We start from the raw sequence: 238,223 nt of genomic DNA on the forward strand, positions 1-238,223 counted from the left end.
GATAGAAGCAAAAATACGAGGAATGGACCAAACCAGATGTTTCAACAACTGATCCCAGAAAGAGAATAAAGTCCACCAAGAGAATAGAGAAACGAGGGGTTCCATTACCAAAGAAATAGTACAAGAAAATTAGTAGAGCTGAGGGACACAAATTTCCAGGTTGAAAGATACAGTAGCTTAGTGTAATCAAAAAAAAAACATATCTTTGTCAGACTTTGGAGCACTGGGCAGAAGAAAGGATCCTAAAAGCTCCTCGAAAGAGAAAAGGATCAATAGCATCACATTTCTTTAAAATTACACTATTTTCAAGGAGTTAGTGGAGGAGTTTTTAACCACTGATAAAAACTTTTCATCTAAATTTTCATTTAGTTGTCAGTCATTTCTTCAGTTCAGTCACTCAGTTGGGTCCGACTCTTTGCGACCCCATGAATTGCAGCACGCCAGGCCTCCCTGTCCATCACCAACTCCGGAGTTCACTCAGACTCACGTCCATCGAGTCCGTGATGCCATCCAGCCATCTCATCCTCAGTCGTCCCCTTCACCACCTGCCCCCAATCCCTCCTAGCATCAGGGTCTTTTCCAATCAATCAACTCTTCGCATAAGGTGGCCAGAGTACTGGAGTTTCAGCTTTAGCATCATTCCTTCCCAAGAAATCCCAGGGCTGATCTCCTTCAGAATGGACTGGTTGGATCTCCTTGCAGTCCAAGGGACTCTCAAGAGTCTTCTCCAACACCACAGTTCAAAAGCATCAATTCTTCGGCGCTCAGCCTTGTTCACAGTCCAAGTCTCACATCCATACATGACCACAGGAAAAACCATAGCCTTGACTAGACGGACCTTAGTCGGCAAAGTAATGTCTCTGCTTTTGAATATGCTATCTAGGTTGGTCATAACTTTTCTTCCAAGGAGTAGGCGTCTTTTAATTTCATGGCTGCAATCACCATCTGCAGTGATTTGTCATTTCTTAGGCTGGAATAAAACTGTTTTTGAAACAAAAACTTAGAATTTTACTTATATGCACCATTTTTAGAAGTTGGTTGTAGGACTTCTCTGGTGATGCAGTGGTTAAGAATCTGCCTGCCAATTCAGAGGACACAGGTTTGATCCCTGGTCTGGAAAGATTCCATATGCTGCAGGGCAAATCAGCCTAGTGTGCTGCAGCTGCTGAGCCTGCACTCTAGCGCCCATTTTCCGCAAGAGAAGCAACCCCAGAGAGAAGCCTGCAAACTGCTGAGCCCACACACTACAGCCTGTGCTCCACAGCGCACGCTCCACAAGAGAAACTACTCCAGAGAGAAGCCGGCAAACCCACACACTGTACTAGAATTCTCCACATGCAGCAACAAAGACCCAGCATGCCCAAAAATAAATGAAATTTTGAAATGTATAATATATGTTTTAAAAAGAAAGTTACTTGTAGAAAAGCTTTAGCAAATTGGAGTATATCATGAAATAAAGATACCTGGGGTCAAAGAAGCTGAATCTAATCCAGAAGAGTAATACAGGAAAGACCCATGATGACAGCACACACAAAAAACTATTGGAGCAGGAAAAGGTTTTGGGAGGGAGGACTCTTAGAAGAAAAGACATGATAAAATACTAAGATATGGAGACATTGCCTTATAACCATGTTTATTGTTTCCATGTGAGTGGGTCCCCATGGTGTACAGTTTCACATGGATGGAGCAACTGCAAAAGCACAGGAGAAAGATAAATGTATAAAACCCACAGTAATAGGAATAGCTAACATTTTCTGGCTATATACTAAGTACTAACAATTGTTCTACATACTTATACATGTACTAACTCCTTTAATTTTATCACAGCCCTGTAGGTCCTGTGCTCATTTTGCACATGAAGAAATGGCAGAGGGATAAAATAAATAGCTTGCTCAAAGTTAATATAACTAAGAACTGCCTTATTCAGAGTTTGAACTCCAGTATGGCTGCAGAGCTGCGTTACTGTTAACTAATAATCCTTTCAAGAGGAGAAATATAGCAATTCAGCTATACAGCTTGGTACTTCATGAACATCTGCAAGGCAATAAACACTGATAATCGATTTAACCAAATGCAATGATAAATCTGAGTTGTAAGACGAGGGGTGGTGCTTCTTTTGTGTGTGCTAAGTTGCAAAGTCATGTCCAACTTTTTGTGACCCTATGGACTGAAGCCTGCCAGGCTCTTCTGTCCATGGGATTTGCCAGGCAAGAATATTGGAGTGGGTTGCCACTTCCTCCTCCAGGGGATCTTCCTGACCCCAGACTGAACCTGCATCTCCTCTCTTGGCAGCCTGGTTCCTTACTACAAGCACCCTCTGGGAAGCCCCAAGCAAAATGTCAGATTTTCATCTCAGAGCAGATTGTAGATATATCCAGAACTAAGAAACAGTATTCAAAGTACATTATTTTAAAATATGATGGCCAGTGACTGAAAAAATGGTTGAGAAAGCTTATCTATAAAAAGGAGAATCAGAGACTGAAAAGGCTGGGCAGAAGACTATTATTTTCACTATAAGTCTTGTTTCTTTGACTGTCATTTTTTTTTTCTTTTCATAAAATGTTTATATTAAAAGAGCTTCCATTTTCACTGTATAGCAATGTTTCTCCAAGTACACATTTCTGTCACTGTGCATTTAAAATTAATATTGCTTCTTTTGGATATGATTCGCTTCCACTTCCACAAATTGAAATATTTTCCTCCAAGTCTGCCCCCAAATGCTACCACCCCAGATCTCTGAAAGGATTCCATAAATGTTCCAGTACTTGTCCACATTCTACCTTACTTCCTTGTTAGTTGTTTCCCCAGTTGATTGTAAACTCCTTTTTGTTGTTGTTGGTCTCACTGCATTGCCTGCAAGATCTTATTTCCCTTGTGTATGTTCAGTCACTCAGTCGCATTTGACTCTTTGCGACCCCATGGACCGTAGCCTGGCAGGCCCCTGTCTCTATGGGTTTTTCAGGCAAATACTGGAGTGGGTTGCCATTTCCTCTCCAGGGGATCTTCCTGACCCAAGGATCAAATCTGCATCTCCTGTGTCTCCTGCATTGCAGGTGAATTCTTTACTGCTGAGCCACTTGGGAAGCCCTACCGGGAATTGAACCTGGGGCCACAGCAGTGAAAGTGCTGAGTCATAACCACTGGACTGCCAGGGAATTCCCTGTAAACTCCCCCCCTTTTTTTAAAGTTGTAAACTCCTTAGATACAGTCTTGTTACTCTCATGACCTAAACTAGGTACTTAATAAATGTCAGATGAATTGAATTATGTGTGTACTGAAGAAAAGTATCAAAAAGGGCACACGAAATGGGAACCAGAGGAACCAGAGATTAAATGGTCAACATCCACTGGGTCATAGAAAAAGCAAGAGAGTTCCAGAAAAACATCTACTTCTGCTTTATTTATTACACCAAAGCCTTTGACTGTAGATCACAATAAACTGGAAAATTCTTCAAGAGAATTTTGGGAATACTAGACCGCCTTACCTGCCTCCTGAGAAATCTGTACACAGGTCAAGAAGCAACAGAACCAGACATGGAACAACAGACTGGTTCCAAATTGGGAAAGGAGTATGTCAAGGCTGTATATTGTCATCCTGCTTATTTCACTTCTATGCAGAGTACATCATGTGAAATGCTGGGCTGGATGAAACACAAGCTGGAATCAGGATTGCCAGGAGGAATATCAATAACCTCAGATATGCAGATGACACCACCCTTATGGCAGAAAGTGAAGGAAGAACTAAAGAGCCTCTTGATGAAAGCGAAAGAAGAGAGTGAAAAAGTTGGCTTAAAGTTCAACATTCAGAAAACAAAGATCATGGCATCCGATCCCGTCACTTCTTGGCAAATAGATGGGGAAACAATGAAAACAGTGAGAAACTTTATTTTGGGGGGCTCCAGAATCACTGCAGATGGTGACTGCAGCCATGAAATTAAAAGATGCTTGCTCCTTGGAAGAAAAGTTATGAACAACCTAGACAGCATATTAAAAAGCAGAGACATTACTGACAAAGGTCCATTTAGTCAAAGCTATGGTTTTTCCAGTAGTCATGTATGGGTGTGAGAGTTGGAATATAAAGAAAGCTGAGCACCAAAGAATTGATGCTTTTGAACTGTGGTGTTGGAGAAGACTCTTGAGAGTCCCTTGGAGTGCAAAGAGATCCAACCAGGACATCCTAAAGGAAATCAGTCCTGAAGATTCACTGGAAGGACTGTTGCTGAAGCTGAAACACCAATACTTGGGCCACCTGATGCAAAAAACGGACTCTTTGGAAAGGACTCTGATGCTGGGAAAGATTGAAGGCAGGAGGAGAACAGTGACAACAGAGGATGAGATGATTGTATGGCATCATTGACTTGATGGACATGAGTTTGAGCAAGCTCTGGGAGTTGGTGATGGACAGGGAATCCCGGCGTGCTGCAGTCCATGGAGTCGCAAAGATCGGACATGACTGAGCGACTGACCTGAATGGGACTAAGGAGGCATCACCAGCAACATTAATGGCATCAGAAAGATGGAACTGATCTGAGCTGGTTGGTTCATAGGGAAAATATTTTCTGCATTTTCCTAGTTGTTTTCTTCCAGTCTGAGCAGTTTTGATCACATGATAGGATTAACAGCTAGTCTAGAAGTTACAGTGGTGAGCTGAAACTTGAGAAGTTGGGCTATTGAAAGTAATTACCCTGTAGAATCAGGTGAGCCTTCTTTCTAAGGATAAACTCCTACCCAGACTCTTTTTGTGACCAAAAGAGAAATGCCATAGGGAGAGAGGAATTGAAGATGTTAGGGAGAGGGAAGATAATTATCTTTTGCTGGGAAGAGAAATCAAGAAATACATGGTTGTTATTTAGTTGCTAGGTCGTCTGTGACCCTTTGTGACTCTGGTCTGTAGCCCGCCAAGCTCCTCTGTCCATGGAATTTCCCAGGCAGGAATATTGGAGTGGGTTACCACTTCCTTCTCCAGAGGATCTTCCCGACCCAGGGATCGAACTCCCATCTCCTGGATCTCTCATGTTGGTGAGCAAATTCTTTACTGCTGAGCCACCAGGGAAGCCTAGAGTGTTCAGTTCAGTTCAGTCACTCAGTCTTGTCCGACTCTTTGCGACCCCATGAATCGCAGCACACCAGGCCTCCCTGTCCATCACCAACTCCCGGAGTTCACTCAGATTCACGTCCATTGAGTCAGTGATGCCATCCAGCCATCTCATCCTCTGTCGTCCCCTTCTCCTCCTGCCCCCAATCCCTCCCAGCATCAAAATCTTTTCTGATGAGTCAACTCTTCACATGAGGTGGCCAAAGTACTGGAGTTTCAGCTTTAGCATCATTCCTTCCCAAGAAATCCCAGGGCTGATCTCCTTCAGAATGGACTGGTTGGATCTCCTTGCAGTCCAAGGGACTCTCAAGAGTCTTCTCCAACACCACAGTTCAAAAACATCAATTCTTGGTGCTCTGCCTTCTTCACAGTCCAAGTCTCACATCCATACATGACCACAGGAAAAACCATAGCCTTGACTAGACGGACCTTAGTCGGCAAAGTAATGTCTTTGCTTTTGAATATGCTATCTAGGTTAGTCATAACTTTTCTTCCAAGGAGTAAGCATCTTTTAATTTCATGGCTGCAGTCACCATCTGCAGTGATTTTGGAGCCCAGAAAAATAAAGTCTGACACTATTTCCACTGTTTCCCCATCTATTTCCCATGAAGTGATGGGACCGGATGCCATGATCTTCGTTTTCTGAATGTTGAGCTTTAAGCCAACTTTTTCACTCTCCTCTTTCACTTTCATCAAGAGGCTTGTTAGTTCCTCTTCACTTTCTGCCATAAGGGTGGTGTCATCTGCATATCTGAAGTTATTGATATTTCTCCTGGCAATCTTGATTCCAGCTTGTTTCTCATGATGTACTCTGCATATAAGTTAAATAAGCAGGGTGACAATATACAGCCTTGACATACTCCTTTTCCTATTTTCAACCAGTCTGTTGTTCCATGTCCAGTTCTAACTCTTGCTTCCTGACCTGCATACAGATTTCTCAAGAGGCAGGTCAGGTGGTCTGGTATTCCCATCTCTCTCAGAATTTTCCACAGTTTATTGTGATCCACACAGTCAAAGGCTTTGGCATAGTCAATAAAGCAGAAATAGATGTTTTCCTGGAACTCTCTTGCTTTTTCCATGATCCACCGGATGTTGGCAGTTTGACAGAATGCGGTCCACTGGAGAAGGGAATGGCAAACCACTTCATTATTCTTGCCTTGAGAACCCCATGAACAGTATGAAAAGGCAAAATGATAGGATACTGAAAGAAGAACTCCCCAGGTCAGTAGGTGCCCAATATGCTACTGGAGATCCGTGGAGAAATAACTCTAGAAAGAATGAAGGGATGGAACAAAGCAAAAACAATACCCAGCTGTGGATGTGACTGGTGATAGAAGCAAGGTCCGATGCTGTAAAGAGCAATATTGCATAGGAACCGGGAATGTCAGGTCCATGAATCAAGGCAAATTGGAAGTGGTCAAAAGAGATGGCAAGAGTGAACGTCGACATTCTAGGAATCAGCGAACTAAAATGGACTGGAATGGGTGAATTTAACTCAGATGACCATTATATCTACTCCTGCGGGCAGGAATCCCTCAGAAGAAATGGAGTAGCCATCATGGTCAACAAAAGCATCCGAAATGCAGTACCTGGATGCAGTCTCAAAAACGACAGAATGATCTCTGTTCGTCTCCAAGGCAAACCATTCAATATCACAGTAATCCAAGTCTATGCCCCAACCAGTAACACTGAAGAAGCTGAAGTTGAACGGTTCTATGTAGACCTACAAGACCTTTTAGAACTAACACCCAAAAAAGATGTCCTTTTCATTATAGGGGACTGGAATGCAAAAGTAGGAAGTCAAGAAACAGGAGTAATTTGCCTGGAGTAACAGGCAATTTTGGCCTTGGAATGCAGAATGAAGCAGGGCAAAAACTAATAGAGTTTTGCTAAGAAAATGCACTGGTCATAGCAAACACCCTCTTTGAACAACACAAGAGAAGACTACACATGGACATCACCAGATGGTCAACACCGAAATCAGATTGATTATTTTCTTTGCAGCCAAAGATGGAGAGGCTCTATACAGTCAACAAAAACAAGACCAGGAGCTGACTGTGGCTCAGATCATGAACTCCTTATTGCCAAATTCAGACTTAAATTGAAGAAAGTAGAGAAAACCACTAGACCATTCAGGTATGACCTAAATCAAATCCCTTATGATTATACAGTGGAAGTGAGAAATAGATTTAAGGGCCTAGATCTGATAGATAGAGTGCCTGATGAACTATGGAATGAGGTTTGTGACATTGTAGAGGAGACAGGGATCAAGACCATCCCCATGGAAAAGAAATGCCAAAAAGCAAAATGGCTGTCTGGGGAGGCCTTACAAATAGCTGTGAAAAGAAGAGAAGTGAAAAGCAAAGGAGAAAAGGAAAGATATAAGCATCTCAATGCAGAATTCCAAAGCCTAGAGTGTAGATGGCTGTAAATAGATCCTATAGGAAGTACGTAGAGCCATAGAGATCTTCAGGCAATCTTTCTTGCTTTTACTGATGAGAAACTCACATTGAGATGTGACTTGCCTAAGCGTCATGTATGCATTCAGAGAAAGCAATGGCACGCCACTCAAGTACTCTTGTCTGGAAAATCCCATGGATGGAGGAGCCTGGTAGGCTGCAGTCCATGGGGTTGCTGAGAGTTGGACATGACTGAGTGACTTCACTTTCACTTTTCACTTTCATGCGTTGGAGAAGGCAATGGCAACCCACTCCAGTATTCTTGCCTGGAGAATCCCAGGGACGGGGGAGCCTGGTGGGCTGCTGTCTCTGGGGTTGCACAGAGTCGTACACGACTGAAGCGACTTAGCAGCAGCAGCAGCATGTATACATTGTTAATCAGGTAGCTGGAATTCAGACTATCTCGAAATCCATGTTCTTCACATCTTCCAACCTAGTCTGAAATATCCTGTCTCCCTGCTAATTAAATCCCTTTTAAACTAAATGTCACTTTTCTGAATCTTTTCCTCTTAAAGTTCTCTGAAGTCCCTCTCTTTCAGACACAATAAATTTTTTCCAGACTCTAACTTCTTTGTGTAAAGGTTTATTATAGCAGGCCTATAATCATACTGTATTAGCAGAGTTTGTTTTCATGTCAGTCTTTTACTCCCTAAGGGTTGGAGCTGCATCTTTTTTACCTGTAACCCCAGCACAGAGACTGGCAGAGTACTAATGCTCAGTAAAAAGGCAATGCCAAAGAATGCTCAACTACCGCACAATTTCACCCATCTCACATGCTAGTAAAGTAACGCTCAAAATTCTCCAAGGCAGGCTTCAACAGTACGTGAACTGTGAACTTCCAGATGTTCAAGCTGGATTTAGAAAAGGCAGAGGAACCAGAGATCAAATTGCCCACATCCGATGGATCATCAAAAAAGAGAGTTCCAGAAAAACATCTATCTCTGCTTTCTTGACTATGCCAAAGCCTTTGACTGTGTGGATCACCACCAACTGGAAAATTCTGAAAGAGATGGGAATACCAGACCACCTGACCTGCCTCTTGAGAAACATGTATGCAGGTCAGGCAGCAACAGTTAGAACTGGACATGGAACAACAGACTGGTTCCAAATAGGAAAAGGAGTACATCAAGGCTGTATATTGTCACCCTGCTTATTTAACTTATATGCAGAGTACATCATGAGAATCGCTGGGCTGGAAGAAGCACAAGCTGGAATCAAGATTGCTAGGAGAAATATCAGTAACTTCAGATATGCAGATGACACCATCCTTATGGCAGAAAGTGAAGAAGAACTAAAGGGCCTCTTGATGAAAGTGAAAGAGGAGAGTGAAAAAGTTGGCTTAAAACTCAACATTCAGAAAACGAAGATCATGGCATCTGGTCCCATCACTTCATGGGAAATAGATGGGAAAACAGTGGAAACACTGGCTGACTTTATTTTGGGGGGCTCCAGAATCACTGCAGATGGTGACTGCAGCCATGAAATTAAAAGATGCTTACTCCTTGGAAGAAAAGTTATGAACAACATAGATAGCATATTCAAAAGCAGAGACATTACTTTGCCAACAAAGTTTCATCTAGTTTAGGCTATGGTTTTTCCAGTAGTCATGTATGAATGCAAGAGTTGGACTATAAAGAAAGCTGAGCGCCAAAGAATTGATGCTTTTGAACTGTGGTGTTGGAGAAGACTCTTAAGAGTCAGGAGATCCAATCAGTCCATCCTAAAGGAAATCGGTCTTGAGGATTCATTGGAAGGAGTGAGGCTGAAGCTGAAAGTCCAGTACTTTGGCCACCTGATGTGAAGAACTGACTCATTGGAAGAGACCCTGATGCTGGGAAAGATTGAGGGCAGGAGTAGAAGGGGATGACAGAGGATGAGATGGCTGGTTGCCATCACTGACTCGATGAAGTTTGAATAAATTCCGGGAGTTGGTGATGGACAGAGAGGCCGGATGTGCTTCAGTCCATGGGGTCACAAAGAGTTGGACAGGACTGAGCAACTGAACTGAATGCTCAGTTTTCAGATGGAAATTATGAACCATTTTGACCTGTGGAAATGGTCCCTAAGGTGCTATTTATATGCCATGCCAAACATATGCATGCAGGTTATGTTTGTGGACACAATTTTGAAAATAAGAGGCATCTAAATAGCCATTAGAAGTCTCAGCTTAAAAGCCCTTCAGTACTTTGGTGATTTTAGGTCTGAGTGCTCAGATTCTAGGCCACTACGAAAATCAGGCAAAGCATTATTCTAAGAAATGATTTAGAAAAAAGGGGAAAGTGGATTGAGTGTAAAATAGCTCTGTTCAAAAGGCCCTGTGTTATGTTCGTTTGTTTTTCTTTATAATTAATTCATTTATTTTTGACTGTGGTGGGTCTTGGTTGCTGCACGTGGGCCTTCTGTAGTCGTGATGAGCAGGGCTACTCTGTGTTCTTCTCTTTGTGGTGGTTTCTCTTGCTGTGGTTCATGAGCTTATTTGCCCCATGGCATATGAACTTTTCCCACAGGGATTGAACCTGTGTCTCCTTCACTGGCAGGCAGATTCTTAACCTTTGGACCACTAGTGAAGTCCTATATTTTTCTTGTAAAGGTCTGTTTCTGTTCTAGCTACTTCCCATACTCCTCTTCATTTATCCCTTGACAAATATCAGAATAGATTTGAGGCAAGTTTTAAAAGCAAGTAGAATAAATTAATGGTAAAATAATTATATTATGGTCAAGAAGAGAATAGAGTCAAGAGCAAAGACTCTCGAGTCCCTTAGACAGTGAAGAGATCAAACCAGTCAATCCTAAAGGAAATTAACCCTGAATATACATTGGAAGGACTGGTGCTGAAGCTGAACCTCCAATACTTTGGCCACCTGATGCAAAGAGCCAGCTCATTGGAAAAGATCCGGATGCTAGGAAAGATTGAGGGCAGCAGAAGAAGAGGGTGACAGGATGAGATGGTTGGATGGCATCACCGATGCAATGGACATGAACTTGGGCATACTCCAGGAGACAGTGAGAGACAGGGAAGCCTGGCGTGCTGCAGTTTATGGAGTAACAAAGAGTTGGACACAACTGAGCAACTGAACAATAACAACTTATTTACCTATTATAATAATGTAGAGGAATCATTCCAATAACTACTGTTCCTTTTTTATTTTTTATCAATAACATACCCAATCTATTCAGCACCTGCATTGGATCAGTTTTTAACTCCCTTTATGCTACAGAGGAATCAATGATTTGCTGGAATCATTGAAATAATAATAAAATACAGTGAAATTCTTCTTTTATTGAACTTCATGTATGTAAAATTATTTAAAATCTCAGTGCAAATGAGGAAAAGTAAATAGTTTTAATTTATATTAATATATTTTTTGAGAAAGAGGAAAACCATATTAGAATGCTATACAATGAATATTGCAATTTTTGAATCTTCTCTAAATTTAGTAATATTCTCAAAGTTGATCTTTCTATATTAATGTTCAAAAAGATTATACTCAGATTTTCATTTATCCTTACTATACAGTCCATGGAATTCTCCAGGTGAGAATACAGGAGTGGGTAGACATTCCCTTTTCCGGGGGATCTTCCCAACCCGGGGATTGAACTCAGGTCTCCCACATTGCAGAGGGATTCTTTACCAGCTGAGCCACAAGGGAAGCCAAGAATACTGGAGTGGGTAGCCTATCCCTTCTCCAGGGGATCTTCCTGACCCAGGAATCGAGTCAGGGTCTCCTGCATCACAGGCAGATTCTTTACCAACTGAGATATCAGGGAAGCCCATATTAATGTTCAAAAAAGATTTTACTCATTTTTATTTATCCTTACTCATAGTTGAATAAAGAACTTTTTGTTTTAATTTTGAAAAGTATTGCATGAAGCAATAGATTACCAGTTATAGGAAAAGTATTTAAGGATAGTGTCAAAAATTAAAGTCCCATATCACAGAATATTCCAGAAATTGCAATGCTGTCAACATTTTGCTTTTAAGGATTGATTCTAGCAACTTGAATAGAAAAAAACCTGAACACAAAAATTCCAAATTGTAGAGTGGCAAGTTTGCTGTGATTGAAGTTTACTTTCTTAATTTCATTATTTTAAATCCAGGTGCTTTAAGCTTCTGCCTTCTGCTTAGAATGCAGAAAGGCATAAAGAGGTTGATTCCCACTCTAATAAGAAAAGGCAGATAATCCACAAAGTCATAACTTTTCTTGAACCCATCAGAGAACTGAAGTAACCCAGTTCAGTTCCGTCACTCAGTCGTGTCCAACTCTGCGACATGAATCGCAGCACGCTGTCCATCACCAACTCCCGGAGTCCACCCAAACCCGTGTCTATCGAGTCTGTGATGCCATCCAGCCATCTCATCCTCTGTCGTCCCCTTCTCCTGCCTTCAGTCTTTTTTAGCATCAGAGTCTTTTCCAATGAGTCAGCTCTTGGCATCAGGTGGCCAAAGTACTGGAGTTTCAGCCTCAACATCAGTCCTGCCAATGAAAACCCAGGACTGATCCTTTAGGATGGACTGGTTGGATTTCCTTGCAGTCCAAAGGACTCTCAAGAGTCTTCTCCAACACCACGGCTCAGAAGCATCAATTCTTTGGCGCTCAGCTTTCTTCACAGTCCAACTCTCACATCCATACATGACCACTGGAAAAACCATAGCCTTGACTAGACGGACCTTTGTTTGGCCAAGTAATGTTCCTGCTTTTTAATATGCTCTCTAGGTTGGTCATAACTTTCCTTCCAAGAAGTAAGCGTCTTTTGATTGCATTGCTGCAATCACCATCTGCAGTGATTTTGGAGCCCAGAAAAATGAAGTCTGACACTGTTTCCACTGTTTCCCCATCTATCTGCCATGAAGTGATGGGACCTGATGCCATGATCTTAGCTTGCTGAATGTTGAGCTTTAAGCCAACATTTTCACTCTCCTCTTTCATCAAGAGGCTCTTCAGTTCTTCTTCACTTTCTTCCATAATGGTGGTGTCATCTGCATATCTGAGGTTATTGATATTTCTCCCGGCAATCTTGATTCCAGCTTGTGCTTCCTTCAGCCCCGTGTTTCTCATGATGTACTCTGCATATAAGTTAAATAAGCAGGGTGACAGTATACAGCCTTGACGTACTCCTTTTCCTATTTGGAACCAGTCTGTTGTTCCATGTCTAGTTCTAACTGTTGCTGCCTGACCTGCATACATGTTTCTCAAGAGGCAGGTCAGGTAGTCTGGTATTCCCATCTCTTTCAGAATTTTCCACAGTTTATTGTGATCCACACAAAGGCTTTGGCATAGTCAATAAAGCAGAAATAGATGTTTTTCTGGAACTCTCTTTCTTTTTCCGTGATCCAGAGGATGTTGGCAATTTTATCTCTGGTTCCTCTGCCTTTTCTAAAACCAGCTTGAACATGTGGAAGTTCACTGTTCAGGTATTGCTGAAGCCTGGCTTGGAGAATTTTGAGCATTACTTTTCTAGCATGTGAGGTGAGTGCAATTGTGCAGTAGTTTGAACATTCTTTGGCATTGCCCTTCTTTGGGATTGGAATGAAAACTGACCTTTTCCAGTCCTGTGGCCACTGCTGAGTTTTCCAAATTTGCTGCCGTATTGAGTGCAGCACTTTCACAGCATCATCTTTCAGGATTTGAAATAGCTCAACTGGAATTCCATCACCTCCACTAGCTTTGTTCATAGTGATGCTTTCTAAGGCCCACTAGCTTTACATTCCAGGATGTCTGGCTCCAGGTGTCTGGTGATCACACCATCGAGATTATCTGGGTTATTTAGATCTTTTTTGTATAGTTCTTCTGTGTATTCTTGCCACCTCTTCTTATATCTTCTGCTTCTGTTAGGTCCCTACCATTTCTGTCCTTTTCCATCTTTGCATGAAATGTTCCCTTGGTATCTCTAATTTTCTTGAAGAGATCTCTAGTCTTTCCCATTCTGTTGTTTTCCTCTATTTCTTTGCATTGATCGTTGAGGAAGGCTTTCTTATCTCTCCTTGCTATTCTTTGGAACTCTGCATTCAAATGGGTATATCTTTCCTCTTCTCTTTTGCTTTCCACTTCGCTTCTTTTCACAGCTATTTGTAAGGCCTCCTCAGACAGCCATTTTGCTTTTTTGCATTTCTTATTCTTGGGGATGGTCTTGATTCCTGTCTACTGTAGAATGTCATGAACCTCCATCCATAGTTCATCAGGCACTCTGTCAACCAGATCTAGTCCCTTAAATCTATTTCTTATTTCCACTGTATAGTCATAAGGAATTTGATTTAGGTCATACCTGAATGGTCTAGTGGTTTTCTCCACTTTCTTCAGTTTCAGTCTTAATTTGGCAATAAGGAGTTCATGATCCAAGCCAACCCAGTGGCCTAAAATTTAAAGACCGGTGCCTGAGACACACAGGGGAAGTCATGCCTACATGCAGGTGCTTCTACGTGGTCCTCTATCAGCACTCACAAGGAACACCCAATGCTAGTGGAGAACTGAGATGAAACTCTTGGTAGTGCAGGCTTGGGGGAGGTGAGAAACTGCTGCTATGGAAAAAAAACCAAGCCCTGCCCAGGTTCATCTCTGCTAGGTAAGAAAAGCAGTATCTGCTTGAGAAGGAGAGCAGCCTTTCACCCCAGACTACAAGTGAAGATCAAATGAAGCTGGAGAAAGAAAAAGAAAAATCCTTGTCCCATGGGGAAGAGGAAGAAAACCATCCTGGAACCAGGCCATTGGAGTCTCCTACTGCTGAGATGGGATCAGGGTCATTGAGGAAGCCCCATCCCTTAAATGTTTTACTGCCAGCCGACCCGTTTCTGGTGAGGCTTCTTCCTGGACTGTAGACAGCCACCTTCCTACTCTGTCCTACATGGCCTTTCCTCAGAGTGCAGGTGGGGAGAGAGTGTAGAAGTTCTTCAGTTTCTCATAACGACACTAATTCTATTGCATCAGCTGTCCACCCTTTTTTAACCTTAATTAACCTTAATGACCTAATTTAACCTTAATTAACTCCTGAAAGCCCTCTTTCCAAATACAGCCATATTGTGGGTTAGGGCTTCAGTGTAAGAATGTTGGTGGGGGCGGGGAGGGGGACTCAGTTCTGTCCACAACAGATAATCTGATGGACTATTTACTATGGTATTCATAATAAGGTACCATCCCTTCATACCTGCTGGAGTTTCACTGCTTTCTGCCCTTACTGGGCCCAGGAGCTAATATCCAGATTACCCCCCCATTTTCCTGAGGGTCTGCTGCCAGCAACTACTTCCAGTACAGATTTATTAGTAAGAAATCAACTCTAGCTTATTCAAGAAGAAAAGAAATTTGTTAGTGAGGACTCTCTGGGAGGACCAGAAAATTCAACTCAGAGGCTCTAGAGCCAGAAGCAATGCCCAAAATATAGAACTGGTCCTGTGAAGGTCCAACCTCCACTGCCAATGCCTGGGAACCCAGCCTGCCTGCAGCACTGATACCACTAGGTGTGAATGTTGGACACTGCTGTCCCCCACTTCCAGGGTGGAGTGGCCCCTGTTCTGTGGTGTCACAGTCTACATCTCAAAGTAGGTGTAGGTGTTTGGTTGACAGCATCCAGGTCTTAGGAAGACTGGGAAAGTTGTGTTGGTGTTCATAGCATCTGTAGAGGGAAATGGCTTTGTCTCATGGAGTGTCAGTTCGGGGGGTGTTCCCCAAATCCCAAAAGGGCATTCAGAATACTGACTGTCCAAAAACTGATGATAAAGTTTTACTTGCAGATATGGCCTCTTTGGAGTTTAACTATATGGGAATGTGAGGAAACTTTCTACCTGGCTAAAAAAAGACTAACAGAAGTGGGGTGGTTGGCTCAGAGCCTGGAAAACAGATTCAGCAAGCAAGAGCAGAAGTATCTGAGTATCTTTGATCACTGCCTGAGGATGTTCTGGTGGGCTGCCAATCTGTTGAATGGTGGCTATAGCTGTGAGCAGGTGAGAACTCATTATGGCCAGGCATTCTGTGAGGTGTTTCCCATATTTTACCCTCATGACTGAAGCACTTATTATTTTACAGGTGAGAAACTTGAGTTGTGAAAGGTTGTATAAGATTTCCAAAATCTCACAGTGCCAGGTGTAATTAGGATTCTGCAGGCAACTGCAGCTTTTGGAAGGTGATATGGAGATGACCCAGTGGACTCTTCCTGTAGAGTCTATACTTCCCAGACCTCATTCAGCTCAGCTTCCCACAGACTTCCCAAGCAGAGAGGAGGAACTGATAAGTCACTGTGAACATGCTGGTCTTTGGTTTACACATGGTCCTTTGTGTCTGGTTAATAAGGCCAGTCCCACGGAAAAACTTTTTCCTGACACCACTCCCTCCCCCCAGAGGAGGACAAGACTAACCCAGCGAGTAACCCTCTGAAAAGTGGGCTCACTGGTGGGAAGATGGTGTGCCTATATAATCAATTATTGTTAACAATGGTGCTTTTGACATAATGTGGATTCAATAATTTGTTTCTTAAGTAGATGCAGTTTTGTATAGGTAGACTTACTTTTTTTGAGATGTCTCATTTATCTGAAACTTTAAGGTACAAATTACATAAAACACCCCTCCTTAAATGTTTAATTAATTCAGTGATTTTCAGTCAATTTACTGACCCATGTTACTATCACTATGATCCAGTTTTGGAGCATTTCCATCACTTCAGTAAGATCCCCTGAGCCAATTTACAGTTAATGGTTGCTCTCAGCCTTAGTCCCAGGCAATCACTAATCTACTTTCCATCTCTGTCGGTTTGCCCTCTCTGGATAGTTCATATAAATGGAAGCATACAATATGTACTTCTCTGCATATGGCCACTTCCACTTTGCAGAATGTTTCTGAGCTTCATCTGTGTTGTAGCTTGATCAGTATTTCCTTCCTTTTTATTTCTTGAAGTGAAGTGAAAGTTGCTCAGTTGTGTCTCTTTGTGACCCTCTCTGGAATTCTCCAGGCCAGAATACTGGAGTGAGTAGCCTTTCCCTTCTCCAGGGGATCTTCCCAACCCAGGGATCAAACCCTGGTCTCCCGCATTGCAGGTGAATTCTTTACCAGCTGAGCGACAAGGGAAGCCCTTTTATTGCTTAGTAGTATTCTATTGTATATATGTATTTTGTTTATATATTTGTTATATATGGATAGGTCATATTTTGTTCATGCATTCACTAGTTGATGGATTCTTGTTTAATTTTACCTTGATTTCCTTAGATTATTGTTTGCATACACGGAGGCAACAGAAAACAACAGATGGTATCAGCCCAACTTCTGCCTACCATCTTGGGTTCCTTATCGTTTTTCCTGCTCTCATATCACACTCACCATCAAGTCCTAGGAAGGTTGTCGGCCTCTCAGAAAGCTGGTTGGAAAGGTTTAAACAGGAAGCACTGAGTTGTGCAGTCAGACTATGTGGATTTAAACTTCCTCCTTTTTACTGAGACTTGGGCTTATGGTTTTAAACACATCTCTGAGCTTCCCTGATAGCTCAGTTGGTAAAGAATCCACCTGCAGTGCAGGAGATCCCAGTTCGATTCGTGGGTCAGCAAGATCCGCTGGAGAAGGGATGGTACCCACTCCAGTATTCTGGCCTGGAGAATTCCATGGACTGTATAGTCAGTGGAGTCGCGAAGAGTCAGACATGAGTGAGCGGCCTTTGCCTCACTGAGCTTCGATGGCGTGTGTGAGTGGACATGAATGTAGCAGTTGTGGGATCATTGCGACGATGAGATGCGCCAGCGCATGTCAAGTGCAAACCTCTTGGTAAGGTAGTAGTTTTATTAGCTTTGGGTGCAGGACTAAAGGTTAGGCAGAACAAACAGCCTCTTCTCTGTTTCACTTGCTTTGAGTTAAAACAGAGCCAGGACAGACTAGGCAATCAAGGACCAGCACACTCTGATCTGATGGTGAGGGTGGGAAAGGTTTTAGCTGGCCAATCTCCAAGGTGACTGACCGAATCTTTCCCCATGAAAGGAAGGGGCCCTGTGGAATAAGGAAAATGAAAAGCATCTCAGTGATGCTGAGCTGTATGAGGCCCAAGGAAGCAACTCTTAATTTGAATTCCTAAGTAGGAAAATATTCTGGCCTTCCTTACCTAATCATCCTGTTCCAACTCAAATGAAGGCCTGTGTGTCAGACTCTAATCCTGCAGCATGGGACCCCTACACAGCCTTTAGAATTCCCCAACTGGGCTTCTCTTGAGGCACATGGCCTTCTGAGTATCCAGGAGAGATGGTAAGGCCTCCCAGGCCTGCTGGACTTTGCAGTTATTTTAAGGCACATTATCATCCTCACCTGTTTCCTGCCACGTGATTGATAATGTGAGATACTCAACCCACGCCCTCAAGGGTTCCTGCCTGAATTCACAGAGCAAAAGTGTCTTTGTGTCTGATAAATGTGTGCCGTCATGATTCAGCTTTTCTAAGGGGATGAGAAGCTGCTTGCAATGCCAGCCCTCTCTGAGCTTCTCTGGTCAACTATTATTGTTAAAAAATATTCATTATAAAAACTATTCATTATAAGCAGGGATATTAAACTGAAAGGGAACACAGTGAGAAATGTGTCTAATCTGTTTATTCCTACTTTCACAACTCTGTTCTCCCCAAAGCCAAATGGTGGTGAAGGCCATGGGTTTGTACAGTGGCTTTCTTCCTTTTTAGAAACGCTATTGAAGTATAGTTGATTTACAATATTGTGTTAATTTTGCTGTACAAAGAGTGATTCACACTCTTTTCCATGATGTTTTATCACAGGATGTTGGATATATTTCCTGTTATACAGTAGGACCTTGTTGTTTATCTGTAATAATAATTTGCATCTGCTAATCCCAGACTCCTTATCCTTTCCCCCCCAACTCCCCTCCCCTTGGCAACCACAAGTTTTTTCTCTATTTTTGTGGGTGGGTCTGTTTCATAGATATGTTCATTTGGGCCATATTTTAGATTCCACATATAGGTGATATCATGTGGTATTTCTCTTTCTCTTTATGACTTACTTTACATGGTATATAGTCTCTAGGTCCATCCGTGTTGCTGCAGGTAGCATTGTTTTGTTCGTTATAGCTGAGTGATACTCCATTGTGTGTTTGCCGCGTCTTATTCATCCTTCCATCTGTTGACGCACATTTAGGCTGTCTCCATGTCCTGCTACTGTGAAGAGTGTTGCTGTGAGCACAGGAGTGCATGTATCTTTTCAAATTAGAGTTTTCTTCTGAAATATGCCCTGGAGTGGGATTGCTGGATCATATGTTAACTCCAGTTTAAGTTTTTTTAGGAACAACCACACTGTTCTCTGTAATGGCTGCACCAATTTACATTCCTACCCACAGTATAGCAGAGTTCCCTTTTCTTCACACCTTCTTCAGCATTAATAAATTCGTAGACTTTGTAATGATGGCCATTCTGCCTGGTGTGAAGTGATATTGTAGTTTTGATTTGCATTTCTCTAATAATTTGCTATGTTGGGCATATTTTCATGTGCCCATTGGTATCTTTGGATATATATATCTCCTTTAGATAAACATCTATTTAGGTCTTCAGCCCATTTTTCAGTTGGGTTGTTTGTTTCTTTTGTGTTAATGAGTTGTGTGAGCAGTTTGCATATTTTGGAAATTAATCCCTTGTCAGTTGCATCATTTGCAAATGTTTTCTCCCAGCCCATAGGTTGTCTTTTCATTTTGTTTATGGTCTCCATTGCTGTGCAAAAGCTTGTAAGTTTGATTCGATCCTATTCATTTATTTTTGCTTTTATTTCTATTGCTTTGGCTGGGCTAAGAAAATGCTGGTATGATTTATGTCAGAGAAATTTTTTTCATTAGTGTTTTGCTGTGCTAGGCCTCTATTGCTGCATGCAGGCCTTCTCTAGTTGCAGCAAGTAGAAACTAGTTTGGGTGTGTGGGCCTCTTGTTGCACAGCATGAGCTCTAGGGTAGGTGGTCTTCAGGAGTTGCAGCCTGTGGGCTCAGTAGTTATGGCACATGGGCTTAGTTGATCCATGGCATGTGGGATCTTAGTTTCTGGACCAAGAATCAAATCTGTGTTCCCTGCATTGGCAGGTAGATTCTTAACCACTGGACCACCAAGCAAGAACCATAGAATGTTTTGCCTATGTTTTATGGTGTCATATCTTATATTTAAGTCTCTAAGCCATTTTGAACTTATTTTTGTGTATAATGTGAGGGCTGTATTCTAACTTCATTGATTTGTATGCAACTGTCCAACCTTCCCGACTACACTTGCTGAAGAGACTGTCTTTTCCGTGTTGTATATTCTTGCTTCCTTTGTGGAAGATTGATTGGCCATAGTGTGTGGGTCTATTTCTGGGCTCTGTTCTGTTGTTCTATATGTCTGGTTTTGTAGAATACCATGTTGTTTTGAGTAATGTAGATTTGTAGTGTTGTTTCAAGCCTAGGAAGTTTGTGCCTCCTGCTTTGTTGTTTTTCTTCAGGATTGCTTTGGCAATTATGGGCTTTTATGGTTCCATATAAATTTTAGGATTAGTTTTTTCAGTCCTGTGAAAAATATCATGGGTAATTTGATATGAAACACATTAGATCTGTAGATTGCTTTCAGTGGGATGGCCATTTTAACAAGATTAATTCTTCCAGTCCAAGAGCATGGGCTATCTTTCTGTATCTTTGAATCATCTTCAGTTTCCTTATTAATGTTTGTAGTTCTCAGCATGGAAGTCTTTTAGCTACTTGGTGAGGTTTATTCCTTTTACTTTTTGTATGTGATTTTAAAAGGGATTATTTGTTCACATTCCCTTTCTGATATTCCATTGCTTGTGTAAAGAAATGTAACCAATTTTTGTATGTTAATCTTATATCCTATTACCTTGCTGAATTTGTTGATCAGTTCTAGGAGTTTTTATGTGGAGTCTTTGGAGTTTTCTATATATACTATGTCATCTGTATCGAATGACAATTTTACCTCTTCCCTACCAATCTGAATACCTTTTATTTCTTTTTCTTGCCTGATTGCTTTGTGGCTTTCTTTTTTTCCACTTAATTTTTATGGAATGCTTGTAATTTCCTTCATTCTTCCATAGGAAATGTAAAATTTAGGTAGCTCTGATCTTCAAAACATGATGCCAGAATTATCAGTAAGAGAGAAAATACACATTAGTGAAAATCAGGCCTTTGGACACACTTCATTGCCATTTATGTTACCATTGTGATAAAAAAGTGGAATTAGCAGGAGGCTGGAATTGATGTAATAGACTTCTGGAAAGAGGCAGGCTCTGCTGCACATAATTCTAAGCTTCCCTTGGCAGGCCAAGCTTCCAAATGGTCAGTTGGAAGCTTAGGCCAATTCTATGTACAGCAATTAAAAGAACCTCCTTGTAAAATGTTCACAAGTAAGGTAGTTTTAAGGGTATCAGCCTTCTATCTTTCAGCTCTTAACCTGAGGTGGGTACGAAGGGGCAGGTTACTTTTGTCTCTGCAGCTGATCTTTCTCTTGGAATGTACATGCCACTGCAGGCAGGTAAAGCCAGCTGGTGAAACTGCCAAGGCTTTTCTGGGAGGGAAAGGGTTTCAGGAGATTTCCGGGGTTTGGGATAGGTGGCATTGGGGTGATCTCTTCTGGAAAAGGTTCAGAATAAAACTGGGTCTTTGAAGGGCTGCTGCCCGGGTCCCCATCAAAATATGTTTCTTGGAGCTAAATTCCTAGTTTATCCAAAGAAGCCACAGTATTTGTGCTTTACATGGGGGTGCATTCAGGATGGCAGGCAACCATGGTTTGGGGGCTGGGATCAGGTGCTCCAGGCTTCCCAGGTGGCGCTAGTGAAGAATCCGCCTGCCAACGCAGGAGATGCAAGAGATGTGGATTTGATCCCAGGTTGGGAAGATGCCCTGGAGTCAGAAATGGCAACCCACTCCAGTATTCTTGCCTGGAGAATCCCATGGACAGAGGATTCTGGTTGGTTATAGTCTGACATACAGTCAGATACAACTGAGTGACTTAACATGCACACCAGGTGCTCCAGAGTCTGAATAGAGCAGTGTTTTGCCCAAGGGAAGTGCTCAGGTGATGAAACAGCCATCTCATCTGCCCCAGTCCACTTTTATGCTTACTTCCTCCCATTTTTATGCTTACTTCCTCCCAGGCCACCCTGAATCTGGAGAGCCGACTCCTGCATCAGGTTCACGGTTCTCAGAATAGCACTGCTCTAGAAAAGGTGAGGATTTTCTGCTTCTACTGCCTCCATGAGGTCTCACGTCCAGGCATGAGTCACCTGGACAGCCACGTGTGCCCGTGTTGTGCTATTAGCTTTATATTGCTAGTCCTCCTAAGGCTTCTTAGTGTTTTTAATGCAGCCCCCACCACTGAGCTGTCTGTACAGAATGGTTATCTTCAACCCTTACTTTTTTTTTTTGTGGCTTCCACAGATCTGAACTTTGCACTAAGGTGCACCTGTGTATAACTGACCTCCAGGTGATTGCTTTACAAGCTTCTGGAAGAATGGATACAGTGTTGTTTCTTAGAGGGATGCATGGTCTTTGCTAGAGAAAGGAGTAACTAGAGAATGAAGGGGAGGAAAGTGCCTCAAGTTGGAATCAGCATTGATTACAAAATGTTGAGAAATACCCCCAAAATTCAGGTCCTGATCACCCGTTTGCCTGACTCATGTTCCTGTCGGACTCTGAAATAAGCACAAGTGAAGGATATTGTTACTCTTAAATGGAAATGAAAGATTGGAGCTCTGGTTTACAGACGTCTGATTATACTCATTTCCACTGTAGCTGGCTTGTAGCAAACTTTTAGCTTCTTGTAGGCAAAGCTATCATTATTTAGGCAGGTTGCAAAGATTCTTGCCAGACTGCTGGAGACTTGGTCACTAGTGGTTTCTACTGACCGTTATTTATGTGAATGAAAAGTATCCAAGTATGGAATAACAACCCCACTGAGGGTCAAGGACAGAAACCAGTCATGATAGCTTCTCTTACTTCTCATTCGGTTCACCTCTTATTCCACATACATGTATGTAATCTGCTTGTTCTCTATGAATTAGTTTTTGAGGTAAGTGTGCATGTTCAGAATTTGCAATAAAAAGGTATATCAACGGGTTAAATGGAAGGCCACTTTTAAGTTCTTAAAAGACAATTTCTAAAGTTTCCTAGATGCTCATAAGAATTCATCCCGTTATATTCTCCCTCAGTCACTGTAAGCCATGTAGTCAGAAGTTTGAAGGTGGCCTTTGATTCCTTATAGGGATGTGCAAGGTCCAGAATCTAAACAGGAAATATGCAAAGACATTTTATCAGCTTGTGACATACCAAGAGGGTACATGAATATTCAGGGTTCCACACTACTATATAATGCTGCATTTCTTGGTTTTATTTGAAACAATGCATATTTTTAGCATTTTAATGGTAGGATTTTACACTTGTCATTTACACAAATTACAAGGTTCTCTTCAAGTCTTTAAAAAATTTTTTTAAAAATTCAGCCCATGTGCAGCACAAGAATATGCAAAACTACTTTACATTATACACACTTTTTATCAAAGGAGATACAAAATTCTGGCTTGTAGTTTTAGACAAATACAAGAAGCTTCAAACTAGACACAAAGGGTTAACATTAATTCTCAAATATAAGTCTGCACTTTGTGTTGTATTTCTCTGAGATGTGAATACCAAATTCCTAAGAGATTTTACTTTTTCCTTTTTCAAAGGAAAATGACAAATTTCCCCTAAACAAGTCCCTCCCCATCAGCTCAATCCTACTCTCCCATCCCTTAGTGCCAGACACTTGCTTCATATTAAAAAAATCCAACGTGGGCCATTTACATTTTGTATGTGGACCAGATCCTTTTAGCTAACTCCTCTCCTGCAAAAATCTAAGCAGCCATAACTGATGGGAATGGCTGCTACACTGTGTTAAATATGACTTCACGCTAGGTAATCTAGTCAGCTATGATGCTGGATGATTAGTTAAAAGGAGATGAGAGAGGCGGCCTCTACTAGTGTGCTTTTTATTGGTGGCAAATTGGTGGCCTTAAGAATCAAGCTGTCTGATGCTAAGAGAACTTCAAAAGCTAAACAGAACATGCCCACTGCTGGCTTGAGGGACTTCTCTGATGCTTATGCATAGATATTCTTTTTCAGCATGTTGGAGGCAATATTTTATCTTATCTTTCTAAAGGATTATGAAGAGGCAATAAGGAAGAGTAGAACTTTTTCTGCCCTTTTAAAAGGTAATTATCTGGTATCCACTGTTCCCTAGCCATCATCCAATACCTAAATGAGTGTATATGCGTATTTAACAGAATTATCCATCTTTCAGTCAGTATACAGCCAACTCTTGATTACCTATGAGAACATTAAGTGACATTTACTACCAACAAATTTTACATTGAACATTATCATCCTTTTTGGACAGAGGTCATGTTCACTCTTTACATCTCATGTAGACTACAGCCTGTCAAGACCAAGTTATCACACAAACGTTTATGTCCTCAAACCCACGCTAGGTGTGTGCAAGGACACTGAGCACATTCAGATAGAGCTTTGGGGAAAGGGCTTCAGTGGAGAGTGGGGGACAGGTGAGAAAGGACCAAACTCGAGTTCCTCCTGAATTAGCTCTTATGGTATGCTTTGTTATTTTAATTTTATGATTAATTACATGATTTTATGCAAAATCTAAAACCTGAGGCATAGTCACTATTTTGTATAGATAATGGAGAGTTGACTGTAATCATGTTGTTTATAACTTTAGCCCTTTCACATAAAAACTGCACAGGAAAACATAATGTGATAAAAAGATTAAAAAAGACTACCATATGACATCTAGAAGCATTTATTTTATGCAAAAAACTTAAATATGAATATGTGTACACAAAAAGTGCACACATCACCTATGTCAAGAAACAATATATTGATGCAATAGTTGTCTTCAAAAATAAACATAAAAACGGAGCCCAGACCGGCAGACAAAGCAAAACACTTATTTCCCAACAGCACAATGCTGAAATTGATAGCAATCCTAAGCACCTCCCACTTTCCTTACAAAGCTGCCAAAGTCCAACTATTTAAAAAGAATTGACTTTTTTTTACATCAATAATAAAAATCTGGTGACAAACATTATAAAACCAAATGCTGGACAGTTTTTACTCCTTTAAAATTTCAAATATTCCAACATAATCACAGGAGTAAAAACCACTTTAAAATGATATGCTTTATGAAACAGACAATATGTACATTTATTGAAAATTATATTAAACTAAAATGGAGGGGAAATCAAAATATGAAGTGATATGAAATCAATAATAATTTTAATTATTTTCTCACTCTGATAAAAATCAGAAAGCAACATTTATAAAATTGCCACCACATCACTTTTCATAGCAGGGAACTGAAATCTGTACATCTCATTTTGCAGAAAAGTAGGCAGGCAGAAAGAATTATACATAAAAGTTTCCAAAAGGAAAAAAAAAGACATATTTAATCTGATTTCTCTTCTTCTAAAAAATTAATTCAGTAGACTTCTATTTTTTTTCTTGTGTAACACGGGAAATTCCTGGCTCTAAAACTGATGAATTTTCATTGTCAGTGTAAGGACATCCTGTTACTTTCTTTAAAATAAAGACTGCAGCATGGAAATTAATGGTGTATTATGCCGTTAAACTCCAGATATGCAGGAACTGGAACCAAGTGTTAAGCAATTTGCTTAATTATTGACTTTTCCTAAGAAAAGTCTGGGGGGAGGGTGGAAAAGAGTTGCTTTTAGCCTCTCTCTCAAGAGTTTCTGCTGTACATTTCCATCAAAGGAGTTGTGGTCATGTGAAAAAAAGGAAGTAATAGCTTTTTTTTCAGTTTTCAAGGCAGAAAGTGTGTTCTGAAGTTAGCTTCATTTTCTGTTCAAGGTCATTCTGAATCCAAGTTTTTGCAGAAGCTAGAGCCTGCTTCTGTTTGGCCTTCATTTTCTCCCTTTGCAAATAAATTTTCTTTTTACCTTGGGGATAGGAGAAAGCAATGTTAGTAAGATAAAAACAGGAAAACAAACCATACATAGATTTTTTCTATAGTTATTATCTAAAATCTGAAAAATTCTTTCATTTTTCACATGAGACTTCACTTGATTTAGGAATCTTTCCCTAAACTATATAAAAACAAAATACCAATTAAGAAGTTTTTATAAGCATTGCTACCCAATGCCCAATTTGCTTATTACTACAATAAAACACTAAAAGCTATTTGAAATAATTTTTAATTAATACTTCCAAAATTATATAGTAAAAAAATTATTAGATAACTATGGCAAAATGAATTTAAAAAGCAATAAAAGTTCTGTTCTTTAGTTTACTAAAAAAGGAGGAAAATTTAGCTTAATTCTGCTATGAATAATCCCCCATTGATTCTATGTCCCGAAAAGGGAGGGAAAATTAAGACCCCTGGAAAGATGAAGTAGTGGGATAGGGTCTCTTCTTTTCCCTTCAACTCCTCTCTGGGACGAGAAAGAAGCCGTTTAAGGGGTGAGGGAGTGGTAGGTGGGGAAAACTGAGCATGCTGGAGTTCGGGTCTGTGTGAGGTTATTTGTTCAATTTAGGGGCAAAGTACTAGTAGTTACCTAGCCTACGTAATTCCACATTTGGGGGTGGGGTGGAAAAGTCATGGCTTGCAGGATCTCAGTTCCTGGACCAGGGACTGAACCTGGGCAAAGGCAGCGAAAAACCAGGAATCCTAATCACTAGGCTGCCAGGAAACTCCTTATCATTCCACATTTTTAATCAGCCATTAAGACTGTGTCTCCCTGATGATTCCAAACTTGGGAAAGAAAGATAAGGGGGATATTTACTTATATTCCCAAATCCCAATGTTACATATACCTTTTATAAAGATAACAATGCTAACAACAACAAAAAGTAATTAAGATTCTCATAGAGTATTAATGTTATAATAGAATTTAATAATATGATATCAAAGAATCCTCTACAAGCTGCCTGCTGCACCTTCAGGAAGCTTCCCTTTAATAACTCTGAGTCCTCAGTATCTTTCTGTCTGCTCTCACAGACTTTTAAACGATCCAGGTCACTAGAACAATTTCCTGGACTTGATTCTATGTCCCAAAGTGAAGTGCCATCACTTCCGAGCACTTGGCTTCTGAAAGATTTCATATTATTTTGATAAAAATTCACTTCAATTTTATAATATTGAAGAATATTTATATTAAACTAATATATGGTTGTTTAATACATAAGGAAACATACTTAGGGGATACTTCTAAAATATAAATTTGTGATGTGAGGAAACCTTCTCAATATACAAATGAGCACAGGAAATAGTAAATTCTTTGCTTAATAAAATAAAAATTCCAAGATTCTTGGACACTCTAATACTAAGCATACTACACAAAACACATTAATCCAACACTGCTGTTATCCTATTTGATAAGTTCCTTAAATTCAGTCTTCCCATATGTCCCAAGTTTAAGGATTGTATCTCCATGGCTGTTTATTGATATTTTCTTTTTCAGGGAAGAATTTGGTCTTAAAGGTAAATAAAACATACTCAACAATCAGCCCACCTATAAAAACACATTTTCAGTGCAAAACGTTTCGGACTGTTTGCCATTTGGATAACAGTTTAAAAACAAAGGGAAAACAAGTGAACTAATAACTGAAAAGATGGTGAATCCTCCGTTCTCAAACTCAGGAGGCCAACATTAAGTGACCAGTTGTACAGATACTATTTCCCAACTATAGTATACAAATAGCTGAGTTTTATAAACCTACAGAGTAAATTCAACGAATTTTCTCTAAAGAAGGAACAATTTCAAATGCAGCTCAAAATATAAACAGGAACATTTGTTGGAACACACACATGGAAGCTGATGGAATACATTTATTGCAAAAATCCAAAGGGGTCTAAAAAATCCTACAGGTAAGTTTACAAGTCAAAATCCTGAATTAATAAATGAATTATATAAGTAGAAATCTTACTAAAAATTATTATTTACTCAATGTTGTCAATGAGAGGACCTAACAAGAGGAATTCTAGAGGGGTGTGTACTTGCTGCACTGTGTAAGTGACAGCTGTGGTATGTAAATGGCTGCAGAGGCTACCACTTAAGGGTCCTGTGTTATAGGGCTGGATTAATGGGGTTACAAAGCATCTAGACTGTGGCTGAAATATACTTGGGCCTCAAACACGGTTTTCATTAATTAGTTAATAATAAAGTTTAAATAATCATAAAATATGGTAAGAGTATAAATACCAAGTAATAAAACTGGGCAAGTTTTCTGGAGGTGATGCTAGTAGTACCCAGTGTAGACTGCCTGCCTACCTTGAGGAGATCTGACACTCAGATCTAAAAGGAGAGATGGCGTATAGGAGGCAGGGTAATGCCCGGAAAGGCTCTTTTCAGATGTTAATCTAAAGGCAGCTGTGACCAGAGCAGGAACGGACCATACCATCAGTGAAGTGAGAAATTACGTACGTAAAATGTGTGAAGAGTAATGCAAGGTCAAGAAAAAGACTGACGAAGTAGCGTCTGGAGTTAAGATACTAGGGTCAGATAGGCCCAAGGATGCCTGGCCTTGCTCTCAAAGGCTTACATTCAAGCTTAAAATCTGGGGGCAAGTTAAATTAGTTTTAGCGCAGTGATCCAGACCCAGATCTGATTCCACAATGCAAGGACCCTAGGCTACACTTCAAGTTGCCAGGGCAGTAGTAAGTGACATGATCCTACCACTGTGGGTTCATCCTTAGCTCAGAAATGCAGTGCTTGATGGCTGTCAGCACTGGCAACCCTGTCTCTTTATTAACTACATGGTCGAAAGGGTACTGATAATCTTAACAGGCTGATTCAAGGTGTTTGTATTAGCTCTGTATTCTGAATTGTTCAGTCATGTGGCTTTAACTTGTATCTGATTCTCACTGGGTCTCAGGAAAATACAGGTGAGATGTCAAATCAGAAAATACAGGTAAGATGTCAAATCAATCGCAGGTAATTTTTGCAGTTAATGAAAAGTATGTTTAGAAACTTATAGGAAGGTGAAAGCTAGAGTTTCCCATGAAATAAAAAATAAAATCGGCACCTTCAGAATTTTGACCAGTGTTTTCTCAAGCTGAAGGATAGAACAATAGCTGAGTCACAAGGAACTTTTGTTTTAGTGTGTCTATTCCTATTACTTGGTGGTGGTGGTGGTTTAGTTGCTAAAGTGACTCTTTGTGACTCCACAAACTGCAGTCCATCAGGCTTCCCTGTCCTTTACCATCTCCCGAAGCTTGCTCAAACACATGTCCATCGAGTCGGTGATGCCTTCTAACCATCTCATCCTCTGTCACCCCAATTTCCTTCCTACCCTCAATCTTTTACAGCATCAGGGTCTTTCCAATGAGTTAGCTCTGAGTATCAGGTGACCAAAGTATTGGAGCTCAGCTTCAGCATCCATCCTTCCAATGAATATTCAGGGTGGATTTCCTTTAGGATGGACTGGTTTGATCTCCTTGGTGTCCAAGGGACTCTCAAGCATCTTCTCTGTGTTACACCACAGTTTGAAAGCATCAATTATTCGATGCTGGCTCAGTGTTCTTTATGGAGCAACTCTCACATCCACACATGACTACTGGAAAAATCACAGCTTTGACTATATGGACCTTTGTTGGCATGGTGATGTCTGCTTTTTAATATAGTGTTTGTCATAGCGTTTCTGCCAAGGAGAAAGTGTCTCTGAATTTTGTGGTTTCAGTCACTGTCTGCAGTGATTTTGAAGCCCAAGAAAATAGTCTGTCACTGTTTCCACTTTCCCTCCTCTATTTGCCATGAAGTGCTACACATTAAAACATCTCCTTTTTACACATTAAGAGGAGAAACAAGTAACAGTGGTGAATGTTCATGGTTTAGAGGAGAAATATAACCAACTGCAGCTGTCACTATTAACACTATGCAGTGTTAATAAGGGACATGACCAGGATTCAAAACCCCTGCTCTGTGTAGCACCAGCCAGGTGGCCTGGGAAAGTAACTGTTACAGGTCTAACCTCCTTATTTCTAACATACAGTTGGTGCTTGCTTTATAAAGATGGTTGCCTTAAATAGACATTTAACAACCTTTCCCTATTACCACAATTATTTCTACCAATATACCAGAACCCCCACACATTATTCCGCCTACTATCCCTTCAATGCTCTCCTAGTGTTACGTGCTTCATTTAAGTTTGGCACTTTCAAGAACATCTGATCTCTCCCTTGGTTTTCTCCCTCTCTAAAGCTGAAATGCCGGGGCTTTTCTCTGCATGAATTCTGAAATAGGTTTAAAAGATGACTATAGTTTTTGTCTGACTTAAACTATGATTATTTTAACCAGCTTCTTATGTAATAATTTTAAAAATTAACTGTACTCAAACACTTTCCACTCTATGGAACAAAGTTTCACATATATAAACTATATTAGTTATAAAGTCTTTTCAAAGTATCCTCTATTAAACTAGTTTTGTACGCATGTATAGTACTCATAGAATTAAGACTAAATTTTACCTTAATAGGACAATATAATATGGACTCCAGAGTGACAATGCCTGGTTTTAATCCTTCCTCTACTTTGCTTATTCATGTAAGCAAAGGGAACAAAAGCTGCAGGGACTCTCTATTCTTGGATTTCTTCCTCTTTATAAACTAGGGATACTGATAGTACTTACCCATGTAGCGATGTTTTAAGCACTTAATAGCTTAACAAAGAGTTTAGAATTGAGCCTGACTAATCATAAGCACTGTATTAGTGTTAACTATCATCAGTCTTATGTAAGAATTTTTTAAGTGAAACAAAATATGTAACATAAAATTTACAATTGTAATCACTTATGTACACAGTTCAGTGTGCATTAAGTACATTTACACTGTTGTACAATCACTGCCATTTATCTCTATTAGGCTGATACAAAAGTAACTGTGGTTTCAGACTGTGAATTTTAAATCATTATAACTAGGTTCAAACACATCTTTATTAATCAAAATAGGAACCAACACATTTTTTCCCAACTAACATATTTTTGTCAACAAGAAATAAGTTTGTTTATTCCTGTAGCATAAAAATTCGTGCTTCAGGATTCAACAAACTCTTGGAAAACATTTTCTGCCTCCTGTTGGCTGTGGTAGCATTTTCCTTGCAGAAAACTGTTGAGATGCTTAAAGATGTGGTAGTCAGCTAGTGAGAGGTCAGGTGAATATGGTGAATGAGGCAAAACTTCACAGCCCAATCTGTTCAACTTTTTAAGTGTTGGTTTTACGATGTGTGGTTGAGAACTGTCATGGAATAGAACTGGCCTACTAATACTGGCTGCAGGTGTTGCAGTTTTGTTGAGCACACTTCTCAGATGTAAGGGCTTTGCCAGTGTTCAGAAAGCTGACCACCAGCAGCAGACCACCAGACAGTGACCAGGACCTTGTTTTGTGCAAGTCTGGTTTGGGAAGTGCTTTTGGAGCTTCTTCTTGGTCCAACCATTGAGCTGGTCGTCACCAGTTGTCATAAAATCCACTTTTTTGTTGCCTGTCACAATAACCTGAGAAATGGTTCCTCCTTGTTGCACAGAGTAAGAGAAGATGACATTTCAAAATGACTACTTTTGATTTGCAGTTAGCTCATGAGCCACCCACTTATCGAGCCTTTTCACCTTTCCAGTTTGCTTCAAGTGCCAAACAACCGTAGAATGGTTGATGGCGAGTTCTTCTGCAACTTCTTGTGTAGCTGCAAGAGGACCAGCTACAATGATTGCTTTCAATTAGTCATTGTCGACTTCTGATGCCCTGCCACTATGCTCCTCATCTTCAAGGCTGCTGTCTCCTTTGCAAAACTTCTTGAACCACCGTTGCACTGTATGTTCATTAGCAGTTCCTGGGCCAAGTGCATTGTTGACTTGTGAGTTGTCTCCGCTGCTTTACGACTCATTTTGAACTTAAAACTGTTTGAATTTGCTTTTTGTCTAACATCATTTCTACAGTCTACAATAAATGTCATTAGCAAAAAAAAGCAAGAAAGGCACATTAAAATGATGTAAAACATAAATACATTTATTTAAGAATGTATATGAATATCAAAGAGCGGAGTTCAATAACACAAACCCGCAATTACTTTTGTACAACCTAATAAAGAATATTAGGATTAATATTTTAATAGAATATTTTCATCCTCCCAAACTGAAACTCTGTATCTATTAACAGTAATGCCAGCCCCCCACCCTCACCCCTGGCAACCACCTCATTCTACCTCTATGAATTTGACTACTCTAGTATCTCATGTAAGTGGAATCATACACTGTTTGTCCTTTTGGGTCTGGCTTATTTCACTTAGCATAATGAATGTCTTTAAGGTTCATCCATATTGTAGCACGAGTCAGAATTTCACTGCTTTATGTAGTAATACAAATAATTCTTATGTTTTTATCAGTCAATAGACCTAAAGTGAAAGTTTCTCTGCTCTCTTCTGGAATTAATAAGCTGGGGAAGTATATTCTTTGAGGGCAAGAATCTATCTATTTTGAATACTTATGTGTTGCCAACACCCAGCACAATGCTGGCAGTCTAATCCATCTGTATTTGTTAGAAGAACAAATGAGAAGTTTAAAGAGCTATACTCATGTGCCTATAATGTATTTATTTCTATGCAAGAGGATATTGTGAGTAATATAGAGTTTCTGGAGTAATTAGGTTTCCAAACAAAAGTCATAATCCTAGAACTTAAGGGAAGAGTTGTAGATTAGATTAAGAAAGAATGGAAAAGACAAAAGGAAGCTTGGCAGAAAGTTTCAGAATGTCCTTCCATGTTTTGTTAGCCATGCATTAATAGTCAATAAATCAATCAGAAGTTTCTAAGATATGTGCACAGTATCTATTCTACTGAAGTACTATGGTACTGAAGTACTATCACGAACACCTATCATCAAAGAATTTTGTATAGTGTGTAACACATTGCCCAACCGATCTACTAACTGGCATACTTAAGACTTCTAAGGTATCTTTTCACTCTTAAAAGAGATATTTTAAGATTTTTCAGAAGGCCCAAAGCCATTTAAAATCAAGAGCAGTTTCTGGCATGTAAGCCATTTTTGTTGGGTTTGTTTAATACTTTGGGGGCATATGGTGTAACTAAAAGCAGAGCAATGGGTTTTACAATGCTCAATTTCAGAGACAAGGTTGGTTGCTACTGAAAATATTTTCAGGGTTCAAGTTAAGTGCCTGGATATTTTGGTTAGATGGGAAAAGGACGATTAGTGACAGATAAGATCAGGTGGCTCAGATGGCCTGGGGTGATATCAGTAGTATTTTATGTGGGTGAGGAAGGGCCAGAATTCTAGAAACCCTTTAGAGAATTCTGGCTATCTCTTCCAATGAAATTTCTTCAGTTTTTGCATAACTAAAAATATATTAAGGGGTAAAGCAACTAGAATTCAAAACAGTGGTTAATTACTGAGCATTTATTCTACACAAGGCATTTTGTTGAGTGCTTTCTATTTAATGATCCATTTAATTCTTACAACAATCCTTTGAGGAAGGTATTATCATATTGTCTTACTGATGAAGAAAAGGAGGCCAAGGTTAAGTATGTTGTTCCAGGTCAAAGGTCCAGGTTTGAGGAGAAAATAATAAAATTTGTCCCCAATATTGGCTTTCTACTTTTAGTACATAAAACTGGAAGTGAACAGAAGAAACTCCTATTACTTAGTCAGATTTGGGCCTGGATCAGCTGCCATTAGATGCTGAAAAGGTACTTAAGAGACATTTAAAATGTAACAAATCTAATAACCCCAAACTTCAGAATTTCATAAATGTTAATTTAAAACCCAACCCAAACATGATCAAAGACGAGCAGCTGTGAGGTTATTTCTCATTGGGAAGGGTAGGGGAGAGAAGTAAGTTGTTGACTTATATTAAAGTTTACTGTAACAAGTGGAATTAAAGCACAAGATATACTTGTTCATGTATCATGACATCTATTTACTCCATTCTGGGACTTCTGCATCAAAAAAGTAGCTGTTTATATTTAGTAAACCCCAGGCAACTATGTGAAGAAGACCAAGATAATAATATCCTTGCTAATAAATAGAAATATCAAAATACCATATCCTAATTTAGGAGATCTCTCTTCAAATTGTTGTCCTGAAGTTTATGAGCTAAAAACAAATGCCATCATAACTTACTCAGGAAAACCAGGGGGCAGTTTTCACTCCCAAATGGCTAGGTATTTGGGTGTGATGCCTGGCAACTAGGAATAAAACAAAATGTCTAAACTCAAAGTTCAGAAGGAATGGAGTACGTTACCTTTGCAAGTCAATCTGTCTCTCTGTCGGCGCTGCCTTTTTGGCTGTGTCTTGCAGTTTGGGTGCTTTGGCATTACCTGCTTCCAGACCTCCAGGGCTCTCCTGACTGACTGCAGCTCTCTTTCTTCCCTTACTAAGAGGTTTATTTATATCATCATTTTTGGTTGCATTGCCCTGAGATTCAGATTTGGGTCGACGTCCTCTCCTGGGTTTTGAAGGGGCAGGTGGTCCTGATTCATCTGCTTTCTCATCTGTTTTTTGTTGGATATTCTCTGCACCAGCTGCTGTTACTGTTCTTTTCTTTCCTCGGTCACTGCTGATGTTGCCCTGGGCAGACTGATCAGAATTAATCTCCTAGAAGAGCAGAAAACAATTTTATGAACAGAAATTCCTTAAATATCACTGATCTGACTAGAAGAAGCATTCTGCAAGTATTTTAGGAGTTGGGATTTCAGGGTTTCTAACTCACTGCTTATATCCCATGAGGAATGTAAATTCCTTAAGGGTAAGGACTGAACACTATACCTAACCATAGTGCATGGCAAATATTATACTCAGTAAATATGTATTAAATGGCACAGGCAGTTACACAAGAAAACCTACTCAGCTGTTCTTTCATACTCATTTTAAATAAAAACGTCCTTTTTATTGCTAGTATGTTCTTAATGTTACCACTTTTCAAAAGCAGGGAGGATGTTTTCAAAATTCAATGTTATTTTCTTTCTCTATGATGCATCTAACCATAATAATCTTCATAGTTCTGTAACAGAAAGTTCTTTAATATCTCACTTCACTCATTCATTCAAACTTTTGTCTCTTCTTATTGAATCGGTCATTAACCTATTTTTTTCTGAACATTCTCTTTTTTTTCCTCTTTCTAGTTTGGCATACATATTGTCATCTAAGATCTTTAAGCTAATAAAATTCGATTTTAGTTTAACAGACATAACGGACATTAGGACGAATAATAGTTTTCAGGATGAAAGTGACCTTTATATGAATGAAATTTAGGAATCAACTATAATAATTTGAATTGATTCAAGGGAAACAAAGGACCACTATCATCATTCAAAAAATGAAGACTATATCTTTTCAGTTAATTAACTTTCATTTCCCCTCAAAATGTTTTCAGAATGACCAGGAAATACATATAAATCTTTCATGTTTCAAGATAATTTACTTAAATGAAAACTCATGAAAATAGTATCTTAAGTTAGAAAATCCAAAAAAATCAGTGTTTCATGTTGAGGATTAAAACATTAAAGTTTATCTTAAGAGAACAGATAATACATGAAGGAAAAAGAGTAAGGTGGTCCACACAGGGTAAACTGTTAAACAGTATACAATGGATTAGAGCAGAGATATGCAAAGTCACCTGGTGAAAGATAGTGATTCCTGGGCAAAATAAAAAGGCCAATAAAGATGACTAAGTATGGTTAAACCTGAAGTAGAAACCATTCACTCAACTTGGTGTCTATTACATGTAGTGGCTGCTGTGCATAGATTGGGGAACAAAACTGATACTGTGCTGGTCCTCAACAGATAAGCATAATAGATGATTAATCTTTTTTAAAGAGTAAACAAACATTTAAGTACAGATTACCCTAAGTGCTGAAGAGATTAAAGAAAGGGGCATTCAGGAAAAAAATAAATAAATAAAAGGAAAATATCAATTTGATTATTCTGGGGAATAACAGTATCAGAGCAAGGCTTACCATGTGGAAAGTAAAGTGTTCTAGACAGATGCAAGAGGCAACATGAAACACCCAAAGAAGGAAAGAGCTTGGAAGATTTAAGTAACTTGAAGTGACGTGAGACTGGTATTAAGGCAGGAGAAGCAAGCGTGGGCTAGATCATGAATGCTTTATGGGACCTTTAAGAAATCTGATTTTATTTTAAGTGCTAATAAAAGTTGTTGTTGTATAGTTGCTAAGTTGTGTCCTACTCTTTTGTGACCCCATGGACTGTATGTAGCCCACCAGGGTCCTCTGTCCATAATAAAAGTCACTGATGGACTTTAAGCAGAGGGCAAACATAATCCAAATTATATTTTTAAAAAGATCATGCTGGGTGCTATATTTGGTGACTAGATCAGAAGGGAGCAAGAGTGTTAACAAGAAGGTATAACTACTACAGCATCAGAAGTTCAGTTACTGAGTTCCCTGGTGGCCTAGGTTTAATCTCTAGTTAGTGAAGTTCCCACAAGCTGTTGCAGCATGGCCAGAAAAAAAAAGAACAGAGATAATTTTAAAAAGGGCAAATACGAACAAGCAATTCACATAAGAGTACATCCAAATGGGTCAACAAAAATAAATCTAAAATTAAAACAACAGTGGGGTATTAGTTTTGATACTCTAAATGGAAGAAGATTCAAAAGAACTATAAAACCTGCCGATGGTGGATATGTAGAGAAAAAAGTACCCGCTTAGTAGAAATGTCAGGTGTTCTAACTTTCTGAGAAAACAATATAGAAACATCTAAAATCTCTAGTATTTTACTACTTGACCCAGCAATCCCACCGCTAGAAAAAAATCACCAGTAAGTTTAATGCAACATTGTTTGCACTGACAAAGAAGGGGGAAAGGATTTATTTGTATACATGTAAGAAAATGATAACTCTGGAGAGAAAAAATTGAACACACAAGACAAGGCTGTTTAATAGGGGAAAAAAGACTGTATTAAAAGTCATGTACATGATCATGTTTACATATTTATGAACATTATGTATATGTGCCTATGTATAACAAACTCATGCAAAAACCAAATGAAGAGGCATGAAGGCACAGTCATGCCTACAGTCAGCTACAGGCATGAAGAAAAAGACTCTAAAGCGCAACACTGGCAGTACTGCTTGCCTGCATCCATGGAATGTTAGTACCTTACTTCTTCTAACCACCTCCCTTATTCATTCTTCATATTACAATTTGATTTCTCTCACAGAGTGAATAATAGAAAATATTCTGATCTGTAAACATGCATATCCAATTTGTTGGATAGTTTTTATTTATATAACTAATTAACTGGTTTACACATCAACCTCTTTGAGAAACTGGTTAGCAAGAAACACTCCCTTAGATCATATCTTTTTTTAATATACTAGCAACACAGTGTTTTGAGCCTGTAAGACTGAGGACCAGATCCTGGAAAGAAATGATCATATCAATTTATGGGAGATCTGACTGGGAAGCTATCAGGCTTTTGCCAAAACACGACATGTCTCTTTAGGCAACACTGAATTGTTAAAACATTCTTTGGAAGTATGAAAAACTTAAAACAGGGTTTGGAACAAAACAATATAATATTACAAGTCAAAGTCACATTTTGACCCCTCAAAAATGAGAATTTAAATATCCAATTTATCTTTTATACAATTTTATTGCAAAGGTTGGGAAGGTTATAGATAGCTGTTTATACTATGTAAACATTTGCATACCTGTACTACCTCTTAATACACATGACAAGCATGTTTAACTAAGTATCTGTAACAATATGCATTTCTGAATCGAAGCATATTTATGCAATATTAAAATCTATAAAAAGATCCCACAATACCTAAATCTATTGGCTTCTGAATTCTAAGACATTTGAGAGGTTCCCTGAATCTACTGACATAGTGAAGTCCAGCTAGCAAAGAGCTTGAGTATGGACAGTGAGAGACTGACCAAAAAATGAACCTTATCAGGACTTCCCTGGTGGTCCAGTGGTTAAAAACCTACCTTCCACTGCAGGGGATGCAGGTTTGATCCCCGGTCAGGGAACCAAGATCCAACATACCGCAGGGTGACTAAGCTTGCATGCCTCAACTAAGACTCAATGTAGCCAAATAAATAAATATATGTAAAAAAATAAGAACCCCTATCTGTTCAGTTTGAGTTCAGACAAGTTTTGATAGGAAAAGTTCAGCTATTGTGGAATGACTGTATAGTCCTATATTTTATGTACCTGAGGGTAATTCCTAAAACATCTTATAAATACCATAAATATATGGTGTGTAAAAAAAGTATGTCAAAAATATGATTCTACAGAAAAAAAAATATTACTATTCTTATACTATTCCAACTCAGGAAAGTTATCCTCCTTCCAATGTTACATTCCTTTCTATCCTGCTGAAAATTTAAGAATATTGGGAGCTATAGATAAAAGATCCACCATCAAAGAAAGAATGCAGCTGTTAAATAGATAAAAACTCAAACATTAAGGCTAGCTCATAAGTTTAACTTAAACAAGAAGTGTTGATCTCTGGCAGGAGTCAATGAAGTATTGAAAACAAGATCTCAAAACCCCTCAGTTCCTATTCTTTCAAGGTACTGGGAAAAGTAGTGTGGTAGAAAGACACCATTATGGGTGACCACACAAGCTCTGGTGAAATGAAGAAAGTGAACATAGAATCATTTCTGGAGAGAGAAAGCACAGTAAGCACAGGTATACACACATGTATAGTATGTAGTATACATTAATGTACTGACTGTGGGCTTTTCACTCCTTCATGAAACTGTAGTAAGAATCTCCATGGGAGAAACTCATTAAATTGAAAATTTTACCTTATTCTTTACTGGGTCAATATTCTTTACTGGTGTGACAGAAATAATTCTTACAGGGTTCTCCTCGTTTTCACTAACACCAGTTTCTGCTGCCTCTGAACTCTGTTCCCTGTTGAAGAGAAACACACCAAAACTTCTTTATTTGACCACATGAATACAAGGGTTACTCTCTCACTATACCAATAAGAAAACAGGAGGCTTAGACTGGCTTAGAAGGATGGCCAAGTTAGCAAGCCTCATATCTGTGGCTACAGCCTATTGCCCTATTATACCAAGTTACTGATTTCCATTTAACCTTACTAATGTAAGAAAGAAATGACTGCCTAAAATCACCTGATAGATTAGTTTTCAAGAAACAAACAACATAAGTATTCTATAAGCCTATCTGCTGGGGGTGGAAAACCAAGCAAAAGTACAGCAGATTAAGACTATCGCTTTCTTCAGTCTGTGCCCTTAATTAGCTCTAAGAGAGGGGGCTGCTAGAAAGGGCCACAGGAAAGGTGTTTGACGCCCACCATCCATGTAAACCACAGATGTCCCACGTTAATATTTTTATATCTTTGGATCCTACTGCTAAAAATGTGTTTAAAACACTACCGGTTGAATTTATTCTTAAAATATCATGAAACAGAATAAAATCTTTAAAAGCCTCATTATTCAGTGTTTGTAAGAGTAGGGTCAGGTGGAAATTTTTATGCAGTAGCTAAGACAGTAAACACCTGACATGTTAAACATGGAATCTTTAATAATAAGTGGAAAATGTTATTAACAATGTTATGTTTATTCATGTTATACTAAATCTCTTGAGTTAAAAAGCATGTAAATAAATTTGTTTAAAGAGTTATATTTTCAGTTTTCCTAAGTGTTAAATTTGCACATATACCCACACACTTCCAAGTAAATTAGTTTTACAACAAATTCTTTTTTTTTTAACCTTTTTATACATTCAGAATGCTAAATGGTTTCCCAGTATGTCATACACACTCAATCACCATCATTAATTATACTAAAACTCAGCACTATGTTTTTTACTAAGATGCTCCCTAAAGACCATTTTTGTTATGTGCTTTAAGAAAAGGAACTGAAAGATGAATCTAGTAGTGAGTGATCGTAACAAGAACAACTGAAGAAAAAAATTGCCTTGGTCGATTTCCGGTGGAAGGGTTCAGCTCTGAATTTACATTAATATTGCTTCCGGTCTCAGTTCCAGTGCTTCTAACATATGGTTTCCTTCCCGTTGCTGACAAAGGCTTGTTTACAGCACCTAGTACTCCAGCAGGTTTTGGCTAGAAATTACATATACGCATGTTATTTTATACCTTACTAAAAGGAATACATATTAATTTATACACATGTAAGGGATTACTGTTTTGCTTAAGCCCAGGAACTGCTGTTAAAACAGTTGTTATTGGCAAGTTAAATCCTAAATTTATTAGAAATGATAATTCTGTAATACTATGTCTGAACATAAATTGAAGTCAGAAGTATTATTCTTTTAAAAATAACTATGCAGAAAAAAAACTATGCAATAATTATTCTTTATTGTTCAATTAAAATAAAAAGTGCCCCTAAAACACAGTGAAATACATAATGAGTAAGGCATAGTAAAATGCCTTACAGATAAAAACTATTGAGTGTATATAGTTTTAACAGTTTAGATACTTTATCAAATACTAAATTTCCTTTTTCCTTTTGCTCTTTTAGATGTCATATTACCTTTATAGGATATAAACTAACTTATTAATACTTTAAAATTATTTCTTTTCTTTTTCTTAAGTTAAGTCGCTCAGTCGTGTCCGATTCTTTGCGATCCCATGGACTGTAGCCCACCAGGCTCCTCCATCCATGGGATTTTCCAGGCAAGAATACTGGAGTGGGTTGCCATTTCCTTCTCCAGAGGATCTTCCTGACCCAGAGATTGAACCCAGGTCTCCCGCATCAGAGGCAGACGCTTTAACCTCTTTATTATATGATTTCTCAGGGAAATTTGCATTGTGAATTCTAAATAACTTGAACCCTATCCGTACTGATGAGGACACATGGTTTTAACTAAAAAATGGTTCATGGCAGAAAAAAGTCCAAGAGAACAAATGCTTTAGATGCTACAATCCACAACATGATTTCTAAGAATCAGGAACTATAAAATTTGAGGGACGTTTAAGGTTAGCAGTAATATGGACAGGAGATAAAGATCCCCCCATTATCTAGTATATAATACCTTTCCTGTTAACAGAAGTACTCTTGTCTCTTCTGAAATATAACTCTTGTCATTACAGAAGTCCTATCAAAAAAAAAAGTGAACATGCATATTTTTATTGTTCATAAAAGACTCTTCAGACATTATGCCTTACAGTAACAGGTTCATTTATGCTATGAAACCTATCAAATCATCAAAGCTATTTCATGAACCATACTATAAGTTTAGTTTTAAAATTAAATCAATTGACACACAAGACTTAGTCAAATTTAGAGATAAATTATGCAAATTACTTTGCTTTTGTCTGTGCCACATGGCTTGTAGGATCTTGGTTCCCTGACCAGTTACTGAATCCAGGATATCGGCAGTGAAAGTACGGAATCCTAACCACTGGATCACCAAGGAATTCCCTTAAATCACATTTAAAATAAAACACACTTCTACTATTACAGTTTCCAGTTTACTCAATGAACTGTGTTCACCTACGCTTTATTATAAAATTTAGTTCTTTTTTTGGCTGTGTCACACATGTGGGATCTTTCCCATCAGGGGTTGAACACAGGCCCCCTGCAATGGACGTGTAGACTCTAACCACTGCACTACCAGGGAATTTACTTCTGTGCTCCCAAAGCACCCAAAATGGTACTATGCATCAGGCACTTAATACTCACTAAAAGAACCCCACACAGGATCTCAAGAAAACTGTTTTTGTTTGGTTGCTAAGTTGTGTCCGACTCTTTTGCAAATCCATGGACAGTAGCTCTCCCACGTTCCTCTGTATATAGGACTTCCCAGGCAAAAATACTGAAGTGGATTGCCATTTCCTTCTCCAGGGGGTCTTCCTAGTCCAAGGATCAAACTCCCTTCTCCTGCATTGGCAGTGGATTCTTTACCACTGAGCCAGCAGGGAACCCTCAAGAATATTATCCTTACTGAAACAAAAAAAATCTTTTACTTTAATTAAAAATATTTTGTTTCTTAGAACCATACACAGACTGTGCAAATCATAAAGGTAAATACACCATCACAATCTAATAAAGTCAATCATCATGTTCTTGGGCAGCAGCAATATTAACTAGTTAATAAATGAATTTAAACCAAACGTGGACACTGATGATACTTTCTTAAAAGTTATATCTATTCAAAACTTAAAGAGTTCAATCTGATCATGTGGTACCTCTCTCTATTAATTACCCTGGGAATAGCACGAATAAACCACAACAAGTTACAGAAGCAAAATGATCTATTATCATCCGGATGTTCATCATTTCTAAGTAATCACCTTAAAAATTATTTTTTCTTTTACTAAGCTGACCTTCACACTAGTGTCATAGAAAAGAACAAAATGGCTTAAATGTGCCTATGAAGAAATCACACTTCCGATATGCACTCTAGGCAAGCCTGTATTCTTCTTTTCTTCCTCACAAAGGCTTTTATGCAGCCAAAATAAATGTTACATCAAGATATACTATAATATCACTAAGCTCATGATCTTAATACCCTAATTTTCTTGTGTTTGAACTTACACCATATTAAAAGCAGTATATTAGAAAAGGAAATGAAGAAAGATGCTCATTGAAAATGGAAACTCTAAAGTATTATGAAGGCTAAAAACATTCTTCATATCAAAACAAAAATCAATTAGAATAAGATACAGTAACAAACAGCGACTTGAATTCTTGATGACAGGACTATTACTGTATGTAAATTCTATACAGGTACTATTCTAGTCATAATAGCCTGGGTCAGCGATAAAGTAAATTTAAATTCAAGAGCTCATGTAGGAGTATTTATAAAGACCAGTAAATTCAATTAGAAGGCAAGTAACTTTGCAATCTTTATTATTCCTATTAAAACCAGGCATAAATTCTGAGTACTAGATTAAAGAAAATTGGATACAAATTTTTGTTGAAAATTTTAAATGCCATATTTTTTCCATTAAAAATATTAATTTTTTTTAAAAAACCAAACAACAGGAAAGTTAAAACTTCAAAATATCACCTTAAAGTGGATAATAAATAAAATGCAATCTGTTAAAAAAAAAAAAAAGTCTTAAAATCCAAATTAGCTGGAAAAATTTAAAGAACTATTAGTTCACTGAAAAATTTACTTACATGGAAAACTTCATTTGTTGCTAGCAGAATAAATGTACTATGTATTAATAATAATATAATTATTATTGTTCAGTCGCTAAGTCAGGTCCTACTCTTTTGCAGCCCCATGGACTGCCTGCTAGGCTCCTCTGTGCATGAGATTTCCCAGGCAAGAATATTGAACTGGGTTGCTATTTCCTTCTCCAGGAGGTCTTCCCAACACAGGGATAGAACCCACGTCTCCTGCATTGGCAGGTGGATTCGTTACCAATGAGCCACCTGGGAAGCCCCATTATTAACGATACCACTAATTAACGCTTTCTTTTGACTAACTTTTATAGACCTAGGCATACTAGTAATAGATAACAGGTATTACCATCATTTGCATTTTAGAGATGAAGAAATTGAAGCTTAGAAGAGTTAACCTGAGTGTGTGTTCAGTGGTTTAGCTGTGTGTGACTCTCTGTGACCCCACAGACTGTAGCCAGGCTCCTCTGTCCATGGGATTTTCCCAGCAAGAATCCTGGAGTGGGTTGCCATTTCCTCCTGCAGGGGATCTTCCTGACCCAGGCATCAAACCCGTACTTCCTGCATCGCAGGCAGATCCTTTACCACTGAGCCACTGGCGAAGCCTGTTAACTTCGAATTCAGGTCTGTCAATTGCGAAGACCAATTCCATTCATACTGACACTTTATTTCATATATAGATGTATATAATTTACACTCTACCAAACATTTTTATTTCTTGTCTGAAAAAATACTAACAGTGTTTTAATAGGATGAGATGAAAACAATTTAAGAAATTTGAAAATTCCTCTTACATATTAGAAATATCCAGAAGGAATAGCTCACATAGGAACACCACCACCAAGCTTGATTTGTATTCTCTACTCTGTAAGGTGAGAATGATATTTTTCAGGCTTTGGAAGACAGTCTCCCCTTTCTTGATAAACTCACAGAGGTATATATATATATTTTACTTTGTAGTCAAGACAGTCTAGTATTTGCCACCAGGATGACAGTAACAAATTTAAATGAGTTCAGTTTGTTAGAAAAATGAAGAGAATAAAGTTACCTTTTCAGGTTGTGTAAAAAATTTCACTGGCAGGACTGGATCCTTTGGTGACTCTGCATTGCACAAAGCACTTTTACTATTTATCACGCACAGGGCCACATCACACACTGTATAAAGTTTCTAGGGAGGAAACAAATCACGTAACTTTCGGGAGTGCAAAATAAGCACAGGTACCAATTCTACCCAACATGTAACATGGAATCGACCCAGTAATATGGGACTACTGTTTACTCCTTGAACACTCTGCATGCTGTCTCTGGCACTTCTGATGTAGACTCCTAGTAACAAGGACAAAAAAGTCCCCTTCCTTTTACTTGAACATGAATGCCAAGTATGCATTAAAAACAACAAACCAAACCAAAGGAAACATACAAGAAGACTATCTACTGGTCTGTAACACTTACTTACTAGTTCTTAAGACAGCATAGTTATAAATTTCACTAGTTCTTATGCCCATGCTCTGTACGTATTTTAATATCTTTTTCAGAGTAATAAACATTCTTCAAAAAATAGACTTCAATGTAATGAAAGAAAAAGTACATATATTTATAAACTATAAGTATGTATTTTTATAAGCATTCTCTAATCTATTATACAATAGGAAAAACAAGTGGGACAAGGGTCACATTGCTTTTTCCCTGTAATTTCTTAATAGTCACTGGCCTAATATATATCTTACTTCATTTGTCTTGGATTCATCTGGAGACTGGGTATCTTTTGTTAGCTTGATATTCTCTGCCATCTTTTTCATAAAGGCATGGCTATTATTTTCATTTTTTGTCATTAAAACTTCAAGCATGAACCAGAGGCACCTAAATGAAACATATTCACTTAGTAAAGAGACTAATTGCAGGTTCTTTTGCTGAGTGGATTAAATAATTTACTGGGAAGTTCTGTTGTTCGAGTATACAAAGAGTAAAACGCTAATGATTAATAAAATATTCAATTAAAATAGGATATAACATCACAAATAACAAACATGAACATATAGCTTAATATGAGAAAGCCTGACAGTTTCATGAGGCATACACATGAAGAGTCATTCTATAGGTATTTAATAAACATTTAGATGATATACTGTGTATTAATATCCAGCAATCATGAGCAAACCAGCAGACAGCACAGTCTTGCCATTTTGACCATTTGTAAGCTATTTATCCTATGATCTAGGGCTCATATGTAATTCTACCGTGACATAACTCTGAATTTCATGTGTTATGAGACTGGTGTGCATATAACCGGTAATTCAGCGAAACAGTCACATTTCAAGTCATTTTTCTGTTTTCCGCTTGTTATTTTATACTTATTTAATACATAAAGTGTCTGGTGACACCTGAATTTCTAAGTAAAAGTGAATCCCAAATTGGGATGAAGATTAGAATCATCTGAGGAACTTACACTGCCAAATCTAGAATAAAAATCTATTTTTAAGTTCCCATGATGATTTTTTAGGCAACCACCATGGACTTACTGTTTTACTCCATCAAGAGGAGAAGAAAATCACTTGAAGATAATCTGTGTGTACTTCTTTGCCTATAGTATATATATAAGTTTTAAGAGACTACTGTAAAGGAAAATTTAGCACTAGGTTAATGGAGTTTGCTTTTAGTAGACCTGTCTTGCAATAAATATTAAACTCAGTCCTTCAGGCAGAAATGAAAGAACACTAAACAGTCACTTGAAACCATAAGAAATAAAAAAACCACTGGTGAAGATAACATAGCTAAAATATAAGGCCAGCATTACTGAGATTCTGATTTGTAACTCCTTTTTAAACATATGATTTAAAAAGCATATGCAGGGAATTCCCTGGTGGATCAATGGTAAAGAATCTGCCTGCCAATGAAGGAGACGAGGGTTTGATTCCTGATCCAGGGAGATCCTATATACTGCAAAGCAACTAAGTCCTTGTATCCCAACTGTTAAGCTTGTGTGCCAGAGCCCAGGAACCACAAATACTGAGCCCATGTGCTACGACTACTGAAGCCCATGGCCTCAGAGCCTGTGCTCCGCAAAGAGAAGGCACCACCGTAAGAAACCTGAGCACTGCAACTAGAGAGTAGACTCCACTCTCTACAAGAGAAAAGCCTGCCAGCAACAAAGACCCAGCACAGCCAAAAATAAGGAAATAAACCACATGCATGAAAATAATCACATATATGTGAAAGGAAACTATATAAAAATATAATTTGTATCAATTACAATATAAAGGGAATGAAATAGAGATGTATAAGAGCAGAGAAGGACATGGCAACCCACTTCAGTACTCTTGCCTGGAAAATCCAATGGATGAAGGAGCCTGGTATGCTATAGTCCATGGGGTTGCAAAGACTTGGACACAATGGAGCAATTTCACATTTCACAAGAGCAGAGTATCTCTACACTAGTGAAACTAAGTTGCTATTATTGAAAATAGGTTGTTACAACTTTAAGATGTTAAGAGTAATTATTAAGAAAATAACTAAAAAATATATTCAAAAGAATAAAAAAAGTTTCCTACAAAAAACAACTACAGCTGACCCTTGAATAACACAGGAGTTAAGGGTGCTGACCCTTCACACAGTAACTTGCATTTAACTTAGTCTTGGCCCACTGTATAATCGGTTCCTCTGTATATGAAGTCTGTCTGTATCTCTGGGTCCACCAGCTGTGGATCTTGAAGCACTATAGTATTTATTATTGAAAAAAATCTGCATGTAAGTGAACCTGCACAGTTCAAACCTATTCATACTGTAAAGTTCAACTGTAAATACAAAAATGAGAGGCAGTAATGGAGCAATTAAATAACAAAAAATATGTAAGACACAGAAAAAACTAATAGTTATGTGGCAGAAGTAACTTCTTCCTTATCAGTAATTACTTTAAATGAAAATAGATTAAATCTCCCAATTAAAAAGCAGACAAGCAGAGTAGATTAAGGGAGAAAAAAGATCCATATATATCTTGTCTACAAGAGACTCATTTCAGATACAAAAACACAAAGTAATTGAAAGTTAAAGGATGGGGAGAAAATACATTTCATACAAACAGTAACCAAAAGAGAGCTGGTAGCTATTTTATAATTAGACAAACTGGATTGCAAAAGACCCAGAAGGACTGTATTGAAGAGGATATGACTTATAAACACAAACCTTACAACAGAGCCCCAAAACCTATGAAGCAAAAATTGACAGAAGTAAAGGGAGAAACACATATTCCACAATAAGAGATTGCAATACCCTATTTTAAATAATGGATTGAAAAAACAGAGAGGAGACCAAAGAGAAAATAGAGAACTTGAACAACACTATAAATCAATCAGATGTATCAGACATAGATGGAATACTCCAACTAACAATAGCAGAACACACAGTTTCCTCAGGTGAACTTGGAATATTCTCTAGGACAGACCACAAGTCTTAACAGGCCTCGACAGCAAGCCACAAGTCTTAAAACATATCTTTTCTGACCAGAACAGCATGAAACTAAAAGTCAGTAACAGAAGGAAAACAGGGAAAATCGGAAAACTCACACATATATGGAAATTAAACCATACTCTCTCTCTTTTTTTTGGGGGGGGGGGCATGTAGCTTGCAAAATCTTAGTTCCCTGACCAGGGACTGAACCTGGGCCCTTTGCTATTAAGGCGTGGATCTGACCACTAAACGGTCAGGGAATTCCCAAACCACACTCTTAAAACAATCAATGGCTCAAAGAAGAAATCACAAGAAGAATTAGAAAATATCTTAAGACAAATAAAAACACAACATACCATACTTATAGGATTCAGCACTGGTAGTGCTGAAAGGGGAATTTATATCTAATAATACCATATATTAAAAAAAAGTCTTAATGAATAACTAACTGTATGCTTTAAGAAACTGTACACCTTAACTAGAAAAAGAAGTTAACACTTCAAACTACACAGTAACTTGAAATGTTTAAAAATATTCAAAAGCACTGCACACTAGGCAGAATCAAAAAGTATGTGCCAGTGATTTCAGTTCTAACTCGAATGACTTCAGTGCTCTTCCCACACCATTACTGCCTCTCTTAGGTCTAACCTTTTTCCACATGATGGCCTTGCAACTGAAACAGGGCTCAAAGTTTCCTTAACACAGACCTAGTGTTCTAGGCAAACATATATTTTTTCGCTTTATCAAAGTGCTTTCTGGAAAATCCCAAAATAAAAGTTATTAAAAAAAAAAAAAGAATTTGCAAATAAAATATATTTATAAAATAAACAGAAATCAGAATTAGAAGACATTTTAGGAATTACCTATTTCATATCCTGTATTTTATGGATAAGGCAACTGAAACAGAGAAGCTCAGAGAAGTAAAGCTTTTACTGACATAGCTGGGACTAGAACCTATGTCTCCTTAAAGAGCTACAGGAGGCACAAATAAATGTTGATTACCACATGACTTAGCGACTGAGCAACAACCACCACCACCTCAAATAAGATTAGAACTAAAAGGTGTCATGTCCCATATAAAAAAACCATAGTAATTTAAATACAAGCTGAAGGAACCAATTTAAAGGTACAAAGCAAAAGCATAGCAATGGCAAAGTAAATACTGCTTTAAAGTTTCTTGGAGGTCATTTGTAGGTAATTCTAGGCCATCATGTACTTGTTTACTCACCATGCATCAATATACAAAGTTCTATTTTACATAAAAACACTGAAGTATTTTGCATTTGTTTACTTGCCTGTCTTTCCACCAGAGACAAATCTCTCTGTGACTGGTGTAACATATCTAATTTTGTATTACCATAGTCCTGCCACAGAGTATCTTTTATGTGTGTGTATACTTTTGAGGCATCTTTTGAGGCTGAAAGTGTAGCTTTACAGAGAGAAATTTTCCCTACATGGCTTTCACATGGGTTTCTAAATGACCAAACTGACATAACTGAAGCCCAATTTAATACAAACAGTAAAAATAACACAAAAACCAAGTCAATCTATTTCAAAGACTCAGCTAAAGCTAACTGCAAACAGCAGCAACCAACCAACCAACCAAATATAACTTATTAGACAGAAACAATTTTGTAAGACGAAACTTAAAATTTACAATAAAAGAAAACCATAAAAAATTTTATTCTAATGGGGACAGTAACAAAAAAATTAAGCCTTTTTTAAAAAGTAAAAATATTTTAAAAAATTCTTTAAAAATCAACATGACTTACTCTTTAATATCACGAAGCTGATCAACATCTTGTGATCTTGTAAAATCTGGATCATGAGCTAGCAGGTGAATCATATATGGAACTACATACTCAGGCAACAGTGATAATAATTTCTCTAGAGTGAAAACATTATTATTAACAATAGTAATAATAGCTTTTATAAAAATCTCTCCCTAATTTAATGTTCTAACCACTTCAGTTAACATTTTTCCCTCAGTTATTTCTAAATTAGAGGCAACATATCATCTGGATGATACTGAAATACTTTTTTCAATTTTGAAAGCTACTAAAGACAAAGGATAATTTAAGATTGAGTCCCTGGCAAAGTTAGGGACTTTACTCTCCAACATCAGAGCAAAGTGTTCAAATCAAGCCACGCTGCTCATCCTGTAAGATAAAATACAGTTCTTCCTTATATGCATTATAAACAGGACTCAGAAACTAAAATCTTAGATTTTACAAACATCTTAACTGCAACAGCAACATTCTATAAAAGTCCCAGTGCTATACACTGTTGGCTTGGCCATTTTATGGAAAAATGTGAATGAACTTACTGGCCAACCCAATATAACAGAAATGTAAGAAATAAAACCCTCCACAAATGGATACATTGACAAGATATATTTGCACACTGAGCACTTTGAAAGTTACTTACCAGTAGCCATGGGGTTCTGTTTAATGTACTCCCTGCGTATACTGATATTTTTCAGTAAACACTGTCGTGCGTGTGCTCTTCTCTCCTTCACAGGATCTTTGGCACACAAGGCAAAGATGGCCATATACTCCAATGGGAGCAATAACTTCACAAGTGCCTTGTGTAGCTTCTGAGCAAATATCTGCCTTACTTGATAGCACTCATCCTACAGCAGCACAAAACCAAAACTACTTAAAAATATTAGTACTTTTAAAATCATTAACAAAAACCCCTAGTTTTTTAAAAACTGGCAAACATTTACAAAAGAAACACTTTAAGCATTTTTAATGTCTTCATTTTAAAAAAAGATATAATTATACTAAGGAAGTAAAAATTGTGGGGAGATAACTGGTTAGAATAGTAATAATAGCAATCCCTTCTGTGCATATATCCACAGAGTAAATGGATACTTAATTTGTATTAAGTATATAATCGTATTAATAAATTTAATGTTGAAGGCCAAGTAAATGACAAAATAAGATGGTTACTTACATTAATAACAAGTGCACAGAGCTGAAATTGTTCTGGGGTTATAATTTCATGGTAACAAGGTTCCTGAGCAAGCTTCATTATGGCACTACCAGCAGCTAATCGCAAGCGAGACATATCAGATTTACTATAAACAAACAAGAAAGAAAGAAACATTTCCTATAACCATTATCATTCATAAAGTGCTCTGATCCCTTTTTGACTGTTAAGGTCTTTAGCATAATTTACACTTAAATTGACATAATGTACAAGTATGGGAAAGATCCTTTGAGTCCTTGAACTGAACACAGGGAAGAGGCTCAAATCATTGTGACTATCTGATATTACATTTATCTGCCTTCATTAAAAAATTTTTGTTTACTTATTTTATTTGGGTATAGCTGATTTATTATATTAAATTCAGATGTACAACATAGCGATTCAAAATTTTTATAGATTATACTCCACTTACAGTTATAAAATCTTGGCTATATTTTCCATGTTGTACAATATATCCTTGCAGCTTATTTTATATGTAGTAGTTTGTATCTTTTAATCCCCTACCTTGCTTCTCCCCACTCCCATCTCCCCAGTGGTAACCACTAGTTTGTTTTCTGTATCTGTGAATCTCTGTTATATTCACTAGTTTTAATTTTTAGATTCCACATGTAAGTGATAACATACAATATTATCTTTGACTTATTTCACTAAGCATAATACTCTCTAGGCCCATTCATGTTGTATCAAATAGCAAAATTTCATTCTTTTTAATGGCTGCCTTCATTTTTAGTTACATTTTAGCTTAGATCCTCTACTATAACTAAGGAACTCTGCTTTCATTTACAATAGCACCAACTGCAACACTAGCGAGAACCATTTACCCTAGGAACTGTATTTCTCAATGTAAGAGGCATTCACATATATCAAAGAAAACTTGATACTAAAAACTGAGAAATTAAAATTCACTTATCGTTTAAAGTCTATTTACCACAATTTTAAATGCAATACGTATTTTACATAGGGGCTTCTCTGGTGGCTAAGATGGTGAAGAATCTGCCTGCAATGCAGGAGACCTGAGTTTGATCTATGGGTTGGGATGATCTCATGGAGGAGGGCATGGTAACCCACTGCAGTATTCTTGCCTGGAGAATCCCCATGAACAGAGGAGCCTGGTGGGCTACAGTTCATGGTGTTGCAAGGAGTCGGACACAACTGAGCAACTAAGCACACACACACATTTTACAGACATAATAGAAATCAATCTCAAGCCTAGATACGTCTGATGAAACGGAAGGGCTATGAATTAGGAAGTGATTTGTACCCTAAAGGAGGTGGCATCAGACAAATATCTAAAAGGAAAGAATATGGAGGTGAGAGCCAGTGTCTCTCAGGTACTAGTCTCTGAGGCAGACTTTCCTTTCCAACAGGAAGTTTTCTAAGGGAATCTAGAAGCCCAGGAATCCCCACTCCCCACCCAGTCAACTTAAACTACCTAAATAGTAAAATGTGACACTGATGTAGTGAAAGAACAATCTTCTTACTTCAACTGCTAAATGGAACATAACATAGCTTTGATATTTTAAAGACTCCAAAATATGTGGAAAGCTGCCTTAAATCCACAAAGGACTATTATTTATCATACAAGAGGAGAAAACATGGCACTCTTGGACCACATGACCATCAAAGTGAGCACTGGTAACAATGAAGGACTCTCAAATGGTTTCTGAGGCAAATGATTCAGGAATTTAAAAAATTACTAATGCTACTATCTAGGTACATTACTCTGGAAGATGGGGAAACTGAGGCTTGGAAAATTGACTCATGCAAGTTTATACAACTAGTAAATGGAACAGGAAATTGAGTAAGTTTCTGATTCCAGAGTCCAAGCTAAACTATGGGATACATGCTGCTGCTAAGTCGGTTCCGTCGCATCCAGCTCTTAGCGACCCCATGGACTGCAGCCCACCAGGCTCCTCCGTCTCTGGGATTTTCCAGGCAAGAACACTGGAGTGGGTTGCCATTTCCTTCTCCAAAGCATGAAAGTGAAAAGTGAAAGTTTAGTTGCTCAGTTGTGTCCGACTCTTAGCGACCCCATGGACTGCAGCCCACCAGGCTCCTCCGTCCATGGGGTTTTCCAGGCAAGAGTACTGGAGTGGGCTGCCATTGCCTTCTCTGATGGGATAATGTTTAATTAAGATCTGCCTAATATTTCATAATATGCATGTTCCACAACTGACCATTCTCCTATGTTTTGCAATTAAAAAAAAAAAAAAACACTGGAAAGAACATGTTAGTATGTATATTTTTATATGATTCTTTAAATTTCATGAACATAAAAATAAAGCCAAAGAATAATATTAATATTTTTAAGGACGCAGAAACAAAATGCCAAACTGTGCTGCCAAGACTATGCCCATTTATATTCACAGTAGTATTGAGGGAAACCGTTTTCCCTGATCCCATAGAGTAATGATTGCTTAAAAATTTCTTTTTGATGATTTGATAGATAAGAGGTTCCACTTAAGTTAAAATTGTATTTATTGTACTTAGTGATGTTAAACATTTTTTTTAAAGATAAACTGGCAATATATAATCTTCATCTTTACTGGGGATCCTGCCTATTTATCACTGATTTGTAAGAGCTCATCATTAAGCCTTTGCGACACACTGTACATGGTTTCCCCAAATTTAAAACTTGCTGTCCCTCCTCTTCAATCTGTTCATGCAAAGCTACTCTTGGCTTATGATAAAAGTGATTTTTGATTGTTTTCTCCAGTTTATCAAAGCATTCAGTATCTCTACTGAATGTAATTGTGCATTTCCTATCTCCTCCAATAGAATGAATATTCCTTAGAGGAAGAAATTATTGTATGTTTAAAAGGTTTGGCAGTACCTGGCATAATAGTGTTCAATAAATACTGAAAGCATAAATGAATAGTTAAGTCTATCCTCTAACACAAATTTTAAAGAATGCATCACAAGTAGAATTTTTCAGTTATTTCACATGAAAACCAATAAATGAAAAATTTCACTTTTATTTTCATCTTAAAAGGTACAGAAAGAAGAAATGGTGATTTCACAGATTTGAAGACTGAACATGTGTAGAAATGGAAACAAAATTTTTCTTGGCATTTGCAAACCCTTGTATAGTCTTCTGCAAACCACCAAGAGGCTGCAACTCTTTCTTTGAATCTACACTGAAATTTTTGTTCCTTTCATGGCACCAAAACACTATACTTGTTCAACCACTATACTTACAGGGTAAGTTGCTTAAAGGCAGGAACTGAATTTTATCTGTTTTTACAGCAATGCTTTTTATAGTGTTTGGCAAATATTCAACAAATATTTGTTTAATTGATCCAAATGTTGACGCTAACTGTAACACTGCTATAATGATTATAACTACAAATTTACTGGAAAAAGGTTAGTCTTTAGAAATGAAAATACATCATTATTGAGATATAAACCTGAAGTAAGTACATAACTGAAACACAAAACATATAGTGCAATTACAACAGCTAATATTAAGTAAATAATTTTTATGTAAGCTCTACCAACATCTTGAAGCTAAAAAAAAATTGAAAGGAAGAAAAATCTCACCTGATCCTCTTCTGCTCTGTCAGGTCACCCTCACTAACCAACATTGCTGATAATAACCGAAGAGTTGAATTGGCAGATTTAGACTGGTTGTTTTTCATACCCAACAGCCATCTTACCAGAAGTTTAATTGCCTGTACCTATAAAATATTAACATGCTAAAAGAAGAAAGCAACTTAAAATTCCAATTAAAGGGAAGATTTATGTTAATTACATTAGTGAGATTACTTAACTGCCAGCAGACATGTTTTATTAAACAAGTCTGTAGGATAATAATGAGAACTAATACTTATTCTGTTTATGCCAGGTGCTTCCCCCAGATTTGTACATGTATTATTTTATTTAATCTACCAAACAACTCTGTGAGGGAGGGATTCTTATTTCTAATAAGGCAACCTAGAGTCGGCGACAACTGAAGCGACTTAGCAGCAGCAGCAAGGTAACCTAAGACACATTACTATGATGGCGTACCCAGGCTCTGGCTTCTGAATTCAGACTTTTCGCATCTGGACACTTGCTTTTCAAATCATTTAAAAATACTGATATATTTTTTAAAAATAACTAAACCACACAGATTGTAGTGGTTAAAAATAACTAGACAGACTTTAATATTTCTTATAGTACTGAAGAACTATTTTGATCAAAAAACCCAGGAGATTTTGTAATTATTTGTAGTCATAATTGCTTGGAGCCTTATACTCAAGACTATTATGAAATGTATGCAAGAACTAGCTAAAGAATGTAGATATCATTTACTACATTTATCGACAACCTGGAAAAAGGAACTGATGGAATAAATGATGCCTATGGAGCTATTCAAGGTGAGATAGATCATCAGATAAGATGATAAAGAAGTCTTGTTTTAAATCCCAAGACTACCACTTTATTTTTATTTCTTTTTTTCATATTATGGTTTTTATTTTTTAAATTTACTTTTTAATTGGAGTATAATTCCTTTACAATGTTATTTTCTGCTGTAAAACAACATGAATCAGCTGTAAATATAATATCCTCATCCTCTTAACCCTTCCTCCCATCGAGCCCCCACACCCCCCACAATCCCACCCTTTTAGGTTGTCTCCTTTTTCTATCAGTTATTGCTTTCTTTCCTGGGTCCTGGTACACAACAGACCTTGTATGTACCCTCCAAGAGTAGATATTCTGTTTCCCCCAGCCTGTGGAACTTTTGCAATCAAATACCACTGGCCTTCCAAGCCAGATTCTCTGGAGCGTTCTCCTACTGTTGCCAGACCACCAGGCTGGGAAGCCTGACGTGGGGCTCAGGGCTTTCACTCCTGTGGGAGAACTTCTGTGGTATAATTATTTTTCAGTTTGTGGATCATCCACCTTGTGGATATGAGATTTGATTTTATCGAATGTAGTCCCTCCTACCGTCTTGTGGTTTCTTCTTTATCTTTGTGTATAGGGTATTTTTTTTGGTATAACCTACATTTTTTTTTTAAAATCTTTATGGATGGTTGTTTGGCAGTTAGTTGTGATTCTGGTGTTTTTGTAAGAAGGAGCCATCTTGATGACAAGTCCTTTTTCTAATTCACATTATAATTTCTTCTTTGACTCATGATTTAATTATTAGATATTATGTATGAAAAATCATTTGTAGGAATCTGAAGATCATGATAAATGCATTTTCTTCCAGAGAATTGGTGTTTGCTTCTGTAAGAACCCTGAGGCCCTACCAGTCTCAACCAATTTACCCAAGTTCAAGCCTTGATCTAAGGTTATATTTCTTCAAGAACTTTGCATTTCTAGATCACCTTGACCTTGAGGGTGTATACCTTTGTTGGCCTTTATTTGGGTTCTGTCTTTTAGGAACTTTAAGACTGTCAAAAGGAAAGTTTTCATTTTCTGGAGTAAGACAATGATCTCAGGGAAAAAATGGATACTGTACACCCTACACCTCAAGTGTCTCATTGCTATTTTATTTTTTGACCCATTAATTCCTAAGTTATTCATGCCTCAATAGTTTAAACTTAATATTTTAATCTACCATTTTAGCTGTGTTCAGTGAAGGGTTGAACACAAATATATACACGCATATACACATATATATAATTATGTAAATGTGTGTGTGTATATATATACATGCTGCTGCAGCTGCTAAGTCACTTCAGTCATGTCCGACTCTGTGCAACCCCATAGACGGCAGCCCACGAGGCTCCTCTGTCCCTGGGATTCTCCAGGCAAGAACACTGGAGTGGGTTGCCATTTCCTTTTCCAAGGACTACCACTTTAAAAATTAGCTTTACTGAGGGATAATTTACATCTATCAAACGTTACCAATATGATGACAGTCATCTGTTTTTGCCAAATTAATATTCATATGCCTGTAGATAAAAAGTGGTAATGAGGCTAGACCTGAGGTGCTTCTGACATCAATATTCTATAATCTCTATGTAAAACAGCCTCACTGAAATCATTTCAGCAAGGCAGGAAGATCTACAAAACATGCTGACATGTATCTATATGTAACTAACTTTAAGGACAACTGCAATTTGAGAAACACACAACTTTTGGTTTAAAAATAAAGCACCTTATTTCAAATGCTTTTTAAGTGTTAGGTTTTTTTTTTTTTTTTAAGGATATCTATAAATGTTCATTATTTCAGCATAACAGTCATCAAGTTCTACTCAATTTTACCTTTGCTAGTACTTCAGGGGAAACCTCTTCATCTGGAGACCATAATTTTCCATTCTTCTCACCTGTTGACTACAGAAAATTGAATAAATTTAACTTTTAGAAAAAAATTAAAAATTTTTCTCATTAAGGTTTTCATGCTGAACAACACTGTGCTCTAGGAACCCCACAAGAAAGCCACCAAATAGGGTCTCGAAAAGAAGAACAAGGTTGGAAGGCTAAAACCTCCTGACTTTGAAACTTAACTTATAAATCTATAGTGATCAAGATAGCATGGGTGGTACTGACCTAAGTATGGACAGACCAATAGAATGAAGCAGAAACCCTCACATACATGCTCAGCTGATTTCAAACAAGTGTTAACACCAATTATTGGGAAAACAACAGCCTCCTCAGTTCCTCAATGGTGCTGGCAAAACTAGATATAGCCACAAGCAAAGGAATGAAGCTGGACTGTTATATCATATATAAAAATTAACTTTAACACTGGATCAAAGATCTTAAGAGTTACAACTAAAAAACTCTCACAAGAAGGTACAGGGGAAAATCTTTCTATTCTTGGATTCAGTATATAAATATTCAGAATATATAAAGAATTTTTACAACTCAACAACAACAAACAATTCAATTCAAAGTGGGCAAAAGATTCAATATTCAAAGATATATAAACAGCCAATAAGCACATGAAAAAAAAAAAATCACTAGCCATTAGGGACACAAACCAAGACCACAAGATACTACTTTGCAACTAGCAGGATGACTATGATTAAAAAACCAAGTAAAGAAAAAGTGTTGGCCAAGATGTGTAGAAAATGGAAGCTTTGTGTATGGCTGCTGGGAATGTAAAATGGTATAGACACTGTGGAAAAATGTTCAGCAGCCCCTCAACAAGTTTAGCATTGAATGGTCATATGATCCAGCAATTCCACTCCTAGGCATATATCCCGAAAATCAGGGACTCAAATGTTCATATTAGCATTATTCACAACAGTTAAAAGGTAGAAAACACCCAAGTATATATCAATAGATGAATAAACAAAATATAGGTTAAACATACAATGGAATATTATTGTGGCACAAAATGAAGTCTTGAAACCATTATATTGAGAGAAATAAGCCAAATGCAAAAGGATAAATGTTGTATGATAAGAAGTTATCTAGAATAAGCAAATTCTTTTTTTTTTTTTTTTTAGAATAAGCAAATTCATAAAGGAGGCAAGTAGAATAGATGTTACCAGAGGTTGGCAGGGAGGAGGTAATGGGGAGTTACTGGTTAATGGATGTAGCTTCTCTCCGAAATGATAAAGTTCTGAAAACAGGTAGTGGCAATGATTACACAACAATGTGGATGTATATTTTAGGTGGTGGCTTGGACCACAAATTTACTTGGCTTTCCTGTGTTACCCCTTGTGTATATGGGTATATACATATGTTTTCAAACTTATTTGTTTTTAATAAAACAAAAAACCAATAAGAACATCGGTCTATATAATGTAAGTGAACTGTACACGTAAATGGGGTAAAATGGCAAAGTTTGTATTATGTATATTTTACTACATACCAAAAACAGAACCATCTTAAAATAGAATTTATGAACAATCAAGCCACCATCTAAGAACTGTCAAATTTCACACTTGTTGCCAGCCTTGTCTATCAGTAGTATAAAGAACGATACGAAATTGCGAAATTGTGGAGTAGGAAATGAGACTGGCCATGCTCGTGCAGCCTTCACTACTGTATTCAAATGGAGGGAGGATAAAGAAGAAGGAGTGAACTGGTATTTTTTTTTTGAGTTTGAATACTGAGGGTTCTATTTTTTACTTCATGATTCATCTATCTCATGTTCTCAATTTTTCCTTAAAAATTCTCGTAATAGCTACATAGCAGGATGTCACTTTAAGTAATAAATAACAAATAAAAATCATACACAGAGAAAAGCAGACATGTTGTTTCTGTGACAAATAAAGATGTAAACAGTCTTAATCTTATGATTCTAAATTTAATGAGAAACTTACCCTGTCATTCATTAGTAGATCTTTAACAATAAAATTTGCTACTACAGATTTCATTGGGGAAGCGAACTGATCTGGTGCTAACATAGAAATGTGGCCCAATGAAACTAACGGAGTTATAAGTTGTTCTGGTACGTCAGCATTCAGACTCCTGCTGAGTGGCTATAAAAATAAAACAGTCAAAATTACTAGTTTGTTTTATAGATATTTAGACATTGTACAGAATCGTGTATGTTCCTCAGTCCTCCTGATTTTATTGTGCCCCCAAAAAATCTGTTCTAAAGAGATGATTAAAAGTAACTTCAGTCATATTACACACTTGATTCTTTATTTCACCTACTGAAATTTAATAAGATTGAAACAATGTAAAAAGAAAGGGAAAAGTAAAACCCACATAAAGTAAAAACAAGAAAATTCTTCCACAGTCAAACCAGTCTTATCTTTAAGTCAGTTATGTTGGTGGGTTTCTTGTCGTGTGGGAACATTTAAAATGACCATGGATCATAATATTTACGTCCACTGGCTTCTGTTCATGTTGTACTCAGTTTATGACAATAGGAATGCCTTTCTAGTAGTAGAATCAGGCAAAGGACCATACATAAGGAAAGGCAAACAAAACTAATTCTCAAGTAGGGTTGTCAGGTCCGTAACAGCTTCTCAAGCTAAATGGACCACTGAGCCAGTAAAGCAAAAATTAAGTAAAAGAATATAACACAAAATACATAAACCATCCTTCAGTGTGTAGTATCTGAACATATAGTCCAATCTAAAGGCTGGGAATTTCGAAAGTGCTGAATAAAACAGAGTCCCTGCTCCCATGGAACTTATATTTTAGAGTGGGACTAAAGAGCTTAAAAAAAAGTGACTTTTTAGCTTCATCAAAGCACAGAGAATAAAAATAAAAATCAACAAAAACACATCATATGTAATTATATATACCTCAAAAATCTGTGCAAGCTGGACTTCTTTATTTGTGAATATGGCATGTATACAGTGAACAGCCTGTTTTGCTTGGTGTGGAGTTCCTCTCTTTGCTTTCTGATGTAAAATGGGAATTAAGGTCCTGGAAAAAAAAAAATCATGGTTATTTTTAAAAAGCCCATAAACCACAAGTAGTTCTTTTGGTTGTCTCCTACTTCATCAGTAACTATTTGGAGGTACGTGCAAAGAAAGCTTCTCTTCTAAACTTCCTGATCTATAAAAAGATTTAAACCCCCTTTCCCTGTCCTCAAGTACAATATAAGAAATGCCTTATACATATGCCTATACGTATGCCTCTAGAATAAAAGGGCTACTCCAGAAAACAATTTTCTTTTTAATGCTACCTCATAAGTATGGAGAAGTAAACAAGCCACGTTTAATTTATAATCTAAAATTGCCCCATGCCAAATTTTCACATTTGTCTTCTAAGAAAATACTCCTAAATTTTCCACTTCCCTCTCACAATCCTCTTCAGTTGTTTTAGAGCAGCCATGGGGAAAAAAGTAGCAAAAGGCCAAGTTTCATTAAAAACAGGTAAGAACATACCAGTGAGAGAAAGTATACAAATAAAGTATGGCATGTTTCTACCAAAATACAAAAAATTGACATATACGTCAAATGGATAAGACAAAACATTCATATAAAATATACATCAAAATGTTAAGTGACTCTCTTCAAATCAAGTGCAATAGTGAAAAAGGGTCATACTATAACAGCGGTCCTCAGCCTTTCTGGCACAGGGGACCAGTCTGTGGAAGACAATTTGTACCATGGATAGGGAGGGGAATGGTTTGCCTTGGAGACGAACAGATCATTCTGTCGTTTTTGAGACTGCATCCAAGTACTGCATTTCAGACTCTTTTGTTGACCATGACGGCTACTCCATTTCTTCTGAGGGATTCCTGCCCGCAGGAGTAGATATAATGGTCATCTGAGTTAAATTCACCCATTCCAGTCCATTTTAGTTCTCTGATTCCTAGATTGTCGACGTTCACCCTTGCCATCTCGTTTGACCACTTCCAATTTGCCTTGATTCATGGACCTGACATTCCAGGTTCCTATGCAATATTGCTCTTTACAGCATCGGATCTTGCTTCTATCACCAGTCACATCCAGAACTGGGTATTGTTTTTGCTTTGGCTCCAACCCTTCATTCTTTCTGGAGTTATTTTGCCACTGATCTCCAGGAGCATATTGGGCACCTAATGACCTGGGGAGTTCCTCTTTTGGTATCCTATCATTTTGCCTTTTCATACTGTTCATGGGGTTCTCAAGGCAAGAATACTGAAGTGGCTTGCCATTCCCTTCTCCAGTGGACCACGCTCTGTCAGACCTCTCCACCATGACCCGCCCGTCTTGGGTTGCCCCGCAGGCATGGCTTGGTTTCACTGAGTTAGACAAGGCTGTGGTCCTAGTGTGATTAGATTGACTAGTTTTCTGTGAGTATGGTTTCAGTGTGTCTGCCCTCTGATGCCCTCTTGCAACACCTACCATCTTACTTGGGTTTCTCTCACCTTGGGTGTGGGGTATCTCTTCACGGCTGCTCCAGCAAAGCACATCCACTGCTCCTTACCTTGGATGAGGGGAATGCAAAAAAGCAAAACGGCTCTCTGGGGAGGCCTTACAAATAGCTGTGAAAAGAAGAGAAGCGAAAAGCAAAGAAGAAAAGGAAAGATATAAGCATCTGAATGCAGAGTTCCAAAGAATAGCAAGAAGAGATAAGAAAGCCTTCTTCAGCGATGAATGCAAAGAAATAGAGGAAAACAACAGAATGGGAAAGACTAGAGATCTCTTCAAGAAAATTGGAGATACCAAGGGAACATTTCATGCAAAGATGGGCTTGATAAAGGACAGAAATGGTCTGGACCTAACAGAAGCAGAAGAGGTGGCAAGAATACACAGAAGAACTGTACGAAAAAGATCTTCACAACCCAGATAATCATGATGGTGTGATCACTAATCTAGAGCCAGACATCCTGGAATGTGAAGTCAAGTGGGCCTTAGAAAGCATCACTACAAACAAAGCTAGTGGAGGTGATGGAATTCCAGTTGAACTGTTTCAAATCCTGAAAGATGATACTGTGAAAGTGCTGCACTCAATATGCCAGCAAATTTGGAAAACTCAGCAGTGGCCACAGGACTGGAAAAGGTCAGTTTTCATTCCAATCCCAAAGAAAGGCAATGCCAAAGAATGTTCAAACTACTGCACAATTGCACTCATCTCACATGCTAGTAAGTAATGCTCAAAATTCTCCAAGCCAGGCTTCAGCAATACCTGAACCGTGAACTCCCTGATGTTCAAGCTGGTTTTAGCAAAGGCAGAGGAACCAGAGATCAAATTGGCAACATCCGCTGGATCATGGAAAAAGCAAGAGAGTTCCAGAAAACATCAATTTCTGCTTTACTGACTATGCCAAAGCCTTTGACTGTGTGGATCACAATAAACTGTGGAAAATTCTGAGAGAGATGGGAATACCAGACCACCTAACCTGCCTCTTGAGAAATCTGTATGCAGGTCAGGAAGCAACAGTTAGAACTGGACATGGAACAACAGACTGGTTCCAAATAGGAAAAGGAGTACGTCAAGGCTGTATATTGTCACCCTGCTTATTTAACTTCTATGCAGGGCACATCATGAGAAATGCTGGGCTGGAAGAAACACAAGCTGGAATCAAGATTGCTAGGAGAAATATCAATAACCTCAGATATGCAGATGACACCACCCTTATGGCAGAAAGTGAAGAGGAACTAAAAAGCGTCTTGATGAAAGCAAAGAGGAGAGTGAAAAAGTTGGCTTAATGCTCAACATTCAGAAAACGAAGATCATGGCATCCGGTCCCATCACTTCATGGGAAATAGATGGGGAAAACAGTGGAAACAGTGTCAGACTTTATTTTTCTGGGCTCCAAAATCACTGCAGATGGTGACTGCAGCCATGAAATTAAAGACAGTTACTCCTTGGAAGAAAAGTTATGACCAACCTAGATAGTATATTCAAAAGCAGACACATTACTTTGCCGACTAAGGTCCATCTAGTCAAGGCTATGGTTTTTCCTGTGGTCATGTATGGATGTGAGAGTTGGACTGTGAAGAAGGCTGATCGCCGAAGAATTGATGCTTTTGAACTGTGGTGTTGGAGAAGACTCTTGAGAGTCCCTTGGACTGCAAGGAGATCCAACCAGTCCATTCTGAAGGAGATCAACCCTGGGATTTCTTTGGAAGGAATGATGCTAAAGCTGAAGCTCCAGTACTTTGGCCACCTCATGAGAAGAGCTGACTCATTGGAAAAGACTCTGATTCTGGGAGGGATTGGGGGCAGGAGAAGGGGACGACAGAGGATGAGATGGCTGGATGGCATCACGGACTCGATGGACGTGAGTCTGAGTGAACTCCGGGAGATGGTGATGGACAGGGAGGCCTGGCATGCTGCGATTCATGGGGTCGCAAAGAGTCGGACATGACTGAGCGACTGAACTGAACTGAGGGAGGGGAAGATGGTTTCAGGATGATTCTCAACAGAAGCATGCACATGTGCAGTTCACGGAAGGGTTCACGTTTCTGTGAGAATCTAAAGCTGCCGCTGATCTGACAGGAGGTAGAGCTCAGGTGGTAACACAAGCAGGTCTAAATACAGATGAAGCTTTGCTTGCTCCCCTGCTGCTCACCTCCTGCTGTGTACTGATCTATGGAATCAGTACTGATCTGTGGCCTGGCAGTTGGGGACCCTTGTCTTGTAATAATGGAAGGCTAGATATTAAGAGCAGTACTCTAAACCTTTATGCACCTCAATCAAAAAACTGGAACATACGCTAGTCAGTGTGAAGTCTACCTTGAAATTTATGAATGTGCCATATTTCTCTCCATACAGTTTAGAATAATGAAAAGGTTTTTCATGCACAAATATCAATATATTCCTTGACTGAGCACTGTTGAAGTCTTTCTTTCAAATTCATTTACCAATGTAATGGTTCTTATAAATAAGACCAGTTAGTAACAAAAGAAGATAAGAGTTTTGGGCAAACTGTCGTTAAATATATTAATTCCTCTTAGCCTAAAGAAAGGATGATGCATAGGTCAACTTTAACCTTTCTTCTTGTTTTTCTAGTGTGCTATAATCCAGTTACACCACCAGAGTTGTTACTGAGGTCTGCAGTGTTATACTTCTCTGGTTTCTCAATAATTCCCTCCTTCCTTCCCGATTAGACTTAAGAAAAGCTATAACAAACCTAGATAGCATATTAAAAAGCAGAGAAATCACTGCCGACAAAGGTCTGTATAGTCAAAGCTACGGTTTTTCCAGTAGTCATGTATGGATATGAGAGTTGGACCATAAAGAAGGTTGAATGCTGAAGAACTGATGCTTCTGAATTGTGGTGCTGCAGAAGACTCTTCCGCTGCAGAAGACTCTTCCAAGTCCCTTGGACAGAAGATCAAACCAGTCAATCCTGAAGGAAATCAACTCTGAATATTCACTGGAAGAACTGATGCTGAAGCTGAAGCTCCAATACTCTGACCACCTGATACGCAGAGCCGATTCATTGGAAAAGACCCTGATGCTGGGTAAGATTGAGGGCAGAAGGGGGTGACAGAGGATGAGATGGTTGGATGGCATCACTGACTCAGTGGACATGAGACCAACTCTGAGAGGTAATGAAGGACAGGGAAGCCTGGCGTGCTGCAGGTCACGGCGTCACAAAGCGTCAGACACCACTTAAGAACAAGTCTTAAGAACAGGAGCTTTTATTCCTCATGTCCAAAGTTGCCTCTTCTACTGTTCCTTCTGGGATAGAATTCCTTTAAGTACATCCTTCACCTTAAAAAAAGTATACATTTCCCCACTTTGTAAAACTCACAGCAACTTTAGCCCACTGTGCCAATCATTTTTTCTGTAATGTACAAAGATAAAAATTATCCTTCCTAGAGTATAAACTCCTTGACAGCAGGGACTGACAGTGGTAATCTTTTATGTTAGCCACTACAGTGCTGACAATGAAAAGGCTATACAGTAAATGTTGAATTATTTCTCAAATTAAACTATTAGCTCACAAATCTAATAAAAACTTAAGGAGTCATGAATTCTCTTATTCTATTAATATATCATGAGGAAAAATGGGTTTGATTTGAATTTACCTCAAACTATTGACATAAATACCTTGAACATCTGATTATAATAGCTATCAGCAATGTGCTCTTCCTCCAAAAGACATCACACTCTCAGCACAAATTCTGATCCTAAGGCAACCTCTTAAAGCTGCCAAAGTAAAAATACCAAAATATACTTCATTCTTATGAGGAGAGGGGAAGTACTCTAGAGAGATAAAAGAACCATGACCAACAACTAAGCAACTAATGAACATTTCATTAACCACCTTTGATTATACAATTCTTGAGTGAGATATGAAGGCAGTACCTACTGAATTTGGAGTTGGAGAAATATAAATAAATTAGAAAGATATATTAATCCTAAATTCTGTGGTAACTTTTGATAATTAATATTAATATTTAAAATAAAAATTTTAGGTTGTTCCTCTGCCCATATTCGAATGGTAGAGGAGGTAAGTCAGACAGAGAAAAGAGGAGAACAAAGGATACAGAAAAGCAGCTTCTAAATAAAAATCATCTTTCCTCCTCCATGTCTTCCTAAGGGAAACAATGACCCTAAGTTTCCCACACTTGGAAAACTCTTGCGTTTATCCTAAGAAAGAGCATACTCACGATCGTATTTGGGGTAGATCTGTTTCTATTTTGTGGCCTGTGTTTCTAAAAATCTGTATAGCAGCTTCTGCTACTTTGTCATCTTCCATTCTGAGGCACTGCAACAGGGACTCATATGTCTCTGCAGAGTGGAACGAGGTAGGATGTGTGAAAGACAGAACCTAAAGGAACAGATATAATGTTTTAAGTACAGACAATGGTTATAACCCATTAAAAGAACTGTTTTCTACTAGAAATAAAACTTCAATTATGAGCCGCACATGCTAGCAATACAATCAAGACTGTACCGTGTAGTCTCCCTTGAGGTAAGTTGTGGCAAACAGTTCTTGACCAACAGCCCTGGTCCCGTTTCCTTCCTTACCTCTTAGTCTATTCGGATACTGGGAATGTGGGGAATGTGGCTCCTTTTTCATGGGAGTGATAGATGGGAACAAAATGCTAACACTAGGCTTTATTTCACTGGCAAAAGATAACCTATAAGAAAATATTTTAAGTGAAATCCATCACAAAAAATTTACTCATAAATAGTTATTGGAAAATTTTAATCATGATTACAAACATAAACAATTGTTCCCTTTATTTATTAAGACATAAGTTCTAGGCTATCCTTAAGGAATTTCCAGCAAGTTAATGTGTCTACAAAGTTTACCTTCCATGAAGCAAAAACAATTTAGTCACCATGACACATGGAATAAAATAAAAGAAAAATAAAGAGGTGGGGAATGGAGTATGTAGCCCTCATTAACTTATTATATAAGCATTTTTAAAATTGATTATAAAGTGGAGAGAATATCTCATTTGGTAGGGTTCAGAGTGATAATATTTACTTATGAGGTTTTAAATATTCAGAGAAAAATGAGGATTTAAATTTGAAGAGCTGAATCAAACAACCTATTAAAAATGTTTGCCTTAAAGATGACTTCCCTCTGTTTAAAAAAAATTTCCACAATCTGGAACCAATCTTGTCTTCCATCACTCCTCAAAGCAATACTTCTAACTACTCAGGCCACATTCACAATCCCTAAAACATGCCCCAAATTATTCTCTTTGATGATGCTGTGCTCCCCCTCTAGATTAAATTATGGCTCTTACTAATTGTTCAATTCTCTGACCTCTTTGGCAACTGTTTACAAATTGTTTAAAAAAAAAAAAATCCCAATCAGATAATGATGTCTTATAGTAATTCCTGTGAGCAATCCTACTAACCAATATGCAGGTTATTTGAAAGGTAAGACTAAATCATTTAGCACATACTGTTATAAGCATAGCAGGCATGCACATGATGAATGAAACAGCAAAACTCCAAAAATTTATTTTATAATGTAAAATAATTACATTAGTATAATTCAGAAAACATGTCATTTTAATAAAATGTTGTATTACAAATTTTAATCTTCTGAATAACTTCCAGTGAAATAAAGCCTGACCCTTGCATATCTTTAAGGTAATTCATATTATAACTGCAGAATACATATGCAATCTAGAAAAATGGTACTGACAAGCCTAGTAAAGAACAGACTTGTCGACACAGCTGAGGAAGTTGAGGATGGGAGAAACTGAGAAAGTGGTATTGACAAATATACACTATCAGGTGTGAAACAGTCAGTGGGATGTTGCTAAATAACACAGGGAGCCCACTCAGCCAGGTGCTCTATGATGACCTAAAGGGGAGGGATGAGGAGAGGGGAGGAAGGCTCCCTCCTGAGCCTTTCTATATAATTATGACTGATTTGCACTGTTGTATAGCAGAAACCAACACAAAATAGTAAAGCAATTTTCCACCAATTAAAAAATTGAATAAAGAAAATATGACTGCAGAAAAGACAAACTGTTTCAAAAATACCTTAAGAAGTTCAAGTCCTGAACGAATAGCTGTATCTGGACTTACACCCTCCTCTTCATCATCTGCTGTCCCTTCTATTGATTTATTCATCAGTTTTACCAGTGCACTATTAAAATAAGACAATCTAAATTAGTAATACTACTAGATTAGTAACTGTATCTTAATTGCATTGTAGCAGACATATACAGACTCTATTAAACATCAGGTTAAATATTTTCTGGAAGAAAAAGTTATTTTGTGATTTTTTAAACTTCCCTCTCTACATGACAAATGAGCTTATTTTAGTTTATCCTCCCCATCCATGTATAAGAGTAATTCTAATGAAAAGCAACAAAACTGTCAAATGTACCAGAAATATGTATTTTTAAGTATAAGCAATATGGGGAAACAGTGGAAACAGTGTCAAGACTTTATTTTTGGGGGCTCCAAAATCACTGCAGATGGTGACTGCAGCCATGAAATTAAAGGATGCTTACTCCTTGGAAGAAAAGTTATGAACAACCTAGATAGCATATTCAAAAGCAGAGACATTACTTTGCCAACTAAGGTCTGTCTAGTCGAGGCTATGGTTTTTCCTGTGGTCATGTATGGATGTGAGAGTTGGACTGTGAAGAAAGCTGAGTGCCGAAGAATTGATGCTTTTGAACTGTGGTGTTGGAGAAGACTCTTGAGAGTCCCTTGGACTGCAAGGACATCCAACCAGTCCATTCTGAAGGAGATCAACCCTGGGATTTCTTTGGAAGGAATGATGCTAAAGCTGAAGCTCCAGTACTTTGGCCACCTCATGCGAAGAGTTGACTCATTGTAAAAGACTTTGATGCTGGGAGGGATTGGGGGCAGGTGGAGAAGGGGACGACAGAGGATGAGATGGGTGGGTGGCATCCCGGACTCGATGGACGTGAGTCTGAGTGAACTCCGGGAGTTGGTGATGGACAGGGAGGCCTGGCGTGCTGCGATTCATGGGGTCGCAAAGAGTCAGACACGACTGAGCGACTGAACTGAACTGAATGTAATATTCATATCCATAAATGGAGATCAGTTGTAATTTTAAGAAAAATGTTAGGATGGCAGTTGCTAAATGGACAAATAACTCACTCAAAACAAAAAGCAAATAGTAAACACATAAATGAGCAAAGGCATTAATCACATAATTAATTTACTGAATCACTAATTCCACTCCTAGAGATTTATAGCAAAGAAATTGAAAGCAATTCATGAGAAGCATTGTGGTCTCTCTATATATACACACACAGAATCAACAATTAAAAACTATTTAATGTTCAACATTATTAGTTTTTCAAATACAACTAACCACCACAAACCAGAAATTACCTCGTCAATAAGATACTGTTTTAAGTTAAAACAAACATGATCTTCATTCTTGAGATTTCATTTCCTCATTAGTGATGTCCCAGTACAGGCACATATTCAACAAACTTAGCTTTCACCCTACCTCAAAACAAACCCCCTTCCCCATTAGGTGTTTGTGTGCTCAGTTGTGTCCAATTTCCATTAGGAGTCACTCCTTATTCACCTCCAACTCCTTCAGCCCTAAGCATCCTCTGATTACTTTGTGCTGCTATATATATTTGCCTATTCTGAATACTTCATATAAATGGAGTTCTCAAGGTTCATCTTTCCCTGGGTCAGGAAGATCCTCTGGAGGAGGAAACAGAAACCCACTAGGGTGGGCTATACTCCATGGGGTCACAGAGAGTTGGACATGACTGAGCGCACGCACACACAAATGGTACCCCCATGCTTAACTTTTGGAGGACTGTCAAACTGCTTTCCAAAGCACCTCCAACATTTTACACCCATTAGCAAAACATGAAAGTTCCAATTTTTCTGCATTCTTCCCAACTCAACTTTTTGATCATAGCCATGCTAGTGGGTATAAATAAAGTGGTGAATCACTGTAGCGACTGTAGCGATATATACATGAAACAACTGTCATCACCACAAAAACCTACCTTACGCTTATTCTGTGGTTAATTCCCTTTTCCTACTCTGGCAATAACTGATCAACTTTCTGCCACTAGAATTTTACCTTTTATAAAATTTTATATATTTTCTGTCTGACAACTTCTACGTGACATAATGCTTTTGAGACTCCTCCATGTTGTTGCCTAGGACCAGTGTGAACCACTGAATGAACTTCCTCTCTACTGCTGGTAAGTATTTTGTTGTATAGATATACCACAGTTCAGTTCAGTTCAGTCGCTCAGTCATGTCCGACTCTTTGCGACCCCATGAATCGCAGCACGCCAGGCCTCCCTGTCCATCACCAACTCCCAGAGCTCACTCAGACTCACGTCCATCGAGTCAGTGATGCCATCCACCCATCTCATCCTCTGTCGTCCCCTTTTCCTCCTGCCCCCAATCCCTCCCAGCATCAAAGTCTTTTCCAATGAGTCAACTCTTTGCATGAGGAGGCCAAAGTACTGGAGCTTCAGCTTTAGCATCATTCCTTCCAAAGAACACCCAGGGCCGATCACCTTCAGAATGGACTGGTTGGATGTCCTTGCAGTCCAAGGGACTCTCAAGAGTCTTCTCCAACACCACAGTTCAAAAGCATCAATTCTTCAGCACAGTATTTTTATCCAATTACCAACTGATGGACTTTTGGGTATTTCCACTTTAAACACAAGTAGCGGTGGTGGTTTAGTTGCTAAGTCCTGTCTGACCCTGTGACCCCATGAACTGTAGCCTGCTAGGCTCCTCTGGTTGTGGAATTTCCCAGGAATGACTACTGGAGTGGGTTGCCATTTCCTTATCCAAGGGATCTTCCTGTCCCAGGGATCAAACCTGTGTTTTTTGCATTGCAGGTAGATTCTTTCACTGTTGAGCCACCAGGGAAACCCAAAGACATAATGACATCTTCCTTTCTTATACGCAAATGTCTAATATTGGGATTCCTGAGATGAGACAATGTTGAGATAATCTGATGCTAAAACAAACTGTTTTCAACATCACCAACACACTGTTAATTACGTATACATCAACAGTTTGTACAGTCAGCTTTAGAAAAAATGTTTTGATTTTTGGTTATGCTGCGTCCTTGTCGCTGCTCAGACTTTTCTCTAGTTGCAGAGTGCAGGGGTTACTCTCTAGTGGTGGTACACACCTTCTCATTGTGGTGGTTTCTCCTGTCGCAGAGTATGACCTCTAGGGCATCTGGGTTTCAGTAGTTGGGGCATGAGGGCTCACTATTCTACACTACCTAGGCTCTAGAACACAGGCTCAATAGTTGTGTGTCATATGGGCTTAGCTGCTCTGCAGCACGCGGGATCTTCCCAGAACAGGGATCAAACTCACGTCTCCTGCACTGACAGGCAGATTCTTAGCCGCCAGGAAGCCCCTGTATAGTCGGCATTTTAAATTTTAGTCAGTATCCCCGAGTTTACAAGTTGGTGATGCCATCCAGCCATCTCATCCTCTGTCATCCCCTTCTCCTCCTGCCCTCAATCTTTCCCAGCATCAGGGTCTTTTCAAATGAGTCAGCTCTTCGCATCAGGTAGCCAAAGTATTGGAGTTTCAGCTTCAGCATCAGTCCTTCCAATGAACACCCAGGACTGGTCTCCTTTAGGATGGACTGGTTGGATCTCCTTGTAGTTCAAGGGACTCTCAAGAGTCTTCTCCAACACCACAGTTCAAAAGCATCAATTCTTCAGTGCTCAGCTTCTTTATAGTCCAACTCTCACATCCATACATGACTACTGGAAAAACCATAGCCTTGACTAGATGGACTTTGTTGACAAAGTAACGTCTCTGCTTTTGAATATGCTGTCTAGGTTGGTCATAACTTTCCTTCCAAGGAGTAAGCATCTTTTAATTTCATGGCTGCAATCACTATCTGCAGTGATTTTGGAGCCCCCTAAAATAGTCTGACACTGTTTCCACTCTTTCCCCATCTATTTGCCATGAAGTGATGGGACTGAATGCCATGATGTTAGTTTTCTGAATGTTGAGCTTTAAGCCAACTTTTTCACTGTTGACATTATGTATTTTAAAAAAAATTATTTCCATTTTGAAAAAAATATTCTGATTTAAGCTATTAGAAGGAAATCCCATAAAACACATGAATTTATAAACAAAACTACAAATATTTGATAAAATTTATACGTGTATCTGACTACGCATAATTGTCAGTGCATGCATTTATTTAGTATGTGTTTACTGACTACCTATTGTGAACTGAGTCTTAGGGTCTATCTTGGAACTACAGTGTACAACAAGGCGGGTATAATTTGCTTTCATTACAGCATGTGTGGGATCACCATTATAAGTCAAAAAGTTGTATGAGGCAGATCCAAATCTTGAAGCCAGAACTATAATTCTTCTTTTTATGAAAGTAATTTTACTGATTTGTAAATAAGGGAAATCATACATACTCCATGTACTTCACAGAGTATGATGAAGCGAAAGATCATCACCAATCCAAATGCATGTTCAAAACCACTTGGGAAGTCTTCCATGTGTCCCTTTCTTTCCTGTCCTATAACAACTGCTGTAAATCCTTATCATTCTAACTCAGGTATCCTTTTTAAATTCTTCCACTGAGCAGACTACCTAACTTTTGACCTAAAGGAGAACAATGGAGCTTTTAGGGAAAACTGTAATTTTCCATACCCTATTTTCTAACTTCCTTTAATTTGTATCTATCATTTTTTAACACCATAGGGAAGATTTTCTTCTTATGGTCCATTTTTTTTTTTTACTGATGGTACTCCATCATACTTCTATTCCCCTTAACCTATCTTCAACCTCTTTTCTTTTAATATCTTAAAATTTTTATTTATTTATTTCGCTATACTGGGTCTTATCAATAGCTGTGGCATGTGGGATCATTAGTTACAGCATGTGAACTTTCAGTTGTGGCATACAAACTCGTAGTTTCAGCAGGTAGGATTTAGTTCCCCAACTAGAGATCAAACCAGGGCCCCTGCCTGGAGTCTTAGCCACTGGACTACCAGTAAAATACCACTTTGTACCCTTTAACGGTACTGAAATATTTAAAATCACTCCATTAAAAACAAGAAAAGGCCTGCATACAGATTTCTGAAGAGGCAGGTCAGGTGGTCTGGTATTCCCATCTCTTTCAGAATTTTCCACAATTTGTGGTGATCCACACAGTCAAAGGCTTTGGCATAGTCAATAAAGCAGAAATAGATGTTTTTTCTGGAATTCTCTTGCTTTATCAATGATCCAGCGGATGCTGGCAATTTGATTTCTGGTTCCTCTGCCTTTTGTAAAACCAGCATGAACATCTGGAAGCTCATGGTCTATGTACTGTTGAAGCCTGGCTTGGAGAATTTTGAGCATTACTTTACTAGTGTGTTAGATGAGTACAATTGTGTGGTAGTTTGAGCATTCTTTGGCATTGCCTTTCTTTCGGACTGGAATGAAAACTGACCTTTTCCAATCCTGTGGCCACTACTGAGTTTTCCAAATTTGCTGACATATTGAGTGCAGCACTTTCACGGTTTGAGATAACTCAACTGGAATTCCATCACCTCCACTAGCTTTGTTCGTAGTGATGCTTCCTAAGGCCCACTTGACTTCGCACTCTAGGATGTCTGGCTCTAGGTGAGTGATCACACCATCGTGGTAATCTGGATCGTTAAGTTCTTTTTTGTATAGTTCTTCTATGTATTCTTGCCACCTCTTATAAATACCATCTGCTTCTGTTAGGTCCATACCATTTCTGTCCTTTATCAAGCCCATCTTTGCATGAAATGTTCCCTTGGTATTTCTAACTTTCTTGAAGAGATATCTAGTCTTTCCCATTCTATTGTTTTCCTCTATTTCTTTGCACTGATCACCAAGGTAGGCTTTCATCTCTCCTTGCTATTCTTTGGAACTCTGCATTCAAATGGGTATATCTTTCCTTTCCTTCTTTGCTTTTCGCTTCGCTTCTTTTCACAGCTATTTTGTAAGGCCTCCTCAGACAGCCATTTTGCTTTTTTGCATTCTTTTTCCTGGGGATGGTCTTGATTCCTCTATCCTGTACAACGTCATAAACCTCCATCCACAGTTCATCAGGCACTCTTCCTATCAGATCTAGTCCCTTATTTCTCATTTCCACTGCATAATTATAAGGGATTTGATTCAGGTCATACCTGAATGGTCTAGTGGTTTTCCCTACTTTCTTCAATTTAAGTCTGAATTTGGCAATAAGGAGTTCATGATCTGAGCCACAGTCAGCTCCCAGTCTTGTTTTTGTTGACTATATAGAGCTTTTCCTTCTTTGGCAGCAAAGAATATAATCAATCTGATTTCGGTGTTGACCATCTGGTGATGTTCACGTGCAGAGTTTTCTCCTGTGTTGTTGGAAGAGGGTGTTTGCTATGAGCAGTGCAATCTCTTGGCAAAACTCTATTAGCCTTTGCCCTGCTTCATTCTGTACTCCAAGGCCAAATGTTCCTGTTACTCCAGGTGTTTCTTGACTTCCTACTTTTGCATTCCAGTCCCCTATGGTGAAAAGGACATCTTTTTTGGGTGTTACTTCTAGAAGGTCTTCTATAGAACCGTCCAGTTTCAGCTTCTTCCGCATTACTGTTCGTGGAATAGACTTGGATTCCTGTGATATTGAATGGTTTGCCTTGGCAACAAAGAAAGATCATTCTGTTGTTTTTGAGATTGCATCCAAGGACTGCATTTTGGAGTCTTTTGTTGACTATGCCCACAGTAGTAGATATAATGGTCATGTGAGTTAAATTCACCCACTCCAGTCCATTTTAGTTCACTGTTTCCTAAAATGTCGATGTTTAGTCTTGCCATCTCCTGTTTGACCACTTCCAATTTGCCTTGATTCATGGACCCAACATTTCAAGTTCCTATGCAATATTGCTTTTTACAGCACTGGACCATGCTTCCATCACCAGTCTCATCCACAACTGGGTGTTGGTTTGGTCTCTTCATTCTTCCTGGAGTTATTTCTCCACTGATCTCCAGTAGCACATTGGGCACCTACCGACCTGGGGACTTCCTCTTTCAGTGTCCTATTTTTTTGCCTTTTCATACTGTTCACGGGGTTCTCAAGGCAAGAATACTGAAGCGGTTTGCCATTCCCTTCTCCAGTGGACCAGATTTTGTCAGAACTTTCCACCATGACCTGTCCGTCTTGGGTGGCCCTACATGGCATGGCTTATAGTTTCATTGAGTTAGACAAGACTGTGGTCCATGTGATTAGATTGTTTAGTTTTCTGTGATTGTGGTTTTCAGTCTGTCTGCCCTCTGATGGAGGTTACTGTGATTTTGGTTTTTCAGTGGTTGTGGTTTTTAGTCTGGAAACTGGGTCTTGTTCTGATGGGCAGGGCCATGCTCAGTGAATCTTTAATCCAATTTTCTGTTGATGGGTGGAGCTGTGTTCCCTCCCTGCTAGCAACGGCACCCCACTCCAGTACTCCTGCCTGGAAAATCCCATGGATGGAGGAGCCTGGTGGGCTGCAGTCCATGGGGTCACTGAGGGTCAGACACAGCTGAGCGACTTCACTTTCACCTTTCACTTTCATGCACTGGAGAGGGAAATGGCAACCCACTCCAGTGTTCTTGCCTGGAGAATCCCAGGGACGGAGGAGCCTGGTGGGCTGCCGTCTATGGGGTCGCACAGAGTTGGACACGACTGAAGTGACTTAGCAGCAAAATTTGGTGGAGGTAATGAAGATAATGGTGACCTTCTTTAAAAGATCCCATGCGTGTTCTGCTGTAGTCCATGCCCTCAACCCTGCAGCAGACCACCACCAACCCATGCCTCCGCTGGAGACTCCTGGACACACAGGCAAGTCTGGGTCAGTCTCTTTTGGGGTCACTGCTCCTTTCTCCTGGATCCTGGTGCACAAGGTTCAGTTTGTGCCCTCCAAGAGTCTACTTCCCAGTCCTGTGTAAGTTCTGGCAGCTCTGTGGTGCGGTTAATGGCGACCTCCTCTAAGAGGGCTTATGCCATATGCAAGTCTGCTGCACCCAGAGCCTCTGTCCCTGTGGCAGTCCACTGCTGACCCGTACCTCCACAGGAAATGCTCAAACACAGTTCTGTGTCAGTCTCTGTGAGAGCCCTGAGTCCTGGTACACACAAGGTTTGTTTGAGCCCTCTGAGCGTCTCTGGTAGGAATGGGGTTTGATTCTAAATGCAAATTCACCCCTCCTACCATCTTGCTGGGGCTGCTCCTTTGCCCTTGGATATGGGGTATCTCTATTAAAAATTAATAGCAAAATACCTTTTGCTATTCACTTCAGTTCAGTCACTCAGTCGTGTCCAACTCTTTGAGACCCCATGAATCGCAGCACGCCAGGCCTCCCTGTCCATTAACTCCCGGAGTCCACTCAAACTCATGTCCATTGAGTCAGTGATGCCATCCAGCCATCTCATCCTTTATCGTCCCCTTCTCCTCCTGCCCCCGATCCCTCCCAGCATCAGCCCAGCTGTAAAAAATCACCATGTTTTTCTCAGAATGTTAGCTTTCATATTTGCTAATAAGATTAAAGGATAAGATCTTAGGTAAAAAACAAACATCACCATTACAGATTGAACTGAATACCCTAAATTCATATGTCGAAGTCCTAACCTCCAGGACACCTCAGAATGTGACTACTTGGAAACAGATGAGATTTTAATTATTTAATGAGATAATTAAGGTAAACAGAGGTCAGATGGGTGGGCCATAATCCCAAATGGCTGTTTTCTTATGTGAAGAGGAGGTCAGGACACAGACGCGTGAGGAGACCAAAGAGGAGGTTATCTGCATGCCATGGAGAGGCTCTAGGAGAAATCAAACTTGATCTTGGACTGCTACTCTCCAGAATGTGAGAATACAAATTTCTGTTGTTTAAGCCACACAGTCGGTGGTATTTTGCCATGGCAGCCCTAGCAAACTAATACGATTGGCATTTTAATACAACCAACAGTGAGTCAGGTTTCCCTGGTGGCTCAGAGGTTAAAGCATCTGCCTGCAATGCGGGAGACCTGGGTTTGATCCCTGGGTTGGGAAGATCCCCTGGAGAAGGCAATGGCAACCCACTCCAGTACTCTTGCCTGGAGAATCCCATGGAGGGAGGAACCTGGTAGGCTACAGTCCATGGGGTTGCAAAGAGTTGGACACAACTGAGTGACTTCACACACACCTTCACAGTGAGTCAGGTACTAGTAATGGCTAGAACCAGGTCTCCTAATTCAAAGAAAAGAGAATCAATAAATGCTAGTTAGTAACCCCAAATGGAAAGATTTATAACTGATGAGCTGGAAAAATGATTAGTACAAGGTAAAAGTATTCTCAGAAGTTTACAATTGAAAATCATTAGAAATAAGTGAAATGTATGAAATTATGTAAACAATTAATCAATGACAATAGATGTCAATGCTTGTGATGCTAGTCTGCTTATTTTTTACATATTATTACTAATTTTCACACTCATCCACAAGGAGATGTTATATCCATATTAAAGTTAAAAATAAAAACTAAATTAGAGCCAAAACTGGTAACACAGATGTGTTCTGAAAGCAGATTAGTCTAATGGCAATCTTGCGCTCCTTTCATATATTCTGTTTTCACATATCTCAAGTGAAGGGTTAAGAAAACTTAAAGGCTGATGATAGCTATAGATTTTCTTATGTTCTAGGTTTTCTTTAATGAGAACATAAAAGCTAAAAATAAACACAAAATTTCTTTTAAAAAAAAATTAAAAAAAAAAAAAAAGTAATGAAACAAACCAACGATCAGAAAAGGAGCCTGTCTTTCTTTCAACTTGAATGATACATGATATAGGTTCCCTGTATACCTTTTTAGGTCTCGTTGGGGACCCAGAATTTAAACTTACAACACTGTAGTTTCATATTATATTTATGAATGAATATAATTCCTAGTTTACCTGATGGCTTCTGAATCAATGTGCACAGGTGCAATTCTTTCCAACAGAAATTTGACCATCTCTAGAAAAGGATTTGTTGGCTGCTTAGGATTGGCAAGTTTCCGGGCTATTTCTCTCTATAGGAAGGAAAAGAATTTCACTGTAAGTATCATCCTTTCATGTTTTTCAAAATAAAAATGATCCTAGGCATTAAAAGCATTTAAGGATTCAATACCATCAGATGTAAAAAAAGAAAAAAAATTTTCTCTGCTTTATACCCTGACTAAAATGATATACTCATTAGGCAAGCACTAGAAAATCTAGATTGTAGAGGGAAAAAAGGGGGGTAACATGGTATGATTTATGCCTTTTGTCTCATATTTCTCCCATGAAATTACTACATAGTAGACAATCTTAAATGCTATATATTTTTATAACTGATATGCATTTATTTATTTAATGGCTGCACTAGGTCTTAGTTGCAGCATGCAGGATCTAGTTTCCTGACCAGGGATCAAACCTGGGCCTCTGCATACGGAGTGTAGAGTCTTAACTTCTGGACCACTAGGGAAGTCCCTTTAGTCTCTACTTTTGAAAAAATTAAAAATTTATACTGTCATGGGCATGTCTCAATGGTTTACTTCATAGTCTGAAAAAACTTTTCTTTCGGTCAACAATTTTTTTTTTAAAGAGGAGAAGACTTTTAAGTGTATAAAGTTTTTCAGTTCTGGAAGATCATAGTTGAGTTCAAAAATGGTGACATTATATCAAAGAGCTCCTGCAAGGGAAAAGATATTATTGCTGAAAGTTTCTAAAGAATATAAGGACTTAATGATTGTAAGAGACTGAATCATCCAAAGACAAGGTTAAATTTATAATGTGTTGGGTACTAGAGAAAGAAATTTACATTAATAACAAGGGTTTTCATTGATTATCTCTGATGAATAAGAGAAAATGTTAGTTGAGAAGATAAAGCACATTAAAAGTGCTTTCCAAACTATAAAGCAATGTAACAAATAATAGTCACTCTATTTATTAGTTTTTTCATGAAAAAAAAAAAAATTTAAGGCAATGTGTCCAAGGGGATAAAGGAAACAAATTTCTGTTGTACTTTCAGTGACTTAAAAAAAAGTAATTAATTAACTTGGCTTTGCTGGGTCTTAGCTGCAACACTTGGGATCTAGTTCCCTAACTAGGGAATGAACCCGGGCCCCCCTGCATTGGCAGCAAGGAGTCTTAGCCACTGGGTCACCTGGGAAGTCCCTCAGTGACACACTGACACAAATTAATTATGAAGGTCATATTAAATTAGATAGCATCCATGGTTGCTATTAGAGTGTAAAAATCCAAAAGACTGAGATTCAGAAGAAAATTTATTAGTCACTACGAAGTGCTTGATTTATTTTGCAAGTAGTAATTTACTCAGCAAAATTTCAGCATTTGAGAAAATAAATATTTTAGTCAGTGCTTAGGTCCTTATACACGTTGCTCTATACTACAGATAGACATTTAAAATTAATTTTGTATTATCTTTTGAAATCAGACTTACTTTGTGCAAGTCTTCACAAAGAGGGGATTTTCTCCCACTTGGTATAAAATTTACTTGCTTTAACATAAGACAAAGTTAGTGACTGTTCAAAAATCAAACTATATAGTCAGTATTAAAAAATGGAAGAACTAGGCATTAGAAAAGAATTATGGTATTACATATAAGTACAGGAAAAATAAAGGAAATGCTAACAGGAAAAAAGAGTAAATCACATTTAAGCACAGTGATAGTACTATATAAAATATACCAATGTATATAAATAATGATATATTTAAGTAACTCTTCAAACTACATGTAATATTTAGGTAATCTCTCATAACAATTATTTTTAAAAAGTATATCTGTCATAATCATAAGTGTAAGCTTATACTGGGGATAAGCAAGAAGCCAAATTAGTATGTGGCAAGTAGGCAGCAACAAACAAACAGTTTCTTTTACACGTTCAAAAAAAAAAGACTTTCCACATCTCTACTCTCCTGCTTCCTACCATCAATTCACCCTGAGATGTTTTCCTTGCATCTGTTTTGCATATACTTTCTGGATTTGGAAGCTCTTAGATATATCTGTTCTGACAAATAGCAGGAATCACGTTACTATCACTTTTCAAACTCAAGTCCTATTTTTCTCAGACCAAAAAGGACCACTTGATTATTCATTCTTAAGATTTGTAATTCTTGAGCAGTATTCAGTTTGTATGGGTTCTTGCAAACGATGAAATATATAGAAAGAACACTGTCATGGGTCTATTAAGATCTGGACTCTACCTGAAGCTCAGTCACTAGCTGTGAAACATTGCATGAGAAACTTCACCTCTTTAAAACGTAATCTTTATCTGTAAAATGAAGTGGTTAAACCAGTAATCTCTATGGTATTTTTCAAGCCATTTCATTCTATGATCCAATTATATTAGCAGATACCCAGCAGAACACAGTATTCTGGAACTGGAATTCTAAATACCAAAGAAGTAAATGAAACCTTTAAATATTCTCAGCAAACCATCCCGTTCAGAAGTGCAAAGACAAGGTTATTTTGGGCACTTGTGACATTCACATCCCTAGGCACAATGGAAGAATCCATTGCTCTCTTCCCTAAACTGGCTTCCTCCCACCTCTTCCTAATTACTACTCTTTTAAGATCCATTTAAAGACCCTATATGCCTACCAGACTGAGGGGAAAAAAAAAAAAAAAAATTCCATGCTCCCAAATGACTTTGTATATACATCTGTTTATAGTCCTTATCCCTAATCACATATTTAAATAATTATCTTTTTAGAGCAAAATTAGACACAAATAACTCAAATGATTTTCTTTCTCTTATTCATCTGTACAAGCATAGTGTTTGTCACATATGTGTAATACTGTATTGTGTTATGTGTAATACTGTCATATATGTGAAATAGAAATTTATTAATATTAGTTAGGATACCTATTATCCATATCTATCTATATCCTCTTAACAATCCTGTGAGGTTGCTAACATTTAGAGATGAAAAAAATGAGTCTCAAAAATACCAAACAACTTGCTCAAGGTCAAACCAGTAGTAAATGGTAAAGATGAAATTAGAAACTGTCTCATAAAACAGTAAATAAATGAATGAATTTTTCCTTGGGTATTATCAACAATTGGCTTTCTATAAAATAGTCTAAAAATAGAATGAAGACAAAAGCCTAAACAGGAATTACCTTGTTTATAAATGTATATATGGCAACTTAACTATTGCTGATATACTGACAAGGGTTTTTCCTGTGCTGATACATGGGAGAATACACACACACACACTAGAAAATTCTTATTTATCTAATAAATGTCTGCTAAATGCAAAGCATTTTATTTTGCTCAATTCCTAGGACGAATCTCCCTGGCTTACTTCTCTAGTGTTTTTCCTGGAATTTTGACAGGTAAAGAGAACTAAGTTGACCACAGATATACTCCTAGGTGATTCAGAGCTCATTTAATATTGTTACATTCACACAAATAAAATAATTTATGTAAAGCAGATTTTAATGAAATCTAAGTTTCTATAAGCAAAGCTAGAAGAACAAATACAGAAGTATAATTTACTAACCACACAAACATCTGCCTGTTTGCACGAACAGGTTGGACTGATTAACAACTCCAACTGAGACCGCAGTTTCTCATCATCACCGAGAACTTGGTTAAATTTTTTCACAAAATCTTGTGCTTTCCCAGGATCAGGCAAATTCTCTAGAAGATTAAAAGAGAATCAAGACTGCAAAAGAAAAACTACTAAACTAAAAACCAAGCTGTCTTAAAAAATACTGCTGTCGTACCAAAAGATAAGACTATATGGGTCTTAGAAATAAAATTATTAAGGGTTATTTTTTCTTACCAAATAAGTATTAAACTGATAGTTCCACTGGGTAAATTATTTGATGTCTGCTATATACCTACAGAGTGAATAAACATACTCACTTGCTATGGTCATCAGTTTTCCAAACATAGCAGAACAGTTAGCTTCTGACTGAAATTTAAAACAGAAACAAATGATGTCACACGTGCTAACAAAATTTCATTAAGAAAACCTACACTCAGTATTGTACATTTTCTTAAGCTAAAAAAATCCATCACAATATACCCAGTAGGAAATGGCATACCATATCTACAGCCTATGTAGATAACAAACAACCATGGAGTAACAACTATCAAACTAGCGCAAACAGAAGGAAAAGATATGCCAGCAGGAAGATATTTTAAAATTTTTGAAAGTTATATAACTTTCATAGGGAAATTATCTTGTCAGAAAACAGAACAGAAAATAATGAAAACAATTATCATATCAAAATTACTGTGAAACTATACACCAAAGAAAATTAACTAAAAATGTGTAAAGTAGAAAAAATTTCTTTCTGAATAGTTCTACTAGCTAATCTGTGGCCCATTAATTAATGTATCACCTTCCTTCCTACTGCCCTTTCCTCCATTACAAGAGTACTATTTTATTAATGAATCTGTATGATCCCATGGACTTCCCGCTTTTGTTAAAGTTTTGTTGGATCACAATCATGCCCATTCATTTATGAACTATCTGTGACTGTTTCTGCACCACAGAGGCAGAGTTAAGCAATTCGAGAGACTGTATGGTCATTTATCCAAAAAAAAAAAGACAACACTTGCGTTAGGCATCCATGGCCACTGAGAGGGTCTCTGTGCATGGTTCCCTGGCTAAGTACACCTACTCTAGCAAATATGTTTAGAAGCATTTATAAGAGATTATTTATGTTTCTTTTTTCAACCTTCAGAAAATGCTGGGCAGCATTTCTTTGTTAATTTGACTTTGGAATATTCAAAGGATTGATACCTGATTTGATACTGATGCTACAATAACAGACCAAAAGTCAAAGAGGAAAAAAATTTGACTTCCAATATAATTTTATATTGAGGTTTAATTCTAATTATTTGAAAACTGATAAACTATAAATTCTTAGTGTCAAAATACTTGATATACTAGAAAACACCATTTCTGTGCTCATGGTGAAAAATAAGATTTTTTTTTTATATTTATGTGAAATGCAAATTTATCTTGGATAACCACAGAAACTAACTGACATTTGGAAAATAAAACAGCTGAGATACTTTTGCTTGCTTCATTATACAGAAAAATTAACAATGACTAAAACTGTGAATTTAAACAAATCATGAACCTACTGTAGGCTGCTTGTGCAAATCCAACAGTTCTCGTACATGACTTCTAAGCATGTTCTGACACTTCCACATTTCATTGAGAGCTCTGTAAATAAAAGTTATAAGTATAAAAAATATACATAATGTAACAATACTGATAATTATTCAACTTTACTACTTTTCTCACTGCATGGTGTAGATACACCATTCTTCTACATCTACCTAAAATTTAAAGCTTCAGAAAATTTTCATATAAGGATTAAGATAGTTTGGTTTAAAATAGTAAACATAAGGCTTCTTATGAGAGAACGTATTTGAGAAGTTTTCAAGGATGAATAGGATCTTGCCAGGTAAACTGAGGGAATTCAAAGACATTCTAAGCAGAGGCTGCCAGAAAGTTCTGCTACAAACAGAGAGAAAAATGTCATTAAAGTACATGGCACACACAGGGACGTGAAAAAAATTTATAGGCTTGGAGCACAGAACATGAGTGGGGGAGCATAAGGAAGCTGGAAAGTAACCATAGAAAAGGATCAGATCATGAAAGGCCAGGCTAAGGAGGTATGCAGGAAATAGTGCACATGACTTCAAAAATGAATTTCTTAGAAATAATGTGGATTCAAAACATGCCAAATTTAAATTGAGTTTCTTTACTCTAGATTCTTTTCTCTCCGTGATAGCAGATTTTCTTCTCTTACAAACCCACTCTGTAATTCCGGGTGCTCAAAATTAGTTTATTTCTGAGTACTCTTTGCCAAATGTAAACAGACATCAAGACCCCTGGCCTGGAATTTACTATCTACAGTGAACGTTATGAACTACTTGCAAATCCTTAAAATGATGGCTTACGTATTCTAATAGGGTATGTTACTCTGTGGACTTTCTGCTGAAAACACAGAATCTCAATCCAATAATGAGGAAACACTGAATGAACCCAAACTGAGAGAACAGTCTATAAAATAACTGACCTATGCAACATTGTTCTGAAAACTGTCAAAGTTATAAAAGACAAAGACAAACTGGGAAATGGTTCCAAATTTAAAAAGACTAGAGACATGATAATTAGACATGCAACATATAATCCTAGAAAGGGAACAAAAATCCATACAGGACATTATTTGGACAACTGAGGAAATGTGAATACACATTGGATTATACGATATTTTATCAATATTAAACCTCCTGACTCTCATGAAAGCACTCTAGTTATATAAAAGAATATCCTTGTAATTAAGGAATACCTATGTATTAGATGTAAAGGAATGTAGTGTCTGCAAGTTACTATCTATGGATCAGAAAAAAATATGTATGTAAAGTACGCACAAATGATAAAGTAAATGGTCAAAAATTAGGAATTTCACTAAATGGGATTTTAAAAGTTGTGTTATTATTTTTGAAACTTTTCTGTTAATTTGAAATTATATGAAATTAAAGGTTATATATATAAATGTAAATGTAATAGCTGAGGTTCTTATTCAGGAGAATCAGAATTCTCAATGAGAGGAGTTACTTACTTTTTTAAAAGTTTTATTAAAGTGGAATGCCCACAGATTCTAAGTGGCCTGGGATAGTTAAGGTTTATGGTGGCTGGCTGAACAAAATTATTAATAGTGCCTTCTTTCAATCTCAAAAATAACCTGTTTTGACAATCAATCATACAGTTATTCTACACAGAAGTGATTTGGACATGTTCTCCTGACAAAGAACCAGTTCTTATTTCTTAGGCTTAGTATGGTAAACCTCCAATAAATGTGATTTAGATCCCAGTCAACAGGTGCACAAAAGACAATTTTGACATGGGGACTTCTCTAAATTCCTGAAACCATATTGCTCAGTTGCCAAATATACCTATACATATAGGAATATTTTTGCTTTTAACTTACTTGAATTTACATGATAAAAATTTTCTCTATAAATATTTATGAGGTTCTTGATTCAACTAGAAGAAGCAATAACCCTATCAACAGCCGTTAATTAGAAATGATTAAATAAATAATTGTATAAAGTATTCAAGAATCATTAAAAAAGTAACTTACTTGACAGCATTTGGATCCAAACTAGCATATAAATAGTACAAGCATTTCATTCTCTCTTCTGTTTCCAGGTTGTGGGGGACAAGATACTGAGCAAAGATTTTCTCTACCAATAGTCTATGAAGCAAACAAACAAAGAGAAAAAAAACCCCAAGTAACAAAATTATTGTTTTTCAGAAGCAAAAGCCATTTTACATTTTAACCTCATGCAAAGATACCATACCAATGGTGATACCGATGTGTGCAAATAAATGGAAAAGATCAGTATGTGATCAATGTTTTTCCTTGCAAGTATAGTTATTTTTAAATTTAGAGCTACAGTTGTTACTTGTGGCTTTACACTTTGTCAGCCTGAAACATCTGTTCTAAAAGGGTTATGTTATATATTATTCCTAAGCACAGGATGCTAAGCCTGTTCCACCTGTTAGTCATCATCAGTCTGGAGCTATCAGAAATTATTTAACATTACAAATGAAGCTATGATCAAGAATTACTAATCTTCAAAAAATGTATCAATTTCCTCTGATTACAGTCTGGCTCCTTTCCCATGTTGTCATTTTGTAAAATCAAGGTGATCTTCCTTCATCATCCTGAAAATCAGCTTCTCTCATACAGATCTGTCTTCATTGCACATTCTAAATTTCTTACCATATTTAAATATCCTTCTTGCTAAGCTTATATTTATTATTCAACATCACTAGAATAAGGATTCTTATAAGGATTGTAATTATCAAATTATTCTTATTTAATCCTTATTAAATATAAGGATTCTTCATTAGCCAATGAAATACATAATCAATAATGTCAAAGTAGTCAGTCTAACTCAATAAAACACTGTGAAGTATTTTGCAAAAAACAAAATTACTGTAATCCAATAGAGAATTATGAGTAACATTCAGAAAAGGAAAACAACATAAGTTCTCATCTCAAGAAAAGAATTTTCTATATATGGGGATGGAAGTTAGACTTACTAGGTGATCATCTGGCAATATATACAAATATAGAATCATTATGCTTATACCCTTGAAAGATAATGCTATACGTCAATTATGCCTAAAAAAACACAATTATTATGCTAACTGATAATTCTGACTATAGTCTTATTTAAACATGATATGTCTAAACATGCAGAAAGTGATTTCTGAACTTAGAAACTAAGTATTATGAAAAAAATCAAACAGAAACCATATTAAAAAATTAAAAACACTTATATATTCATCCATTTTACCAATATATGGAACTCACTTGTCATCGATGCTATTCTGATAATATATATGCAAAAGTTTGTCCTTTATCCAGCTGACTTTCTCTGCAGCTTCTTTTCCTGCTTCACCATGAAGACAGTATTTCTTATAAAGCTGAGCCAGACCCATCATAGCTTCTTTTCTTACTCGCCACTAGAAAATACAAAATTTACTAGATAAGCTAGATAACAAATTTTAGTATAATAACTGGCAAAAATTATGATTTTTTCCAATAGGTTGCACAGATTTAGGTGTGCACAGATTAGTACAATACTTATTTTCATAAAAGACAAATCACTTAAACAATAATTTTGATTATGTTTCTGTTTAGAAATCAGACTAGTTTCCAAATTATCCAGTGCAAATACTACTAGATCACCTATCAATTTTTTATTTTCTTCAAAGCCAAGCAACAATAAATCTTACAAAAAATCTTATTTGATTCTGTCTAAAAAAAATTTGGCCAAGTTTTAGGAGTGATTAAAAAATGAGAGAAAGTGTACAATTCAGTTTACAAACAAAAGCTGAATCATCTGGAATGTTCTATCCTAGTTGTATCTTTTGATATTAACTCAGAATAAGAAGAGCAAAATTGGGGTGGGAGGTTGGAGAGAGGTTCAAGAGGGAAGAGACATATGTATACCTATGGCTGATGCATGTTGATGTATGGCAGAAACCAAAATAATATTGCAAAGCAATTATCCTCCAATTAAAAAGAAAAAAGAGCAAAATTTGGTATCAACATCTTAGAATTATAAAGTTGGAAAGCACCTTAGTGATAGTCTTAAGTGAATTTTATTACTTTGTAATCAAAAGGGCAAATCAATTACCTAGTCACACCCTAATCCATGAAAGACTCTGGGAGTTAAAGAGATTGGAGGGGTTTAAGAGGAGGGAAGAAAGGTGATCAGAGGAGGGTGGACAGAAAAGGAGATTATAAAAATCTAGAGTCAGAAAGACAAAAGAACAATATAATAATAACCACAAGGTACTTATCTCTAATAAATCAGAGTATACTTATCTTTGGTTTATTTAATACTTTCTTGAAATTTTTCTGGTATACTTTTCTCAATTTTAGATTATTTAGTAGGTGAAATGAAACTGTTCCCATATAGCAAGTAAAAGATGCCTTTCGACATTTCTAACATGAAACCAAAGAATGTAAGCAGATTTTAATTCATCCCCACTTTTTAGAGAAAACAAAATTTAGAAAGGCTATACTTTAGGTTATTTAATTCATTACACCAAAATAACAGTTCCTAAAACGTCCAGTAGGCGTTATTAAGACCATATCATACAGTCTCAGTTAGCAAGAATCATTTACTCAGCTCATCCTGAAATTATAAACAGATACTGACAGAAGTAGAAGTGAAATGTTTCTAAAAGGAAGAAGCAATAAAAATGGCAATACTTGAAATCTGGTTTAGGGGCTGGGGAGGTGGTAATTAACAACTAAGCAATAGGGAGTGTTACTTCATTTAAATTAATGCCAAGGGGAAAAAACTCCTCAGATGGAGAATTAATGACACAGCTCAACAAGTTAAATGGTGTTTATATATCTCTGCCTCCTATGACTATTTCAAAACAATTTAAAGAATGCATCTTGCTATATATTCTATAGCAAGATACTGCTTTTCTATCTTGAAATTATAGCTAAACTGCATTAGTTTCAGGATGGTAGGAGATTTTTAAAACTGTGCTTCAAATAAAATAACACACTTTTAAAGGCAACCTTTGTTCAGCCTGCCTTGCCTATATCTCTCTTATGGTTGACACTATTTCTTAGCAACTATTACTGTTCTTAGTACTACTTTTATCAACCCACATTTTAAATTGCATCCACATACAAGGAAATTACACAAAGAGTAATGACTAAACATCATTTTGACTCTAAGCTTAGCATAGCAATATGGAAACACCACTTTTACAGGAAGTATGATATTCCAAGATAGGTACTTCTGCAAATGCTAACTATTAAGGAACCAAATGGTGATGATCACTATTCTTCTGAAACTCATCGTGTAAATGAAAAAGTAAAACAAACCTTTAATTTTGCTGCTCGTTTTGTAAAGGTGAGCTAAAAAACCCATACTGAAGATATGAAAAGCTATAGAATCCAATGTATTCGTTTGTAAAAATAATGAAAAATTTGCCAGAAATATATAAATTCTGAGCTCTTTATATTTGGTTATTGTATTAATTTGACTTTCAAGATAACTTTAAATATAAAATGATTTCTATTGTATTTTGCTAACAATGTAAACACAGTAAATTAAAAAAGAATAAAATTCCTCAGGTTTTACCCGTTTGTCCAGTGTTCTTTCTCTTACAAAGCCAAGTAGCTGATCATTCACTAAGGCAAGGTCTCTTTTGGCAGCAGTTATTATAGTAACAATAACATCATGACGAATAGCTTCTTCTGGATCATGGGATCGAACTTTCAAATATTCTGAAACAAAAAAAATTAAGCTAAATGTAGCTATAATATTCATTATGTTCACAATAACAAAAAAAAAAAAAACCCTAATGCTTTTATGTCTATATACTGGAACAGTTGTAAAATGAGGTGTAAATTAAAATCATTTAATTTTTGAGGCGGCAATTACATAGTAACAAAATAAACTATATCATACTATTTGTTACTGAAGAGTTACATGTTAATAAATAATATATCAACTATTATGGAAAAGTCAAATCAATACCTGATTTGAAATCAAAGCAGCACCCGATTTATACAATACATATTAACAGACTAAAAAAAAAAATACAATAAAAGTTCTTATAGCATTGCACAATATAAAATAACATTCTATGACCTCTAAAAAAAATCCTAGATAATTATGATACGAACAAAGTTATTTCCTCTCCTTTGACAAACACTTTGTTTATTTTTGGAAAAATTGATAAAAATTTGGTAAAAAATTTGTTTATTTTTGTCTGTGCTGGGTCCTTGTTGCTGTGCAGGCTTTTCTCCAGTTGCCCACGCAGAGGCTACTCTCTAGTTGTGCAAGCAGAGGCTATTCTCCAGTTGCAGTGCTTGGTTATAATTGTGGTAGCTTCTCCTATTGTGGAGCATGAGCTACAGGGTCAAGGGCTTCAGCAGTTGCGGCACGTGGACTCAGCAGCTGTGGTTCCCAGGCTCTGGAGCACAGGCTGAGTAGTTGTGGCACAGAAGCTTAGCTGTTCTGTGGCATGCAGGATCTTCCCGGTCAGGGATCGACCCGTGTCTCCTGTATCGGCATGCAGATTCCTTACCAGTGAGCCATCAAGGCAGCCCGGTAAACAGTATTTTGATTGTGGTGGTTTAGTCACTAAGTTGAGTCAGACTCTTACAATCCCATGAACAGCAGCCTGCTAGGCTCCTCTGTCCATGGTATTTCCAAGAATACTGGAGTGCGTTGACATTTCCTACTCCAGGGGATCTTCCTGATCCAGGGATCAAACATGAGTCTCCTGTACTGCAGGCAGGTTCTTTACTGCTGAGACTCCTTATATTGAGCCTGAAGCCCAAGTATTTTGATAGAAGCAATTTATTTGTTACAACCAAATAAGTAGGTTTAAACGCTTTATTTCAAGTGAAGAATGAGAAATTCTACTAATCTATTTCAGAAGAAATCACTTATCTACTTATTTTAAGGCATGTTACTATACTTAATTATCACAGAGATATGATTTGTGGCCAAACTGGAACTCACAGGAAGAGTCTACTTCTTTAAACTATCATTTTAAAAAATTTCAAAAGATTACAATGTGAAGATTTCAAACTTAATTTTATTGTATAAACATGAAATCACTTACTAGTCCATGACTGTTAGAGATCTGAAACAGTGCCAGAGTGAAACCTATTCAGAAACCAAGTTAAAGTCAAAGGCCACATTTAAAATATATTTGTGTGATTGTGTTCATATTTCAATAGACCAGACACCTTCCTTACCTGTGAGATCCTTTGCTAAATCTGGGTGATTCATTAAACAGTGACTGGCAAATTTCACACTTTCTAATCTCACAGGAACATGAATGTCATTAAATCTATACAGAAAAAGATTGCTAAATATTAGTTGTAAGGCAAAATAACTATTTTCAAATAAGGTACATCAACAGTACATAAGGTACATAAACAGTACATAAATATCTATTAAAAAAACAATGGTTACTGATTAGAAAATATGCTGGTGATTAAAATGACAGTTACATCATTCTGAAAAGAATATGAATTAAAAAAATATATAATTTCACAACAATATTTTTTTACAACAGGATTTTCACCATGCTAAAATAAAACAGTATAAAACATCCCCCAACCCAAACTATGTATATTTAAGAGCCAAAAATTGTAGCTTAAAATTATGCCACAAAACAAAAAATAAATTTTCAAAATGCACAAAATCTATCTGAGAAAAGTTTACAGGAGAAAAATGCTAGAAGAATGTGAGGTAGAAAGCAAGGGGAGACCCAGAGATAAGTACACACAATACATGTGCCATACTGCCTCACAGCAAAAAAAAAGTTTCACGTGGCTGGAACCAACCTGTAATTGCCCTTTTTGCTGTTGCTGTTTAGTTGCTAAGTCATGAACAATTCTTTGCCACCCCACTGACTATAGTCCATCAGGCTCCTCTGTCCATGGGATATCGAGGTAAGAAGACTGGAACAGGTTGCCTTTTCTTCTTCAGGGGATCTTCCTGACCCAGTGCTTAACCCCGTATCTGCACTGGCAGGCAAATTCTTTACTGCTGAGCCACCAGTATTCAGTTCAGTTCAGTCACTCAGTACTGCCCAACTCTTTGTGACCCCATGAACCGCAGCATGCCAGGCCTCCCTATCTATCACCAACTCCCAGAGTTTACACAAACTCATGTCCATTGAGTCAGTGATGCCACCCAACCATCTCATCCTCTGTTGTCTCCTTCTCCTCCTGCCCTCAATCTCTCCCAGCATCAGGGTCTTTTCAAATAAGTCAGCTTTTCGCATCAGGTGGCCAAAGTATTGGAGTTTCAGCTTCAGCATCAGTCCTTCCAATGAACACCCATGACTGGTCTCCTTTAGGATGAACTGGTTGGATCTCCTTGCAGTCCAAGAGACTCTCAAGAGTCTTCTCCAACACCACACTTCAAAAGCATCAATTCTTCAGCACTCAGCTTTCTTTATAGTCCAACTCTCACTTCCATACATGACTACTGGAAAAACCATAGCCTTGACTAGACGGACCTTTGTTGGCCAAGTAATGTCTCTGCTTTTTAATATGCTGTCTAGGTTGGTCATAATTTTCCTTCCAAGGAGTAAGCATCTTTTAATTTCATGGCTGCAGTCATCATCTGCAGTGATTTTGGAGCACCCAAAAAATAAAGTCGGCCATTGTTTCCCCATCTATTTGCCATGAAGTGATGGGACCAGATGCCATGATGTTAGTTTTCTGAATGTTGAGACTTAAGCCAACTTTTCACTCTCCTCTTTCATCAAGAGGCTCTTTATTTTTTTTTTTTAATATTTCTTTATTTGGCTGAGCCAGGTCTTAGTTGCAGCATGTGGGATCTAGTTCCCTGACCAGGAACCGAACCCTGGTCCTCAGCATTAGGAGCATGGAGTCTTAGCCACTGGACCACCAGGGAAATCCCCAAGAGGCTTTTTAGCTCCTCTTCACTTTCTGCCATAAGGGTGGTGTCACCTGCGTATCTGAGGTTATTGATATTTCTCCCAGCAATCTTGATTCCAGCTTGTGTTTCTTCCAGCCCAGCGTTTCTCATGATGTACTCTACATATAAGTTAAATAAGCAGGGTGACAATATTCAGCCTTGACGTACTCCTTTTCCTATTTGGAACCAGTCTGCTGTTCCATGTCCAGTTCTGTTGCTTCCTGACCTGCATACATGTTTCTCAAGAGGCAGGTCAGGTGGTCTGGAATTCCCATCTCTTTCAGAATTTTCCAGTTTATTGTGATCCACACAGTCAAAGGCTTTGGCACAGTCAATGAAGCAGAAATAGATGTTTTTCTGGAACTCTCTTGCTTTTTCCATGATCCAGCAGATGTTGGCAATTTGATCTCTGGTTCCTCTGCCTTTTCTAAAACCAGCTTGAACATCTGGAAGTTCACGGTTCACATGTTCCTGAAGCCTGACTGGGAGAACTTTGAGCATTACTTTACTAGCGTGTGAGATGAGTGCAATTGTGCAGTAGTTGGAGGATTCTTTGGCATTGCCTTTCTTTGGGATTGGAATGAAAACTGACCTTTTCCAGTCCTGTGGCCACTGCTGAGTTTTCCAAATTTGCTGGCATATTGAGTGCAGCACTTTCACAGCATCATCTTTTAGGATTTGAAATAGCTCAACTGGAATTCCATCACCTCCACTAGCTTTGTTTGTAGTGATGCTTCCTAAAGCCCACTTGACCTCACATTCCAGGATGTCTGGCTCTAGGTGAGTGATCACAGCATCGTGATTATCTGGGTCGTGAAGATCTTTTCTGTGCGGTTCTTCTGTGTATTCTTGCCACCTCTTCTCAGTATCTTCTGCTTCTGTTAGGTCCATACCATTTCTGTCCTTTATTGAGCCCATCTTTCCATGATACCCATTCTATTGTTTTCCTGTATTTCTTTGCACTGATCACTGAGAAAGGCTCTCTTATCTCTCCTTTCTATTCTTTGGAACTCTGCATTCAAATGGGTGTATCTTTCCTTTTCTCCTTTGCTTTTTGCTTCTCTTATTTTCAGTTATTTGTAAGGCCTCCTCAGACAGCCATTTTGCTTTTCTTTTTCTTGGGGATGGTCTTGATCCCTGTCTCCTGTACAATGTCACAAACCTCCGTCCATAGTTCATCAGGCACTTTGCCTATCAGATCTAGTCCCTTAAATCTATTTCTCACTTCGACTATATAATCATAAGAGTTAGGGTTACAGCAAGAATTTAATAAGTATGAAACTCAGTATGTAAATTCAGAACTTCATATAAGGATAAGCTGAGTAACTGAAATTTTAAATTTATTGGGCAACTTAAAAATATTAACTATAAATAATGTGATTTTACTTACTTATTTTTTACCTTTTAATTTCCTCTACCCATTTTATTTTTTCCTCTCTCCACCTCCCTTTCTCTCTGGCAAGTGTTTGTTCTCCTTAACTGTCTTTGTTTTGTTATGAATGGTCATTTTTTTTTTTTTTTAGATTTCACATATAAGTGAAACCATACAGTATTTGTCCTTCTCTGTTTGACTTATTACCCTTAGCATAATTCTAAGTCCATCCATGTTGTCCCAAATGGGATTTCCTTCTTTATGGAGGAGTAAAATTCCACCATGCATGTATATACCACATCTAATTTATCCACTGATCTGTGTTTGGGCAGCTGGGTTGCTTTCCTGTCTTGGCTATTATAAGTAATGCCGGAGTAAACATGGAGCTAGTGCATCTATCTTTTCTAATTAGTGTTTCTGTTTTCTTCAGATAAATACCCAGGACTGTAATTGCTGGGTCACATGGCAGTGTCATTTTAAATTATCTGAGGAGCCTCCACACTGTTTCTGATCGTGGCGGCATCAGTTTCCATTGCTACCAACAGTGCACAATGGTTCCCTTTTCTCTACATCCCTGCCAACACTTGTTATTTGTAGTCGTTTTGATAACAGCCATTCTGACAGGTGTGAGGTGGTATCTCATTGCAGTTTTGATTTGCACTTCCTTGATGATTAGTGATGTTGAGCATCTTTTTAAAGAATATTTATTTACTTTTAATTGATTGATGATCACTTTACAACACTGGTTTGATTTCAGTCATACATCAACATGAATTAGCAAAGTATACAAATATCCCCTGATGTTGAGCATCTTTTCATATGTCATCTTTGGAAAAATGTGTATCAGATCCTCTCCCATTTTTAAAACAGGTTGCTTGCTTCTTTGATGTTGACTTGAATGAGGTATCTATATATTTTAGATATTAACAGCTTATCATGTATATTATTTGGAAATACCTTCTCCCATTCAGTAGAATTGTTCATCCTAGTTCTGTGAAAAAGGCCATTGGGATTTTGATAAGGATTGCAATGAATCTGTTGATTGCCTTTAACAATGTTAATTATTTCAATCCATAGACAAAGTATATCTTTCCAACTCTGTGTGTCATCTTTAGTTTGGTTTATCAGTATCTTACAGTTTTCCAAGTACAGTTCTTTTGCCTCCTCAGGTAGGTTTATTCTGAGGTATTCTATTCTCTATGATGTGGCTGTAAATGGGATTATTTTCTTAATTTTTCTGATAGTTCATTGTTAGTGTATTCAGATGCAAAGATTTCTGTTTATTGATTTTTGTATCCTACAACATACTCTAATTCATTGATGAATTCTAGTAGTTTTCTGGTGGCATCTTTAGGATTTTCTATGTAGTATTACTTGTCATCTGCAAATAGTGAGTTAGGACCTAACAGAGGCAGAAGATATTAAGAAGAGGTGGCAAGAATACACAGAAGAACTCTACAAAAATGGTCTTAATGACCAGGATAACCATGATGGTGTGGTGACTCACTTAGAGCCAGATATCCTGGAATGTGAAGTCTCAAGTGGCCATAGGAAGTATTGCTACAAATAAAGCTAGTGGAGGTGATGGAATTCCAGCTGAGCTCTTTAAAATCCTTAAAGATGATGTTAAAGTGCTGCACTCACTATGTCAGCAAATTTGGAAAACTCAGCAGTGGACACAGGACTGGAAAGGTCAGTTTTCACTCCAATCCCAGAGAAGGGCAGTGCCAAATAATGTTCAAACTACTGGACAGTTACACTCATTTTGCAGGCAAGTAAGGTTATGCTCATGGGGTTGCAAAGAGTTGGATACGACTGAGCAACTGAACTGAACTGACCTGAAAGTTATGCTCAAAATCCTTCAAGCCAGGTTTCAGTAGTACACTTCCAGATGTACAAGCTGGGTTTAGAAAAGTCAGGGGGATCAGAGATCAAACTGCCAACATTCACTGGATCATAGAAAAAGCAAGGGAATTCCAGAAAAACATCTATTTCTCCTTCATTGACTATATTAAAGCCTTGACTGTGTGGATCACAATCAACTGTGGAATATTCTTAAAGAGATGGAAATACCAGACCACCTTTCCTGACTCCTGAGAAACCTGTATGCAGGTCAAGAAGCAACACAACTGGACATGGATAAAGGGGTTGGTTTAAAATTGGGAAAGGACTATGATAAGGCTATATATTGTTACTCTATTTAACTTGTATGTGGAGTACATCATGTGAAATGCTGGGCAGGATGAAGCACAAGCTGGATCAAGATTACCAGAAGAAATATCAACAACCTCAGATATGCAGATGATTCCACTCTAATAGCAGACAGTGAAAAGGAACTAATGAGCCTCTTGATGAGGCGAGTGAAAAACCTGGCTTAAAACTTAGCATTCAAAAAATTAAGATCATGGTACCTGGTCCCATCACTTCATTGCAAAGAAGGGGAAAAAGTAGAATCAGTAACAGATTTTATTTCCCTGGGCTCCAAAACAGTGAAATTAACAGACGCAGCCATGAAATTAACAGACGCTTGCTCCCTAGAAGGACTTCCCTGGTGGCTCAGAGGTTAAAGTGTCTGCCTGGAATGCAGGAGACTAGGGTTTGATCCCTGGATCAGAAAGATCCCCTGGAGAAGGAAATGGCAACCCACTCCAATACTCTTGCCTGCAGAATCCCATGGAAGGATGAGCCTGGTAGGCTGCAGTCCGTGGGGTCGCAAACAGTCGGACATGACTGAGCGACTTTTGCTCCTTGGAAGAAAAGCTATGACAAACATAGACAGTGTATTAAAAAGCAAAGATCACTTTGCTGACAAAGGTCTGTATAGTCAAAGCTATGGTTTTTCCAGTAGTCAGGCATGGATGTGAGAGCTGGACCATAAAGAAGGAGTGCCAGAGAACTGATGCTTATGCTTTCTAACTGTATTGCCAGAGAAGACTCCTGAAAGTCCCCTGGACACCAAGGAGATCAAACCAATCTTAAAGGAAATAGTGCCTGAATATTCCACTGGAGGACTGAAGCTGCAGCTCCAATACTTTGGCCATGTGATGCAAAGACCTGACTCTGCTCAGACCCTGCTGCTGGGGAAGATTGAAGACCAAAGGAGAAGAAGGTGGCAGAAGATGAGAAGGTTAGAGAGCATCACCGACTCAGTGGGCATGAGTCTGAACAAACTCCAGAAGATAATGAAAGACAGGTAAGCCTGGCATGCTGCAATCCATGGGGTTGCAAAGAGTTGGACATGACTTAGTGACTAAACAACAATTATCACTGACACAATTTCATTACTGGTAATTGATTTGTACATATTTTCTGTTTCTTCCTGGTTCAGTCGTGGGAAACAATACATTTCTAGGAATTTGTTCATTTCTTCTAGGTTGTCTGCTTTGTTGACATATAATTGATCATAGATAAAAGTGAAAAGTGAAGTGAAGTCGCTCAGTCGTGTCCAACTCTTTGCGATCCCATGGAGTGTAGCCTACCAGGCTCCTCCATCCATGGGATTCTCCAGGCAAGTATACTGGAGTGGGTTGCCATTTCCTTCTCCTGATCATAGATAATGTGACTTTAAACATTGAAAACATTTGTATTTTTGAAGTGATCATTTAATAAACACCTAAATATCCATGGCTGCCTACTTCCTTATCCAGAGACAACTGTCATATATTTTAATAAAATATTTCATTTAGGATTTATAATTTTCTAACTGCCAGAGAAAAGTGAGACTATTACTATTCATGATCAAGTATCAAAACACTTATTATTAAATAATCAAGGGAAATAATCCAGTACAACAGATATGCTAAAAATACTTCTTTGTGTACATGAATAAGAGACCCATTACTAGGACACTAGTGAATGTGAAATTTTCAGTGTAAGAAGCCTCTTACTGTTGATTTAGTTCTTATAAGTTATGCAAGTGAAAAATGGAGTCTTGCATTTTTGTTTAAATGTTTTTCAAATATATTAATGTAAATCACAAGGACAGATACACTCGTCTATGTACTGACAAGCAGAACTGTTTCATTCCCTCTAAATTCCTATAAATTCAAGTTTAATTAATCAAATGGTCAGAATATATTCAAGACCTTCAAAACAGCCTGTTCTGAGCAAATAACTTAAAATATCATTATGTCAGTGTCTCCAATTTGTTATATACATGTAATTTATTTATTTGGCTACCTCAGGTCTTGGTGGCAGCATACAGGATCTTCATTGCATCAGGGGGGCTTAACTGCTCTGTGTCATACGGGATCTCAGTACCCTGCCCAGGGACTGAACCCGTGTCCCTTGTACTCTAAGGTGGATTCTTAACCACTGGACTACCACGGGAGTCTCTTATTTATTTTAGTATTTAACACAGCATTACTATAACAATTATTATAGTGAGTTTACTTTAAGAAAAATTTTGGAGCCCGTTTCTTGATTCAGTTGAATTAGACAATGATGAATTTCAAATGTTCTCTAGAATATTAATAATAAAAATTGACTTTTTAATCCATGTTTGAAGTAATGAAACATGTAAATGTAACACAAGAAAGCAATTTAATAAATTTCACAGATTTTCCAACCTTACCATCACGCTGAACAGAATACAATAATTCCAAGTTCTTTAGAAGGAACATTAAAAGCTTTGAGTAAAGAGCAGTGCTATTTTCCATTTCAAAATTAGACAATACTGAATTGTATAAAACACACATCTTGCTACCAGATAAGCTATGTATCTAAAGGATAAGCACCAGTAAATAAACTGAGTGAAATATGGCATGGACTGGACCATGATGTCTTCAGTCTCATGATTTATTTAAAAATTTTAAGACTCTGCAGATCTTCAAATGTTTATTCTAATGACATTATTTTAGCACACACAAGAAAGATTAAAATCTGTTATGTGGGTAAATAAAAGCTTTCTTCATAAAAAATTTCTCTTCAGTTTACTCTCCAAGAGAGACAGTAACATTGGTATTAGAAAAAAATATATCGAAGTTTGATATATGTGGTTTCAATCAGGTGTGCCATACTGACTAGCCTCCAAAACATGAGTCCACAGAATTGTATTCTCTTACCGTCCAAGAAAACACTGCCACAGAGGACGATTCTGTGTTGCTAAATCAGAATCTTTAGAACCAAACAATTTAGCTAAAAGTCGAACAACAGCTAATCGTTCTTCTCCATCATTGCTCTAAGGGAAAAAAGCAAATAAATAAAGCCTGAGAGTTATTCATCAGATTATAAAAAATAAATAAAATAGCCCCAAGAAGCTGCAATTTCACTATTTTTGCTTATAATGATGAAAACTTTAAAATATCGTATTCTCTCATTTACTATGTAGAAGTTAATTCCATGTTAGATCATCAGGTCCTTTGCTCTTATTTCATTCCCTCTCAACTGTTAATTTATGCCTGTTTCTCTGCTTGCTTGCAATCTGCACAGATGCTGTAGAAACATGAAGATAATGATTTAATTCTAGCATTCCCTAAGAGTCCTAGAAAAATTTCTGTGAATGGAAGACCTACAAATAATTTCTGCCCTACAATTTCATCTCCAACATCTGCCTTTTAAAAAGGCAGAAATTTATCTAATACAGAAAACATAAAAATCAATGGCCTTGGGTTATACATATTCTATCGAGAGACTATATAGAAATAACATTAACTAAGGTGCTAAATTTTTAAAAAAAGGGAATTGAGGAATCTATAAAAAAAATTCTTGTGCGCCTACTGCTAAAGTATGCCTATGAAAATATCAAATTGTATCAATGAAGAAGAGAGGGTACAAGATGAAGAGCAATTGAGGAACAACTGTGGTAGAGAAAAGCTCATAACCCATTTAAGGTACTACTACTCAAGTTCTAGCCAAACATGTTGTCAAATCATCTGATTTTTTTTTTTTTTAAGTAAATGTATAATCTGGAGTTTTCAACAAAGTCTGATTTTAAAATTTATTCATTTACTCAATGTTATCAACTTTTTAAAAAGAGAAAATTATTTGCATGACATTTTGAAATAAAATTTATCAAATAAAACATTTTTGGGAGGCCAGATTCAGCTCTTAACTTCTGATGTAAGTAAATGAACTTATGGAAGAATGGGGTATGGACAACCAATGTAGCTTAAACTTCATTCTGTTTACATTAAGTTTACACACTGAAGTCTAGTTCCTAATCCATTCCCACCATCTATTATAGCAGCCTTGTTTAACGATTAAAGAGGCTTGACTTTCATATATATAGACTATATATATAGACTGGGAGAAAATATTTTAATGCCTTTACACAGAAATAATTTGGTATGGAACCATTCTTAGACTGTTGTTGAAATAAACCCATTATTAAAAAACAAAACAAAACTTTGTTTTCTGTGTAACATTTTCCCTACAACAGTTTCTGAGAAACCTAGTAAAATGTCTTTCATATGTGAACAGCAAATTCTTGTCATAAAACAAAATGAACAAATCTCATACCTGTTTTAAGAGTTTGAAATCAGAGTTCAAATTCCAAATACATTTTAACTGTGTAAATGGACAAAATAATTCATCTTAAATTTTTCATAATAATTTATCTTATGTTTTTTATAACTTAAAAAATCAAAATTGTAGTGTTGGTCCTAAATATACCATAGTCTGATTTAAGGATTAAATAAAATACTGGATATTAAAAAAAAATCTTTCAAAAATTCCAGAATATCAAGCAAAATGTAAGATGTTCTTTTCTAAAGTTTAACAAGGAGAAAGGACTGAGTGTAGAGATTTTTGTATTTTTTGAGGCGTTATGAATTTGTTTAGTTGGCTATTTAAAAAACAACAGTAAAAAAAAAACTTCCAGATATGCTCAAGTCATCATGTAAAATTTTTGTCCTTGATTTATACTATGAAAGGGCCAAATAGTTAAAATCAAGATCCTTCGAGTACTGAGTCTGATATCATTTGATGTTCTAAAATATATACATATAATAATATGTATCATTTAATAACATTTTATACATTTTGGGGATAACTCCATTTTTCATATCTGTTATTTGTACCACTGTGTTTATCAGGCATTTAACAATTAAGTAAATTATAATTTTAATTGCAATGAAAAACTCTCTTATCACTGAGATGAGAGTCTCTGTTTTACTCGAATGATTAAAAAAAATGTATACCTTAACTAAATATAACTGAACTCACATTTTATTCTTTTACAGTTAAAGGAAAACAATATAACATATATGTTTCTCTCAAAAGTTAAAGAACTTAGAAATTATAGTCAGTCTTACCTTCAGTTTGAATTCAAGCTGCGGCATGACAGATAATAATAAATGGGGATCTATAGCAAAAAGTTCCTGAATCAGATCAAATACATGTTCTGACAAATCACTTACTGATGATCTTCCCAGCACCAGTACTTGATTGAAAAACTAAAGGAGATAGAAACAAAATATCCATTTCATTTAAAAACTTGGATTGGCTTTTTATAAATGTGTTAAAAGAAAACTAGATAATTAGGCATTCCATATACAAGTGAGGAAGATTAAAAAAGAACAGATGTTTCAATTACTAAGATATATAATAGGATAGTCACCAAAACAGAACAAATCTCCAAATATCATCAAATTATGACTGTTACATGAAAAATTTTAAAAGTAATTGAGTTGTTACCTTTCTTTCAAATTAGGATGACAATTCTAGGAATGAACTATTAAAAAAAAACAATTTAAATAGTTTATTTAATCCATTATAGAGGATTTCATAGAGAAATTTCTTTACAGCAGACAAAAAATTTTAAATGACTAAATCCTTTGGATTTTTAAGTTTGAGTAATTTCTTTACTGGGGCTTCCCAAGTAGCACAGTGGTAAAGAATTCACCTGCCAGTGCAGGAGACTCAAGAGACGTATGTTTGATCCCTGGGTTGGGAAGAACCCCTGAGGTAGGAAATGCCGCTCCAATACTCCTGCCTGGAAAATTCCATGGACAGAAGAACATGGCAGGCTATAGTCCATGAGGTCACAGAGTTGGACATGACTAACCAACTGAGCATATGTGCACACATACACATTTTTTCTATGAATTTAGCAATAAAGAGTAACTGAAGGTGGAGGATGAGTTGCTTTTTTCCCAAAAAATACCCAGAAAGAGACTTCGCTAGCAGGATAGTGATAAGAATCCGCCTGCCAAGGGTCACAGGTTCAACCCCTGGTCCAGGAAGATTCCACATGCTGTGGAGCAACTAAGCCTGTATGGCAAAATTACTGATCCTATGAGCCTTGACTGCTGATCCCGTGTACCCGAAAGCCTGTGCTCCACAACAAGAGAAGCCACTGCAACAGGAAGCCCACATACTACAGCCATGAGTTGAGCCCACTTGCTGCAACTAGAGAATACTTGGGAGAAGGCAACGGCAACCCACTCCAGTACTCTTGCCTAGAAAATCCCATGGACGGAGGAGCCTGGTAGGCTGCAGTCCATGGGGTCGCTACGAGTCAGACACGACAGCGACTTCACTTTCACTTTTCACTTTCATGCATTGGAGAAGGAAATGGCAACCCACTCCAGTGTTCTTGCCTGGAGAATCCCAGGGATGGCAGAGCCTGGTGGGCTGCCATCTATGGGGTCGCATAGAGTCGAACACGATGGAAGCGACTTAGCAGCAGCAGCAGAGAAAGCTTGAACATTGCAACAAAGACCCAGCGCAGCCAAAAAGAACCCCAGAAAGTCAAAAACATTTTAACTCAGAGGACAAAGAGAAGGAAAAAGTGATGATACAAAGGCTGATAATTTAAAAGCATTCTAGGAAGAAGAAACAAAGAGAATATAATATCAAAGCACAAATTAAAAGGTATCTCTACTCTTGCTAGCAAAATTAAATTAGAAAAAAACTTTTAAAATGTAAAAATGCTACAGAGGCAATTGTATGCAATTGATCTGAGCATGTTTTTGGTAGTATCATCAAATGATAAATTTCTTTTGAAAGACAACATATATTAAGAGTTAGAAAATATTGTGAAGAACTTGACAAGAATAAGGAAAAGAGTTTTAACAAAATATACAATGATACATACATAAATGAGTAATTCTGAAAGGATATATGAAAATCTATTGGTGATGGCTATTTTTGAGAAGTGAGAAAAAGATCTTTGAGACTGAAGAAAGACAAATTTCGCTGTATACACTTTTACAATACTTGAGAAAACTTTTTTAAACCATGCTTAAGTATTCAGTAAATTAAATACTACTAATAATTCATAACATTTAAATTAATATACTTAGACTTTTGTATGTAGAAAACAATTCAACAGTAAATAAATACTACATTCACAAAGACTGTACTAAAGAAAACACTGAAAAAAACCTAAATGCAAGGCAAGAGGGAAATGATTAGGTAAATTATATATGAATTCAAAGGAATACTTACAACCATTCTCGTCATAAATAAAAAGATGATGTAAAAAATGATGTCAAGATGTGGAAACATAAATGAACAATTCAAAGTTTTATATAAAGTGTGAAAAAAAAGGTAAGAATCTGAGCAATGTTCAATAATGAACTTGTTACATTAAGGCAGCACAATTCTAATTTTTTTTTCAGAATTACTTTATTGACTTTTTAGTAAAAACAAAACAAAACATAGTAAAAGTAGACAAAAGTAAAAAAACAACTTACTACTCTGTTTACTATTTAAGAGGGAAAGCCAAAAAGGTTCAAAAGAATGGTTTAGAGACATGAGGAAGGAACTATATAGACAAAGAGCCACAGAAAAAGATGCAGGGAGAAAGTGAAAAAGATCAGCATAGCCAGGAGATAAAAAGAAAAAATACAAAGAAGAAAGGGTGGGAATTGCAGACCTAACATCCTCTATCTTGTGCCATTTAAAAACAATGTCTATAAGCTTATAAAGTTATGCTGCATTTGGTTACATTTGGACATATCAGTTCTCTTATATATTTCTTCTAAATAGATGAAACTGTTTACAGGCTAAATAAGCCTTTATGTGAAGAGTTCTAATAAACTTGTACCTTTATGGATTAAGAACTACAAAATTACAGAAAAAAGATAGGCAGAAATACCTACATTGGCAATGCATGCTTCAATAGTCTGGACTGTCCTTTTCAATAGGACTTTTGCGAGGTCAAAGGACTGTTTATTTAAGTTCTGAAACACAAAAAATATGCAAAGTTACAAATGAATTAATGAATTTACAAGATAATACCACTAGAACATCAAAGTCTTCAAAGTTCAGAAAATATGAAGCAAAAAATGTAACTGAACCACATTCAAGGTTTTACCCAATAACCACTAGTCAAGAGGTCATAAATGTATAAGTTGCAAATAGCACAACCATGAATCAAAAACTAAAATACAAAGAAATAAAAAAAAACAGTAGGTAATTAGCCAAAAGCTCAACCCTATATTAAGTTTAGCTTTACTAAATCTAAGACTTTTAGGTTTTGTTAACTGGTGATGGACAGGGAGGCCAGGCATGCTGCAGTCCATGGGGTCATAAAAAGTCAGATACAACTGAGGGACTGAACTGAACCAATCTGAATTGGCAATCACACCCATTTATCCCTAACACACACACATTATCCTCAGTATTTCACTGTCTAATCAATGTCTGTTCTGAGGAAGAGTGGACCTGCGAAGTGCTTCAAGCAAAATTCTCAATCAGTTATATTTCTGAAATGCTAACTACTGCCTTCATTCCTCAAGATTCCCAAGGCATGGTAATAAATTAAAGGGTCTGAGCTGCCATCTTGCATCCCTGCGTGTGTGCGCCTAACCTCAACTGGTCCGCCCGAGACCACCTGAGCGCCAACTCTAGTCCCCGGCGCGGCCCCACTTCCGCTCCAACAAGATGAAAGAAACTATCATGAACAAGGAGAAACTCGCCAAACTGCAGGCACAAGTGCGCATTGGTGGGAAAGGAACTGCTCGCAGAAAGAAGAAGGTGGTTCATAGAACAGCCACAGCAGATGACAAAAAACATCAGTTCTCTTTAAAGAAGTTAGGGGTAAACAATATCTCTGGTACTGAAGAGGTGAATATGTTCACAAATCAAGGAACAGTGATCCACTTTAACAACCCTGAAGTTCAGGCATCTCTGGCAGCAAACACTTTCACCATTACAGGCCACGCTGAGACAAAGCAACTGACAGAAATGCTCCCCAGCATCTTAAACCAGCTTGGTGCCGACAGTCTCACCAGTTTAAGGAGACTGGCTGAAGCTATGCCCAAGTATCTGTGGATGGAAAAACACCACTTGCCACTGGAGAGGAGGAGGATGATGAAGTTCCAGATCTTGTGGAGAATTTTCTTGAGGCTTCCAAGAATGAAGCAAACTGAATTAAGTTAACTTCTGAAGAAAATAAATCTTGAAGAAGTTACTGGGAGCTGCTATTTTATGACTGCTTTTTAAAATTTTGTTTATGGATCTGACAAAATCTAGATCTCTAATATTTTTAAGCCTAAGCCCCTGGACACTGCAGCTCTTTTCAGTTTTTGCTTATATACAATTTATTCTTTCCAGCTAATGAAGCTGAAGAACCCTATGAATAAAGTTTGAGACAAAGATAAATAAAATTCTTTGCCTAGTATACGGTTTTATTTTTTATTTCATTGATATCAATTTGTACATAGAAGGCAAAATTGTTTATAGAAAGCTAATCATGGCATGTAATATGACTGATAATCATGAATGGGATCTGATTAAAGATTTAAAATGACAGTATAAAAATTAATTAATTAATTAAAGGGTCTGAGGAAGCCTGTGAAAAGATATATTTAATTTTTTAAAAGTTATTAAAAATGGAATCCTTGTGTTGAAAAGTACCTATTAACATCTCTATACTTTGCAGTTTTAGACCAGATTCATTCACCACCATCTTGCACTTATCTCCAAAAAAAGGCAAGGATATCCTATACCTTAGGTTAGTAGTCAGCAAAATTTTTATGCAAAGAGGCAGATGGTAGATATGTATTTTAGGCTTTATTGGCCAGCCATATAGTCACTGCTGCAACTACACACCTCTGGTTGTTGCAGCAGGAAAGCAACCATAGACACAATGAAAACAAATAAGCATGGTTGTGTTCCAATAAAACTTTATGTACATAAATAGGCAGTGGGCCAGATTTGGTCTACAAACCATAGCTTCCTGATACTTGCTCCAGGTTTTTATTCCATTTCCAAAAGAATAAGATTAGCTCAAAATTAAGGCAATCTTGGAGGAAACAAATAGGTGAGGGAGATTAACAGATACAAACCTCCACCTGCAAAATCAATGAGTCACAGATATGAAATGTACAGTGTGGGGAATACAATCAATAACTATGTAAATCTTTATATGCTGATACATTATAACTAGATTTAGATGATCATTTTATTTTATTTTTTTTTCATCCCCCCCCTTAGGTGATCATTTTAAACTGTAGAGAAATACTGTGTAACCACAACTAAGGAAGAGTTATGTAGATCAATTACACTTCAAAAACTAACTCATAAAAAAAGAGATCAGATTTGTAGTTAAGGCAGGGGGTGGGGAGGCAGAATTAGAAGGCAGTCAAAAGGTACTTCCAACTAAGAGGTAAGTACTAGTGATATAAACATGATAAATCTATTTAAAAACAGCTATATGTTATATGTGAATGAAATTCATTAAGAGAATAAATCCTAAAATTTATTTCATTTGCAAGAAAAAACTTTTTTCTGTTTCTTTAATTTTGTAGCTATGAGATAATGGATGTTCACTAAATGTTTCATGTTTAAATGAAATAAATGATTTCATACTGCAGATGGTGATTGCAGTCATGAAATTAAAAGACGCTTACTCCTTGGAAGGAAAGTTATGACCAACCTAGATAGCACACTCAAAAGCAGAGACATTACTTTGCCAACAAAGGTCCATCTAATCAAGGCTATGGTTTTTCCAGTGGTCATGTACGGATGTGAGAGTTGGACTGTGAAGAAAGCTGAGAGCTGAAGAATTGATGCTTTTGAATTATAGTGCTGGAGAAGACTCTTGCGAGTCCCTTGGACTACAAGATCCAACCAGTCCATCCCAAAGGAGACCAGTCCAGGGTGTTCATTGGAAGGACTGATACTGAAGCTGAAACTCCAATACTCTGGCCACCTGATGCGAAGAACTGACTCATTGGAAAAGACTCTGATGCTGGGAGGAATTGGAGGCAGGAGCAGAAGGGGACGACAGAGGATGAGATGGCTGGATGGCATCACTGACTCAATGGACAAGAGTTTGTGTGAACTCCGGGAGTTGGTGATGGACAGGGAGGCCTGGCGTGCTGCGATTCGTGGGGTTGCAAAGAGTCGGACATGACTGGGCGACTGAACTGAACTGAACTGAATGTAGGTAAACTTACACAGTGCTATATATCATTTATATCTTGATAAAACTGAGAAAACCTTTCTATTTCCTAAAAAGGCATAGTTCTACTCATTAAAAATACACTCTAACTAGAATACAAACACCAAATACACTATTTCTCATAAAGTTTTTCCTTTCTTATTTGCCTAACATATATAACCTCTTTGCCATACTCTCAAAATTTTGACCTATTACAGACTCATTTGAATTTTTAAAAAATGTAAATAATATATCAGTCAGGAAAAGAATTTATAATTGGTTGCATCTGATTGTGAATAGTATAATTAGACACTATTTATCAGACATCTGATGACAAGTCACTGAACAATTAGAGGAAAAGAGCAGGAAAGTAAGTACCAACAGTAGGACAGGCCTGAGTGCACATCAGTGGTGGACTTGGAGCAGGGGAAGCTAAGTCCTTCACTTTCTTAGGGAGAGCTAGCAGAAAGAAACAGAAAAAGGAAATGGAGAACAGACTGCTCTTAAACATCCTTTTCCCCTTAACATTAACCATATAGTTTCTGCTTTTGCTCAAATCATTTTCTGAAAGTGCCTAAGAAAAATGTAGGACATGGGTTCTAAGGAGAAATACCAATTCCTACACTCTGTATCTGTTCAGTTCAGTTCAGTTCAGTCGCTCAGTTGTGTCCGACTCTTTGCGACCCCATGAATCACAGCACGCCAGGCCTCCCTGTCCATCGCCAACTCCCGGAGTTCACTCAAACTCATGTCCATTGAGTCAGTGATGCCATCCAGCCATCTCATCCGCTGTCGTCCCCTTCTGCTCCTGTCCCCAATCCCTCCCAGCATCAGAGTCTTTTCTAAACAGTCAACTCTTCGCATGAGGTGGCCAAAGTATTGGAGTTTCAGCCTCAGTATCAGTCCTTCCAATGAACACCCTGGACTGGTCTCCTTTGGGATGGACTGGTTGGATCTCCTTGCAGTCCGAGGGACTTGCAAGAGTCTTCTCCAGCACCACAGTTCAAAAGCATCAATTCTTTGGCGCTCAGCTTTCTTCACAGTCCAACTCTCACATCCATACATGACCACTGGAAAAATCATAGCCTTGACTAGACGGACCTTTGTTGGCAAAGTAATATCTCTGCTTTTTAATATGCCATCTATTAGAAAGTAGTAAATACATTTTCTTTTCTAAAACAAAGAACCAAACCAAGACAGTACTTCAATCCCTTGCAATTCCTATACTAGATATGAGTGGTCAATCTGGAACATTTTTAATTTTCCAGAGAAGAGGCAGCACTTAACTAAGAGAAAATATGTCTTTTAAAGACAACAAGCTATAAGACTTATGTGTGTTACTTTAATTTACTTGGGACTGGAGAGTGATAGTGGGAATAATTACATGGGATTACAAATGGTGAAAAACAAGCTTTCATATGTGTAGTACTACCATTAAATATTAACCTTTAGTATCTTCATACTATACAGACCTTATGTGCAGGAATGAGGTTAATAAGAATGGAGTCCAATAATTCTTGAGTAACTCCATCACCTTCCATGATGATAGAACTCATCAAGTCTAACATGTGCATTTGTACCTTCTTATTGTGGCTATTGCTTTTAAGAAAAAAAAGAGAGAGAAAAAAAAAATTAGGCTTACCAAAGAAAATTAAACTTCCCAGTTTAAAGCAACTATCTCAAATGTAAAGGATTTTTCATTTGAGCAAACCACACCAATAATGGCAAAGAAATTTTGGCTGTTTCATATTTACTTTGCTCCTCTCGTGATTATTACTGAAACAGCTAAGAAATCACTGTTAACTATTTCATACATACAAAAATTTAATTAACCCCCATACACCTAGAATTCAAAGAATGGGTTAAATTCAATGAAACAAAAATGTCAATTTCAAAGAAGTCTTCACTTACATGCCCCTGGATTTTAAAAAATGATAAAATTTTAAGGAAACAAAAAATGTACAAGATAAAGAACGTAGATAGCTTTTCATCCTTTTCAATTTTAATAATTCCCCCCCAAAAGGACAGAACTATAAACACAAAGAAGGCCTATGTAAACACTTGTGTATCTTTGCCACTAGAAGTTTTAGTTCAACAATACTGAAAATCCAAAGTCTCATGTAAAATGCTACCAGAACTCATGACTTAAGATTCTGAAAAAGTCATTCTGCTGTCTCTCAAGGAATTTCAAACAAACAAATGAAAAATCAACAAGGTATAAAGCCAGAATCAGTTTTAGTCCTGCTTCCTTAGCTAGTGCAGAGTCAAGGGCAGGCCTTCTCAATAAATTTGTCTAGTGCTGATATAAACTTACCCAAAAAGACTGGCTACAAAATTGTTGTTAAGTCAAGAGAGCATCTAGGCTTCTCCCTCTCTGACTGCATCTTAACTAAAGACTTGACCTGTTCGTTTTCACATTTATCAGAATATACATGCAAAGACAAATCAAGAAAATGATGTAACTTAGTTGTACTACTATAGACAAAGGGAAGTTTAAATTAAGACTAACCTAAATGTTATTATCATTTATGTATCTCTTATCTGTAATGTTTTAAAAATAAGCTTCAAATAATGTATAATACACTTGTTGGGCACCTAGTGGTAAAATCAAAGATCAAAATTTTAAAGTTAGTGAAAAATTGTCCTATTGTTAGATTCACAGTTTTCTACAACTTTTAGAAAAATACTCTCTCATATATCTTGCTTACTAAAGGCCAAGACTGTGCAAAAATCAACTATATAGGAGGATGTGTGTGTGTGTGGTGGAGGAAGGGAGGCAGTGAAAACAGAGATACTCAGCTTGATACAAAAAAATGAAGACAGTATTTAGGTCTCAGATCCATATCATTTGTGAATAGGGAAGGAGTGAAGGAAAGAGAAATGAAACAGACTTAAAAATTATTTCCATTAGTTTCAGCCAAGATTCAATAACAGGATTTACTCTTCTACCTGAAACAATTAAAAAAAATAATAAACAAAATATATAAAAACATATCAGACCCTATACACATGCTGCTGAAAGAAGGGAAGCTTACTTTTTCTACCTATAAAAGTTTCCAGGCTTCAGTACAGGAAGAGAAAATCCCAGCAGAGCCTAATGGTTTTTCTGGGTCTGGAGAGACTACAGTTTGCAGGGCAGAATACCAGAGGGGAGAGAACTACTCAAGAGAGCAAGCTCACAGAGACTACCCCTGAGTCTTCAGGTGCTTAGTGATTAGCATAGGCTGGTGAAGAAATCTCTTGAGTTTGGGGAAGGAACCACCTGAAAGGAGCAGAAGGAATAATTCCTGGAATTCACACAGGTCATACAATGTGTGTGTTTCAACTACAGTGGAAAATCTTACAACTCACAAGGCATCTAGTAATCAGAAGCGTAAACCCACATATCCAAGCAGCTCTGTGAGCTCTAAGCACAGCAAACAGGAAGAAAACTCCACTGTGAGACATCATAATTGAACTGTTTACAAGCAGCAATACAGAGAAAATCTTAAGTGGGTAGAGAAAAAGAAGATACATTATTAACAGAGAAACAAAGATTTAAAATGACAAAAACTTATCATTTTAAAAAGTGTAAGCCAGAAAAAGAGGAACATCTTTAGAAGTACTGAAACAGAAAAGAAGAGAGGAAAAGTATTATTAACATAATATTCATATCATGAATATAACTTTCAAAAATGAAGGTGGAATAAGGGTTTTTTCAGACACAGGAAAACTGAAAGAATTCTATCAGCAGTAGACTTGAACTATACGAAATGTTAAAAGAAGTCTTTCAGACTAAAGAAAAACAATGCAAGATGGAAATCTGCATATATACAAAGGAATGAAGAACATCAGATATACGGTAAATGTGTCAGTAAATACAAATCAACAAATTCCTCTTTCAAAAGGCAAGTCTTATTTTACTGATTTACCTCACTGTGATTTTTTTTCAATTAAAAATTAGGTCAAGAACAAATTTAGATCTTTAGATTCAGAAAAGAAAAATATTAAAAGGATCACAGAAAGTATGTGTATGTAAAAATAATAGAAGAAAAAAGTATAATTGCACAGTATTAAGTGGACTTAAGTGGACAGTCAAGGTAACAAAATGGGCAGGATAACAACTCAGGCATTTTTCATTTTGTTGGTAATTTTAATATTAAAAGAAAAAGTTGCAAATATATGGCAGAAAGCAAACAATGGCCACAAACTGTTCTCATCTCTGTATGTACATGTCTTTAAAATGCTACTCCTCCCAACAAAATAGAAGTCTATTTAACCAACCTTTGAATCTGGGTTTGCCTATGTGCCTTGCTTGGCCAATGAATTAAAAGTAAATATGAAGTGTGCCGAGGTTTTAAAAAGTGCTTCTGTGGTGGGGTGTGCCCTTCTTGCAATTTCTGAAACTGAGTCAGCATATGAAGAGACCTGGATTAGCCTGCTGGATGATGACAGAGTGACATGTGACCCAGTTGTCCTACTACATCAGCCAGTTTGCCAGATGTTCTGCTGCTGCTGCTGCTGCTAAGTCGCTTCAGTCGTGTCTTAACTCTGTGCGACCCCACAGACGGCAGCCCACCAGGCTCCCCTGTCCCTGGGATTCTCCAGGCAAGAACACTGGAGTGGGTTGCCATTTCCTTCTCCAATGCATGAAAGTGAAAAATGAAAGTGAAGTCGCTCAGTCAGGTCTGACTCTTAGCGACCCCATGGACTGCAGCCTACCAGGCTCCTCCATCCATGGGATTTTCCAGGCAAGAGTACTGGAGTGGGGTGCCATTGCCTTCTCCGAGATGTTCTGCTAACTGACTGCAAATACAGGAGCAAGTCCAGCCCTGACAAAAAGAACTACCAAGCCGAATCATGAGCTAAATAAAATGGAGTATGTTTTAAACTATCAAGTTGTGGGTTGCTTTGTTATGAAGCAAAAGCTAACCAACACAAAGGTATAGTTTATACATTCTATCATTCATTTAAGGGCCTTCAGTTAGTTGTCACAGGAAGTTTTTTTCTCATGCAATCTTTTTATAAGCTTCTATCACTAGACCAGGTTGGTCTAGTTTATCCCAGGTTATATTCTCTTCCTACCATTCTAGCTAAGGAAAAGAAAAATATGTAATAGTATTCATTAGAAACCTACAGAAAACTTCAGAAATGTGCTATTCAATACCGAAGTTGCTATGCAATAGCCATTTGGCTACTGCCCTACTGAAGTCTGGATAGAGCCACATGTTGAAAATAATAATAATGCTTTCTGGATATACTGAAATAAAATAATAAAATATATTATTTAAATAAATTTCATTTGTTTCACCTTTCTTAATGTGGCTATTAGAAAATTTAAAATATATTTGAGATATATTGCTTGTATATAATGTAATGCTACAGAACACATCTCATAACAATGCTTGGTTTACTAAAACACACAGACACACACCAGGATGAAGCATTGGATTGAAATCTCACACACACACCCCCCACCCACTGGATTAAAATCTCACACATACACACACACCAAGATCAAGCACTAGAATGAAATCACACACACACACACACACACCAAGATAAAGCACTGGATTGAAATCTGGTGGGCTACAGTCCATGAGGTCGCAAAGAATCAGACATGACTCAGTGACTAAACAACAACATTCAATTGATACCATAACTTAAAATGTCAGTATAAAGACAAAGAGAGTTTTCAGACAACAGAATTATTTTCTTATGTTAAGTCTTCTAAGGAAAACATTTCCTTTTACCTAAAAGATCTTAGTGTAAATACACAGTACATGATAATTCAATACGCACAGCAAGAAAAAGAGACAAACAAAAAAGCTTAAAAAATAACTTACTTGATCACTGAGAAGAGAGTCCTAAAAAGCTGAATAAAAATTTCATTGCAATCTTCCAATTCAAAGCAGATGTTATACGATTTAACCCACGCTAAATTCTTAAATAAATAAACAAATAAAATTATTCACACATACAGAGAATAGTTACACAAAAGTAGGCTCATTAATAAAATTTAATTTTTAGAATTAGAAATCTATATTAAAGCTTGTAACACCCCAACATATAAAACGACAATTGTTTCAGCAGTCATGTACTCTGACCTTTAAAAAGATATGTATCTGTTGGTATTAACCTTTTCTTATTGAAAAATACTAAACTGTCAGAAGTTGGTAGGGCATATATACATATAAAATATTAACTGCAGTGAAAATTAATTCGATTTAATCTCTTTTTGGATTATAACAGAATGAAAATAAAGCCTCAATGTAACAGTTTTACCCAAGGAATATGAAGAATGAAAAAACATATTGTAAATGACATTTTCTTACGCGGGCTTTGTATAAAACAAACAAAAAGATTCATTTTACATTACAAAGTTACTATAAAGAATTTCCTACAACATGAAATAGTGATATTTATTAAATAAAAAAATTTTACCTCTAATAAATAAAAGTATCTATTAAATTGCGGGCTCTTTGTATCCTCCAAACCTTTTAACTGTCTGGTAATAAACAAAAATATGTCCTGTTTTAAAAAATGATAAAATAAATTAATTTAGACACAAATACTTATTACTTTCACAATATTTTAACAGTCTATATATACATTCTCTATTAAAGACAACAATAAAAGAAAATTATCCTTGGGACTAGCCTAGTCCATTACTCAAAATATCTGGAAAAGAGCAAATTATTTAAAATTACATCCTTTGAAAGCAAAGATAATTACTGCCACATATCTTTAGGTTCCCTCATTCTGAGAGAATCATAAGTTCTACGTCTTGTTACCCTTTCTTCTAGTACAGAACTTCCACTTTATTCACCATCTTTATATTGTATCACGGTAATTATCTTCAGTTAATGTACTTGGATATGAAGTACTTCCATTACAATTCCCTAGATGTAAATAATAACTTTCAAGACCTATTTCTGAATTTGATGTGTGACTACAAAGTTGTGTGGAACAAAACCAATAATAGACTAGTCCAAGGGATTGTATTTTTCACAACAGTGCTCTATTTCTTAATAAGCTTTCTTTAGAAGTTTTAACCCCAAATAGTATCAATATGGAATAACCTGATTTACGGGCTATCTGAAAGTATTCATAATATGAAAACAGTTTAAGAGATCAACTCAAAAGAGGAGCTCCTCAAACTCTTCAAACAAAGGCAGAACCATCAAGATGAGCATGCAGCTTTGCATATAAAGTAACTTGCAGAGGAAAATAGTCATTTGAATGTGTGAATTCTGTTATATAGTTGTTTTTAAAAGTGTCATTCATCCACCATCCCTTCAATTCAGTCATCTGGCCTTTAAGATAGGTTATCCTGAAGGTCAGATATGTGCAGACAGGAACCGTTTTGACTGTATCTTTCAAATGTCTCATTAAAATACCAGTCATTTTACGGATATTCAATGAATATTAACTGAAAAAATAATTATTTTGTTTTTAGAACTTATGACATAATCTTCTTACAATGACAAGATGACTAAAATGAAACCTATGTTCCTAAGGGTATTAAGCTAAACTATAAAAGAAAACCAATTTTGTAAAGGTTGTATTTACCTTAAGTTTATCATGGGAAGTATATGGAGCTTCTGGGGCATAGATTCGAAAGATGTCAGCCAAACAACATGCTACAAGGAGACGCACATCTTTATTGGGATTCCTGAGAAAAAATTCAGATGCTAGATGCAAGGCTAGTGGGAGATACTGCTGTTTTTCATCTTCTGAGTCCTGATCCATATCCATAAAAGTCTTTACTACCATCTGCAAAAATGTATAAAAGAAAAACAGTCAACTCTTGATGTTTAGAAGCCAGTGGAAAAGTATATATATTTACTCATCTCCATTACAAAACAAACTAACAATCAGTTACTATGTACATCTTCATTTAAGAATCTGAGTAAAGACCACAAGCATGGATAAGTACCAACATTTGGATTACTGACAGATGCATCATCTGCATTTGTACCACATTTATGAAGAACTTAAGACTCTCATTATTAATGTTATATCTAGCTCAGGTAAAAATTTCATGGCTTGGGAGTTACCTCTCTGGTAGCCAAGAATTTGCCTTCCAACGCAGGGGATGTGAGTTCAATCCCTGGTCAGCAAACTGAGATCCCACATGCTGTGGGGCAACTAAGATAATGTGCTCCAACTACTGAGCCCTATGCACTCTAGAGCTTGTGTGTGCGTGCTAAGTCCCTTCAGTAGTTGACTCTTTGCAATCCCATGGACTGTAGCCTGCCAGGCTCCTCTGTCCATGGGAATCTCCAGGCAAGAATACTGGAGTGGGCTGCCCTGATCTCCATGGAATCTTCTGACTCAGGGACTGAACCTGGGTCTCCTGCATTGCCGGCAGATTCTTTACCCTCTGAGTCACCAGGGAAGCCCCTGGAGCCTGTACTCCATAACAAAGACCCAGCCCAGTGGGAAAAAAGAAAGTTCATAGCTTCATGTGCATTCATGCTAAGCCACTTCAGTCCAACTCTTTGCAACCCTATGGACTGTGGCCCCCAGGCTCCTCTGTCCATGGAATTCTTTAGGCAAGAATACTAGAGTGGGTTGCCATGCCCTCCTCCAGGGGATCTTCCTGAGCCAGGGAACAAACCCAACTCTCTTTTGTCTCCTACACTGGCAGGTGGGTTCTTTACCACTAGTGCCACCTGGGAAGCCCTGGAAGCTTCATATGCATAAGCAAATCATTTGATATTTTGTAACATTTTCAATTATGTTTCTTTTACACTTATTATCAAAGCTGCCTTGATTTAGTCTCCTTAAAACTATTAGGTTTCACACTTTAATGGGTTTTGCAATTCACAATAGAAAGCACTGAAGAAATAAAAAGAAAAAATAAATATTTTTAGGCAGTTATATTTCTGATTAAAAGTCTTAATTAGAAAATAAACTCTGGTCTTATTTATGGTTCTAAAACTAACAAATGCACATTTCAGAATCACTCTAAAAGACAAAAAAAGTGTAATGCAAAAATACCATAATTTCTCAATTTCAGAAAATAATCACTATTTACATTTTTGTGTATTTTATGCTGGTCTTTTTTCTCCATAAAGAAAATAACCATATAGTCATTTGTTTTTCATTTATCCAATCACAACCATTTCCTCATAGCATCAAAAATGCTTCTTTAAATAAATCAGCCCTACCTAATGAGTAACCACTGTCAAATATTGAAGCTGTACCTCTGTTTCTATTTTGACAAGACTTCTCATCATTTTTGTTTGCCTATGCCCACCATGCAGGATCTTAGTTCCCTGACGAGGGATGGGACCCTCGTCCCTGCATGGGAAGGTGCATTCTCAACCACTGGACTACCAGGGAAGTCCCATTGTGCTCGTTTTTTTCAAAATACATTTTTTTTTCCGTATTTACTGAAGTGATACTTTCCTCCTAATTCTGTTACTAGAATAAATCCCACTGACTGGTTTTCTAATTACAATACAATTTCAATGTATCACATACACTGTCTTAAAATACAGACAGGTACAGCATAAGTGACCTAATCTGGAAAACAACACACAGGAGGATGACTGTAAATCACTATTTCTTATAAGTCTAAATACAAACATCAGGAATGGAATCAAAGAACTGAATTGAGTGATTTTGTTATACATGGCTTTGTGCTCATAAGAAGGGAGCAGTAAAAATGGGAACAGTCAACATCTGGAGAATACAGGAGCTCTCTGTACTATTCTTGCAACTTTTCCAAGTTGGAATATGTGTCAAAAGGAAAAGCAAAAATTGAAAAGAATACATTTAACACAGGATATGGGAAAAAATACTCATATCAATAGTTCAAATGAAACCTCAAGTAAGACTTGTCTTTTAAAAAAAATTTAACAATGTTAAATGTTAATTGGGGGTGGGGAGGATGCATTATTCTTTTCCTGATTTTAAGAGATTTTTAGCTTGATCTAGAGATGTTACTGATAGAGAAATAAAATCACATGTATAAAGTATTCTAATCGTACTTTAAGAACTTTTAAATCAGAAATGCGTAAGGCATAGTGATTTACAGTTATCCACATTTGTGCTGTTTTTCTTAGGTTCAGCCATTCAGGTGATACTTGTCTCTATTTTATGACAGTGTGTGTGGTGCATTCCTTTCTGAAAGTTCTGAATCCTAGCAATTCCCAAGGACCAGAAGTTCTTTTTAAAATTATTATTTCTTATTACTTCATCCAGAGCTTTATTTCTTTTGACATGTTTTGAAATATTTGTGTTTATTCCACTTGATTTTAACACAAATTAACATATAGCTGAGAAAAATGTTTCCCCAGTGTTAGAAATGATTTCTTTCACCTAACTTTTGTCAGAAGAATTTTTAACTGTCTAACAGCTGTATCCTTAATGATTAGAATAGGACTGGCACAAAGTAGGCATGCAAACTTTTTTCTTGTGGAAAGAACATTCAAATTCATTACCTGGAGAAAACCATAATTTGAAAAGATACATATAACCCCAATGTTTACTGAAGATCTATTTACAATAGTCAGGACATGGAAGCAACCTGAATGCCCATCGACAAAGGAATAAAGAAAGAAATGTGGTGTGTGCTTGCTTAGTCGCTCAGTGGCGTCCAACTCTTTGTGACCCTATGAACTATACAGCCCACCAGGCTCCTCTGTCAATGGGATTTCCTAGGCAAGAACACTAGAGTGGATTGCCATTTCCTTCTCCAGGGGATCTTCCCAACACACGGATCAAACTTGTGTCTCCTGCTTGGCAGGCGGACTCTTTACCCCTGAGCCACCTAGAAAGCCCCCAAGAAATGTGGTACCTGTATACAGCAGAATTATTACTCAGCCATAAAAAGGAATGAAATAATGCCATTTGCCATTTGCATGGATGAACTGAAGAGACAATCATAATAAGTAAAGTACGTTAGACAGAGAAAGACAAATACCATATAATATCGCTTAATATGTGGGAACTAAAAAAATGGGATAGAAGAATTTATTTACAAAAGGGAAATAAGAGTCACATATCTAGAAAACAAAAAATGGGATAGAAGAATTTATTTACAAAAGGGAAATAAGAGTCACATATCTAGAAAACAATGTCATGGTTACCAGAGGGGAGAAGAGGGGTAAATGGAGAGATTGGAACTGACCTATACACACTATTGTGTATGAAACAGATAAATAAGGATCTACTGTACAGCACAGAGAACTCTACTCAATACTTTGTAATGATCTAGTATAGGAAAAGAATCCAAAAAAACAGTGGATTTATATCTAACTAATTCACTATGCTACACAGCAGAAACGAACACACTGTAAATCAACTATATTCCAATTTAAAAAATTACTTAAAACACCAAACAATGAAGCAAATCATTAAGATTCAATAAAGATGAGAAGGAGGTACAAAAATGTTTGTTGTATTATTCTCTATGAGTGTTTGAAATATTACACAGTTGTAAGGACTCAATTTGATTAGGTAAAATGAACTCTGGTTTTTAAAGGGTTTGGGTTGCAAGTATTCAATAAGACTTGAGCTGCTTGGCGATTTTTCAGAAAAACTATTTCAACTGTGTTCCAACTTTGAGGTTCCCAGCAGCCCTGACAGGGGCAACAAGACAAAGCGGGGGGCAGGTTGGAGAGGTCTCTTAGTTACTGCATCTGAGCAGCTGGCTTTTCAATAGCTTTATATATCAACCTACTGTTTCTGGGCCAAAAATCAGTGCCCCAGGCTACCTCACATAAATACTAGGAAGCTTTGGGGGCGAGGAGGGTCAGGAGTTTGGGATTAGTACTTGCAAACTACACAGAATGGATCAACAATAAGTCCTACTATATGCATAGCACAGGGAGCTATATTCAACATCCTGGGAATATATGTATGTATAACCGAATCACTTCGCTGTACAGCAGAAATTAACACAAACTATTCTTAAATAAAATTTGTTATAATTCATGAAATGCCTTTTTAACATCTACTCTGATAATATATATTATGTATATTAAAAAAAAAATGACCTATATGGCCCTACCATTCTAGCAAAAAACTTTATCAGTTCTAGATAAAGACCAGGTCAATCAGTATATAACATCTGTTGGCTAGAAATTTGTTCAGAATTCTTGAGTAAATATATTCTAAACACAGGTCTATAGCAGAGGTCACAACTCAAGGGGAGGGACATGCAAATAACCACTGGGGGAAATGGAGAACACAGGCTCCATGCAAAGAGCTGGCTTCAGTTAATTGCTGTCAGGTGAGAATGCAGACCTAGTACCGAAAATCATCAGTTGATCAAGACACAACAAAATGTTAAGTGAAATCATCTGACTTGAGAATTTCAGCAACTCCAAAAAGTTCATACCATTGTGAGGGATAAGCAAAACATATCTATGTGGTCCTCAAATCAACAATATTCAAACTGTTAGAAATATTTTAAAGGAATCAGGTAGGCAAATTATTCTGAAAAGCTGATTCCACATTTCTTTTGCACTTAAATAGTTTTCTTTAGGTATAAAAACTATGAAGAAAATATTCAATAAACTGATTATTAAAATCCAGAGAACCTTCAAAATATTAATGAGGAGTTTTCACATTCTCCTAAGCTATAACACAGAAAATACAATTAAATTAATATTTTCCATACCAAAAAGTAATGGTAAAGATAGACCACTTTAGAATCTAAGGGGAAAAAAAAAAAGTTAGTTCCCAGTGGGATAAAAGTCAAAATTTGAAAGGAACATCTAAGAAACTTTTAAAAAATAAAGTATCTTTATGATCTTGAGTAGGAGGGATTCCTCAAGAAGGTAAAAAAGCACTAGCTATAGAATCTTTCCATAAAAGTAAAATTAATGTGCATTCATCAGAAGATATCACTAAAAAGATCTAAAAACACATGCCAATGAATGACAAGCAGATACTTGAGACATGCATAACCAACAAAGAACCTATCTAGTATATATAAAGAACTCCTAGAATTCAGTAACAAAAACAAACCCCAAGTGTAAAATGGAAAAATGACTAGGAAGACTAAGTACTTTTTGAAAAAAATCTCAGTCAGTATAATGGGGAGATTAAATCCTATTGACAGCCAGGCAAATGCAAAGTAAAATGTGGTAAGAGAACTGATGTTTTAATAATACTGTGTTCTCTGAACTATGAATATGGTTTATGTCTTCATTGATTTAGGTTTTTCTCTTCCAGACTGATTGAATATTGGGACAATCACTGCATCCTTCTGGAAGGACATGCCATGTATTGCACCACACACCATTTGCACACTTCTATCACAATGCTATGCTTTCTGCTTTCTTATTTGTCTCTGCCAGGGCTATGGCAGCACCTGATTTCTATGTCTTCAGCATGAGTTGGGCTTGGCGTATACTTAACAGTTTGTTGAGTGGAAAATACATTCCATCATTACTGCGTAGTTTTTAGTGCACTGGTTTTGTGTATTTTGTTATTTTAACCATTTAACCTTTTCGGATGCTACTGTGAATTTTAACATCTTTTCATTTTCCAACTGTTGGTTCCTAACACATACATAATCAATTTTTCTATACTAAGCATTTCACACTACTATTCAGCTTTACTGGTTCTAGAGGCTTGCTTATGCATTTCTCAAGATTTTCTATAAATGCATTATTGTTAACAAATAAGGACAGTTTTATTTTGTCTTCTCTCATCTGTGTGTCTTTTGTATCTTTTTCCATTGTGCTAGCAAAACCACAGCAATATAGAGCAAAAGTGAGAGCAGACATTTTTGCCTCTTTTGAGATCTGAAAAAGAACATCATCTTTCACCATTAAGTTATGTTAATGGGTTTCTGTAAATGCCTTATCAGGTTGAGAAAGTTCTTTCTATCTTGTATTCCTAATATGCTGTTATTTTTTATGAAGAACATGTTGAATTTTTTTCAGACACTTCTATATCAAATGGGATAACACGGTTCTCCCAACTTACACTAGTGTTAATATGTTGAAATAAACATCATATAGTAAACAAAATTTGCACTCCAAGGAATAAACCTGGCATGGTGGTCACTGTGTTTTGCGTGTGTGCAATGCTTTGGTTTTTTTTTCTTCTAGTTTTGGGTTTTTTTTCTTCTAGTTTTGGTTTGTTTTTGTTTTGCTGGCTGGATCTCCTCTGCTAATATTCTGTTGTTTATTAAGGCTCTTGGTGTGTTGCTGCCATGGGGTTGCAAAGAGTCTGACACAACTGAGCGACTGGACTGAAGACTCTTGATACATAGATTTCTTTTCTAGTAATATGTTTTGTTTTGGTATCAAGGTAATATTGGCTATATAAAGTGAACTGGAAGTGTTCACTCTTCCTGTTTGCTGAGTTTGTGTAGGACTAGTATGCTTTTTTCCTTAAACGTTTAATAGAATTCATCAATGAAGTCATTCAAGTCTTTATTTGTGGAAGAGCTTTTAGTTGCAAATCTAGTTTCTAAAATCAGTATAAAGCTATCAGGTTTTCTACTTCACCTTAAGTCAGTTTTAGTAGTTTGCATTTTTCCAGAAATATATATACTTCATTTAGGATACACAATTTACTAGCATAAATTGGCTTATATTATGCCTTTTTTATCCTTTTAATGTTTATAAAAATCTATATGAAGTCTTTTCTTTTTTCAGTAATGTTGCTAATTTTTGTCTTTTTTTCTTGAGTGTTCTAACATAGTGGTCTCAAGGGGTTTCCTAGGTGGCATAAGTGGTAAAGAACCCACTTGTCAACGCACATAAGAGATGTGGGTTCAATCCCTCAGTCGGGATGATTCCCTAGAGGAAGGCATGGCAACCCATTCCAATATTCTTGCCTGGAGAATCCTCATGGACTGAGAAGCCTGGTGGGCTACAGTTCACAGGTTCGCAAAGAGTGGGACACAACTGAAGTGACAGCACGCACGGAGTGGTCTCAAAGAGGACTGAATTTGCCACACATCTCCAGGGGCTATCTGCCAACGTCTGGAGACACTTTTAGTTGTCACAGCTGGGAGAAGGGGTTCTACTGGCATTGAGGGGGTAAACACCAATGATATAGCCAAACATCATACAACATATAAGATAGCTCCCCATAACATTTATCAGCCTGAAAGGGTCAACATAGGCAAGGTTGAGAAACCTTATCAAACAAAAGGTTTTGTCAATGTTACTATCTTTTCAAAGAACTGATTTTTGGTATTATTAGTTTATTGTTTGCACATTTTCTGTTTGACTGATTTCCATTTTTACCCTTTACTGTGTCCTGCTTTTTACTTTCTTTAGGTTTAATCTCCTGTCATTTTCTAGGCTCTTGGGGTAGAAGCTTACAACTGATTCTAGACTGTTCTTTTCTAATATAAACATTTAAAAGCTTATCGAAATAAATTTCTCAATAAGCATTGCCACGAAGTTCAAAATATTTTCTAATTTTCCTTGTGATTCCTTCTTTTATTCATATATTATGCAGAAATACACTAATTTCCAAATATTTGGGTTATTCTGGATATCTTTTCTTATTAATTTCCCATTTAACTCCCTGTGATCATATATCCCTGTATGAAATAGGAATCATATTAAATGTATTGATATTTGTTTAATGTCCCACCACATGGGACAGTGACTGCAGCCATGAAATTAAAAGACGCTTGCTCTTTGGAAAAAAAGCTATGACAAACCTGGTTACTGTCTTAAAACACAGGGTTGTCAGTTTGCCGACAAAGGTCCACATAATCAAAAATATGATTTTTCCAACAGTCATATATGGATGTGAGAGCTGGACCATAAAGAAGGCTGAGTGCCAAAGAATTGTTGCTTTCGAACTGTGGTGCTGGAGAAGACACTTGAGAGTCCCTTGGACAGCAAGGAGATCAAACCAGTCAATACTAAAGGAAATCAACCCGGAATATTCGTTGGAAGGACTGACAATGAACCTCCAAAACTTTAGCCCCCCGATATGTGAAGAGTCGACTCACTGGAAAAGACCCGGATGCTGAGAAAGATAGAGGGCAGAAGGAGATGCAGGCAACAAAGAAGGAGATGGTTGGATAGCATCATTGATTCAATGGATACAAATTTGAGCAAACTCTGGGAGACGGTCAAAGGCTTTGGCATAGCCAATACAGCAGCAGCAGATGGTTTTCTGGAACTCTATTGCTTTTTTGATGATTCAGCAGATGTTGGCAATTTGATATCTGGTTCCTCTGCATTTTGTAAAACCAGCATGAACATCTGGAAATTCATGGTTCAAACACTGCTGAAGCCTGGCTTGGAGAACTTTGAGCATTACTTTACCAGCTTGATAGATGAGTGCAATTGTGCAGTAGTTTGAGCATTCTTTGGTATTGCCTTTCTTTCAGACTGGAATGAAAACTGATCTTTTCCAATCCTGTGGCCACTGCTGAGTTTTCTGAATTTGCTGGCATATTGAGTGCAGCACTTTCACGATTTGAAATTGCTCAATTGGAATTCCATCACCTCCACTAGCTTTGTTCATAGTGATGCTTCCTAAGGCCCACTTGACTATGCATTCCAGGATGTCTGGCTCTAGGTGAGTGATCACACCATTGAGATTATCTGGGTTGTGAAGATCTTTTTTGTATAGTTCTTCTGTGTATTCTTGCCACCTCTTAATATCTTGTGCTTCTGTTAGGTCCCTACCATTTCTGTCCTTTATTGAGCCCATCTTTGCATGAAATGTTCCCTTGGTATCTCCAACTTTCTTGAAGAGATCTCTAGTCTTTCCCATTCTGCTGTTTTCCTCTATTTCTTTGCACTGATCACCGAGAAAGGCTTTCTTATCTCTCCTTACTATTCTTTGGAACTCTGCATTCAAATAGGTATATCTTTCCTTTTCTCCTCTGCCTTTCACTTCTCTTCTTTTCTCAGCTATTTGTAAGGCTTCCTCAGACAACATCTTGCCTTTTTGCATTTCTTATTCTTGGAGATGGTCTTGATCACGTCCTCCTGTACAATGTCACGAACCTCCATCCCATCCATAGTTCTTCAGGCACTCTATCAGATCTAATACCTTGAATCTATTTGTCACTTGCACTGTATAATCGCAAGGAATTTGATTTAAGTCATACCTGAATGATCTAGTGGTTTTCCCTACTTTCTTCAATTTAAGTCTGAATTTAGCAATAAGGAGTTCATAATCTGAGCCACAGTCAGCTCCTGGTCTTGTTTTTGCTGACTGTATAGAGTTTCTCCATCTTTGGCTGCAAAGAATGCACTCAATCTTATTTTGGTATTGACCATCTGGTGATGTCCATATGTAGAGTCTTCTCTTGTGTTGTTGGAAGAGGGTGTTCACTGAGAGTCCCTTGGACAGCAAGGAGGTCCAACCAGTCCATGAATATTCATTGGAAGGACTGCTGCTGAAGCTGAAACTTCAATACTTTGGCTACCTGATGCGAAGAACTGATTCATCTGAAAAGACCTTAATGCTGGGAAAGATTCAAGGCAGGAGGAGAAAGGGATGACAGAGTATGAGATGGCTGGATGGCATCACCAACTCACTGGACATGAGTTTGAGTTAACTATGGGAGTTGGTGATGGACAGGGAAGCCTAGTGCGCTGTAGTCCATGGGGTCACAGAGTCAGACACGACTGAGCAACTGAAGTGAACTGAACTGGGAGACAGTGAAGGGCAGGGAAACCTGGCGTGCTGCAGTCCACTTGGTCACAAGGAGTTGGACACAACTTAGTGACTGAACAACAAAATTGTATGTATTAACAAACACGAAATGTTATATTTATTTCCACTCTTCACTCTAGTAAAACTAGGTTTATTCATTATCTTTGAAAAGCATCCTGAGCAGCTTCACAGTTTTACATAGAAAAGAGAGCTAAACACGTGGTGAAAAAAATATGTTACATGTCATAGAATTGCTTCTACCCCTCTCTACTCTTATTAAAATCTTCCTGTTGTTGTTCATTCAGTTGTCTTATCTGCTCTTAGAAGTACTGGACCAAATTCTACTTCTTCTTCTTGAAACCCTGCTTGACCAGCCTAGAATGAAAGGATTGCTGACTGCTTTGAACTGAAAACATGGTACCAATTACAAAGCAAGTATCTTACAGTGTCTTCTTGTCACAGTTATCAGTAAATAAATCGTGTGTCCTTAAGAAGACTGTGATCTGCTGAGGGCTCTACATTTTCCACATTTGTCTTTAAACTAAGATAAGTGCCTATTTTCTAAAGGAATGAACTCTATTAGTGTAATTTTTTTACATGCTTTAGACTTCAATGGCTGATCAAGTCTGTGAACAGAAATCTCTCTAACATTCTGATTTGTCAATAGCTATGTTATTTAAAATCCTAAAAGATGATGCTGTGAAAGTACACTCAATATGCCAGCAAATTTGGGAAACTCAGCTCTGGCTACAGGACCAGAAAAGGTCAGCTTTCATTCCAATCCCAAAGAAGGGCAATGCCAAACTGTGTTCAAATTACCATAAGTTGCACTCATTTCACATGCTATCAAAGTCATGCTCAAAATCCTATGCTTCAACAGTACGTGAACAGAGAACTTCCAAATGTATGAGCTGGATTTAGAAAAAGCAGAGGAAACAGACATCAAATTGCCAACATCCGCTGGATCATAGAGAAAGCATGGGAATTCCAGAAAAACATCTACTTCTGCTTCATTGACTATGTGGATCACAACTGCAAAACTCTTAGAGATGGGAATACCAGAGCACCTTACCTGTCTCCTGAGAAACCTGTATGTGGGTCAAGAAGCAACAGTTAGAACCAGACAGGAAACAAGGGACTGGTTCGAAATTGGGAAAGGAGTACCTCAAGACTGTATATAGTCACCCTGCTTATTTAACTTACATGCAGAGTACATCATGCAAAATGTCAGGTTGGATGAATCATAAGCTGGAATCAAGATTTCCCAGAGAAATTATCAACAACCTAGATAGTAACACTCTAATGGCAGAAAGCAAAGAGCAGCTAAAGAGCCTTTTGATAAAGGTGACAGAGGATATCGAAAAAGCTGGCTTAAAATTCAACATTACAAAAATTAAGATCATGGCACTCGGTTCCACCATTTCATGGCAAAAGGGAAGTCGGGAAGTTGCTCAGTCGTGTTCGACTCTTTGTGACCCCATGGACTGTAGCCCACCATGCTCCTCCATTCATGGGATTCTCCAGGCACGAGTACTGGAGTGGGTTGCCATTTCCTTCTCCATCATGGCAAACCGATGGAGAAAAAATGGAAACAGTGGCAGATTTTATTTTCCTGGGCTCCAAAATCACTGTGGATGGTGACTGCAGCCATGAAATTAAAAGATGCTTAGTCCTTGTAATAAAACTATGACAAACCTAGTTAGTGTATTAAAAAGCAGACATCACTTTGCTGACAAAGGTCCATACAGTCAAAGCTATGATTTTTCCAGCAGTCATGCATGCATGTGAGAGTTGGGCCATGCATAGAAGGCAGAATGCTGAAGAACTCAAGTTTTTGGATTGTGGTGCTGAGAAGATTATTGAGAGTCCTTTGGACTATAAGGAGATAAAACTTGACAGTCCTAAAGGAAATCAACCCTGATATTCATTGGAAGGACTGATGCTGAAGTTCTAATACTTTGGCTATCTGATGTGAAGAGTCAACTCATTGGAAAAGACTCTGATGCTGGGCAAGATTGAGGGCGGGAGGAGAAAGTGACAGAGGATGAGATGGTTGGATGGCACCACTGACTCAATGGACAAGAGTTTGAGCAAACTCTGAGAGATAGTGAAGGACAGGGAAGCCTGACATGCTGCAGTCCATGGCGTTGCAGGGTTGGACATGACTTACTGACTAAACTACATCATTGCAATCAATACACATTTCAAGACTAAGTGCTGATATTAAGATAAGACAAAAAATTAAAAATAGAACTATCATGTGATCCAGCAATTTCATTTCTGGGTATTTATCTGAAGAAAATAAGAACACTAACTTGAAAAGATATATGCACCCCCATGTTCACGGCAACTTTACTTATAACAGCCAAGATGTGGAAACAACCTAAATGTCCCTTGATGGATGTATGGCTAAAGATTCTACAGCAAGAGAAGGAGAAAGAAAGGGTGTGTATTATAATGTAATATTATTCAGCCGTAAGAAAATAATGAGATCTTGCCATGTCCAACAACATGTATGGACTTAGAGGACTTAGTCTTTTAACACATGGATGGATTAAAGCTAAGTGAGAGAAGTCAGATCTCTATGTGTCAAATCCAAAAACCAATAAATAATAAACACAGGGCATCAATTCAATTTTAACAAATTGAATTACTCTATGAAAAAAAACCTCAATAACCTATTTTCTAATAAACCAACAGAGACTACCTAAAGATACAATTCGTTTTGTTAGTCATACATTTAGTCAAGGTCAGTATTCTTTAATGAGACAAGGTTATTTCATACCTGAATTGTGGGGCATAGAAAAGTTAGACGCTACACATTTTGCTGTACTCATCCTGAAAGCAAAACCAAGTTACATCCTAAAGACTCAGTCTATCAACCTCAAACCATTTAACAAGCATACACTACAAAACTATACTTTACATAGATCTGAAAGTTTCTGAATTACAAGAAATGTTTCACTCCATTTATTCCCACCTTCAAAACAACTCGGTACTATTAAGAGTTCTAAAAATACCCTGGATGCTGCTGCTGCTGCTAAGTCGCTTCAGTCGTGTCCAACTCTGTGCGACCCCATTGATGGCAGCCCACCAGGCTCCCCCATCCCTGGGATTCTCCAGGCAAGAACACTGGAGTGGGTTGCCATTTCCTTCTCCAGTGCATGAAAGTGAAAAGTGAAAGTGAAGTCACTCGGTCGTGTTCGACTCTTCACGACCCCACGGACTACAGCCTACCAGGCTCCCCCGTCCATGGGATTTTCCAGGCAAGAGTACTGAAGTGAGTCGCCATTGTGTTCTAAAAATAACCTGGATACTGATTGTAACAGTCATCAAGGAAGCTATTTTTAGCTATAGAGGAAATTCATAAGGTCCTAAAAGATTGCCTTAAAGACTGACAGTCTGACACGTGCTCTGAGCCTTCAGAGGCTTTTAGTTTCAGTTTTAATGTAACCATAGATATTCTCTAACTCCAAGTACTTGTGAGGTAGAAGGATAAAATGAGTGATGACAACACAGCACAAACCAACTAATTATTCTACAGTTTGATCCTCATACAAAAGAGAAAATTCTCAACTCAGAAAGCACATTTTTAATAGGTAAATTACTTGTAATGGTACTAATAGCTAATATTGATTGTTTTGTATGTGCTGGGTATATTTCAAGTTATTTAAATATACTATTAACCTATTTAATACAATGATATCTTGTGGGAGGCATTATTAACATCCCCATTTAACAGATGAGAAACTGAAGCTAGGTAACCTGCTCAAGGGCATAAAAAATTCAAATATAAGCAGTGTGTCTAATCACTCTTAACGCCCTTTTACAATTCTTAATCTACATGTTACATAGTATAGTATAGTACAGTATGGGTGGTTATCCAAAATAACTAGAGAAAAATACATATATTTAGAAAGAGTATACTACAGAAACTACACTATGGTATAGTGCTTTAACTATTATACATGGTTATTGTTCCCAGGCCAACTCACACAGCCTACTTTTCTCATAGTGCAGTTAGGTGAAGGCCACAGTAGAGAGTTGAGATAGGAGCACATGGCTGCTTCATAGATGCCTTTAATATATTAATTTAACTTTGTTGTTGTTTAGTTGCTAAGTCATGCCCAACACTTTTGCAACCCCATGGACTGTAGCCCACCAGGCTCCTCTGTCCATGGAATTCTCCAGGCAAGAATAATGGAATGGGTTGCCATTTCCTTCTCCAAATTTAACTTTAGGTTTTCTAATTTTCCTTTTCCTTGATAAAGGTGGATCATTTGCCCTATTCTTAAAATGACCAATTATCATTAAGGTCATTTTACTCAAAAAATAAAAAAGATACACACACCATAACGTTCACAGTGGCACTCTTTACAACTGCTAAGACATGGAAACAATCCAAGTGCCCATCAACAAACAAGTGGCTTAAGAAGATCTGGCACACAGACAGAAACACACACACACACACACAGAGGGGTATTATTCAGCCTTAAAAAAGAATACAACAGTGTTATTTATAGCAACATGGATGGGCCTGGAAATATGAGGTTGACTGTGGATTTTTCATGAATGCCCTTTACCATCTTGAGGAATTTCCCTTATATTCCTAATTTCTCAAGTGTTTTTATCACCAAAGGGTGTCAGATTTTGTGAAGAGCAAAACAGCACTCAAACTTCAAGGTGAAAATTGAATGCTTAAGATTAGGAACAAGACAGGGATGTTTGCTTTCACCACTACTGTTTAACATTATTCTGAAGGTTCTAGCAAGTGCAGTTGGACAAGCTAAAGACATCTAGATTAGATAAAGGTATCTAGATTAGAGAAGAAGTAAAGTTATCTCTTAATCACAGATTATACGATTTTGCACATAAAAACTCCTCCTAAGGAACTCATTAAAACCAATTACAACTAATAAGTTTAGAAAAGTTACATAATGCAAGATAAATATACAAACATCGATTATGAGAATTCCCTGGTGGTCCAGTGGTTATGACTCCATGCTTTCACTGCCAAGGGCATGGGTTCAATCCCTGGTTAGGGAACTAAGATCCTGCAAGCCTTGCAGCTCAGGTTGCACTTATCCGTGAATATACTAAAACCAGTGATTTTACACTTTAAATAGGTAAATTGTATGGTATATGAATTACCTCTCAATAAAGTGGTTTAAAAAGAAAATAAAATACAGATGAATAAAAATGAACTGGAGAGATAAAATTCTCACACCTTTCCATAAAATATTCTTTTAAATATCAAGTTCCCTTTAAAGCAATGAAAAATGTTCAACCGGGAAAGCTGTGATTCATAAGCCATCTTCCAATATCAGGAAAGAGAATAACTGAAAGGGAAGATACATAACTGCCCTAGACACCACGTAAGCCAAGTAAGCTACCCATGGCTTTTTCTATATAACCACTGGGAACTGACATACATGTACAGCATATATTTCTCTTTCTCCAGTAAGTTTTAAGCAAACAGGGAAGCAAAAAAAGAGTCACCCAGGGAAACTAAGGGAGACTGCAAGCATTCAAAGAAAGGACAATCTTCTGCAAGGCAAAATGCATTCCTTTCCCAATGTGAAAAAGTCTCAGGGAATTGTAAGACCACAAAACTAAACACTGGTGGGGGAAACACATTAGCTTGTAGTGTGTGTAGTATTACTACATAACCCTTAACTATGACTGGGAAGGAGGTAAGGAGACTAAATACACCTGTTCTCACCAGAGGAAAAAACTTCAAAGAAAAGGATTTTACACAGGTTACGTGGTTTATAACAAGATGATTCAGGATTTAATGTAAATATTCAGATTCGCAATTTAAAATTACAATTCATTCTAGATCAAAGACCCAATTACTATTCCAGCATTATAGTTCCTTATTTCATAGTGACTGCATGCCTCAATTTGCCTCAAATAGTTCACACCTGCTATCTCAGAATTACTAAAAGCATTTCCATCTTCCCTCTTTATCCTACTTAAGCCACATCTTGAACCTCATTATAAACCATTTTACTTCTTAACAAATTTCCTTTTTAGGGACTACCCTGGTGGTTCAGGAGAAGGCAATGGCACCCCACTCCAGTACTCTTGCCTGGAAACTCCCATGGATGGAGGAGCTTGGTGGGCTGCAGTCCATGGGGTCGCTGTGAGTCAGACACGACTGAGTGACTTCACTTTCACTTTTCACTTTCATGCATTGGAGAAGGAAATGGCAACCCACTCCAGTGTTCTTGCCTGGTGGAGAATCCCAGGGACGGAGGAGCCTGGTGGGCTGCCGTCTATGGGGTCGCAGAGTCAGACACGACTGAAGTGACTTAGCAGCAGCAGCAGCAGCTGGTGGTTCAGAGATTAAGACCCCATGCTTCCACTGTAGGGAGTACAGGTTCCATCCCTGGTCGGGGAACTAAGATCCCACATGGTGCAGCCAAAATAAAAAAATTTCTTTTTAGAACATTTACCCCTTAACTCCTTCATTTTTTAATTCTCATTGAATCTACTCTTTGCCTTCAATATGAATTCTAAATTGTCAATCATATTCTACAGGCCCCTCCTGCCTTACTTACCTCTCTATCTGTGTACAGCCAAGAGTAGCCATTTCAGTCAAATTCTAACAGTATCACACCTACACCCACCCCAGATTTTGGAAATTTTTGATCGTCACTCTCCAATCCAAAGATGTTTCTACTAGCTGAGTCCACCAACACAACAATGCTAAGAATTGATGAGTGTACATACTCATTCTACCCTAATCTCTCAAACTGATTTCCTTACAGCATAAAAAGAACACAAATTAAAATTTGGCTTTATTCAGACCATGTGTGTGAATTCTGTTCTGCCTCTCAATGGAAATGAGACCTGAATACATTACTTAAGTCTTTCTGTACCTATGAAATAATAGTGTAATCATAAAAGATTATGATAGGCACTTTCCTGGTGGCCCAGTGGGTAAGACTCTGTGCTCCCAATGTAGAGGGCAGGAAACTAGATCCCACGTGCTGCAACTAAGAGTCTGCATGTCACAACTAAAAGATCACACATGCCGCAACTAAGACCCAGCTGCTGCTGCTAAGTCACTTCAGTTGTGTCCGACTCTGTGCAACCCCAGAGACGGCAGCCCACTAGGCTCCCCCATCCCTGGAATTCTCTAGGCAAGAACACTGGAGTGGGTTGCCATTTCCTTCTCCAATGCATGAAAGTGAAAAGTGAAAGTGAAGTCGCTCAGTGGTGTCCGACTCTTAGCGACCCCATGGACTGCAGCCCCCCAGGCTCCTCTGTCCATGGGATTTTCCAGGCAAAAGTACTGCAGTGGGGTGCCATTGCCTTCTCCATAAGACCCAGCACAGCCAAATAAATAAATACAAAATATTAAGATATTTAGAAATAACAGACATGAAGTTTCTAGCCTATTGTCTGGCATACATGGTCTGTGATAAATTAAATTTATTACTTCTAAGACCCAAATTTTAACAAGTCTGATACTCATGTCTTACAGTGATCTTCAAAAAAGTGACAGCAAAAAGGAATCCTAAGAAGTGCTATTGCTTGTACTTACACAAACTTCTATTTGAAAACCTTGTGCTGACAATGCGGGACAGTGTCTAGAAAAGCACTCATGCCATATCCTGCAGTATTAGGTGTTTAATGACTTGGAAGAACATCTCTGAAATAATAGTGGGGCACTTTTCAAAGATATTCTGTATCACTAATACTTTTGATGAGTCATGGACCATAAAGAAGGCTGAGCATGGAAGAACTGATGCTTTTGAACTGTGGTGCTGGAGTAGACTCTTGAGAGTCCCTTGGACTTCAAGGAGATCAAAACAGTCAATCCTAAAGAAAGCCAACCCTGAGTATTCACTGGAAGGCCTGTTGCTGAAGCTTAAGTTCCAATTCTTCGACCAGTTGATGCAAAGAGCTGACCTCATTGGAAAAGACCCTGCTGCTGGCAAAGATTGAAGGCAAAAGGAGAAGGGAGTGGCAGAGAATGCGATGGTATAGCATCACCGAGCAAACTCTGGGAGACAGTGGAGAATAGAAGAGGCTGGTGTGCTGCAATCCATGGGATCAGCGAGTCAGACACAACTTAGCGACTGAACAACAACAATACTTCTGATGACAATTACAGAAAAACATAAACATCAACATCTAGTCGAAAATAAGATTTAGAAGGGTCAGATGGTGAATCTAAAGATTTTTAGGAATAACAGTCATTTCATTTTCCCTTACATATGTAAAAGTATAAAATTTAAGTCTGCCAACCCTTGAGTTAGACTATGCAGATAGAACAGTGTTTTAACTAACAATGCAATTGACCTCACCCAGAATTGGGTATTTATCACTTAAGAATCCGCCTGCTAATGCAGGAGATATGGATCCCTAAGTCAAGAAGATCCCCTGGAGAAGGAACAGCAAACCACTCTGGCAGTCTTGCCTGGGTAATCCCACAGACAGAGGAGCCTGGTGGGCTACAGTTCATGGGGTCACAAAGAGTTGGATACAACTGAACGACTAAGCATGCATACCCCACCCCCCACAAACACATGCAGGGCTGTATCTTGTTAGACAAAATCATGAAACAGTCTTGTTCTACGGAAGTTCACTTATCAGAACAGTATGCTAAGTATTTATATGTCTCTCAAGTCCAAATCCACCTCCTCTATCTATATAGTCTGTTCTCTGATGTTGAGACAAATTCAGGAAAATGCACTGCTCACTGCCTCAGCATCTTCAACAGAAAGCAGAGTGATAAGAAGGCAGGAAGAAGAAAAAGAGACTCCTTTCTTGTTTTTCTTGCTAGTCCTGTGAATGTCATTCGATTAGTCTTCAGCTTCTTTCAGCACTCAACACCACTTAATTGATAGCATTTGTTGTTAGTATTTTTAAACACTGAATGGCTTTAGAAAGTAGCTTTGGTTATAGGTATGGGGCTGTTTCTCAATGACTTCAAGTTGTAACCAAAAGCCTATTAAGTACATATACGTGAAAACTTACATATTTCAACAAGGAACACCCACTACTGAATCAAAAGAAATGTCAAGCTCTTCTTTCCTGTGTTGTAACAAAAACTTAGATCCTTTTTTCCTGTGTTGTAACAAAAACTGAGATCTCCGTTTCCAAGCTCAAACTGCAATTCCAGCAGAACTCTTAGAACCTCAACACACACAGACACACACACAGACACACACACACACACACACACACACACACACAGAGGAAATTTCCACATTTCAAAGTTCATTTTAAATTGCAGTTGAGGAACTTTCACCTAACTCTTCCACTGAAAGCTATTAGTATGAAATGTAATGAAAAGCTAAAAGACAATTATCATGAGAAAAATATAAAATACTTCAATAAATGCTTTCCAAGCAATGAATACGCTCAATTAAAATCATATGTTCATAAACTGACACCAATATTTGGGAGTAGCTATCTGTGAAAAAAATTTTTTAAATGAAGTATACCACATTTCATTACCGATCAGCATTAATAGGTAACACTTGAAATCCATTTTGGTAACAGGGAACATTAACTTTGAGGCCCAATTAAGTAAAATGTTAGCGCCACACTTCTTCCCTTAAAGAATTCCATTCTTCTTATCAGCAAACCTGTGTTACAAAAAAAGTACTGAATCACTATTATGCTTTCAATTTTGTTTTTTAAAAGTAAAGTTCTGGGCTTCCCTGAACTCAGAGATAAACAATCTGCCTGTCAATGCAGGAGACATGGGTTGGATCCCCAATCCAGAGATTCCACATGCCTCAGTGGGACCAAGTCTGTTCACCACTATTGAGTCTGTGCTCTACAGACCAGGAGCCACCAGCTATGGAGCCTACATGCCATAACTACGGAAACCGATGCATCCCAGAGCCAGTGTCCCACAACAAGAGAACCACCGCAGTGAGAAGCCTGCGTTGCACCGTAACTAGAGAGAAGCCCCTGCTCAGCACAACTAGAGAAAAGCCCAAGCAGCAATGAAGACCCAAAAATAAACAAAAATTTTTTAAGAAGTTATTTTGTGTAAATACTTACAGAGTTCTATTGACCCACAAAACATAAAATTATCACTATCTGATTCTCTGAAGAAAAAAAAAAATCCACCAATCTCAGGTATATACCCAAGACAAATGAGTCCTTACCACTACTAAAAACCATGCACTTTATTCAAAGAAGTGTTTCTTCATAAAAACAAAAAGTTATTAACCCAAATATCTATCAATAATTGTATGGATAAGTAAATTCTGGTATACTCATACAGTGAAAATGAATCGCTGCAACCCAAAACATGGGTGAAACTCAGACATAATATTTAAGAAAAAAGTCAGACATAAAAGAGTACATACTGCATGATTTCATTTATATGAAGTTTGACGGCGAGACCTACGCTGGTAAAGACCAGAAGGGTGTCTGTCTCTGGGGAGGGGAACATAAAGGAGCCTGCTACAGTGCCATTTTGATCTGGATAATGCTATGTGTGTACACGCATGTAAGAATTAATGATATGCTAGACTTAAGGTTCATGAACTTTACTATGTGTAAAAAATTACATATTTTAAAAAAGAGGAAACACACAGATAATATCACATACATTATCTCCCAAATCCCCATGACTTTACATTTTTCAGGCTGTATCTATGATTGAAGATAACAGAAGAAAAAGACATAAACTTAAGAAAAAACAATAGGAGGGATCCAATTTGCAGAACACAGAGAGAAATTATTGAAAAAGAGTGCCAGTGATCTGAGGGCATTATATAAAAAATATTTAACATACGTGTAAGTAGATCCTAGAAAGAGAAAAATGGGGTTAGAAGAAGAAAAAAAGCTCCGACGATATAAACGGCCAAAACTCTCCCAAATTTGCTAAAAGACATAAATTTATAGATCTAGGAAATTGAGTGATTCCAAAGCAGGACAAGTATCAGGTAAACACAAACCTCAGGGCATCACAGTGAAACTGCTGAACATCAAAGAAAGAGAAACACCATGAAAGCAGCCAGAAAAAAAGCCCACACTACATACAAGGAAATAAGAATACATACTGCCACCAACTTTTCACCTGAAGCACTAGAGAACACGAGACAGTGGAATTACATCGTTAAAGCACTGAAACTATAAACTCAGAATTTTATATCCAAAACGTAATACCCTTTAAAAATGAAGGTTAGGACTTCCCTGGTGGTCTAGTGGTTAAGAACCCAGGGCCAGTGCAGAGGATACAGGTTCCATCTCTGGTAAACGAAGACCCCGTGTGTCATGGGGCAGCTGAACTCATGCTCCGTAACTGCTGAGCCGGTGCACTCGGGGCCTGTGCTCCCCAAGAGAAACCACCACCAAGAGGAGCACATGCCCCACCACCACAAAGTGCCTCCAATGAGAGACAGCCCCCACAGCAATGAAATCTCAGTGTAGCCAGGACAAACGATGTCTTCTGATCAAAATCAAATTAAACTAGGAAGAATTAATAACCAGATATTTATAAACACTTCAAATATTTGGGAATTAAGTCACACATTTCTAAATAATTCACAGGTCAAAGGAAAAAAATCATAAAGAAAATGAAAAAGTATTTCTAACTGAATGGTAATAAAAACATACCAAAATTAGTCAGATATAAGTCAAAGTGTTTTGAAAGAAATGTATAGGCTTAAAAAGCTTCTATCAGAACAGCGGTTCTCTAACCAGGGTGATTCTGTCTCCCTGGAGACATCCGGCAAGGGCCTACCATTGTCATCTAGTGAGTATATCTGTCTGATGCTGCTAAACATCCAACAGTGCACAAGACATCCCTCCAAAACAAAGAATTATCTGGTATAAAATGTCCACAGTGCTAAGGTTGAGAAACTTGCGTCAGAAAATCCAAACTACACTGAAGGAAAGAAATAAGAGCAGAAAACAAATAAGTAACAGAAAAATTAGCAGAGCCAAAACTGAGATTTTGAAAAGAGTTAACAGATATGAAAAATCCTTTCTCAGACGATTAAATCAAAAAAAGAGAATCAATATGAGAAATGCAACAGGGAATATTGCTATACATCTGATATATATTAAATGGTTAAGAAATATTATAAACATTAATTTTATATGGATAAATTAGGCAATGTGGAAAGTATGGAGAAATTCTTTGAAAATAAAATATTACCATACACTGTCAGTGGAATTATAAAACATAACAACCATTTTGAGGAAAAGACTAGCAGCTGCTAACTAAATTAAAAATAACCTACTTTATGACCGCTGGGTCTTTAGTGGCTCAGATGGTAAAGACTCTGCCTGTAATACAAGAGACCCAGGTTTGATTCCTGGGTTGGAAAACCCCTTTGAGAATGGAATGGCGACCCACTCCATTCTCCAGTATTCTTGCCTGGAGAATTTCATGGACAGAAGAGGCTGGCAGGATATAGTCCACAGGACCACAGAGTAGGATATGACTGAGCAACTAACACTTTCACCTTATGACCCAATGACTGTACTCCTAGGTATTTACCCAACATAAACTAAGATATGTACAAGAGAAGACTTATATAGTAATGTTTATAGTACTTTTATTCAAATAGCTAAAATGTAAACAAGTTTCTTTCCATCAATATGAGAATGGTATAAAGCAAACTGGTATAGGGATTTCCCTGGCAGTCCAACTGTTAAGTTTCCACACTTCTGTTGTAGGGGACCATGGGTTTGATCCCTAGTCTAGGAACGAAAATCCTTCATGCTGCCAGCACAGCCAAACAAACAAAAACAACAACAAAAAAACAAATTGTTATATTCATTAAGCGGACTACTACTTAGCCACGAAGAGGTACTAACTAATGAAAAAGTAATCTAGGTTTAAAAAATTAAAGGTGTGGATACCTCTATAGGAGTGATACAGGGGCATATAAGTTAAACAGGCAGGGTGACAATATATAGCCTTGACTTACTCCTTTTCCTATTTGGAACCAGTCTGTTGTTCCATGTTCAGGTCTAACTGTTGCTTCCTGACCTGCATACAGATTTCTCAAGAGGCAGGTCAGGTGCCTGCTTCTGTTAGGTCCACACCATTTCTGTCCTTTATTGAGCTCATCTTTGCATGAAATGTTCCTTTGGTATCTCTCAGTTTCTTGAAGAGATCTCTAGTCTTTCCCATTCTATTGCTTTCCTCTATTTCTTTGCATTGATCACTGAGTCAATGTTTACTGAGCCTCCTGTTTTAGAAAAAGTAAAACTATCATTAGTAACATTTATAAGTACTTCCAACTCTTATCTCTCCTTGCTATTCTTTGGAACTCTGCATTCAAATGGGTGTATTTTTCCTTTTCTCCTTTGCCTTTAGCATCTTTTCTCAGCTGTTTGTTTTTATGACTGCTAACATCCATTCTGCAGACTATGAATCAAAGAGTAATTTTGACTTTTAAGGTTTATTATTTAAAACTTAACATTAACATTTTGTAGGTTACAGACAGTGATTTCTCTGATGGATCTGGGCAAAGCAGACTGAAAACCTTCTGGAAAGGATTAATCATCTTGCATGCTTTTAAGAACACTGGTGATTTATGGGAAGAGGTCAAAATATCAACATTAACAGGACTTTGGGAAAAGTTGAATCCAAACTCTCACTGATGACCTTGAATGGTTCAAGACTTCAATGGAGGAAGTAACTGCAGATGTGGTGGCTCTACTAATTTTACAGTGCTACATGAAGTCTCTTCAATTCAACAAACGTCTGAAATTACAGAAAATTAAACATGGCCACCGAACTTAATTTTCACGTATTAAAACAATTTGGCATCAAATTACTACTGATGTTTACTTGAATTCCTACCACAGGAATTCTAAGAAATTTTGGAAAAACATGCACTAAACATATGTGATAAAAATCTAATTCATATTATAATGATCTAGCATATAAAATTCTGGAGAAGGCAATGGCACCCCACTCCAGTACTCTTGCCTGGAAAATCCCATGGACAGAGGAGCCTGGTGGGCTGTAGACCATGGGGTCTCGAAGATTTGGACACCACTGAGCAACATCACTTTCACTTTCATGCACTGGAGAAGGAAATGGCAACCCACTCCAGTGTTCTTGCCTGGAGAATCCCAGGGACGGGGGAGCCTGGTGGGCTGCCGTCTCTGGGGTTGCACAGAGTCAGACTAGACTGAAGCGACTTAGCAGCAGTAGCATATAAAATTCTACTAACCACTCTACTAACCGTCAGCAACCAACAGATTTATTCAGACAGTATCAATTAGAAACAATTACTGTTCAACTGCAAGGAGATCAAACCAGTCAATCCTAAAGGAAATCAATCCTGAACATTCATTGGAAGTACTGACGCTGAAGCTCCAATACTTTGCCACTTGATGCGAAGGAACCAACTCATTAGAAAAGACCCTGATGATGGGAAAGATTAAAGGCAGGAGGAGGAGATGACAGATGATGAGATGGTTGGATGGCATCACTGACTCAATGCACGTGAGTTTGAGCAAGCTCTGGGAGATGGTGAAGGACAGGGAAATCTCTGGCATGCTGCAGTCCATGGGGTTGCAAAGAGTTGGATATGACTGAGCAACTGGACAACAACACTGTTCAACCAAAGATACTATCTGGTCTGGACATGAGGATAAAAAAACTCCACAAACTGGCCTCAAAGAAAGGGTGGCATTCATGTTCTTAAAAGACTCTTTGGCCCTTACCTTTGCTAATCATGCAAAATCACAATGTAGACACATCACTCTTCAGCTCTATTTTTCTTTTTTAAATCAAATTCCTCTCTTTGGCATTTAAGGATTTTACAAATTTCATCAGTATCTTCCACTTGTTTTTCCTCCCAACTACTCTCTTTTGGATACTTTAGCTCTATCAAAACTATTCTTCTCATTTTCTTCAAACACACCAAGCTTGCCTCTCAGTCTTTGTCCCTATTATTCATTTCTTTGAACTGTTTCACCACCTATTTGCTTACCAAAGTCTAAGCCTTCAAATCCCAGTCCCACTGTCAACTTTTCCATGAAACTTTTCATGACCCCTAAAATTCTGAGTATCTTTTTATCCAAAGAAACAGAACCCATCCTAGCACATAATTGGCATTTAACTTATAGTTAAGTTTTAGGATAAGCTCAAATATCCTTCATATAAATGGAAATCTATTTCAGTGTTATTCCTCGTATAAGTCTAGTTTCAGGACTAATGGACTCATGATGTTTATCACTACTAATCACAGTGCCCTAATTTTGGTAGGAAGTTTTAAGAGTTTGATCTTAAAAATAATTTTATAACATGAAAAACAACACACACACACATATAAGATGGTAGCTTCCAACTTTTAAAATATCACAAAATACTCAAAAAAAGATCTAATATTTGTAATCTCCAAAGGCTGAGGACCCTGTATTTAGGCATGTCTATAATTGTATAGAAGAAGTATACCAGTCGGGGAGATCTGTACTGAATGTAAAAGACCAAATGCCAATAGCAATGGAAAGAAATTTAGTAAACTCTTTCTTTATGTTTGTGTTTAGCTTTCTATTTCAATTGTTATCTAGAAACTTCTTGATTTGTAGTCTTCGAGCAAATAAAAACTTGTTAGGCTTTTATATCATGTATAAACTCCACTTATCTTTCTACCATGGAATTCAACTGGACATACTTCCACATGCCAACAACCTCAGCCAAAGTAGTATTTAAATAATTAACTCTGAAAACAGAAACAAGAATAAAATTCATTTTAATGCTTTAAGCCTAGTTTCCTACTGTGAGCACAGTGTTTCCTACTGTGTTCCCTTGGACATCAACAGATATCTGATATTGGGAAAATAAATTATGGCCCTGGCATTCTACATATCAATTTTATTTATTTCATATATGATTTTTAACAGGCTTTCACCTTAATGTCTATTTAATTCAAAGTCTTGAATGAAGATATAAGTGAGGTTTGTTGATTTCAACATCATCTCTGTTACTAAAATTTTTTCTCCATCTCTACCTTCATTTCTTTAAATAAACTTTTTAAAAAGCTACTCAATTCCTTTTGAGTTTTTAAGGAAATCTAAATAGGGTTCTTATCCCTTTGAACCTCAATGTAGCACTTAATCATTCTTAAAAAGAATCTGTTTTGTTGCCAGGAGGCAATAAAATGGCAACATGTTAATTTGCTCATTTAAAAGTAGGCATCACTTGACAATACATTACTGACAGCTTGGGCATTCATACTTGCTGGTAAAAGAACAAAATGGTGCAACCGGTATGAAGGGGAATTTACCTACCTGTAACAAAATCACTCATAAAGGTATCCTTTGGCCCAATAATCCCATTCCTAGGCATTTACCCTGAAGATACACTTGCACAAGTACAAAGCAATGTGTACCAAGGTTATTCGTTTTAGCATTACTTTTAATAGGAAAATATTACAGACAATCTAAAATCAACAGAGAGATTAGTTAAATGAAACTAGGGTACCTCTACACACATAGAATACTACAGCATCATGAAAATGAATAAAAGATTTCCAGATATGGTGTCATTGCTAAGATATATTCGGTGAAAAAAACAAAGTACAATAGAGTATATATGGTAGTCTCTCTTTTGAGAAGAAGAGAGGTAACACAGAAAGAAAGGATCAACCAGAAACTAATGGAAATGATTATCTACAGAGGGGAGGTGTGTGGAAATGCAGTGGAAGGAATAAGGTTGGAAAACTTCTGAGAAGTAGAAGTTTTTCAATAGTTCTGACTCTTGAACCAAGTAAAAATTTAAAAAAAAAAAAAAAGAATGAACAATGTAATTTCTAAAACTGAATAGAGACACCCCTACAACTGAACAATAAAACAAATAACCTGATTTAAAAATGGATAAAGAAAAAAAAAGGATAAAGAACTTAATTGGAGAAGGGAATGGCAACCCACTCCAGTATTCTCACCTGGAGAATTCCATGGACAGGGGAGCCTGACAGGCTGCAGTCCCCGGGACTGCAAAGAGTTGGACACAACTCACCAACCAATACATACATACATACATACAGGACTTGAATAGATATTTTTCTAAAAAAGGTACACAAACAGCCAATAAGCATGAAAAGATGCTCACCATCACCAGTCGTTGGGGAAATACAAATCAAAACCATAGTAAGACATTACCTCATATCTGTTAGGATGGCCACTATCAAAAACACAGAAGACAAGCACTGATGTGGAGAAACTGGAATTCTGGTGTACTACTAGGTGAAATGTAAAATGAAGCAGCCACTATTGAAAATAGTATGGAGGGGAGTTCCCCAAAAATGTTTAGATTAAATTACCATATGATCCTGGATTCCCAGCAATATATATATACACACACACACACACACAAAAGAACTGAAAACAGGATCTGAAAAGAGATACATGAACATCCATGTTAACTGCAGCACTGCTCACGATAGCTGAAAGGTGGACCTTTCTAAATTTCCATTAATGGATAAAGAAATGTGGTAGATATACACAATGGAATACTAGCCTTAAAAAAGAAGGAAATGCTGTCATATGCTACGACATGGATAAACCTTGAGGACTTTATACTAAGTGAAATAAGCCAGTCACAAAAAGACAAATAGAATATGATTCCACACTTATATGTGAGGTATCTGAAGTAGTCAAACTCTTAGAAACCAAAAGTAGAATAGCTGCTACTATGGGCTAAAGAGATCATAGAAGAAAGGGGAGTTGTTCTGCAGGTATAGTTTCAGTTTTACATGATGAAAATGTTCTAGAGATCTATTGTATTGACAGTGTGTGTATAGTTGACACTACTGTACTGTGAACACTTAAAAGTGGTTAAGATGGTAAATTTTGTTACCAATAAAAACAGTCAAGCAAGGATTATACTCATCAGCAGAAATGAAGAGTCAACAAATGTGTGTGCACATATAATTGAATACAAACAGAAAACCAATTGTACAGAAAACTGATTAACAACCATTCAGACAAAAAAATTCCAATTCAAATAACTAATGAGCATGGTTCTCTATGCAATCTTAATTTGACAGAAAGAACTGCAAAGAAACCTTGCAAGGGTTACTGAAATAGTAGTTTTGAATTTTTTGTGTTTATAGTAGCACCTTATAGTAGAGTAGTATAAATAAATTTACCAGAGTTAAGAGAAATTAGGATTTATATTGTAAGAGAAGGCTGATACAAATATAGAATGGAGGAAGTTTAGAAAAAGTTCTGATACTGGATTTCAACTGAAAGTGGCCGATGAACTCACGATTTAAAGTATATATATGTCCTAGCTGTATACACTGAAAGACCTGAAGAAATTACATATCTAACAATAATGTGAACACAATGGCCATATCAAGGCCTTGGTTTAGAAACACCACTTTCCACTAAAATGGAAATAAGGTTCTTTGGAAAAGATCTATCCAAATCTGGGGCAGGGAAGCACAAGGTGAACATCTTGTACTAGAAAACAAAGAAGTGCTCAAAGACTCATAGAAAGACATGTCAAAAAGAATAGATGTTTGAAAAGACAGGAAAGCAAGGATGCTCATCTGGGACAATTTGACTCTCAAAAGGAATAAAATGGATTATAAGGTACTGAATAAAGAATCTATGAGTGATTTTGGTTTTTAAATGGGGGCAGGGTCTTCTCTACAGAAGAATGCCAGCTAATACACGTGGAAGAAATGATAGAATCAAAAAGGGCAATATTTTATAACCATCAAAGTGGGTGCTAAATCAGTTGAGTAAGGACTTCCCTGATGGTCCAGTAGTTAAGAATCTGCCATCCAATGCAGGAGACACAGGTTTGATCCCTGGTCAGGGGAGATTCCATATGCTTCGGGGCAACTAAGCCCACTGACCAGAACTACTGAAGTCCAAGTGCCCTAGCTTGCACACTGCAACTAGAGAGTAGCTTCCACTTATGACAACTAGAGAAAGCCCACATGCAGCAATGAAGACCCAGTGCAACCAAAAATAAAATAAATAAAAGTTCACAATTTTTTTAAAAAGTTAAGAATGGTTGAAAACAAATTATTCTCACAAACTATTTATTACTTTAAAAATTACTTATTAACTGCAAGTGGGAGAAGTACCTTTACAATACAGAGTTGGCCAACTGTACCCAAGTGATCAAACTTAGCATAGTCAATACAACAAAATTTAGCATTATATGCCTCCTGATATGATGCAAAGGTAACTATATACCACTGATTGTATAGTACACTTGCAAAAAAGGTTCAACTTGAATCTAAGCATAAGGAAATGAGACAAAACAGATTACTAACTCCTGTAGGACAAATGTTTCAAAAAATGTCATGAACACCACTCCCCCCAAAAATGAGACGACTTTCTAGATTAAAGGAGACAAAAGAGACATGATAAATGCATGGGATCCTATACTAGAAATTGGACAGAGGAAGAAAAATTCAATTTTTTTTCCTTTTAAAAAAATTTATTTTAAATGAAACAAAGATGAATATTTTTAGTAATAAAAGGTACAATTTCACAAGGAAGATAGACATCATAAACCATTAGACTTTAACAACAAAGAAAAAAGATATGAAAAATTCAATTCTGAAAAAGTAAGTTTTAGGGCAATTGAGAGAATTTTATTATGGACAGTATCATTATGTTGATGTTAAATTCCTATAGTATGATAATGATCACTGTTATAAAGTAAGAGAATGTCTTTAGACTAAGACATTAGCTTAGACTAAGACTGCTGAAGCATTCAGAGGTGGAATCTCATGATGTATGCAAGTAACTTTCCAACAAAATAGTGTGTTACATCTGTCTCCTTCCATGTGTGTTTATGTGTGTGTACATGAAAGCAAAAGTGACACAATGTTAACAACTAGTGAATCTAAGTGAAGGGATATGAGTGTTGAAGGTGCAATTTTCCCAAAATTTTTAGAGGGATAAAATGTCTCAAAGAAGATATTAAAATGGGTTTTTTTTAAAAAAAGAGAGAGAAGGGGGATCATCATCATGATTGACGAGTAGTACTTTCTAGTAAGAATTCAAGTAATATAAGAAACAAGTTCTAGGATCAAATCATGAGCCACCTCCATAATTTTTCCCAAACTAGCATATAAAAAATCCCTACAACTTTTTTCTTACAGTAACTTGTTATGGTAATTTAGTAAAATACATTTTACAGATCCAGCAAATTCGCTCAAAGTATATACTGTTGTTTTTTGAGATTAAATGTTTTTCAAATGTATGAATGTAATTACAAAGTATAGTATCCTTTGATTTGTTGTGAGAGCTCCTACGGTAGATTAAAGACAGCTACAAATTCTTTTGTACTTCTTCCATTGAGAAGTTGGGTCAATTTTTCTCCCCTTGAATGTGAGCTGGGCTATGAATACGTTAAACAGCAGAGTAAGGTAGAAATGTCAAGGCCAATTCTGAATAAAGTCTTTTAAAAGTACTGAGAAATTCCTCTGGAGTGTCTTGGAAAACTGAGCTCAACTATCCTGCTGGAGAGACCATGTGGAGAAGCCTTAACACTACATAATACACAGGAAGAAAGGCCCAGTTGAGTCCAGCCTTTCAGCTGTTCCTACCAAGGCACCGGGTGTTTGAGAGAAGCCAGTGTGTACACATTAGACCAATTTAATCACCAGCTGAATACCACTGAGGGAACCTAGTACGTAATGTGGAGCAGAAAGCCAAGTCCAGCCCAAATTTCTGATCCACAAAACTGTGAGATAGGAAGAAAAGTTGCTGACTGTAGGTAAAAGGTGGAAGGCACCCAAGTGTCCATCAAAGAATGAAAGGATAAACAAAAGATGTTATATATGTGAATAATGACACATACTGCAAGAACAGATAAACCCTGAAGACATTACGCCAAGTGAATAAGCCAGTCACAAAAGCAGCAATATGTTATGATCCCATTTATACGACAGAGGATGAGATGGTTGGATGGCATCATCAACTCAATGGACGTGAGTTTGAGTAAACTCCGCGAGTTGGTGATGGACAGAGAGGCCTGGCGTGCTGCAGTCCATGGGGTCACAAAGAGTTGGACACAACTGAGCAAGTGAACTGAACTGATACAAGGCTCCTACAGTAGTCAAATTCATAAAGACAGAAAGTGGTCACCTGTGCTGGAAGAAGTGGGGAATAGAGTTCTAGTTTAATGGGTTCAGAATTCAGGTAAGGATGATGAAAAGTTCTGAATGGATGGTGATGAGGTTGCACAACAATGTGAATGTACTTATGGCACTGAGCTCAGTTCAGTCACTCAGTTGAGTCCGACTCTTTGTAGTCCCATGGACTGCAGCATGCAAGGCTTCCCTGTCCTTTACCAACTCCTGGAACTTGCTCAAATTCATGTCTATTGAGTTGGTGATGCCATCCAACCATCTCATTCTCTGCAATGTCCTTCTCTTTTTGCCTTCAATCCTTCCTAGCATCAGTCTTTTCCAATGAGTCAGTTCTTCACATCAGGTGGCCAAAGTATTGGAGCTTCAGCTTCAGTCCTTCCAATGAATATTCAGGACTGATTTCCTTTAGGATGGACTGGTTGGATCTCCTTGCAGTCTAAGGGACTCTCAAGAGTCTTCTCCAACACCACAGTTCAAAAGCATCAATTCTTCAGCGCTCAGCTTTCTTTATTATCCAACTCTCACTTCCATACACGACCACTGCAAAAACCATAGCTTTGACTAGATGGACCTTTGTCGGCAAAGTAATGTCTCTGCTTTTAAATATGCTGTCTAGGTTGGTCATAGCTTTTCTTCCAAGGAGCAAGTGTCTTCTAATTTCATGGCTGCAGTCACCATCTGCAGTGATTTTGGAGCCCCCCAAAATAAAGTTTCTCACTGTTTCCACTGTTTCTCCATCTGTTTGCCATGAAGCGATGGGACCTGATGCCATGATCTTAGTTTTCTGAATGTTGAGTTTTAAGCCAACTTTTTCACTCTCCTCTTTCACTTTCATCAAGAGGCTCTTTAGTTCCTCTTTGCTTTTTGCCGTAAGGGTGGTGTCATCTGCATATCTGAGGTTATTGATATTTCTCCCACGAATCTTGACTTTAGCTTGTGCTTCATCCAGCCCAGCATTTCACATGATGTACTCTGCATATAAGTTAAATAAGCAGGGTGACAATATACAGCCTTGACGTACTCCTTTCACGATTTGGAACCAGTCAGTTGTTCTATGTCTGGTTCTAACTGTTGCTTCTTGATCTGCATACAGTTTTCTCAGGAGGCAGGTGAGGTGGTCTGGTATTCCTATCTCTGGAAGAATTTTCTACATTTTGTTGTGATCCACATATTCAAAGGCTTTGGTGTAGTCAATAAAGCAGATGTTTTTCTGGAACTCTCTTTTTTGATGAGCCAACAGATGTTGGCAATTTGATCTCTGCTTCCTCACCCTTTTCTAAATCCAGCTTGAATATCTATAAGTTCATGGTTCATGTACTATTGAAGCCTGGCTTGAAGAATTCTGAGCATTACTTTGCTACCATGAGATGAGTGTAATTGTGCGGCAGTTTGAACATTCTTTGGCATTGCCTTTCTTTGGGATTGGAATGAAAACTGGCCTTTTCCAGTCCTGTGGTCACCGCTGAGTTTTCCAAATTTGTTGGCATATTGAGTGCAACACTTTCACAGCATCATCTTTCAGGATTTGAAATAGCTCAACTGAAATCCATCACCTCCACTAGCTTTGTTCATAGTGATGCTTCCTAAGGCCAACTTTGACTTAGCACTCCAGGATGTCTGGCTCTAGGTGGTAATCACACCATTGTCATCATCTGGGACATGAAGATCTTTTTTGTATAGTTCTTCTGTGTATTCCTGCCACCTCTTCTTAACATCTTCTGCTTCTATTAGGTCCATAACATTTTTGTCCTTTATTGAGCCCATCTTTGCATGAAATGTTCCCTTGGTATCTCTAATTTTCTTGGGGAAGAGATCTCTAGTCTTTTCCACTCTATTGTCCTCCTCTATTTCTTTGTACTGATCGCAGAGGAAGGCTTTCTCATATCTCCTTGCTATTTTTTGGAACTCTGCACTGCACTTTGGAACTATGGCACTGAACTATACACTTAAAAATGATTAAAATAGCAAATTTGATATGTATTTTATTTACCACAATAAGGTTTTTTTAAGTTGCTGTTTTAAATTATTAGGTTTAGGGGTAGCTTGTTACACATCAGCTGATAACTAGAACAATTCGTCTATGCAAATGGAAATTTAATATAAAAGCTGTACTGCATGAAGCATTACTTCACAAATGTATACTGGCCATATTTTAGGACTTCATTTTAAGAAATCTTGCCTCTCCATTTAATTTCTTATTTTCTTAGCACAATCTTCTGCAATACATTTATTAAAATAAAATATATAGATGAAATCCAGACTTGAAATTATATACTACCTATAAAATTAGCATACCATGTGGCAACTAGGAATAAATAAAAAATTATTTATGCAAGTGAAAATGATTATAACCCAATCAACTATTTCTGAGGTCCACCCGAGGGGAAAGAAAAGGAAAGAATTCATGGTCTTCCTGCAATCTATTCTTCCCCTCTTCCAACCTAGGTTCTTATGAGAAAAGGGAGTGTTCTACCTAAATCAAGCCCACCATATCCTAACTCAAATTAAAGTATCCCACAGGCCAGACTACAGAAAGCAGAAGTGAGAGCATGGGGAAGAGGGAGAATGACAGACACAAAGAGAAAGATTATAGAAAAATACAAAGAAAACACAGAAGTAACACCTAGTGGGAGAAAAATGGGGGACATTTTCATAATAATAAAACTCTATTATTTAATCTTTCCTAACTCTTAGCATCAAGGTAGTAAGTGGTTGGGGTATGGAGTTGTAGCTAGAGACCTGTCTGGGGCACTGAACTCTGAAAGCAGGTAACAGAAATGGATGTAAGTAACAAACTTCATCCTAATACCTACCTTCCTTTAAAAACCAAGGCTGATCTAAGGCCTCCCACTTAGAAAATAGCAGTAACAGAAGAAAAAATAATATGTGGCATATAGCTTTGTAATACATGACCTGAGATAAGACTGTATAACAGCCCATGGGCAGAAGCACTTAATGGAATTTGTACAATACTGTTTATAGGCATATCTTGAATGTGTTACAAAACTTACCAGACATGACTCCTGCATTCGTTTTAGAATCCTTAATTAAACAGGAGGAAGGATATTTGTGAACTACATATCTTGATGCTTAATGTAACACTGGTATTAAAAAATGTCTGCTATCCTTCCAAACAGCTAACTTTTATAAGGCTTTTAATATTTCTATAACTGATCTAAATAACAAAATCGTTAATGATAGTTTTCAGCTTTATGTGACTAGGGTTGGTCACAACCTCTCAGAATCAGTTTCTTTATTGGGAAAATTTGAACAAAATCAAATAACTTATAAGCTACCTTCTAGTTCTAAAAGTATAAATATCTACTTTATCATCTCTAGTATGCAATCTCAGATAAAGTACTTAGTTGCAATTCAATATATTTTCAAGTCATCCTTCATTTTCAAAAATAAGAATACTTCTCTAAACCAATATTAATATATATTATTTATTCATTTATTCAACAAATATATGTTGAGCACCTAACTGTGGGGCTTCCCAGGTGGCACAGTGGTTAAAAAATCCACCTGCCATAGAGGACACACAGGGGATGCAGGTTCAATCCCTGGGTCAGGAAGATACCCTGGAGTAGGAAATGGCAACTCATTCCAGTATTTCTGCCTGGGAAATTCCATGGACAGAGGATCCTGGTGGGCTACAGTTCATGGCATTGCAAAGTTGGACATGACTGAGCACACACACCTACAAACAAGCACTGGGAGGATACCCAAGTAAACAGATGTGGTATTCATGAAGCTTACAGAGAAGCTGAGGACACAAACCAAATAAACACAAGCATAAATGTAACATCACATCTGTAACAAGTGACATGAAGGAATTAAAAGTGTATATAACAGGAAATCTAAGAGACTTCCCTTAATGAAATGGGAGGAAGAGTACGTATATGGGTTACATAATTTAAAATCTGTCTAGGCAGAAACGAACATGGCATGTTTAAAGAACGGACAGAATGGTAGTGTAACTAGATGTAAAAACAGAGTAGTTCCTTGTAAATAGAAATAAAAACTTCTAAAATACAAAAGTATGTCTTAGCTTTTTTAAAGACATACTCTAAGAATTACTTTAAAGAAACCTTGAAAGCATCACAATAGTTTCTCTCTAATGTTAAGAACACAAAATGCTGTCCCATATTTCCCTGCAAGAGACCAAGTTAACTCTCATTGATTCCCTTCCCCTTTTCACTTTACCGTTTTCCACTGCATGATAAAAATCACAGCTTCCTTGATCAACTTCCTTTAGATTCCTTAGAAGGAAGCAGCCATAAGAATAAAAACATACATGATGCTATTGCCCTGGCTCTGCCACTAATCAGTCCCATGACCGATCTTGGTAAATGTTATTTGGCCACTTTGAGTCTAACTTTTATTATTTGTGAAATAAAAGGAGTTCTGGAATTTCTTTTAGGATCCTTCTAAATGGCAAATGCTTGTTCCATTCTTGAAAAATGAAGAAAAGGGACCAAACACCTCTGAATTCTACCGACCAGGGTTTTACTAGACTTTAAGCCCTCTTCCTCACAATATTTGAACACTGTTGCTATAATAATAAACTACTGAATTTATACAAGTTACCCACAAACACAAAAATTATCAAAAATATGTTATATATTATTTAAAATCTATACTAGTAAGACAGTAATACTTTAAACACGGATCCCTAAAAAGTACAGTGTGCATTGGTGGTACAGTGGTGAGCATAGTTCCTTCCTAAAAAGTACAAAGTCAAAATCACCTTATAAAGGCAGGAGGAAGACAAAATCATAAGAATTCTTGAAAAAGCAACATTTTTGCAATCGGACATTCAAATTGATTAATATGTATATCAAATTTAACTTCCAAAAGACCTGATAACAAATGAATATTCTAACCATATGCTCATTCTAGACTGTCAATTTAGTTAAAAAATACTTCTGACATTTAATCTACTTTCAAACAGAAGATGTATACACAATCATAACTTTTTAAAAACCAGATTATCCATCACCAGAATTCAAGGTTTCCATATTCTTAATATGAAAATAGAAAGATCTACAATTTTACTTAATTTATATTTCATAATTCATATTTCAGTATCTCAAAAATTTAAAACAATAATAGTACAACCTTAAGAAGCATCAATTAAGCAACCCCACTTCATGTACAATCTTTAGTATCAAGATTTATTTTGATGTAAGGTATTGTGTTCTATTCCTTCCAAATGGGCAGCAAATTGTAGGATCCAACTAGATTTTTAAAAACAAACTACAGGAACACTTTTAAATATTAATCACTCACAACACTGTAAACATTTACCAGGTACTATACTAAGTTCTAACAGCAAAGGGGCAAGATTATTTTCTAAAATACATTTCAACAAGTTGCCCAAGGGGAAGACTGGCAAGGTGTCAATATTGTTGCTTTCCTCACCTTCCACACACTCCAATTGATCAGTAGAACTCTGAAATGTCTTGGATTGTTCTTGGATTGCTCTTGGATTGTTCCTTATCTCTCTATTCCCACTATCATAGCCCCACTTCATGATTTCAACATCTCTGACCTAGACTACAGTTTAACAGTCTCCTAGCTGGACTCTCTGTCTCCAGTCTTCCCCTATTCCAATCCAGCCCCCAATGGTGACCAAAAAAAAAAAATGTCTTCAGCACGGCCAAATGTTCCTTAGGGGTCAAAGATGCTGTGGTTGAGAACTACTGCATCAAGCTGATCCCTTAATAAGAGTAACACTTACTTTGTAAGGCTGTGGCCACAATCTATAACCACGCAACAGAAAACAAAAAATTAACTTACCTAAAGGCTGAAACTTACAACCTTCACATTAGGACCACCATGTTTAAAAATAAGCTGACACCTTATAAAATAAGCCATAATCACTGTCCCTTAAAACCCCTTTGAACTGGACATAAGCCATCACTCTACTTCAAGCCTTTTTGAAAAGTCAGTACTTTCTGTTAAAGTTTAATCATACTACTTACATATTTAAGTTTTTGGATATTAGAAAATTGTGATAATTTTTAAAATGCATTTTGCACTTAAATCAGTCTCCTAGAAGCTGATGAAAACCTTCCCAGGCAAATTATTGCCTACCTTTAAAGCTGCAAGCTACTTTGAATAGTATTCTCAAAAATATTTCTAGACAAAAAAACCTTAAAAAATATTCGAATTTTTATACTTAGAGGAAAAAAAACAGTAAAATTAAAAAATATCACATACATACATACCCTTTTAATTTCCCATAATGATTATGTCCTTAACAGAGATTACTATTCAAAGATACAGCCAAGACAGAACAATACCTTTCAGAGAGGGTAAAAGAAAAGACGTAAAATATCTTAAAAAAAAAAAAAACCTGGTAGATGAAACTTAAGGCCAGGCCCAGCAGAGCAGTAATACCACAGGAGAGAGCACCTCCTACCACAAACGTCTGAAGTGTGAACATTCTGTCCAGAGAAACTTACCTTCAGTCGTTTGATCATTTCGTCCGTCGTGATCTTGTCGGTGATCTCCTTTACCCCCGGAGGGTAAGCGATCTTCCCGTCGGCACTCACGACGCCACAGAGGGCAGTGGCAGGCTTGGGCTGCGCGGTGAAGTCCATCCTGGGGGACAACTTTTCTTTCACAGTCCTCTACCGGCCTCTATCGGTCAGAAAACAAAAGTTCAGCGGGAAAGGGGCGACTTTGTAACCTCTTTTTTCATTTCAAAAATCCTAATCTGCAAAGGGTCCTTTCTCCAGGGAGGCCCGGGGCTCGGCGGGGGCCCCCTACCCGCTCGTTCCCGGGGCTTGGACCCTGGTGGCCGCCTCGCCGCCCCCACCCACGCGGGCCCCGCCAACCCCGGGCCCTCGGGGCTCCCCGGCACCGGCGGCCGCGGGAAGCGCCGAGCAGAGCCAGGAGTTTCCCATTCCTCCTTTCACAATGAAATCCCACCCCCAAGCACCGAGGTCCGAAGTTTGGAGGCTTTGAGAGCCCAGCGAGCCCCCTAAGGCCCCGGTTCGGTCAAAGAGAAGCCTCGAATCCCCACCCGGCCGGTCCCCTCCGGGAAAGGAGACGCGAGGCCTATAGGGCTCGGCTTAGGCCGCAAAACTAGGGACCCAACGGGACCTACATGCAGCGGCGGCTCCTGGGAACCTACGCCCTTGCCGGGCAAAGCTTCGGGACCCCAGGTGTCCCCGCCACGCTCCCGCCCCTCCCGTGTCCCGGTCCCTCACCCCGCGGGAGGGGAAAACAAGCTGCCCTCCACCCCGAACCCCAAGCCAGGAAGCGGCTGACGCGGCTCCGCACTTCACATTTTGTTCCTTCAACTTCGGCTCAGGGACCCCGGAGGCTTCTCTCGCACCCGGCCACTCGGCGCAGCCCGGTGCCGCCGAGGCCTTATCGGCACCTCCAGGCAGCCCCGCCGGGCCTCAGTCCTGCGCCCCCCCTCTCCGGTCTCCCCTTCCGTCCCCTCCCTCCCCAGCCGAGGGCGGGAGCCGAGCCGCCGCCGCCTTTACCTCCTCCTCATGCGGGCGGAAGGTGCATCGAGCGCCCGGGCCTCTGTCAGGTGGTTGCGGCGCCGCCGCCCCTCTCCGGGCTGCACACAAAGCGGCTCCGCGGGTCCCGCCGCCGCCGCCGCCCGCCCCGGAGCGGCGCTGGGGCTGGCGGTGCCGAGGAGGAGCAGTCGCCGCGGGGGGAGACGCGGGGCGAGTGAGAGCTGGGCGGGGAGACACTGCCGCTCTCCGTCTGGCAGAGGAAGAGCAGCCTCGGAGAAGGCTCCTCCGGGAGCGTGTGCGCGTGTGTCCGCCCCGGACCCCGGCTGCCCGCCCGCCAGCACCTCGCGCCGGCCGGGTCCGCCGACCCGGACCCGGACGCCCCTAGCAGCGGCGCGCGCGCGGCCGTCCGTGCTCCCGGCAGCCGGCGCCTCTCTCACACACCGACAGGTCACGCGAGCGGTGCGAGAGCACGCGAGAGCAGGGAGCGCGCCTCGCTCCCGCCCCTTCCTCCGCCGGCCTTGCCTCCGCCTCCCTCGGGCCTCAAGCGGCGGCGCGCGGGGCAAACAGCGCCGCCACCCGGTTGGCGCCAACACCTGCCGCACCGAGCGCCTTCGAGAGGACCGGACCCAAAAGGCGAGCAGAGGAGGAGCCTGGCTGGCGGGAAGCGACCCGGCGCCCACGGCCTTTTGGGGCCAAGTTGGATGAACGGAGTTTATTACCGTTTGCCGCGGAGTTGAGTTCATGACTTTTGGGATTCATCCTAAACGACGTGGATGGAAATGGTTGAAAAATGGTTAATTACTCGGTGATAATGAACCTCCCTAGGGACAGAAGATCTGCAACCTGAGGAAAAGTTTTGCAACATGGCACAACGTGTGCTTCTCATTCTTGTTTCTTTTGACAGCCACCAGAGTTTGCCCTCTCCTCTTTAGATATCTAAAATTAATATTTTGAAAACTGCAAAATATGTAAATTGCACTGAGTCGAGTAGTTCTCAAAGAATAGACGAAATTTCCTGGACTGCACTCCCAATCAGGATTTCTGAGACTGGAATTCAGAAATAAGCATGTTTACAAATTGGAAAGCTAAGTCTTATGAATATGGAGTAACTCATTAAAAAAAATTTTTTAATATACCAAAGGATAGCTTTTTCTTTCAGCCAAAGGAAAACCCAATGCAGTGGTGTTTGAGCAGTTTAAAATAAAAAACTGAAGCAAATGAACCTCGGGAGCACATATATAATTTCCAAAGATGAAGTTAGAAAGAGAAAATAATTTGAAATAGTCTTCAGCTCTTGAAACTGATCGCTACTGTAGTTTAAAATGATATCCGATTATTTAAATTATTCTTGATGGATTTTAATTGGTCTTTTCCACATCCTTTGTTTGATCTTAAAAACATTATAGGTGCTGCCCTCACTGAATTGTTTTTCAAGTAATATACAAGGAAGCAATTATCTCAGAATCTAATACACCGCAGTTGCTGATTTGCTAGTTCAGTTCAGCTCTGTTCAGTCGCTCAGTCGTGTCCGACTTTTTGCGGCCCCATGAATCGCAGCACGCCAGGCCTCCCTGTCCATCACCATCTCCTGGAGTTCACTCAGACTCACGTCCATCGAGTCAGTGATGCCATCCAGCCATCTCATCCTCGGTCGTCCCCTTCTCCTCCTGCCCCCAATCCCTCCCAGCATCAGAGTCTTTTCCAATGAGCCAACTCTTCGCTCGATTTGCTACAACTCTGCCCAAAAGTCAGTGCTTTGTTCTTAGACATGTAGGGCAGAATCCATTAAGAAAGCTTCATCCAAACTGTTAAACTGACCAAACCTACAGTTTTTAGGCTCTTTCTCTCACATATGATTTTTTAAAATCTGTCACATTTAAATAAAAAGTGATTTTTATTTTCATTCTTGCCATTAGTAATTTACCCATTACTAAATGGAGTTTTGTATATATCCATAAAATTGTAATTTTAACTACCTACTTTGTTAATACTCTTTGATTTTATAAACACTCAAAAGATAGTAAGCCCTAAGTTCAATAGGTTGAACTTATAAATTCTAAATTGCAGGAATTCTGAAATTTATTTTTAATTCCTTTTTAAAAAACATTTCCACTTACAGTAAATGAGAAGTGATACATTCATTTGTGAACAATTATGTGAAGAGGGCCTACTATACAAGGTATTGTTTTGAGCACTGAGAATAAACTCTGTAGTGGGAAAGAGAACAAAGATCCCTGCGTGTTGCGGCAGAGCTTCATTTATTGGTGGAGAGATACACAAAAAAATAAATAAATTGTTATGGAAGAAAATGAAGTATAGAAGAGGGGGGATGCAGCCCACATACAACCTTTTAGGCCTTCTGCCTTTGGAAAGACTTTGCACATACTCTTGAGAAGGAAGTGCTTTAAAAAGAGAAGTGATATGATTTATGTTCTATGATCTAGGCAACCTTGGACAAACTACTTAATTTTTCTGTGCCTCATTTTCCTCATCCGTAAAACAGGGATAATCATTTTTATTTCAGAGGGTCATTGTGAGGGATAAATAAATTAACATTTGTAAAGTGCCTAGAATAGTAACTGGTACATACTAGTTCAGTTCAGTCACTCAGTCCTGTTGGACTCTTTGTGACCCCACGAATCACAGCACGCCAGGCCTCCCTGTCCATCACCAACTCCTGGAGTTTACGCAAACTCATGTCCATCGAGTCGGAGATGCCATCCAGCCATCTCATCCTCTGTCGTCCCCCCCTCCTCCTGCCCCCAATCCCTCCCAGCATCAGGGTCTTTCCCAATGAGTCAACTCTTTGCATGAAGTGGCCAAAGTATTGGAGTTTCAGATTCAGCATCAGTCCTTCAAATGAACATCCAGGACTGATCTCCTTTAGGAGGGACTAGTTGAATTTCCTTGCAGTCCAAGGGACTCTCAAGAGTCTTCTCCAACACCACAGTTCAAATGCATCAGTTGTTTGGTATTAGCTTTCTTCACAGTCCAACTCTTACATCCATACATGACCAATGGAAAAACCATAGCCTTGACTAGATGGACCTTTGTTGGCAAAGTAATGTCTCTGCTTTTGAATATGCCATCTAGGTTGGTCATAACTTTCTTTCCAAGGAATAAGTGTCTTAATTTCATGGCTGCAGTCACCATCTGCAGTGATTTTGGAGCCCCCAAAATAAAGTCTGATACTGTTTCCACTGTTTCACCATCTATTTCCCATGAAGTGATGGGACCAGATACCATGATCTCAGTTTTCTGAATGTTGAGCTTTAAGCCAACTTTTTCACTCTCCTCTTTCACTTTCATCAAGATGCTTTTTAGTTCCTCTTCACTTTCTGCCATAAGGGTGGTGTCATCTGCATATCTGAGGTTACTGATATTTCTCCCAGCAATCTTGATTCCAGCTTGTGCTTCTTCCAGCCCAGCGTTTCTCATGATGTACTCTGCATAGAAGTTAAATAAGCAGGGTGACAATATACAGCCTTGTCGTACTCCTTTTCCTATTTGGAACCAGTCTTTTGTTCCATGTCTAGTTCTAACTGTTGCTTCCTGACCTGCATACAGATTTCTCAAGAGGCAGGTCAGGTGGTCTGGTATTCCCATCTCTCTCAGAATTTTCCATAGTTTGTTGTGATCCACATAGTTAAAGGCTTGACATACTAAGCGCTACATAATTTTTTAATATATGTAAAATGAAAGAGTAACTTTAGCTGCTAGGCTGAAAATAATGCGATGCAAATGTAGAAGTAAGATAACCAAGTATAAGACTACTGCAAAAATTCCAAGGAGAGATGATAGGACTGTGTAATAACAGTGGATGTGATGAAAAAAAAAGAAAAAGAAAGGAGTTAAGAAAATAAGGTGACTCCAAAGTTTTTAGCCTGTGTAGCGAAGGATGAAGTTATCTTTAACTGGGAAGAGGACTACTGTGCCAGGAATAGCTTTAGTCAGGGTATCTTTTAGAATCTAAGTTATTCAAAAGTTAATTTAGCAAACAGTTACTGAGCTCCTGTAAGGCATTGTACTAAGCACTGGGCAAATATTTAGAAAACAAGAAGACAAAGTTCCTGTTCTTGACAGGATCAGAGTCTAATAGAGGAATCACAGACATATGTACTATAATTCAAGGCAAGGCTGTGATTTATTCTACAATAGGGATTTAAATTGTACTGCTCAAGAGCCTAAGAAAGGAATGCTATGGGAACTTCCCAAAGGGAGGGGTATTTGAGGCTGCACGTTGGAGGGTGAGTTACTGAGTAGTTGCTGTGGGAAGAGCAATAGCTAATAGAGATAACCACAAGGTGAAAAAAGGCTTGGAGATAATTAAGTGCAATTTCTTTTTAAGGAAAATACTTTGGTGTGATTAGAACAATTATTGTATAAAACAGTGGCTTGACTTTGTGAGCCTTATTCTACACTCATATAATTTCCATCAGCCCCCCTCCCATATACACATGTACAAACATACAATCTATATACAAAATGACATCCAATGCAGCTTCAGGACAAACTCCCAACCCTCTATTTCAACCATCTTCAGTTCAGTTCAGTCACTCAGTCGTGTCCGACTCTTTGCGACCCCATGAATCGCAGCACACCAGGCCTCCCTGTCCATCACCAACTCCCGGAGTTCACTCAGACTCGCGTCCATCGAGTCAGTGATGCCATCCAGCCATCTCATCCTCTGTTATCCCCTTCTCCTCCTGCCCCCAATCCTTCCCAGCATCAAAGTCTTTTCCAATGAGTCAACTCTTCGCATGAGGTGGCCAAAGTATTGGAGTTTCAGCTTTAGCATCATTCCTTCCAAAGAAATCCCAGGGCTGAGTTCCTTCAGAATAGACTGGTTGGATCTCCTTGCAGTCAAAGGGACTCTCAAGAGTCTTCTCCAACACCACAGTTCAAAAGCATCAGTTCTTCGGTGCTCAGCCTTCTTCACAGTCCAACTCTCACATCCATACATGACCACAGGAAAAACCATAGCCTTGACTAGATGGACTTTAGTCGGCAAAGTAATGTCTCTGCTTTTGAATATGCTAGCTAGGTTGGTCATAACTTTTCTTCCAAGGAGGAAGTGTCTTTTAATTTCATGGCTGCAGTCACCATCTGCAGTGATTTGGGAGCCCAAAAAAATAAAGTCTGGCACTGTTTCCACTGTTTCCCCATCTATTTCCCATGAAGTGATGAGACCGGATGCCATGATCTTCGTTTTCTGAATGTTGAGCTTTAAGCCAACTTTTTCACTCTCCTCTTTCACTTTCATCAAGAGGCTTTTTAGTTCCTCTTCACTTTCTGCCATAAGGGTGGTGTCATCTGCATATCTGAGGTTACTGATATTTCTCCCAGCAATCTTGATTCCAGCTTGTGCTTCTTCCAGCCCAGCGTTTCTCATGATGTACTCTGCATAGAAGTTAAATAAGCAGGGTGACAATATACAGCCTTGATGTACTCCTTTTCCTATTTGGAACCAGTCTGTTGTTCCATGTCTAGTTCTAACTGTTGCTTCCTGACCTGCATACAGATTTCTCAAGAGGCAGGTCAGGTGGTCTGGTATTCCCATCTCTCTCAGAATTTTCCACAGTTTGTTGTGTTCCACACAGTCAAAGGCTTTGGCATAGTTAAGAAAGCAGAAATAGATGTTTTTCTGGAATTCTCTTGCTTTTTCCATGATCCAGCAGATGTTGGCAATTTGATCTCTGGTTCTTCTGCCTTTTCTAAAACCAGCTTGAACATCAGGAAGTTCACGGTTCACATATTGCTGAAGCCTGGCTTGGAGAATTTTGAGCATTACTTTACTAGCATGTGAGATGAGTGCAATTGTGCAGTAGTTTGAACATTCTTTGGCATTGCCTTTCTTTGGGATTGGAATGAAAACTGACCTTTTCCAGTCCTGTGGCCACTGCTGAGTTTTCCAAATTTGCTGGCATATTGAGTGCAGCACTCTCACAGCATCATCTTTCAGGATTTGAAACAGCTCAACTGGAATTCCATCACCTCCACTAGCTTTGTTTGTAGTGATGCTTTCTAAGGCCCACTTGACTTCACATTCCAGGATGTCTGGCTCTAGATGAGTGATCACACCATCGTGATTATCCTGGTCGTGAAGATCTTTTTTGTACAGTTCTTCTGTGTATTCTTCCCACCTCTTCTTAGTATCTTCTGCTTCTGTTAGGTCCAGACCATTTCTGTCCTTTATCGATCCCATCTTTGCATGAAATGTTCCCTTGGTATCTCCAATTTTCTTGAAGAGATCTCTAGTCTTTCCCATTCTGTTGTTTTCCTCTATTTCTTTGCATTGATCGCTGAAGAAGGCTTTCTTATCTCTTCTTGCTATTCTTTGGAACTCTGCATTCAGATGCTCATATCTTTCCTTTTCTCCTTTGCTTTTTGCTTCTCTTCTTTTCACAGCTATTTGTAAGGCCTCCCCAGACAGCCATTTTGCTTTTTTGCATTTCTTTTCCATGGGGATAGTCTTGATCCCTGTCTCCTGTACAATGTCACAAACCTCATTCTATAGTTCATCAGGCACTCTATCTATCAGATCTAGTCTCTTAAATCTATTTCTCACTTCCACTGTATAATCATAAGGGATTTGATTTAGGTCATACCTGAATGGTCTAGTGGTTTTCCCTACTTCCTTCAATTTAAGTCTGAATTTGGCAATAAGGAGTTCATGATCTGAGCCACAGTCAGCTCCTGGTCTTGTTTTTGTTGACTATAGAGAGCCTCTCCATCTTTGGCTGCAAAGAATATAATCAGTCTGATTTTGGTTTTGACCATCTGGTGATGTCCATGTGTAGAGTCTTCTCTTGTGTTGTTGGAAGAGGGTGTTTGCTAGGACCAGTGCATTTTCTTGGCAAAACTCTATTAGTCTTTGCCCTGCTTCATTCCACATTCCAAGGCCAAATTTGCCTGTTACTCCAGGTGTTTCTTGACTTCCTACTTTTGCATTCCAGTCCTCTATAATGAAAAGGACATCTTTTTTTGGGTGTTAGTTCTAAAAGGTCTTGTTGGTCTTCATAGAACCGTTCAACTTCAGCTTCTTCAGCATTACTGGTTAGGGCATAGACTTGGATAACTGTGATATTGAATGGTTTGCCTTGGAGACGAACAGAGATCATTCTGTCGTTTTTGAGATTGCATCCAAGTACTGCATTTCGGACTCTTTTGTCGACCATGATGGCTACTCCATTTCTTCTGAGGGATTCCTGCCCGCAGTAGTAGATATAATGGTCATCTGAGTTAAATTCACTCATTCCAGTCCATTTTAGTTCGCTGACTCCTAGAATGTCGACATTCACTCTTGCCATCTCTTCTTTGACCACTTCCAATTTGCCTTAATTCATGGACCTGACATTCCAGGTTCCTATGCAATATTGCTCCTTACAGCGTCAGACCTTGCTTCTATCACCAGTCACATCCACAGCTGGGTATTGTTTTTGCTTTGGCTCCATCCCTTCATTCTTTCTGGAGTTATTTCTCCACTGATCTCCAGTAGCATATTGGGCATCTAATGACCTGGGGAGTTCCTCTTTCAGTATCCTATCATTTTGCCTTTTCATACTGTTCATGGGGTTCTCAAGGCAAGAATACTGAGGTTGTTTGCCATTCCATTCTCCAGTGGACCACATTCTGTCAGACCTCTCCACCATGACCCATCCATCTTGGGTTGCCCCGTGGGCATGGCTTAGTTTCACTGAGTTAGACAAGGCTGTGGTCCTAGTGTGATTAGATTGACTAGTTTTCTGTGAGTATGGTTTCAGTGTGTCTGCCCTCTGATGCCCTCTTGCAACACCTACCATCTTACTTGGTTTTCTCTTACCTTGGGCGTGGGGCATCTCTTCACCGCTGCTCCAGCAAAGTACAGCTGCTGCTCCTTACCTTGGATGAGGGGTATCTCTTACCAACCATAAATTCTTCCTACATAGAAATTCTAGATCCAAACTCTGGGGCACCACAACAATGGACATGTTCCATACTTGCTTTGTCCAGTAGGTCCTAACCACATGCAACTACAAAACACCTGAAAAGTGGTTGATGAAATGGAGGAACTAAATTTTTAATTTAATTTAAAAAATCTAAGACTTTCCTGTGGCTCAGACAGTAAAGCATCTGTCTACAATATGGGAGACCTGGATTCGATCCCTGGGTCAGGAAGTTTCCTGGAGAAGGAAATGGCAACCCACTCCAGTAGTCTTGCCTAGAAAATCCCATGGACGGAGGAGCCTGGTGTCCATGGGGTCACAAAGAGTTGGACATGACTGAGCGACTTCACTTTCACTTAAACAGCAATATGTGGCTAGTGGTTGCTATATTGGACAGTGCAGTTCTAGAGAACAGAGTTTGTAGGAGTGCTTGACAGAAGGTGAGGGTAGAGGTTAAACTGTGTTCACACTAAATACTGCAGAGGTTGAACAGAGTGGCAGTTTCAAAGGATGAACTAGGGTAATAGGAGACTAAAGCCATTTATAGTTAAACTGAATGAAGGTAAAAATACCAACAGAAAAAATGGGAAAATATCTAAGACATAAAGCAGATTTTATAAACATGTGTTTTCTATTTATCTGAAATTCTTTATTTGTTTTTCAATTTAAAATGTAACTAGCTAAGTTTATCCTAAGGGCTTCCCTGGTGGCTCAGAGGTTAAAGCATCTGCCTCCAATGCGGGAGACCCGGGTTCGATCCCTGGGTTGGCAAGATCCCCTGAAGAAGGTAATGGCAATCCACTCCAGTATTCTTGCCTGGAGAATCCCATGGATGGAGAAGCTACACAGATTACAAATTTGAAACTTCTATGTACCTCTGGTCCCAGAGAAATTTTAATGACATGTCATAATTAGTGTGAAACTAAAAAAATGGTATTTTATTTTAGAGTCTTTCCAGATATCACTGACAGCTTGGCTAGAACAAATATATATAGGCACACGATAATACCGTATCTATCTGTGGTGAATGAAATGAATTTTACGTGTTTCACTGATGACTAAAAATATAAAGTCTGAATCATTTTGGCTTAGTATGATCAAGATGTTAATGATTAACTTGTTTGTCATGGTAATTTAAAGACTTTATTTGAATCCTGTCTGATATCTTTGGCTTGATGCGCTCTCTTTTCAATTTAAAGTGTGAAAGCTGACCTGCATCATTAATTACATTAGCTTTCTTAAAATTGTTTTTATCAAAATCAAGTATATTTAGCAAACTAAGACTAAATGTTTTCAAATACAAAAGAAACTACAGATATAAACAACTTGGGTAAATCTTAGTGACATAATATGATAACCTGTTTATAAAGTTCAAAAGCAAGGCTCAAGATGTTGGTTACCCCTGGAGTACAAGGGAAAGCAGGGAACACAGGAAGACCACATGGGAAAATGAATATATAGATATATATGTTCTTGTTAAAGCTTTCTTCTTGGGTGTAGTGGTGGCTTCATATATGTTCATTATGTGATAGGTGAATGGATGGATGAATCAATGAGGGCAATCCATGGGCCAATAAGGTATGTGTTTATAACCCAAGTAATATTCAGTTGCTCAGTCGTGTCTGACTCTTTGCGACCCCATAGACTGCAGCACACCAGGCTTCCCTGTCCTTTACCAACTCCTGGAGCTTATTCAAACTCATGTCCATCAAGTTGGTGATGCCATCCAAACATCTCACCCTCTGTCATCTGCCTCTCCTCCTGCCTTCAATCTTTCACAGCATTAGGGTCTTTTCTAGAGAGTCGGTTTTTCGAATCAGGTGGCCAAAGTATTGGAACTTCATTTTCAGCATCAGTCCTTTCAATGAATATTCAGGACTAATTTCCTTTAGGATTGACTGCTTTGATTTCCTTGCTGTCCAAGGGACGCTCAAGAGTCTTCTCCAACACAACAGTTCAAAAGCATCAGTTTGTCGGCGCTCACCTTTCTTTATGATTCAACTCTCACATCCATATATGACTACTGGAAAAACCAAAGTTTGACTAAACTGACCTTTGTAGGCAAAGTAATATCTCTGCTTTTCAATATGCTATCTAGGTTGGTCATAACTTTTCTACCAAGGAGAAAGCATCTTTTAATTTTGTGGCTACAGTCACCATCTGCAGTGATTTTGGAGCCCAAGAAAATAAAGTCTCTCACTGTTTCCATTGTTTCCCCACCTATTTGCCATGAGGTGATGGGACCAGATGCCATGATCTTGGTTGTTTCAATGTTGAGTTTTAAGCCAGCTTTTTCACTCTCCTCTTTCACCTTCATCAAGAGGCTCTTTAGTTCTTTTTTGCTTTCTGCCATAAGGGTGGTGTCATCCTCATCTGAGGTTATTGATATTTCTCCTGGCAATCTTGATTCCAGCTTGTGCTTTATCCAGCCCTGCATTTCACATAATGTACTCTGCATGTAAGTTAAATGAGCAGAGTGACAATATGCAGCCTTGAGGCACTCCTTTCCCAATTTGGAACCAGTCCGTTGTTCCATGTCCAGTTCTAACTGTTGCTTCTTGACCTGCATACAGGTTTCTCAGGAAGCAGGTGAGGTGGTTTGGTATTTCCATCTCTTATCAAGCTGCAGCATTCACACTTCCTCCTCAAGGAGTCAGGGAGATTATTTTGGCAACAAATATTGCAGAGGCAGGTATCACTATTCCAGACATTGTATTTGTAATTGATACTGGAAGAACAAAAGAAAATAAGTATCATGAGAGCAGTCAGATGAGTTCTTTGGTCGAGACATTTGTCAGCAAAGCCAGTGCTCTGCAGTGCCAGGGGAGAGCTGGGCGGGTCAGAGATGGCTTCTGTTTCCGCATGTACACAAGAGAAAGATTTGAAGGCTTTATGGATTATTCTGTCCCTGAAATCTTGTGCGTGCCTTTGGAGGAATTATGTCTTCATATTATGAAATGCAATCTTGGTTCTCCTGAAGATTTCCTCTCCAAAGCTTTAGATCCTCCTCAACTTCAAGTAATCAGCAATGCAATGAATTTACTCCGAAAAATTGGAGCTTGTGAACTAAATGAGCCTAAACTCACTCCACTGGGCCAACATTTTGCAGCTCTGCCTGTGAATGTCAAATTGGCAAGATGGTTATTTTTGGTGCCATTTTTGGCTGCCTGGATCCAGTGGCAACATCAGCTGCAGTCATGACAGAGAAGTCTCCTTTTACCACACCAACTGGTCGAAAAGATGAAGCAGATCTTGCAAAATCAGCCTTGGCCATGGCAGATTCAGATCACCTGACGGTCTACAATGCATACCTGGGATGGATAAAAGCACGGCAGGAAGGAGGCTATTGTTCTGAAATAGCATATTGCCAGAAGAACTTTTTAAATAGAACATCACTGTTAACCCTGGAGGATGTAAAGCAGGAGTTAATCAAGTTGGTTAAAGCAGCAGGATTTTTATCATCTACAACTGCTAATAGCTTTGAAGGAAACAGAGCCACACAGACCTTTTCCTTCCAAGAAATTGCCCTTCTTAAAGCTGTACTTACTGCTGGACTGTATGACAACGTGGGGAAGACAATCTATACAAAATCAGTTGATATTACAGAAAAATTGGCTTGCATTGTGGAGACAGCCCAAGGCAAAGCACAAGTACATCCATCCTCAGTAAATCGAGATTTGCAGATTTATGGATGGCTTTTATATCAGGAGAAGATACGATATGCCCGAGTGTATTTGAGGGAAACTACCCTAATAACCTCTTTTCCAGTTTTACTTTTTGGTGGTGATATAGAAGTTCAGCACCGGAACACCTTATCTCTCTTGATGGCTGGATCTATTTTCAGGCACCTATTAAGATAGCTGTCATAAGCTCAAGCAACTACGCATTCTCATGGATTCTGTTTTAAGAAAAAAAAACTTGAAAACCCTAAGATGTCTCTTGAAAATGACAAGATTCTCCAGATCATTACTGAATTGATAAAAACAGAGAATAATTATTGAAACTGCAATTCATGATCAACTGCTTTGAAGAGAGTCATGAAATTATGTGAAAATGGACCATCCCGTTAAGTATTTTAGTACTTAAAATGTTGGTACTAGTTATAATGTAAAGGAGGTGGAAAAAAGCACATACTTTAAACGTGTAATTTTCTAATTTCTTTTTAATGATAGCTATTCTCAGTGTATTTGCCACTACATTTACAATAAATTCTTTCATATCATCCAAAACAAAAAGAATTTTCCAGTTTCTTGTGATTCATACAAAGGCTTTAGCGTAGTCAGTGAAGCAGAAATAGATGTTTTTCTGGAATTCTCTTGCTTTTTCTATGATCATTGGCAATTTGATCTTTTGTTCCTCTGTTACCAAGTGTTATGATTACTCTTATTCAGGGAAGCTGAAATCCAGAGAGAAAAAAGACAAGCATAAGAAATTTTATATTGCACTTTAATATTAAAAAGAAATTTTTATCCCCCAGGGCTTACCTGTTGGTTCAATGGTAGAGAATGCGCCTGCTAACTGCAGGGGATTCCAGTTCAATCTCCTGGTCCCAAAGGATCTCACGTGCCTCAGAGCAACTAAGCACATGCACCACAATTACTGAGCCAGTGCTCTAGAGCCTGTGAACTGCAACTACTGAGCCCATTCACCACAACTACTGAGGCTGTGCACCCTAGAGCCCATGCTGTGTAACAAGAGAAGCCACAGCAATGAGAAGACTGCACACCACAATTAGAGGGAAGCCCCTGCTTGCCACAACCACAGAAAGCTTGGCAAACCAACAAAGACCCAGCACAGACAAAAATAAATTAATTAATTTAAAAGACAATAAAAAATTTATATCCCCTAGAGTCAAAGAAATTCTGTCCCCATGATAATTTTTTTCTAATAGTGGTAGCAAAATGAAAAATTACTTGGAATTATATTTTACATGAATGCCACTTTGCAGCCCTTCCTTAAATTGCTAGTATTTGGATGCTAAGTGATTATAAAATTGAAAGAATTGTCAAGGTAATTAAACTTTCAATAATCACATTAAAGTATATTTTTATTATGAGGTCTGGCATTCCAGCCTCTTAATGTTTTATATGACTAAAATATATAGGAAAGTAAGCTTATGACAAATACTTTATTATGGTAAAAGGAGAAGAGATTCATTTATGGAAATGTGTTAGAGAGGATAATCATTGCCTCCCTCCTGCAAACTCTTCTAAGAGTTGTTCCTATCGTAGTCCTATATATTTCCTCTCTTTCTCTTTCCCTCCCTCTCTCTGTACCCTGCCCCACCATGCCCCTCCTCCCCCACAGCTGACTGAGCCTGAAGTGACTGAGCTGAGCCAAACAAAATATCATGAGAGGCTGTGAACTAAAACTCAGCAACAGATGGAACTTTTAGCTGAATTATATCAATGTAAAACAGTAAAAGTCTTCAGCTTTCTACATAAGAGTATGCTAAGGAAAACAGAACTGTCCTAATTTTTGTCCCAACTGTTCAATTTTTCTTGGACTCCACATAAGTGTTGTTTCCTTACAGTAAAATCTCACTTGAACTAATGTGAGTAAATTTCTGAACTTTAAATACCAAATATGACCTGATTTAGAAATATCAATTGGACTTCATGAAATCTTAACCATGATCCGCGAAACTAGCTTGACTGGGTCAATTTTGTTGTTCAGTCGCTAAGTCGTGTCTGATTCTTTGCAGCTCCATGGACTGTAGCCTGCCGGCCTCTTCTGTACATGGGATTTTCCATACTGGATGGGTTGCCATTTCTTCCTCTGGGGATCTTCCCCGGACAAGGGATCAAACCTGCATCTCTGCATTGGCAGGCAGATTCTTTACTACTGAGCCACCAAAGCCCAGACTGGGTCAAATAGTGCCCTCCAAATTAATGTCTACTTGGAACCTCAGGTCATGACCTTATTTGGAAGTAGGGATTTTGCAGATGTAATTAGTTCAAAAGTGGGCCCTAAGTCCAATGGCTGGTGTTATAAAAAAGACAGGCCGGGAAGAAGGCCAGGGGATTAAAGAGGCAGAGATTGGAGTCAAGCAGCTGCAAGCCAAGGAATGCCAAGGATTTCCAGCAAACACCAGAACTAAGGAAAGAGGCAAGGGAAGATTCTTCCTTGAGCCTTCAGAAAGAGTATCACCCTCCTGACACCTTGATTTCAGACTTCCGGTCTCCAGAACAAGAGGAGAATGAATTTCTGTTGTTGTAAGCCACTGCACTGATGGTACTTTGTTACAACAGCCTCAGGAAATTCATACACCAGCCATATGTAAAATCTGTCCTAAAGTGGGTTAGTAGCTGTAAAGAAGTAAAAGCATTTTACCTTCTGTAAGACAAATTTCCTCACTCTTATTTTTGGACCTAACATTTGCTTATTTTTGAAAGAGAAAATTTGTAGAACATTTATATATAAATGTTATATAGATAGATAGATGTTTATATATAATTGTTCTGTATATGTTGTTCCCTTGCTAAGTCATGTCCAATTTTTTGCAAACCCATGGATTGCAGCACACCAGGCTTCCCTATCCTTCACTTTCTCCAGGAGTTTGCTCAGATTCATGTCCACTGAGTTGGTGATACTATCTAATCATTCATGTTGCCCACCTCTTCTCCTGCCCTCAATCTTTCCCAGCATCAGGGTCTTTTCCAGTGAGTTGACTCTTTGTATCAGGTGGCCAAATTATTGAAGCTTCAGCTTCAGTATCAGTCCTTCCAATGAATATTCAGGGTTGATTTCCTTCAGAGTTGACTGGTTTGATATCTTTGCTGTCCAAGGGACTCTCAGGAGTTTCCTCCACCACCACAGTTCAAAAGCATCAATTCTTTGGCACTCTGCCTTTTTTAAGGTCCAACTCTCACATCCATACATGACTACTGGAAAAATCATAGCTTTGACTACATGGACATTTGTCAGCAAAGTGATGTTTTTGTTTTTTAAAAGTGATGTCAGTGTATTTTACGCATATATACAGAATCTAGAAAAATGGTTCTCAAGAATTTATTTGCAGGGCAGCAATGGAGAAACCGACATAGAGAATAGACTTATGGACAAGGAGAGTTGGGAGAAGAGGGTGAGATGTATGGACAGAGTAACATGGAAACTTACATTACCATATGTAAAATAGATAGCCAACAGGAATTTGCTGTATGTCTCAGGAAACCCAAACAGGGGCTCTGCATCAACTTAGATGGGTGGAATGGGGAGGGAGATGGGAGGGAAGTTCAAAAGGGAGGGTATGTATGTATACCTATGGCTGATTCGGAGAAGGCAATGGCAACCCACTCCAGTACTCTTGCCTGGAAAATCCCATGGATGGAGGAGCCTGGTAGGCTGCAGTCCATGGGGTCGCAAGGAGTTGGACGCGACTGAGCAACTTCACTTCCAATTTTCACTTTCATGAACTGGAGAAGGAAATGGCAACCCACTCCAGTGTTCTTGCCTGGAGAATCCCAGGGATGGGAGAGCCTGGTGGCTGCCATCTATGGGGTTGCAGAGTTGGACACGACTGAAGCGACTTAGCAGCAGCAGCATGGCTGATTCATGTTGAGGTTTGACAGAAAACAACAAAATTCTGTAAAGCAATTATCCTTCAGTTAAAAAATAAATTTAAAAAAGTGATGTCAGTGTTTTTTAATACACTGTCTAGGTTTGTGATAGTTTTTCTTCCAAGGAGAGAGTGTTTTTTAATTTCATGGCTGCAGTCCCCATCTACAGTGATTTTGGAGACCAAGAATATAAAATCTGTCACTGTTTCTACTTTTTCCCCATCTATTTTCCATGAAGAGATGGAACTGGATGTCATGATCTTAATTTTTTGAATGTTGAGTTTTATGCCAACTTTTTCACTCTCCTCTTTCACCTTCATCAAGAGGCTCTTTAGCTCCTCTTCACTTTCTGCCATTAGAGTGGTTGGTACATCTGCATATCTGAGGTTGTTCATATTTCTCCCGACAATCTTGAGTCTGTGACTCATCCAGCCCAGCATTTTGCCTGATGTACTCTGCATATAAGTTAAACAAGCAGGGTGACAGTATACAGCCTTGTCGTACTCCTTTCCCAGTTTTGAAACAGTCAGTTGTTCCATGTGAGGTTCTAACTGTTGCTTCTTGACCTGCATACAGGTTTATCAGGAAACAGGTAAGGTGGTCTGCTATTCCTATCTCTTTAAGATTTTTCCACAGTTTGTTGTGATCCATGCAGTGAAAAAACTTTAGCGTAGTCAATGAAGCAGAAGTAGCAGAAGTTTTTCCTAAATTTTCTTGCTTTCTCTATGATCCAGTGGATGTTGGCAATTTGATCTCTTGTTCCTCTGCCTTTTCTAAATGCCACTTGTACATCTGGAAGTTCTTAGTTCACATACTGCTGAAGCCCAGCTTGAAGGATTTTGAGCATAATTGTACTATCATGTGAAATGAACGCAGTTGTACAGTAGTTGTACAGTAGTTTGAACATTCTTTGGCACTGCCCTTCTTTGGAACTGGAATGAAAGCTGATCTTTTCCAGTCTTGTGGTCACTGCTGAGTTTACCAAGTCTATATGTGTATATATATATACATTATATATATACATAAATGTAAAGTATATATGTAGATGTAGAACATTTATATAAATGTTCTATGTCTTATACATGTAAAATGTAAGCATTTGTAGAACATTTATAAAGCCATAAGTGCATTTTTCTTAATTATATTAAGTTTATGAGCCTCAATTTATCTGTGGAATCTGCATTTTCATTTTCCCATTTTTCTCACATTCTTAAGAAATAATAATATGCAAGCAAATATTTAAGTAATTGTACAACTAAGGTGGAGAAACTGCAGAAATGGAACTTTTGCTTGGCAGACAGCTCCACCAAGCTTTGGCTCAAAGTATTCATTGGCTAACACGGAAAAGTACAAAATTGAAATTTTAAAAGGAGTACAGGGATGAGAATATATAATGTACTAAATGAGGTTGTACAAAAGTGAATGGGCTAAAGTTAATGTCTGGTTGTTTAATAATCAATTGGTTCTTTTCATTATGCTCACTTTACTAACTAAGAATTGTCATCAATGCAGTATTTTCTGACTTAGAACCATCAAATGTCATTACTATAATTGGCAGATTGTAAGAATAAGTAACAGAACATCGAATTTCTAGTACAACTGGAACTGTAACCACATCAGAACTGGTACCAGCACCATTTTGCTTGTCCAAGGAATGTGTCAAGAATTTGAGTAACTTTGCCTTCTGAAATTTTCCGAGTAGTTCCAGAAACTGAATAGTTTTTGGAATGTGTACTACCTAAATAAATACTGTTTTGGAAAAACTCTTCTGAGTTCAATTATGCGTAGACTTGTGCAGGGATTAAAGAAAATTAAACAGTGAATCTGCAGAAAATTTAATAAGAGCTGTTTCACCTTCTAACAATATAGGTTTATTATTATTTTCAGGAGATAGGAAGTTTCTTGTTATTTGAATTTTTTGACAAATTGAAAATCAGAAAACTGCTTTCCACTCAATTGACTATATTACTAGAATACAACAGTTTTATTTTCATTTTTTAGGAAGAAGAGGATAGTGAACATAATGGGAAATATTTGATGTTTGAACATAACCCCTAGTGCTTCAGTGTTGATAATCTGAAAAACACTTGATTTTGCAAAATGTGGGTGTAGAATCAGAGACTGATTGAACCAAATGTGTATGTGATAAAATCCACACCTAATCAGATAAAGTACCTGAACTGCTTGGCACAGTACCCAGCACATGGTGTACTGAGACTAGAATTTTCCATGAAAGTTAGTTTCATCTCTGTATGTATTGAGGTTTTTATTTGACTTTGCTTTGAATACAACTGGAGAGGCCAGTTAGGAACCTCTGTCACATTGGGTTTTGCTACCTTGATCCACTTAGTGCTTACTGTGTGCAGGTTTAATACTAAACGTTGAGGACGCAGAGGTGGATAAGATACAGTGCCCAACTTCAACAGGTGATTTGAAGTTTCCTTGTGTTATTATGTTATTACTATATTTGCATGCTTTTGTGCTATCTTAGCTTACTAATTTGGAAAGCAGAAGTCTGGACAAAAGACAGAATGAAATTGGGAAGATGGTGGGGAGTGAAGAATTTTCTTAGGTATAAGCAAGGAAAAAATATTAACCATTATTGTCTCCCATTAATGGGATTATGGGATATGGCTTTCTCTTTCTTCATAATTTCACATACTTGTCAAAATTTCTGAAAGTATGTTCAGACAAAAAAAAGCTTCAGAATGCTTAAGACTGGAAAATGGATTTATTTTTAAAGCATGACAGATAAAATCTGCACCTAATGAGATAAAGTACCTGAAGTGCTTAGTACAATACCTGGCACATGGTGTATGCTTAATAAATGTTAGCTCTACTGTTAATATATTATCATTATTGCTGTAAGTTAGTTCACTTGGTTGCAAGGAATGAAAGAAACTAACTGTAGCTAGTTTAAGCAAGAACTAGAGAGAGAGACAGACAGATAGATAGAGAAACAGGGTGGTATCCCAGGGAACCCAGGAGCAAAATTACAGCTAGGCTTCAAGAAAGAAATGGAAGTAAGAACTGAGGAGCTATCAGGATGCTATTGACTTTCCTCTGATACCTGCTTCATTCTTTGCTCTTTGAAGAGGCTCCTTTCTTTGCTTTTCAGTTCACATGACTTGCAGAAGAGAACCATCCATCTTCTTTACAACTCCTTTATCTTAGGTCAGCCCAGACTAAACTAGCAGCTCTTAGCTCAAATTGCAAAAGCTAAGGACAATACATTTAATTCTTTTTTCTTTTCCCTGTACCCCTTATCATCTAGCATACTAAATAATTAATTACTTATTATGTTTATTGTTTATGCTTTGTCTCTCCAGGTGCCCATAACTGGTCTTATCAGCTGGGGCCAGGTGGGCAGGGTCATGTCTAAAACATACTTCTAGATGAGCCACCACTAATGGATTGGGAGACCAACAGCAATTTCCAGAGAAAGGAAAGATTATTGAAAAGAAAGGAAAGGAAAGATCTCCTCCAAAGGTTTATCTTGTTGAAAAGAGTACCAAACCAGTATTCTTTATATTTATACACTTCTCTCCTGACACAAACACAAAGTTCCCAAGGTATCTGCCAATTTGTTGGGAAAAAAAACCTCTCCGTTAGCATCAGAACTAATTATTTAAATGTAATTTTCATTACATTTTCATTACATTACAAACCTTTCATTAAAAAGGTTTGACTTTTTAATCTTAAAAATAAAAACATTCACATTTTAATAATAATACTTAATATATAGTAATAAGTTCAAATTTTACAACACAGTATCTTTTTTCATATAATAAACCAGAAAACTATTATCTTCTAGATACTTCATTTCTGTACCCTATCTGCATCTCGGATTCTCTCACTGTTAGTGTGATAAGACAGACGTCCTTTTCCTCCCTGTATGTTGTTCCCTTCTTGCAGCAGAGCACATACCATGGGGAACAGAAGGAGCATTTGGCAGTGTTACTGAATGCAGAGGGAGAGACAGAGACCCCCTCAGATTATTAACACATGAGGGAGTTCAGTTTTTGCAGTGTGAAAGGTCTGATTGTATATACACCACTGATAGGATTTGACACAGTCCAGGTCTCATCTAAAGGGGAACAGCCTGTGCCAGAGGTAGAGAGGAAGACATAAGATCATGGGGAAAGGGAGCAAGTGTCATGAGAGGTTATGAAAATAAAGGGTGGGGCTAAATGGGAGGATTGGGCTTCCCAGGTAGTGCTTAGTGGTAAAGAGCCTGCCTGCCAAAGGAGACATATGAGACACTGGTTCAATCCTGGGATTGGGAAGATTGCCTATCCCAGGAGGAGAAGGAAATGCTGGAGGAAATACTCCAGTATTCTTGCCTGGAGAATCCCATGGAAAGAGGAGCCTGGCAGGCTACAGTCCGTGGGGTCACAGAGTCAGACACTGAAGTGACTTAGTACACAAGGGGGAGGATGTTTCTTCTTTATTGATAAGGTTGTTCTGTGGACTTAGATGGAAGAACCCCTGTCCACTGAGCACTGGAGAAGCTGACATGAAGAGTGCGTGCTCAGTCTCGTCCGATTCTTTGAGATCCCATGGACTGTAGCCTCCCAGGCTCCTCTGTCCATGGGATTTCCCAGGCAAGAATACTGGAATGGGTTGCTATTTCCTTCTCCAGGGCATCTTCCTGACCCAGAGATCGAACCCACGTCTCCTGAGTCTCCTGCACTTGCAGGAAAGATTCTTTTATTACCACTGGGCCACTTAGGAAGCCCTAGTGAAAAGAGTTAGAGGGACCCATTCCAAACCCTTACTCTGTTGTGAGTCTGGGGAGATGACACTAACTTGAAGCAAGGTACTGTTGTGTACATTCTGCTAGATTACAAGCCATGTGAGGGCAGAAGTCTGTGTTCATATTGTTCATGAGGTATCTCAAATGCCTAGAACAGTGCCGGGCACCTGATGGCACTCAATAAATACTTGTCCAATTGATTAAAAAATTTCTGGATTATCTGTCTATGCCTGACTAGCTAACAATATAGATTTTAATCTTGGGCTATACCACTGCTGTCTTCCCTAGGCATGGTTCTGCTGTTTCACTAGAAGTGAAGATTTGTCATACATTTGCCATACATTACTCAAGCGATGAACAGAAGTAGAGGAGCAGCAGGAGACACTTTACAGGACACAACAAAGTATTAAACTTTTCTCACTATTGTATCTGACACCATTCCAGACATAGGAGAAATTAAGATCAACAATGTAGCAGAATTAGATGTTTACAATATTATTAAAAAAATTTTAAATACAGAATCAGTTTCTCTCTTCTTTCCTTTTCCCAGTATTTATCCAGTCACATCAACTCTGAAATGGATTGTCTTGACATAAGACCTAGGAGAAATGGGAGAGTGTTACAAACTGACAAAAAAAAAAAAAGTTTTTATAAAAGTGTCATTGCTTCAGTGATGCATAACAATATAAAATACATGTAAATAAATAGCCTCCTGGGCTTCCCTGGTGACTCAGTCATAAAGAATCTACCTGCCAATGTGGGAGACATGCGTTCCATCCTGGATCCAGGAAGATTCCACATGCCGCATAACAGTGAAGCCCGTGAGCCACAACTATTGCAGCCTGCTGCTGCTGCTGCTGCTAAGTCGCTTCAGTCGTGTCCGACTCTGTGCGACCCCATAGACGGCAGCCCACCAGGCTCCCCTGTCCCTGGGATTCTCCAGGCAAGAGTACTGGAGTCAGATGCCATTGCCTTGAGAACCCCTAAGAGCCTGTGCTCCTCAATAAGAGAAGCCACAGAAATGAGAAGCCCTCCCATCACAACTAGAGTAGCCCTGGCTCGCCACAACTAGAGAAAAGCCCATGCAGCAATAAAGATTCAGCAAGCCAAATATAAATAAATAAAATTATATAAAAATTATTTAAAAACTAGCTTCTTATTGTATTTAGATGTGAAATGCATAGGCAGAATTAAAGATATTTTATTATTTGGTCAACTGACCTGTTTTAATATTTGAGGCTATTGCTCTGAATTTAAAAATTTTGAGTTCTGGACTGAAGTTTTGGTAAGTTTTCTAACAAAATTTCCTTGGCTCAATGACTTGCAAGGTTATTTCAGTGAAATAGATACTTTAGTACTTATTCATGATGCACCCCTCAACTGACTCCCATAAAGGAATGAGACATGGTGCTCATGGCTAGACAATAATCACCTCTTACTGTAGCCACCAAGAGCTTTGTTGCTGAATCAAATATGTCAATCCTGGCTTTACACTTAGGATAAATTTTTTCACCAGGAACTCCTTCTGCTTTCTGGCAAATAGGATTCTTTCAGCTCTTCCCATCAGGCTACTAGGTATCACCAGACATAAATATAGTGTACAAAGCTTAGACTGAGGCTAAGCTTTTGAACTGTGGTGTTGGAGAAGACTCTTCAGAGTCCCTTGGACTGCAAGGAGATCCAACCAGTCCATTCTAAAGGAGATCAGTCCTGGGTGTTCTTTGGAAGGACTGATGCTGAAGCTGAAACTCCAGTACTTTGGCCACCTCATGCGAAGAGTTGACTCATTGGAAAAGACTCTGATGCTGGGAGGGATTGAGGGCAGGAGGAGAAGGGGACGACCGAGGATGAGATGGCTGGATGGCATCCCGGACTCGATGGACGTGAGTCTGAGTGAACTCTGGGAGTTGGTGATGGACAGGGAGGCCTGGCGTGCTGCGGTTCATGGGGTCTCAGAGTCAGACACGACAGAGCGACTGAACTGAACTGAACTGAAGCCAACACGTTATTATCATCATTTTACCTATGTGTAGTTATTTATAGTTTTCACCCCCAATATCTTGTTTACTGCTGTCAACAACTCAGAAGGGTAGGTAGATATGGATTTACTATGAAACTAATGAAGTTTAAATTTCAGTACCCGCTGGGAAGGACCCTAGTGAAGTCACACAGTCATAAGAGTTTGTAAAATTTGCAATTTTTAACCACAATAGATTTAGATGACTGCCTCTATCCACTGTGACTACCCTTCCATACCACTTTTCTGAGAGACACTGGAGTGTCCTTAGGCATTCTGGGGTATCTGGCTGAGGGGAAGTTGGATTTGGTACATTTAATTTGGGTTTAGCAATGGGGCATTTCCTGGAGGTTCAGTGGTTAGGACTCTGTGCTTTCATTGTGGAGGGCCTGGGTTCCATCCCCAAGTGGGGAACTAAGATCCCACAAGTTGCATGACGCAGTAAGAAACAAAACAAAATGAAAACAAAGCCAGACAAACCAAACCAAACAACAACAACAAAAAGTAACTTGGATTTAGCAAAATATGTTTCTGTGGTTTGCAATCACTTTTATGTACAGTTAACTTATTGCCAATTGTCTCAGTGTAAGAATGGCTTCCTGGAACGCTCCCTCTGCAAACTGTTGATGAATGTTGACAATGCAAAGTTTTAAAAGTTTGTCACTGAACAAGGAATCTTCAGATGCTCTGTGATCTTGCACTACATACACGAAAGAAACCTGACGGGTGCTTCAGGAATTTGACAACAATTGTAAAAGTTTATATGACATTGCTAAAACCCACTGTGGAGCTGAAATAAATTTTTTAAAAGCTAACAAACAACAGGAAGGAACTTCCCTGGAAGTCCAGTGGTTAAGACTCTGCACCTCCATTGCAGGGGGGCATAGGATCCATCCCTGGCTGGGGAACTAGGATCCCACGTGCTGTGCAGCCTAAAACTAAATGAAAAAATAACAGAACAACTGGCAATACGAAAAAAAATTGCACAACTAGGTTGCTGTTGTTCAGTCGCCCAGTCGTGTCTGACTCTTTGTGACCCCATGGACTGCTGTACTCCAGGCCTCCCTGTCCCTCACCATCTCCTGGAGTTTGTCTAAGTTCATGTTCATTGCATTAGTGATGCTGTCCAGCCATCTCATCCTCTGATACCCTCTTCTCCTTCTGCCCTCAACCCTTCCCAGCATCAGGGACTTTTCCAATGAGTCAGCTGTTCACATCAGATGACCAAAATACTGGAGTTACTCCAATTTTAGGACTATATCTGTGCCTTGATTTATTTTTTAAATTGAATTATAATTGATTTTCAATATATTAGTTTCAGATTTACATCATAATGAGTCAATATTTTTACAGATTATACTCCACTTAAAGTTACTACAAGGTAATGACTATAATTCTCTGTGTTATACAATATATCCTTGTTGCTTATCCATTTTATATATAGAATTAAATAGTTTATGTCTCTCATTCCCATACTCCTATCTTGCCCCTCTTCCTTGGGCCCCTCACTGGAAACCAGTAGTTTGTTTTCTATGTATGTTTTGCTAAGTACATGTTTATTTTTTTAGATTCCACATAAGTGACATCATACAATATTTGTCTTTCTCTGACTAATTTCACTAAGAATAATATTCTCAAGGCCCATCTACATTGCTGTAAGTAACAGAATTTCAGTCTTTTTTATGGCTAACATTCCATTATATATATAAACCTCATCTTTTTTTTTAATCCATTTGTCTGTTAATGGATACTTGGGTTGCTTCCATATCTTGGTTATCGTGTTAATAAATAGTACTGCTGTGAACACTGGGGTCTATGTGTCTTTTCAAATTAATGTTTTCATTTTTTCCCACACACTTTGGAGTGAAATTGCTGGATCATATGCTGGTTCCATTTTAGTTTCTTGAGGAACCTCCATGCTGTTTTCCACAGTGGCTATATCAATTCACATTCCCACCGACAGTGTACAAGCGTTCCCTTTTCTCCACACCCTTGCCAACTTTAATATTTGTAAACTTTTTGATGATAGCCACTCTGAAGGTATGAGGTGATATCTTGTTGTTTTGATTTGCATTTCTTTAATAATTAGCAGTGTTGAGCTTCTTCTCATGTGCCTGTTAGCTATCTGTATGTCTTCTTTGAAAAAAGGTCTATCCAAAACTTCTGCCCATTTTTTTCATTGGATTGTTTCTTTTTGATTTTCAGCTGTACGAGCTGTTTATATATTTTGGATATTAACCCCTTGTTGGTTATATCATTTGCAAATATTTTCTCCCATTCCCATAGGTTGTCTTTTCATTTTGTTGATGATTTCCTTTGCTGTGCAAAAGCCTTTAATTAGGTGCCATTTGTTTATTTTTACTTTTATTTCTTTTGCCTTAAGAGACAGATCCAAAAAAAATATTGCTCCAATTTATGTCAAAGAGAGTTCAGCCTATGTTTTTCTCTAGCAGTTCTATGGCTTCGGGTTTTACATTTAGGTCTTTAATCCATTTTGGGTTTATACAATTTTTTGTTTATGGTGTGAGTAAATGTCCTACTCTCATTCTTTTACATGTAGCTGTGCAGTGTTCCCACTTATTGAAGTGATTATCTTTTCTCCACGGTACATTCTGGCTTCCTATGTTATAGATTAGCTGACTGTGTGTATGTGACTGCATAAACGTGGCAGTGTGAAGAATATCAGTCTTCAGTGAATTTTTATTTCTGTTTGTAAAAAAGACAGTATTTTTAAAAATCATTGTTTATTTAATCAGTTTATCAGATGGGCTAAACTCAGTGAGGTACAGCAGATAATAGTTTTATTTTTCTCTAATCACTCCTTGCCAGCATGCTGTGATACTTCACCCTTCCCCACCTCTGGGCAGTGTCTCAGGCCTATCCCACAGATTTTTAAAACTTAATTATTCATTTATGTTTGGCTATGCTGGATCTGCATTGCTGTGCATAATGGCTTTCTCTAGTTGCAGTGAGCAGGGGCTGCTCTCTAGTGGTGTGAGGGCTTCTCCTTGCAGCGGCTTCTCTTGTAGACCACAGGATCTAGAGCATGCGGGCTTCAGTAATTGCAGCATGTGGCCTCAGCTGTTGTGGCACACGGGCTCAGTTGCCCTGCAGCAACCAGTGTCCCCTGTACTGGCAGGTGGATTAACCCCTGGACCACCAGGGTAGTCCAAAAAGACAGTATTTCAAATCATTTCGCGCTCTCTCTCTCTCTTTTTTTTTTTTTGCTGAATAGAGAAGTATCTTTCTGGTAGGAATTTTCTTTCCAGAAAGTATATTTATGGCCTTGAATATTTTACAGTCTTTTTGTTTTGGCTATATATCTTCTTTATTTTCTACTTTTTTTTTTAGCTCAAAGTCAACACTGCATCCCAGCCTCCTAGATAATTCACTCTTTTCATACATTTAACTGTACTTACTATCCCATCATCTTCTCTAACTATTCTTTTGATTTTTCTCAAATGAGTCTTTCTGGGCTACCGGCAGGGTTTTTCTTTTCAGCCTTTCCTTGTTAGCCTCTACCACACTTGAGACTATACAGTAATTGATAAAGACAGATTCTTTCTTTGGTAATACTGTGAACTGATAACTGGAAAAATCCTCCTATAAAACATCTAGAAGTGCTGGATAAAATAAAACAAACATTCTTTTAAGTAAAGATCTGCAGTTTAATGGCCATAAATTCCTCTTATCCCAGTATGCTTTTTCCCTTGCAGTGTGATTTTGTTGCTGTGTATACAAGAGATGCAGAGAAGGCAATGGCACCCTACTCCAGTACTCTTGCCTGGAAAATCCCATGGATGGAGGAGCCTGGTGGGCTACAGTCCATGGGGTCACACAGAGTCGGACACAACTGAAGCGACTTAGCAGCAGCAGCAGCATACAAGAGATGATCTTAGCCCTCACTCTTTATACCTAGACTGCTCTTGTCTTCTGACACCAACTGGTGTGCTTCAATACAGTTCAATTCTAATGCTAATTATTTGACATTATGGTCAGAATCCACGGCTTAAAGGTCATGATCTCCAAAAGACTACTCTTGGCTTTAGATACCAGCTGCAAGAGGGGTCCTCCAGCCATCTGCATTTCTGACCAACTAGTTACAAATATGAAGGGTTCCCATGAACTCCCAGATTCAGTAATTCATTAGTATGACTCATAAAATTTGAGAAAGCTCTATACTTGCAATGACAGTTTGTTATGAAGGATACAATTCAGAACCAGCCAAATGAAGAAACACAAAAGACATAGTCTGGGAAGGATCTGAACTCAGCACTTCCTTAACTTCTCCTTGTAGAATCAGGGTGTCTCACCCTCTTGGCAAATCAGTATATTCACCAACCAGGAAGCTCAACTGGGATTTGATGTCTAGAATCTTCACCATGGTTTCTTTATGTGAGCATGATTGACTGAATCGTTAGCCTTGTGATTAAATTCAATGTTCAGCCCCTCTCTCTTTTCTGGAGATTGCACTGGCTCAAAGTCCCAACTTCTTACTTTATCATATAGTTGGGTCTTTCTCGTGACTAGTCTCATCCTGAGTCATTTTATCTCATAGCATAGACTAAGATGGTCTGTGCTATGAGATAAAAGATAAGACTAACATGGGGCTTCCCAGGTGGCTCAGTGGTAAAGCATCTGCCTGCCAATACAGGAGATGCCGGTTTGATCCCTGGGTTGGGAAGATCCCCTGGAGTAGGAAATGGCAATCCAGTCCAGTATTCTTGCCTGAGAAATCCCATGAACAGAGGAGCCTGGTAGGCTACAGTCCATAGGGTTAGACACGACTGAGCACACCAGTGTTTACATAGATTAGGATGGTACCCAAGGAAGTCACAAATAACAAAAACATTAGTACTTAGGAAGTACCAAGGATTTACACCCTCTCTCCTAGGAACCAGGGACAAAGACTGGTCAAATTCTATGTTATATAATGCCACGTAACTAATGCTGCTGCTGCTGCTGCTGCTAAGTCGCGTCAGTTGTGTCCGACTCTGTGCAATCCCACAGACGGCAGCCCACCAGGCTCCCCCTGGGATTCTCCAGGCAAGAACACTGGAGTGGGTTGCCATTTCCTTCTCCAATGCATGAAAGTGAAAGTGAAATTGACGTTGCTCAGTCATGTCCAGACTCTCAGTAACCCTATGGACTGCAGCCTACCAGGCTCCTCTGTCCATGGGATTTTCCAGGCAAGAGTACTGGAGTGGGTCACTAGTGCCTTCTCTGCATGTAACCAATAGGATATAGTAAAAACATATTATACAACTTCCAAGGTTAGGTCTTAAATCTTATAATACATTTTGTACTTTTTTAACACTGCTCTAAGACTGTTGGGGAAGGCAATGGCACCCCACCCCAGTACTCTTGCCTGGAAAATCCAATGGACAGAGGAGCCTGGTGGGCTGCAGTCCAGGGGGTCGCACAGAGTCAGACACGACTGAAGAGACAGCAGCAGCAGCAGCAAGACTGCCATGTAAGAAAATTGGTCTAACCTAGTGGAGGAGGAGAAGTTGAGATGTAGGACTTCCCTGGCAGTCCAGTGGTTAAAAATCCACCTACCAATTCAGGAGGCATGGGTTCGATCTTTGGTCCAGGAAGATCCCATGCCACGGGGTGACTAAGCCTGTTCACTGCAACTAGAGCCCTGTACTGCAGCTACTGAAGTTTGAAAGCCTTCAGCGCATGCTCTCCAATAAGTGAAGCCACTGCAGCGAGAAACCCGACCACCACACCTAGAGAATAGCCCCTGGTCGCCACAACTACGGAAAGCCTGTGTGCAGCAACAAAGACTCAGCACAGCCAGAAAGGAAAGGAAAAAAAAAAACAAACCTGAAATGCACAAACCAATAGCCAGCACTGACTGTTAATCATGTAAGTGAGAACATTTTGGACCCTCCAGCTGATTCATCATTGACCCCAGGCAAAATGAGCAGGGGGAACCCTCATTCAACCCACTGAAGTGTGGGATATAATCAATCATAGCTGCATGAAGCCATTATTTTTAGTGTTGTTCGTAATGTAGCAATCAGTGGATAACTGATAGTTGGGAGCCAAAAACAAAGGTAAAACCAGAGCCCTAAGCAAGTAAGCTCTTACTCAGGCAGTCCTATCCTAAGGTTAGAGGTGGTTTTCCCACTTGGTAACAATAGGCTTAGGTTTTTAACAAGGACTTGACATCTCATGACGTAGGGAGCTGGAATTAAGTCCGGTAAATAAAGTCGAAACTTTCAAAGGCTGCTGTAAGTGACAGGTGAAGTAAGAAAAATTCCTCTGGCATAGGGAAAGGACAAGAAAGCTTGTCTGTCTTGGTCTGGGATCTGGAAAGTAAAAAGGAAGCATTCTTTTTTAATTTATAACTACTAGCTTGACCTGATTTCACTTAGATTTGGAGTTTGAATGTGTACCACTAATATGTTAGTATCTGTCTGGGAACTCCAAATTAGAATTTAACATAAAAAGTGATCTATGAGTAACATAATCATCTATACAGAAAATACTAAGGAATCTACAAAAAAGTACTAGCTCTATAGATGATGTCAACAAGCTCTCAGAAGCAAAGGGAGAAAAGGAAAGATATAAGCATCTGAATGTAGAGTTCCAGAGAATAGCAAGAAGAGATAAGAAAGTCTTCTTCAATGATCAATGCAAAGAAATAGAGGAAAACAACAGAATGGGAAAGACTAGAGATCTCTTCAAGAAAATTAGAGATACCAAGGGAACATTTCATGCAAAGATGGGCTTGATAAAGGACAGAAATGGTCTGGACCTAACAGAATCAGAAGATACTAAGAAGAGGTGGCAAGAATACACAGAAGAACTGTACAAAAAAGATCTTCACGACCCAGATAATCATGATGGTGTGATCACTCATCTAGAGCCAGACATCCTGGAATGTGAAGTCAAGTGGGCCTTAGAAAGCATCATATGAACAAAGCTAGTGGAGGTGATGGAATTCCAGTTGAGCTGTTTCAAATCCTGAAAGATGATGCTGTGAGAGTGCTGCACTCAATATGCCAGCAAATTTGGAAAACTCAGCAGTGGCGACAGGACTGGAAAAGGTCAGTTTTCATTCCAGTTCCAAAGAAAGACAATGCCAAAGAATGCTCCAACTACCGCACAATTGCACTCATCTCACATGCTAGTAAAGTAATGCTCAAAATTCTCCAAGCCAGGCTTCAGCAATATGTGAACCGTGAACTCCCTGATGTTCAAGCTGGTTTTAGAAAAGGCAGAGGAACCAGAGATCAAATTGCCAACATCCGCTGGATCATGGAAAAAGCAAGAGAGTTCCAGAAAAACATCTATTTCTGCTTTATTGACTATGCCAAAGCCTTTGACTGTGTGGATCACAATAAACTGTGGACAATTCTGAAAGAGATGGGAATACCAGACCACCTGACCTGCCTCTTGAGAAATCTGTATGCAGGTCAGGAAGCAACAGTTAGACCTAGACATGGAACAACAGACTGGTTCCAAATAGGAAAAGGAGTACGTCAAGGCTGTATATTGTCACCCTGCTTATTTAACTTCTATGCAGAGTACATCATGAGAAACGCTGGGCTGAAAGAAGTACAAGCTAGAATCAAGATTGCCAGGAGAAATATCAATAACCTCAGATATGCAGATGACACCACCATTATGGCAGAAAGTGAAGAGGAACTAAAAAGCCTCTTGATGAAAGTGAAAGAGGAGAGTGAAAAAATTGGCTTAAAGCTCAACATTCAGAAAACGAAGATCATGGCATCCAGTCTCATCACTTCATGGGAAATAGATGGGGAAACAATGGAAACAGTGTCAGACTTTATTTTTTTGGGTTGCAAAATCACTGCAGATGGTGATTGCAGCCATGAAATTAAAAGACACTTCCTCCTTGGAAGAAAAGTTATGACCAACCTAGCTAGCATATTCAAAAGCAGAGACATTACTTTGCCGACTAAAGTCCGTCTAGTCAAGGCTATGGTTTTTCCACTGGTCATGTATGGATGTGAGAGTTGGACTGTGAAGAAGGCTGAGCACCGAAGAATTGATGCTTTTGAACTGTGGTGTTGGAGAAGACTCTTGAGGGTCCCTTGGACTGCAAGGAGATCCAACCAGTCCATTCTGAAGATCAGCCCTGGGATTTCTTTGGAAAGAATGATGCTAAAGCTGAAACTCCAGTACTTTGGCCACCTCATGTGAAGAGTTGACTCATTGGAAAAGACTCTGATGCTGGGAGGGATTGGGGGCAGGAGGAGAAGGGGACGACAGAGGATGAGATGGCTGGATGGTATCACTGACTTGATGAACGTGAGTCTGAGTGAACTCCCGGAGTTGATGATGAACAGGGAGGCCTGGCGTGCTGCGATTCATGGGGTTGCAAAGAGTCGGACATGACTGAGCGACTGAACTGAACTGACACAAAAATTAGTTGTATTTCTTATTATCAATTGGAAATTAATAATTTTAAATATAATTTACAATAGAATAAAATCATGAAAGGGAATTCCCTGGCATTCCAGTGGTTAGGACTCTGTGCTTAACAAAATATGTGCAAGATTTTGTATTCTGAAAATTATAAAAATTGTTCTAAGAAAAACTGAAGATTGTTTAAGTAAATAGAGAGATATACTTTGTTCATAATAAATTAGAAATAGCTATATTGTCAAGACTTCACTCTCACCTAATTGATCTATAGATTCAATGTTATACCAAACAAAATCTCAGCAAACTTTTTTTCTTTTGGCCCCACAGCATGCAGATTCTTAGTTCCCAACAAGGGATTGAACCTATATCCATATCCCCTGTGTTGAAAGTGTAGAGTCTTAACTGCTGGACACCAAGGAAGTCCCTTAGTAAACTTTATGTAGAAACTGACAAGCAAGTTCTAAATTAATAAAGAAATGCAAAGGATCCAGAATAGCCAAAACAATCTTGTAAAAGAACAAAGTTGGAAGAGCTCATGAGATCTGATTTTGAGATTTACTATAGCTAAAGTAATCAAGAGAGTGTGATATTGCCAAAAGGACAGATGTATAGATAAATAGAACAGACTAGAGAGTTCAGGAATAGACCAACACATACATGGTCAACATTCGAAGGTCAATATTCCAATATTCAATAGAAAATTAGAATCTTTTCAACTTATGGTGCTGAAACTGTTGGATATCCATAAGCAAAAAATAAAGCTTCATTCTTATGTCATATCATTAAAACAAAATAGCGACATAAAAAAATCAATGGGGCTTCCCTGGTGACTCAGTGGTAAAAAATCATGCCAGTGCAAGAGATGTGGGTTCAATCCCTGATCTGGGAAGATCCCACATACCATGTGCCACAACTATTGAGCCTGTGCTCCAGAGTCCATGCGCCACAACTACTGAAGGCCTTGAGCCCCTAGAGCTCATGCTCTGCAACAGGAGAAGCCACAGAAATGAGAACCCCAAGCACCACAACTGGAGAGGAGCCCCCTGCTCGCCACAACTAGAGAAAAACCATGCAGCAATGAAGATCCAGCGCAGCCAAAAACAAAAAATCAGTAAAATTCTATATTTACAAAAGTAGTTTAAAAAGTAATAATAAGAAAATAAAGCACATCAGTGGTTGCTTGGGTGTCAGGTGTGGGGAAAGAAGATTGACTTGAAAGGAGGCATAAATAAACTTTCTGAGGTTATGAAATATTCTATATCTTAATTTTGGTGATTATTACAAAACTGTTTACATTTTTCAAAACTCATCGAATGCTTCACTTTAAATTAGTGAATCTTATTGTATGTAAATTATACCTCAGTGAAGCTGATGGAAGAAAGTGGCCTGCTCTTAGTGAGTTCCTAGAAAACACAAAAACTTCCCTGGAGGTACATACTCTTAACTCAGGTGTCAAAGGATTCTCAGAGATGATGCCCAGTTGAACATGAGATTACTACACAAAACTCACAGGGAAACTACTAGCCTCAATTGATAAAGAGAGAAACAATAATCAGCAAAATGAGATCCCCAAGAATCACAAATAACTAGGCTATTCAATAGACAGTATAAATGAAGTGTACATTAAAATAATAAAGGCATATAATAAGGAATTGAAAGCATTAGGACAAAAAAAGAGACATGACTAGAAAAAGACAAAGAGCTTTAAAAATAACACTTAACCTTCTATGGAAGAAGAATAAGGAAGAGGAGAAGAAGAAAGAGAAGGAGAAAGTCACAAATAGAATTTCTAGAAAAGAAAAATGTAGTATCTGGAATTTTTAAAAAATATGGACAAGTTTAACAGCTGATTAAACCAGCTAAGGAGAGAGTTGCGAAACTTAAATTGACATGGAAAATACACAGAACATGGTGTAAAGAGCTAAAGAAACAAAACATAAAAATTTGAGACATACAGAATAGAACAAGAAGACCTAATATATTTCTAGCAGTGGTTCAAAAGCAGAGAATAGAATGAAATAGAATATTCAGAAAGCTAATGACTCAGAATTTTCCAGAATCAATGGATGACAATGAACAGACATTTTAACATGTCCTGCAAGACCTCAACTGCTAATCCCACTTAAGCTTTCGAATCTTTTTCTGATGTCACTCTTCCAATTTTATACTTTGTTTATTGATGAGATAAACAATACAAGAGAAGGAACAACTTGCTTGTGGAAGTAGGAGGATATCATTAGTTTAATTAGTTTCAAATCAGTGTTTTCTTTCGAACCCTGAATTTTGTGCATGCTGTTTTCTCTGCCTAAAAGAAAACCTTTTATTGATGTTCCACTAAGCTAGTCACATTTCCCTCCCACCTCCCATCCCCCAGTATTCCAACTAAATGCTGGAGCTTCCATTCTGTGGTTAAGAGATAGTTTATTTTCTTCTAAGAGTTTCCTTACTCATGATATATCCAATATCCCCAAGGGTTTACTCAGGCCTGAGAACAATGGTCTCAAATAAACCAGGGAGCCTGATCCATTTGCTGGTTTTGGGTTGCTTGGTGAGCCAGGGAGGGATCCTGACCACTGAATTTCCAAAGGAACCTGGTTCAAATATGTCCCGTTGAAGCTGAAGATCTGCTACCACTGCCATAACTACCTCTGTAACCTCTACCATGGATAAGCAGGAAGACACTGGAGTTTCAGCATAGTGTTTATCTGGACCTGTGCCCAAGGATAAGTCATTTCTGTTTCTCCTCCCACAGTCTCAAGAGCTGTTCCCCACAACCTCTGTCTGCATATCCTGTATGTGTGTCTGAAGGTTGACAACAAAATGACAAGTCTCTTTCACTCATAATAGTTGGCCCAGAGTGCCACAGGGATTCCTAACACTTGGTTGCTCACACACACTCACTGAGCACAGGAGTCAGTCCCCCCGCCAAGGCATGTTCACGGGCTAGGATTGAGGTCACTAAATCACTGAGGTCAATGATAATTCTATTTTCTCTTTTTTTCTCTAATCTCTACTCCATTTTTCAATCCCTTCTGCAATCACTGTGGCTTAGATCCTAAACATCTCTTTTCCAGAACGCCACAGCAGTCTCCTAATTAGTCTCCCTGCCTTCACTCATCATTCATACCTCTCTGCTTACCTCCTCGTCCCTGCCATACTCTTATTCTCCTGAATTCCTTTCATGCTGTCACTAGACAGATCTTTCTAAATTTCAAAACTGATTATTTTCTTCACATCATGGTAAGTTAAAAAGAGCCAACAAATCCTATTTCCATAGCTTACTCACTACTTAGCATTTCTGTGTTTTAATTTCCTCCTCTATAAAAGAGAGAAAAATAATAGTATCTGTCTTATAAGATCATTTTGAAGATTAAATTATATAATGTGTTTAAAGTTCTTAGCACAATGCCTGGCATTAATAAATACTGAAAATAACAGTGAATGTCTCCATTTTCTCTCTTTTCTTCCTAATCACCCATGGTTAGGTCTAAATGCTTCATGACATAAAAGATATCTGCAACATCTATCTCTAGCTCTAAAGTGGAGCTGACTCAATTCATACATAGTCCATCTGTGAGCATTAAGCTCTTATCTCTGGTGTTCACTCAGAACATTTTTGTTTTTGCTGTCCAGATTTTTACATTTTTGATTCTCATTCACCAAATTTACATCAAACCTCTGGGTCTTTTGATCTGTTTAGAATCATTCTACCACCAAGCGGGGCTTCCCTGGTGGCTCAGAGGGATTCCCTGGTGGCTCAGATGGTTAAGAATCTGCCTGTAATATTGGAGACCTGGGTTCAATCCCTGGGTGAGGAAGATACCCTGGAGAAGGCAATGGTTACCCACTCCAATATCCTTGCCTGAAGAATTCAATGGACAAAGGAGCCTGGCGGGCTACAGTCCATAGAGTCACAAAAACTTGGACATGACTCATCAACTAACACTTTCACTTTCCACCACGCAGCTAGTCTTAGGCCAACTTTATTTGATCTTAAATTTAGACTATCATGTGATTTTGGTGTAGTTGAAGCTTCAGATAGAGGCAGCTTCATCAACTGTCCAGGTATGGTCCATCCCTGTCTGGTATGGTCAGGACTGAGTTCCTCACCCTTCTCGTGACTCCCAACCTCCACAGTCCCCAGAGTCTCCCTTTAGTTTTAGGGACTGCCCATAAAGTCCTCCAGTGTCCTTCCCTGCCTCCCTAACTACTATGTCCCCCCCATATGCCATCCATCATTTTTGGCATCTTTGCGTATTATTCATGCTGTTGTCTCCCTGATGCACCGCAGACTCTAACTTAAAACCTGTTTCAAGCCTTTCTTCTTTGGTAAAGGCTTACTTGACCTTCTTCCTTTTCCTCCCTTGAAGGACAAGGATAGTGTTTGATTGTACTGGGCTCAGGGTGGTGCCAGGCGTGTAGTTGGAGTTTAGTGAATATTTGTTGAAAGGCAGCCTTGGAAAGTATTGGTCACTTAGTTCCAGGTTCCAGGGGCTGCCCTTGCTGCTATCTTTTCAGGTATTCATGTCTTCAGTTCTCCCTTTGATTCTGTGAACAACTCTGACACATTTCTGATAAATTCTTTTTTAAAGAATTTAAGTTAACAAAATTTGTATTATGCTGTTTGCAATTATAGACTCCTTTCATAATGAGAAAAAAAGTTTGTTTTCTACATAGAAATATAAATAGACTCTAATTTAATCAGCTGTTCTTTAGCAGCTGTTTTTGAGTTAAGTGAGAATCTTCACATTCACCTAGTATGGGAGAGCTGAAATTTGACTACGGTTTTCAGTAATGAAGTTGAGAACATGAGAGCTAGAAAGCGACCTCTGGCCAGGTCACTGTGGCAAAAAGCACACAAAGAGTACCGTACTCGGGTCCTCTCCAGAAAGAGTACAGTCAATTTAGTTTGAATTAAAAACATCCTCCAGTAGGCATCATTAGGCAGGTACCTCTCCCTGAACTTACTGGACATATGTCCAGAGAAAACTTTAATTTGAAAAGATATATACACCCCAGTGTTCATAGCAGCACAATTTATAATAGCCAAGATATGGAAGCAACCTAAATGTTCATTAACAGATAAATAAGTAAATAAGATATGATATATAGATACAACAGAATATTACTCAGCCATAAACAGAATGAAATAATGCCATTTGTAGCAACATGGATGGACCTCAAGATTATCGTACTAAGTGAAGTAAGTCAGAGAAAGCAAATATCATATGATATCACTTGTATGTGGAATCTAAAAAATGATACAAATGAACTTAATTACAAAACAGAAACAGACCCACAGATAGAGAGGACAAATTTATGGTTACTAAAGGGGGAAGGGGAAGGGAAGGGATAAATAAGGAGTATGGGATTAGCAGATACACAGATGGATTGTAAAGAAAGCTGAGTGCCAAAGAATTGATGCTTTTGAACTATGATGTTGGAGAAGACTCTTGAGAGTACCTTGGACTGTAAGGAGATCCAATCAGTCCATCCTAAAGGAAATCAGTCCTGAATATTCATTGGAAAGACTGATGCTGAAGCTGAAACTCCAATACTTAGGCCACCTGATGTGAAGAACGGACTCATTGGAAAAGACCATAGGAAAGACTGAAGGCAGGAGAAGAAGGGAACGACAGAGGATGAGATGGTTGGATGGAATCACGGACTCAATGGACATGAGTTTGAGCAAGCTCCGGGAGTTGGTGATGGACAGGGAAGCCTGGTGTGCTGCAGTCCATGGGATTGCAGAGTCAGACATGACTGAGCAACTGAACTGACTGACTACTATATGTAAAATATATAAACAATAAGATCCTACTGTATAGCCCAGGGAACTATATATCCTGTAATGAACTAAATGGAAAAGCATATATATATATATGTATATATATATAAAAGTTTTCCTGCTTGCTAAAAGCAAGTGATGGTGACTGACTACTTTGCCATTACAAGCTCTGAATAAATAATCTCTGACTGTTTTCATTTGGATGATCCTCATTAATATCTTTAGCAGAAAGGTTGAATTCATAATTTTAAAGGTATATTTATAAATCTCTGAATGAGAGACTGAGGTGAAGAAAAGAAGTCTGTTCAAAGATTGGGATGTCAAGAAACTGAAAAGACAAATTTTTGATGAGGACTTCCTGGTGGTTCAGCGGCTAAGACTCTGAGCTCCCAATGCAGAGGGCCTGGGTTTGATCCTTGGTCAGGGAACGAGATCCCACATGTCCCAACTAAAGATCTTGCATGTCACAACTAAGACCTAGAGCAGCCAAATAAATAAATATTAAAAAAATTTTTTGATGGATTTTGACATGTCTGTGTACATGTCAAAATTCAGAAAATTTTCTGGCTTTAGGAGAAAATGACTATGGTCAGAACTGATGAAATCTACAATAAAGGAGGGAAAGTGGCTGCAAAGTCAGCAGTAGTTAAGACACTGGCGAGGTGTGGTCAGGATAGTATCTTTATATCACCTTCGAGGTAGCACTTTAAGTCCTCCCTTAAAGGAAGGCTAGGAGGCTAAGGATCAACAGTGGAAAAGAGTAATTGTCTCTGTCCTAAAAGAGAGACAGATAGGGAGACAGATATTGGAGAGAATGTGTAAAGTTCTGTGATGGAGAAGTAAGAGTGCTTACTTCTTACTCGTGGAAGTGCCAAAAGATGAAACCTAGTCAAGATGGTGAGGGAGGGGCAGTCAGAGATTCTCTAGGGGCAGTTGTAGTCAGGTAGTGTCTTGAGGATGAGTAGGAAAGCACAGCATGCAGAGGGTTTCATTGATCTGATGTTATTTCTGTACCAAGATCATAGGTCTTAATTATTATAATTTAAAAATAGGACTTGACAAGACAACTTTCTCCATCTTATTCTTCTTCAAATTGTTTTGGGTCTTCTTAATCTTATTCTTTTCCAAATCAATTTTAGAATGAGCTTGTCAAGTTTCATGGAAATCTCTGATAAGATTTTGGTTAGAGCTGCAGAGCATTTAAAACTTTTCCTTCTTATTAAACTATTTTGATACAACCCTTAAGTGGCAGCTTTCAATTTTACCTTTCTCAAGATCTTATTTGGCTTCCTATGTAAGATTAAATTTCTTTGCTATTTCCATAGCACCCTGTATTCCCTGTTATGTAACAGATCAGATTTTAATTCTCAACTCAAAGTCTGATTTCTGGGAAAGTTCACAGGTGAAAGTAGCTCAGTTGTGCCTGACTCTTTGCGACCCCATGGTCTATACAGTCCAGTCCATGGAATTCTCCAGGCCACTGGAATGGGTAGCCTTTTCCTTCTCCAGGGGATCTTCCTAATCCAAGGATCGAACCCAGGTCTCCCACATTGCAGGCAGATTCTTTACTAGCTGAGCCACGAGGGAAGCCATATTGGTCTAGTTCATCCAGTACACAGGCTAAAAGAGTTTGTATTTAATACAAACTTTTCTTTAAAAAAATTAAAATTAAAAATTTTAAAGGATGCTGGGAATTCCTTGGCATCAGTGGTTAGGACTCTGTGTTCTCACTGCCAAAGTCCTCGGTTTGATCCCTGGTCCAGGAATTAAAATCTCACAAGCTATGCATGGTGCCAAAAAAAAAAAAAACAGGTTCGCGGGTGGGGTGACCTTCAGCAAGTATAATAATATATAAGAGAGGCAGGTCATGATGGAGAGGTCTGACAGAATGTGGTCCATTGGAAAGGTATGGTAAACCACTTCAGTATTCTTGCTTTGAGAACCCCATGAACAGTATGAGAAGACAAAATGATAGGATACTGAAAGAGGAACTCCCCAAGTCAGTAGGTGCCCAATACGCTACTGGAGATCAGTGGAGAAATAACTCCAGAAAGAATGAAGGGATGGAACAAAGCAAAAATAATACCCAGTTGTGGATGTGACTGGTGATAGAAACAAAGTCTGATGCTGTAAAGAACAATATTGCATAGGAACCTGGAATGTTAGGTCCATGAATCAAGGCAAATTGGAAGTGGTCAAACAAGAGATGGCAAGAGTGAACGTCAACATTCTAGGAATCAGAGAACTACAATGGACTGGAATGGGTGAATTTAACTCAGATGACCATTATATCTACTACTGTGGGCAGGAATCCCTTAGAAGAAATGGAGTAGCCATCATGGTCAACAAAAGAGTCCAAAATGCAGTACTTGGATGCAATCTCAAAAATGACAGAATGATCTCTGTTCGTTTCCAAGGCAAACCATTCAATATCATGGTAATCCAAGTCTATGTCCCATCCAGAAACGCCGAAGAAGCTGAAGTTGAACGGTTCTATACAAGATCTTCTAGAACTAACACCCAAAAAAGATGTCCTTTTCATTATAGGGGACTGGCATGCAAAGGTAGGAAGTCAAGAAACACCTGGAGTAACAGGAACATTTGGCCTTGGAGTACGGAATGAAGCAGAGCAAAGACTAATAGAGTTTTGCCAAGAGAATGCACTGGTCCTAGCAAACACCCTCTTCCAACAACACAAGAGAAGACTCTACACATGGACATCACCAGATGGTCAACACCGAAATCAGATTGATTATATTCTTTGCAGCCAAAGACGGAGAGGCTCTATACAGTCAACAAAAACAAGACCAGGAGCTGACTGTGGCTCAGATCGTGAACTCCTTATTGCCAAATTCAGACTTAAATTGAAGGAAGTAGGGAAAACCACTAGACCATTCAGGTATGACCTAAATCAAATCCCTTACGATTATACAGTGGAAGTGAGAAATAGATTTAAGAGACTAGATCTGATAGAGTGCCTGATGAATTATGGAATGAGGTTCGTGACATTGAACAGGAGACAGGGATCAAGACCATCCCCATGGAAAAGAAATGCAAAAAAGCAAAATGGCTGTCTGGGGAGGCCTTACAAATAGCTGTGAAAAGAAGAGAAGCAAAAAGCAAAGGAGAAAAGGAAAGATATAAGCATCTGAATGCAGAGTTCCAAAGAATAGCAAGAAGAGATAAGAAAGCCTTCCTTACCGATCAATGCAAAGAAATAGAGGAAAACAACAGAATGGGAAAGACTAGAGATCTCTTCAAGAAAATTGGAGATACCAAGGGAACATTTCATGCAAAGATGGGATCGATAAAGGACAGAAATGGTATGGACCTAACAGAAGCAGAAGATATTAAGAAAAGGTGGGAGGAATACACAGAAGAACTGTACAAAAAAGATCTTCACGACCAGGATAATCACGATGGTGTGATCACTAATCTAGAGCCAGACATCCTGGAATGTGAAGTCAAGTGGGCCTTAGAAAGCATCACTACAAACAAAGCTAGTGGAGGTGATGGAATTCCAGTTGAGCTGTTTCAAATCCTGAAAGATGATGCTGTGAGAATGCTGCACTCAATATGCCAGCAAATTTGGAAAACTCAGCAGTGGCGACAGGACTGGAAAAGGTCAGTTTTCATTCCAATCCCAAAGAAAGGCAATGCCAAAGAATCCTCAAACTACTGCACAATTGCACTCATCTCACATGCTAGTAAAGTAATGCTCAAAATTCTCCAAGCCAGGCTTCAGCAATATGTGAACCGTGAACTCCCTGATGTTCAAGCTGGTTTTAGAAAAGGCAGAGGAACCAGAGATCAAATTGCCAACATCCGCTGGATCATGGAAAAAGCAAGAGAGTTCCAGAAAAACATCTATTTCTGCTTTCTTGACTATGCCAAAGCCTTTGACTGTGTGGATCACAATAAACTGTGGACAATTCTGCAAGAGATGGGAATACCAGACCACCTGACCTGCCTCTTGAGCAACCTATAAAGCAGGTCAGGAAGCAAGAGTTAGAACTGGACATGGAACAACAGACTGGTTCCAAATAGGAAAAGGAGTACAACAAGGCTGTATATTGTCACCCTGCCTATTTAACTTCTATGCAGAGTACATCATGAGAAATGCTGGACTGGAAGAAGCACAAGCTGGAATCAAGATTGCCAGGAGAAATATCAATAACCTCAGATATGCAGATGACACCACCATTATGGCAGAAAGTGAAGAGGAGCTAAAAAGCCTCTTGATGAAAGTGAAAGAAGAGAGTGAAAAAATTGGCTTAAAGCTCAACATTCAGAAAATGAAGATCATGGCATTTGGTCCCATCACTTCATGGCAAATAGATGGGGAAACAATGGAAACAGTGTCAGACTTTATTTTTGGGGGTTGCAAAATCACTGCAGGTTGTGATTGCAGCCATGAAATTAAAAGACACTTACTCCTTGGAAGGAAAGTTATGACCAACCTAGATAGCATATTAAAAAGCAGGGACGTTACTTTGCCAACAACGGTCCGTCTAGTCAAGGCTATGGTTTTTCCAGTAGTCATGTATGGATGTGAGAGTTGGACTGTGAAGAAAGCTGAGCACCAAAGAATTGATGCTTTTGAACTGTGGTGTTGGAGAAGACTCTTGAGAGTCCCTTGGATTGCTAGGAAATCCAACCAGTCCATTCTAAAGGAGATCAGTCCTGGGTGTTCTTTGGAAGGAATGATCCTAAAGTTGAAACTCCAGTACTTTGGCCACCTCATGCGAAGAGCTGACTCACTGGGAAAGACTCTGATGCCGGGAGGGATTGGGGGCAGGAGGAGAAGGGGATAACAGAGGATGAGATGGCTGGATGGCATCACGGACTCGATGGACGTGAGTTTGAGTGAACTCCGGGAGTTGGTGACGGTTAGGAAGGCCTGGCGTGCTGCGATTCATGGGGTCACAAAGAGTCGGACACGACTGAGTGACTCAACTGAACTGTACTGAATGGAAGGGAAGAGATGTCTGTCTTGTTAATAGGAAAAGAAGATCAAAGAATGTTTAGCTGATAAGAATTAACAGAGTTTTATTATTTTAATTATGTTTCTCCTCTATTGTTATTTCTAACAGCTTTGTACTGTTTTGGGGGTTCCGTTGTGGCTCAGCTGGTAAAGAATCCGCCTGCCATGCAGAAGACTTGGGTTCGATCACTGGGTTGGGAAGATCCCCTGGAGAAGGGAAAGACTACCGATTCCAGTATTCTGGCCTGGAGAATTCCATGGACTGTACAGGGCCATGAGGTCACAAAGAGTCGGACACGACTGAGCAACTTTCACTCACTCACACACTCTACTATTATTACCACTTCCATTTTCTTTCTATTGTAATCAACATGGAAATTTGGTACTAGTGATGGAGAGGCAGTAGGATTGGAGTGTGAGAAGAGTAAGGAAGATCTGTGAAAATGGGTGTGTGAACAGGATGGGGAGTCAGAGAATTCCTGGACAGTGTTATAAGAGCCCAGTGGCGACCAGAAACCGTGAATTCATAGTGGTGCTGGTTTTCTCCAGGTATTCACAGCAGCACAGGTACACAAACAGATAATATGAACCACTGGATTGATTGAGGACTGGGATTTTTGCCAGACTGCTGCTGGAGAAGGACAATTGAGCCAGCAAGTTCAAAATTAGTCAGAAGTACTTGATATTTGTAAACCACAGAGAATTTTATTCAATAAAATGGAGGCGGAAGTGTGGAAGGGGTATGTTTCTCTTAAAAGCAAGCTCAGCAGGAGACAAAACTGCCTCTCCAGGTTTGCCAGTGGATGGGAGAGGGAAGAAGATGAAGCCCAACCAAGGAGAGAACAGAGGGAGAGTCCTTGAGGGGAGGGAGGAAAGTCACAGAGAAAGAGACAGGGAGGGAGAGGGAGGGATGGAGGAGTGTAAGGAAGACGAAGGGGACAGACAGACAGACTAGAGACTAAGAGGGCATTTGGGTTTGTTTGTGATAGCTTTCCATTCTTGGTTCCCTGGCTATGTTTCAAACCTATAGGTTCAACAGATTTCCCCTGTATTCTTACAGTGAACTTTTACTTTCTGATTGCAGTTTCTATCTCAAAATAGTCTTAACGAAGACAAGAAAATGTCATACAGACTCCTGTACTCATGGAGTGTTTTGTCTTGTTTTGGGGGTGAGGATGGGGAATGTAGGGCCAAGGTTTTCAGTTTTTCAAGCCTTAAAGGGCCCTGCTTTTGGAGCCATCTAACAGTCATATTGCATAAGGCTCAGAGAATTGGGGCAGATGACTTTGGAGCCTCTGGGGCTTGTAGTCATCAGGAGATTTACCCAGGGTCCCTGCTTCCTTGCCTCACTGATCCTATTTAAAAGCAGCCACGACTTCATGCCTGGAGTTGCTGGGGATGAAGAGTAGCTTTTTTGATTGGCTGAGGTTCTGGTCCTAGGAAAAGGGGAATGTGACTCCTCTGATCTTGGATGTATCCAAGACCTTTCCCCAATGATTTCCCATTGCGCAGTGAATGAGGTCATTCCTGAGGTAGGCTGACATTGCTCCCATCTGTCTCGTTCCAGGTGGTACAATTTTGAGATCATGGCATTACTAACCCTCCTGTATTTTTCCCAAAGCCATCAGATACAGGTTTACCAAAACATTTACCTTCTGTTTCCTACTTCCTACTGACAATACTGAATATTAGCCATGTGGGGGCTCTGAGGCTGCCTGTGTGCGGATTTACTTGATTGACTGATCTTTCTGTAGGCATTTGGTTTTAGTTTCTCACAGTAGTAATAAAACCCTTCACCTCAGATTGGGACTCGAACCCAGCCAAAACCCTACTTGGGGCTTGAAACCACAATCTTTTTATCACTTACCTGTCCTCTAGATTTATTGAGGCTCAGGTTCTTTGTGTCTCAGTGCAGAAGGAATTCAGTGAGGGGCAAAGTGATAGGCAAGAAACAGAGTTATTAATATAAATCTTGTAAGAGATGCAAGCAGGCAGGCGAGGGAGCTCTGCCCTGAGGATTAATGAAAGTGAAAGTCACTTAGTTGTGTCTCCTCCGTCCATGGGATTCTCCACGCAAGAATACTGGAGAGGGTTGCCATTTCCTTCTCCAGGGGATCTTCCCAATCCAGGAATCGAATCCAAGTCTCCTGAATTGCAGGCAGATTCTTTACCGATAGAGCTCTGAGGGAAGCCCACCCGAAGGATTAAGTGGGCTACAGTTTTATAGTCAAAGGGGAGGGGAAGAGACCACCTTCTTCAAGTAGACATAGTCTTGAGTCTTATACATCACTAACTTCTTCATATCAGGCAGGAGAGTGTCTGACCCTATGAGGTCAAACTCAGATTATCATATTAGTAGAAGAGTGGTCTGTCTAGTCAAGGCTATGGTTTTTCCAGTGGTCATGTATGGATGTGAGAGTTGGACTATAAAGAAAGCTGAGCACCGAAGAATTGATGTTTTTGAACTGTGGTGTTGGAGAAGACTCTTGAGAGTCCCTTGGACTGCAAGGAGATCCAACCAGTCCATCCGAAAGGAGATCAGTCCTGGGTGTTCATTGGAAAGACTGATGTTGAAGCTGAAACTCCAATACTTTGGCCACCTGCTGGGAAGAGCTGACTCATTTGAAAAGACCCTGATGCTGGGAAAGATTGAAGGCAGGAGAAGGGGACAAAAGAGGATGAGATGGTTGGATGGCATCACCGACTCAATGGACATGGGTTTGGGTAGACTCCAGCAGTTGGTGACGGACAGGGAGGCCTGGCGTGCTGCGGTTCATGGGGTTGCAAAAAGTTGGACACAACTGAGCGACTGAACTGAACTGAGAAGAGTGGTAACATTTTTCTTTCACCTAATGGCCTGGGGCATATATTATGCTTTTATTTATGGCTTTAGAGTTGAGCACGTCTGCTTAATTCCACCTTCCAAAAGCTTGAGTGATCATTAACTTACAGTGGTCTCCCAAAGTTTCCTAGGTTTCCCTCCCTATCTGTAGTTCCCTACTGGGACTTCTACAACTACCTGTATAACTATCCTATTCTATCCCTATCAGTAGCACACAAGCAACTCATTCTCTTCTCTGTTCTTTCAACTTAAGCTGCTCTCAAGGCAGGTTCTCTAATGAATTGTTGCTGTGCAGCAATGATTGTAGTGTTATGAATTTAATTTTCATGAAGTGATGTCACAATTTATTTAACTTTTCCCCACTTGTGGGACATTTAGATTGCTTTCAATATTTGATTTTATAATTAGTTACTGTAAAGCATATTTTTATGCCTAAAGGTTTTTCTGTATTTAGGAAAATATGAGATTCCTCCCTAATTTTCCAGTTTTCAATACCACTAGAAGGCGATGGCATCCCACTCCAGTACTCTTGCCTGGAAAATCACATGGACAGAGGAGCCTGGTAGGCCTCAGTCCATGGGGTCGCTAAGAGTGGGACACAACTGAGTGACTTCAATTTCACTTTTCACTTTCATGCATTGGAGAAGGAAATGGCAACCCACTCCAGTGTTCTTGCCTGGAGAATCCCAGGGACGGGGGAGCCTGGTGGGCTGCCATCTATGGGGTCGCACAGAGTCAGACACGACTGAAGTGACTTAGCAGCAGCAGCAGCATATTAATATGTTTTACACATTTATGCTGTTTACTTCTTAGCCTGAGTGTGGAATAATGACATTAACCTCTCCCCACCCCACCTTTTTCACCCCTCTGCTTAGTTTTCTTTGAACTTCTAGCTAGGTTTGAAGAATTTCCTTCCACTTCCTTCCTCTGTAAAGTGCCCGTGAATTCCATTTTTCAGTTTCATTGCCGTTTCCTCTCCATGTAGACCTCCCTCCTAGAGAGAAGTCTGGCCTCAGACTTGGATCTGTACTGATTTCTTTCTAGACCTATCACACAGCAGTCATCCTTGGACAATCCAGAGTCCTGAATCTGATGACCTACGCTTTCTTGGTTTACTCTTTTATTTTGCTGGAGTGCATCCCCCAATAGCATCTGGAGCAAGGGTAAAAAGAAGATAAACATTTTGATAGCATGCATGTCTAAATATATCTAAGTTTAAAATTTGTTTTATAATTCTGAATTTTGATGACACTTATCCATTGTCTTCTAGCATCCATTGTTGCTGAGAAATTAAATACTATTTAATTTCCGTTTTTTTGGTATGTTATCTTTCTCTGAAAGCTTCTAGAATCATATCTCTTGTTGCATTCTGAAATTTCAAGTTCATATGTATTTGAGTTGCTATTTTTAAAATTTATTATAATGGGCACTCAATGTGGTCTTAAAAAATGAGATATAATTGACACATAACATTATATTAGTTATATTAAGTGTACAACATAAGGATTCCATATCTGTATATTCAATATATTCTTAAACTGGACACTTGGGCTTTATTTCTGGGAAATGTTCTTGTGCTATCTCTTGATAATTTTGTTCTGTTCTCTCTTTTTGGAACTCTTGGTTAAATGTTAAACTTCCTGGCTTAACCTTTTAATTTTCTTATATTTTTTACTTCATTCTCATTTTTAATTTGCAAAAGCACCTTTTGTTTTCTAATGTTTCTTTTTTCTCCCTGTCATTTCCTTCCCTCTCTCCCTTTCCTTCCTTCCTTCCTGAGAGAATTTCAGTCTTATTTCAGGAATACAAAATCTTATCTCTCTGAGAATGTTAATTTACTTTTTGAAAAGTTTGGCTACCTCTGCATTATCTGTTCCGCTGAGTTCTTCTTTACCCCCTCTGGGTTTATTTGTTTTGGTCTCTGTCTGTACTGTTGGAAACTTTCCTCAAAGAACTGGTGATCCTTTGGATGTTTGTTCAGATTTTCAAATGAATGGCTGCAAAGTTGATTGGAAGCTCTGTGTGAGTGGGTAGGTCTTGTCAGCTTGTGGGCTTATATTTAGATTAAAAAGGTAGCCAGCGAGCTTGTGGGTGTGGGTGTGGTCCCCCAAATGTCAGTGTGTGTAGGTACTTTCTCTGCAGCAATTTAGTTTACCTAGAAAAAGTGCCTCTAATCTGCCGGGAAGGATAAGCGTGGCTGTTGGCAGCTGTAGCACTGAGTGAGGTAAGAGGACTGGGGAATCTCAGTTCAGAATGCAGACTTTCATTTTCATTAAATCCTTACCTCTGCCCTCTTCCCGCCTGTTGCTCCCCAGGAAGCCTCCTCCCACCCAGAAAGTACTGCGGGCGTGGGGGAGGGGTGGTCCTGACTGACGGAGTGAGGCTTGTAGCGCTACTTTTTCAGTCTTTTCAGACACCACTCACTGCTTTCAATGCCCTATTTCTACCACTACCTTCCAGGGTACTACAGGTTTCAATCTTTCCCGAGGTAGTCTTGCTTCTTGAGAGTATTCTTCAAAATTCTGCTGACCATTCCACCTGCTTTTTGTCTTCCTATATTGGGGTTTGGGGATACAAATGTTTCCTAGTTTTATTGAATATGAGGTTTATATTTCTGGTTTTTCTTTTTTGGCCCCAGTGCGTGGCTTGCGGGAACTTAGTGCCCCCATCAAAGACTGACACTGGGGCCTCTGCAGTGAAAGCGCAGAGTCCCAGGCACTGGACCGCCAGGAGATTCTCTGTAGGAGGCTTTCAAAAGAAGCGGTTAGAAAGGTCAATGATCAGCCATCTTAATCCTGGGAATTGTGGAGGTGACTTCCAAGAAGTTGCTTTGATCATGACTATCCAGATTTTCTTGAGAAACAAAAACAAAACAGAAAAACCAGAAAGAAAGAGTTTTCGAAAAGCAGCTCTGTCTTCAGGTAATCTTTGTTCAGTGGTAGTGCCAAGCAGGGATATGCCTATCTATACTGGTGCCTGAAACAAGAGTAAATCAGTAATATTGATCCTATCTTTAACAATGTGATATTTTGGGGTTTTTTATGGGAGTTTTTGCACCAGCTTTTATTTTTTAAGTATTATATTAAATAGTATTCATCTTGATTACTGAGTTTTCTGGGCACCACTTAAATTTTACCCCCTAGAGGAGTGACTTACTTGCTTCACCTTAAATCCTGACCCCAGAGGAATATCACATTCTTCATCAGCTACCCTTGCCCCCATGTGTACGGGCGCTCAGTCCCTCAGTCGTGTCTGACTCTTTGCGACCCCATGGAGGACCATAGCCCAGCAGGCTCCTCTGTCTATGGAATTTTTCCAGGCAAGAATACTAGAGTGGGTTGCCATTTCCTACTCTAGAGGATCTTCCAGACCAGGGATCGAACGCATGCCTTTTTCATCTCTTGCCTTGGCAGGTGGATTCTTTACCATTAGAGCCACCTGGGAAGCCCCACGCTCACCCCCGTAAGACACTACAAATAAGCATACCATCCAAGTCGAAGTAGTCTATTCTTGTGCCATCTTTCAGCTTTAGGACAGATTCCACAGTAACACTTCCAATCACTTTGCCTTTGTAAGAACATGTTCTTGTAGATATTCCTGAGTCTGTTCATAGCAAGTGTTGGTCTCTTTCTAGGAAATACAGGATTGGGTCAAACTGACTTTCTCCCAGTACATTTGAGATGTCTGAGCTCTATTGACACATGTTGCAAAAAGGACAGGTGTGGCACTGCCATAATAATGAATTTCACAGCTGTTCTTACTGAGATGATGTGACATCAACAGAATCAGAAGCATTTCCTCTAACCTCTTGTGTTGATTTCTCTCCTAAAACCTTGAGATAAAGTAAAAGAAGTAAAAATTCTTTGAGTAGTTCTACACCTTTTACACACAGAAAAGGATCCTTCTTTGCGAATTGTAGGATTTTGGTTGGCTAAGTGGGGGATGGAGGATAAAGGTGTTTGGGCTGCTACAGGGAACTAGGAAACAGAGTCACTTTTCTTTATTCTTTTGAGTTCTTCTTTTGACTAACTTTGGTGATGGAGGGGAGTCGTTTAGACCACTGTACATCGTTACAGTGAAGATTGGTCAGGTTGAAGGCATTCTTGCCCTTGTGCATTTACAGGAAATCTTAACTATTTGGGGATGCTCTGTGTATAAGTGATAGAGGCACTATGGCTACATAAAGACACAGTGGATATTTTACTTTATTTGCCACATTATACCGTTGAGGAAGATCTAGAGAAGTGCTTCTCAAAGTCTCAGAGTATGCACTGTGGACTGGAGTGAATTCTTGAGCTAGTATTACCTGTATGTGTCCAGATAATCATGGAAATTGAGGACAATAGAAACTTTTATGGCAATTTGACAGGATAATTTGTTTCATTTATTTATAAAAATATCAGCTTGCATTTTTGATGTCTTCATTCTTTTTAAATTCACCTTCTAGTAATTTTTTATTTTACGAAAGTATTGGATTGGAAAGAAAAAACTTGGCTTTCATCACAGGTAGTTTGAAAAATCTGAATCTGGAGAGCATTTTGTGTGTGTGTGTGTGTGTGTGTGTGGTTTTTCTTTTTTTTTGTCATGCTGAGTGGCTTGCAGGATCTTAGTTCCCCAACTAGGGACTTAACCTGGGCCATGTCAGTGAAAGCGTGGAGTCCTAACCACTGGCCTGCTAGGGAATTCTCTGGAGAACGTTCTTGGGATTTAAGAGTCAGTTTTTATGACATTGGACTTGGGAATGAGTGGTCTCTTGGATATGACATCAAAAACACGAGCAATAAAGGCAAAATAAACAAATGTGACTGGGTGATGGTGGTTTAGTTTCTAAGTCGTGTCCAATTTAGCGACCCCATATACTGCAGCTTGCCAGGCTCCCCTTCCATGGGGCTTCTCAGGCAAAAACACTGGAGTGGGTTGCCATTTCCTTCTCCAAAACAAATGGGACTACTTCAGACTAAAACTTTTATGCCTCAAAGGACACAGATAATGGAGTAAAAAGACAACTTTCTAAATGAAAGATAATATTTGTAAATCAAATATCTGACAAGGGGTTAATATTCAGACTCCATAAAGAACTCCTACAACTCAACAATAAAGAATCTAACTTGATTAAAAAATGGGCAAAGGGGACTTCCCTGGTAGTCCAGTGGCTAAGACTCTGCACTCCCAGTGCCGGAGGCCCGGGTTCGATTCCTGGTTAGGGACCTAGATCCCACATACTGAAATGAAGATTAAAGATCCTGGGTGCCCAAACTAAGACCTGGCACAGCCAAATAAATAAATTAGCTATTTATTTAAAAATGGGTGAAGGATTTGAACAGAACTTCCTCCAAAGGTGATATAAAATAAGCAACACACACATGAAAAGATTCTCAACATCTCTAATCCAGGGAAATACAAATCAAAACAAGACTAAAATATCACTTCACATCCATTAGGATGGCCATTATTAAAAAAACAGAAAACAGGAATTCTCTGGCAGTTCAGTGGTTAGGACTCTGCTTCCACTGCAGGGAGCATGGGATTCCTACCTGGTTAGGCAGCTAGGATCCTGCAGGCTGAGGGATGTGGTAACCAAAAGAGCCAAACAGAAAACAAACAAACAAACTCCCCAGAAAGTAACAAGCATTAGGGAAGATGTAGAGAAATTTGAACACTGTGCTATTGGTGGGAATAAAAAGTGGTACAACTGTCGTGGAAAACAATGGTAGTTTCTCAAAAAATTAAACATAGAACTACTGTATAATCCAGCAATCCAACTTCTGGGTATATATCCAAAAGAAAACAGGATCTCATAGAGATATTTACATACCTATGTTCACTGCACCATTATTTACAATAGTCAAGAGGTGGAAGCAAACTAAATGTTTATCGACAGATGGACACATAAACAAAATGTGGTGGGTATGTTGCAGGAAAGAAAGTGGGACACAAGAGGATGGTCAAGTCCCTGGGACCTCTGTCAAGTGTGGGTTCTTGGCTTTGAGAATAGAAAAGAATTCAAGATTGAACCACAGTAAAGTGAAAGAAAGTTTATTCAGGGAGATATACACACTCCATCGATGGAGTGTGGCCATCTCAGAAAGCACCAGGGTATGGGTCATCAGTTTTTATAGAGGTGGGGAGGAGTATTCTAGCTATTTTAGGGAAGGGGTGGGGATTTCCAAGAATTGGGTCACCACCTACTATTTGACCTTTTATGGTGGCCTTGGAACTGTCATGGCACCTGTGGGTGTGTCATTTAGTACCCTGATGTGTTACAATGAATGTATACTGAGGCTCAAGGTCTAGTGGAAGTCGACTCATCTGCCATCTTGGACTTAGTTGGTTCTAACCAGTTTATGTCATGTCCTCAGGTTCTGTCATTCTTTTAAAGGTTGTGCCTTGCTCTCTGCTGTCTCATATGCACAATAAAATATTTAGCCTTAAAAAGGAAAGAAATCCTGTCACACGCTACAACATGGGTGAAACCTGAGGAATTTGCTAGTTGAAATGTGCTAGTCCCAAAAAGACAAATATTGTTTGATTCCACTTGAATGGGGAGAAGGCAATGGCACCCCGCTCCAGTACTCTTGCCTGGACAATCTCATGGACAGAGGAGTGTGGTAGGCTGCAGTCCATGGGGTCACTGAGAGTGGACACGACTGAGCAACTTCACTTTCACTTTTCACTTTCATGCATTGGAGAAGGAAATGGCAACCCACTCCAGTGTTCTTGCCTGGAGAATCCCAGGGACAGGGGAGCCTGGTGGGCTGCCATCTATGGGGTCACAGAGAGTTGGTCACAACTGAAGCGACTTAGCAGCAGCAGCAGCAGCAGCCACTTGAATGAGGTATCCAAAGTAGTCAAGTTCATAGAAACAGAAGGTAGAATGGTGGTTATTAGAGGCTGAGGAGAGGAAAAGGGGAGTTCTTTAATGGGAATAGAGTTTCAGAATTGCAAGATGAAAAAGTTCTGGAGATCTGTATAACAACAATGTGAATAAACTTACTACTGAACTGCACTCTTAAAAATGGATAAGATGGCAGGGAATTTCCTGGTGGTCCAGTAGTTAGGACTCTGTGCTTCCTTTGCAGTGGGGAAGAGTTTGATCCCTGGTCAGGAAACTAGGATCTTGCATGCTGCATGGCTGAAAAAAAAAAAAAAAGGAAGCAGGGTAAGATGTTTAATACCACGATTGAAAAAAGAGAAAGAGAGAATCTAAGGGAAGAGTTGGCTCGTGTTTTATCTCCTCTATATTAGTTATATTGCTGCATAAAAAATTATCACAAACTTGTAGTTTAAAACAACACACACGGGTTAGGAGTCTTGTCTGAGTTTGCTGGGTCCTCTGGTCAAGGCCTTGATGCTTGACCAGAATTGATGCTTTTGAACTGTGGTATTGGAGAAGACTCTTAAGAGTCCCTTGGACTGCAAGGAGATCCAACCAGTCCAACCTAAAGGAAATCAGTCCTGAATATTCATTGGAAGGACTGATGCTGAAGCTAAAACTTCAGTACTTTGGCCACCTGATGTGAAGAGCTGAAGTCATTTGAAAAGACCTTGATGCTGGGAAAGATGGAAGGTGAGAGGAGAAAGGGGACGACAGAGGATGAGATGGTTGGATGGCATCACCGACTCGATGGACATGAGTTTGAGTAAGCTCCAGGAGTTGGTAATGGACAGGGAAGCCTGGCGTGCTGCAGTCCATGGGATTACAAAGAGTTGGACAGGACTGAGCGACTGAACTGAACTGGTCAAGGCCGTAGCAGGCTGAAATCAAGGTGTTGTGCATTGCCAAAGCAGCAGACCCAGGAGACACAGGTTTGATCCCTGGGTTGGGGAGATACCATGGAAGAGGGCATGGCAACCCACTCCAGTGTTCTTGCCTGGAGAATCCCATGGGCAGAGGAGCCTGGAGGGCCACAGTCCATAAGGTCACAAAGAGTCACACACACACACACCAAATATAATGTTTTTGTTGGTTTAACCAAAAGGCCACAGATTAGTAATCTAATCACAGCAATAATACTCTGTCATATTCACTGGGTCCACACTCAAGGGGAAGGGATTATATACAAGGCATACACATCAGAGGGCAGGAATCTTTGCAGTCATCTCCCCTTTGTTGAAAGACAGAAACTCTCTTTCGGGATTTGTGGTGTAAGATAACCTTAAGTGGGGAAAAAAAATTATGTGGTGATTTTTTTTGTAGCAAAGACCTCTTTTTTTTTACTTTTGGTGGGGAGTGTAGTTGATTTACAATATTATATAAATTTCAGGTGTAAAACAGTGATTCACAATTCATAAAGAATATACTCATAGTTATTATAAAATATTGACTATATTCCCTGTGCTATAGCAAATAATTTCTCACATACAAAAAATTTATGTTTTTTCTCAACTCAAAACAATAACATATATTTATATTCTTCTAAGATTATTTATTTTGCTCCCAGAAGTCATAAATTTATATATTTTAGGTTTGGTTTAAAGTACCAACTATACAAGAAAAATTCACCTCCAATGTTCTTTATAGTTGCAATGTGCCCTGGAAATGATACAATTTCAATACGATAGAAATTACAGTAAAGTTTAAGTATGTGACTAGGAACTCTTAAAACTATTTCTTCATTGGAAATTTTAAAGAAGTAAAAATTTAATGCTACAAAAGGCAGTATTGTAAAACAAAATGTATGACTTTCATAGCATATATGTTTTGTCACATTATATAAGAGAAACCTATAATATAATAATAATAGTAATAGCCAGGTAACAAAATAATAGGTTGGAAAGAGTATTGGCTTTTTAATAAAAAGACATATTTTGAGATATCATTCACATTACTGTAAAATTCATCCATTCCAAGTGTACAATGGTTTTAGTACAATCACAGAATTGTTCAACCATCACCATAATCTAAGTTCGGAACATTTTTGTATTCTGGAAAAGAAATTCCTTATGCAGTAGCAGTCACTCCCTATTCCACCCTAACCTAGACAAAGTCCTGTCAACCACTAATCTACATTTTATCTCTTATTTTAAACTTTACTTATAAATTAAATCATAACATGTGGCCTTTTATGCCTGGCTTCTTTCATTTAGCATAATGTTTTCAAGGTTCATCTATGTTGGAGCGTGAATTAATATTTCCTTTCTTTTTATGGGCGAATTTTGTGATTCCATTGTATGGCTGTACAACATTTTATCTGGATGTTGGGTTGTTTCCACTTTTTGTCTGTTATGAATAATGTTGCTACCAGTGTTCATGCACATGTTTTTGAGAGGATGGATTGTTTTCATTTCTCTAGGGTGCATTCCTGGGAGTAGAACAGCTGGATCATGTGGTTACTCTGTTTAACTTTTTGAGGACCTGCTTGCCTGTTTTCCAAAGCAGCTGCCTATTGCATATTCTCAATGGCAATGCATGCTGGTTTCAGTTTCTCTGAATCCTTGTCAACACTTATTATTGTCCATCTTTTTTATTATAGGCATTTCAGTGGGTGTGAAGGTTATTGATTTTAAAGTTAATTGGACTAGTATATTCAAAATGCAAATATAACCACTGTCTTTCAATGGTCCTAATTTTTTTCAGAATTCCAAAAGCATAATATAACATAGGAAGTCTTCCATGTTACTAGCCCTACCTCCCATCTCTAGCCTCACATTCTGCCACTTCCCTTCATTGCATTTTATACTCTGGTGATACTGAATTGCATGGAGTTTTCTACGTGCACTTTGCTACTTCTAACCTCTGAAACTGTTTCTGCTTTTCTCTCTGCATAGATTTCTGACCTCCGCCTCCCACGTTTTTTGCCTAATTTTTATTCATGCTTTAAGACTCTACTCAGGGCCCTCCCTGCTGGTCCAGTGGTTAAGAATCCTTGTAATGCAAGGGATATTGGTTCCATCCCTGGTCTGGGAAGATCTCACATGCTGCAGAGCAACTAAGCCCATGTGCCACAACTACTGAGCTCACGTGCAGCAGCAAAAGCCTTGAGCCTAGAGCCCATGCTTTGCAAGAAGAGAAGTCACAGCTATGAGAAGCCAGCATACCACAACAAAGAGTAGTCCCCACTTGCCACAACTAGAGAAAGCCTGAGTGCAGCAGTGTCGACCCAGCACAGCCAATAAATAAATAAATCTTAAAAAAAAAACAGATTCTACTGAGATATTTTTCTCATGAAGCTCTTTTCTAAATTCCCAAGTGTTATTATCATTTTTTTTCTACTAGGTATTAGTTTATAAATACAACAACACTATGAGGCAGGAGCTATACCCTAATTTTATGCATAAGAAAGCTGTCTTTTAGAGAGAGAGAGAGATTAGTAACTTGCCAAAAATTCACACCATAAGGGAGTGGTGTGAATTAAATGCCATTCCTCTGTACTCTCATAGCAGCTTTTGCACACATGGGTTCTTTGTCTCATTACATTATCTCCTTATATATCTTTATCCAATCATTCATTCATTTAACTATTCATTCCTCAAGTATTTATTTATAGTTTACCATGTATCAGGCATTGTGGCAGATGCTAGTGACATAATATTGACAAGAGAGATCCCATATGGGACTTCATTACACTTAAGTCTGTCGGGGTGTATAAATGATTTAACTCATGGATGTATTGGAAAAGGCAATGGCAACCCACTCCAGTACTCTTACCTGGAAAATCCCATGGATGGAGGACCCTGGTAGGCTGCAGTCCATGGAGTCACAAAGACTTGGACATGACTGGGCGACTTCACTTTCACTTTTCACTTTCCTGCACTGGAGAAAGAAATGGCAACCCACTCCAGTGTTCTTGCCTGGAGAATCCCAGGGATGGTGGAGCCGGGTGGGCTGCCGTCTATGGGGTCGCACAGGGTTGGACATGACTGGCATGACTTAGCAGCAGCAGCAGCATGGATGTATGCTGTGGTAGCAAATAGCAGAGGGAACTAATCAGTAGTTAAAAAGCCCGTTAAGAATGATTTTGAAAGTGATAAAGCTAAGAATGACTGGATATTAATGAAGTAAACATCTCATGATGTTTGGCTTTGAGGTGACAGGTAGCATGCCATGTTGTATTAGTTATCTCTTAACAAGAGATATCTTAACCAGATACAAGTTAAATGCGTCCAGATAGAAGCCAAATTCTGTGAGGGAATTTATGATCTTGAAGGAAAGTATGCTGTTCTCTATCAGCCTCTATCTGATAAGCCATTTGAGATCATTTATGAACCTACATAAGAAGAATGTGAATGGAAACCAGATGAGGAAGATGAAATTTTGGAGGGGCTAAAAGTAAAGGCCAAGATTGAAGATGAGAAAAAGGATAAAGAGAAAGAGGACCTCAGGGGAATTCCTGAATTTTGGTTGACTGTTTTTTAAGTGTTGATTTGCTCAGTGGTAGTTTTAGGAAAATGATAAACCTACGCTGAAGCACTTGCAAGGTACTCAAGTGAAGTCCTTAGGTACAGCCAGCCTATCTATGTATTTTGTCTTCAAATTTCACTTTTAACCCAGTGAATATTTCACAAGTGAAGTATTGACTAAGACACATAATATGAGGTCAGAACCAGATGACTCGGATCCCTTTTCTTTTGAGGGACCAGAAATTATGGGTTATTCAAGATGCCACATAGACTGGAAAAAAGGAAAGAATTGTCATTTTGAAACCCACTAAGAAGCAGAACCCACTCCAGTACTCTTGCCTGGAAAATCCCATGGACGGAGGAGCCTGGTAGGCTGCAGTCCATGGGGTCGCTAAGAGTGGGACACAACTGAGTGACTTCACTTTCACTTTTCACTTTCATGCATTGGAGAAAGAAATGGCAGACCACTCCAGTGTTCTTGCCTGGAGAATCCCATGGACGGGGGAGCCTGGTGGGCTGCCGTCTATGGGGTCGCACAGAGTCAGACACAACTGAAGCGACTTAGCAGCAGCAGCAAGAAGCAGAAACAAGGGACTTGGGTCTGTTTGTACTGTGACCAAAACGGTGTCTAATATTCTTTCTTGCATTTGTTTGTCCCTCCTGAAGTTCCTGAAAGTAGTGATCTGATGCTGCTGCTGAAGCTATTCTTCCTGCACACTTTAAAAGTCATTTTTTACATGAATATATAATCCCAAGATCAGTATTATACTTGACTGGAGAAGTTACTGAAGAAGAAGACGATGATTATGATAAAACAGTAGAGAAGAAGATGAGGAAAGGGGAGAAGAAGGAGATGAGGAAAATGATTCAGACTATGACTCAAAGAAGGCTCAAAACCCAACAAAGGGTGAGCAGCTGTAGCAGGATGTACGTGGCCCTAGGGATAACCTACACTGGTCTACCCTCTGCTTCCTTGGAAAGGAGGAATTTACATAATTTGAAAAGCCTATTTTAAGGGTTTTTGTTTGTGTGTTTTTTGGCTTGATTTTGTTTTCGCAGACTAAAATAAAATGATCAAATTTAAAAAAATTATTTCACAGTTTCTGTGGTCAGGAATTTGGAAGTGACTTAATCATGTAGTTGTGGCTCAGCGTCACTCATGAAGTTACATCAAGATATTGGCTGGGGTTGCAATCATCTGGAGGCTCGCTAAAGTTTGACTGGAGGATCTGCTCCCCAAATGGCTCACTCACATGGCTGTTGGCAGAAGGCCTCAGTTCCCCATTATTATGCATAAGTCTCTCCAAGGAGCTGCTTGAGTATCTTTGAAATATGGCAACTTCCCCCAAAGAGAGCACCGAGGCCACAGTGCCTAATGACCTAGTCTTAGAAGCCATGCAAAATCACTTCTACCACTTTCTGCTCATTAGAAATGAGTCCCTAAGTCTACTCTATATTTAAGGGGAGGAGAAGCATGCTTCAACTTTTTAACAGGATGAGTGTCAAAGATCTTGTAGACATATTTTAAAACTATGAAACACATTTAGGGAGATGACCAAAAAAAAATTCAGCATGATTAGAATTAGAGTAAAAGAGGAAGGTAATGACTGATGAAAAGGCCTTGTGAGTGATGCCATTAGAAAAATTAGCTGGAGCCAGATTCCTTATTGCCTATTAATCTTAGTGATTTAGATTTTATTTTAAGGGCAGTGGGAAGCTATTGAAAAGTTTTCCTTTTTCAAAACTTTATTGAAATATAATTCATAAACCATGCAAATCACCTATTTAAAGTGTTCAACAAATGGCTTTTAGTATATTCACAGAACTGTACATCTTTCTACAATCAGTTTTAGAATATTTCCATTACCCGAAAAAGAAAGGCTTAGTTGTTACTCCTTACTCCCTGTCCCTAGGCAACCACCAATCTACTTTTTTTCTCTTTCTATTTACCTATTCTGGCCTTTCATGCAAATGGAATCATATAATATGTGGTACTTTGTGACTGGTTTCTTTTACTTATCATGTTTTCAAGATTCATTTATGTTGCACTATGTATCAATACTCTTTTTTTTTAAGAAACATTTTATTTATTTACTTTCTGACTACACAGTGCAGTGTGGCTTGTAGGATCTCAATTCTGTGACCAGGGATTGAACCTGGGCCATGGCAGTATTATAATAAAAGCACCAAATCCTTACCATTAGTGTGTACATGCGTGCTAAGTTGCTTCAGTCCTGTCCAACTCTTTGGGACACTATGGACTGTAGCCTGCCAGTCTCTCTGTCCATGGATTCTCCAGGCAAGAATACTGGAGTGGGTTGCCATGTTCTCCTCCAGGGGATGTTCCCGACCCGAGGATTAAACCCGCATCTCCTGCATTAGAGGGCAGATTCTTTACCACTAGCACCCCTTGGGAAGCTCCCGTTCCTTTTTATGGATGAATAATATCCCGTTGCATAGATATACATTTTACGTATCAGCTGATAGACATTTGGCTTGTTTCTACTTTTTGGCTACTGTGAATAATGTTGCTGTAAACATTCATGTACAAGATTTTGTGTGGGCATATTTTCTATATACTTAGGAGTAGATTTCTGGGTCATGTCATAACTGTATGTTTAACTTGTTGAGGAACTGCCAGGCTGTTTTCCATTCAGCTGCAGCATTTTACATTCCTATTAGCAATGTATGAGGATTCCAATTTCTTCACACCTTTGCCAGCATATGCTGTTGTCCATCTTTTTGATAACCGCCATCCTAGTGGGTGTGACAAGGCATTTCATTTTGTTTTCAGTTTGTATTTTTGTTTTAAAACATAGGTTTATTATTATTCAGGTATGAAAGGTCAACAGGTCAGACTGTCATTGAAAAGATAGCTGTAACGCTCAGAGATCTCAAGAGGAGGGGGCAAGCCATGTCATGGCAGAAGGAGCCACCAAGTTCAGTCAGGCGAGGAGGGGCAAGAACTTCAGTAGGCAAGAACTTTTACTGTGATTTCTGTGAGAATGAACAGGTGAGGTGGAGTAAGATTGGCTAGGTGGGTAATTTCCATAGGCCCCAGGGTGAAGGGGCTGCTCCTAGTTTGTCTGGTTCCTGGACCGGGACCTCCAGAGAAATAGTAGCCTGGAGTATAAGAATCTGATAAAGGAGATGATTGAGGGTTTAGGCTGTAGATTATTTAGTCTGCAGATGAAAGGCATGCCTTATTATCTATAAATATTGGCTAACCCCAGGAGGGGCAGTTCTTCAGGATCAGCAAGGGCCCAAAATGTCAAAGCATCAGAAACACAGGGTTAATACAATTCCTTTGATAGTTAATGTTGTTGAGTACCTTTTCATATGTTTATTGGCCAGCATGGGAGCAGTGTCTGCTCAGATTCTTTGACCATTTACTTTATTTTTAAAATTTTAAATGTGCTGGGTTTTCATTGCTGCATGCAGGCTTTTCCTTGAGGTGCTCAGCTTTAGTTGCCCTGTGGCATGTGGGATCTTAGTTCCCCAACCAGGGATTGAACCTGAGTCCCCAGCATTGTAAGGCAGTTTCTTAACCACTGGATTAACAGTGTAGTCCCCTTTGCCCATTTTAAAATTGAGTTATCTTTTTATTATTGAGTTGCAATTGTTTTTTGTACATTCTAGCTACAAGTCCCTTATCAGATATATGATTTGCAAAAAATGTCTCCTGTGGGTTTTTTTTTTTCCCCCCTCACTTTCTTCATGATGTCATGAAGCACAAAGGGGAGAGTTCTAATTGGAAAGTGATCAAAGCAGATTTACATTTCAGAAAGAGTGCTCTGTTTGTGGTATGGCTAGTTGTATGTGGGTAAGCAAGACTGAGGAAGTGAAATCAGGAGTCAGCTGCAGTGATCAAAGAAAGAGATGAAGGTGCCTGGAAGAGAGCAGTAATGCAAGACCAGAGAGAACTGGGACTTATAGGAGCTGGAATGTCTGGGACTTGGAACTTTATCAATGAGAAGTACAAAGAATGTAATAAAGAGATAAAAATCACAAATGAAGTCCAAATATCTTTGGCTTTGGAAACTTTGGGACATATAATTAAAGGAATACTAGAGATGGATTTTCCTCATTAGTTGCTACTTTAAACAAAATTGAAATACATAAATGTCTAACTTTTGGAACTGAAAGGAATACAATCTAAATGGAACATGTTGTTGTTTAGATACTAAGATTGAAGGCAGGAGGAGAAGGGGGTGACAGAGGATGAGATGGTTAGATGGCATCACCAACTCAGTGGACTTGAGTGTGAGCAAACTCCAGGAGATAGTGATGGACAGGGAAGCCTGGCATGCTGCAGTCCATGGGGTCACAAACAGTCAAATAAAACTTAGCAACTGAATAACAATAAAGTTGTGTCTGACTCTTTTGTGACTCCGTGGACTATAGCCCTCCAGGCTCCTCTGTCCATGGGATTTCCCAGGCAAGAATACTGGGGTGGGTTGCCATTTCCTTCTCCAGGAGATAAAGTTTAGATGCAAGTTCATTGCTATAACAGTTTTTTGTTTAAATTTTAGACTAATATGATTTAATACTAGAAATTGTGTTGTTTTTAGCAATATGTGTCATATTTCAGAATTATCATTGAACAAAGTATGAAACACAGATAATGACACATATCATATGAAATCACTTATACCTATGTGGAATCTAAAAAAATTATATAAATAAACTACTTTACAAAGCAGAAATAGACTCACAGACATAGAAAACAAACTTATGAGAATTCCCTGGTGATCCAGTGGTTAAGACTTTAACCCACCGCAGGGATCATGGTTCCATTCTTGTTAGGGGAACTAAAATCCTGCAAGCTGAGCAGTGCATTAAAAAAAAAAGAGAGAGAGAGAACGAGAAAAAAAAAAAAAGAAAATAGACATTATTACCAAAAGGGATGGGGGGGCATAAACTAGGAGTTTGTAATCAACATATACATACTACTATATATAAAATAGGTAAACAAAGACCTGTTGTGTAGACAAGGAACCATATTTAATATCTTGACCTATAGTGGAAAATAAGCTGAAAAAGAATATATATATATACACACATATATATGAGAATCACTTTACTGTACACCTGAAACTAACACAACATTGTAAATTAACTAGACTTCAATAAAAAATGGTTAATAAAAATATTTAAAACAAATCATGAAAAGGATTAATTTCTTTATATCTGAAGACTTGGACTAAGTGAAGGGAAAGAGACTTTTCAAGATTTTGAAAATAGGCTTATTGAAGAGAAGCAGGTCTAAAGTCAGGCTCATAATTGAACATGTTGAATCTGAAGTTCCTATGATATATTCAGATGAAGACTGTCTAATAAGCATTTGGATATATAACGCTGATACTCCCTGGGAATGTCCAAATTGCAGTTCTAAATTTTAGAGTCATTTTCATTCAGATAGTAATTATAAATCATTAGATATATTGAGATCATTCAGGAGCCAGACGGTAAGTATGGAAGAGGAGGCTAAAAGAATCAGGGAAGCACCAATGTTTAAGATCTAAAAAGAAAAAAAGACCCAGTGCAGCCATTAATAAATAAATAAGAGGGGGGAAAAGAAAGAAGAGGAACTTGTAAAGAACAACAAGGATCAGCCAGATAAGTAGCAGGAATACTGAAGACTCCTTACCATCGTTGTCAAAGAAAGAGCTCAACAGCGTACTGTTTTTTGTGTTTTTTTGAGATGTCAAGCAAAAAACTGACTTCTGATTATAGGAACACAGAGGTAAGAAGTGACTGAAGTAGGAGGGGCTTCTGGGGAGTAGTGAAGATGGAAGTCAGAGTGCAGTGACTTCAAGAGTGAAGATAAGAGGAAATGATGATAGGGAATAGAGAATTATTCAAGTGCTTTCAGAACTAAGGACAAAATAGAAGGAGAATGAAGGATGAGAAATAGTCTTTTTCATATAGGAGAGGGTTGAGGTGTTTAAATGCTGATAAGAAGGCAACAAAAAGATATTAACAATACAAGCGAACAGTATATAGATACTCCAAGACTGAAGACAAAAAAAAAAGCACAAATACTGCATTCTACTTATTAAATCTCTCTCATACTTTTCATGGGTTAGCATTTTCTAATTACTTTATGTGTACCCTAGGATTCAACAAATGTCTCTATTGTAGACAATGAGAGCCAGGCTTCCTCTCTGTTGGAGAAAAATATTATAAATAAGGAGCGGGGAAAGGCTAGAATTTTCTGACACTAGACGATGTCAGAATAAACTCATGTCAAATAAACTCATACATAGATAGAAATATAAAAGAGTGTGCATTAATACACATACATAGGATCCCTTAGCTCTGTTTACTAGAAGGGCCCAGGAGCAATAATATCCAGTAGCAATGAGCACATCTAGCATCCAGATGAATTCCTAAGTAACATTCTTTAATTACAGGAACCTGGGGCTCCTCGGGGAAGTGCTTAATTCTAGGGCTGGTGCAGGATGAGTCTGGGATATCTTGTGATACCAGAAAATAAGGGAGTGCTTGAGAAAGGAAGTGGACACATCAAAAGGACACAGAAACTAGCCTGAAGGAGCGCCCAATGACAAAAGTTGAATAACTTGAGAAACAAATAATGATAATATTGAATATAACCCATAAAGTAAAATAAATATCCATGAGTTCATATTGACATAAATATAATTAGATAAATTAGAAAGAAGGAACAACTATTCCTTGCAGAAAATTTTCAATTAATAGGTGTAGAATGAATGAGGGAAATAGCCAATCTATATTAGACAAATACAACAGTAATAATTATTGCAAGTAAGATTCACTGATAGATGGTAAAGTCAGATGGTGAAAGTTTGAGGAAAGATGGGATTTTTGCATAGTCTCAAAGTAACTTCCTCAAGATATTTATCAATATAAAGGAAAGAAAATGGTAACTTTACTACCTGGTAGATATTAACCAAGTGATCAAGATTAATACCACCAGTAATGAGATGTACTGATATCATGCATCTTCTGATAGGTGTTTAGAACATACTATGGCCTATGTGGTAGTGGTTGTTGTTAAGCCACTAAGTTGTGTACAGCTCTTTGCGACCCCATGGACTGTAGCCCACAAGCTTCCTCTGTCCATGGGATTTCCCAGGCAAGAATACTACAGTGGGTTGCCATTTCCTTCTCTAGGGGATCTTCCAACCCAGGGATGGAACCTGTGTCTCCTGCATTGCAGGTGGATTCTCTATAGCTGAGCCACCAGGGAACCCCATCTATGTGGTATTTTTGCCCCAAATGCACAACTTTAATCTAGTTATTAGAAAATATCACAGAAACCCCTTCCCTGTTGGCTCAGAGGGTAAAGAATCTGCCTACAATGCAGGAGACCCAGGTTTGATTGTGGTCGGGAAAATTCCCTGGAGAAAGGAATGGCTAATCACTGCAGATGGTGATTGCAGCCATGAAATTAAAAGACGCTTACTCCTTGGAAGAAAAGTTATGACCAACCTAGATAGCCTATTCAAAAGCAGAGACATTACTTTGCCGACTAAAGTCCGTCTAGTCAAGGCTATGGTTTTTCCTGTGGTCATGTATGGATGTGAGAGTTGGACCATAAAGAAGGCTGAGTGCCGAAGAATTGATGTTTTTGAACTGTGGTGTTGGAGAAGACTCTTGAAAGTTCCTTGGACTGCAAGGAGATCCAAGCAGTCCATTCTGAAGGAGATCAGCCCTGGGATTTCTTTGGAAGGAATGATGCTAAAGCTGAAACTCCAGTACTTTGGCCACCTCATGCGAAGAGTTGACTCATTGGAAAAGACTCTGATGCTGGGAGGGATTGAGGGCAGGAGGAGAAGGGGACGATAGAGGATGAGATGGCTGGATGGCATCACTGACTCAATGGCCGTGAGTCTGAGTGAACTCCGGGAGTTGGTGATGGACAGGGAGGCCTGGCGTGCTGTGATTCATGGGGTCGCAAGGAGTTGGACACGACTGAGCGCCTGAACTGAACTGAACTGAACCCACTCCAGTATTCTTGCCTGGAGAATTCCATCAACAGAGGAGCCTGGTGGGCTACAGTGTGGACTTGCAAAGGAGCTGGACACCACTGACTGAGCACACAGACACACAGTTTAGTTAACAGTACTGTAGCAGCGTTAATGTCCACTTTTGTTCATTGAACTATGGTTATTTAGATTGTTAATATTGGAGGAAGCTTGGGTGAAGGCTACATATGAACTCTGTTCTATTTTTGTAATTTTCTGTAAGTCCAAAACTATTTCAAACCAAAAAGTTAAAAAATAAATAAAGATGAGTGATGGGGTCTAGAAAACAAGGGGAAAAGTAGCCTTAGGAGGTAAAGCTATGCTGCTCCCATGGAACCAGGAGGGTTAGCAGAAAGCATGAGTGGCCATGTAGGTAGGTTTACTGGCCTGCTAGCAGAAAGCTGATGGAGTTCTTCAAGGGAAGACCACTGCTGTATCCTCAATACCCATCACCTGCGTGTGTGTGTGCATGCGAGCTCAGTCGTTTCACTCATGTGGGCTCTGCGACCCCATGGACTGTAACCCACTAGGCTCCTCTGTCCATGGGATTCTCCAGGCAAGAATACTGGAGTGCGTTGCTGTGCCCTCCTCCAGGCGATTTTTCCAGTCCAGTGATCGAACCCGTGTCTCTTGCATTGCAGGCAGATTCTTTACCTGCTGAGCCACTGGGGAAGCCCCTATCCCCATCACAAGGCCTGCCATAGAGTAATGACTCATATATTTAGTGAACTGAACAGGCTTGGGGTTCAGTCATGATTGCATCATGATTATATCACAATTTCTAGATATGAACTTGGGAAAATTACCTCTCTCTGTGCCTCCATTTCCTGTGAAAATGGGGACAGTAATACCAGTCATTGAGTCAGAAACTAATATATATTCACAAAAATCTGTTTCCTTTTCTTCCTGGACATGCAGCTAGATAATCTTTTGCAGCCTCCAATTATATTAGGCACATACTAACTGGCATATCACTGACTCTCAATATACGTTTAATGAGAGATATATAACTGCTGACATATTCCATTATAAATTCTGTTGTGTCACCAGTTCTTCCTTATCTTGATCCAGGTTGACATCTTGTCTGGCCATGGAGGTAGTTAAGACCAAATGAAAATTTCCTGTGGATGATTTTTTGTAAAGAATATGATTTGTTTTACACAGAACTGGTAATAATTTCCACCTATGAAGAAAAGCAAGCATTCTCAATCCCATGACATTGCACAGAATTAGAGGAAAACAATAGTTGTGAAAAAATTTGCCAGAGTATTTCTTCCTCCACCCCCCATTTATTATAATTTAAGAATACACTATTATTAGTAGTGTGAAGGATGTTGTGATTAGAGAATGGGGAAATTGAACTGCAGCTCACAAAAACTTGCTGACTACTGAGGTGAGTTCTCTAGGGTTGCCTTAGATTAAACCATCGGTGATTCAGATATTTTTGGCCACATCGAGAGGCACGAGGGATCTTAGTTTCCTCAGTAGGGATAGAAACTGTGTGCCCTGCAGTTGAAGCTCGGAGTCCTAACCACTGGACTGCCAGGGAATTCCCAGTGGTTCAGATTTTGAACCTCAACTTTTCTAGTTCAACAACGCAGTCAAGTCAGTTAAATGAATGAGTTAAATCCATGAATTCTCATGCCAACAAATTTCATGTGAGAATAATATGTAAACCAGGATGCTTTAATTTACAATGATAACTGTAACCAGACAGCAGGTTGTATGCCTTATCAGCTGCTTGATACACTCTTTTTTGGTAGGAAAATATGGGAGGCCATATAGCTATAATTGGTCTTCCCAGGTGGCGCTTGTCATAAAGAACCCTTCTGCCAGTGCAGGAGATGCAGGTTCAGTCCTTGGGTCGGCAAGATCCCCTGGAGGAGGGCATGGCAACCCACTGCAGAATTCTCGCCTGGAGAATCTCATGGACAGAGGAGCCTAGCAGGCTGCAGTCCAGTGGGTCGCAAAGTGTCGGGCATGACTGAAATCAACTTAGCATGCACACATAGTTATAATCAGAAAGCTTCCTGGTAAAATGAAATCTGGAGCAAGAAGAATTAGATGGGTAATCTAGTTTTTATTTTAAAAAATGTATTTATCTTTGGCTGCACTGGGTCTTCATTGCTGTGCTCGGGCTTTCTCTAGTTTCGGTGGTGGTGGGAGGCTACTCTTCCTTGCAGTGCGAAGGGGTCTCACTGCAGTGGCTTCTCGTGTGGTGGAGCACAGGGTCTAGGTGGGAGGGCTCAGTACTTGTGGACCACTAGCTGCCTGGAGGCATGTAGAATCTTCCCAGACCAGGGATCCAAACCTGGCAGGTGAACTCTTAACCACTAGACCACTAGGAAAGTCCTAGATGGGTAATCATAAAGGCCAGGATTATCAAATTATAGTAAGTGACCATAATCATTTCAGTAGTAAGAAAATGCTTGCTAAGAGAGGTCTGCTTTTCTCTACCAATATTTTCTTTTATATGAACTTAACTGAGAAAGGTGTAACTCCTAGCTTCCTATTCCTTTACCCATCCAGGAGTGGAGAAAGTAACATCTGATAGGTAAATTCAGGAAGAATGACTGAAGCATGGTTGCCTGATTTCTTGTCTTCTCTCCTGAAAGTAAGGCTGCTCAGAGAGTATGTGCTTCTTCCAGGATTTAAGATTTACTTCATCCAGTGTGTTGCTCAGGGCTAATTTCTCCATTAGGCACAGTGGGCCCAGGCTCTAGAAGTCAGGATAGTTTCAGGGGCCCTGAAAATGTTTTTCAATTTAAAATGAGAAGGAAAAAAAATGAACTTGTAAGCCAATGAAAATGTTTTAATACATAGTATTAATATATTTTTATCTATATCAGTGCAGTCCCTTGGACTGCAAGGAGATCCAACAAGTCCATCCTAAAGGAAATCAGTCCTGGGTGTTCATTGGAAGGACTGATGTTGAAGCTGAAACTCCAATACTTTGGCCACCCTGATGTGGGGAAAGATTGAAGGCAGAGGAGAAGGGGCAGACAGAGGATGAGATGGTTAGATGGCATCACCGACTCAATGGACATGAGTTTGGGTAAACTCCGGGAGTTGGTGATGGACAGGCAGCCCTGGCGTGCTGTGGTTCATGGGGTCGCAAAGAGTTGGACACGACTGAGCGACTGAACTGAACTATATCAGTGCAGTCATAAAACATGGCTTTTTTTTTTTTAAATGATAGAAGGTAGCCATAAAGGCAGAAATGCCGTGCAAGACCCTTTGTGGCCCCGTGCAGTCTGTGCAACAGAGTAGGGAATTCTACCTAATTGAGGGGTTTGTGTGACAGGTCAGTTTGTTTCTCATGAGCTGCAGCCTGCAGTTGGTCCTTATCAGTTCAAGGAGATATTTGATCCCTCATATACCTTACACTTGACCTTTATTCTCAATTTAGACAGAGGAGAGCAATGCTATTTACTGAGCTCCCTGAAGACTCCAACATCAATCACAGGAATATATATTTATTGAATTAAGTGGAAGCAGACTGGGGAATTTGTGTACTGAGCAGGGTTACTCTGATCAATGTTGGTCAATTTCTGAGAAATTACTGTTACTTTACTTCCCATTTCTATGTTCTATGCAAATCAAATTCTTCTATATTTTGGAATCAGTCAAAAGAAAATGAAGAAACTCATTGACATCATCCTACAAATTATCCTGATTTGGAACAGGCTTTTTGAGTGATCCATCAAAGCAAATAATGAGAAATTCCATGAACAAATGTCTAATATAGGGTATATTTTGAAGTACTCACATACATTCTGTATGAAACCCCAAGTAAACTCTATTTTATACATGGAAAAGTCACTTATGTTAGGTGATATTACATTCAGAGAACAAGTTGGAATGACAACATTTTCCTAGGAACGATAATGGTTTTTCTAGGAAAATGATGATATTTATTTATTTTTCCTTCTCTAGTTTACTTGATTAAAACTCTAGATATTGCTTTAAGTTTTAAAGTGATTAGAGTTTTGGTTCTCAAGATGATTGAAATTTTTAGCTAACTACAATTTTATTTTTAAAATTTATTTATATTTGGTTTAAAAATTTTTTGGTTTAAAAATTTTTTTAATTTTCATTTATGTATGCTGACTTCAATTTTAAAATTCACTAGAGCTCATTATAAATGGATCAAAATGAGAAAAATAGAAAATCAAGTTCAGTTAAAGAATAAACTAATATTTATCAAGCACCTGATATATATTAAGCATTTACTTAGCTATTTTCATTCATATTGTCTCATTTAATTCTTAAAATGGTCTTCTAAGGCTATCATCCTTATCCTCACTTTACTAATTGAGGAAACTGAGGTTGGGAGAGTTAAATGTCTTTGTAGAGCTCATATTAATGACATGGGAGAACTGAAAATGGGAACCACCTTTAAAAGCCCATATTACCAGTAGACGTTTACAGACGGCTATCCATGTGTCAGTCTGGGAATGCCCTCTGCGTGTCACACTGGGGACAGGATGGGGTGAGGAACCAAGATGCTTGGGATTACAACCTTCAATTCCTGTGGTGGTTTCAACTGTAGACTTTCAAAGTTGCTCTTTAATAATAAAAAATAAAGTAAGCCCATATTATTTTCCATGTCATCATCCTACTCCTCTTAGTGGAAAATAACAATGATGATGCTTTATACCTGTATGTCTTACCTCAGCAAAATTACAACAAAACTCCTTAAGGACAGGGCCTGTGTCTTATACTTTTACAATATCCCTGATAATAAATTCTCAAGAAATATTGAGAAAGAATAAAGAATAGCTCCTGGTAGTTAAATAATGGTATTTAACTTTTCAATGGGATTTTAATGATGGAAATAAACTGTGCTCTTCTACATCTTAGTACTTATATGTAATTATTTTGACATTTTACATGAGAGATAATTTCATCATCCTGTTTAAATTCACCCTATATAAATGGTACATAAACATTTGTGAAGCGTCTATGCTGCCATCCCTGGAATGTGCCTTATGTCACCATGCTCAGATAAACTATATTTAGCCTCATTTGCAAGCTGTTGAACTCTAGGAGTTGCTCTATAAATGCATTCTGGGCCTTCTATGAATTTTCTGAAGTATTTCCTAGTTTTGCAGTACTAGGAAGAATGATATAAAATAAACAGTAAAATGATAGTTCTATAGATTTGAACCTATAGATTTGAAAATGTGAACAAAGAAATGGACACTGCTTTCTGAAAGGATAAGTGTCGATGTATTAACTAGCCCTAAGTCTTGAAAACTCGTATTTGAATATGCTCAAATAATGACACCCATGTCTCTTCACCATAGGAGTGATACTCTTGCCCTGTTCCCCAGTGCCTTTTCTGTCCAAATATAAATCAGCCTAAAAATGTTCCACAATCTTCAAACTCCATCCTAACTAGAAAAAGTTAAGAACTTATCTTTCAGGCAGGCTATCAAGAAACACTAACTGAGAAGTCTCAGTTCTCAGGCAGGGAACTGAGAGGAAAGTCTAGCAGGTGGAATGTGTTACTTGGCTTCAGGCCTAGTTTACATTTTCCATCAGCAAACACCACCTTAGCTTAGGGTGAAGGTCTTTCAGAATGCCCTGAACTTGTTCACTTATCCTCTTTCAATTTGAGAGATTTAAAGAAAACAGTATAAACTTTGAGAGCCCAAATGGATTTCATTATAAAGAACTTCACATTTCATTTTAACAAGAATTTACAGAAAACCTACTACAATATTTAAACTCTTTTCGATGCCACGATAATAGTTAAACTGTCTGGATCAGAAAACAACTTAGGTTAGCTTAGGACAAAAAAAGGAGATTTATTATAAGAATACAGGAAAGTTGAAGGTATCACATTCCCTGATTTCAAATGATAAATATATAGTAAACAAACAGAATAGTCAACAGTATATTGGCACAAAAACAGATGCATAGATCAGTGGAACAGAATCAGAGAGCTCAGAAATGAGCCCACACTTCGATGATTAATTCATCTACAACAAAAGAGACAAGAATATATAATGGGGAAGTGACAACTTCTTCAGTAAATCGTGTTGGGAAAATGGGACAGCTACTTGCAAAATAATAAAAATGATCTGCTTTATCACACCACATGAAAAAAAAAACCTCAAAATGGATTAAATACTTAACACCTAAAACCATAAAATTCCCAGAAGAAAACATATGCAATATGATCTTTGACATTGTCTTAGAAATATTTTTTTGTATCTGCCTTCTCAGGCAAGGGAAACAAAAGCAAAAATAAACAAATGGGACTATATCAAACTAAAAAGTTTTTGCACAGTGAAGGGAACTATCAATAAGAAGAAAAGGTCAGCTACTGAATGGGAGAAGTCATTTGTAAACAATATATCTGAGAAGGGGTTAATATGTACAATATTCAAAGAGTTCATAAAACTCAACATCAAAAAACCAAACAACCTGATTAAAAAATGGGCAGAAGACTCCAGCAGACATTTTCCCAAAGATGGATGACCAGCAAGTACATGAAAAGATGCTCAACATCACTAATCATCAGGGAAATGCAAGTCAAAACCACAGTGAGACATCGCCTCACACCTGTCAGAATGGCTATTATCAAAAAGAACAAATAACAAATACTGGCAAGAATGTGAAGAAAAGGGTAGTTGGGAATGTAAATTGGTGCAGCCACTATGGAACACAGTACGGAGGTTCCTCAAAAAATTAAAAATAGAATTATCACATGATCCAGCAATTACACACTTCTCGGTATTTTGCCAAAGAAAACAAAAATCCTAATTCAAGAAAATGTATCACCCTTATGTTAATTGCAGCATTATTCACAAAAGCCAAGTATGGAAGCAACCTAAGTATTCATGGATAGATGAATGGATACACTACATGTGTTTGTATACGTACAATGGAATGTTACCCAGAAAGAAAAGTGAATTCTTGTCATTTCCTACAACGTGGATGGGCCTTGAGGGTATTATGTTAAGTGCAGTAAGTTAGATATGACTTCACTTATATGTGGAATCCAAAAAGCAAAACAAATTAACAAATACAACAAAACAGAAAGACTCATCGATACAGAGAGCAATAGGTGATTGTCTGAGGGACTGAGGATGGGGGTGGGGGCGGGTAAGTGAAATAGGTGAGGGAGATTAAGAGATACAAACTTCCAGGTCAAAATAAGTGAGTCACAGAGATAAAATTTAAGTATGGGGAATACACTCAATACTGTAATATCTTTGTGTGGTGATCGATGGTGAAATATACCATTATGTTGTGCATGAGGAACTAACAGTGTTATTAAGTCAATTATGGGGCTTCCCAGGTGGCACTAGTGATAAAGAATCTGCCTGCCAATGCAGGAACCGTGGGTTCTATCTCTGGGTCAGGAAGATCCCCTGGAGTAGGAAATGGCAACCCACTCCAGGATTCTTGCCTGGAAAATTTCAAGGACAGAGGAGCCTGGCGGGCCCCAGTCCATGCGGTCGCAGAGAGTCAGACACACACACACACAATTATACTTCAACAAACAAACTCATAGAAAATAAGACCTAATTTGCGGTTACCAAAGGCAGGGGTTGGGGGAAGGAAGAACTGGATGAAGGTGGTCAAAAGGTACAAATTTGTAGTTGTAAGATAAATACAATGGATATGACGTAAAACATGATTAATATAATTAACATTGGTGTATGTTACATATAATGGTTGTTACAAAAGTAAATCCTAAGTTCTCATCACAAGGAAAAAATATTTTTTTCTTTTATTTTGTATCTATAGGAGATGATGAATGTCTATTTTCTGTGGTAATCATTTCAGATGTAAGTCATTATGCTGTACACTTTAAACGTGTCTAATTATATCTCAATAAAACTGGAAGAAAAAAAAAGGAATATAGGAATGTTTTAAAAGAAACCAAGTGGAGGGATGCAGCTGGCTCCAGGAAAGACTAGAACCAAATTGTTGTGAGCCCAGACAATATTTTCTCTCCAATCCCTCTTCTCTGCTTTTCCAATTCCTCTTGTCTGCTTATCTGCTTCAGTCTTCTTTCTAGGTCAGCTTCCTTTGCTCCCCAGGCTTCATGCAGAATATAGTTGCCCTCAACTCCTGAGTTAACCCCACATTGGCTTAGTTGCACAAAGAAACTGCATCTCTCTAGGATCCCAAGTATCTTACTCCTACTTATTTTCTTGAGTAACAGATAGATTCTTTTGGTTCAAAAAAGATACAGTGAAAACTCTTTCCAGCCTCTTCCCTCTGGCTACTCAGTTCCCTTTCTCAAGTTTGCTCCATCTCCTTCCAGAGAAATTTTATGTATATGTGATAACATTTGTCTATCTATTCTCCTATTCCCATTTTTTTTAATATGATGGCAGCATAGCATAAACTTTTTTCACTGAGCAATTTATCCTGGATATTTTATAGAATCAGCACTCAGAGAATGCCATCATTCTTTTATAGAATTCTAAAATTTGGAATTTAATGCTGAAATAGAACATCAGAAGTATGTTTATAATGTGCATATAGTACATAATCTCCAGTATTCTTCCCTGGAGAATCCCAGAGACGGAGGAGCCTGGTGGGCTGCTCTCCATGGGGTCTCACAGAGTCAGACATGACTGAAGCGACCTAGTGGCAGCAGCAGCAGCATAGTACATAATACATATACATATAATATATACATTTTGGGGAGCCTTCTTTATGCTTTGCCCAGTTTTTTTTCTGTTGGGTTGTTGGTCTTTTAAAAATTGACTTCCAAGTGTTTGTATATTAGAGGAAACAGTCCTTTGTCTCTGATATGAATTGTGCTATTTTTATTCATAATTTTTCCTTTGATTTTATTAATGCTAATTTTTTTTTTGTCTCGATCCTAAAATTTTCCAGGAAGGGGCTAGATTAAGACACCCACCCCTGGTTCATTAACTATGGCCAGGGAAGTGAAGTCATTTTTTAATACCCTGAAGTCCACACTATGGAATGAGGGCAAGTAAAGCTAAAGGGGAAATTGTGAGCTAGGAGGTACACTAAAAGGGGTCTATACATTTCAATATTTAGAGGACATTTTCTAGTCACTGGAGTTATTTCTTATCTAGGGGAAAAGTTTACAGTTTTGATGAAGATATATACCAAGTCATCATTGGGACTGAATAAGAGAGATATATACAAATTGCTATGGTCTTAGAGGAAGTAGTTCATTATATTTGAGGTGCCTTGGAAAACTACAGGAAAAAAGACATTTAAACTAGATTTGTAAAGAATGTGACCACATGGATCATAACCCATCATGTGACCACATGGATCATAACCCATCAGGCTCCTCTGTCCATGGGATTCTCTAGACGAGAATTCTGGAGTGAATTGCCATTTCCTCCCTCAGGGGATCTTCCTCACCCAGGGATCAAACTCATGTCTTCTCCACCAACATTGCAGGCGGATTCTTTACCATGGAGCTGCCTGGGAAGCCCAGAAGTGAAAATGAATGATGAGGTTACCCAATGACTCAACATCACTGGAAGTAGGATGTGTGTGATTATCACAAGTGGAAAAGTAATGCAACTGACAGAAAGATGTCAACAGGTATGATTATAGGATGTAACATTTCCTTACTGGTAAATGATATGAAATTTCACAGTTACCCAAAGCTAGAGCACAGGGAAGCTATCTTTGCCATCTGTTCTGTAGTTCTTGTTCTCTTAGGTGTTTTATTTTTTTTAATATTCTCTTTTGACAATTCCTTTTCTACCTTTCCCTGTTAAGTCTGGAGACTGCCTGACTGGTACTTTGGCCATCCACTTACGGAGAAACTAGGTAAAGCAAAGATACAGTTCTTGAGAACATCCCTCAGTGGATCTAGGCTTGAGGTCTTGAAGTCCATTTCTGTAGGAAGGGCAGGATTTGGAAGCTACACTAAGGGATTTGGTTTTTCTGTTTTGTTTGTTGGTTATTGTTATTTTTTCAACAGAGATTGATTTCTCCCCTACCCTTCTTACCTCCCTACTTACTATAGCTTGAGGTATACTGAATATTGAGTATTACTGAAAAAATTGTACAGAAAGTGTACAACATAATTTGATATAGGTGTATGTACATTATGAAATGTGTTATCACAATTAATACATCCCTTTACTTCTCATAGTTGTGTATGTGTGCTGAGACCACTTAAGATCTATTCTCTTGGCAAATTTCAATTCTTAAAGTTATCTCCTTAGTTCTTAGTATTTTATTCCTTCCTTTAAGATATGTTTTCTCACTATTTTTAAAGCAGCACTTTATGCCTGCCTTTTTATACATAAATAATTGCACAAAGAAAATTACTTCTTTTCATGATTGAATCCACCAATATCTGCAAGTAATAACTATCATCTATTGAGCTTTTACTATACATGCTTTCATTATTTTAATTAATCATAAAATAGATATGAATGAATGTATTTGAGATGCGAAAACTGAGTTTTAGAGGGTTTAAAGTAATTTTCCCAAGGTCACAGAACTTGTAGCTCCTGTTTAGTGTGGTAAAGGAATTTTTTTTGTAAAGATAAGCCCATTGATATTATTTACTTTAGATAATGGCAATATAACTCACTATCCAGTTTCTATCAGATTTAAAATGTAAAAACACGAGTTCCAGCATATGTTGGTTTTTACTTGTTAGTAAAATTCTTGCAAAATGTTATTCTGTTTAATTGGGAATGAAAACAAGTATTTGTCAGCCATTACATAAAAAAGGGAAAAAAAAATTTCTGAGACCAACTTTCTTTTGATTTGCCCTACACTGTGCCATGGAGTAATGCTCATTCTTTTACTCATCAAATGTCCAAGGGGTACTCTGTATAAGGGTCTGAGTTGGTAATGAGGAATACAAGGCTGAATGGGAAACAGAACCTATCTTCAAGAAATTGATGACCTACTAAGGGAGATTATAAATATGCTGTGCTGTGTTGTGCTTAGTCGTATCTGACGCTTTGCAACCCCAGGTCTCTCACAATGCAGGCAGATTCTTTACCATCTGAGCCACCAGGGAAGATCATAAATATGCAAATAATTATAATTAAGCAGAATGCTCCCAGTCAAATTCAAAGTATAGAAATGCAAAGGTGGCATTGTGACTGAGATGAAATCACACTTTTCTAAATATAAGCATGCTTAGAATTTAGCCATTAAACAGACCAAAGATGCTTTGGATAAATATAAAATATTTGTTTATAATAAATTACAAATATTTATTACAAAAATCCGAGAAATTTTTTAAAAATGTAAATTTTATTATTTCCTTAAAGGCTGGTCTTTCATCTAAAGAAATGCCAGGGTTCATCTTATTTATTTAAAAGGTTAAGCAGTAGCATTTTGCCATTCTTCATATTCACCTGGCATTTTAAGAGAATTAAATATTGTAACAAAACCAACAGGAAGATTACAGAGAGCAGAATGTGACCAGGAGTAGCACCTTGCTATTTAAGTTACATCAAAATACTCAATAATTCAAAGATTCTTAAATTTCTTCTTTAGAATTGAAAGATACACGATCTGAAATGAGAATAGCATGATAAACAATCCCTTTATCCAATGTTTTAACCTAATGCTTATGTCTCACTTTAAAAGATGTGTTGTACTTTTCCTATTGGCTTAGAATTTAAACCAATAAGGAAGGAGGGAATCTTTATAAATATTCACAAAGGAAGGCTAGCATTTGAATGTTGAGTAAAGATTGCTTTGTTCCTTATTAGAGTCTGATTTTCAGAACTTTTATTTATATTTTTCTTTCATTGATATACTAAGCAAATACCTTTCCCCCCTTCTTCCTGGGCGATGTCTTGCTGGCTTGAAATATGTTTTCCAGTGTTAAGAATACTTTACTTCTTATTGTTCAGACCTAAGAATGTGATAAATCCTTAACAATGATCAAAGGAAAAAACAAGAATTTAAATGCCAGTTTTTAGTATCGTGCTGAACATATTTCATATGAACAAAATTAACTTTCTAGATTTGTTTGAAGTTTATAATTACTAGGATTCTTTCATTCCTCAAGTAGCATACAACACTGTTATTAGTCTCTTTTAATGGCTGTTAGGAGGCAACATAATGTTAAGGTATAAAGATCTTGCAATTTGGAGTACTTTGTTTACATTTTTGTGTTTTGAAATTAATAAAAGCAATAACAGAGTTATTTGCATTGTAATTTCTAAACAGGGGCTCAAGGAAATTTTTCAAAAATACAAAAATCACACAAAGGGGGGTAAAAAAATCCTCCTTCCGTGTGGTTGGTTTCATTAGATTGACCATCCCGAGATCTCTGCTTAAATATTTCGAGATTCTAAAAAAAAAAAAAAAAAAAAACCTAGAATGTTTTCATGAGTTAAATGTTCCAATTAGACCTAATGAAGATAAAAAATTCACTTACATTTCCCCCCGAATTTCCATTCAGTTTAAAGCAATTACTATAACAACATCGACAGACTGTCTCTTCCATGTCAGGGGACTATTTCGTTTCTCTACGAAAAACTCTGATGACGGAACAAAAAGTAATTGCATAGGGAGGGGAACAAAACTAATATAACCATAATCACCTCTATCAGAAAACAAGGGGGGGGGAATTCGTGTACCTGAAAACACGGAACATTTCACGATAGAACACATAAGCAGGAAACCAAGGAAGGTAGAATTTAGGAGGGAAAAAAAATGGAGCAGGCTTGGGTGATACCAACACAGTGATCGCAAAAGCGAAGAAAACCTCGTTGCTTTTTCTTGGCACCTGAACGCTGAAGCTTTAAGCAGGGCAAAGGTCAGCGCCTGCGGTCCTATGTTGCAAACAGGCACTGTGTTTTTGTGCTTCCGTCAGCTTGTTCAGAAGGCACATGGGCCGCCCCGGTTGGTACTACGCAGACCTCCGTCCCTGCCGCGACCGCCGCCGACCTCTTTGTCTCCCGGCTCCAAAGCGGCCACGCCGCGTCCGACTCCCGAGCGCGCAGAGGGGGCAGCGGGCCGCGCGCCCGGAAACCTCCCGCGGACAGCGCGGCGCGCGCGGAGGCGGGGTTCGCGCGCCAGCCGCCGCGGTGGCCTCGCTCGCCCAGAGTCAACTCCCCAGTTACGCTACGCCGAGGTCGCCTGGTCCGCCTCGCGGTCGTTCTCAACTTGCTGCCGGGACCCGCGACCTGGCGGGCCCGCCCCGACCAGCGAGTACGACCTTGTGTTTCTATTTTTGCTCTGGGGGATTGGGAGAGAGTGAAAGAGGCTTAGGCACGGCTGTGGTTATCGCGCAGTGTATTTCTGGAGAAATTTCAGGCCCCTATTGCTACGTTCACTAGCTCACAACGACTCCCGCCTTCCTCGAAAACCCGACACATTGGAAAGGGCTTGCTCCTCCATGTGACCCCACGACAAGGGAAGGGGGAAACACGTCAGGCTTTCGCTCGAGGCGGGGGAAGGCGGGCCCGATGCGGCAGAACGGGCCAGGCCGGGACCGGCTCACTGAGGGGAGACGGAGAGGCGGGAGCCTGCGGGCCGGGGTCACCGGGGCCGCCAAGGCAGGGCGGGCCCACGCGCCCCACCTGAGCCCGAGGACGAACCAGAGGTCGCGGCCCGAAGCCGGCGCGGGCGGGGGAGGCGGAGAGCAGCGATCCACCTGGGCGACGTGGCAGCGCTTCCCTGCTCTCCGAGACCCCTCCCCATTCGGCCGCCCACCCGCCCTCTCGCGGCTGGCTGCTGTGAGGCTGCTCTTCCCCGGCCGGACGGAGAGCGGCAGTGTCTCCCCGCCAGGCGCCTGCCCCGCGTCTCCCCCCGGCGGCCGTCGCGCGCGCCAGCCCTGCGCCGCGCCGGAGAGCACTGTGGTGGCGGCGGGAAAGGGCTGCGGACCCGCGTCGCACACTCGACGACGCGGCCCCTGCCTCGACGCCCTCCGCCTGCTTCTGGAGCAGGTAAAGGCGGCGGGTGGGAGGCGGAGCGGCGGGGCTGGGCTGAGGGTCGGGAAGAAGGGGATCCCGGGGTCCCCAAACCCGAGCGGAGGGCCTGAGGCAGCAGCGAGAGGCGCTGCGACCGAAACCCCAACCCCTCGGACGTGGAGGTCCGGCGTGCCCGTCTCTAGTCCGGCCCGCGGGCCCGGTCGCCCGGGCGGAAGGGAAGTGAGGCGTCGGTGAGAGGCGGGCCCTGGCTCGCCGCCCGAGGTCGGGCGAAGGCGGAGGCAGTGGCCGCTTTCCTGGCCTCCCAGCCCCAGCGGGCCTCCAGGCCTTTGACACACCCCTTTCGCCCCCCGGGGCTTCCCTGGTTAGTTCCCGTTGGGACTTGACCTGACGGCCCTCCGAGCTCCTTCAGCTTTTCCAGGCGGAACCTTCTTGGAACTTGGGGCCACCCTCCGGAGCACGTAGCCCTAGCACAGCCGTTTTATTTACTCACTTCAGTTCCAAACACAGCCTCTCACTCCGCAAGTTCTGATTTTGGGTACTGTGGGGAGGCATTCCCAGTTACTGGTATCTGTGTCTCTTTGATCGTCGTCCATACCACCCTCCCCCACGGCAACTTTGATCCTCCCTGACTCCCTCCTTGAGCCCTACTGTGATCCGGACTCTCCAGAGAGGTCCCTTTGAAAATCCGTCTTAGTTAGAGTAAGTCATCCGACCCGGGGCAGTTTATTGCTTAAGCTCTTTTGGTTAAAACGTGGTATTTTAATTTTTTTTTTTTTAATTTTTCTTTTGTCTCTCTCTCAGAAAGAGAGATAGAGTAATTAAAAAATGTAAATGCCAGATCACGCTCAGTGTTGGCTTGGAAGAATCTTCTTTTCCGCAACAATCTTTAGAACTAGAATCTGATATTTGTGGCACGGACAGGTTTGTACACATTCTCGCCATGCAGTGGTTGTAATGTCTCCATAGCACAGTTCTGACTTCAAGGCAGGATTGGCTGGTTTTTCTACTCGGCATCTTTAAGCCAATCAAGAAGCGCTGCTTGCCTGGAGACTGGGATAACTCAGAAAAGGTGGAGATTGGTTGAGCTCAGAGAAGAAAATCTTGGAGATGAACCTGCCTTCTCAGAAAACAGTGACTGATTTGCAGCTGCCTCTCGCCCCCCACTTAAAAAAATGTTTTTTTCATCTCAACAGCAGCCTTTTCATTCTGTTTTTATTATTTCCATTGTTGTTCTCTCAAACGCCTGGCTCTCTTTTGTAACTCATTTTAACCCTCATCTTTCAATTTTCAATGAAAGAATTCTTAAAAGCGTTAAGAAATGTAAACGTCATGTGTTTGTGTTTTGATAAACAGAGTGGTTCAATTTTCTAACTTTGCCCGTTTTGCAAAGTCAAATTAAATAAACATTTTTTTGTTCCTTTGCCAGAGCTTTATTATTCAAGTGGCTGTGCTAGGACGGCGGGGTGTGGGGGCTACAGTGATGGAGATGGTGAAAAGAATAGGAAAGAGATGGCTGCTTTTCTGTAAGAATGCTACATTTTAGTTCATGAAAAAAGACATATAAAACAAAACCCGGGACAAATCAGCATTTAGTACTTAACGAATGTCAATTTGTGCACCTGTTGACTTTAGCTGCTTTGAAGGGGGTAGTAAAGAGGACTAAATACTGGACTTCATTGAAAAAGTGGGCTTAAGTTATGGAATGTTTTCTCTTTATTGAAGTAGGCATAGTATCTGTACACAATAGAGGCTAAATAAATAGTATCACTCAAGGGGCATTTTTTTAATACTATGTGAGGATTTTCTCTTAAAATCTCCCTTCATGATTATCTATGGTTATGCATCTTTTGATATGCAAAGCAGTAACCATTTATAAGTCAATGTGAATTTTAGAAAAGAGCTACCATCTTTGCCTTTCTTTTTATATGCAAACTCACATTGTAAGTCTTGGGAAGAATTTCAGTTTTTTTAGATCAAACGTTGGATCTTAGCAGATCACATTATTAAATGCCTGTGGTAGTAGTTTTATTAGGAATTAAAGAGATTGAATTTTTTTAAATATATATTTACAATGCCAGACAATGAGTAAGCCAAATGTCATTAGGATTATATCTGGACTCTTAACTTTTAATAATGATCCTTCCATCTTTTATTGGATTTTTGTAGCTGTATCATTTAATCTTACAATGTTACTTTAATATAATATAGTATTTATTAGAATGAACTTTCCCCATGTATCTTTAAAATTTTTTAAAAATATGTTTGCTCTATTTATTAAATTTAAGAATTAGCTTGGGAGACTGACGTGAATTATATTTAATTTTTCTGTTCTGAAGCAGGCTGTCTTTTAAAAAAATTTTTCTTTTGCCTTCGAATTTGTTTCTTCTGGCTGTAGTGTCTTCACTGTTCTCCCTGCCTTCCTCCTCTTAAACTCTCTGCTGACCTACTTCAAAATTTAGGTGATATATGTTGTCAAGTTTGCTTTGCTTTCTTCCCCCAGCAGAGATAATCACATACTCATCATATTACCTCTGAACCTTTAACGTAGTATTTCCACTATCCACGTACTGCTATGTGGAGTTACCGTCTCCCTATAGTAGCTGTGAGTTTCACTGAATTTTACTCATTTTTTTCCCCTTAATTCTAGTTCCAAAGCTATAGTTGTGTAGGTATTAAATAAATATTGGCATGAATAAAGGAGATTTTTTTTTTTCTGTTCTTTTTTTGACCTTGCTGCATGGCATGTGGAATCTTAGTTCCCCAACCAGGGATTGAACCCAAGCCCCCAGCAGTAGAAGTTCAGAGTTAAAGAAGATATTTACTCTTAAAAAATATTTCTCCCAGTTACTGTCTGTATGTAGATAATTCTTATATCTCCAACCCAGAGCTATTTCTTGATAAATTGACTCAGGTTATCATCTACCTTCATAACACGTTCATCTGTATTCTCACAGGTGACTCAGACTGAGCATATCCCAAACTATAGTTATTATCAACCTTCCCTTTCCCAGCCTCAAAACAAAAATATGAAACAAGCTACCTCTTCTTCCTAGGGGAAGATTATATGAGATAATGCATATGTGGTAAGAATTTGATAAATAGTAGGCACTGCTAATAATAACTTGGCAGAAACCTGGGCTGTTCCTTTCCTTCTTTTCAGTTTCTAATAGATCACTGAGCCCTGTTGGATTTTTGCTCCTTAGTATCTCTCCTTTTTTGGCCACATTGTGAGGCCTACAGGATCTTCATTCCCTGAGCTTCATGTTCCCTGCAGTGGCAGCTTGGAGTCTTAACTACTGGACTGCTAGGGAAGCCCCGTCTCCTTAATATCTCTTGAATCTGTATCTTTTTTCCATTTCCAGGCTACCATCCTACTCAGTGGTTAGCATCATCTCTTACTTGGATTGCCACAGTAGCCTCCTAAATGGTTATCCCTGCTTGCAGTCTTGCCTTCCCATCCACTTTATCCCGCTGTAGCTGGAGTAGTCTAACACATTTAAACCCTTAAGTCCTCAGCTCAAAACCTTTTTTTTGTGTGTGGCTTTTAATTGCCTTCAGGATAAAGTCTGAACTTCTTAATTTGGCTTTCAGGATCATGATCTGGCATCTGTTAACTTCTTCATCCTCTGTCACTTTTTCCTTTTGCCCTCAATATGCTAGTCATATTCAGTTACTTCATTTCTCTCTCAAGATGCCAAGTTTGTTAAATCTACTTGAGTACAGAAGCTTTCCTCTGTCTGGAATGCCTTCCCTTGCTCCCTGCTTCCCTCCCCTTTGGTTTTGTTAACTCATACTTATCTTTCAGATCTCCATAGAGGTGATGCCTCTCCTGGGAAGCCAGTCCTCTACTTTCCCTAGCATTCTACATTCTCATTGTAATTGCTCATTGTCATCTCACCCCCGTCCTGGTTAGAGTGTAACAAAAGAAAGAAGTAAATTGACTACCTTAAACCATGACGTGAGGAATTTCCCTGGCTTTCCAGTGGCTGAGACTTCTCTCTTCCACTGCAGGTGGCATGGGTTGATCCCACATCCTTAAACTCATCCCACATGCTGTAGCCATGAAAGAAAAGAGATGTGGTTTGTGTAGATTGTATTAAAGGGAATTAAATAGTAATATTGGGGTTTACCTAGTAGGGAAGAGAAAGACCTATCTGATAGATGCAAGTTTTCTAAGTAGGAAAGGCATACTATGTAGGTCCTTTTACAGCTTTAATTAAATATATCTTTACATATAAAGATGCAGATCTTAGTTCCCTGACCAGGGTCAGAGTTGGCAGTGAAAGCGTCGAGTCCTAACCACTGGACTCTCAGGGAGTTCCCAGTCCTTTCTGTGCTTATCATCTGTGGCACTGGCACCATCTCTCCCACTGCGGTGCTTCTCCGTATGTTGGGACCTGGTTCCTGAGCACAGACTTAGCCACTCCCATCAGAGGCGCTAGATAGATTTGGTCATTTGCCTGTCCCTTGACCAATTCCTGCAGCTGAGGGGATGAGGTAGATGCCTAGTTCAGCCTAAATCATGTGATGTGCTTACTTATTTGGCCAGGGGTCTATTAGCAGAACTTAGACCCCTGGTGGAGTAAGGGAGAAGGAGTTCTGGGCAAAGAATATTCATTCTGAATCTTAACCACCCTTCTGATTTCAAATTTGTTTTCCTAGATATTTTATTCATGGGAAAGAGATGCCCTGTATTATGGACCTGAGTAGTCAAGCTACTGAAATGGTAAGTCCAATATTTTAAAGAACTAAATTGACTTTTTGATTTGTGCTGGCATATAACAAATATTTATTAAGCTCTTGTTTGCTGAATAAGAACATATTGTGAGATGCTTATAGACTAGCAGTCTAAACAAATAAGTACTCAGATGCTAAGATAGAGGTATATTTAAGGTGCAGTAGCAGCTCTGTGTAAATGAGACTTTGGGATAGTGGAAAACTTTCTTGAAAGAAAGTTACTTGAGCCAAGATACAAGGGTTGGGTAGGATGGGTTAGAGGGACTTTTGTGGGAACATGTGTGAGGCACAGAGATGTGAAGTGGTCTACTTTGGGAAACAAATAATTAGATATAGGAAAAGCAGAGAGTACCTGAGGAAGACTAGAGGAAGAGATGGGTAGGGGTAGGTAAGAGGCCAAATCATAGAAGTCATTGAATGCTTTACAGTTGGAAAGTTGTAACTTGGTCTTGAGAGCTGTAGAGTCATTGAAGCATTTTAAGTTGGAACTCTCGGGACTGAAGTGCCTAAGTAGTGTCCAAGTAGATATGTCTGTGAGGCTGAACTCACAGAGGCATCAGTGAATAGTCCTGAAAAGAGATCTTAGTTCCCTGCCTAAAAATTGAATGTGGAAATAGCAACCCACTCCAGTGTTCTTGCCTGGAGAATCCCAGGGAAGGGGGAACCTGGTAGGCTGCCGTCTGTGGGGTCGCACAGAGTTGGACACAACTGAAGTGACTTAGCAGCAGCAGCGGCAGCCTGGATGAGACCCCACTCTAGTACTCTTGCCTGGAAAATCCCATGGAAGGAGGAGCCTGGTGGGCTGCAGTCCATGGGGTCGCTAAGAGTCCGGCACGACTGAGCGACTTCACTTTCACTTTTCACTTTCATGCATCGGAGAAGGAAATGGCAACCCACTCCAGTGTTCTTGCCTGGAAAATCCCATGGACGGGGGACCCTGGTGGGCTGCCATCTATGGGGTCGCACAGAGTTGGACACGACTGAAGCGACTTAGCAGCAGCAGCAGCCTGGCTAGAAAACCACTAGACCACCAGGGGTTGGTGTCTAGAAGCAAAATGGCCCTGACTCTTGCTCCTGTGTGAAAGCAAGAATATTTCAAGGAGGCAAAAACTGTAAAACAAACAAACAAACAAAAAAAAACAGATAAAAGTTTATTATTAGAGACATAGCACCACAAGTGGGAGAGCACACTTGTTTATTTTAAACTTGTTGATATAAGACTGAAGTAAGATCGAGCGCGCACACACACACACACAAGGCAGAAATACACATTGGGAGAGTAAGTGTATGAGAAGGAGCACAGTAAAGAGGTGATTTAAATCACTTATATAGGATAGTCTTTCAAGGTCTTTGTTTACCTTTGGTGAATTATCTTGTTCCTTTTTCCCATCTGACCTTCTCCAACATGTGTGCAACTTTTTGCTAAGTTGGATTCCACCTCAGAGGTCTGTGGGGGTGTGTCCACACTTATTAAGGGGTGGTGCTCTCTCCTTTTTTGACCCCCCAAGGAGCCTTCCTACTCATGTGCAGACAGGGAAGTTTTCCTTGACTCAGGAGCGGTTATCTTATCTGTTTACGTCAACAGAGCTCAGCTTTTGCTGGTAGCTTTTATCATTAGTTTGTCTGGGGGAAACAGAGCTTCAGTTTTACTCTGCTTGACAGACACCAACTATCCAGCCCAAGGGCCTATCTTATCTCCTACCTCAAGGCAGTTAACTATGTTGGAGTTGGGAGAGAATTCTTAGCTAGAGTCATAGGTATTGAAGCAGTGGGTTTGGATGGACCTAGAAAAAAAGTGGTGGAGCAGATGGTTGGGAATGGAACCCAGGGTAGCAATTATACTTGAAAGAGCGAACAGAAGAAGAGAGATCAATGATGGAAACTGAGAAGGGGCAGCCAGAGAAAAACCACTAGATGCAGGGGACAGATTACACTGGATCAAGAAGTCAACAGAAGGTGGCAAGTTGAAACAGTAAATGTAAACTGCTTTTAAGAAACAAACTGCTTAGGAAATACTGGGAGTTTGGATAGTCTGAGTTAAGAATTCTCCTATTAACTCAGTTAAGAATTCTGAGTTAATAATTTAGGATGCATTGAGAAATCAGATTTCAAACAGTTTTTCCAGTACAGGAATTTGAACTTTTTAGAATTAGAATTTTTAAAGGTAGGAGAGGATAGAGACTTTTTGGTGGGAGGTATTTGGTAGGAAAGAAATGATTGAGTAGGGCACGGATACAGTTTATGTACAATCAGTCATATTGGGGTGTACAGAGTCGATAGGGTATTTTGCATATAGTTTCTGGAGCTATAAAAATTCAATAAATCTATTTTAGATCATTGATTATTCTTAGCCTTTCTTTTCTAATATACATTTTGTATGCTCTTCTATGCATGACTTTAATTGTATCTTACAAATATGATGTATAATGTTTTTATTTGTTTAAAATATTTTATAGTTAATCTTTTAAAATCAGTATTAATATGTAATTTACATAATGAATTCATCTTTGATGTATTGATGTATGTTTCTTAATTTTCATATAATTTGGTTTTCTAGTTACATTTTTGCTATTGATTCTAGCATAATTCTATGTGACCTTGAAAGTAATATTCTGTGGCTATTGGATTTGGTGTTATTTAGATACTAAGTCAAGTTATACTTACATGACTCAAATCTTTTATGTTATTACTGCTTTTTCTCTCCCTTTTCTTTCTCCTTCCTCTCCTCTATGTGTGTGTGAGGAGTGGGGTAGTGGCTGAGGTGGGAACCTCCTTGTTATAATAGTTAAAGACAGAGGGCTTTTACTAGTTGAATACAAACTTAGAATTGCTTTATCTTCCTGGTGGATTTGGAGAAGGCAATGGCATCCCACTCCAGTACTCTTGCCTGGAAAATCCCATGGATGGAGGAGTCTGGTGGGCTGCAGTCCATGGGGTCACTAAGAGTCGGACAGGACTGAGTGACTTCCCTCCCTCCCTGGTAGATTAGACCTTTTATCTTTGACTTTTATCATCCACATTGGTTACTGGTGATTTAGATATGAGCACTTTTTAGTATAGTGGTAGAAATAGTGGGGCAAAATCATGTTTAAGAAAGGATGAAGGGGAAGAAATTGAAAACAGTTACTATATGTTATACATATTTTAAGGCTTCCCTGGTGGCTCAGACGGTAAAGCGTCTGCCTACAATGTGGGAGACCCGGGTTCGATCCCTGGGTTGGGAAGATACTCTGGAGAAAGAAATGGCAACCCACTCCAGTACTCTTGCCTGGAAAATCCCATGGACGGAGGAGCCTGGTAGGCTACAATCTGTGGGGTCACAAAGAGTCGGACATGACTGAGCGACTTCACCTCACCTCACATATTTTAACATTTTTCTTGATCTAGAGATATTTTATATTTAAATGTGGCTAGATGTGTTTAGTACTTCTTTTTCTTTATGGCCTTCAGTTTGTACTTTCTGTAAATAAAACTTCTTAACATTCTAAAATGAGATATTCATTTGCCTCATGGAACTTATATTCTAGAACAGTGCTTATGGAAAAGTTCACATGGGATATGATAGTCATTAACCACATGTAGCTATTGAGCACTTGAAATGTAACAAGTATGACTGAGAAACTGAATTTTTAGTTTTACATACTCTTTTTCAAAATTAAACTTTTTGAGATTATAGAGTCACATAATTTTTTGTTGATTTACACAACTTTTTGAGATTGTAAAGACATACCCATTTGAATGCAGAGTTCTAAAGAATAGCAAGGAGAGATAAGAAAGCCTTCCTCAGTGATCCTGCAAAGAAATAGAGGAAAACAATAGAATGGGAAAGACTAGAGATCTCTTCAAGAAAATTAGAGATACCAAGGGAACATTTCATGCAAAGATGGGCTCGATAAAGGACAGAAATGGTATGGACCTAACAGAAGCAGAAGATATTAAGAAGAGGTGGCAAGAATACACAGAAGAACTATATAAAAAAGATCTTCATCACCCAGATAATCACGATGGTATGATCACTCACCTAGAGCCAGACATCCTGGAGTGTGAAGTCAAGTGGGCCTTAGGAAGCAACACTACAAACAAAGCTAGTGGAGGTGATGGAATTCCAGTTGAGCTGTTTCAAATCCTGAAAGATGATGCTGTGAGAGTGCTGCACTCAATATGCCAGCAAGTTTGGAAAACAGCAGTGGCCACAGAACTGGAAAAGATCAGTTTTCATTCCAATTCCAAAGAAAGGCAATGCCAAAGAATGCTCAAACTACCACACAATTGCACTCATCTCACATGCTAGCAAAGTAATGCTCAGAATTCTCCAAGCCAGGCTTCAACAGTACAGGAACCATGAACTTCCTGATGTTCAA

General features: G+C 38.6%; 1 protein-coding gene and 3 pseudogenes across 1 annotated transcript; 3 read left to right on the top strand and 1 right to left on the bottom strand.

The window, feature by feature from the left end:
- Window positions 1-22,844: 22,844 nt before the first annotated feature.
- PDS5A (PDS5 cohesin associated factor A) lies at window positions 22,845-152,038 on the bottom strand. Its single transcript, XM_040238049.1, has 33 exons — window positions 151,641-152,038; window positions 150,609-150,786; window positions 113,027-113,230; window positions 111,899-111,985; window positions 111,301-111,398; window positions 106,948-107,074; window positions 102,189-102,269; window positions 99,396-99,536; window positions 97,206-97,321; window positions 89,072-89,166; window positions 87,441-87,586; window positions 85,139-85,290; window positions 83,897-84,010; window positions 81,885-81,966; window positions 80,652-80,700; window positions 80,284-80,423; window positions 76,690-76,805; window positions 66,823-66,928; window positions 64,980-65,140; window positions 59,223-59,346; window positions 58,287-58,445; window positions 56,275-56,343; window positions 53,620-53,756; window positions 50,044-50,167; window positions 49,513-49,717; window positions 48,858-48,972; window positions 44,370-44,502; window positions 43,691-43,810; window positions 40,544-40,606; window positions 39,466-39,611; window positions 38,326-38,434; window positions 33,786-34,138; window positions 22,845-25,482 (listed from the first exon to the last, which is right to left on the bottom strand). The coding sequence occupies exons 2-33, from the start codon at window positions 150,744-150,746 to the stop codon at window positions 25,479-25,481; spliced, it is 4,014 nt and encodes a 1,337-aa protein (XP_040093983.1). The 5' UTR covers window positions 150,747-150,786; window positions 151,641-152,038; the 3' UTR covers window positions 22,845-25,478.
- LOC120862052 lies at window positions 102,939-103,475 on the top strand (annotated as a pseudogene).
- Window positions 152,039-152,482: 444 nt separating the features above from the next.
- Window positions 152,483-163,581, top strand: LOC120861575 (annotated as a pseudogene).
- Window positions 163,582-206,780: 43,199 nt separating this feature from the next.
- On the top strand, window positions 206,781-208,281 carry LOC120861576 (annotated as a pseudogene).
- The last annotated feature ends 29,942 nt before the right edge of the window (window positions 208,282-238,223 follow it).

The sequence above is a fragment of the Oryx dammah genome, unplaced genomic scaffold, assembly GCF_014754425.2.
Source record: "Oryx dammah isolate SB20612 unplaced genomic scaffold, SCBI_Odam_1.1 HiC_scaffold_3, whole genome shotgun sequence".
NCBI classification, from domain to species: Eukaryota; Metazoa; Chordata; class Mammalia; order Artiodactyla; family Bovidae; genus Oryx; species Oryx dammah.

Coding starts and splice junctions, on each gene's coding strand:
- PDS5A (XM_040238049.1), bottom strand. CDS start 150,746: ATGGACTTCACCGCGCAGCCCAAGCCTGCCACTGCCCTCTGTGGCGTC. Junction 99,537..102,188: donor TTGAAGCATGCATTGCCAAT/GTAGGTATTTCT, acceptor TATCTCCTTTAG/TTTTTCAATCAAGTACTGGT. Junction 40,607..43,690: donor TTTTTACACAACCTGAAAAG/GTAACTTTATTC, acceptor TTTTTTTGATAG/GACTTCTGTAATGACAAGAG.